We start from the raw sequence: 288,358 nt of genomic DNA, 5'->3' as shown, positions 1-288,358 counted from the left end.
GTGTTGTACGCGACCATTTAGGCTGTAGGGTATGAGGGTGAACTCCCTGTCGATGGCTTTCCACTTTGGGAAGCTTCAGGTTTTAGCCCTATACTCATATTTGAAGTAACTGTCAAGGGTGATCCGTCGGCTGTCCTTATTGATACGGAGTTTCATTTATCATATCAATAGCTTCGAGGCAAAGGTGAGCCGTGTTTTTGATTCATGACTCCCTTGCTTTACAAAGGATTTATATTTTTATCAGTCGACTTCAAAGAGCGGCTTATCGATTTGATTGCATGTTCTTTTATATGTAAGATACACTATATCTTCACCATTTTTATCACAATTTTTTTTATGCAACTTAAAATGGCAAACAAGCTGACGGCCCACCTGATGGAAAGTAGTAACCGTCGCCTATAGCATAAGCAGTAAAATGGACATAACAGTAAGGACTAAGGTCTTATTCCTTTGTTTCTTGTAAATACACTGCAAATTTGATGATGATAATATAGAAAACTACATTATTTGCGATTAACATAGGCTATTTATTTTTGAAAATTCAATGTAGACAAAATTTTCGAAATTTTCGAACTCCTGTAAAGCCGGCTCGGATTACAAGTCTTAGATTAATTCTACTGTGACTGCTTCAGAAATGTCTCAATTCAACTATGTCTTATTGTAAAGGATACTTTTGAGGTATTTTTGCTGTTTCTGCACATATTTTTAAGATTTAAAGTTTAATTAAAAATGTTATCAGCTTAAATAATTTTAATCAATTTTTAGAACTAGCAATGAGTTTTTTTTTAGTAATTGTAAAATAAAAAAAAAAACAAACATTTCTATCATAATAATTCTGAGTCACTATTTATAGGTAAGAGTTTTACGACTCGAGAGCCACCTTGATCTAGTGTTACCAGATGCGATGTTTGATCATTCCCCACAATTTAAATATTTTTCACTAAAATGATACGATTTTCATTAGTCCTACTCAAACACTGAGATAATATTTTACTGAACTAGTTGTCATTTTGCGGAATTCCATATCACTGGTTATTTGATTAGAATCATTTTGTTTAATTCCGCTACCATCAGTATGTGTGCGAATGTCAACACCGAAGATTGACTACCATTACCATTTCTAGAAGTTCCACAAGATTCCATATTAGCAATCAAACTTCGACTGCCATTTCGTCCACGCATGGTTGGGGAAACGTTTTTCATCTCTAAAAGAGGTAACGTGTTGACAGTCGCGTACTAATGGTGGCGAAATTAAACCAAATAATTTTAATCAAATAACCACTAAGATTTTAAAATATATATCATTACAACTTATCAGATAATCAATTACAACTAATGACAAGAAAAAAAATTACTCATAATTTTCTATGACAATTTAATTTGTAAAAAAATTCTCTAACAGTTCTACTTAACTAATATTTTTATAAGAGACAAACTTTACCCACAAATGTAAAAGAACAACCAAACTGGCAACACTGTCTTGACCTCATAACCGGAGTGCACAGTATTTGCAGTATTTTCCTTAACTTTACCCTTGTGTATACTGTATAGTCGTTTGTCTTGAAATATATCCATCCATCAAAGTCGATTTATTGTCCCTTCTGCAGTTTACTGTACTATTGACTATTCCCCTTGGTTTTGTAAAAGGTCGTCCTTCTATTCTTTTTTAAATTTAAACTTTGTAATTTATTTTAATATTATAAAAGTTTGTTTTAAATTAATATTTTAACGGCATTGCGGATATTTCTATCAGCTATTAACTGTCCACTGTTGAACATAGGCCTCTTCCTTGGGGGATTTTACCAGTAGTTGCCACGTATGGCAGGCGAATTGGCAACCGCAGTTAGGCTTTAGTTATATTGTAAGAGGGACGCTACTGTCCATCAATTAACCAGTAAAATCCTTTAAAACCAAGTAGGTTATGTTCTGCGTAAAAATTACCACTACAATGATAAAAAAATGAGATCAATGCACGTGTAGGTTTTATCTAATCGTATTTAAAAAAAAATCAAATACTGCTCATAATTGGTAAAAGATATCGATTAATATATATAAAAAAATTTTTTTCGACGAGTCGAGAACTGTTTAGAGGAGCTAATTAGTCAAAGATATCGCTTGACACTCACTCAAATGAGAATCTTTTTATGACAGTCTTAAGGTACTCATTTGTATTAAATATAATTTAGGCCAAAATTAAATGAAATTTAGGCCAAAATTAAATGAAATAATAATAAGTTTATTATAGGTCTCCATCACAGTAATGAACACAATTGGTACTTCACTTACCGAGTCATTTTCATGTCTCGTTATGAGCCTTTGTTCATTTGCGTTCTTTCACATTTATTTTGTTCTACGCTTCGTTCTTTATTCTTCTTTGTAAATTAAATTCATTGTGACAAAATTGTTGAAGCTGATGAGCTTAAAACGTTAGTACATAAGGATCATATCAATTTCGTCAGATTTCAAACAAAAAACCGTATCATAATCAATTCGTATAGGAGGTACGACGCTGCAGACAGACACACAGACGTGTCAAACTTATAATATTCCTCTTTTTGTGTCGGGGGTTAAAAAGACGTTAATCATTATAATATCAACCGTTAACTGTCCACTGCTGAATATAGACCCCCCCCCCCATAAAGGAGATTTTGCCAGTAGTTGTCACGCTTGGCAGGCGGGTTGGCAACCGCAGTTACGCTTTGGTGATGTTTTAAAAGGGACGCTACTGCCCATCCTTCGACCGTTATCTTCCCTTAATCGCCTCTTACGATATCCACGGGAAAGGAAGGGGCTTATTCTATGCCGTGACCACATGGCAAAAAAAGTTATCGAATAAGGTAAATTATGACAGACAAATTGCTAGTTTTAAAATTTTTGTATTTTATATAAGATTAGCTACGTCCTGCGGCTTTGCTCGCGTGAATCAGGCCATAAAGTATCAACTATGTAGCAAGTTAGGATATAATTTAACCATGTATATATATATATATATATATATATATATATATATATATATATATATATATATATATACAGAGGAATAACACCTGAGTCCTCAGGAATGGCAGCGCATGGGGGGTATCATGGGCGAAACGTCCATGGTACTGCTCATGTCTATAGGCGACGGTCACCACTTTCCATCAGGTGGGCCGTCAGCTTGTTTGCCATTCTAAGTTGTATAAAAAAAAAAAAAAAAAAAGATCGTATTAACCGTTCACATAGGCTTCCCCCTGTTGGGTTGTGTCGCCAGTAGTTGCCACGCTTGGCAGGTGGGTTGGCAACCGCAGTTATGCTTTGGTAATGTTTCAAGATTGCCGTGTGGTCCCAGCATAGAATAGGCCAACCCTTCCTTTCCCGTATATGTCGTAAGAACCGACTAAGGTAGGGCGAGGGATGGGCAACAGCGTTCCTCTTAAACATCTCTTAAGCCTGACTGCGGTTGCTAATCCGTCTGCCAAGCGCACAGTGGGAACTTTGACTCCTTTTCATCTCATAAATCTATAACTTCCGTATTAATAAAGATATGTACATGATTTTTTTTCCTGATAATCTTAAATATATATGCTTTTAAATTATGTATGCTTTGTGAGTAAAAATTTATTTCTAATAGTTATAAATAATATAGGAATACAAGAAATATAAAATTTGTAGACTTACATTTATGTCCTAAGAAATTTATACAGGAATAAGTCAAAGTATCTGCGTAAAAAACAAATACTCTTATAAAGATAACTTAGAAGTCACTCAAGAGCTCCTTTACTTCATCAAAAAGTTCTAAATATTTTTTATTGGAAGGTTTTCTTAAACTTGTTATGTATGGGTCAGAGGTATATAAAAGTGCGTGCAGAACATCTTCGTTAGTGGCTACCCTCGAACATTGTCTCGCATGATGAAGCTTGAACTGTTTATAGTCTTTGTTCCATGACTCTTGAGCATTTTCTGAAAGTTGCCCAAGAGGCAAGACAGAAAAGTAACGTATCACACTTTCACAATGAATCAAACCTTGTGATTTTGGCGGATAGCAAGATTCTGTAACTTCACGAATCAACTTGTATAATGGAAACAATAAGCAATTCTTTACTATCAAACAACTCATCATATTTTCATACTGTGCCTTGTTCAGATCCAATTCTATAAAAATGCTAAAATCTTCATCTTTTGAATATGCTGTTATATGTGCCGGTTCATTAAGAAGATTACTGCGTATTTCACTCTATTTTTCTGACGGCCATGCTCGTAAAATATCAACGATGAATGCTTCATCTACTTCACCACGTGACCTTAAACCCTATACATATGAGTTCAGTATGAAATCAAGTCCACAGGTATCAAGCAGTCCCTTGTTTTTCCGTTTCTTTGTACTCTCTGAACTGTCTTCGTATCTTTTAGAAGGTCTTCCTCTTTTCTCTGTCGAAGTAGAAGGTTCAGGTTCGCATGTAGTTTTTTCTAGATTTACAGTGAAAATGACATTAACCAATTGCTATTTTGATTTAAAAACTGTTCTTTCTTTCGACCACATTTCGTATAGCGTTGACGAAACTGAGTTATGAAGGACTTCTAAATACTTGCGATAATTTTTGCTATATTTGCATCTGAAGATTCGGTAATATTATTTCGTACATAGTTTGAGATAGAATCAATATAATTTGTATCACTTTCAACAATAACACACTTAAGTCGCGTCCGGTACACGAGACTTCACTCATTGCGGAGAGTTAAATAATTAACAATTGTTCAGAAATGACAAATGCTTATAGAGAACTGTAATATTTTATATATAAATGCAATATTTTATACTTAATAATGATCATAGACGTGTGCAAAATTACTTGATTTAAAAAAATCATCATTATGCGGTTATGCGGTAAACAATAGGTCTGTATGGAAATGGGAACTAAATACTGTGTGAAATACTTGATAAAAGTAACGCAAAAGATAAAATATAAAGTAATAATTGAGACAAAAGTATTTTTTTGAGTGTCCAGACAGAGAATCTCAAATAAAGAAAAAAATCTTAATATACGTAATTAGAAAAAAACATTCTCACCATGATATTATACTAGATTTAAATATATTACGCAGTAAAACTGCAAAAAAAAATCTTTTGCCCTCAAATTACATTATATTTCCTAATAAATTAAACCAAAATCAGAACTTCGGCAAGCTTCGGCAACTGTCAAATCTCCAACTGAAAGTTTGAGAAAAGAAAATAATACATATAACGATATATGGATCTTTGGTTAAGTAATATTGTACTAAACTAAATATATTTTTATTTTATAGTAAAGTACACATTCTAAGCATTCTAAAATGGTATCACACTATATGACTTCTATTGTTTTGATACTATAAAATTATACCAAACGAAATTTAAGTTACATAATTATTTTTGTATTTTTTTCATTCCTTGACTTTAGATGCTCTGTTCTATGAAGTATGAATAGTGACAGATTTAAATTATACTTATAATGATAGAGTAACTCTTTAGCTACAATTTGAGGTATTATACATGCATATCCACGGAGTTTTAAAAAAAGTATTTATGAGATGGCTTTCTTAGGCGAGTTCCCACTGTGAAGCGTGGCAAACTGGTACTGGTACGTGGTACTGGGAGAACCCCCCATGGGGAGGTTTAAGTTCAGCAGTGGACGATTAAAGGCTGATATGGTGTTGATGATGAATGTGTTAAGAGGGACGCTGCTGTCCATTCTTTGCCCATTAATTTACTAATAATAGGATAGAATGTTACTATCGTAAATATCCAAATATAAACACGATCCAATCTTGTGGACAGATGACATCATCGGACGTCTGCGTATTCCCTGTGGAAATCAAGTGCAGCTGACACTAACAAATCCCAGAGACAACGCTGTCAGAGCTGCGGATCATTACTTACGGCATGCTCATGTGGTCTCATTTAGATTGAATGGAGTTATCCACAGAATTGGCATATTGGTTATTTATTGAATTCCAGTGAATGCGTTAGACTCGCTTCCAGTCACGTCGGATTCTAATACACGTATGGACATTTCGAATGTTCATTCGTACAGCAGCCGACAAATGCCTCCGATAATCCTATTGTAGTCATTGTTGACGTGTTTATCAGAATTCTTAGAAATATTTGTTATCAAAAAAATCTGAATTTTTATTTAATTTTCCGTGAATTAAGACTAGCTGATGTTGTGTCCATTATTTACAGATTTCTCTCTTCCATTTAATCTGTTTTTTAGCATGTTTGTTGATCGGTTTTTTTGTTTATTTGTTGTCACTAAGCGTCGAAACGGTTAAATTAATTTAGAAAAGATACTACAGTAAAGGCGTGACGTGTTCCCTTCGTCAATGTCGTCTTCGTTAAGAGTAACAGTCCACTACTAAATGGAGAGATGACCCCATTATTTCAGAGCCGAAGAAATTCGTCTAGGACGGTTCCCGTTAGCTCTCTGTAGTCGAAATTAAAGATAATCTTATTCAGTTACGGAGTTCTGATTTTTTTTTTGCGACAATGTTACATTATCGCGCCGCTAATTGTAATCCGATTGTCATTTATTTATTTTTTGCAATCCCTAGTGTTTATTCTCGTGTTAGTTTCATTGTAATTTTGCTATGATGCCGTTTTTCTTTGCAGAGCAAAAACTGTTAATTGCGAAGCAAAATCTATTATAAATATGCAATATTTAGAAAGAATAATAAAGAAAATAATATTTATTTTGTCGTTTCTTGGAAACTCCTGTCTTTATTTACCAAGATATACTAGTAGTTAAATGTGCTTGTTTTTGTTACAAAACAGCATTCCTGTATATTTTTTTTTATTTTAATAATAAGTATCTTGTTAGATTTTAAAATGTATATATGTGTTTGGAAGTTTGTCCAAGTATTCAGACATTTATTGGGTAGAAAATTAGAACAGTTCATCTTATTTTACCTATTGACTATAAGTTAGAATCAGAAAGTTTCAAGTTAAAGGATCTCTTGAATATTGGAAACTACTTAGTTATAAAGAAAATAAGTAACAGCTAAGTTTTTAATGTAATTTAAGAATTCTGTATTTTATAGGGGGGAAAGGGATTGTTAGTAATGGAGTTTGACAGCCCCATTGCTAGCAATATGCCTTATTAGGTCGACCTCCACGTGGTTCCCCCTGGAAACCATCGTGAACAATTCTTGTTGAATTCATCACGATGGGCTAACTGACCTACTTCCTCCTCACCTATCATCCTTCACTGGTACCCCGCCAGTGTATACCGATAGCGCGGGTGGGGTTACCATTTCATTATCATCCATTAAAAAAATTCTGTATTTTATATATTTGTTTAGATATACTTATTTATTACTATAAACTTGAATAATTTTTTAAAGTTTCACTAAAGAATCGTATTTCTATTAAGTAATATAAGAATATTCTTAGATGGTATAATGTCAGAAACGTAATATTATTTTGGTATATTTTTATTAATATCTGTTGTAAAACTAGGTGTATTATAATTTTCCAGTATTTCTTTATATATTTTATGTATGCCTTTGCTAATTCTGAAATTATTGCCACAAACTTCATTTTTTTTTATAGCACGAAGGTGGCAAACAAGTATACAGCCCGTTTGATGGCAAGCGATTACAGTAGCCTATGGACGGTTACAATGTATGAGGTGACACGTGCGCATTGCCATTTCTGAGTTTTTTAACCGACTTCAAAACGAAGGAAGTTTTCAATTCGATTGTTTTGTTTTTATCTTATATTTGTTACCTTATAACTTCGTCAATTCTAAACCGATTTGGAAAATTCTTTTTTTTTTAAGAGAATATACTTACGGATACATACGAGTACAATTTTATTAAAATTAGTTCTATTAAAGTCGGTTCTTTGGGGCACAATCTTTACGAAGAACTCCATACTGTAGTTTTTAGGGAAAACATTTTTTACGATTAAAGCAATTTTATTTTACTATATCTATTTGTTGGTGTTCTGTTTGTCATATTGATGGGAATCTTATGTCACGGTTCTACTAAAATTAGCTACGTGGGTAGCGTTGGATATCATAAAACCCGGAGGATCTGAAATGTCCTTAAGGTGAATGTTTCGTTTGGCCCGGACCAGATAAAATCTTATTTGTTGTTTCGTATCTCAGTAGCGGTATAAGTTCCTGAAATAGCTCTGTTTTATTTGGTGATTGGATATCTATGTTCATCGTTAGCATGTTCAATGATGTCGGATAATTTTAAAAGCGTTGATAACATGAACCGTTTCAAATAATTAATATATAATATAATATTTAAAATTAATTTTGTAAAATAAAATTCCACGACCACTGTAGGAATAATGGTAGGTAATGGGTTATTGGAATAACGATTAATACTAGAGTCCTAGCAGCGATCTATTAATTTGCCTGAAGATTCCTCGTTTAGAGTTGAAACATCTGTCACAAAACCTGCGTGGACTGAATAGCGGTTGGGGTAGCTAATTTTGTATTTATTGTATTTTATGTACGTAAAAAATATTTCACTCTTGCGCCACCTACTCACATCTATATGTACTCCTTAAATTATATAGATAGAGTGTCTCCATAGAAATGCTTCGACAAAAGCGGGTCAACTTTTTCTTACAATTTTGCGTTAATGATTCCTTTATAACTTCTGTATTATTTGCGTCTTATAATTTTTGCATCTTTTTAATGCGTAAACACTCATTTTATTTAATAAATAATACATTTTATTTGTATGTATATAGAACACTGATAAAAAAAGTGTCAGCTAATTGTTAAATTCATCAAAAAGTTGACCCATTTTTGAGGCTCGATGCTTTCTGTCTATATAATTAAAGATGTTCTCCTTTAACCAAAGGTTGTCTGTAAGAGATTGCCCTAGCGATAACACCGTCTTTTGTTCCTCTATGGGTATATTTTAATCTGTACTTTATGCTACGGTATTTCACTTGAATTGTTTATATGACATTATTTATTTTTATGTTTCTGGTGCAATAATTTTTTTATTACCAAGAGCTAATATTGATGGGTTTGATTTAGTATTCGGGTAGTAATGATGGTGGTCAATCTTCGAGTATTGGCAATAGCACGCATACGAATGTTATAGAATAAACAAAAATGGAAAATATTTTTACTAAAAATAAGGGAAAATATCTCCTATGTGGATTTAATAAGGACTGGAACTTAACCGCAGATACAGAAAGAAGAGTAAGCACTAGGAATATATTGAATTAAATTACGGGAAAACTACAATATTTCGAAGCCATAATTTAAGTCAAAAGATGCAAATAATCACATAAAGATTAATTATTGTATGGTAATAACTAAGTACTAAGTAATAAACAAAACAACTTAAATTGTGGCAAAATCAGTTATTTTGATTTTCGATTTTGGAAAGTTTTGAACTAATTTGTTAAAAAAAATTATGGCACTAATTTGTAAGGATATCTTTTCAGATAAAAAAATTCAATATATACATATACATATATATATATATATATATACATCACGCGAACGTAGTCGCGGGTAATAAGACTTTTAAAGGTAAAGAATGGAGTTTAATGTCATTGAACTGAACACATGTCAGTATCTGACAAGAACCGTCTGAACTAGCACTTACAGGATAACAGTGATTATCTGTAAAGCTAGCACAACCTAAATCTATACAAGTAAAGTATGTAAATAGGTCATGTAGTTATTAGATACCTTATGTATTCACTTTTCGTATGATTATTGCAGGATCGTTCCACGAATCCCATGTCAGGGGTTCGATTACATTTGATGAGGGTAACTGTAATAGTAATAGTAGAAGTTAGAGACTGGAGCGGGTATTACTGATTTTATTTTTGAGTGCGTGTACTTGCTAGCGTGCGTGCGTGTGTGCGTGCGTGCTTGCTTGCGTGCGTGCGTGGGTGCATGCGTGCGTGCGTTCTGGTGTATGTTTTGCATACGTTTGATTACGGAATAATTGAGCTGTTGTATTTTGTGAGCTTCACGTGTTTTGCTTAATTAAGTTTTTTTTGTGATCAAGTGTTTATGACGGCTGTTACATCATCGTTGAAGTCTCATATTAATTTGAATTAGGACCAAAAAGTAGAAGTAGGTAGTAATCTTAGATTATATGATGGAGTGTCTCTATATTAATGCTTCGAGAAAAGCGGGTCAACTTTTTCATACAATTTGAAATGATAAATAATAATAAATAGTTAAGCGAACGAAATATTTGCAGACTACTATAAGCTACTATTATATTGTGTTTTATGGCACAGGTTTCTAAATACACTGGTTCACAATAGACAAATATCTGAAAGCTGCTATTAATTTATAATAAATTAGATTAAAATGCATGTTCGTATAACACTTTAGCTTTTAGTAATGGAAACGTATAAGAGGTGTACTCGTATACAACAGTATGATAGTAACAACTATCATTGGGTTTTCTTTAATATATGCTGTTCATATTTATAAATAACGGTTGATAGTTTTTTGTGCAGCTTTTTTTTTTATAACACAAGGGGCGAAAGAACATGCGGCTCATCTGAATGTAAGTAAATACCGCCACGTATGATCACCCGCAACACCAGAGGCATTGCAGGTATGCTGCCGGCCTTTTAAAAAAGAATATGCTCTTATCTTGAAGGTTATGATGTCATATCGATTTGGAAACACTACTGCTGGAAGTTGACTATAAAGAGTGGTTGTGCGTGGAAGAAAGTGCCTTGAAAAACGCACGATGGAGAACGGCCATTCATCCAGATGGTTGGGGTGGAACTTTAGCTTGTAGCGGGTTGTACGGTGTTAAAAATCAGCAGCACTTCTTCAGAGTACTCTTCATGATAAATTTGCCATTTTAAGTTGCATAAGCTTTACTGATTTATTCATTAATATAATGTTTGCTCAAATCAAATCTACAATGAGTGGTACAGTACACCTCTTGAAAGCGCAGAATGGGAGAATGGGGGTTTCCCTTACACACAAGAAGGTGGGGTCTGTAAAATAAGGCCTACCCCGTCGGGGTTACGGTAGAATCCGAAATTGAACTTGTGACCCCGGAATTACGGTGAAGAGGTAGCACACTGTGGGGTTTTAGCTAGGAGTCCAGTAATCATCTTCCGCGATAAGTGAATCTTTATGACGAATTTTTCCACGTAAAAGAAGGCTAAGATAGGAATGTAAATAAATAGTTATAAGTGTGTGATTCCGCTCTATTCTGTAAACTTAAAATCAACTGAAATTATCCACGTACGTACTTTACGTACTTCATACTGTCCGTAGCAATTTTCTTTACCTCAGTACAGAATATTGATCACCTATTGTAATATAAAATTACGAAGGGCGTTTATTAAGTAGGTACTTAAGTTTGGACAACTTATAATTTTAAATAAATTCAGGTCATTCGAAAGTTATTTAAAATTCCATTAAACCATGACCATAAGGCGCTTAAACCTTTGGAAGTAATCACTTTAAATTGTGTAAGAGAAAGGTGGGCACTGTATGTTTATAATAGTTATAACAGTTTCATTATTATGCGACACGAGTGCCGCTTATAATTAAGGGTCCCGTATGGTCCCAAAAATAGTCGAGCATTCTCGGCTAAAATACACGTGAGTCAATCCGGTTAGTCTAACAGTTAAAATATAATATATACTTACGAAATTTTTTTAATAATTTCTCTTAATTGACACTTCTTATTAATTTTTCGTTTTTTTATTACTCAGATAATTGTAAATATTATTAAAAAAATTTTTCTACACTGAAGCACAAATATTTTAATACAATTTGAATGGCAAACAAGCTGACGGCTCACCTGTGGGAAAGTAGTAACCGTCGCTTATAGACAAGAAGAGTATAATGGACATAACAGTGTATACTGTGTCCCCCACCATGATACCATTCATGCGTTGCCATTCCTAAGTACTAAGGTTTTATACCTCTGTACCCCGTAATTTCATTGCCGTATTCCAAGCTTTAAACACAGCCATGCAAACATAACTGCTTTACTTTTTTATTTCTCTATTTTCCATTAATGTATTATTAATATATCTACTAAGTCAGTCAATTATTAAAAAGCACTTAAGAGATTGCGTAAAAATACTTACATTTAATAATTCCAGCTTGGACTTCTTATGAGTAAACAACTTTAAACCTAATGTAAAGTGACTCCGAATCAAATTTCCCTAGCCTATGAATTCAATTTCATCTGACACCTTTACGAATGCCGGTCCATTGAAATTTTCAGCTCGTTTAAAAATACATGACTGAGAATTTATTTCAGGCTGAAACACAATGTAGCTATTCTAAATGTATTCATTGGGAGTCGTCGCTTCTCAGACGACAGTTTTGTATAATTAGCCTTAAAATAAATATACTTATGACTATAGTCTCTATTGGCGTAGTCAGAGGTGTTTGTCGACTGTTGTCTTTGTGTTAAACTTTACATATTCACGTTTTGGCAAGCATATTAAAATCTAATGTTGCAAGGACCGAACCTGCTACTATTACTGGTATTATAATTGTTTTACTTATTATTAGCTTTCTAAATGTGAAAGTGAGCGGAGGAATAACATCTGAGTCCTCAGGAATGGCAACGCATGGGGGGTATCATGGGCGAAACAGTATATTCTGTTATGTCCATGGTACTGCTCATGTTTATAGGCGACGGTTACCACTTTCCATCCATCCGGTTCCATCAGGTGGGCCGTCAGCTTGTTTGCCATTTATAAAAAAAAAAGAGCTTGTTTCTTGTTGTCTAATCATCATGAAATTTGATATACACGTAGTGTTTGGAATGGAAAAGGAAACAGGTTAATTTTTATACATATTAATTATATAGCTAATTCTTATGTTAATATTTATTTTGATTCATTCTAGAAAATCGCCGATTACAGCGAGTCTGTAATACTAGTAAATATGGTACATATGGTACAAATCTATCTTAAACGATTAGTATTGTTTCAATCGGGAATAAAATTTAATAACGGTCTCATAAAACGTAAGGTTGCATTCAAACGCAAACGTTACAACAGAAAAATGAATAAAACAGATAAGTTTAAGCTGCGAAGCGAGTTGGGATTTATGTAGAGGCGTCACAAAGCCGAGATCGGCTATAAACTCGGCAGAATAGCCATCTGCGGACTTGTTGAGATTGTATTGTACTAAGATATAACTTTCCTGGAATGGTCTTATATCCTTTTATATATATTTATAGGTTTCTATATAGATTATAAGCATAATATAGAGTTATATACAGCTACATATTCAGTTTACCCGATAGAACACGCACCTGAGGGGTGGAGGGAAGGGATTGCTCCCTTCTCTTCCCCCTTCAATAAGTAATAACGGCTCCATTAGAAGTAACATACCATGTCAGGTCGACCTTCGTACGGTATACTCTGGAAACTACAGTGGTTAATTCCTAATGAATTTGTAACTATGTGCCAATTAATCTAAATTTCAATATTAACGTCTAAACTTTATAAAATATAGCCTGATTTCGTCAACGTCTACCATCACTCACTGGCATCGCACTTGCGTATACCAATAGCATAGATGGGGCTACCATATCATCATCATCCATTAAGAAAACCAGTTCCTTAAATGGAAGCTAATTACTTAGATTATAGTACAAACTTCTTAGTACTTACATACCCATGTAGTAACCTGTTGATAATATTTAGTCTCTCGCAAAATGTGCTAATAACTATAAAATTACTACAGAATCATAAATTAAAACATTGTTAAATGCTTGATTATACACCTGCCTTATAATCTGTGTATATATTGTATGTGTTCTGTGTGCATGGAATCTGTAGTCAATGTTGTGTACGCCTGCTAAAGGTATGCATATCAGCATACTACACAAAAAAAAAAGTTATTTAATTTATGTATAATATGTATACTGTTGGTGTGCCTAATTCGAAATAAATAAAAAAAAATTCATTATTTTTGCTACTCTAATAGGAGACGGACGTGTGATCCTTATATATTTATAACCTATATACCTATTTGTATGTATTATTTATTAATATAGAAACGATTCCAGCAATAAATTTCACTGTCTCTGTTGTGACTTCTTAATGGAATTTCATTAAATTCACAGTACAATGTTATTTAAAATATTTGTATTTATAAGCACATTTGAAGATTAAGTATTGATAGAGACTGCTTATATAAATATTAACAAAACGATTTATTAAAGACAGTGGAACAAAGTATTTTGAATAATGTTATATAATCGAATGCTATGACATGACAACTTTTTAAAGAGCACACTAGAAGGAAAAGTAGAGGGTGAAAGAGGAAGAAGAAGATCGAAAAATAACTACTTGGGACTGATTAAAGAAACACTACGAGTCGTGTCATATAGGGAGGTCAAAGATATGGCTTGGATTAGAGTTCCCTGGAAGAGAATACTGAATAAGTTGTACCGATAAAAGAAAATTTCATCATACGTATGTGTACAACAGTCCAAATGAGAGGCTTAATGTGAAAAAACAGTCCAATTTATAAGAAAAAACTTAAAAAAAAAGTGGATATCCAGCAATATTTTGTATCTTTGTCTTATTCTCTATATTTTTTCTTACATTACACAGACAGACTATATTCTTGTATTTAATTTAGTGGTTTTAAATAAATTACATGCTTTAAATAGAGAATTCTTCTTTAAATAACTTTGAATTACTGAAGGTATTTGCATTAATGAAGCTTTGGGACGTTACATAATATTATGGTTATCTCTCTTTGTAAATTGTTTTGCCCCTACGAGGTGTCATGTGTCTTACGTACTTACCTAGTATACTATAACAAGTAATCTATAGCATGTAACATGCAAATAAATATAAGCAAACAAATTTTTTTTTATAATACTTAGTAACTTATAAACATTCCGCTTACTTGATGGTGACTGCCATCTAGTGAAAAAATGTGGAGGTATTTTTTGCTTTTTAAAAAGAAATATGCGCTTTTTTTAAGATTTCAATATTGTAGTGATACGCAAGCGAGTTGTTTAAACATTATTATTTATTCATTGAAAGAATAAATAGAACAAATTGTTACCGGCCAGTATTTACAAAATTATTAGTGGCCAGTACGTGAACATAATATACTACAAATATTATATCTTTAAACTACAACTGTTGACTACTTACTTGACTTACTTCTATAGAGTGCTTGTGAGTGAAAGTCAAACAGTACTATAATTTTTTAGTATTATTCCAAATATGAAAATAAGTTCACTTGTTTGTTACCATCATGAAACTCAATACCATGAGTTTAATCTGGGTGTCCAAATTAACAATATTCTTAAAAAATTCAATTAAATGACTTGCTCTCTTTTATATTTTATTTCTGTGAATAGTCCTGTTGTTGAATGTAATTACTGTTTAGTAGCAGGAAATAGGCTGCAGCGTCAATTGAATAGTTAAAGACACAATAATGATGAGTCCTATTTAAGACCGAGTCCAAGTTGTTTCTTTGTCTGTTTAAACTTAATTGTGGAGTCTTATTCTTGTGAGGATCGTATTCTTTTGTCATTTTCTAGTTTCACGAATTTCTAGGCTGCCTTCATCGTACACGAGGGCCTCTGATGTTGCTTACCGGCTTTCTGTGATTTAGTAGTTCAGTATTAAATCGAAATAACTGGTTTTGCCATAATTGAAATCAGATTTTTTTTTTAATATAATCTTAAATAAACTATAAATATCTAAATAGAAGAGATAGTTAATCTAAATATATAATCAGAGATAAGTAATTAAAAAATAAAAAAAATAAAATATATTTAAAGATAAAAAATTTCTTTGAGATCACTGCCAGCTGGTAGGGTGCCTAGGATACTTGCTGCATTTCCACGCTGAATAGCAATGGAAATGCGTTGACCAAAGTATAGGCCAGCCTTTTGGTCACCAGAGGTTTCAATCTTAAATTATGTGTTACGTTTGGTATATAAACAAAAACGTTATTTTCGATCGATATTTAATTAATATGGAACTACGAGTAATTTAGCACTAAACCTAATCAACTAAAAAAAAACGATTCAAATTTATAACAGATTTTGAATACCTCTTCTATAATGTCGGTACACGTCTACTATTGTAATTATTTTCAAAGAATAAATAAATCAAAAATAATATATTTCCGAAAAAAAAAAACATTAATTTAGCAATAAACTTCAGATTTTTTTCCATCTACTTTCAAACAGGTGCGTAAACGCTTGTCAGCGTTATGGCATTTGTTGGGGCGTCACGTCTAGATAAATTGCATTGTGCGGTGAAGAAAGTCAACAAGATTCCTTTAATTTTTTTCAATTTTATTTATTTATAAACAATAATTTGTATATGAATGTCAAAGTAGATATAATAAAATTTATACCGTATATAAAAAAAAAAATTAAAAAAGCACAGAAACGAAAATTACAGTCAATTTAGAGGCATCTTTTAACACAAATAACATATATATTTAAATTTACGATAATAAGAATTAATGCTGCGTTGTCTAATAGAATAATTTCTGCCTTTTGTACATTATATTGGTCGATTAAGTTCAAATAAATAAAGAAAAGCACAGATTGATATGAACTGAGGATTTGCGTCATTCGTTCGGATTGATGTTTCATTTAACGTGGCCGAATTGCAGTATTTTATACATTTATTTTATGAAATAAATAAAAACTATGCCATTTTTTAGAATCGTTTTAATATATATTTTTTGTAAAATGATTTATTTATTAAATCTTTAATACTGCCATCGTGTCTATTGACGTCATAATCGCGTAGCATATTCAGTAAAATAACCAAACTAATTTTGAATCTCTTTTTTTTGGAAGTCGTTAAATATATTTTTAGGAGGCGAAGAATTTTTCAAACACCATTAAGTAATTGATGTTAGAATATCGTTAAATTTTGTCGAACCTCATTATATGTGATCCCGCGAAATTCAATATATCCCGTAACGAATCGGATCGAATATTTGACGTGTTATTGGAAGTTTGTAACGATTTGTCGTTTAATTTCTTTCTCTTACTTTCAATACGTGAGTAAAATCGACATTAATAATTATGATTGGAAGGGCTATTAAACATTTTTAATTTTTTCTATAATATTCATTTAATACCTGGCTCTCTAGATAAGTGACAAGCGAATTTATCGAATCGATATCGCTAGTGAGTCCAAGAGTTGGATTCGTTCATTCGACTTCATTGTCATTCGGCGTCATTATCTCATTCTAAATCACGGATTCGCTCGTGATGTCGATTCTATCGACGAATTCGCTTGTTTCTTGTCTAGAGGGTATGATCTGTTCTCTTTACTCGTTTATGATATTTTAGTAAATTATACAAATAAATTACCGTGTAATCCAGGCATAGAATAGGTTATCTCTTCCGTTCTTGTGGGAGTCGTAAGAGGCGGAGAAGGCTAAGGGAATTTAATAGTCGAGAGATGAGTAGCAGCCGCCCTTTTAGATATACAAATATATATGAATGAGGATAAGTGCTGTGGTATGCAAGTTGCTTTGTATAAATAAGATCCCGAGTTCGATTCCCGGTCGATCCCATGTAGGAAATGATTTTTTGTGAATTTACTCTGGTCTGGGTATTTTGACTTGTGCTCCTAGATATACCCCATAATACACAGCTTGAGGACCAGTCGATTAGTATAACACACATAAAATAAAGAACCTGGAGTCGCTTTGTTTAACAAATCTCTTAGTGTGTTTAAAATAAAAAGAATCACTATAATATCAGTCATCAAAGTTTATTTCTGAATACTGCCACAATAAATTGACCCGCCTTTGAAACCGTACATGTTATTTAAAAACGGAGGTTAAAATTGTGAACCTTTTGTTCGTTTCCTAAAAACTGGGTCGAGCAATAAACATTGGATAGAAGACGGGCCTGTACATGAATAATGCTAAAATGATTTTAATTAAAATTATTATAACATGATACTTTGTCATTCACTAATATTGACTATTTTTAAGCATTATTAATATTTAACCACCGCTTTCATCGTGTGGTCCCCGCATAGAATAGGCCACCCCTTCCTTTTCCGTGGGTGTCGTAAGAGGCGATTAAGGCAAAGCGAGCGATGGGTAGCGGAGTTCCTCTTAAAACATCTCCAAAGCCAAACGGAGACATGACACCGCTACATCAGTGTAATCGTGACCACGGCCGAGAACCTGGTCGAAACGTCATCAGTCTTTAACTATCTACTGCTGGACATAAACCTCCCCCTATGGAAGTATTGCTAGTAGTTGGCACGCTTAGCAGGCGGGCTTGTAAGCGCAGTTAGTCTTTTGGTGATGTTTTGGATTTGATCTTTGGGACGTTGCTGCTCATCCTTCGACCATTATGTTCGTGCCATACGCCATTACAATACATATCTAGATTCAATTGTTTGCGTAGTTACCTCCAAAGTGGTAATTGTTTAAACAAATGGATGGCTGCTTGATTAGTTCATGTTCATGGAGATTTACGATCGCAGTAATTACAGAGTCTGTGTTATTGTATTGAGAATGTTAGCCGCTTTATTTTGTAGTACTCTGTTTAGCACACTTTATATATCCACGTTACGTGGATATCAGAAATAAGAAAACCATTGATATATATATATATATATATATATATATATATATATATATATATATATATATATATATATATATATATATATATATATATATATATATAATAATAAAGCACTTGTAGATGGTGTGTCAAGACTACATATATATTATAATTAGATAATTGGACCATTAATTTACGGAATCTTCATAAATCAATTTACGTATAACTATTTCCAAATTATAAATATTGAACTATAAATGTTTTTTTAAATTACGAAGCGAAACTTAAACCGGAATATTTTGTTAGAACAATTTATAATAGATACGCGAAAAAAGCAGCGACATTTATAAGTGATAAAATCATTATTCATTCGTTAAAAAACAATTAATGAAAAACAAGTTAAATTAGCCGGAACATAATGTCGGCGGGATGCTATCATAATGATTTATTATTTCTATTCTATTTATAAATTCTGTCATAAAATAATTAGAATTTTCAACATTAAAAAAATAATTTATCGTAATGGAGATTTCGGTAGGGGGCGCCCTAGACAGACGTATGCTGACCAAATAGACGACGTGTTGAAGAAGGGCCAAATTAAAAGTACCCGTAACCGGCGAGCGTGTATGAAAAGATTGATGAATGTGGAAGAAGCGGAAGAGGTTTGTTTGAATCGAAGCATTTGGCGTTCCATTGTTTCTGCCTACCTTAACGGGAGAAAGGCGTGACAGATATGTATGTATGTAAAAATTAATATTTAATTTTTCATTACGATAATAATAACAAACTTAATTGCGCCAACCTTGTCTGTCACGGGCCTCTGGCTTCTAACCGAAATAAGATTAATAATATGTAATCCTACGGCCCAAATCCGTATAAAGTAATAAAAGCTTAAAAATGTTTATTTAACGGGAGAGCCTGTGCGCGGTAATGTGGGCGGAAAGCATTTTTTTTTTGTAGCCTCGCTTCAAAGACCCTTTTTCCCATTTGACTTATATTAAAATTTTGTCATTGTTGTAGTGTTTATTGTTGTAAACAGTCTATTTAAATAAATGGCATGCATGGTAATCGTGTTCTAAAAAAAGAATATGTATTTTATCGTATTTTTCATCATACATTCTTTTTTTTATTATAACAAGTCTCAGGAATCCCTGAGTCAAGGGGTCCGATTCCCTTGTTAGTGACACAGGAGATTGCACATATAGTTGTATATTGCTGAAAGTACATAATAATAATTACATTATTTTAGTTTTATTTTAAATAATAATAAAAAAAAATAGACCAGATAGGTAGTTAATAAGCAAAAGACTTTTTTAAACAACAAAATTTTGTTGTGTTAATGCAACGAGTTCTTTGTATAACTGAAGTATGCGTATATCGTTCGTTAACTGTCAATGGCTAAAAATAGACCTCCCCTTTGGGGGGTTTATTTAATAGTTGGGGCACGCTTGGGGTCACAACCCACCTGGGGTTGGTAATCACAGGCGGGTTGGCCCAATTAGGCTTTAGTGATATTTTAAGAGGGACGCTGGTGCCCATCCGTCGACCCTTAAATTTCTTCAGTCGCCTTTTACGATACCCACGGGAAAGTAGTGGGTAGCCCATTCTATGCTGCCACCACACGGCATACTTGTATGCTATACGTATACCAACGTGTGTATGTGTGCGTGTGTGCGTGTGCGTGTAAGTGCGCGTCCTCGTGTGTGTGCATGTGCGTGAGCGTGCATGTGATCGCACACACGCGCGTGGATATGTGAGTGCGTGCGTGAAAGAGTTAATATTTGAAAATTTTTAATATATTTCATATGTGTACCTATATATAAATGTTCACACATTAACTGTTACTATATAATCTTACTTAAACTGTAGACTATTAACAAAACATTATTTAAATGGCCAAAATTACTAGACACAATTCCTATATTATCCATTAAACTACAACCATTAAATTCCTATCTGGATTGCGGACGAAGTTTAATCCTAGATACGAGTATAACTCGACGAGTTGAAAAGCCGTGACCGTGTCCGAGTAATTCATAAAAGCGACATTTATATTGCATATTCATGAAGACAACGTTATTATGTTTGCCATAACCCCATTACTGGGCTATAGGAGATTAAAGCGAACTCGAATCTAGGTTAAATTGATAAGAGTTTAGGCCCCTTTTTAACTGTAATACATATTTCTGAAATATTTTCTATGAATTGATGAATATGAAAATCCAATTAGTATCCTTCATGATTCCAATTTCATAAGTGATCATTGTTAAATACGTTGAACTTTACATTTTATGGTTTGTTCTATCAATGAAATTACCAGACAGAGACTTTGTACAAAAGTCGTCTGCGGGTACCTTTTTCCCATTCGTATTTCTGTCGTGAACCAGTTGTAATTATATGGCTGTGTTTCGGTTTGAAGGGTGGGATATGGTAATGAAATTACAGGGTACAGGGGCTTAGTTCTCGAAATGGTGACGCGTGAAGAGTATCATGGGCGATATAGTATATTTTGTTATGTCCACGGTACTGTTCATATTTACAGGCCATGGTTACCATTTTTCATCAGGTGGCCTCTCACCTTGTTTGCCATTCTATGTTACATAAAAAATTGATCATTTTTGTCAAAGAAACAGAGATCGGTAATAGTCGAATATGCCGAGTTATTATACGGTACTTAAAATTTTATATAGTACTAACGATTAATCTCGGCTTTGCACGTTTTTTAGAGGGAGACATTGTTCAAAATTCGTTTGTTTGGGTACCTCTGTCCCATTCGTGTTTCAACCGTAAAGCAGTTGTGTTTGGATGGCTGTGTTTCGGTTTGAAGGGTGAGATATGGCGTGAATTTACATAGTACAGAGGAATAACACCTGAGTCCTCAGGAATGGCAACGCATGGGGGGTATCATGGGCGAAACTGTGTACTCTGTTATGTCCATGGTACTGCTCATGTCTATAGGCGATGGTTACCACTCCATCAGATGGGCCGTCAGCTTGTTTGCCATTCTAAGTTGTATAAAAAAAAAACATCATTATTATATCATCGGTTAACTGGCCACTGTTAAACATAGGCACCCCCTTGGTGAGTTTGCCAGTTCTTGTCACGCTTAGCAGGTGGATTGGGAACCACAGTTTGGCTTTCGGTGATGTTTAAAGAGGGACGTTGCAGCCTATCTCCTTATATATATTTTCCTTAGTCGCCTCTTATGACACCAACGGGAAAGGAAGGGATATCACATTCTGTTACAGGACCACACGATATTAAGTATATATATTGATATTACTAGAAAATACTTAATAATGTATCTCCATTTAGTAGATGCAGTACCGGTTGGGGGGCGGAGGGGGGAAGAAGTAGGCGCATTATGGAGGGTATTATATTACAAATTACCTGCTTACATATTAATCTTTCATTTCAAAAGGCTAATGTTGCTTCAATTTTTGGTTCTCAAACAATTACCAATACGAATATTCGGTAAAATCGAATCGCTATCAAATTCCCGATTTCCGATTTCAATGTAGGCACTGAGTGTTGAATGAAAAGCTCTTGCGGTTTGTAAACGATTTTGATTGGATGGCTAAAGGAGAATTCATATTCTCAATTTGTTTTTAAATTAATCGCTTTATTTTGTTTTTTTTTTTTCGGAGCTTGTCGGTAATGTTATTTTAGATACCTAACTAATAGTATACCCACAAGTAACCTGCATTACTTGAAAGTTAATGAGTTGTATCTAGTACCAGAATTAGTGAAACTGCCGATCCTGAATAAGGTTTTGACGTCGCAGCTGGCTCTAAAGATGACAAAAAGGTCATCCGGGATCCGAGCTGTTCACTCGAAGGTTGAAATTTATGCGATCGTTTATTAATCCTATAGGAACTCTAATATATATCGATACCTCCTTTTGGACGTCAGCGTCTCCTTAGGATTACAAGGCTCAGGGGTGCTGCTCGAATAGTAGCTCTGAGATTTATGTATCGTGGAATGCGGAAAACGAAATTAATGAGGGCATTATTAAATTACATTAGTTTAAGTTGTTTTCATTGGCGACATTGTATGTCTATGTCATTATATGGCAATGTTGCTAATAAAAAAATATAAAGTTTGTCTCTCATAAAAAAAAAAAACAATGACTTCAAATATAGCAAAACCAGTTATTTGGATTTAGAAACTAAAATACTGAACTAATTTTGATGAAATTTCTATGGGACCAATGTCTAAGTACATTCTTTTGGATAAAAAAATATTTTTCTAAATCGATTTATAACTAATAAAGTTATGAGGTAACACATAAAAAAAAATACAACGGAATTGAGAGCCTCCTTCTATTTGACGTCGGTTAAAAACTTTTTTTTATACAACTTAGAATGGCAAACAAGCTGATGGCCCACCTGATGGAAAGTGGTAACCGTCGCCTATAGACATGAGCAGTACCATGGACATAACAGAGTATACTGTTTCGCCCGTGATACCACTCATGCGTTGCCATTCCTGAGGACTCAGGTGTTATTCCTCTGTACTTAGTAAATTCACGCCATATCCCACCCTTCAAATCGAAACACAGCCATGCAAACACAACTGCTTAACGGTAGAAACACGAATGGGACAGAGTTACCCAAGCAATCGACTTTTGTACAAAGTCTCCCTCTGGTAAAACTAAACAATATGGACGAATTGACATTTCAATATGTTCATAATCTCTCGTGTAGACAATCCTTTACACTGAACGAAGCCTGTATCGATCAAAAATTAAACTTTGATCTGTGGGCTGTTGATGTTTCGTATTATGGTTGTCCCATTGTTAACCAATTTCAGAAAAGGGTTTTAAGTTTATGTTAACCTTTTGGTTGTTATATGGTGCAAAATAAGTGTAGGAGTATTATGTGTCATCACTGCTTACAATATATTCGTATTTAGTATCCCTATATTGAGAGCTTTTTTTAGATATATAGAGCGTTAGGCGTGTTCCTCTCTAGAAATCTGTCCGATTCTAAAATAAGGGCATACGGGTATGCGACCCCGGCCTTCCAAGCCGCTCAGTGTCCCAGTCTTTTCCGCAACTGCAGTGTCCTCCCCTTTCCTTTCCCGTATTCCTCTCAGTTACTAATTTCCTTTAAGCATTTCCAACGTTCCCTCCCTTTTTTCCTCAATCCTTTTCTCTAAACTGTAGGTGGCGGAAACCACCAACAAATGCTTTCCCAATGAAGGTTGACGTCTAGTAGGCGGCCGATCGTAAAACTATAAGCCAAATCCTTTAGTAATATGGATAAAACCATATTACGTCGACCCCAAATAATAATTGGGATAAGGGTAGGAAGATGATAATAATAATTGGGATAAGGGTAGGAAGATGATGATGTTGAGAGTTTGTTTTATATTTCACACCAGACCGACGCGGTCTATATGAACATTTAAACATTCAGAGTACTCGCTTTCTATTAATTACGTCCATACTCATACTTTTGAATTAGAATGGTCACGCATAGAGCGGTTTCAGAGGAGCTTTCTTCCTCAAACACTCAGGTTGTGAAATGATCTTTCTGCCGAGATTGTTCCTAGAGACTATAGGATGGGGTTTTTCAAAAAAGAGTGTATTAAGTTTTCTTAAAGGTATCCCTGGTGTTACAGGCAATTATAAGCTACGGTAATCCTGTTTACTATCAGACGAGCCGTATACTTGTTTGCTATTATAGTTATATAAAAAAAAAGTCAATAGTGCTGTTCGTGTATATAGGGCAACGGTTACTGCTTTCCATTAAGTGAGTTTATTTGTTTGTGGTTATAAACATTAAAAAGAAATTGACACGCAACTGTTCATTTTAAAATTGAGAAAAGCCTCTCTTTAAAATTCCCGAAAAATATAACATTCGTGGAAACCTCTCGGCCGATTTCTGCTTCTATCCCCTACTTCATTTGTGATAAATCGAATGATATTATTTTGTCAGAGTTAATTTAAATTTATTTTACGAAACACCAATTCCATTTAACGTATAAAGTATCCGGGAACCGTATCGAGTTTTTGGGAATAATTAAATTTGTTTATTTGTTTTAAACAGTCAAATTGATCGAAATATCCGGGGAAAGTTTGTGAACGCTTTAGTCGTTTAATATTAATTACGTACGAATGATTGGATTTCTAGGTGGATTCAGGTCTACATAACCTCAAGGGTAAATTGGTAAAAATGAAGAGTTTGTTCAAATTATACCTTATTGCCCTTGTAGTAAAGCACAGATTACCAATCTTATTGGAGTCCATTAATTCTTAGTACGCCCACATAAGAATTGACCGAGATGGGGACACGTGTGGTACCTCTTTAATGTAACTGTTGAAATTTTGCGATTCTTATTGTCTGAATGAACTTTAAAGTTGTTATTCACTGTTAATATTATAAATGTGTTCATACAAATACAGTTTATAAAGATGTATGGACATTTGCATGTATGTTAATTCATCATCACCATATCAGCCGTTAACTATCCGCTGCTGAACATAGGCTGAACATTTTTTCCAGAGGGAGACTTTGTACAAAAGTCGATTGCTTGGGTACCTTTGTCCCATTCGTGTTTCTACCGTGAAGCAGTTGTGTTTGCATAGCTGTGTTTCGGTTTTGAAGGGTGGGATATGGCGTGAATTTACAGGGTACAGAGGAATAATATCTGAGTCCTCAGGAATGGCAACGCATGTGGGGTTTCATGGGCGAAACAGTATAGTCTGTTATGTCCATGGTACTGTTCATGTCTATAGGCGACGGTTATCACTTTCCATCAGGTGGGCCGTTTGCTTGTTTGCCATTCTAAGTTGTATAAAAAAAAAATTCTTAAATGGTATATTGGGATACCATTTAAGGAATAACAACTTAGAATGGCAAACAAGCAAACGGCCCACCTGATGGAAAGTGGTAACCGTCGCCTATAGATATGAACAGTACCATGGACATAACAGACAACAGCTCGCCATCGACAGGGAATTCATCCTTACACGCTTGAACCTAAATGGACACGTACAGTTCGGTTTTCCCTAGAGACTACAGGATGGGATTCTTCAAAAAAGATATATTAAGGTCTTGAAAACGCGCACGTGACACTCGTAGTGTTGCAGGCGTCCATCGGCTACAGTGATCGTTTACCATCAGACGAGCTGTATGCTTATTTGCCACCTTAGTGGTATATTAAAAAAAAACAGAGTAAGCTGTGTCGTCCATGACACCCCTCATACCTTGCCATTCCTGAGAGCTAAGATCTAATAATACTGTAATCTTTTGGTGGAAACAATAACGAGTATCTATCTATCTAAAATGTTATCACTCTGTATGTATGTATGTATCTACAATTTCATTACCATATCCCTTTAAACTTTTAACTTGAAACACAGCCATGTAAAACCAATTGCTTCACGGCAGAAACACGATTGGGACAGAGATATCCAAGTAGATGACTTTTAAATCGGTATACTCGTATCCAGTACTTTTATAGCTATTATGATAGATGGATATTAGTGGATATCGTGTTTCAACTGTAAAGCAGTTGTGTTTGCATGGCTCTGTTTCGGTTTGAAGGGTGGGATATGGCGTGAATTTACTGGGTACGGAGGAATAACACCTGAGTCCTCAGGAATGGCAACGTATGGGGGGTACCATGAGCGAAACAGTATACTCTGTTATGTCCATGGTACTGCTCATGTCTATAGGTGACGGTTACCACTTTCCACCAGGTGGTCCATCAGCTTGTTTGCCATTCTAAGTTGTATAAAAAAAAAGTGCAACTTGTCGATGTAAACGATCCCAATGGTAATCTAATTCGTAACTGTTGCCTTTCAAGAGTGCGATACAAAACTGTCAATAGATTGGATTAAAATCGATACTGAGATTAGAATCAAGAGTAGATCTCCAAATTCCATTCAGATTCTATTATATAACAGATTAATTGAACAGATAAAATGATATATAATCATTATCATCATTATATAACATTAATTAAGAGTTAATGAGATTTTTGCTATTTTACGTAAATGTAAGGCAAAATTTAATGAAAAATTAATGACAATAAGTAATCATATTGTAAAGACTGTATTCTTCACTGCATACCTCACGACAAAAGATTTTATAATGAAATGATTAAAATTAGTATTTTTTATTAATTTGCATTTTAAAAATAATAATAATAGTTTGTATAATTAATAATGTAAAAATTGTAATTAATTAATTAATTAAAAGGAAATTTTAATCATAATAACTGTAAACTATGGGTATATACCTGAAAATAAAGGATTTATTATTATTATATTATATCAGCCGTTCTCCGTCCACTGCTGAACGTAAGCTTTCCTCATAAACTGCTATAAGGAACTGAAGGAAGAACTATCCCTTATGAAAATTTACCGTTGAGGGAATTTTGTAAGTAGTTGTCAAGTTTGGCAACCGTCGTTTGGTTTTCGGTGATGTTTTAAGAAGGACGTTGATGTCCATTTCTCGATCGTTAAATTTCCTTAGTCGCCTCTTACGACACCCACGGGAAAGGAATTGGTGGCCTATTCTATACTGAGACTTCACGGCAAAATAATATAATATTATTATATAATTTTCAGTATACAGTTTTCTTCTTTCCAATTTAAATATAAAATTTTCCGTTATTAATAAATCTTTCAAAATCTCAGAATGCTCTCTCTCATAATTTTTGATTAAAGAGAAATATTAATCAAAAATATTGCTAATGTCTCATTAAGTCGCTTAAAGTTGCGTCACGGTTCCTAAAAAGGACTTGACGTCAGGCGCACAACAGGGCGATTAAAATGTAACTTTATACCAAAATAGTACTTAGAGTTGCTATGCTGTCACGCGGTATTGAAAAGTTTACGGATTTATTAATAAGCGGTAGCGGAACTATTTAATAACTTTGTGCTGTAATTTCTTAATGGAACTTCATTGTATAGATTATATGGTATTATATAAAATGGTTATAATTAATAACAATATATTAGGATATGTCGGTATATATAAAAAAATAAAGAATGTATTTCATAATTTCAAAATTGCACGTTCGCCGTGTAGGTTCCGGCATAGAATAGACCACCCCTTCCTTTCTCGTGGGTGTCGTAAGAGGCGACTAAGGAAACTTATGGTAGAGGGATGGGCAGCAACGTCCCTCTTAAAACATCTGTAAAAACCTAACTGTGGTTGCCAACCTGCCTATCAAGCGTGGCAACTACTAGCAAAACCTTATGAGGAAGGCTTATGCTCAGCGATGGACAGTTAATGGCTGAAAATAATAATAATAATAATGTACCTATAATTTATTATATATTGAAACAAGGTGTTTTCAATTAATTGTGCCACAAAATTAGCGTTAAATGAATTTAATGTAATACCCAAGCGCCCAAGAACAGGTGCAACAGGATAAGTGTGTATATTAATTTTATTTTTAATTTGAAGAATTAACCTAGGGGCGCCATCTATGATTAGGCCTATAAGACTTTTTAATATCGCTGTATTGTTGTTACTGTAGTTCAAACCTATGTTTGAAGGAGTGGCGAGCATGTTTGTTTCACTAATTGAGGCTCGCAGGCGCCGAGTATACATCTAATGGCATTAGGGCACACTGTGTATGTACCTGCCTAATTTACCTATGGGAATAGGAGCTAGAATTATTCTAAACTTTTAGTAAATATTACTAAAGTTTCTAGAAGAATCATCATCATGCACTCCAAAAAAATTTACGAATTTAAAACATATAGTAAATTTAATAAAAAAAAAGTTTTGTTGAAATTATCATAAAAAACACTCACTAAATTAAATTTGTAACAAATAGAAAGTACTACTATTAAACATCAGCAAACTGTCTTATGGTTGATTCAGTTATTCGTTTGTTCACATTTTCATTAGTTCTATTGAAAGACTTACTTTGCAATTACACATTTTTTATTATTAGTAAATAAAAAAAAATAAAAAAAAATTCCAGTGCACAGTTATATAATACAAGTAAGTATACATATGGCGAACTTAACATCTAATGGCGTTTTCTATCACTTAACTATGAGCCAGAAAATTAAGTAGGCAGTATATTTACAATTGCATTTACTTACTAAAGTATGTGCATATTTAAGGTCAACGTTATTTTTTATTGTTTCTCCCAAATAGGATGAACAGAGGCCATTTGTGAACAAGTAACAAATCTTTTTTAGTTACAGATAAATAAAGAAACGCAATTTTAACAAAGGCACAGTGGTGGAAAAGTGACGTTCAGATTTTAGTAAAGTAAATTAATTTGTAGAAGAAATACATTTTAATATTTTTTACGTGCTCCGTTTAATGGACCTTTTGCTTTAAAGATTGTAGAAAATTTGATTTGTAGATTTTTGCCAAAGTGCCTTCACCTCTTTCCCTTCGCGTTCTTTACTATCGCTCTTCAAATTATGTTTTATTATAATATAATAAAAAAAATCTGTGAGTAAATTTTTACTTACATAGCAATGAGGCCAAAGAATTTGGACAAACTGTTTTTTTTTAAATCATTAAAGTGTTATGCCTTCGTATTCTGTAACTGTGATTGCTAATCCGCCTGCCAAGCGTGGCAGCTACTGGCAAAACTCTTTTATGGGAAAGGTCTATGTTCAGCAGTGGACAGTTAACGGCCGATAATAGTAGTAATTTTGTAATTTCATTGCTATATTTATTCATCTGTTAAATTAGAGCTATGGATATATAATCTATACTTATAATAAATCTGTAGAGAGGTCAATTCTGTACATGAAATATATTTCCAAAATAACTATCAGAGGGTGATTAGTGATTGATACTGATGCCAAAAATGCAATCAGTAACATTTTTGTCTGTCTGTCTGTCTGTCTGTATGTTCGTTATAGAAACAAAAACTACTAGATGGAACGATTTTAACGAAACTTGGTACAATTATTCTTCATACTTCTGGGCAGGTTATAGTATACTTTTCATCACGCTACGATCAATACGAGCAGAGCAGTGAAGGGAAATATTAAAAATGTCCACTCGTGCGACACCGGGATGGGTCGCTAGTACGAAATAAGTTAGAAGCCATGCTTGCATAGTTGTTAAAATACAGCTATGCAAGCATGGCTTCGTGGCGGTTAAAACACGTGAAGGAGAAAATCATAAATAAATAAACGAAATTCTTTGTAACAAAGTATTTTCTTGTAACATTGATTAGCATGCGACTTCAGAGCATAATTTACAATTTATTCTCAAAAGACTTTAGAATCGAGGAAGATTCTCGGTATTCTAAACACTCTTGAGAATAAATTGTGAAATTTTAATCTAGAAAGGTACGGCAAAAGGAATTTCTCGCGCAAAAAATGAAGTAGACGACTGCAGGAGAATACTTCGCTTAAAAATACCGCAAGCAAATAGCATTTTGTTATGAATAAAGTAGGTGAGGTAGATTTAGGAATGTCTTTCTCTAAAATTCACTAATCGTGTTATTAGTGACCGCGTGGTCCCAACATAGAATGGGTCATCCCTTTCTTTTTTGTAGGTGTCGTAAGAGGCGATTAAAGAAACTTAATGGCAGAGGGAGGTAGATGGGCAGCAGAGTCTCTCTTAAAACATCTCTAAAAGCCTAACTGTGGCTGCCAATCTGCTTGCCAAGTGTGGCAACTACTGGCAAAACTCCTCTAATGGGGAAGGCGTATGTTTAGCAGTGGGCAGTTAACGGCTGAAAGCATCAAGACTTTACCTTAAATGTGTACGATGGTCATGATGACAAAATTCCGCTTTTTGGAACCAAGGGCAAATAGAGCAAGACTTCTGCGGCATCTCCTTAGCTTAGTAGTTTCCGCGCTTAGCGTGAAAACTACTGGTAAACGCCTCTTATGGAGAGGCCTATTCTCGGTAGTGGACAGTTATTGGCTGATGCGATGGAGGTAGCTAATATGAAGCAATCAGGGTGACATGTATTTAAGTTTGTAGTTTATACAAAAAGTTTTTTGTATATATCCATATACAAATTGAATAACTAGAGCTTCAAAATGGCAAATGAAATGAAGCGTGATTTGTTGGAAGCAGTAACTCATTTTATTAGAAGAGACAACCATTCATTTCGTAGCGTTCATTCAACGTCTGTCGTTCATTCGTCATTAGTATAAAATTTATTAGAAAATTATTCAAGCTTAACTAAAATACTAAATCGTAGTATAAACCGATGAGTAATATCCGATATCTATATATTGAGTTCTAGACATTTATGACCATGTATTTGGATATGATTCATACCAGTCGGATATCTATACTCATTACGAATGGGTTCTTATTTTCGAAATTATATATTGGATAATCAATATCTAATGTATCTGTTATTAGTGTAATATATTTTATATAGCAATATATATATATATATATATATATATATATATATATATATATATATATATATATTGCTATATAAACTCGAGTGCAATGAATCTGGGTCACTTAAAAAAAAACCTATAAATCTCGGAAAATAAAAATGCTAGCTTAAGGGGTTATATACAGTTAATTTTTTCAAAAAATCGATTTTTTTTTTATTTTATTTTCTGATTCTACATATATTCAAGAATACACACAAGAAATTTCAAATCGATCCGGCAAATATTTTCGAAGTTACACGCATATTTGTAACGACGTCTCGGAGCGCTTGGGAGTACGAGTATAAGGCCGGAGCGGCATCGACTACCTGAGCGCTGTCCCTTTCATGCATCTGTCTATTGTAAGCATTCCCCTTCTAAAGTGTTTAGATGTGTAAATCAACAGTGTGATTATTTTATTTTATACCTGAAAAGTGAGTTTATATTTTTTCGACCCTAAAGTGGAACATATTTAAGAGTGGTAGTCAGTATACGGAGCCAAGCCAAGCTGTAAACTTGTGAGATCGTTTATTTTTTTGTGTGTAATTTCCAGTGAAAATGAAGTCTTCCCGAATAATGAGAAAATCTCATAATGTACGTAAGTCGAGAGTAAAAAAACGTAAAAATGTTTTCAACCCAAAAACAGCTGAAACAGATGAAAGGAGTTTCAGTGCCTCGGCGAAAAAATTTAAAGAGCAAGAGGAAATCTCCGTCACACGTGATCCGTCTGTTGAGTATCGCATACTAAACTTCATTACTGTTTTTACAGCAATTGCTGAATATGTAAAGTGTAAAGTCTGTGACGGAGATGTCAAGTTTCAAACAACTTCTGAACGAGGACTTGGTTTTCAAATAGTTGTGCTGTGTGATAAGTGTGCCGACCGTAGCGTAAATTCTAGTCCGTTCGTCACGCATTCTTATGAAATAAATCGATATTTTTATTTGTCATGAGAGTTCTCGGATTAGGATTGAAAGGTGCAGCAAAATTTTGTGGATTAATGGACATGCGAGCTTTTATATCACAGCCAACTTATGATTTGATAATAAATAACATTCACTCCAGTGTAAAAATAGCCACTGAAAAACTTTTTGCACAGGCTTGTACCGAAGAGAAAAATTTGACTTCCGATAATCAAGGTAACGAACATTCAACAGAATTAACTGTATCTGGTGATGGCACATGGAAAAAGCGAGGGTATACTTCCTTGTACGGTGTGACCTCTTTGATTGGATATTATTCAGGTAAAATAATAGATATAGTTGTTAAAAGTGCCTACTGTAAACTGTGTGAAACTTGGAAGAAGAAACTTGATACAGAAGAGTATAATGAATGGTACGAAGAACATAAAAATACTTGCACTGCAAATCATGCTGGTTCCTCAGGGAAAATGGAAGTTGATTCAGTCGTTGAAATGTTCAAACGTTCATTGGAAAAACTCGGAGTCATCTATAAAAATTATATCGGAGACGGTGATTCCAAAACGTACTCGGGAATTTTAAAAGTTAAACCTTATGGTGATGAGGAAGTTGTAAAGAAAGAATGTATTGGACATGTACAGAAACGAATGGGTACGAGACTTCGAGATTGTGTAAAAAAAAATGTTGAGACTGTTGAGAATGCGAAAGGAAAAAAAAATACAAAAGAAAACTCTCGGTGGAAAAGGAAAACTCACTGGAAAGATGATCGATAAGTTAACAGTTTACTATGGCTTAGCAATACGTAGAAATTGTGATTCCATTGAGAAAATGTATAATGCTATCTGGGCCACATATTATCACTATTGTTCATCTGACCAAAAACCTCAGCACGACAACTGTCCGAGTGGACCAGACTCATGGTGCAGCTGGCAGAGGGCTGCTGCTGCCAATGAAGTATCTACTTTCGAACATGATTATGAGCCACTACCTGATGATGTTGCTGAAGCTATACGTCCGATTTTTATAGACCTCAGCAATAAAAGTTTATTGGAAAGATGTGTCGGTGGTTTTAACCAAAACAACAACGAGAGTTATAATCAACTGATTTGGAAAATCTCTCCCAAAAATGTTCCGGCAGGCTCGAAAACTGTAGAAACCGCTGCATACATAGCTGCTGGCGTCTTTAATGAAGGAATGGCTTCATTATTATATTATATGAATGCAATAGGAATTACACTTGGACCCAACGCACATTTATATGCCGAAAAAGAAGATGAGCAGCGCGTGAACATCTCCGACCGCAGAGCGCGCGATAGCACCCGAGATGGAAGAATGGCTCGCAGACAACATCAGCTCGAGTTATTGGAAGCTAATGAATCAGCAGAAGGTCTCTTATATGGGCCTGGAATAGATGACACCATATAAAAAAAAAATATATAAAGTATAAAACTTTATATATATATATATATATATATATATATATATATATATATATATATATATATATCGATTAATAATTGAATTTAACATTACTTTAACTAAATCTTTTTATTTTTTTAATTTCAGATGATCCAGTTCAGAGATAGAGTGGTCACCGCAAGACGTCTTTTTTAGAGGACCTCCTGGAGATCGGCTGTAGCTCTTCTCCAGAGAAATATTTTTACTAATAATAAGCACTAAAATGTTGTTGAATAATACCATAATAAGTATGTAAACTTTTGGAATCAATAAATTTTAACGGCTTCTCAAAAAAAATTCCTAAAAATTCGCTTTTTTTCGACCCATTAACTGTATATAACCCCTTAATGCAATAAACTACGAAATTACGGCGTTTAATTTTGCTTTTGTTTCTAATCTGTCATTTAAGTGGGTATATAAACCATATTGATAGTATTCAATATTTATTATTCAACCTGTAATCATGTCGCTTACAACTGAAGTATGCACCAGAATCCTCATAATGCTGGAATACAGTGGTGGGTCACCATTCATTGCTCTCGAGTGTATTATCCATCCTTAGTATACACATATTTCCAACATTTATATATGCGTTTTAAGATTACATCTATTGTATTCCGATTTGTATATAGCTATACGAATCGATTCAATTCGATAGAATTTAAATTAATCCGGTCCGGTCTCGGGGACGTTTTCCATCTCTAGGTAGGTACACATCAGGTGATCTGTGTCCATCCATCGGAATTCATGCGACTAATGCGATCTGTCCAATCTCACTTAACCCTGACCGTTTTCTGCCAACAAACAATTAAATTGAAAAATTCAGAGGTAGTGTAGTCAAGCGTGTTTCCTATTAAGCGTATCTGTTAGTGTCAGCTAACTTGCTGTTGTGTGTTTGTAGAGATATTTAGATGTCCATCAGCTGTGTTTCGGTATGAAGGGTGGGATATGGCGTGAATTTACAGGGTACAGATGAATAACAACTGAGTTCTCAGGAATGGCAACGCATGGGGGATATCATAGGCAAAACAGTATACTCTGTTATGTCCATGGTACTGCTCATGTCTATAGGCGACGGTTACCACTTTCCATCAGGTGAGCCGTCAGCTTGTTTGCTATTCTAAGTTGTATAAAAAAAACATGTTCTTAAAGGATCATAATGGTTATGGTAACCGATCCTGTATTATTGGTATACGCTGGAGGGGCACCAGTGAGTGATAGAAGGTGAGGATAAAACCAGGTTACGAGTAATTAGCCCATTGTGATAGATTCAACCAGAATTAATTTCCCAATTTCCATTTCCCAGATTTCTAGGGGGAACCGCGTGGAGGTCGACCTGATAGTGTATATTGCTAGCAATGGGAATTAACGTCCTCATTACTAACAATACCTCTTCCCCTGTTATGAACAGTTGTGATGAATTTAATCAAAATTCATCTGACACATGATGTTTATATAGTAATACAGACAGGTAACGTCGTTTACTGTTTGTGTTACATATTGTAAAAATTTGTAAAATTTAAAACAGCAATATAAATATTAATAATATTTGTATATAATTTGTAATATAATTTGTAATAAGCGCCCACCATCGGTTTTAATTAATATAAAAATAATCAATTTGTCTAAAGATTAGGTATTGTTAATTATAATTAACCAATAAAGTATGGCCCACAATTATGTGTAATCTTTAATAACTGTTACAGTGGGTTCGGGAAAACAGGGCTCATTATAAACTGGTTTATCGATAAAATTATTTACATAGCATGATTGGTCGTTCAGATTCTGTTTATTACAAACGAGGCCTTTAACTTTCAATTTCGCGACGTAAAATGGATTAACTGAAGGGTTAATGGAAATTAACTTATCGACAATTATACGGTCCATTACTGAGCATTTGGTTTTTACTCACGAATTAAGAATCGTCGGTCGAGTTCTAATTATGTAACTAACTGCTACTACTTAAGACTCATATTCATTAAATTATAATTACCATTTACCAGAGGGAGATTTTGTACAGAAGTCGTTTGCTAAGGTACCTCTGTACCATTCGTGTTTCGACCATGAAGCAGTTCTGTTGGCATGGCTGTGTTTCGGTTGAAAGGGTGGGATATGGCAGTGAATTTACAGGGTACAGAGGAATAACACCTGAGTCCTCAGGAATGGTAACGCATTTTTTTTATACAACTTAGAATGGCAAACAAGCTGACGGCCCACCTGATGGAATGTGGTAACCGTCGCCTTCAGACATGAGCAGTACCATGGACATAACAGAGTATACTGTTTCGCCCATGATACCTCTCATGCGTTGCCATTGCTATTCTTGTTTATAGGCGACGGTTACGGACGACTCTCCATCAAGTGGGTCGTAAGCTTGTTTGCCATTCTAAGTTGCATAAAAAATTAAATAGCTATTTCCCGTGGTTTTGCCCATATGAAGTAGTATGTAAAGTATTTTACATATTAGAATATAACCCACCCTTGCACCAAATTTCATTCAAATCCGTTCACGGCGAATTTAATCGTCGCAAAATTAATGCAGGACCGGCACGAGAATAAATTCTATCGGTTGCAAAAAGAATTAACAAAATTGGCTCGGAATTGGCGACGTAATCGCATAATAAAGATACGAAAAATACACATGAATAAATTCACAATCTCACGCGTTCGAAAGCCATTAAAAATAACTGGCACGATGTATTTTTAAAAAGAAATTATGAGGATAGAAATTGTGAAGGTTACTGGACTCAAGAGAGCACATTAGTCATAATGCTTGCAGGAGATCAGATATTACCTCTAGATTATATATGTAGTAAGTTTTAAAAATAGATTTAATATACTGTTGGATCTGATTTCTGTACAGTATACAGGCTTAGAAAGAACAACCAGATATACACTAAAATGTATAAAAGAATGCATATACAAAAAAATTGTAAATACGTAAAAATAAGTAAAAGACGTAACATAATTATTCTTTTCGTTGTGTGCGCCATAGCAACAAAAAGTGGTCACGATATAGTTTATTTATTTACCTTCAAAAGAGTAAAACACTCATATTTTTTTTTGTGGTCAAAAGCGAATAAGGTAACAATAAAATAAAATTATCAATTATTTATACAATATACAATAATGAGACAGTTCATCTAACAGGAAATTGAACGGGAAGGCAATTTGTTGGAATATGAAATTTTAGCTTTTCAATCAAGAATTGTTTGAAATTAATTTATTATTCAACAGATTTATTAATATGATTGTTAATATGTTGAGGTGGTTCGTTTTTTTTTTCAAACAAACTGACGGTCCACTTGATAGAAAGTGCAAACCGTCACCTATAGACATAACAGAGTAATAACTAAACTTCTACTACAATGCATGAAGCTAAAATAATATTGTAGGCGGCACTTCCTGAGGACTAAGATGTTATGCCTCTATCTATACTAACATTATGAAGGTAAATATATTCAAATTTAATATAAATAATAATTGGCAACTTATTGTTAAAACAAAAGGTAAGACAATGGGAAAGTATTTGTAGATGAATTTCATAAGTATTTTTTTTTTTTTTAATTAACATATGTAAATCGAGCACTGTTTCTGGGTCCTCTGCTAATACGGAATTATAGAAAATATTTTCTTAAATAAAACAAACAAAACAGTATACTTTGTTGTGTCTATGGGCGACGGTTGTCACTTTCCATCAGGTGGGCCGTCAGCTTGTTTGCCATTCTAAGTTGTATAAAAAAAAAATAAAAATGTAATAATAAAACATAGAAGGGAAAGGAATTGTTAGTAATGAGATCTGTCCCTTTGCTGGCAATATAGCCTATGAGGTCAACCTCAATGCGGTTCCCATAGAAACCATCGTGGTTATTTATTGTTGATATTTGTCAAGATGGGCCTTATGTTTTATCTCATAAAGATAGATAATAAATTAAGAGGAAGTTTCTGAGAAAGGGTGAATGAGAAACCAATATTAATTAAAACAATAGAGAATAGAAGAGGCAAAATGCTGGGCCATCTTATACGACATGACGATTTTTTAAAAAGCATAGTAGAAAGAAAAATAGAGGGCAAAGGAGGAAGAGGAAGACCGAGGAATAACTACATGGGACAGATTAAAGAAACACTAGGTGTCATGTCGTATAGGGAGGTTAAGGATATGGACCTGGGATAGAACTGGCTGGAAGAAGATGAATGAATTAGTACCACCGACAAGAGTAAGCTCTGAAATGAAAAGAAGATAGATAATGTAATTTTACCCGCAGTTCTTGATGGAGCTACGAAAGAACAACAGTGAACTTTAATTTTAGAAAAATTATAGCTTTGTATGCCTGTGAGACGTGGACGTTAATCTAAAATGAACGAGACAAACTTGAAGCGTTTGAAATATGAGGCGAGGGAAAGCTGGAAAGATAAAATTAGAAATTAAGTCGTTTTATACCTACTAATTAGACAACTATATCTTGCTCTGTAAATAAAGTTACAGTTTTAGTACATTACTGCAGCGGCCAGCAACTAAGGCATTGATGGACGAACGTGCAAATGTGGGCCAAGGCGCAGCCGAGGCACACATACGTGAGTCCATCAATGCCTAGTTGTGGCCAAGGCTTGTATAGTACTTCTCTCAAACAATGTACGGAAATCAAAAACACAATTTAACTTTTTAAGTTCAATGACGAATAACGAACAATAATAATTTTTCACGCGCCATAATGTTCCTTTATTTTTTTTTCAATAAACAGCTTTCTATTTGCAAGCCAGTTCGAAATTTAAATAAAACCTTTTATTAGGTACCTCCTTGGCAGCCATATTTCGAAGGAAAAGGTCATTCTATTCTTAAATTACAGGACAGATATGAGTTTACATAGTTTACTGGCCGCAAACCACGACAGATATGGATTTTCATAGAACTTTTGCCGGCCGCTGCCTACATGTATCTGGTGAGTACGGTAATTTTGATTTATCTCGAAGAAAATTGTCAAAATAATGCTCACATTTCCAAGCATGTTTGAGAAAATTACATTTTTAAAGCTGTTGTAGGTATCCGTAAGCTAAGGCAACTGTTTACTACTAGAACAGTGATATAATAAGGTCGTATGCTTGTTTACTACCATAGCATTGTAAGAAAACAATTTTAAACATAGATTCGCACACACGAGTATATCTATGAAAATGTTTTATAAACATTATTGTTTATTGTTAAACATAGGCCTTCTCTATTAGAGGGTTTTGCCAATAGTTACCATGCTTGGCAGGCGGGTTGACGGGCGGTTTAAGAGAGACTCTGCCTATCTCTCAGCCATTAAATTCCATTAATCGATTCTTACGACACCCACGGGGAAGGAAAGGGTGGCCCATTCAATGCCGAGATCACTCGGTAATATGACAGTATAATAATAAATTAATATCTAACAGGTTTCAACATTTCAGGCATTTTCAAAGTATTATTTAAAAATATCAATAGTAAGGATTCCTTTGTAATGACATTCGCTAGCGAAACAGTAAAGTGAATTTCATTCATCCCATCGACTTCCTTTTCATCCCATCGACAGTCAATACTATTCGATATCACAAACTGGCTTCCAGAACCAGTGTATTTATTTATACAACCCGAGAGCTTGGAAAACAGCAGCTATTTTTAAGATTCGATATTACTGAAGGAAGTGGGTGTATTTACTAAAATATCGGAGTGCTTATTTGGAAATTTTGTGAGAAAGTAAATTTGTTAGTCGTGTGGTCTCTGTATAGAACGGACTAGCCCTTTTTTTCTCGTGGGTGTCGTAAGAGGTGGATAAGGGAACTAAATGATCGAAAGATGGGCAACAGTGTCCCTTTTAAAACTTATCAAAAAGTCTAACTGCAATTGCCAACCTGCCTGTCAAGCGTGGCAACTACTGGCAAAATCAGATCAAAAACACGAATTTGAAAATTCTGATTCCTTCAATAAACTGAACAGTCACATCATTCTGCTTTGGAATACAAAAAATTCCTAGAAATGTTCTGTAGATTTTACAAACGTCACTTTTCTTAACTACGTACAGGAGTCAGCATGTTTGTAAATTTATTTTAACTAGATACAATTTAAAATTACTTCTATGGCATTAGCAATACAATATAGTTTTCAATAATAGAAATTCTGTATAAGTTGTATTTAAAAGACATTCTGAGTGTTGGCTTGGCTTAATCGGCGCTGTGCTCTATCGAAATATTTCGGATTGTTTCACAAAAAGTTAAATTTTATTATAAACTAGCTATTTTCACGCAGGTTTGCTTACATGCATCTACGTATAAAGTAATATGTGTTGAGTTAGGATATTACCTACTTGTGTACCAAATTTCATTCAAATCCATTCAGCCTTTTAAGCGTAATTGAGTAACACACATACAAATATCCAAACATTTATACAAATTTAAACATTTCAAAATATTAGTAGGATAAAATTACGGGTTTTTTAATGGATGATAATGGAATGGCAACCCCACCCGCGCTATCGGTATACACCGGCGGGGCACCAGTGAAGGATGATAGGTGAGGATGAAGTTAGTTAGCTCATCGTGACGAATTCAACAAGAATTGTTTACGATAATTTCCAGGGGGAACCACGTGGAGGTCGACCTAATAAGGCGTATTGCTAGCAATGGGGCTGTCAAACTCCGTTGCTAACAATTCCTTTCCCCCCAAAATTACGGGTTAGCAAGCATGGTTAATATCGGTACGGGACCGATATCTCTATATTGTTTCTTTCAATACTGGCGGCGAAAAATTGTTATTATATTTCAAAATTGCACATACAGGTCGGATATCTATATTAATTTCAATTGGGGATTTCATTTCGATATTGTTTATCGAATGACAAATATTTAACATATTCGTTATTGGGCCAATAAATAGATACTGTAACCAAAACATAGATATTCTATTATATTATCTACCCTTACTGGTTAGTTTGTTTCAATAGGACTTAATGAAAATGTAAACAATCGAATGACTGACTCGATTATAAGATATTTTGCCCAAGCCCAATGTTAGGGGGAAAGGGTTTGTTAGTAATGGGTTCTAACAGTCCTACTGCTACCAATATATCTTATCAGGTCAAACTCCACGCGGTTTCTCCTGGAAATCATCGTGGATAACAACCAATTACTTTTTAAATTTGTTTTTTGTATAACTATATGGAATGAAGAAGAACACAGGAACAAGTACGAAGTCGCGGGTGGGGGAAAGGGATTGTTAGTCATTGGTTCTAACAGGCCTATTGCTAGCAATATGGGTATCATAGGATTATCAGGTCGACCTCCACGCGGTTCTCCCTGGAAACCATCGTGGTTAGTTCTTGTCGAATGCTTCTCGATTGGCCGATTGACTTGTCTTCATCGTTATCTATTATCTATAACTGGCGCCCCGCCAGTGTATACCGATAGCGTAGGCGAGGTTACAATTTCATTTTCACGCATTAAAAAAAATGCACAATAGTAGTATAAATAAAAATTTGATTAATTTTTTTAATGTTTCGATTTGTCACTAATTTCATTTAGTGTATCTGTGATCATTTAAGCTTAGTTATATAATTAAATAAATAGATAAGATAATAAAATTTTTGAAATACACATGTATTTCAAAACTTTAAAGTATTAAGAAAATATTTTAATTACACACTCAAGTATTTAACCCAACCCAACCTATAATATTTAATTAAAGTGAAGTCAAACATTTTAGTCTATAGGGCTTCCTTAAAGTACTTAAGAAACTTGAATTCGCCGGCTCGTTCACTATTCACTACTTGAAGGAGAAAACTTACTAAGAAACTCTATTATATATTTATTATTAACGAATTGTCAAAAGGAGTTTTCAATTGTCCTTTTTGTGTATCTAGGTTAGTTACCTTTTAAACTTAGATTATATAGGTAGAGCATCATGTTTTAAAAAACTATTGTATTTTTAAATTGATAGCATTTTAGTAAATGCTGGTTTTTACGTTTATTACATCTAGATAGGAAAAACCTTAAAATAATGATAGGGACAATAACGGGCCATTGTTCATTAAACAAACATACACAATAGGAGCGACAGACAGCCCTCTATGTCGAGGCTGTTTCGACGCCGAAGAAACGATTACTTACGTAATCCTGGAATGTGAAGCTGTGGCTCATCAACGTTTAGAAATCCTCGGAACGGTGTTGTTGCTTCGTGAGGCCTGTGAATATCCCAGGAAGCTTCTGTGCTACTGGGCGGAGCTGGGTTGGCTGTACTAGCCACAACTTATACGCACAACGGCTCAAATGAGAGGCTAAGCGCGGAAAAGAGAGTCCAATTTACAATTACATTACATTAGTAGTTGCTGGGATATAAAGCTATGATAGAAGGACGAGTTCAGTTACACTATAAGGGTTTCTTTGTATCTTTTTGATACGAAACCCTAAAAACAGGTCTACTTTTAGACAGCTAAATTGACATTTCGCTGACTCAAGCTCAATATTGACACTTATTTTTGTTGTAGTTGTTGTTGTTTTAAAATTCGTCCAAAATGGACAGGTAAAGAGCATGACCCATACAGCCTAGTCATAAGTTGAATGAATGAATGAGTATACTTTATTTGCATTATACAATATAGGAAATATGCAAGACAATTTACAAACACAACGATACAATTGTATAAGTCCAGTAAGGCGGTCTTATTACTAAGAGCAATCTTTTTAAGACAACCTTAAGGTAATGGACTAATTGTTATACAAGTAGGTATGTTAGTACTGTAAAATTAAGAAAGTACCTTGATCAAGTATTAAGTTAAATCATTAAGTCATTAATCATAAGTTAGTATCAGTATTAAGTACTAAATTATTATCTGTCCTTCATAATTGGGGAAAAAATTATTTCATACGCATTTTATGTTAATCTTCATAGCAGTTGTAACTATCAAGTGTCAGAATTCTTCATTAATACAATTCTTCTTATTTAAATCATAATAAAACGCCTTATTTTTAGTGTTGCAAGTAATTGGATTACAAATTTCCTAGATCAGGTAAATGTTTTTATAATTGAATTTGAAAGTATTTTTTTCTGACATAATATAATTATACATATGAACGTATCTATAATATAAAAATAAATCGCTGAATATGTTGCTAAGCGCGAATTTCGAAAACAGCTGAACTGATTTCGCTAATTCTTTTTTTATAATATTCTTTGAAATAGGAGGATGGTTCTTATGGATCAGGTATTCTGGGGACCACCGCTATACCGAGTTGTAGAGTTTATCCCTAATTCTGTTACACGCAACAAAAGTTTTCTTTAAGATACTTGTAATAAAGGTAAATTTATTAAGCGATTTAAACAGGAAGAGATACTCAATTTGCTGAATAGTAGCGGTTAGTTAGAATATACCTACGGATGAGATAGCTTTGTAACTTTTAAAAGGAGGTATTTCTCAATTCATCTGTCTTTTTTTGTGACTATGAATGAAACAATAAAAACTCTTTATTGTTCAAAGAATGATACGGATTATAAGAATTAACAATACTTAATTACACAAAGGCAAGATAAAAAGGCAATAATGGGCAGCCGCTCTCTCAACGATCTCTTACAGGCAACTTTAGAATGGAGAGGAATAATTAAAATTGGTCTGGTTAAGGCTTAACAGAAAATAAAAACTAAACTAAAAAAGGAAGAAAAAAGGGCTATGTTACGGAATTACGCTGCTAATTCTGAATCGATTTTAACAATCTTCTATTTTAACTTTTTTTACAATCGGTAGACTATCGGTAGGCGCATGCGTGGTTACCCAGGAGTTATCTCGATATTTCGACTAGGATACATTGGCTGCGGTCACGAATAGACTGATGTGTGTCATGCATCCGCTTCCGAGGCAGAAGTATTTTCTTTATTGCACTTGTGAAAAAAGATACAGCGATTAGTTTAATATCTTGTTAATAAGGGTGGACGTTGAAAGAGATCTATTCTAGCTAACTCGGAGCATTGAGAGAAAAAAATATTAATGAGTAATCTAATGCAGGAAATGTACACATACATACATATATATCTGTCACGCCTGTCTCCCATTAGGGTAGGCAGAAACAATGGAAATGTACAAGAATAAAAAATAAAAGAATTAGTGTAAATATAATGTAAAATTTTCTTCTGCCCACTCATAAAATTCATCACATTAAATTATCATAGTTTATGTAAATGACCACGTTAATTCCCATCTCTTATAAACCATAAACCATGTGACGAGAAAGTCTGAAAGTTGATATAGTTTATTTCTATATTAATCTTGTACTTATTTTGTCACAAATGTATTTGTTTAGTAGTGGAACAAAATTTTGAATTGTCGTATATATAAATACAATGGGAAACATGAAAGGTATAGCCTCCATGCGTTGCATTGTGCCGCTGATTATAATGGGCGATACGGTATACTCTGTTATGTCCATAGTATTGTACATATCTATATGTGAAGGTTACTATTTTCCATCGGATGGGCCGTTAGCTTGTTTGCTATTCCAAATTGCATAAAGAAATACAAATTTCTATCAGGTATTCAAAGGGTGACTGGAAGAAATTTCTTTTAATAATAGGATAAGTCTGTCATTGTATTTATTCTTTTCTTAAGAATTCTGCTTCCTATTTTAAGACTTTGCCATTCAATAAAGTGATACAAACAAATAAACAAAATAAAAAAAAAACATTTTATAATAAGAGATGTACTTAAAATAGATTTACCAGAGGGAGACTTTGTACAAATGTCGATTGCTTGGGTATCTCTGTTCCATTCGTGTTTCTACTGTGAAGCAGTTGTGTTTGCATGGCTGTGTTTCGGTTTGAAGGATGGCATATGGCGTGAATTTACAGGGTACATAGGAATAACATCTGAGTCCTCAGGAATGGCAACGCATAGGGGGTATCATGGGCGAAACAGTATACTCTGTTATGTCCATGGTACTGCTCATGTCTATAGGCGACGGTTACCACTTTCCATCAGGTGGGCCGTCAGCTTGTTTGTCATTCTAAGTTAAAAAACATTTTGTTACTTAAAATATATTTATTTATTCATTATCTTTTGCTTCTCACTAAATCCTAATTCCTTTAAAGTGGTCGTGGGCCGAAACAAAAATCAATTTGCATTTGTGACGCGTTTCTAGATTTTGTTAAATAGGGATAAACCCTCTTACCCATGTGGTAGCAAATAAATTTTCCTACCTCGGGGTTGCTTTCAAAATAGGATTTGCAAGATTCCCCGCCTTGTTTTCCCCTTTGTCAATTCCAACAATTTGTATGCGTGATGTCGGAATACCGAGTCGTGTTTGCATAACCTTTTAGGGTTCAGTAGGAAAATAATCCCATTTCGTAATGTATTTCTATCTTAAAAAAATATAAATCTATTAAAAAAAACGTATTATGTTCTGAGAATTATAACACATTAACGGCTTCAATATTTAAAAAAAAATCATAAATCATATTAAGTAAGTCTTAGTCCTCAGGAATGGCAACGCATGGAGAGTATCATGGCCGGCACAATATATGTCTATAGGCGATGGTTACCATTTTATATCAGGTGGATTGTCACCTTGTTTGCCATTGTAAGTTGTATAAAAAATATTTGATATATATATAGGCATACTACATATAAAAACGGAATAACCTAGTAGTTAATATAAGATTATCATATTAAAATATGGGTCAACTGTGAGTGCTATATGTTTTATCAGAGTTTGACGACCGCTGATAAAGTACATTACAGTGTTTCTCTCTGATGGCGTCATGGAAAAGTGGCGTGCATTTTTTTAATCTTTTTTCTCGAATGTCTCGTTACGTGTAGTCTACCCAATTTTTTTATTCCTGTTACAATGTCATTAACAGCATTTGAATGTCCAACGTTTAATTAAAGCGACAATTTTAAACGAGCTTATTTTTTATATGCACGATGACGGTATAGAAGAGTATAGCTATCAGCTACGTACCAAGTCTTGACCATCGCCATATTATTGTTTCTTTCTCGGTGTTTTCTAAGTTGAATTTTAAATTGTGTGAACAAGAATTGCATTATCTTATTTCTCTGGTCTCTTTATCGGCAGGGAATATATGCTTATACCTTAGAACTAGAATGGTTACGCACAGTGCAGTTTTAGAGGACATTCTTTCCGTGAATACTCAGGTTGTGGAATTATCTTCTTGCCGAGGCTTTCCCTAGAGATTACAGCATGGGGTTCTCCAAAAAGAGCGAATTAAGGTTTCTTAAGGATCGACAAAGCGCGCGTAAAATCCATAGGCTACGGTAACCCCATTTACCATCAGACAGGCTGTATGCTTATTTACACCATAATAGTATAAAAAATCTTTCTATCGGACCACGAAAGATCAGGCCGGGAGTGACTTTATTGTAATATGGCGAATATTACGTTTATTTGTACAAAGCGTTTAGCTAATTTGTTTGTAATTTAAAAAGTCTAAAGGAAGGATTTTTTCTTGGCATTGGTATTTCTGAATTTTATAATCTGAATAAATAATATATATAATTTTTATTATACTTTTAAGGACAGAGTGAATAAACGTTATTTGAGTTTGGAGGTAATATCTTAGACTCTATCATCACTTCAAATCAGTTGAGACCTTTTATACAATTTTAATATTAAAAAAATCTGATTGTCTTGTAGGAGAATAGTACGGTTTTTAATTGCGTTAGTATAAATCTGTTGCAAGGAAAATTGTTAATTTTCTTCTGAACTAAATTAAAATTGGTAAAGTTACAATTATGAATGTACTATTTTAAGCCGAGCCGAGAATGGTTTTAATTAAAATGAGAGTTATTAATAATTATGTTACATAATATCCGTGTTAGTTAATTAAAAAATTTCGCTTTTTTTGTTAACTTGTTGACGCCTATTTTAAATACGTAATCGCGACTTAACTCGACGTGGCCTTTACAGGTAAATAATACCTACATACCTGCTTCTTTATTGCTGACGTTTCGACATGACTTGAACCACGTCATGACCACGACGTAGTACAATCCCCGTCTCGATTGTATATTTAAAATAACATTGCCATACTTTGGTAAGCTATAATTAGGAACGCTCTTAAGCATATAATAGCATTGATGAATTATGTAATGTAAAGGAATAACGAAATAATAATTTCAAGTTTCTTTGTTTGCACTGCGAATGACAGAGTCGTGCGTCTCTGTTCCAGGAAATTTTCGTTCTTGTTAGAAGTTTTATAGCTCGAGTGGTGTACTGTCTGTGGCAATCGTGTCATTTTGAATTATTTGTTTTGTTTTGAATCGACATCGAAAAAGTTACAATTTAATATAATGTAAATAAGTCTAATTTTGTACGTGCAAAGTAGATTTAAGGATGATTTTTTTATTATAAAAATGATGTGGGACCTATGCAGTACAAGCTTTTGGGACACCAGTGTGAGATGATAGGTGCAGACGAAAAAAGGTCAGTTAGGTCATCATGACAAATTCAACAAGAATAAATCATGATGGTTTTCAGGAGAAACTGCGAGAAGCTTATCTTTTTTTTTTATACCACTGAGGTGGCAAACAAGCATATGTACCGTAGTCTATGAACACCTGCAATACCAAAGGTATTACGTGTGCGTTGCCGACCCTGAAGAAACCTCTTTACCCCCCTTTTGAAGAACCCCATGCTGTAGTCTCTTGGGAAAACCTCGGCAGGGAGCTCATTCCACAACCTGAGTGTTCGTGGAAGGAAATCTCGGGGCCTGGAGTCGCTATAACTAACAAATCTTTCCCTCTCTGAATATCATTGTTTTTGTATGTTGATGTAAATAAGTGTAGTTTATGCGTGCAGATTAACAATGATCGACGATAGGTAAGGATTAAAAGAGATCAAGTGTTTTTTTAGATAGATGAAAATGGAATGGTAACCCCACCTGCGTTAACGGTGTACGCTGGGGGTGCACCAAAAAGTGATCATTGAGAATGAAAATAGACCAGTTAGCTCATCATGATGAATTCATCAGGAATTAACCATGATAGTTTTCAGGGGGAACCGCGTGGAGGTCGACCTGGTTGAGTATATTGCTTGCAATGGGATTCTTAGTCTCCATTACCAACAATTCCTTTTGTCAGAGATCTAGTATTTGTAAAGATAAACCATGATAGTTTTAGGGGGACCGCGTGGAGGTCGACTGTAATAGTATTAGTAACAATGGAACTGTTAATTTTTTCTACTACTGAGATTGCGAACAAGCTTTCGGATCACCTGATTTTTATTATAATGCCCACGGCCACTTTCTACCAATGAACAGCTCGCCAACGACAGGGAGTTCATCCCCATTTTAGACTTAGATGGTCACGTACAGTGCGGTTTTAGATTAGTTTCCTTCTATGAACATTCATGTTATGACCCTCACACAGGTCCCTGTCGAGGTTTTTCTAAGAGACTACGCATAGGGTTCTTTAAAAAAAGGTTAAACAGGTTTCTTCAGGAACGGCAACGTGTGCGTAATGCTCCTGGCATTGCAAGCGTTGGTGTATAAATAACCTGATATATATATAGAAAAAAATACCTCTTGGAAAAACGGTGGTCTTTATTATTAATTTTTCTTTCCCTCTCACTGGCTAAAAGGAAGTCAGTAAATATCTTAAAGTATAAAACTAAAATAAACAATATTTCAACAACATCGCTGGAGGCACGGCTTTGTTACATACAGCTGAAGTTGAAAATATGTTTTCCAAAATCCTCTTTTCCGTTGTATAATTTAGACTTATGTCTGTAATCTCATGACATTAAATGCTTTGCTTAGTCGTCCTCCGTGGCGCAGCGGTCAACACGCCTGCTTGCTACGTGGAGGCCCCGGGTTCGATCCCCGGCCAGGTCATAATGGAAAACGATCTTTTCCTGATTGTCCTGGGTCTTGAATGTTTATCTATATATGTATCTATTATAAATATAGTATCGTTGAGTTAGTATCCCATAACACAAGTCTCGGACTTACTTTGGGGCTAGCTCAATCTGTGTGATTTGTCCGTATATATATTATATATATTTGCATAACGGAAAGTAAAAAATAGGCATGTAATCTTTTTTTTTAATTTTTTTTATGCAGCATAGATAACTGTAGTATTTTTGTTCGTGTTTCTACCGTGAAGCAGTCGTGTTTGCATGGTTGTGTTTCGATTTGAAGGCATATGGCAGTAAATTTACAGGGTACAGAGGAATAACATCTGAGTCCTCAGGAATGGCAACGCATAGGGGGTATCATGGGCGAAACAGTATACTCTGTTATGTTCATGGTAATGCTCATGTCTATAGGCGACCGTTACCACTTTCCATCAGGTGGGCAGTTAACTTGTGTTTCAAAGTTATCGTTAGTATAGTTATAGTCATAAAAAAAAACTATTACAATTACTAATGCTTTCAAGTGGATGGTTAGGTATCCATATTTCTTTCTACCATCTCGATTTAATATTACACAATACATCTTAATGTTCGTAGCTCACATTGTCTGATGATACACCTACGTAGTATCCTATGATAATATGAGCTATAATACCATATTATACAAAATCTATGATGTGTTTTTCCATGAAAAACACTCAATTATATTTTTACCATGAACAGAAATAGTACATTTTTTGGTCTTCCTGTGACAACAGGGGACTTTTTTATTTATATGAGTTTATGTGTATAATTATATTTCATTATAGTGCTGTCTAAGACTTAAAGTAAAACTAAAAAAAATTATTTCTGTGCTATTTGTGAATTTGCTTGTTCATGTGTTACCTTTTGGAAGTTAACGACTTTACAAATTTGGTATGCATGCACGATTTGGGATGGAGATATTCCATTCACACGGACGAATTCACGTGTGAAGATTAGTAATATGATTTAAATTTAGCTGTATCGTGCGGTTTCGCATGTATATAAAAAGTACAAAATTTTACTGAAATCCATTCAGTAATTTTTGCATAAAATAGGTATCTGACAGGTATATCTTTATCTTTACAAGTTTTCTCATTTATAAACATCATTTTCCTAGTCTTATCCCAATTATTATTTGTGGTCGGCTTAATATGTTTTTCTCTTTCATTCTTCTCTATTCGCGTTTATAATAATAGTAGAATTTGTTTATTTACATAATTTACTAACATATTAAAATTAAAAATTCTTAAATAGACTTTGGCAGAATTTGTTAGAGGGATTGTAAGATGGTAACACTGAACTAGTGTATGGTGAGTAAAGCAGTTACTGTTTTAAGTAAAGCAGCGCTTACGTTATTCATATAGGGAACGTAAACGCTGCTTTAATTAGAACATTAGATTTTGTGACTTATGGGTGTTGTTTTAAAAGATACATGATGTTATTTAAGAATAATATATGTATATAATAAGAAGGATAAAATGTTATTTATATTTCTACTATATGAAAAGGGAGCTCATGTATTCTAAAATAGCCTGAAGCAATTTGATTATAACATTATAACGACCTCATAATATGCGATAGATGGGTGGCTTTAGGCGATCTTAGATCGTAGATTTAAGACCAATAATGTTCGAAAGAGTTTCTTTATGTTAATAATTATTAAGTACTCTTAATATTGTTTGTATGTATGTAATTACCATCTTACACTAAAATATAAATAATTTTATTTTTTAAACTGCCATCAAGTATCTTTGCATCTGGGACATCCTAAAAGTTGACTGGTAGAGAATGCCTATAGTGTTAAGTCCGAGTTTTGTACTACATTTTATTGGTCAATATAATTAAATAAATAAATGTTTATTACAAGAATGATCAAAAATGGACAAGAGAATAATAAAATAATTTTACATGCCAGATCCTGGTGAAGAGTAAAATCAAGGTAATTGAATACGTACACAATTGTATACATTTTCCACCCATTATTTTGATGGTATTGTTTTAACTATTGGTATTGTATTGCACTTATTAAGATGAATTATGGGGGGAGGGGTTCATATCAATTTTCCCCAAATATCTCCCAAGTAAACATATCATGTAGTTACATTTTTATTATGAAGAACCTAGTACTAAAATATTACTTTTATAAAATATTGCCCTCCCTTTTGTTTTTCAAGTCATTTGACAATCTCGAGAGAAGATTGCTTTACATAAAATTTTGTAGACGCGTGTGTAGTTTATTTTACGTCTTATATTGCTAATAGCCACATTTATATAATGTTTCATACATTCAACACAGCAGCGTGAAAAAATGAAGGTATAAATCTTATTTCTATTCTACTTACTTTTCTGCCGCCAAACAACTGGGGTTGCATGACTGGGTTTCGGTTTAAAGGGTAAAGTTACAAAATACGGAGGTAATGACTTCTTTAATGTATAAAATATTAAATAAAAAAACTTTCGCTTGTACAATGTGCTCAGAGGAATTGTTTAATATGATGCTCTCGGTCATTTTCTATCATCTTACTACTCGCCACCAACAGGCAGTTCACGTCCATACCTTAGAGCCTGGATGGTCGCGTACAGCGTGGTTTCAGAGATGCTTACGTCCATTAAGTCTCAGGTTGTAAAATGAGTTCCCTGCCGAGATTTTCTCAAGAAACTACAGTATGGCATCTTCAAAAAAATGTTAAAGAAGTTTCTTCAGGTCCAGTAACGTGCGCGTATTGCTTCTGGTACTACAAACGTTCATAGACTACGGTAACCGTTTACTGCCAGGTGGGCCGTATGCTCGTTTGCCACCTCAGCAGTATAAAAAAGTTTCCATTGTAATTTCTGTTACAATTCTAATCTTAGTACTATTTGCCCTTCTTCATGGGTTAATATTTCTGAGAAATATGTTGTTTGTAGTGAATCTTCTACATGTTACAGTACTGTGGACTTCACAGTATATTTTATATCATTCGAGGCGTTGTTCATGTTTATACGACCATGGCATATCAGCCGTTAATTGTCCACTGCTGGACATAGGCCTCCCTCTATTCGGGGGTATTGCCAGTAGTTGCTACGCTTGGTAAACAAACGACCAGCACAAATAAAATAAATGTAAAAGTATGTTCGTTGTTTTGGTATCTCTTAGCTCTTTAATGACTCGACCAATTGTCATAAAATTAGGTATACATGTATTATTTGGAATGGAGTACGATTTACGTATAAGAAGTTGCAGGTAAAGACTAGTTAAGCAATATTACTCGTATCCGGAAATGGTTACAAGGTTTCCTTAGATATATATTAATATTAAAGGTTATAAGGTAAGAGGTAAGTCGAAAGCAGAGAACAGTCCTTGGTAACAATGTTCCGACCTCCGCAGTGGCTTAGAATCACTAAACTCGTCCATCCCATTAAATTGGTATACGATTTTCCTATTGCGGTTTACTTACAAAGTTATTTTCACCTTTCCAGAAATCAGTGGTAAAAGGTTTATATCCCATTAGGATTGTAAAATATTTATTAGATCGAATAGAAGGATTCTTAAACAAGTTTTGCGTGTTTAATAATACCTACCATATATAAATATATATAATATATAAAAATATTTTTATTTCTTTACGTGTTAAAACGTTAACGATGTTTCAGATTTTGGAAAGAAATCTTTTTAAGATAATTGTAACTGATAACTACTGTCCGCGAAAAATGAAAACAGCTATCTAGGAGAGAAATTCTGCTTGTAATTTGGGAACGTCATCTCCATATGACGCATTTGAAGATTATATGGAATATTTTATACATATAATGGCTAATATGGAAGGTTGCAGAACTTCTGGTAGTAATAGTGGTAGACAATCTTCGAGTGTTGGCAGTCACACATATACTAATAGTATCGGAATTAAACAAAATAATTCTAATCAAATAACTAACAATTCAATAGATGACTTCGACGTCATTTAACGCTCGATCTACGCCCAGTTTATAATTAAAATTAATGTAGTACCACGAACATATAAAGTGTCTATAAACCAGTTACTTAGTGGCAGAAATACCAGCGAGTTACTAGTTTAGTATTTAGATGAAATTGTTCAGAGTCTCTGTTTATTCATACCATCATTTATTCATTATCCTTTTTTCCCAAGAAACATCATATTATTTTATTACTTATAATGTCGAAACTCTCTTTTTATTCTCTTCCGAGATATTCAAGTGGTTCAAGATAATCGACGTAGCACTCCTTAAGATTTTTGAACAAAAGCTCTAATGATGTCTTTGGTGATTAATGATAGAGAGTGAATCTTCGCGTATATACATCATAGAATCCACTGTAATGCGTTATCATTTCTAATGTATTACACCTCCGTATGCTGTAATTTTATTTCTGTGTATATGTTTAGTAGGGGAGATTATAAATGTATTAAATGACGTTTACGTATTCTTTATATTTTTACTAATTTTTTATGCAACTTAGAATGGCAAACAAGCTGACTGCCCACCTGATGAAAATGATAAATGTCAGTACTATAGACATAACAGTGTATGCTGTTCCGTCCATGATACACCTCATGCGTTGCCATTCCTGAGGATTAATGTTATTCCTCTGTACTCTGTAAATTCACTGTCATATCCCACCCTTCAAACTGAAACACAGCCATGCAAACAACTGCTTCGCGGTAGAAACACGAATGGGACAAAGGAACCTAAGACAACAAATTTTTACACAAAGTCTCCCTCTTGTAAAATTCTGGTATTAATCTGGAAGCTGTGTCTTTTTACCGTAGTGTACTAAGTTGATAAGAGCGTTGTGTGGGAGGCTTCCTGATTCAATAACTTGATAAACATAAATTCAAAGTACATTTCAATCCTTTGTTATCAACTGCGACCCGGCTCATTCATTATTCGTGAATATTAGCCGCTAACATATTTAGGAAAGGCGAAGGTTGCGAGGATCCCTTGGCGATGTCACTTTTAAGCAATAATTTACCGTAATTGTGGAATAACAGAATTTATTTAGCGAAATAACATTTATACGAACTTTTTTTGTCAAAATTATTGATATTGTTTATTTAAATAGCTTAAGTTATACAACACTGCTTTTTATAAGTAACTTTTGTTCGTTTATTCTTCGGACTATATCGGTCAGTTTGATTTTTCAACGAATATACTAATTTCAGATTCTAATACTCAGCGAAACTCTGATGACAATTCGCTAAGCAACTTGGAGCTTTTGTATATGGATAATAGTGTAGGGCTATGATTCGGTTTCACAAATAACCAATGTCATCATAAGAACTACGTTTTCAAATCTTGAGGTATTTTTTTCAACTAACTTTTCAGTAAAGAAAAACATCAATAACAAAACAAATTAATCAGAGTAATGGGGTAATTAGTAGGTATTATGGGCAAGTTGAGTGTTTCGTTTGTAAACGCCTTTAACTATACCATTAGTGTTTACAATTATGAGGGTATTTTATTTTCTTATTTAATTTCAGAAGTTTTTTTTATACCACTGAGGTGGCAAATAAGCATACGGCCCACCTAATGGTAAGTTATCGTAACCTATGAACACCTGCAATACCAGAGGTATTACCCGTGCGTTGTCGATCCTGAAGAAACCTCTTTACCTCTTTTGAAGAACCATATACTGTAGGCTCTTGGGAAAACCACGGCAGGGAGCTCATTCCATGACCTGAGTGTTCGTGGGAGGAAACATCTCTGAAACCGCGCAGTATGCGACCAATTAGGCTGTAGGATATGAGGATGTACGCCCTGTTGATGGCGAGCCGTACGATGGTAGAAAGTGGCCGTGGGCATCATATTGAACAATTCCTCTGAGCATAATCCGTTGTACAAGTAGGAAAGTCAAAGAATGAGACTACTCCTAGATGGCGAATCAAGATAAGACCTACAACAAATATTTAAGTTGGACCTTTAGGAATACAACTCCGACAACCACATTTAATTATATTCAATATTTTTTACCTGATGCAGGGACAAATTTACAGATGGACGGAAAGATAAAAAATCTAAAAAATATTGTTTTCGCTTCTTATTTATTGTGGATTATACGTAAAAATTATTCATTCACTCTTTCGCCACCTATCCCCTTCTATATGTTCTCCTTTAACCAAAGGTTGTCTGTAAGAGATTGCCCTAGCGATAAGACCGCCTTTGGTACATTTATATGTATATTTTAACCTGTACTTCATGATATTGTATTTAAATTGAATTGTTTATATGCCACTGTTTATTTTTATGTTTTTGGAACAATGAAGAGTTAAATAAATAAATATTTAGACCCCTCGTATACATTTTTTATAAATATATTCCATGCACAGACTTTATCTAATTACCTACAATTTTTATTTTCATTAGTAAAATCATAAACGCAATAGGTATTTCAATTGACATAAAATCTTAACCATTTAGTACCTATGCCTACACAAGAAATTGATTCCTCATCATAAAACTTTACAGCCCCTTCAGAATTTGGCGTATTTATTATCGCTCTGCATTTGATCACTTTATGGTTCTAGCGGGAATTTATGAGGCATGGATATAGGTATAAAAATAAATCTAGATTCACATTTCCATACTATATTTGTACTAAGTGATCTGAATAAAATTGAAAGAATTTTTTTTGATGGGTGATAATGGTTGATAATGGTATGGTAACCCCGTCTGCGGTATCAGTATACAATGGCGGGGCACCAGTGATAGATAACTAATGAGGATGAAAGCAGGTCAGTTAGTCCATCCTGACAAATTCTATTAAAATTAGCCACGATGGTTTCCAGGGGGAACCATGCGTGGAGGATGACCTGACAGGGTATATTGCTAGTAATGGGGCTATTTGACCCCATTACTAACAATCCCTTTCCCCATTGTAAGTGTAGTTAGGAAAGAGTACTTACATATATGGAATATCTTCTCAGATTGTGTATCTAGGCGTTTTGTATATCAATGGGCATTACACTTTATTCATATCGATAAAATTAGATACTTCGAAGAATGACACACATTTAGAGGATACTTGTAAATTGAAATGATCGGCGTATACCTACTTATACTGTATGTATTTTAAAGGTATGAATTTGTAATTTATATGTAGTAAATATATTATTCAAATATTTATGCCAACTTGATAGACATTTGTTTGTTATTGTCATATATATAGATAACAATAATGTTCTTATATCAATAAATATATCCTCTTATATTATGTAATTATTAATTCCAAATTTGAAAAGAAACGTTGGAAATAATTACGTATAAAGTAAGTCTCGTGATGAACTTTACTATTACTATTATCAATAAATGTCAATTAATGTCTATCAGTCACATAAAGGGCTTACTGCCTGGTAATAAATACCGGAAAAAGCTATATACCGGTATTTTATTTAGTTACGTTGAATATCGATACTTTAAATAGTATTGATACATTCCGGTATCATCAGGTATCCGTTTAAAATACTTGTAAAATTAAAATACTTGTATCAAGGAATACCAGACAAACTAGGGCACAACTATAAGAATAACTATCAAGGTAGAACTGACAATATTGTATTTAGTAATTCTCGTGGATTGGTGGCATGTGGATAGCTCGTTTCTCTTTAAAAGCTAAATCCCTCAGAGCTTGCAAGTAACAGACATCACAATGAGAACGTGTGTCTCGCTTAGTTGCAGTGTGTCCAGGGTTGCCAGGTGCTATTTTTTATTTTTACCCAAATGAATTTTACTATAAGGTCGCCCAGTGTTTTCTCATTGTGATTATTTCTTGTAATTATTTATATTTATAATAAGTTTACTATTGTAATCTTTTGGAGGAAACAATAAAGAGTATCTGTCTATCTATATTTTTCCAAATTTATATGATTCCCTTCACTGTTACTTTTGTAAAACTGTATTGGTTTTATTGGATATTTGTTGGTTTTACCACGTTTTACCATTTAACTTTAATTCAAACGAAAAAATAAACGACGTTCCCTGTCTTTTTTATCTCCCATTCCTACTTTGATTCATATTATAGATTTATATACTACTAGACGGTTTACAAATACCGAGTATCATTAAAATTTACCCAAATTTCTCTACAACCCTTTATTTAATTTTCCACAATTAAATTCTCCAAAATTTAAGAATTTTCTTTTACCCACAATTGCAAAAAATATCCACACGTCGTGTGTGTCGCATCATACCGTAATTTTTTTGTTAAACACGAATGTATATATATCATATAGTTATTGACATCGATGCCTCTTTCAACTTTGGGTTTGCTCTAATAAAACTCTTACAGAGTTGAGCACGCTTTTGTATATTTGTTTTCTGTCACTATGTACTTGCTTGTTAGTTAAACTAATAATTGTTAGTGACATTTGGTTAAGTGGGCTTTGGATATGTGAGAAACCTCTCCTATTGATAATTATCCTGATATTTCCCGGTCCCGATACTTTTGCATTGAATTACCTCTGTTACCGGTATTTTTTAATCCTGTTTGATTGTAATGTGGTTTCATAGATTTTTTCCATGTTTACTATAACTGAAACTTTATAGTTCAATAATCTGTATAGGTATTTATGAGAATTTTATGCTAATAGGCGACAAAGTACCAAGTTCAGAAGAGCTTACTGATGACGACATCGTTTCTGTATTGTTCATCTTCTTTGGAGGTACAGAAAGAAGAATACAGTTGTTAAGAGACTTCATGAAGACTATTAAAGTGTTTCGCAGAAAAAGCATTATAGACGTTCAATGTATAATACATTGATAAATATTTTGAGATATTAAGTATGTTTGATCAAATTTATATTTTAGATAAACGATTTAAAGTAACTAGCGTTTAATAAAGATTTATAATAAATACATATAAAAACATAAAATATGAGTTATTACTTAGTATTTCTACTTTTATAAAAATGATATATTTCGACCTCTCTCAGCGGGAACCTCTAGAAATAGTTTAATTGTTATTCCAAACTAGCCTAAATTTCAGGTTCCTTGACATCCCAGCTTGTACAATAAAGTTTTTTTTTTTATATATTTATATAATATAGAGTTCCCGAAGAGAGTTGACGTCAGGCAGGCGGCCGGTCGTATAACAATAAGCCAAATCGTTTTGTAATATGGATAAAAACATATTACGCCGATCACCAATAATAATTGGAATAAGGGTAAGAAGATAATCTTATTTAAATAATAAATATATATAAATAATATATATTTTTTGGTAATCTTCCCAACCAAAGAGGGGGAACTTTATGTTAGTAATGGCATCTAGATTCCCTATTGCTAGCAATACACTCTGTCAGGTCGACCTCCTCGCGGTCCCCTCTGGAAACCATCTTGTTTAATTCCAGGTGAATATATCACGATAAGCTAACTGACCTGCGTTTTCATTGTCATCTTTCACTTGTCACTGGAGTCGTCAGCGTATATCGTTAGCGCAGCCGTGATTACTATTCCATTATTGTCCATAAAAAAATTTAAAAAAAGGGTGTAAAGGGGAAAACGGTACATTTGAGTAGCATTGCCGCATTAACAAAGGAAAGTAATAAGTGTCGGGTTTACCCAGTTTTATTTATTTTCACGGCTCAACAAAGCACAATAAGACCAGAGCTAATTTAGAGTTAGTTTTCAGTGGTTTATAGCTATTACTTATAGCTTTTAAGTAAATAAACGTTTTGCGTGCTGAAAGCCTTTAGGATCTTTTCATTATTTTTTTGTATAGCTTCCGCCTGTTCTTGAAGAGTCAAGGGCATAATTATTAATTATGGTGCGTTTGTTATTGACAGCATTGTTGCTTATCGTTAAGGAACAATGCTGTTGAGCAAGATTGCCAACCGCTGTGTAGTATATATATATATATATATATATATATATATATATATATATATATATATATATATATATATATATATATATATATATATATATATATATATATATATATATATATATATATATATATCTTCAATAGAATGCCATAAAGAACGGTCTTGAGCCACCTGCAGTCATTGACTCCCTACAATGTTTACACTGCGTTTGTTCGTACGAAGTCACCACTTTATAATTTTTATTCTCCATCGGTTATCGGGTTTTATCGAGCTACGTGACCAGCCCATTGCCAGTTCAGTTTACATGTGTTTATATTCAAATATATTAATTGATATGCACACATTTTACCGAGTATTGCAAACTCTTTCGTTTTTATATGGATTTAATTTTTTTTATACTTATCTGTTTCATAATTTTTATATTGCTTTTTTTGCTGTCTCAGTTTGCTGTCTCATCTTGTTTCTTAATTACAGTTATTTTCTCTTGCAACCTTCTCTCTCTACTTTTTTTATTATAGTAACTAGATACATACATAAGGTTCAGTATATCGCCGACACCGAGCATATTAGCATCCAACGTGGCTGGGAGCAAGCTTGTTGCTATCACTTAGGCTACTTTAGCTTCTTTATTAAAAAGTATTACACAACTTCTCCAGTTGTAATTGGATAATAAATGTCTATAGAATAACTAGATAATATTAATAATAACTTAGTACACTGACTTGAATCAATTTATAAAAGTTTGCTAATTTACTATGCAAACGAACTCGCGCATCATAAGGGTAGACTTTTTTTTATACCACTGAGGTGGCAAACAAGCATACGGCCCACCTAATGGTAAGCGGTTACCGTAACCGTAACGCCTGGAATACCAGGGGTATTACGTGCGTATTTCCGATACTGAAGAAATCCCTTTACCCTCCTTTTGAAGAAGAAGAAGAAATTTTAGTCACAGGGCGAGCTAGCTAGGTTTACAATATAGTAACGAAATTACGAATGTAGTTATTTATTTATTAATTAAACATTAATACATTTCTTGTAATTGTTTATATCTAAAATAAGTTTACTATTGTAATCTTTTGGAGGAAACAATAAAGAGTATCTATCTATCTACATTCAGATAATGTAAATGGTGGATTTAACACCATATGATGTTATCTACTAGTCAACCGTAGACAAGAATAACAGAAAATATAATTACGTGATTAGCAAAATAGAAAACAAAAACATTTTAATATAAAATAGTTATATATAAAATAATGCTCTCTCTATATGGTGTATAGAATAGGCCATCCATTCCTTTCTCGTGGGTATAATAATAAATATCAGACGGAAAACCACTCGTTTACAGGTGATACCAGCATCAGACAAATCAAAACGTCTTATAAACATATTACGATTTTAGGGATTTTAAATAAAAATAAAGTAGTTTATGCTTGAATGGTAATAATCTTATTAAAGATAAAAAAAAAATCATCAAGAATTATGACTACAACAGATAAGGAAAATCATATTTAATTAGCGGGTCAAAAATAATGAAAAAAATTTTTGGTACCAATACTTCGCCTTTGATCAGCCTATGTTATGGATATCCGACAATTGTTATTGCGAGATTGAAATTAGAAAATTATTTATTAAATCAAATTAATTTGATAAATTGCAGATGTTTCGAACAATTCGAATTTCGTTCGAGTTTAACGCGAAATAAATTTATCGCTTTCACATTTCTTTTTTAATATAATTTCTTTTAATTCATTTCCCGTTTGTTTATAGATTAATTTTTATAGATAGATAGATAGATAATTTATTTGCATTACTTACAGCACACAAATTACAACATATATAGATATACATAAAAAGCGAGATAACATAATTGATTATAGGTATAACTTGTTTTGGCAAACAAGCTGATGATTAAAAATGATAACCATCGCCTATAGACATGAAGAGCACTATGAACACAATATAATATAGTGTAATATCTATGCCACTTCAAAGACCTAAGGTGTTTTGTTTCTGTGTCCCGTAATTTATAAAAAAAAACACCCGGCATGTAGGACACCTTTTTAATCCTTATTAATATTATAAATGTGAAAATGAGTTTGTTATCTATTAACGCCTTAAGTGTTTAACCAATCGCTATGCAATTTGGTATACACGTACTGTATGGAATGGAGAAGGAAATTAGCTTTAACGGCTAGTGAACTTATAAAAGATAGTCAATAATAATCCAATAATCTCTATTGTTATCAATCAACCCGTCCATTATCTTTTTCCAAAGGATTTCATTTCGTCATTTTTCAATGCCAGCGCAATAAGGAAACAAATGTAAATAAATCTTTCAATACGCCTCCAAGGGTGAAATCGGTCGGGTATTTATAACAACAAAATGTGCTAGAGTTATTTATTTTACTTAGTAACATTATTTACTTTCAGAGATGTTTCCTCCCAAAAATACTCACGTTATGGAATAAGCGAAGTTCCTGTCGAAGTTTTTCCAAGAGACTACAGCATTGGGTTCTTCAAAAAAGGGATAAAGAGGTTACTTCAGGGTTCACAAAGCGCGCGTGACGCTCCTGATATAACAGGCATTTATAGACTACGGTAACTGCTTACTATCAGGTGGGTCGTATGTTTGTTTGCCTCTTGTAGCTGCTAGTAACACTGGCCTTGAAGAAACCACTTTACCCCGTTTTTTATGTATACGATTTGATGATAGCTATAAGATTGAAGGGATTGTTGGTAATGGCATTTAATGGAAATTATTGTTAGGTTTTTATTATAACATTTTACTTTTGAACATCTCGATTCAATGGAATTTGAACTCACATGTTTGTGATATTATTGTTTACTTTTGCGTTGTAAAAGAAATAGATACAGAGGTACGTGAGCACATGGAGATCCTAACTATTAAGGAATGCATACACTGAGCCTGTGGAATTTATAGGCAGAGACTAAAATGTCATTAAAATCAGCTGGCCATAAAGTTATTGTATACAAATAAGTTTCAATATAGACTAAAAAGATCTCTCCCAGCAAGCATTTAAAAATTTAATTAAATTGAGATGACATTTTGGATATGCATCTCCTACGTTCACAATTTGTAATACATCGGATCTGATTATAGCTAAAAAGGGCTAACTGCAGATAGAAAAGAGAAAAAAAAATTGCGTTGCGTGGTCTTCGGATTTTAAGAGACGGATTTAATTCCCGTCTCTTATAATCATAGTGATCATTTAGGTAAATTATGACACAATTTGTGTGATGTATGACAGTGAGTGGGTGGGAAATACTCGTACTTATACTTCGAGTACGGAAGCATGATAGCGGTACCTCAGTCTACTCGTGACTCCTACCTTTATCTAAATCATCAATTAAGTTTATTTTACCTAAATTATCACATTAATTGCTGTTTTTTATAATCTATGTCTCTGATATACGGCTCTCTAATTATTTAAGGGATTATTAGTTATTATATGTAATTAATAATTTTATTCGAATTATTTTGTTTAATTCCGCTAACACATAAATACTAATGGTAGTGGAATTAAACAAAATAATTCTAATCAAATAATCAGTGATATGAACTTCAGCAAAATAGTTTAGTAACCACCTAGTTTAGTAAAATAGTTTTATTTTAATATTATAAATCTGAAAGTTTGAAGAAGAATAGATGTATATATGGATGTTTGTTACTCGTTTACGTAAAAACTACTAAACGAATTTGAATGAAATATGGTACATGGGTAGCACATAGTTGTTGTGGTAACAGCTGTTAACTGTCCACTGCTGAATATAGCCTCTCCCATAAAAAAGGTTTTACCATTAGTTGCCACGCTTGGTAGGCGCATTTTGACTTTTGGTAATGTTTTAAGAGGGACGCTGCTGCCCATCCCAAAATCATTAAGTTCCATTAGTCGCCTCTTGTGACACCTACGGAAAGGGAAAAGGTGGCCCATTCTATGCCTGGACTTACATGGCGTAATTCAGCACATAGTTATGCGCACTTATTTACGCGGGTAAAGCCGCAGAATACAGCAAGTAACAAATAATAACACCGATAAAATACATATTAAATTTATTTAATTACGTTAGGTTTTCTTGTTCACTAAAGAATTGAATATGGCAATCATGCCCAATAATGGCCGCCATAATCTATTAATCCAGTAGTCCAAATTAGAGCTATTATGCCGTAATTGGGTTAAGTATCCTAGTGTTATCTTCGTAGAAAACACAAGAAGGTGAATAAAAGTAAATGAAAATGTTTTATATCTTTTTATTTCCTCATTAGTACATGGTATTTTATGTAACGCTGCATTTTATTGAAAATTTAATAGTAATAATATTTACATTAATTGGAACAAAACCAGTCAAAAAGTGCTTTATATTATTCTCAATTTCATGTATAATATAGTATGTATCATATATGTGTAAGTACATTTGTTATTCATATATATTTATTCGTTCATATATGTAATTTTAGTATGTATGTATATCAATAATTAGTAGTACCGCATTCGAGTATTCTGACACTTCCCTATGGTTGACTGGGAGAGAATGCTTTTAGCATTAAGTCCGCCATGTACACATATTTGTACTAATGAATAAAAAAAAATAATAAAAAAAAAAAAACAAAATAAGTCGTAAAAGATAGCTGACAGGGATTTGTGGAAGAAGAAGACATACTGCGCCAATCCTAAATAAATGGGACAGGTCAAGGCAGTGATGATAATATGAGCAGAGTAGCGAGATAAAGTAAGACAAAAAATATTAAAATTTAAATTTTTCACTGCATTTCTTATTTTTGTAACTGTTGAAATAAAGTGTAAATAAATAAATAAATAAATGTTATGTGAGTGTGAAAATATGTTACGGAGCACAGGTTTCAGCAGTTTGCCCAAGTTGTCTCCAAATTAGATCATAATCGTAAACTGTATCTCGCAACGTGTCTGGAATGCTTTTCGGACCGCAATCAAATTGTGTGAAATATTAGCTATGTCGTCGATTGGGGCAAAAAGGTCGTTTCAAATAAGCAGATTTACCAGAGGGAGTCTTTGTACAAAAGTCGATTGCTTGGGTACTTCTGTCCCGTTTGTGTTTCTACTGTGAAGTAGTTGTGTTTGCATGGCTGTATTTCGGTTTAAAGGGTGAGATATGGCGTGAATTTACAGGGTACAGAGGAATAACACCTGAGTCCTCAGGAATGGCAACGCATGGGTGGTATCATGGGTGAAACAGTATACTTTGTTATGTTTATGGTTTTGCTTATGTCTATAGACGACGGTTACCACTTTCCATCAGGTGGGCCGTCAGCTAGTTTGCCATTCTAAGTTGTATAAAAAAAGCCACTATCGTCACTCGTTTCACGCATACCACACCAGTTTCAGAGACACTTGGTAACAACTAACTGTTTCTGAAGGGAAAGAAATATTTTTCTCTTTATTTCCTGTCCAAACAAAAATGGTGTTGCTGAGTTAGGTCTGATTTCAGCCACATTATTCGTCATTGGTACCACCAGCTTAAATGAATAGCCTAAGCAGGGTTGCCGTTTTATTTTCATTTAATAAATATAGTCGAGGTTTTCCTTAGAGACTACAGTATGGAGTTTTTTCAAAAGGATATCTTAAGGTTTTTACAGGGTCGGTAATTCGCACCTGACATCCCTAGTGTTGCAGGCGTCTATAAGCAGTAACCGCTTACCATTAGACGGGCTGTATGCTTGTTTATCACCTTCGTGGTATAAAAAAAGAAATGATTATGAAATCGATGATTGCAAGCGACTCTGGATCATAAAATAACAATTCAAGTGAAATACAGTAACCTAAAATACAGATTAAAATATACATAAAAAGGTATAAGAGGCGGTCTTATCGCTAGGGAAATCTCTTACAGACAACCTTTGGTTAAAGGAGAACAGAAAGAATTAATTAAATGTAGCAATAATTTCCATGCCTAATTAAAACCTTTCGACTGTGCACTGCTGAATATAGACCTTCCGCATATTACGCCACAAAGTACGAGCCTCACGAACACTCTTGAGATCGTTACTCCATATCGCGAGGGGTCGTCTCACGTAGAGTGAGCTTGCCTAGATGAGATCGCTACTCGAGTACCTTTTTTATTTATTTATAACATTATTAAGGATAAATAATAAAGTTAATAATGAACAAGTAGTAAGAGATATGCATAGATGAGAAGTGAACCCAGAAATGATAGTTGACAGGGATTTATGGACGAAGAAGACATACTGCGCCAATCCTAAATAAATAGGACAAGTCAAGGCAACGATGATAATATGAACAGAGTAGAAAGATAAAGTAAGACAAAAAATATTAAAATTTAATTATTCACTGCTAGTAAATAAATCCATCTCTGAAACGGACGAAAAATGTTTTACGTTCAAAATCTTTGAAACGGACAAAATTTGATTAGACCTCCGTATGACATTTCGAATGTCTGTGAAGTTATGGAAAGACCTTTCAACTCGAGATTGTCGATCGTAAAATATTGTCCAGAACAAACTATTTCTATTAAGGTCTTGAAGTACAAACATCCATTATCGTAATATTTTTCAATATAAACTCACTTTGTTCTGGATGAATTACTCATCAATATTCAGATAGCTTGCTTGGATTCGAGACAATCTATGAATATAAAATAAGTTATTATAGTGTATTTTACTGTTGGTTATAATGACCCTAATATAGATAAAACGATGCAATACATTAAGATTAATAGATCTTATTTTTAGGGTTTCGCTGGTGTAAAGGAACTAGGTTATGTTGCGACTTTTTTGTTTTAAATAATTCCAGATAGATTATTTATATTATAAATGTGAAAATGAGTTTGTTTGTTAACTCGTATGGACTTAACGAGTCAACCAATTTTCATAATTTTTTTTTATGGATGATAATGGAAATGGTAACCTCGCCAGCGCTAACGGTATACGCTGGCGAGACACCAGTGAGGGATGATAGGTGAGAATGAAAAAGTAGGCCAGTTAGTTCATCGTGATGAATACACCTGGAATATAGCACGATGGTTTCCAGGCCACGTGGAGGTCGATCTGATAGGATATATTGCAATTAATGGGACTGCATGACTTACAATCCATTCTGTCCCAAATTTACACGAAATTAGATGTACACGTAGTATTTGGGATGGAGAAGAACGAAGACTACTGTTTATTTCGATCATTTAACAAATCACGTTTACGCGAACGAAGTCATCGTTAAAATCTAGATTAAAAATATTTTAAGATAAATAAGCTTAATTTTTGATTAAATATATATAAAATCGATAGTTTTATGTGAGCTAACAAATGCGTACTAGGTAAACTTAAAGCTGGTAGCACATGTATAAAATATTTTGTATATAGACATCTACAGGGGAATTGAAAAGTCAGGCCAATTGGCATTACGGTTTTTGATACCCGAACTATGGAATGGGTCGCTACTTTAGTTTAATAGAAATGAGGATATTCCCAGAGAATGTCCTTTTCCTGATCCTATCACGTAAAGAAACGTCGAGAAAAATTGTAAAGAGATTTACGTTCCGGCGGTAAGTTTGTATGAAAATCTGAGTTTATGAAACTGCTTCTTCTGCTAGTTTTCACTTGAAAAAAGAAAACCATAATATTCTTAATTTAAAATTTAAAAATAAATTTAGCATAGGAATGAATAAATTACGCTCAGTTCTGTTTCGTGTATATTGTCAATATTAAGTATTATTTTAAGTCCCATTTTTTTTTAATTAGGGCGAAAATCTTCAGAAAGAGATTCATCCGCCGGCGGGACGAAGAATGGGTACTGTGGGATTTTTACCCACTAAAAACACCCCGGTATTCCTCTCGGCGCCTACCCGCCGGTGACTGAGGCTCGCGACTAGCAGTCTTCCTAGTCACCAGTAGTGCCGCCCCCTCACAGAGGCCCTCTCCGAGTGGCGCGCCAACTCACGGATCTTCTCCCTCAGGTGGGCTTCGGGCGATTTTAAGTCCCATAAACAAACCTTATTCAGATTTTGTAATATTTTATGGATTTAGGCTGCGGTAACTACAATATATGCTTTAAATACTCCTTTTGGTCACATCAGACTGGTCCATGATTTAATATTAGAAGGTAGGCTATTTTATTTAGGTACGTAATATTTATTTAAAAATACACAATCGGGACTTAACGTGATGAAAAAAGCTTTTACAGGTAAAAAGTAACCTACATACTTGCTTCTTTATTGCTAAAGTTTCGACATGGATTGCACTATGTCATCGTCACGACAGGTAGTGATCAGGACAAATGACTTTTCATCGCATCAAGTCCTGATTGTGTATTTAAAATATCTGTAAACAACATGAAAGTTTAAAATAAAGTACATATTACTTTTTTTTTAATATGATATAAACACATACAAGATAAACAAACGAGGTAAGATTTAATCTTGAATGAACAAAAAAAATCTTTTCTATTTTTAATGCAATTTGTAAAAAAATTGGATGAAAGTAGGGCAATGGCAACAATTATCCTTGAGGAGGTCACTTTGACCCTATATTCTACAGCGTTGTGTTTGGAATTCACAAGTGACTTCCAAAAGGAGAAAGTTCTAATATGGCTTGAATTTTATCTGATTAAGTTACTCGATTGCGTCCCCTGAAATAATTTTTGCAAATGCAATCAATAGAGCTCGCTAATGTATTATTCCCATTTTAATTCTGTGAAATTTGAAGTTTGCTGTCTAATTTTGTGGAGCAAAAAAGTGATTGATAGAAAGCATAATTTAAAACAGGGTGTAAGGTGTAAGATAGGTTGGCAAAAGCTGAAAGAATAAATTTAGATCATTACTCTGAATTGAAAATTAGTGGTAATTCTTTCTGGAAAATTTTAACTTTTTTTACATATAATATTATATATGCTATATTATGTAAGATATAAATAGAGATAATAATATTATATTGTGAAATACTATGAAATACAATAAACCAGCAATGTCATAGTCATATCATTGCATAGCATCAAAACTAAGAATTGTTAAATATATAACTGTGGTGCATTTCCTGTGAAAATAATCTGCCATCTGATCCATAACATTTATCTGAATCAGCTGTTTTTGTATTGGCTAACCTGCCTTTTCTATACGTAAAATTTACAACATGATGTCTTACAACAGGTGTCTACAAAAAAAAAAAAAATCATTGTAAGGTATTTATAAAACATCTCATAGGTGTGATCACAATTGAAGTTATTTTGTATATAGTGTATAGAGACTGAGTCCAAAGTCCATGTGTTTTTTAAATATGTTTGTTTACACATAAAATGTCGGTCGTCTGCTCAAGCCTTTACTGTTAGGCTAATAAGCTGTCAGACACCTTGGATCTATCAGATTAATAGTTGACACTAATAGTAATTGGGTATGCTATTATCAAGTTTGTTTATCGATAAATATCTTGGAAATTGGAATTAAACTGAGCTATTTATAGTATAAAGGCCTGTGCATACAATGTATAATTTGTTTATTTTCGCTTTGTGTTTCTTGATCTGTTAAATCCAACGAGAGATAATTCTAGGCGTATATATTCTGGTTTTAATAAAATATTTAATATTGTTATATATTTTTTTAAATTTGTACTAAAAATATACAAAGGAAACCTGATGAGGCTATTTTGTCCGTCCGTCCGTCCGTTTATCCATATGTCTACCTTTCTCTAACAGTGCTATATCGCAGCAACTATTTGTAATTTAGAATAGGTTTACATCATTTATCTTCGAAGTTTAAGAAGTAAAAATTTGAAATAATTATAGTTCATTCAAAGGTATATTACTGGAAATATGTGAACATTACAAGTAAACTATAATAAAGTTATAATTAGCATCGTTTTTGCAAAATGATAAAAAAAAAAACTTCTAAAAACAAATGTATTTATGCTATCCAGTGTTTCACTATAATTATGGTACAAAATATAACTATCAGGGATCTATTTTTACGACAAATGCAATAAAGATAAAGATAATTTCTTTATATAATATAAATTATATCTTTTTTTGACAGATTTTTTTATACCACAAAGGTGGTAAATAAGTACACAGCTCGACTTACTTGCTGTAAGCGTACATACCACAGAATATGGATACCGCAATACCAGGGACATTATCTGTGCTTTGCTGACCCTGGAGAAATCTTAATACATATGCATCCTGCTGAATTCCAAGTGTATTTATCACGATGGGCTAACTGACCTGCCTTTTCACCCTCACCTATAATCCCTCACTGGTGCCCCATCAGCGTATACCGTTAGCGCAGACGGGGTTACCATTCCATTATCACCCATTAAAAAAATAGCTTAACTTTAATTGTCAACCCACCTGCGAAGCATACCCTACCAGCAAAACCCCTCTTACAAATAAATGAGGATGTAGCAGATCAGTTGGCTTATCGTGTCAAATTCAACAAGAACTAACGACGACAGTTTTCAGGAGAAATCGCATTGAGGTCAAACTTATAGAGTATACTGCTAGCAATGAGGCTATTAGATTCCCCATTACTAGCAGTACCTATTCCTCTAACGCACACGAGTTGTGTAACTAGTCGGCTTATGAAAAAGGAAATAACGTCTAGGGAGAAAAAATCCGGCGTCTGCTCAGGCCTTTACCATTAGGCCATTAAGTCTTCAGACACCTTCGATCCATCGAATCTGTAGTTGACACTAACGGTAATTGGGGGTGCCATTATCAAGTTGGCTTGTCGACTAAACATCGAACGTATGTGTTGCAAACTTAGCCAATTAGTGAAGGTAAAGTTGCCGACATTGTAGAAGATCCCAAGTTGCAGTGACAGGCGACAAAGATTTATAGTTATTGCGGGTATTTGTATCTAAATACTTAGTTACTTTTAACCTTTGTATATTACTAGTGGGTCGCCCCGGTTTCGAACGAGTAGATAGAAAGTTATTTTACCAGAAATCTTTACCAGAGGGAGACCTTGTACAAAAGTCGATTGCTTGGTTACCTCTGTTCCATTCGTGTTTCAACCGTGAAGCAGTTGTGTTTGCATGGCTGTGTTTCGGTTTGAAGGGTGGGATATGGCGTGAATTTACCGGGTACAGAGGAATAACACCTGAGTCCTCAGGAATGGCGACGCATGGGGGGTATTATGGGCAAAACAGTATACCTTGTTATGTCTATGGTACTGCTCATGTCTACATGCGACGGTTACCACTTTCCATCAGGTGGGCCATCAGCTTGTTTGCCATTCTAAGTTGTATAAAAAAAAAACCAGAAATCAAATCTTTTCTTGTGGTATAATAGTACGAGGTCTGTCCGGAAAGTTCGTATAAAAGTGTTCTGGAATGCGAGAAAGAGGAGTGGGGAGGCCAGGTAAGCGCAGGACCCCTTCCTTATGTCCCTAACAATGCTTCAGTTTTGGTCTGACCGCCGTGCGGTGCGAACTACGCCATCTGTGAAGTTACCTCTTAACGAAACCCCGTCGGCATGGAGCCCGCTTCCGTTGAAGAGCAGCGCGTCGTAATCAAGTTTCTCTCGAAACTCGGCAAGAATGGCAAATTTTTGCCGATCTCAGAACAGTTTATGGGGATGATGCTGTGAAGGAACCAACCGTCCACAAGTGGCTAAAAAGATTCAGAGAGGGCCGAGAAAGCGTTCAAGATGACCCACGTTCAGGACGTCCTTCCACTTCACATTCCGACGAAAACATGGAAAGAATTCGAACTTGTGTTAATGGGGACCGTCGTTTAACGGTCAGACAGGTGGCTGAAGAGCTTAATTTGGGCAAAACCGTGGTCCACGAAATTCTAAGAAACGAACTTCAAATGAAAAAAATTTGCGCCAAGATCGTTCCGTGAGTTTTTGAGTAAAAATTCCATTACGGTGACCGAACACCCCCCCTATTCGCCGGATTTGGCCCCGTGTGACTTCTTCTTGTTCCCAAAAACCAAATTGGTACTTCGGGGGCGGCATTTGGGGGACATAAATGAGATAAAAAAAGCTACGACGGGGCAGCTGAGAAACCTACAACCAGAGGACTTTCAAGGAGCCTTCTCACAGTGGAAACGGCGTTGGCACAAGTGCATTATGTCACAGGGGGAGTACTTTGAAGGGGATAAAATTGATTTACCTGAATAATTGTAAAATAAAATTTTTAAAAAACTTTTATACGTACTTTCCGGACAGACCTCGTATAGACTAGCGACACATCCCAGCTTCGCACGGGTTGATAAGTAGAAGATTATTATTATTTTGATTTAACTAAAATACAGTCCATGTTATTTGCTGATAATGCAACTTTCTACACAGGAAAGAATTTTTGAAATTGCCTATATTTTTTGTGTTTGTTCATTACAAACATAAAATTTTTAATCAAAGAAGTAACCTGTCCTTCTTTATCTAAAAAAAAAAAAAAAATACGTGTATAGAAAACGACATGTGTTCGGTTTAACAATTAGAAGTAACAACCTAACAAAGAAATTAATTTTCATATTTATAATATTAGTATGGGCAAACCATGTCGGGTCTTAAAATGATGTTTAATATTTCAAAACACGTAACTCTGTATTTGGAAACATAACTGGCAACACAAATGTGTGCTTGAATCCCATCTGATATCAGTAATTTACATAATTGGATATAATTAGCTGAATAATAATAAATACATGAAACTAGCAATTAATATGTAATGAAGTATCATAGTAGGCAATTATAATAATTATGTATAATAGTGATGGGTAATATATAGCAATATCTATATATAATATAATATATTTTTGTTACAATATCTATATACTGATTCAATAACGAATATGTTAAAAATTTGTTATCCAAAAAATAATATTGGATAATAGACTTAAGAGACACGGGTTGATAATAAAAATGCTTAAATATTGTAGTTCTCTTTTATTACGTCTTTATCGGTAGGGAAACAAAAACTAATAATGTCAGAATTCTAAAAATATAAGAACAATAGAAATATAAAAATATGAAAGACGGAATATGATGGCCAGTTATATAAAAGACGTAAATTGTGATGACCAGTAATACGCCACAAGACTTTTACAAATTGAAAATAGATATCCGACTTGGGCGATATCGAAATTGGTTATGACCTTTTTTTCGGCATCAGTGCCTATAGGAACCCAATATATAGATATCGGATCGGTATCCATATTACCCATGTCTAATGTATAGTAAGTAATTATAATTATATCGTGTGACTTTATGGTTCAATTCAGTTTATATATTTATTACAATCCACATAGTAATAAATAAAAGCACATAAGGTACTGTACCAAAAGAAAGGTTACTTGCTGAGACATAGCAATTAGAATGGAGAAGGGCGTGATAATTAACCGACTTAAAAAAAGAAAAAGGTTTTGTTCCATTGTATAATTCTTATTTTATAATTTCTGTTTAAATATAATGACGTACGAGTTTGTATTGCCCGCTCTTTAGTATCAGAACTGGAAAAACAAAACTTATACAAGTTAGATTTTAAGAAATACAACTATGAAAACCGCATTGAATTTGGCGTAGTAGTTTTTATATGATCGCGGAACAAACATGCAGACAGAAAGGCAGACAAAGTTTCTAATAATTATTGTTTTGGCTTAAACTGCTCTTTTTAAGATCCTTCATATAATTCTTTTTTAAATATCTCCCATGAACAATCATCATCCAGTTACAATTTTTCTATAATATGTATAATAGTAAGACATAAGAAATTGAAAAATATTTAAAATCTTATCTAAAGTTCTTTTTAAAATTGTTTAATTTATTTTTTAATATAAATTAATTCAATTATGTAATTTTACCTGCCTAAATTAATTTCATTCAATCTCAATTTATGAACACTAAATTTATGCTTATTTAAAAACATTGATAATAATTTTATACCTTGAGCCTTACTTACTTACTCTTCAATGTCTATTTGTTACTAGCAGTGTCTTGCGGCTTCACCTGCATTAATCAGTACAAAAAGTATATTATGTAATAGGTTTTTTTAATTGGTGATAATGGAGTGGTAACCCCGCCTGCGCTAACGGTATACGCTGGTGGGGCGCCAGTGGGGGATGATAGGTGACGATGAAAGCAGGTCAGTTAACCCATCGTGACGAATTTCACTAAAATTAACCACGATGTTTTCTAGGGGAAAGCACGTGGAGGTTGACCTGATGAGGGTGTATTGCTAGCAATGGGTCAGTTAGACCCCATTATTAACGATCACTTTCTCCCCTTATGTGATAGGTTAGGATATAACTAGAGAATACAATCCCAGGATCTCGACTGACAAAGGCAACGGGTCGTTTTATATGCCGCTATAATAATTATATATAAATTGATTGTCTAAATTAAAACAAATATTTAAATATAATTTTTGAATGACAACAGACGCAAAAAATTAAATTATATCATCCTTAATCAATTGTAATACAAGATTTTAATCTTATTCTTATTTCAAAATTCTACCAAAAACATCTATATTACTTAGATAGAAGCAGTTTTTGGTAGAAGGTTGATATAACTTACTCATGCACCAAATTTTATTCAAATCTGTCTAATAGTTTTAGCGTGAAAGAGTAACAATTATCCATGTATTTTTATAAACTTTCGCATTCATAATATTCATAGGATTTAATTAAATAAAAACAGTATCCACTTCCAATAAATGTACAGGTACATACAAATTTCATACAAACGATTTTGTGAACATTGCAATTGATTAGATATTTTTGTATTACAAGAAACATGTTTAAGTATTCCAACCTTTATTTCTATTAGAACAACACCATTCCAGCTGATCCATTATTATTCTTAGTACTTCGGATAAAATAACATTTGAGTTCGCACGTTCTTTACAGATCCATTTGTAACAAAGATAAATATGAAGATAAATTAACTGTTCCATTACGGATAAGTACATTTTGGTTCACATAAAAAAAAAACAGCAACTTCAAACTTGACAAAACGCATTGAAGAATTGCGAGACGTTTTTTACATACATTGGATTGACATTTAATAGTCGTAGTTAGAAATTAAAATAATAATTAAATAAAATTAAGTATTTTTTTTATACAACTTAAAATAGCAAACAAGCTGACGGCCCACCTGATGGAAAGTGATAGCCGTCGCCTATAGACACGAGCAGTACCATGGACATAACAGAGTATACTGTTTTGCCCATGATACCCTCCATGCATTGCCATTCCTGAGGACTCAGGTGTTGTTCCTCTGTACCCAGTAAATTCACGCCATATTTCACCCTTCAAACCGAAACACAGCCATGCAAACACAACTGCTTCACGGTTGAAACACGAATGGGACAGAGGTACCCAAGCAATCAACTTTTGTACAAAGTCTCCCTCAGGTAAATTATTATATAAATTAAATATTATATAAATTAAGTATATAGTGAGAGAAAGAAAAAAAATAGTTTACTGGTAACCTAGTGTAGGAAAGCTACAAAGAAAAACACCCATATTATAGATATACTTATGAATAAGGGGAGACAGGGATTGTTAGTAGTGGGAGTCTAAAATCCTATTGCTAACAATATACCCTATCAGATCGACCTCCACATGATTACATCTGGATACCTTGGCGAATTTGTCACAATGGACTTATTGATCTTCTTTCATGCTCACCTTTCATTTCTCACTGGGGCCCTGTTAGCGTATTCCGATAGCGCAGGCGGTGTTACCATTTTATTTTCATGTATTAAAAAAGTTATCATTACAAATGTTTGTGTTGCGCGGGGATCGAACCCGCAAAAAGAGATTTTTTGCTTCTTAAAGAAACACGACAGGTTAAATTTTCTCAAAATTAATATAAGACAAACTATGTAGCATAACTATAAAATATACAGATTATTTATAACTTTACTTCCACTTTTTTATTTTTTTATTTAGAGAAAAACCGTTTTCTCTCCTCTTTTAAGAGAAGAATGTAGACTGAACAGATGTAGGCACTTAATTATTATGGCAATACTTTACACTTTATGTTAGTACTTTCCTTGCTGGAAGAATTTTTTATCTGGTCTCTTAACATTTTCAAATTCATTTATATTAAATTTTCAGAATATTCAGTATTAAGTAAAAGACCATAATGCCGGATTCCCACTATGGTATTGGTCTTGGTTCGCGCTCGGTACGCTCTTATTATGGACCGGAGCAGTCCGAGAGCGGTCCGAGAGCGGACCGAGAGCGGTCCGAGATCGGACCGAGAGCGGTCCGAGATCGGACCGAGAGCGGACCGAGAGCGGACCGAGAGCGAACCGAGATCGGTTTTGTAGTGGAGATCTGGCCTTAATATCCTTATTATTCAATTCTTCATTTACCTAACACGTACTTACTAATATAAGATAAAAATCATAAACCATAATCTTTGGTATACTTTATTTATATTTAATTACAGCAAATTGCACATATTTCTCCATTGACATTTAATTAATTACAAGGCGTCGCTTCGTAGATAATACACGATATTTTTTTATACAGTTATAAAAATAGTTATGACATATCTAAACTATACAAATTTAAATTTCTTGCATACTACTTAAGGTTTAGATTTAAAAAGTACTTTCGACAACGGGCTCAAAGTTCTCAAAGAACTACATAATTGACGAAAATACTTTTTTCATTAATATTTATTTACATTTATAAATTTACATAACATTTTATTATATGAATTACGTTTAACGTACTAAATCTAATATTACTAATTATGTACAGTACTTATTTATATTTCAATATCATCATTATTTCAAAAATTCGATGTTATTGGCACTCAAAAATTGATATGATGATGATTGATTGAAAAGTATCACTGTCTTGATATAATATTAAATTTTATACATCGAATAGATATATTTATTTCTTTAGATTCAAGAATTTTCGAGAACTAATTGGACTTTATAAAAAATAGTTACACAAATTCGGATTAATTTGATTGAAACTTCATAAATTAAATTGTAATATTTTCAAAAAGAAGGTAATTAGAATTAAATAATTCTATATCTACACTTACAAGGATTAAAAATATACAAATAAAAGTTTAAGTAAAACAGTAATTTTAACGGTATAAGTAGCGTTCAGTCTTAGTGAAATAATTCGTTGCCAATGAACATATCACATAACGCTATCTAGTTCCAATTAAGCTAAACAAAAACTGGCCGTGTCCCGGCATAGAATCGGTGATCTCTTCTTTTCCCGTGGTTGTTGTAAGAGGCGACTAAGGGAACTTAATGGTCGAGGGATGGCAGTAGCGTAGTAAGTCCCTCTTAAAACATGACCAAAGCCTAACTGTAGTTGCCAATACGCTTGCCAATCGTGGTAGCTACTGGCAAAACCTCTCATTATGGAGGAGGCCTATGTTCAACAGTGGACAGTTGACGGCTGATATAATAATAATAATAAAAATGAAGCGAAGCTTATGTTACGACTATAAGGTACTTGTATCTAATTTATAAATATATCTATTTAAATACATACGGTCTTATTGCAAAAAATATTTATAAGACTGTTTATCTAAATAGTGGTTAACAAAACTTCGTATAATTGATTAAATTTTGTTTAGTTTAGTGTCTTTCACACCATTATCATCAAGTCAGTCTTTAGCTGTCCATCGCTGAACTTAGTTAGTGTAATTATGTTTATATATAAATAAATCTGCAAAAAATCTATAGATTATTATTATATTGAAATTTGTTTATTTCTATTTTTAACGTGAGAAGCAGCACACTTCTTTTATTTTGATTTTGTAGTAAATTGTCTAAGCAAGTATTGAATACCTTTCTATTGCAAGTTTAACTTTTTTTGTGGTAAGACAAAGTACAAAGTAAATAAATATATAATTTCTCATTTCTTCGAGATTGATTTTGATGTTAAAAGGAAAACACTTATTGGCAAATAACGACTTTTTATAACACAAATTAATTAATAAATTTTCTCTTTTTGTTATCAACCATGGCTGCCATTCAGTATATTATATTGCGGAAATTAAATTGCCACACGCTGGCAGTGGAAATTCTATGGAAGCCATTGCGAATATAAGCAACAAAGGACAGTTTATTTTTTTGTTATTTTCAGTTGAATATGATTTTTAGCTGGTTGATAAAGGTTCTTAATTATTTTACTAAGACTGACAAAAAAAAAAAAAACAAAAAATTAAAAATAGAATCAATTTCTATGTTTTGATTTGTCTTATGATAAAATATTGTTCGATTCGTATGTATAAATACGTGTTCTTTATTATGTTAATTGACTTTGGACAGAAGTATAAAGAATCTAAAATTTTGTAATTAACTGTGTTTACGAAATTCTTTACGAATAGGTACAATGTATCTCTAAATGTATAATTACAACTTTAAATTTAAAAATATTTTCTCGTTGCTACGGGAACGATATCTGAAATAAAAAAAATTCATAATATTAATATAATCATCTGGTTGAACCTTTTAGATTATATAGATAGAGTGTCTCCATACAAATGCTTTGTGATAAGCGGGTCATTTTTTTTTCATACAATTTTGCGTGGTAAATAGTTATGAGTGATTCCTTTATAACTTCAATATTTATTTTGTCTTATATATATTCTGCACCTTTTTAATGCATGAAAACCCATTTTATTTATTAAATAATTAAATATTGTGTGCGTAAATATATAGAACATTAATTAAAACAACAAGTCAGCTAATTTGACATTTAGCTGATAAAAAGTTGACCCTTTTTTGAGGCTCGATGAGGAGCTACGTGTGATTTCAGAGGAATTTTTTCCCGCAAACGCTCAGGCTGTGAAAAGAGCTCCCTGCTGAGGTTTTCTCTATAGACTACAGTATATAATTCTTAAAAAAGGATATATTAAGGCCTCTTCAAGTTCAGCAACGCGCACGTGACATCTCTAGTGTTGCAAATTTTTTTTTTTTTTTTTTTTTTTACAACACAGGGGGCAAACGAGCATGCGGCTCACCTGATGGTAAGTGACTACCGCCGCCCATGATCACCCACAACACCAGCGGCATTGCAGGTGTGCTGCCGGCCTTTTAAAAAGGAATATACTCTTTTCTTGAAGGTTATGTTGTCGTATCGGTTCGGAAATACTGCTGCTGGAAGTTGATTCCAAAGAATGGTTGTGCGTGGAAGAAAGTGCCTTGAAAAACGCACGGTGGAAGACCGCCACTCGTCCAGATGATTGGGATGAAACTTTAGTTTGTGGCGGGTTGTACGGTGGTGAAAATCAGCAGCAGGTATCAATCCGAACAATTCCTCAGAACACTCCCCATGATAAATTCGGTAGAAGATGCACAGAGACGCAACATCTCTGCGCAGTTTCAATGGGTCAAGTCGGACAGTAAGGCGTTGACTATCGATAATTCGAGCCGCCCGACTTTGAATGCGGTCTAACGGAAGGAGTTGGTACTGTGGCGCTCCTGCCCACAGGTGAGAACAGTATTCCATATGCGGCCTGACTTGGGCTTTATATAATTTCAGGCGGTGTTCTGGCATGAAATATCGTTTCACCCTATTGAGCACTCCTAACTTTTTGGAAGCTATCTTAGCCTTCTCCTCCAGATGACCGCAAAACTGGACGTCGCAAGATATATCAACGCCCAGAATTCCTAGACTTGACTTTTTATCAAGGGAAGTGCCCTGAAAGTGAGGAGATACGACAAACGGCGTCTTTTTTGCGGTAAATGTCCATAGGCTACAGTAACCGTTTACCATCAGACGGACTGTATGCTAGTTTGCCACCTTCGTGATATATAAAAAACATGCTTTTATATAATGTCAACAGATTGTTTTAATTACGAATATTTGTATTACAAAAAAACGAAATGCCTATTTATTTGCTTAATTTCATTTATGCATATATATTGATATTTAAAACGTTAACATATTTTTTTTATTAAAATTATATTAAGTTCTTATTAATAATAATATCAATACTAATAAATTTATTTTCGATTTACTAGAAAATATTGTTTATCGACTGTTGTTTAATTTATTTCAATTTATTTTGGCGGTAACCACCAACAAATGCATTCACAAAGAGGGTCGACTTCAGGCAGTCGGCCGGTAGTAAAACTATAAGCCAAATCTGTAATATAGATAAAAAACATATTACGCCGACCCCAAATAATAATTGGGATAAGGGTAGGAAGATGATGATCATTGTTGTTTAATTTATTATTATATAATATAAGAACAAATACCTACCTAGATTAAATAACGCTTTCGTATAATGCAGACTTTTTTTGTATTACTATTACAAAAAGTCAGAATACCTATTTTTTTTTATAAATTAAAAAAGTGAGAAAAAATCGAAAATCACGATACAAAGATAGCAAATAATAAAATAAGAACATCATTATCGTTGAGTGCTGCATGTTCAACAGTACTTCAACTATTTTTAACGACCACATCTTAAGAATAAACATATTTGTTATATGATTTATTATACACTATTATTGAACGAAAATAAACAATACCATAATTTACAATAAAGTAGTGCGAAGTCACTATAAATAATATTATTTATAGAGGATTGTAAATTATATTAAATAAGATAATGAATCAAGTCTTCGTATACGAACAATTATGAATGGCTATATTATTTATTATATATGTAGTTTAATGTATTTCTATTATATTTTTATTATTAATAGTTTAAAAAGTGAATTTTGCTAGTGAACTTACAGTGTACAGAAGCTTAGCTCTAGAAGCTATCATTAGCGATATAATATATCGTATATATAAAAATCTCGTGTCACGATATTTGTTGTCGAACTCCTCCGATACGGCTCGACCGATTTTTATGATTTTTTTATGTACATTAAGTATATATGAGATTATTTCGTAAGATATATTTCATAACGCGAGGTGATTAGGGTGTCTCTATCCAGACAAAAATATTTATACGACAGAACAACGTTTGCCGGATTAGTTAGTATTTATATATTATTTATACAATTTAGAATAGCAAATAAGCTGATGGCCCACAGAGCTAACTGTCGCCTATAGACATTTATAGTACCATGGATATAACAGAGTATACGGTGAGATAACTCAGTGAATTTATAGGTTACAGAGGCATAACACCTTAGTCCTCAGAAATGGTAATGCATGGGAGGTATCATGAGCGAGACAGTATACTTAGTTATGTCCATGTTTTTATGTGTATAGGCGACAGTTATCACTTTCCATTAGATCGGCTATCAGCTTGTTTGCCATTCTAAGTTGCATAAAAAATATTGACAAGGCGTGAGTTGGTGGAAAAATCTGCAGAGTCAAGGACTTCCTGATAATTTCAAGGAAAGTATAAAATTATTATATTCATTTTTCTCTCTGAGTAATAACTTATATAAATATATACCTAATATCTATTTTATCTAGTTGTAGCAACAGGATTATACTATAGTTTCTATATTATCTTACTGGAATATATTTACGTAATATAAAATTTTATAAAATCTTTCCTAACTCAAATATCTCATTGAGTGCAAAACATTAAACAACTTTCAAAATGTTCTCATTCGAAATTATTACTTCATAGATTTTTAGTCACTTTTACATCAGAGATTCCAATTACTTACAAGTCCTGTTAATTCATTAGAAAATGTATTGAAGACGTAAAAGTTAAAAATGCTTTTATCATTACGAGAAAATTTTGAAATAAAGTTATAATTGTTATCAGTTGAGTAGTGACTTTGTATTGAAGTACTGTCACGAGTGAGATAGAATAGAAAGAAAAGAAAAAATAAAAAATTTGCTTCACAGTTAATTAGTTGTGAATTGAGATTCAATTAGATTTTGTATTCATAATATCTTTGAAAATAAATATTATTCGTATCATCTATTTCTGATAGGTTGTATTTACTTGTATTTTTGGATTAATCAAATATCATAAAACGATAGAGACGACGCATAGGGATAAAAAAATAGATAGGAAAAAATATTGAAATAAGATTTGACCATTAGTCGTGTTTAAAATTATTTTTTTAGGAGGTTTAGACCCTTCTAAAAGTCGCTTATGTACTCTCAGACATGTCAATACAAAGCTTTGTTCGTGTATCACCACGAATTTTGACGTGGGCATCATGTAATTCAAAGGTGGGCTGGGCTTTTCTTAAATAGGTTTGATTGTTGAACTATTTCAAATGTTTTAATTATAAAGTATATTATTTTGCTGTAAAGGATCATAAATTATGGGCTTAAAAGGCACTTTGACAATTTAATGGATGGCTTCTTTGCAGTAATTGAATACTGAGTTGGAATAGATTAAAGAAATTATGTTTTGTTCTATCACAGGATTCAATTTTTAAATTTCACAACGATTTTAAATACTGACCTGTTGGATTACAATGCAGATACAATCGGCTCCTTATCGGAAGTAATTAGTGATTTATCTACAAACATATACATATTCATACGATCTTCTTCAGGACTTGTATTGTCTATTGGCTTTTCGTCAGGACTTATATTCTCCACTCCTTCATCTTCGCGTCCCTTTAATTTTTCGTCAAATTCGATTCTATATCTAACTGAAGGCAATTTGTTAATTGTTGACGTCAACAAAGATTCTTGGACAGTTTCGTTACCGTTACAGGTTTTCTCTGAACGAAATGCACCAGTTTTTTCTGACTGGCTAAATTTCCTTTTAGATTTCTTTGTGACTAAAGCTCCTAAACATGGAAGTATCTGTTTGAACTCTTTGCGGAAATTCTCATTGAGCCATGCATATAAAAATGGATTATAGCAAGTGGAAGACATTGCTATGAAGTGCGCAAGGAAAAATAACACCATATAATACGTCCAGTCTTCTGCTAAAGAGTAAAAGTCACTACTGATATTTATTAGATTCAGTGGCAACCACGACAAGCCAAATATAGCTACCATTGCAATTAGCATTCTATTCGTTCTCCTTTTCCTTTCTCTTTCTGCATCTTCCTTCTTACTATTTTTACTTCCTGGTCTAGATTTCAATCGATCGTTTAATTTAATACTAACACAAGTGTAGCAAAATGCCATTACAATAAAAGGAACAACAAATTGCATTATAGTTGTAACCGCTCCAAAAGCTTTACGTATATGATCAGAAGGCCATTTTTCAGCGCAGTAAGCATCTTCAAGTGCCATGTAATATCCATAAGGAAAAGTAACGGACAAGGCGAAAACCCAAATAAAAATTATTAGGCCAATACAAGTCTTGATTTTCATTCGTGGTTTGAATGGATAGATGATGACGAAAAATCTATCTATAGCTATTGAAGTCAGTGTGAGAGTTGAAATGTAAACGCTACAACCTTGTGCATAAGGCATGATATGGCACAACAAGCCACCAAAGACCCATCTTCCAAGAAATGTGTAAAGAGGAGTAAATGGTACGGCAAATACACACAAGAATATATCCGATAATGCAAGGTTCGTGATAAAGAGATTAGTTACAGTTTGCATTGCTCGATTCCTGATTACTGCGTAACATACTAGAGCGTTTCCAAATATTCCAACGACGAATATAATAGTGTATGCAACACAAAAAGCTGCTTGGATAGCTTTATTTTCTATTGGGTCTGTGAATGTTGAATTTGCATCGTGTTCATTTTGTATTGTCAAGGTACCATTGAATATTGGTTCATCTGTTAACCATTGTTCGGTCGGCATAATTTTGTATTGTTTTTAACTGGGCATCATAAACCAATTAGGTTTGCTACTATCATGTTTGTACGGTTTTATTTGTTTCGTTCTTGTATTGTCCTCTGTATTATTTTGTCTCATAATGTTTATGTAGGAATTATTAACATTGCGTGAAACAAAAGATAATTGACTTAAAAATGTTGGTACACGTCTGCATTACTTGGTTTGTTTATCACTGCTATCATTATTGTTCTTCTTTTATCATCTGAAACAAATTAAAAATAAAGGTTGTATTTATAGTATTATAATAATAAAATGTAGTAACTGTCGCCTGTAGACTTGAACGTATTGTTCAGTATACAATATATGGACATTACAGACTAACACATGCATTATTATTTCTAATTTAATATTTTTCCACATTCTATTATTTAACTAGCATATCACGCGCTTCAAATCAATATACAATCTTGCAATCATAGCTATAATTGCAAGCAGCCGAGTGGCTGAAGAAATACAAGTGAACAGAGGTGTATAAGTAAAAAATCTCCTTCTATGATATCCATACACTTCTGTTCATAAAATAGGATTGAAGCTAATATATATAATATTAATATTATAATTATATAAGTTTGTAACGATGAATGGAAGGCTTAATGTTACTCTTTAACGCAAAAACCTTTAAAAAGATTTGAATTTGAAAATACGTAACTTAGGATATACGAGTACATAGGATCATTAGGATGTTCATAGTATACTTTATGAACCGAGTCACGTGGGTGACACCACGGGATATTGCTGGTAAAAAATTAAAATTTGCACTAGTTATATTTTGACATTAAATTCCTCAAGGCTTAGCATAAAATTGGAAATTTTATCAGCACTTCGGTTGGTACAATGGATAGATATTAACGCTACGGCGATCTTTTTGTAGTGAAAATTAATTTCTAGTTTGTATCAGCTGGCGGGATTTTGAATGGAAAATTTATTAATCTACACTTTATCCCATCTACATAGATATGATTAAAAAATAACGTCATAATCATTATATATTGGTTATGGTATTATGTAGAGTATTATGGTTTGGTGATTATGATAAATATATAAAAAAAATTACTCCATTATTTTATCATATGCACGTGGATGGGATAAAGAATAGATTATGAATTATCTCATTCAAAGTTCCGCCATATGACTCAAACTATTACTAGGTATATAATGTTTAGTTAGACGAAATAAATAAAAAGATGTGTATATAAGATTTCTTATTCGTACAGACAATATTAACTTTTTACATGTTTCCACCGACTTTAAATAGAAGAAGATTTTTCAATTCAAAACGTTTGTTACTTTATAACTCCGTTATTGATAAATCGATTTGGCAGATTATTTTTTATGTGTAAAATTATACTTTCAAATGAGTCCAATAGAAAATTTTGTCCAAATTGTTGCAGTAGTTTAGTATTTAATTAAATCAATATAATTTATTTTGCCACAATTTTAAAGTCGGTTTTTATTTGTGGAACACAATTTTAAATTATTTTAATTTAAAATTGACAATCAAATATTTTTTATTTAACGTTTTGGGTAGGAGTGGACAATATAAAGCAATATCAATATAATTGCCTAACCCTTTCAGACCTGAACGATACGGGCGTGAGTTGTAACTTTAAAAAATTCTAAAACCGCGCGCAATTCATTTTTACGCACGAAGCTGAAATAACATGATAGTGAGATTCTAAATCAGCCAATAAGAAATCATTTTAGCGGTTAGGTGGTGCAGTAGTCTCGTGCGTGCCGGCAAGATGGTTTGGTTCCAAAACAAGAAAATATATTTAATCTGAAAGAAAAAAAATCTTGGGTCTGAAAGGGCTAAATAATCAATATATAATATCTAAATAAAAAAACATTATCGAAATTAATATGGATATCTGATCAGTATAGGCGATTATGAAATAGGTGATGACCTTTTCTCCGCGGTCAATCTCCAGGGAACGCAATATATTCATATCAGAGCGGTAATGAGTCATTAAAAAACTATCATTACTAATTATAGTTTTTTTAATGAGTGGTAGTAGAATGGTAAGCCTACTTGCGCTATTGGCATACGCTAGCGGGGCGCTAGTGAAAGACGATAGGTTAGCTAATCGCGGCGTATTCCCTGAGAATTAACCAAGATAGTTTCCAGGGAGAACCGCGTGGACTTAATAGGACATATTGTTGCTTGCTAGTGCTGTTAGAACTTATTGTTGAAAATCCCTTTCCCCCCGGTATCTATATTTTTTTAATGGGTGAAAATGGAATGGTAACTCAGCCTGCATCATCGGTATATGCTGGCGGGGCACCAGTGAGGGATGATAAGTGAGGATGAAAGGTCAGTAAGCCTAATGTGATGAATAAATACACCTGAGATTTAGCGTAATAGTTTCTAGGGGTAACCACGTAGAGGTCGACCCGACAGGGTATATTTCTAGTCATGGGACTACTGGTGGTCCGCATTACTAACAATCCATTCGCCTCCGTTATCTATAATAACTATGCCTAGTTTAGAATTTTTTTATAGCTGTGGCATTCTCGACATATTTTTTTTATTTATCTCAAATCATAGAGGTCAATGTAGTCTCGAGCGAAAAATTGCAATGGCGTCAAATGCTATCAATATAAGTACTGCACTTAGGTTTAGTATCAATAGTACATAAAACGTTCCGATGATAAGATAAATACACAGACAGAATTTTTAATTGCTTATCATATACTTGTTGTACCTATCTCGCAGCTTTGTTCTCGTGAAATAATATAAATGTATCCTATGTATTAGTCTAGGATAAATAATGTATTAGTGTACATTATTTATTAAAATTTTATTCCAATCAGATCTCTATTACATTACAGGCGCGACAGATATGTGTGTACGTATGTATGTATTTCCATTAATAAATATTCGAACCTTAAAACATTCAAGTATCAACTTCCCAAATTATCATATTACTAGGATTAGTCTATTAATATGTTTTTATATAGCAAGGCAATTATCATATGATCCCATAAATATGGAACTATTAGTAATGGGGACTAGTGAACCCATTAGACTATGGCTAACATCTACGCTATGCCTTCTAGAAAGTGTAAAAATGTTTGGTGAGTTTGTCACGATGGGGCAATTGACTTGACTTATATTAATACTTTAATAAAAAAAAATTCTGTGTCAGTCTACACGTATTATCTACTAGTGAATTAGTTTCTCCGTGATTTTCAACTGCGCAGAAATGTAACAAACTAGGTACTATCGCGGGCAATAAACCTGTAGTTATCAAAATCATTAACGTATCAGATAAAGAAACGGTCAGTAAAAATAAAGCAAAAATCCAATGGTTTAGAGTGATCTAGTAAAAATATGTATTTTTTTACTTAGAATTAGCAAACACGTTAACGATGGAAATTTGTCGTTTTTAGACATTTATGTCTAACTGTTTACAGTATTAAGGGCATTACAGAATACTTTGTTATGTCTAAAGACGAAGATACGTCATCATCATCATCATCATTATTTAAGCTGTTAATTTTCCATTGCTGAACGTAAGCCTCCACATATTGAGAGGTTATGATACCGTTTACAAGTTGCTATTTTTGAGCACTAAGGGGTTTTGCTTCCATACTCAGTAATTTTACTATTATATCTAATCACCACCTTAATTGCTCTCAATTAAGTCGTGGCCTGGTGATGATGATATACTTTAAAAATAATTCGTAAGATAAATGTGTTCGCCTAAAAGTGGTTATAATTATTGTTATATTTCCAATGTATAATCTAATAATTGACCTCTGCCAGTTTCTGATGATCTCTGCCTCTGATCTCGAACGTATGGAGAGTACAGTTGTAAGTATTTTCTTTCTATTCCGCTTCTTATCGAATCTAGGAATAATTTATACAATAATTAATTTGTAACATGTGAAATATTATATGCTGTGCGAAATCATACGTCATTTTAGCTACATCGCGTTATATACTGTTACAAATCATTCAAAATGAACTTACAAATTATCACTATGTTCTAATTTATTCGTTAGTGATCGGTTGCGCTATTTTGGCAATGAAGTGAAATTGTAACTGATATTTCACTTTCAATAGCAAACACTAACTAGTCAACAAGCATTATGTCACAGTATGTGAAATTATCTTGTTTATGATGTGACTAGTATATCATATGCGCTTGTGATATTATGGTTAATAAAAAAAATATTTCATTAAATGATAATGAATTTAAATTAATGAGCTTAATCGAAACACAGTCATGCAGTTGACTGGCTGACGAATGGGAGCGACAACTTTTACATAAAATCTTTCTTGCGGTATTCCTCTTTTAATGTGCCCTTCCATATGATAGCCACATTGAGATATATTTCATTTCGTAACATTTCTCGCAACACGAACTCGGCTATTTTTCATGTACTCACTGTCACTTGCAGCTGTAAGATAAATTGGATTGTATTTCATTAGTTAAAACCGGTCCAGTTGTCTACATGAGGTATTTCTAAACAAACTAGACATGGGGACTGACACTGGAGGAACAATAAAACAATATGTACGTCATGTAAATTGTACATTTTAACTAATAAATACAAACTACAATGATTTGCATGTTATTGGATATGGCGAAACATACCTGTACTGAACATTGCAAACAAAATTTAACATCTAATTAGTATATGTAACTGTGTTTTTGGTAAATAACAAATTATTATCATTAATAAAAACAAGTATTTAAAAGAATATGAAGCCTTATTACTTCTCTCCTTGACTATGTTTATGTATGCTTTTACCACAGGGAGACTTTGTACAAAAGTCGATTGCTTGGGTACCTTTGTTACATTTGTGTTTCTACCGTGATGCAGTTGTGTTTGCATGGCTGTGTTTCAGTTTGAAGGGTAATACGACATTTAATTTACAGGGTATAGAGGAATAACAGATGAGTCTTCGGGAACGACAACTCATGAGCGAAACAGTATACTCTGTTATGTCCATGGTATTGCTCATGTCTATAGACGACGGTTACCATTTTCCATCAGGAGGGCTGTCAGCTTGTTTGCCATTCTAAGTTGCATAAAAAATGCTATCTGGGTGTCACAGAGGATCAATTCAATAAGTTGGAATGGCTACAGAATTTGTGCCTACGTTTTATTTATGGGTTTAGAAAATGAACCACGTCTCCTCTTACAGAAGCAAATTAAATGGCTCTCAATCTGCCAACGTCGTGATTTTCATGTATTAACTCTCTTGTTTTCTGTACTATATATTACTCCTTTTTAATTTTTTCGTTTTTAATTCAAGATAAGATGGGGATTTTCGTGAGCGGTTCAATTTCGTTGTTCCTATTGACATGTTCAGTAGATCGATAAGTTTATCATTATAAAAATCCCTCCTTATACCACCTCATGTTATAATGGATTATTCACGGTTCATGCGGCTAGGCTATAGAACTCTCTTCCACTACACATTCGCAACAGTCAATCGCTGAATATTTTCAAGAGCAAATTAAAATAACATTTTCCGTCCTTTTTTTAAAATAAATCACAACAATGTAATTTTTGTGTTAAATGTATAAAAATACAAATCCTTACAAATATAATTTGTTTGTTTGTTTGTTACAGCGCCTTTACGGTTTTACCAATCGATATGAAATTTTATATACACTACATGGGATGAAGAGGGATATAGGTTTTTATCTCGATTAATGAAGATATGTCGATCTGCGAACAAAGTCGCGGGTAAAACTAGTATGTATATAAAAAAAAGGCTGACTAGTCAACCTGCCAGTGACATAGACCTTACTTCTTTTAGACCAGTAATGTATTGAATACTCTTCTAATTGTTTTTTATAAACCATAAATTTTGTAAAGCGAAAGTTTAATAGTTAATATTTTTCTGGTGTCGCTAATGTAGAGCTGGAACTGTTTGTTGGGTTGTTTCTTAACAAGTGCGTTGTAAAATCCTTTGATTTTCTTTGTCATAAAAAAACAGTGCAACTTCATACATACACACTCATAATAACCGAATGAAAAACATTTACGGTAGTCAAGAAAAATACGAACTCAGTCCATCTCTTTACAACTGTAAAGAATACAATACACAAGCATATCACGAGATTGGACGCCATTTTTACATCTGTAATATTATAAATCTGTTACTAAAAGTATTCCATTATAATCATAATGTATTCATTATAATAGAAAGATAAAAATATCCCTAGATCTCAACGAAATAAGGTTCAAAATGAATTACGTTATAAACAGATTATCTATTTGTATACGGTAGCTGGTTGAGTTATTAGATTCTCGCTAAAAAGGTGAATAAAGTTTATACATTTATTTATATATACGATGAAGATTCAATCATAGACTATACAAAATGTAGCTTTATATAGAGGACTATCTTTTTGCTCGCTACTTCGTACACGTGGATTTCAAAAAATAATCAATAAAATTTCCGTTCTTTCCCTTGTTTGGAGTTGAGATTTTGGGTCCGTGGGACCCCGAGGCCATGAGTCTTTTCAAAGAGATATCACGCCAGCTGGTAGAAACCTTTGGAGACCGAAAGGCTTCCAGAGGTTTCTACCAGGCCTTTTCTGGCCTATACTTTGGTCAACGCATTTACATAGTTATTCAGCGTGGAAATGCAGCAAGTCTCCTAAGTACCCTACCAGATGGCAGTGATATCAAAGATTTTTTTATCTTTAAGTAATTTTTTAAGGTCTTGTTTTTGATATTTATAGTACATAAATGTGATGTATATATATATAATAGATAGATTCTATTTTTTACATATATGTATGAAAACTACTACTTCTAGATGGTGTATCAAGATAAAACAAATACCAGTTTTTAAGTTAGACCTTCAAAAGTAGAACGGCGAACCCCGCATCCAATTTGGTGTAAAAGTTTTTGCGGGAAGCTGAATAAACATACAGACAAAGAGACAAAATTTCTTAAAAACATTATTTTGGTTTATGTTGGTTTTATTAAGACACCTCATATGAATTTTTTTCTTGAATATTTCTTATCAACTTCTAGTTACGATTTTATGATATAACTTATTGTTGTATTATATTAATTTTGTTATAGCCATATAGCCGTGTGGTCCTGGCATAGAATAGGCCACTCCCTTCTTTCCCGTGGGTGTCGTAAGAGGCGACTAAGGGAGGGCGAGCGATGGGCAGCAGCGCCCTCTTAAAACATCTTCAAAGCTTAACTGCTGCAGCTGCCAATCCGCCTGTCAAGCGTGGCAACTACTGGCAAAATCCCTCAAGGGGAAGGCTTGTGTACAGCAGTGGACAGTTAAAGGTTGATAAGAGGATGATAGATATATTATATTACGTTGTCACATCAAATTAAATTACACTGACTTACACTTTTGGACAAACATCTAAAATTATCAGTGTTCCTTTATTATATTATGCATGTATTATACATATAAACTTTCCTCTTGAATCACTCTACATATTAAAAAAAAAACAGCATCAAAATCCGTTGCATAGTTTTAAAGATCTAAGCATACATAGGGACAGACAAAGCGGGACGACTTTGTTTTATACTATGTAGTGATGGTATAGGTATATTATGTTAGATATATATATTATTAATTGGATGGAGAGGCTTAAGGTGATTTCCTATAAAAATAAATATTGCGCGAACAGTTCACAACCGATTGCTAATTGTCACAAAAAAGTAATTAAGTACCGTGAGTACTTCCTATTAGTTAAATAGGTTAAACGCATTTTTCTTCGACAGACAGCGCAATTTACGATCTAGTAGCAAAAACATGGCCAATTTATATTAGTAATTTTACAGTACTAACATTTGTACAGGACTAACATTTATTCATTAAAATTTTAGTTAATAGAAAACATGTAGAAAGATGTTACTAGAAAAAGTTATGTCGCATTCTAGTTTTTAATATGCCTTGTAATAAGAATTCCTAAAAAAAGGAAAGAATAACCAATACAGAAAAATAGAAGAAAGGAAAAATAAAAAAAATAAAACACCTCTTTGAGAGTTATTTAATGATTACTATTCGTATCGGAATGTGTGTTATCGCGGAGAAAAATGGCCTTTATTTGTTCTCAGCGTTCTAAAACTCTTGAAAAAAGGATTACGTCGATAAATTTTACTTATTCATTATACCTTGTAGATGGCGTATTAAGATAAAACATACACCAGATTTTAAGAATAGAATAGAATACTTTATTTGCTTTGAATGGGTGATACAAAGTTCTTTTTTAATAAGTAGACAGGTCCATATTCAGCTAATATTAAGCATGTAAATTATAGTTTTTTTTTTAAAGTTACTTATTAATTTCAAAATAAATAAATAAATTTATAATGCCATGTTATATTAATAATTAAATATATTGGAATTAATTAGATTATACAGACTACAATAGCAATGACAAAACACAACCTAAGATCTCACATCAATAAAATCATTCAGTTATTAAGTTAGATACCAGAGGGAGACTTTGTACAAAAGTCGATTGCATGGGTACCTCTGTCCCATTCGTGTTTTAATCGTGAACCAGTTGTGTTTGCATGGCTGTGTTTCGGTTTGAAGGGTGAAATATGGCGTGAATTTACTGGGTACAGAGGAATAACACCTGAGTCCTCAGGAATGGCAACGCATGGGGGGTATCGTGGGCAAAACAGTATACTCTGTTATGTCCATGGTACTGCTCATGTGTATAGGCAACGGTTACCACTTTCCATTAGGTGGGCCGTCAGCTTGTTTACCATTCTATGTTGAATAAAAAAAAAAAAATTATTTTAAGGCGGCCTATATTCAGCCACAGATAACAGCTGAAATGATTAAGATGACTGAAAAATTAACTAGCATCACGTTTTACTTTTATTTCCTTAATGGTACTGTGTCGGGACAAGGGACACATAGATAACAAGCTTTTGCAGAAACAAAAAGAAAGCGGAATGATGTTATTGTTAATTTTTAATCTGCTTTTACCTTTATTGTTTATTTTTGGGGCTCCGACGGCAAATTTCATATAGAACCGTTATGGGAACTTAACGTAAGTATCTTACTTTTGTTTCTTATTAAGTCACCATAGCTTATTTCTCACTTGTGCAGATATTATTAGTACGAGAAACTATTGTAGTTTCAGATTGCCAGATGGTTTTTCTAAGTATACATACTTATCAAACTAAATTCTTTACTACTCGCTTTTATTTAAGCACTACTATTTTAATAAAAATCGGTTACGTATTTATTTAAAACTCTTTATTATGCGCAACATATCTTTTCTTCAGTTTTTTCTCTATTTAATTTATCCAGAAAAAAAAACCCGTCAGCAATAAGTTCTTATGTTTTTCCTATTATTCTTTAAATGGTGTAAATAAATAAAATAAATTCTTCTTTTTTTTCTTTTATTTCGTTTCATTGGTATGTGCTTATTCTACTTAATTTTTTTTCATGAAATAAAATAAAAAAAAATCACATAGAGGTATACATGTGGATTTATCCTAAATATATTGCAGTTAAGTCTGTATTTGAAAGAAGTTTGTACAAGACTAGAGCACAGATAATATAATACTATAGCATATATATAAATTTATATATGATATTATAGATTTGAATTAATTAATTTGTTTACTAAACTTATTATATTTAGATTCATAGGATTAAAATATTTAATAAATATAAAATAGTAAAGAAATCTCTAATTTTGAAATGTAATCTAAATATTAAAAAATAATAAAATTGTTTTCTACAAAAAGGGTTTTCTATTATGGCAAACTCAATTATTTTGATTTAAAAATTTTTAAGGGATTAATAATTTACTAATCTGCTATATATCCGTTTAGATAAAGAAGGATTTTACAAATCGGTGTATAACTTTATCGGAGTTATGATTTAACAAACATAAAAAATTCAACCGAATTGCGAACTCCCATCTATTTGAAGTTGGTTGACAAATAAGATATATGAGATGCGGATCCACAAATAGAGAAACGATAAATTCTTTAATTCCATTACTAAGGTTAGAATATGATGGGACTGACAAATTCTCATAGGACAAAAGACCTTATATAAAAAAAAATTATATAAATATAAAAGAGGTTTACGATTATACTACCAATTTGTGGTAGAGACAATGTTTTTAAACGTAACATTATTTTTTAAATTTATTATAACCGTTCTAACTCAATTTGCAATAATTTGTACGGAGCGTTCTATCGTTAAGCTTGGAATACGTAATACACGTCGACTGGCACCGAATGAATAGACCCTGCGGCGTGACTGATATCATGTTTAATAAAAGCTACAGTATCCTATTTCAAAGCCATCCGACCTTCGGTTACATTTTAATTAAACTTATTCATATGACACAGAAAACACGGATTTTAAATTCTTATGTATTTGTTCTTTTTTTTTTTATAGGAACTCTGTATTTGGGAATTTCAGATGTACTCGTAATTGGTTGTAAAATTTTTTCAATCGCACGATAGTTATCAATGTTTTGCTTATGTTGTAACTGTATCATTTATTATTATTTTATTTTTTTTAATTAATATTTTTTTGTCTCCGCCAATTTACAATTTCTATCAGTTATTCAAAGGTTGACTGTAAGAAATCTCTTTTATGGGATAAGTCCGCCATTGTACTCATTATTTTATTAAGAACTCTATATTCTATAGTTTAAGACTTTACTGTACAATAAAGTGTTACAAACAAACAAAAGGTTTGATAAAAGCACGGGATTTGAAAAAAATTTTTTTCATGTATGTTTTGTCAGGTTTTATCAATAATTGTTTAATGTTTAAATTAGTATCTTTTGTTTTGTTTCGTTTTAATTTATTTTCTATTGTGCTTTTTCCGGAATATAGAATTTACGAACCACTGTTTCACAAAAAAGATGTATTTAAATAAATAAATGTTCATTTATTTATTAAGTTATATTTAGTAAGTAATATAATTATTAATTTTATTAAGTAAGTATAATTAGTAGGAGTGAAAACTGATTCAAATCGGGACAAAATGAATGCTGCAATAAATTTTGTCAGTTGTAAAACGAATTAAAATGTAATCAATCAATAACGACATAGAATTGATGAAGGCATAATATTTTGTGTATCGAAAATTGTATTTTATATGCGCGGGTGTCATATTCAAGGTTTATGAATATACCATATACATATATAAAAGATAAATTTTCCATTATAATTTGGAAGTTAATTTTTCTTTAAAGGTACGCACCGGCAAGGGTGTAACTTAATCCTTCTGGCCATTTTAAATAATTGCTCCATAAAGGCTCAGCCCTCGGACCGAGTTTAATTTAACCTCGCGGAATTATCCTCTTTGACACGAACTTAAAAGGTCATATTAATTTCTGTAATCACTTTACAGCGAGCACCCAATTAGTGTTCCATTTTACGTCGTATAAACGCTGAATAAATTTATTCAGTTGTCATTTTGTTTTTTCATTTTATTTATAATAAACTGTTTGTACCTACACTCAATTGATGCTCGATTATACGATATATAAAAGCTAAATAAAATTATTCATACTTAATTTTGTTTATTTATAATATCTTTTTTCTACATTTTAATAAATTAGTTAAATGTATCCGATTTGTGTACCATTTTATGAATACACAATATTTCATCATCATCATCATATCAGCCTTTAATTGTCCTCTGCTGAATATAAGCCTCCTCCTTTAGGGGTTTGTTAGTAGTTGCCACGCTTGGCAGGCGAATTGGTAAACGTAGTTAGGCTTTAGAGATGTTTTAAAAAGGACGCTGCTGCTCATCTCTCGCCCTCTCTTAGTTGTCTCTTACGACACCCACGGGAAAGGAAAATTTACAGGGTACAGGAAGAGTCCTGAATGGCAACGCATGGCCTTTTGTTATGTCCATGGTACTGCTCATGTCTGGACAAACAAGCACGGCTTTTTTATATCTACAACGGTATTATTTATTCCTATTATTTTGTCATAGGTTACTTCGTTTATTTGTTTTATTTATATTGCTCAAAAGGTAGCATTAATACTGAATTGCTACGCAGCCAACACGAGCAATCAAAAATTTTTGTATGCTGTAATAAGATTCTTTAAAAAAGTATAACCGAACTGTTAACTTTTAAATTACACAAATCTCGTATATAAAAATTTTACTTTATCAATTGTAAAAAGAATCATGGTACAATTTGTTCCATTAAAGTCAATTACGTATTGATATTATTAGAAATACACTGTAGGTACTGTATAATTATTATAATGGACGCCTGACTGGATTTCCAAAGGTATATTTTTCTTCGTGCAACTTATCAAGTATTTATTATTGTGGAACAGTACAAGTGCTATTCTATTAATCGTATCGGCCGTTAATTGTCCACTGCTGAACATAGGCCTTCCCATAAGAAGGAGTTTTGCCAGTAGTTGTCTCGTTTGGCGAGAGGATTGACAACCGCTGTTAGGCTTTGGTGATGTTTTAAAAGGGATGCTGCTGCCCATTCCTCGACTATTAAGTTCCCTTAGTCGCTTCTTACGATATTCACGCGGAAGTAAGTGGTGGTCCATTCTATGCTGGGACCACACGGCAAATTTTTAGTAATATATTTCAATAATTTTCTAATAATATGTTCAAAGTCCCACCAAGTGTCAACAATCACACAAAGTCAAATTAGTAATTTATCAAAGTTCTAGGAAAATATTTTATATTCCATTTACAGGTATATTTATTTATTTATTTATAAATTGCTCACCACACTTATAGTATCCCAAAACGTGTAGTGAGCCATAGGTTTATTTTATGAACTTAAAAATTTTAAGCAACATTTAAAAAATATATTTATTAAAAATTATGAATTTTATTTATTTCACCATAAATTCTAAATGCCTGAACAGATTTGGATGGGTATGGATGAACCTTTACATTATTCTGAATTTATTTTATGCAACTTACAATGGCAAATAAGCTGACGGCCCACCTGATGGAAAATGGCAACCGTCGCCTATAGACATGAGTAGTACCATGTACATAACAGAGTGCATGAGAATTAAATGTTATATAGGATTTTGCACGCAGGAGTATAATAATAAAAGAAGTATAACGCTATAATTGTTTTTATATAATTAATTTTTTGGAAGGCGATCATGTATTTCATTTTTGGTAGAATATGGTCTTAAGGTTTAAAAATATAATTTTAAATCAACTTGAATTTCACATCAAAAAGTTTCAAGCGTCAATCGTGACGTCACGAGTTTGTAAACATTAGTCAATGACATTTCTACTTTATTTTTATTTTGATAAAAGAAAAATATTATATAAAAGCCGTGGTGTCATTAGTTTTGATTTGTGTTTCACCTGTCGTAGCAGATAACTGTATATTTATATTTTATTTTATTAAAGATTAAGATAATCCCGAAGATTGACGGGAGAGAGCATTAAGATTGCTTTGTACGCGTTATATATTTACTAAAGAAGAAATAAAATCACGCCTTTATGAGAATTTCGACAATTTTACTGTTAGGATATTTTCAAACAATTTATGTAGATTTAGTCGACCTGGTTGGGTATATTGCTAGCAATGGGATTCTCAGTCTCCATTACTAACAATCCCTTTCACCCTCACTGATAATTAAATTGTTATCTATTAAAATTATTATATCCTGGAAATAGGGTCTCTGTAATACATAAATAAATAAAGGTTATGAAATTTGGTATATTAGTAGGTATTTGGTAGTTGCCACACTTGACAGGTGGGTTGGCAACCGCAGTTGTTTTAAGAGGAGCGGTGCTGCCCATCCCTCGATCATTTAGTTCCCTTAGTCGCTTTTTATGACACCCACAGTAAAGGAAGTGGTTGCCTATTCTATACCGAGATCATACGGCAAAATCTCATTACATAAATATTGTCAATATGACTGTATGAAGCGGCAAAATATATTATAAAAAAAAAAAAGAAATTATAAATTATATACTTCAGTTTTTATGAAACGATTAGTGTAATAGCATTTTAACAGGCGAGATCAAATTACACGGCGTCGGATTTTGCGACTTGCCGATAGAGAAATCTCATTAGTGGACCTTAATCTTATTTACGTAATAGGTATTTACTCAATACAAAATATATTTTGCCTGGAACGAAATGTTAAACTTTGTTCGTGTCGGACATTGTTGGCACTTGGTGGAATTTGTAATTCGTCTTTATATATATATATATAAATATAAATAAAATACTGTTATTATTTTTGCAGATTGTTATTTAATTACCAGCTGACAGGACAAATGTTGTTTTGACTTCTACCGCTATCTAATAATATACATTTATAAAATTTCATTGAATTCGGTGTAGCGGTTTCGGAGATAGGGATTTTTATATACATATATTACAATAGGTAATATATAAGATATTCATACATTACCTACTCCCCATATTAAGACATTTGATAATACATTCGTTCAAATGTTTTTTACATATAATGATTTAATGTTAAATATCTTTACTAATATTAAAAAAGCAAAAATTTGATTGTTTGTTTGTTTATAATGGATAAATTAAAAAAAAAAAAAACTCTGCCGATTTTCAAAATTCTTTCATCTATACAAAGTTACATTACCAGCGAGTAACATAGGCATAGATATAGTAATATTTCCAAAAATTCAATCTATCCGTGCGGAGTCATACCGGATTATCGTTTAATATAGATAAAATAAATATTACTTGTATTTATTTATTGTTTTGGAATGTAGTTGTTGCTGTGTCATCAAATTTTAATCAGAATAACGTAAATAAAGTTTTTTTTTTTCTTACAAATATTGTCAAGTATTTTACATATATGTATGTTCTGAGGTTAACAACCTACATATTTATGGCAATTTATTTAACTAACTACGTAGTTATTTACCGAGTCGACTCATTCATCCATAGTCAATATGTACGAGTAGGTATTAGTATATATTAGTTTATCAGAACATTTGAGATACACACTGTAATTTATTTTTTATTAAAAAAAATACTATTAGCTTTATGTCTTATTAGTTAGTTAGCTTTTTGCTTGCGACTTGGTACATATAGATATCAGAACTAAGAAAATTAACGCTAATCAAGGAAAAAAATAAAGAAAAAAATTAAAAGATAGCATGATAAAACATACATCAGATTTTAAGTTATACCTTAAGGAATATATTAAATATTAGTATTTGCATGATATTGGAACAAACATACAGATGGATAGATAGATTTGATGACGAATGATAAGTCACAGGAGTTTGTCGACTATTGCCGTTATGGTGGGTAAACCTAGCTCAACATGCCTACATTAATATTAGAAGCCAATGCGGAAGAGGCCGTTTTACTTGTAAGTTACTGCCGTTAGAAAATTAGTATGCGTAAATCTTATACATGGCGTAGGAGTTGGTATATAATTTTAATTAATAATGACTACATTTAATTACTTGTCAAAACTTTTTTTTTATACAACTTAGAATGGCAAACAAGCTGACGGCCCACCTGATGGGAAGTGGTAACCGTCGCCTACAAACAGAAGCAGTACCATAGACATAACAAAGTATACTGTTTCTTCATTCCTGAGGACTCAGATGTTATCTTTCTGTACCCTGTAAATTCACTAAAAACAATGGGATATAGAGACTATATTGCTAGCAAAATGCTCTATCAAATCGACCTCCACGTGGTTCCCCCTGAAAACCTTTGTTAATTCTTGTCGAATTCGTCACTATTGGCCGACTTTCACACATATCCCTCACTGGTGCTCGTATAACGATACCAGCGTATAACGATAATGTGGATGGGCTTACCATTCCATTATCATCCATTAAAATAAAAGCACACGTGGCATCCCTGGTGTTGCAAACATCCGTAGGTTGAGCTGTTTACTATCACATGAGTTTTATACTTGTTTGCCACTTTTATTGTAAAAAAAAAACAAATTCCTGTCTATGTTTGTATAGACAGGAATTTGTATTTTTTCTTCGTCAGTTTCCTTTATAAAAAATCTTTTTTATTTATAATAATATAATATTACAACATAATCGTTTTTCAAAACCGTTGACAAAATTTTGTAAATACTTTATTATCATATTTCGAATAAACACAACAGTAAATGTCTATGTGAATGAAATCTTTTTAATACCAAACCTGTATTAAAATGTACGTGAAATATTTCGAGACACAGCCAAATATAAGACATAAAAGAGTCTAGCTTTGACAAAAAGATTTCTAACATCTGCGTAAGGGGCACATTTTGTAGGTATTTTTATAAGATCCATTCATTTTGGACGTAACCTTGAATCTAGCTGTGTAAACTTAACAAAGCTACAAAGGGAAGGAATGGGAAGGATATAAGGTAGATTAAATTTGATATCATGCCGATTGTAACACGGACAGCTGTTACCAAAGAATTTGAAAGATTCATCCCTAGTTCATAAATTATTCATAAGCTTCGCCCTTATTGATAATCGTTATGGATATCTAGTCGGCTAAAGCGAAAATTAATATAAAAACATAGTATCTAAAATGGAATATAAGTGCTAAGCAGTTGTTATGAAGTCATAAGTCACTTGCTTACATACAGTGAAATTACAGGGTTCGGAGGCATATTATTTAACTACCACTTTTTAACGGTAACGGTTATCATTACCATTTTATATTAGGTTGGTCTTTTTCTTTTTATACAACTTCGAATGGCAAACAAGCTGACGGCCCACCTGATGGAAAGTGGTAACCGTCACCTATAGACATGAGCAGTGCCATGGACATAACAGAGTATACTGTTTCGCCCACGATACCCCCCATGCGTTGCCATTCCTGATGACTCAGATGTTATTTCTCTGTACCCAGTAAATTCACGCCATATCCCACCCTTCAAACCGAAACACAGCCATGCAAACACAACTGTTTCAAGGTTGAAACAATGATTACAATGGGGTCAATTCTGAGGCGCCAATTCTCTAAATCTAAAATTAAAATTTGAATTCACAGCGAATTCTATATTTTATGGACTAATATGAATTAATTTTATAATATGATTAAGTTTAATTATTAAAATTCGAGTTTAGCGATGGTTCATAAAACAGTAAATTTGCAAAATTTTTATATTAAAATATTAACCTCAGAACGAGATGTATGAAAAGATCAATGAATGTATGAAAAGATCGATGAATGTGGAAGTTGGCGTTTCATTGTTTCTGCTTATTCTAATGGGAGACAGGAGTGATAGATATGTATGTATGTATTTACGAGTAGTACCTCAGAATCGGCTCCGATATCTCAAAATCCATCATGATTTGGTAAACATGCGAGTAATTCCTCTAATGGTGTTGTAAAAGTCTGCGAAGGTCAGGTCCGACCATATTGTCAACCAACTTCAAAAAGGTTCTTAATTCGGTTGTATTTTTCTTATGTTTGTTACTTCATACCTCCGTTAGTTGTAAACCCATTTGTATTGTTTTTATTTGAAAGGATATACTTACAAATTGGTTCTATAGAAATTTTATCAAAATCGATTTAGTAATTTAGTTTTTAAAGCAAAATAACTAGTTTTGCCACGACTAATGTCGGGTTTTTTAATTCAATTTAATTAAATTCTATCATTTATTGCTATTTCATGTTTTTTTATAATTTTTTTAATGAATGATAATGGAATCGTAACCCCGCCTGAGCTAACGGTATACGCTGGCGGGGCATCAGTGAGGGGTGACAGATGAGGATGAAAAGGCAGGTCAGTTAGCCCATCGCGATGAATACACTTGGAATTCAGCACGATGCTTTCCAGGGGGACCATGGGGAGGTAGACCTGTTAGGGTATATTGTCAGCAATGGGACTGATAATCCGCATTACTAATAATCCCTTCCCCCTGCTATTTCATGTTGTAACAATATAGGTCTTAAGCTACACTCTTCGCAAAAATTAAGGGAACATAAAAATTTTTGAAATTTTTGGGTGATTTTCAACAGGCTGTATTTCAATGGAAATTTAAAAAAAGGGTTTTGAAGCTTGAAAACTCTAGTTTTCAGATTTTTTGGTGAAAAATTTTTTTGAGCTCCGGTTTCCATGCAATTCTTAAACAAAGCTGAAAATATTTTTTTTCTAAATTTTCTAGGTTTCGTTTTTCACTCTATGGGCATGGAAAAATTTTTTCGAGCTACTCCATTGTATAGGTCTCTTAGCGTGTTTATTCAGCTTCAAAAATCGCTTTGGATGGCTCAATTACGACCATTTGTCTCCGAGATATCGAACTTTGAATGCAAAAGCATCCTTTTCCATTCAACTGCTAATATCTCTGGAACTACTGGTCGCACAGCAAGCGGGTGCCAAATTTCTTTATCTGCATAAAATTTCCAATTAGAGATCAAGAGTTAGTGAAGAAAAAAATTTTTTCCACCTCTAACATTGAATTGAAAAAAGTGGAAAAAAGTGACTTTTTCTCCTTTTTTGGTTACTTGGCTGTATCTTCGCTAATATGGGCGGGAAAGCTAAGGTTTGAGGAAAATTTTACAGTCTATTGTTCTTTAAAGAACCCTCTAAATCCCTAGAGCGATCGGTTCAACGGTTTTTCCCGGACCAATTGATTGAAATTTTGGAAAAAATAAGGGAACAAGGTTTTTGTCCCTTAAACTCACCCTAATCCATTCAAAAATCAATAATTTCATTTGTTTTTCACTTTTTACTCAATTTTTTGTTTTTTAAAAATTCCTTATCAAAAAAAAAATCGAAAAAAATCAAGAAAATTTTTAAGAAAATTTTTTTTTTGAATAGTCGAAAAAGTTTACAAAAAATTTTTTTTTCGTTTTTAAGGAAATCAAAGTTTTTGACAAAAACTTTGATTGATGATCGATTTACCGCCGGCATTAGCGTTACCCAAAGCATACCACGTGGAGGTTGCACGACGAATCCGACCGTTTGCGAGGATGCTTTTGCATTCAAAGTTCGATATCTCGGAGACAAATGGTCGTAATTGAGCCATCCAAAGCGATTTTTGAAGCTGAATAAACACGCTAAGAGACCTATACAATGGAGTAGCTCGAAAAAATTTTTCCATGCCCATAGAGTAAAAAACGAAACCTAGAAAATTTAGAATTTTCAGCTTTGTTTAAGAATTGCATGGAAACCGGAGCTCAAAAATTTTTTTTACCAAAAAATCTGAAAACTAGAGTTTTCAAGCTTCAAAAACCTTTTTTTAAATTTCCTGTACGATTATTTTTCACTGAAATACAGCCTGTTGAAAATCACCCAAAAATTTCAAAAATTTTTATGTTCCCTTAATTTTTGCGAGGAGTGTATTAAAGATAAAGAATCAACACGGACCCTGGAAGGGCACAGCAAACTCATTAATATATATTTCATAAAGTACATTACAAAATTTTTATATTATACATGTATAGTCGATTAATATAAAATAAATAAAACATTTAGAAGAACACAATCGTAATTATTGTTTGCGCTATACTGTCAATTATTTAAATTACAGTTACGTTTAAAAAAAAAAGTTTAATTATATTTCACTTTTTTTGGTATAAAATATTTAACAATGTGTTGTACTGTATAAGTTTATGTAAGATTTTTAAATTATTATTAACCATTTTTTTAAGGCTTTATTTTACATACACTGTAAACATGAACTAATGCGAAATCTCACTATGCATGTCTTAGCACTTTAGTATTTAGGTATGTATAATGGATTTTTTTGTCTTTTATGTGTGTAACTTTTATCTATTATATTCAAATTTGACAAATTATTCTCGTGTCTCCTATTCCTATGAGAATTTAGAGAAATTCCATTATAATAGTATATTTTTAGGCTATAAATGGATTAGTTTGTAGATTAATAGTAGTCGTTAATCTACTAGAGTGTCTTTATATACAAATCTATTTAAATATTCAAAAGAAAAAGGTTATTGACCTATTTAATAAAATGCACTATATTTATTATCTGTTATAATACGTAATGGTAATTTACCTTTATTTTTACAGCTCAGTCTAAAACGTTCCAGCGATGGATTTGGAGACGTTCCAGCGATCACTGAAAAGAAAAATTGAACGTAATTTGTGTATGGGTTCATAAATATGTAAGCACATGAAGTTTATGAAAATGGAATGATAATCTCCCTTATGTTATTTTTACTCGTATACGTCGGCGGGATACCAGCGAGGAATTCGTAAGGAATTAGTCACGATGGTTTAAGAACATTTTTTAGAAGTCATTTAAAAAAGACCAGAGGGAGACTTTGTACAAAAGTCGATTGCTTGGGTACCTCTGTCCCATTCGTGTTTCAACCGTGAAGCAGTTGTGCTTGCATGGCCGTGTTTCGGTTTGAAGGGTGGGATATGGCGTGGATTTACTGGGTACAGAGGAATACCACCTGAGTCCTCAGGAATGGCAATGCATGGGGGGTATCATGGGCGAAACAGTACACTTTGTTATGTCCGTAGTACTGCTCATGTCTATAGGTGACGGTTACCACTTTGCATCAGGTGGGCCGTCAGCTTGTTTGCCATTCTAAGTTGTATTAAAAAAAAAATGTTAGTTAATGTGACTATTTTTTAGGACTGGATTGACTATTTTTTAGGATTGTAAAATATTTATTGTACATAATTTATATTGGATACATTAAAAGATTTAATATACAACTGCGGACTTGACCCACTGGTTATTTGAAAAGAATTGTTTTGTTTAATTCCATTACTATTTGTATGTTTGTGAATGTCGAACATAAACAAACAACAAACTAGAAGATTGACCACTACTCAAAAAATGGTGGCGGGATGAAACGAAATAGTTTTATTTAAATAACCAATGATATGGATTTCCGCAAGATAACATTTAGTTTAGTAACATATTGTTTAGGAGACTTAGAGTGGTGAACAAGTATTTTTTTTTTATTGAATGACAATGGATTGGTAACCTAGTTTGCGCTATTGGCAAATTCTGGCCGAGCACGAGTGAGAGATGAAAGTTAATAATGAAAGCAGGTCTATTGGCTGGGGACGAATTCCATGACAATTAACAACGATGGTTTCTAAAGGGAATTGCGTGGAGGTTGACTGCTAGCAGTGGAATTGTTAGACCCAAAAATAATCCTTAAAATAATCCTTTCTCCTTAATTTAAAGTGGTAATCGCCATCTGTACATATGAAGAAGACTATGGACATCACAAAATATACTATGATGCACAGTAATAAGGAGTGTTATGGATTAAGTATTGCCATTCCTAAGAACAATGGTGTTGATTCTCCGTGCCTTATAATTTTCCTCCCATTCTTCAAACCGAAACACAGCCATATAAGTGCTTTGTACAAAATCTCTCTCTGGTGAAATTATCGATTCCACTTGTCACCGTAAATAACTCAACTGTGTGAACCAGACTATATATTATTTGCTTGGGCAAATATGTTAGTGACCTCAATACTGACGCGACAACCGTCTGAAAATATCCTAGGAAATAAAAAGTCCAGACTTAGCTATCGCTTTTGTTATGAACGAAGTCGATGTACAAAATCACATAAAGACAACTGTTACATTTCTAAAATCAAACTATATGATTATATTTTTATGACTTCCACGCTTGTAATATTTCATAGGACACAAGTGAAATTTCATATGCTACGCCAGTCACTAAGAAGTGAAGTGAAATCGCAGTAGATGACCGATAGGCCCTACAGAATAAGCGAATAGAGACTATATCATATACTACTTTAAAGTCTATATTCGTTCGCTCATATTACAAAAATCATAATTCATATTTCACTTTCAATAGCAAATCGTAACGAAGGCCATTATGAGTGAAAATATGTTTTGTGTTTTATCACTGGCGTTATCACAGTTTATTCATTTACAGTAACAACAATAAGTTAATAACAATGTTAGCAAAGGCGAACTTATCTCTAAAAGAGATCTCTTCCAGTCAACCTAACGCAGTGACATAGGAAGTAGTGAGTGGGCAGTAGTAGTGCAAGACAGAAATTTAAATAAATATTTACATAAATTATAAATAATTATATATATACACATATACATATCCATATATATATATATATATATATATATATATATATATATATATATATATATATATATATATATATATATATATATATATATATATATATATATATATATATATATATATATATATATATATATACACATTAAATGATAATGGTTTGAATGTAACAGTAGTTTCTGTGCCTACTATGCTTGAATTTATCTGTTAATTGTCAAAAACAACAGAATTGGCGTATATATTATTGCGATGTCAACATTCGAATGATTCATAAAAATGTTTATTCATGAAGGTTTGTAATTAATTTTATTTAAATAATACATATTTTTATTCTTATTGTACAACGTAAAAAAATACAGGGGAATTAAGAACTACTTCTTCTTTAAGAGCTAGTATATAAATCTATCAGTATTGGATATATTTCAAGATAAACGTGTCAGGCTTGCGCTCATCTCACAGCCGCTCAAGATTAAGGGTTCCGAATCTAGTCCAGCTTTCTCAACCAAATTACACATAAGTTAAACTGGTAGTTATTACATTAAAATACAATGTGTTATGTACATATGTGACTTTTAAATGTTTAACAATATTTGTTAGTAATACTGTATGTATGAGATGGAAAGATACAGTCAGATCTGGCGTCTTATTATTTTCTTATCCATTACTTAATGAAAACGTATTTTCTGTTAAATTCGTTCCACGCTTTTTACGTAATTATTTTTTATTAAAATCGTATAAAGAAATTAAATAAGTGGATATATTAAAATCGCTTTTCCTTTAAAGAGAAATACGAATAATTTTTGCTTACATAATTATTTATTTTTTATTGTTGTATTCTTCATTCCTTGTCCTTATTAGAAGAGTGACATTTCATACACACATTCATTCGTTCATAATACTAAAAATATTGCCACAGAATAGAATAATATTGATGTCTTAAATTCATCAAGCTGTTAAAACTATATGTTACGCTAAAGATTCAAATACACATAAGTGTCCCGAAAAACTTAACATTACTAAAAAGTAATCGGGACAGATATATACATATACAAACTTTGGAAACCCATTTTATTAAAGTTTGTTACATGTTATACAAATTAAGATAGATAAGGGTGAGACGTGAGGACGTACACAATGACAGTACCATTCTTCCGAGAATAAATTAAATTAATAAAATAACTTCAATAAAATCTTTATATTTTTAGTTTATCACTATCAGTGACTGGGACTTTGTTGTCATCGTTATTTCTATTTTCCACTGCAGAACGTAGGTCTTTGCAATAAACTGCAATGAGGATTGGTCTCGAACCACCTTTATCCATTAATCGAAAGTATAATGGGCGACACAGTATACTCTGTTATGTTCATGATACTGTTCATATCTGTAGTCAACGATTATCACTTTTTATCAGGTGGGCCGTCTGATTGTCAATGAAGTTGCACAAAAAAAAGAACTAAATGATTTAATTAGCAGACCAGTTGCGTCACTGTTTCATCTGGGCCCGGTGCAAATTCATCGGATAGGTCTTAACATAAATAAAAAACCAAATTCCAATAGTTAGAGCAGTGAAGTTGTATAAGTTTTCTTCTGTCTTGTTAGTTTATTTGTATAATTCGTGTATGTTCTTGAGTTAATACTTTAATTCTTAAAGTAATCAAAAATGTCTTTATTAATTTATGTAATAAATATATATTAGATTCTTCCTATGCTTAAGATCTCTCGGACCACTGGTCCTCATAGGGCGGGAGCTCAAGGCATTATGATCGCTCTACCACTCTGTTATTAGATCTTTGAGTGCGACTTGACTAGTATGTGTATGTATATTATAAACTAACACCACTAGACCATCCAGTTAGAATGGATACAGTAACAATCAATAATAATAACTTTATTAGCGCGCTAACGGCTCAGCTTTAGGACCTAAATCAGTCAGGGCTTGCAAGCAACAAACTAATGATAGATTTCGCTCAACAATCTCGCTCACAGTTGTGTCATATTGTAAGATTATTTGTTAGATGCGAATGAATATGAGACAACCCTACCAACCAATACACATTTTAGCGGCATTTACCGTATTCACAAAGTAAAGCATATGAGTGTCAGTTCTACCTGGTTTATTTATACTTGTGCTAGAATCTATTATTATACCAACACACGATTGACAATATATGGCCATCATTCTTGAATCGTTCCCAACAATTTACTATTGTCGTCTAATAACTGCAAGGCCGCACTATCAAAGGGAGAGCGTTGTATCGGATTTTATAAAAGCGAGTTACGAGATATTTGCGACTATCCGAATTGATGATGTACGAGATTGAACCTTTTGTGATAAGCACAATAGGGTTGAACCAATAAAACTGGAAAATGAATTGTGACGATAAATTATCTCGTGTATATATTACAGTGTAAATAAATGGAACGGCATACTGTAGGTCGCACTAATTTTACTACTATTCGTACTAACATTGTAAACGAGAAAGTGAGTGTGCTTGTTAATACTTAGAATTTTAAGGGCACAACTAATGATTATTGAATTTAGTAAACATCTAATTCTTGGAATGGAGAAGGTCATATGCCATTTTTTATTCGATCAATTTATATATTTTGATTATTCGGAAGAAACTGCATGCAAAGCAACTATATGTATTAATAAAATTACGAATATTGTTAAAAGGACCCATATTCAGATGGTCAAAAAGGAATTATTTTTCTACACTGGCTAGTCATTTGATAAAAAAACGTGTTGTCTCTTTAGTTTTCCTCTACCGGCAACCGTTTAGCCGGACAATGCTTGATTACGAATTTACGGTCCGATTAGAGATTTATGATTTGAAGATCCCAAGTCTGAATTCCAGGGTAAACCTATGAATTTTTAAATTCACCTTTACGTTATTTAAATTTTATTAATTTGTATTGGGTAGTATGTAAAGCCGCTAAACGGTAAATTACGTAGAAAAATTTGTATACGAAGAAGACAGCTTTGAAACTTGACACTGGAGGGAGAACCCTCATATGACAAGTAGTCACAGTTTATTCTCATCTAGCTCCACATTTTAGTTTTTTCTCCGTTCTAGATCTTTCTTCTTCATTTTTGTTGTCGAATACAATTTTTATTTAGAAAGAATAAGTTTTTAATACTTGCACCAATTAATAAATTTAATCTTTTTTATGGTTTCCGAACAATCACATTACCAGTTAGAATTTCCAAACTAGCGTTAGAATATTTCATATGTAGCAAGTGTTACGCAAAATCACTCCAGTTACTTTGCTTCATACAGATAGCTACTAATAACTCAAATGAAATCGCGGGTAGTCGCTGAGTTCGGATTTATTCGTCAATCATTGCTCTGTCCTGGCCGACTGGGCCATATAAGGAGACTGAATAGAGGTTTTAACGTATTGTGTTACTATGTGCTCTTATCATAAAGGTCATAATTTATATTTTAAATAGAAAATAGTAGCAAGTGCGACATTATGTCATTGAGAGCAAAAAATACTCTTATCAATTCACGTTACAGTCTCAGTTGATATCGTTGTGATAATAAAAATAATTTCACTATCTGAAAATTGAATAAATGTAGCAATATTTTTATATTATACCTATTTCAAATCAAATTGAGCGCATTAAAATTCTATTTTCATATATAACTTGCTAGCAGATTTGTAAACACATTTAGAGACTCGCATGTGAATGTTTGTTTGGCGATGTTTGGAAATGCGTAAAATATTCAACGGATTTAGATCAAATTTGTGACACGAATAGACCATTATTCCGCATTATAATATATGTTTTATGCATTCGTGTTGGGTAAATATTGTTACTGGTGATATGTATGGTGTCTCTAAAAGGTCAAGGTTAGGACCGCCTTATATAAATCTTCCGCGAAGCCAAGTTTGTATGTAGTACCAATGTTTCTTTATACGGCTTGATTGATTTTTCTGCATGCATACACGAATATTACCATTGATATCATAGAAAACTCACTGACGCTTATGGTATCCAAACTTCTATGTTTAAATTATATTGGAGCTTCCTTTTTTATCTTTGGTACTTATATTTATTAGTTGCTTTGAATTTGTTATTAAATTTCTTGCATGTTTCCATGGGACTTCACGAATAATAATTCTATATTTAAAATACTGTTATTGGTTTATTGTTGTAAAACTGTAACGTATATTGTATTAATATTTTGTAAATGACTGTGTGTTACCATAAATAAAAAAAAAAAATAACACATATATCCGTATCCAGTAATTTCATTGTCATATCTATTATGCAAATACAGCTATTTCACGACGGAAACACAAATGGGGCTGAGGTATTCAAAGAGTTGAGTTTTATACAAAGTCATCCTCTGGTATGAAATATAAATTGATTTAATAATAAACATTATTAATAATGTTTATTATTAAATCAACCGTGTGTGCCTCGGCATAGAATGGGCCAACTCTTCTTTTACCATGGTTGACGTAAGCGACGGCTTATGTCCAGCAGTGGTCAGTTAACGGCTGAAATAATAAGTTATTAACAATTGTTACCAAATATCAATCTTAACACAAAAGTAATTTAAAGACGTAACAGAGTATATGTATATGGTTTAAATTTTATTTCTAATATTTGTATACATACATACATATCTTACAGTAAAAATATGTACATTTACGATTGAAGCGTGCTGATGTTATATAAAGTTATAGACAGAGTGTCTCCATACAAATGCTTCGAAAAAAGCGGGTCAACATTTTTATACAATTTTGCGTGTTAATAGTTATAAGTGATTCCTTTATAACTTCTTTATTTATTTTGTCTTATAATTTCTTCATCTTTTTAATCCATAGAGATACATTTTATTTATTAAATAATACGTCAAGATACATTATATGCGTAAGTTTATTGAACACTAATAAAAAAAACGAGTCAGTTAATTTGACAATTAGCTGACAAAAAGTTGATCCGTTTTTATAGACTCGATGCTCTATTTATATAATTTTAGCCCTGAGATTATTATGGAGCTTGAACTATCAATTGTTGGATGCAAGTCTTGCATTTGCTCGGTGAGATAATGTCCTTTGCCTCGTTTTTATGTTTTCGAACGCAATCTAAAGCGTATATAATCTTTGTTTTGATAAGAGTTGATTCTTTTATCATTTAAGATACGCGAAATCGACTGATTCATAGTGACGGTTCTTAAATTTATTGTGTTTTGTTTCCATTTATCAAAATGTGTGAAGATTGTACAATTTTAATGCAGTTAAGAAGAGAGATTTATGTTACAATGATAATGTATTTTTAACTTATATTTTTTTTCTGTTATCTGTATTTTAGGATACAAGTGACAATATGTTGTTGTATTGTAAGATATGGAATAAAACTTTTGGCCCAAATATATGATGATGATCGAATGAATAAACGGATGAAAGAAAACTCCTTACTCCTTTCAAAGAATGAAACAGATTATAAAGATTAATAGTTTGTATAGAAATAAAATTAATAATTAATTGATTTTGTAGCATAAATTTAAGACGATTATATCTTATATATATATTTGATCAACATTACTTTTATTACTTGGATAAAACGACTTGGATGGACTTTTAAACTTTCACATTGTCTGTTTAACCCGGAATAAACTTCGAGATATTAAGTAAATTGCTTTATTTTATCTAAATTATCATGTTAATGTCAGTATCTTCTAAATAATTACTTTTCTCTTTAGAATTTGCAAAAAACATAATTAGATAAAACATACGTTTTGGTCCATTTAATTCACCAGAATATAAAAAAACGATAGAAGTGTTTTAAAATGCAGTTGTTACTTTTTCTACTCTAATGTTTACCTTCATTTTATATATTCTTTATTGCACTTGTAAATTACATTGTTAATGCATTTATAAATATTGTGAGCAAGGGTGGACTTATCTCTGACAGAGATCTCTTCCAGTCAACCCAATGCAGTTAGAAAACATGTTGTTAGCGGGCAGCTGAAGTGCTGCAACTATTAATATTTAGTATACAACAACAAATATACAGTTAAATAAAATATTAAGATACATAATAAAATATTACATATATATATATATATATATATATATATATATATATATATATATATATATACTATAAATAAATATAATATCTACCTACTTATACAATGGATGTTAAAATAAATAATTATACTTACCTACAACAGAAATTTAGTTAAATGATTATTTTATTGATTGATTTAAATTGATAGGTAGCTATTATTGTTCAGTTTTTCGTGTCTTCTTTTAAAATTAAAACTTGGTAAGACAATTTAATTCCTAAGCTGACTATACTATGGAATGGTGTTGCTGTGCGGTGGCTTTATGAGTGTGTGTGAACACGCACACACGACTATACAATATGATGCGTTTACACACCTATACACATAGATACACTAGCATACAATTCTTTACTCATCAAAACATTTTGTTCATGCACTCAGTTACACACTTTACATTTTCTTTTCTTTATTTATAACACCTCACTTTGAAGATTGTCGGTGCAAACTAATTGTAATACCTACTGGAAATATATTTGTGGATGGTTGTTATTGGCCTATGATATTTAAGTTCATGATATTTAAGTTCATATAATAATTATTAATTTTCAGGCTGTAGTTATCCTAGATATAGAAAAATAAATTAGTACCTATAAATCTGCTTGTTGTTTGTCAAGCTAGTTTTTACTCCATATTCTGATATCGACAATATTTTAAATAATGTGTATTTTAATATTAATTCACATACAAACATTTATAAAATAAACAATTAATTATAAATGAAACTTATAATGTTTTAACAAAAAAAATAAGTTAAATTAATAATTAGTCAAAATAATATTTATGATCCGTACCAATCCGTATCCGACCCAAAGGTCGTCGGTCGTCATAACACTTGCAACATTTCCACATTGGATTACCAGAGATATCCTATGAATATTTAAATATATTTTAAATATTTTAAACTGTATAATATTACATAAAAGTTATTAGTTAACAACGATATTGAAGTAACATTATTTAGAAATTTTCTGTATGTAAAGAAACTATAGAAAATAGCTTAGTGAAGTACCACTGAGCGAGTTACAATGAGCCTCGCTATCCGAGAACATAAATCAAGAAACTTACCAGCCTAATAGTCGACAAGATTTGCCTTGTAATTGCTACAAATCAAGGTATACAAAGAAAGACGCGTATTGTTAGTATACGCGTAAAATTGTCTAGTCTATTATGTAGTGATTTGAACTAAATTGAATAGGGCTTGCTTTATTCATAGTATACACAATGAAGTAGATATCATTTGCATTTTTTTCATTTAGAATTGGATCAAGACAAAATTTACTTACAATTTATTATTTTGTATTTAGTATGGAAGGGTTAGAAATTGTTTCGTTTTTCGATATTTCTTTAAGTGAAATGTTCATCATCGTCCGTGAACGCTCAGGCTCTGGAACGAGCTCTCTACCGAGAATTTTACATCCAATAGAATAAAGTTTTCAAAAAGGCTGTATTAATGTTTATTCAGGGTTAGCAACGTGCATGTGATACCCCTAGTGCTGCCTGCATCCAGTGACTGTTTACCATCAGACGGGTTACATCCCGTCAACACCGTACAACCACATAAATGGCGAAAAAGCATACATACTTTATCGCTATTTATGTAGTATAAAAAAATATGCCACTGGTTAGAAAGTATGACAATGATTAGATTTTTATTTTGTCTATTTTATATAAGTACGAATAACTATCAAAGTATCTTATTATGTTATCCCTCATCAGTGGGAAACTGTACAAAAGTCGTTTGCTTGAGCGTTTCTGTCCCATTCGTGTTTCTACCGTAAAGCAGTTGTGATTGTATGTCTATGTTTCGGATTGAAGGGTGGGATACGGCAGTAAAATTACAGGGTACAGAGAAATAATACCTGAGTCCTCAGGAATGGCAACGCATGGGGGATATCATAGGCGAAACAGTGTACTCTGTTATGTCCATGGTACTAATCATGTCTATAGGTGACGGTTACCACTTTCTATCAGGTGACCCGTCAGATTGTTTGCCATTCTAAGTTGTTTAAAAAAAGAAATGTTAATCTAGGATGTTATTCCAAGCAATCCAGCTTCAAAAGGTGTTACGATAGTAATTTTCAAGCCATTATTTCCGGATATTACTACGCTACGTTAATAAAAGTAACATATTTGAAAATTTTTAATGAGTAATAGAAAAAGAATCTTTATAAACATGCACCCTCGTATATTAGTTAAGGATTACTACACCAGTTTTATCAATTTCTTTTTCTAAATATATATTTCATGGAAAAACTCATCTCATCACACGAGTATATTGTTATGGGAGATCAAATTCTCCTTAAATTGAATTTAAATATTAAACGATGTTTTCATATCATCTTTATCGTGATTCGATTTTCATAATTATATAGAAAAATAAAATTAAAATAAATAAATTGTTTTTTGCTACATTTGACTCAACTGCCATAAACAAGAAGAAGGTTCTCAAATAGGTTGAATTGTTTTATCGTCAGTTACAAACCGATTTAGAAAATTATTTTTTTATGTAAAAGCATATACTTACAGATTGGTCCCCTAGAAATTTTATCGAAATCGGAACAGTAGTTTAGTTTTTACATCAAAATAACTGGATTTGCCACAACTGAAGTCCATGTTTATGTTGTGGTGTATATGCAACTTAGAATGGCAAAAAAGCTGATGGACCACCTGATGGAAAGTGGTAACCGTCGCCTATAGACATGAGCAGTATCATGGACTTAACAGAGTATATGGTTTCGCCCATGATATCTCCCCATGCGTTGCCATTCCTGAGGACTCGGGTGTTATTCCTCATTTGTGGAACAAAATCTTTAATTATTTTATCACGTTTTAAGCAACATTTGTTTGTAAACATGAGATTTCGTATCCTAAATATATTCAATACAATCTTTCTACGAAATATTGCATCCTAAAATGCAAACGAGCATGCGGCTTACCTGATGGTAAGTGACTACCGCTGCCCATGGTCATCCACAACACCTACAGCATTGCAGGTGTGCTGCCGGCCTTTTAAAAAGGAATGTGCTCTTTTATTGTTCGCCACTCGTCCAGATGGTTGGGATGAAATTTTAGTTTATGGCGGGTTGTACGATGGTGAAAATCAGCAGCAGGTGTCAATCCGAACAATTCTTCAGAGCACTCCCCATGATAAATTCGGTAGAAGGTAGGAGTTCATGATTGAAGTCGCTTTTTTCGGAGTTAAATGTACAATACTTGTTCTGTAAGCTCATTTGTCATTGTCATGCTATGACAGTTAAGTGTGAGTGCGCACAAACATTCTATGCAAACAACGCCGAACTAAATAAATCGTCACCTGTCTTATATTAAGGTATCTATGGCGAATACGTGCGGTGAATCTCATTACTGACTCGTCCAGCATTTACCTAACCATTTTGCCATTTATAATATCGTTATTTCATTTCTGAATTTGCTATTAGAAAACTTGTTATGATATTCGTAATTTTTAGTACACGCTTATAATTATTTGCCGTATGGAGGAATTATAAGCGTATTCGTCGAGGAATGGACAGCAGCGTCTCTATTAAAACATCATTAAATCCTAACTGAATTCGCCAACCTGCTTTCCATGCATGGTATCTATTCAACAAATCATCAAACAAAAATCATGTGTAATGTTTCTCATATCTATATGCCACAGGTAAAGGACCTTTGCTATTTAATCTATATATTATATTTTTGATCAATGAAACAGAATTAGCGACATGTACTTTAATAGAAACAAGCCCACCTAACAACAATAGATTTTTTTCATTGTGGTTTGTTCGAAATTAAAATACCCAAATACCTAAATGGATTTGAACTTCGAAAGTCAAGTTTGTTTGGTGAAGTTTAGAAGAAATTTCACCAAGTTTTCGTGATTTGTTCGACAACTAAGGCGTAAACGAAAAGTGGTCGACTATTTTGATTAATAAGTAGGTAAGTATTTTCCTCGTTAGAAATTATTAGTAAAATATGTATATTACATTCTACTTAATTTTGTTTTCAATAATAACAGTCCATGGTGGTCGTGCACCAATATTTAAATGCGTCTTTAAACAATTGCATACGACGACGACAGAATAAATAGCTTAACTCCTTTATTCATAAAAAAAAGTCAAATCTCTTACAAATCTAATTTAGACATTGAACTGTTTTGTCTTTTTCTTTTACATTAAAGTATAAGTACAAGTAAAATACAAGAAAGTGAGCAAACAGTGTAACAATTAAAGTAGATTTGTAGAAGGTTTCAGTTTTTACGAAACACACGTAAACATTCAAAATAGACCCTCTATTGGTTTTTCCAAGAGATGTTTAAAATCATATTATCTTTCTACTGTCACTCGACTATTTATCTATTATTATATTATTGATTACAAGTTTGTCGTTATTGTGTTTTTATTTATTTAATATGTATATATTGATTAGTTACATCAGGCAGATCAAGGAAGTAGTTGGTGTCGTGTCGTATCAAGAGGTGAAGAGACTCGCTGAAAATCGTAGTGAGTGGCACGTACTCCACCAACAGCTGCACAGTGAAAATTAATCGTGCCGTGTCCCACTTTAAACATAAATGTGTCTATGGTTCTAGTACAATCCTTGTGTTATAATTTAATATTATACCTTTGTATCCAGTAATTTCACTGCCATGACCCACCCTTCAAACCGCCATAAAAGCACAGCTGTTTGTCGACAGAAGTAAGTATCTACGCAGACAACTTTGTGCAAAATCTCTCTGTGAAAATAGTTCTAAAGTTACCCTTTTCATGTCGAAGTAAACACATGTTACTGATTGTTCGATTTTCACGATTCAATGAACATATCTAATCTCGGATTTCCAATATGAGAAAAATGTTAAACTGCATCTCCTATAATGGGATTCAGTTATTACGTTCAATATTATATTAAACTCTTTCGTAGCCGCTACCGAGAGTGTAGTAGTAAGAATTATCCATATAGTTTCTGGAGCGTGTCATTAAATTATTCGGTCTACGATGCGAATTTGCAAATAAATGTAATAATATTTGGATATACGACAAGAATATTTTAATGAATCTGTGTAGCAGAAAATTGATACTGAGAGTAGGTACTGTTAAAATGTTGTATATACATATATGAAAATCTTATATAAATGAACACATATAGAAATCGTGTTAAAGCAGTTTTAGGAAAATTATCTTCTAATTGACGGTAATAAGAAGTGAAACATTGAATTGATTACAAAAATTATTTAGAGTTTTATAAGATTAGTGATATAAGATGCATTAAGATTGAGAATGGGTACGTATTTAACATGTACCTAATTGATCAAATTTGGGGATTTTATTGAGTGTATTGCTGGCAATGGGTCAGTAATGGAGTCTCCATTACCAACTGACGGACAACTGACGAAGTTGTGATAAAAACATTCAATCAAATTGGAAGCCTCCTTTTATTGAAGTTGGTTAAAAATACAAACGCACTTAGTGTGTTTACAGTAGGTACGCAATATTAATAAAATTTGAGTTAATAGAAACATAAATTTCTGGCCTATGGCTAATATAAATTTACCGGATAATTAATTGCTGGAACTTCTACCAGTACGGTGCTGTAATAAGTAAAGATTGTATCCAAACAAAAAAATCGTGTTCAATTATGACAAAATCAGTTATTTTAATCTAAAAACTAAATTATTGAACCAATTTTGATAATTTTTATATTATGAGACTGTGACTATTTTTATGAACTAAAGTTCTATCCCAACCATCTCGATGAGTGGCGGTCCTCCATCGTGAGTTTTTAAGGCACTTTCTTCCACGCATAACCACTCTTTGGAATCAACTTCCAGTAGTAGTATTTCCAACCCAATACAACATCATAAGCTTCAAGAAAAGAGCATATTCCCTTTTAAAAGGCCGGCAGCACTGCAATGCCGTTGGTGTTGTGAGTGACCATAGGCAGCGGTAGTCACTTACCATCAGGTGAGCCGCATGCTCGTTGGCCCTTGTATTGTAAAAGAGACTGATTTGTATGCTCTTTCAGATAAAAAAATATTTTTCCAAATCAGTTTAGAACTAACGGAGTTATGAGGTAACAAACATAAAAAATACAACCGATTTGAGAACTTTTTTTAACCGACTTCTTTTGAAGTCGGAAAAAAAATAGCTACTCCAAAGAACTTTTCTAACAAGAATTATTTTATTATCAACGTAAAAAGTAATAGTGTGTTAGAATGACGTCAATGGAAAATGCAATGCATATTATTATTGTATATTTACCTTGGAAATTTAACAAGCTCCTCTATAGGTTATAAACCATGAACTCACTAACTAAAACACGCACAATGTTTGTAAATATTCGTAACTATAGAGAAGATATACATTTTATGATTTTGTTATTATAATAAAGAATAAAAAGCTAATATTAGTTATCGTATAGAAGTATTGATCGTTTAAAATGTTTTATGATATGTTTTTCATTGATGTTATTTTGAATCAAAATTGTGAGTCTTTTTTAATGTGTGAAAATAGAATGGTAACCCCATTTACGCTATCACTATACACTGGTGGGCAACTAGAGATAGATAGAGGTAGATAGAGATAGAGGATGAAGGGAGGTGAAGAATTCAACAAGAATTAACCACGATTGTTTCCAGGAGGAATCGTGTGGAGATCGATCTGATAAGATATATTGCTAGCAATAGGTTGTTAGAATCCATCACTAACAAACCCTTTCCTCCCGGCAGTTCATATTACCCGTCTCCAGGTCAATTGACCCGTCGTGACGAATTCATTAAGAATTAACCTTGATAGTTTCTAGGGAGTCAGCATGGCGGTCGACTTGAGACAGTATATTGCTAGTAACAGAGTTACTAGTCCCTAATATTAACAAATGCCTCCAGTAAGAAACATTAGTTAACGTTTACCAATTGACATTTGAATTTAATGCCACCAACATTCAAATAAGATGCCTACGGGTTAATTTGGTTAATATTGGCACAGGTAATATAATACTATAATATTAGGTATTCAGTAGGGAGATAGTCGACAATTTAAATTGACATATAACATTTCTAGTTTCCCCGGATTTGGACTCATGAATATTGGTCTCGTGAGATAGAAAAGTATCATTATTAGGTTTAATATTATATTTATACATTATTATTTTTTATGCTACTTAGAATGGCAAACAAGCTGACGGCCCACCTGATGGAAAGTGGTAACCGTCGCCTATAGACATGAGCAGTACCATGGACATAACAGAGTATACCGTTTCGCCCATTATACCCCCAATGCGATGACATTACTAAGGACTGAGGTGTTATTCTTTTGTACCCTATAAATTCACTGCCATATCCCACCTTTCACATCGAAACACAGCCATGCAAACACAACTGCTTCACGATAGTAATACGAATAGGACAGAGGTGCGCAAACAAACGGCTTTTGTACAGTCTCCCTTCGGTATTATGTGTGGTATGTAATAGGTTTTTACAGCCGTTTGGTAACCGCAGTTAGACTTTGGGAAATTTTTAGAGGGACACTGCTAATCATCCCTTGACTATTGATTTTCCTTAGTCGCCTGTTATGACACTCATGAAAAAGGTGGCTCATTCTATACCGGGATTACACGTTTGCGAATTGCGATTAACTACCGAGTCATTAACTGAATTAATGGAAAATAATAAAAAAAACTTTCCTATAATTATATATAGAATAGGTATTATGTAGTAATTGTAGTTTTAAAAAAATATGAGAATTTTAAATCAAAAACACTTTTTTCAGTCTTGAAATAGTATTAAAATAAACTGAGTTTTAGACTCTTCTAAAAATACAAAACCCTTGAGATATTCAGAACGAGCAAGTACGTTAAAAAGGTAAAGTCATGTTTTTTTTCTAGTATAATTATGTATGTAGAAAGTTCTCACCGTGAAAAAATAGGACAAAATTAATAACGGATTTTTACGAACGGAGAAAAGTGATAAAAATATAGCGGCAAACATAAAATGAAAATAATCACATATAGGCACAGATAATATAATACAAGATGACAGAAACAGACCTATAAAAAGAAAACAGAAACGTAGTATCAACTTTACATCCACAGGTGTATAAATGTGTGTTCTTAATACTCTTAGATAGAGATAGATTTTATTTGACAGATCGATAAAGTCGCATCATATGTGTTCCTTAAGATTTAAGAAAAGAACACTCTGAGAATACAGGGATGTCTAATTTTTTTTCTAAATAGACGACATAGAAATAGCTCTATTTGTACTATTAGTTTACGCTGAGGAGATGCTACACTACTCTATACATACTATTGAACTGGAGGATGAAGTCAGATTAGTTGGCCCAACGTAATGAATTCACCAGGCATTCACTGGATTAACGACTATTGTTAACTCTTGGTAAATGGAGGGAAAGGGATTGTTAGTAATGGAGACTGAGAATCCTATTGCTAGCAATATACCCAATCAGGTCGACCTCGCGGTTCTCCCTGGAAACTATCATGGTTAATTCCTGATGAATTCGTCATGATGGGCTAACTGGCCTGTTTTCATTCTCATCGACCACCCTTCACTGGTGCTCCGCCAGCGTATCCCGTTAGCGCAGGCAGCGTTACTATAACATTTTCACCCATCGAGAAAAAAAACTCTTGGTAAATTTATCTTCTTCTTTAAGTTTTACTCCTCTAAGACGTTGGACCATATAAGGGCGATCTAAATTATTGATGCTGACGTTCTGAAAAGCGAGGTGGTTTTACAGCCAAACCACTCTTGCAAGTTCTTCGGCCAGGAGTGACTTCCTATACTTATTTTACCAGCAATTTTGCCCTGGATGATTAATTCATCAAGATAAGCTTATTGACCTGATTTTGTTATCATTTACTCAATAATAGCCTACTAGTAGATTTCAATGTCGCAGGTCATTCCATTCTAATTTCATAAAATTTCATAAAAAAACCCTGCGTCTTATTGCTAGCCAGGTAGCGTGGTATAGGATTTTAATTTTAATCTTTTTTGTCCTCGTAATTCGCCTTTTACACATTGCTTTTTACACATATTTTTAGTTCGTTACCAAATGGTTCACTTTATGAATAAAATCATATATTTGCAACAACGTTACAAGCTGTTTGGATTGTAGAGGAAATACCACCTAATACACTAGCAGTAGATATTACATTCTGTTGGCAACTTTGAGACGTTAATTAATCATTATAGTAGTGCTTTGTAGCATCAAAGCGTGGATAAGGATATTATATTTGCAGTATTTTGTGGTGGATTTGACGCTGCATTTCAAGAAGACTTTGATAGTCAAAGCACTGATATCCTTTGAGAGTAGAAATACCTGCATAGTGTTATCTGACAGAGAGATATTTCTGGATGGACAGATCCGGGATTTACTGCATTTACCGTTACTCGTCTAAGTAATTAAATTTGTCGGACAAAAGGGGAAACTGCAATCGTTTCAATAATTTAAGTTCTTTCTTGTTTTGTTTATTTGTTAATTTTAGAGTAAAGCATGAAAGTAGCATATAATTTAGATTAAATACATAACTTACAAGTGCAAAACAGAGTATTTTATCACAGTTTTTTTTTATAATAATATTACTTCTTTAATGACTGAAAATAGCATGGTAACCTCGTTATCGGTATACACTAGTGGGGTACCAGTGAGAGGTGATAGGTGAGGATAAAAAGGCAGGTTAGTTAGCCTATCATGACGAATTCAACAATAAATTAGTCACGATAATTTCCAGTAGACACCGCGTGGAGGTCGATCTTACTAACAAACTCTTCACCCCTAATGATAGATGATTTTCTGTAAATAAACCATATAAGAACATAAGAAATAATAATTTATTTTAAAACGTGGGATTTTGGTTTGCAATACGCAGTGTTTTTGGTCCGCAAAGAAAAACGACTGTTGAAGCACAGTCACAGAATTAAATATTGGGCCAACGTAGAAATAAAAAATAAACAAATTGAGAACTTTGTCCCACCCTCGTCCTGGATGTTGCTTAAAAATAAACAGTTGGAAATACAGATGGCACAAAAATATTTTGTTAGTGTGTGTATGTATGTATGTATTTCTTTATTTCGACATTTAGCAAAAATCTGAATTTTCCTTCAGCTGCGAGATTCCACATTTTCCAACCATCTATATATACGGTGGTAGATTGCAAATGAAAGCAGCTGACGTTCAGTATAACAAAGTTGCGGTTTTCGTATAGTTTCAATTTTATTACTCGATACAAGATTTTACTCGATAATTGAAGAAAGAAGTTTATTATTTATTATATGGTGTTTTTTTAATGGATGATAATGTACCGGTTATCCCGCCTGTGCTAACAGTATATGCTAGCAGGGTACCAGTAAGGGACGATAGGTGAGAATGAAGAGGTAGGTCAGTTAGCCCATCATCATCATGATGAATACACATTGAATTCAGCACGATGGTTTCTAGGAGAAACCATGTGGAAGTCGACCTGGCAGGTTATATTGCTAGCAATCTGGTAAGCAAGACTGGTAGTCCACATTACTAAAAATTCCTTCCCCCCTCTGACATGAAGTTAGAAGTAATAAATTATTTTATAATATACTTATTTTATCACTGTTTTTATAATGCAGTATATTTGTTATGCAATAAACCTTATAAAGTCATCATTGAAAACATAGGATTTGATGGTAAAACTATTTTTACTATTAAATTCTTATTCTACTTTTAAAACTAGAAGCTACGTTATAAGGGTACGTACGTTAAAAGATTTTATTGGTAGATTCTTGTGCATCTCGTTTTCTAACATTTTGGTTTACTGTCAGAGCAATGTTAATACATTGCCAATACATAATCACTTAGAAATATTTTAAACTAGCTTTTTTGCGCAATTTCGTAGGCTCTATGCTTTAAAAGCATACTAGCGACCCGCCCCGGCTTCGCACGGGTGCAATGCTGATACTAAATAGCTTTGCCGGCCCATTAGAAACCTCTAAAATTATCAGTGTTACTCTATTATATTATATATGTATTAAACATATAAACCTTCCATTTGAAACACTTTATCTATTAAAAAAATACAGTCAAATTCGTTGCGTAGTTTTAAAGATCTATCTATTTGCATGGCTGTGTTTCGGGTTGTTGGTGGGATATGTGTGAATTTACAGAGTACAGGAAATAACACCTGAGTTTTCGAGAATGGCAAAGCATAGGAGCATATCATGAGCGAAACAGTATACTCTGTTATGTCCACGATACTGCTCGTGTCTATAGGCGACGGTTTCAACAGGTGGGCCGTCAGATTGTTTGCCATTCTAAGTTGCATAAAAAAAGTGAGAAGCGCATTCAATTTGGTGTGGTGATTGTATAGAAATGACATATAAACAAAGAGCGAGAAGTATTATTAAGATCCCTCATGTTAAATTTTCTTAAATAACTTTTGTGTGCAGGTGCAAACATAATGCAACATTCCTAACTCCCATACTTCGATAAGTTGCAACATGAACGCTCTTAAATCCGCCTGTTAGATAAACATGATGTAAATTGTCATGCTCTTGGCGGGACTCAGGTTTAATATCGGAGGACTCGGCCACTATTGCACTTGAAACCAATTGAAATTCAAATTTCCACTTTAAACGGCTTTCGCTCTTGGGCGGGAATGAAACTGTAATAATATTCTGGGTATATTATTTAACCGCTAGATAAAATACATTGAAAGTTCAAAATTTGAAATAAAATTCTTATTATCCTTACTAATATTGTAAATGTGAAAGTGAGTTTGTTTGTTTATTACCTCTAAGCATCTCAACCTTATGGAATTCGGTATACTCGTAATATATAGTGTGCAAAAGTATATAAGAATTTTTACCTCTATCAGTGAATGTATACCGTTCACACGGACGAAGTTGCGGGTAAAATCATAGGTGTAATATTGTATATTATAATATATATAGGCATTTAAACAATTTAAGAGGAATCAACCGCGATATTTTTAAAAGCGTATATTTAGAAGTCTATCTGAGGGGATCTAATTATTGCTGCCAATATATCGCCAAACAACTGAATTTAAATGGAATCCAACTAGCTATCTATGCTCCTCTCTTCTTCGAATCATATAGGCACTTTAAATTTTGAAATCATTTTAGCCGATACAGATTTTTATAAAAAAACTTAAAGCATGACCAAAATACTATGGGATGACAACACGTGATTGAAATCTATCATTTAAAAATAGAACATTCAAAATCTGTTCCCAATCGTCCCATTGTATGGGTAATAAAAAATACGGTCAAATTGAGCATCTCCTCTTATTTTGATTTCGGTTTATAAATGCAGTTGGCGTTTGTATTAATCCAATGTCCATTTCCTGGAAACGATTCAATGACCATTTTATTTCTAGACGGCGCTTTTAAAACGATTGGAATAGATACTCGTTAGTATCATAGACATGAAATAAAATAGATGTCGCGATTGTAGTTTGCATTCTATGGAAGAGTTTTATTGGCTCCTGAGTAAAATTTGATTCGGAGTTCCTACTTTTCGTCGTTTTTACGATATATACTTTTTAGTATAAAGAATTAATAATTTAGAAAAGCGGCGGTGCAGAAGGGGATTTGCTGAATAATTATCATTAGGGGGCATCCATTAATTACGTGAGCTCAGAATAGGGGGAGGGGTCTAATGAATTCTCACCAAATCTCATTTAAACCGAGGGGGGGGGGGGTAATCAAAAATCTCACGTCAACTTCAAAAAATATAAAATATTAAAGATATTACCAGAATATTAAAGATAAACGTAGACGTTTCCAGTGATTGTCTTCCTGCACTATTAGAAATCCCAGATGATATGTGTCCAATTATTTCGATTGAAAAAATACACAAGTCTTCATGGATTGAGTAAAAATTTAAAAGAAAGTGTTGTTTTTATGTTTTTACTTTGAATTTTATTTAATTTAAATAAATTAATTATAGTATACCTGAACGATTTATTATTTTCCCGAATAATAAATATAAATTAAGGTTAAAATATTTTTTGCGTCAATCTCACGTAAGGGGAGGGGGGGTCAAGGCAAATCTCACTAAATCTCACCTATTAGGAGTCTAAACTGATCGAAAAAGAGCTCACGTAATTAATGGATGCCCCCTTACTAATCCAAGTACTATTATAAATGCAAAAGTGTATTTGAATTAATCTTTGAACACAGAATACTTTATATACAATTTTACGCGTACAAAGCCGCGGTATATAGCTAATTAATGAATTTATTTGTTACTGCTTGGTGTCTTAATGGCTTAACTAATAATCCTGAATTGTATATAGGTAATATTTGACAAAGAAGGACATAAGTTACTTTTTGTTAGAAAAAATGGAATGGTAACCTCACCTGCGCAGTGAGTTTCGCTAGTGGGGCAACAGTGAGAGATCATAGGCAACGATAATAAATAGAGTTAGACCATAGTGATGAATTCTACAAGAACAAATCGCAATGGTTTCCAGTGAGAACTGCGGCTTTTAGACCGCATTACTAATAGTCCTTTTTTCCATCATATGTATGTTATTAAGTATATAAGTATATTTTTATTATTTATTTCTTTCACCCATATTTTTTCTTTTTTTTTTTATAACTGGTAATGGCTGGAAAGAAGCCATATAGTATATTCGAAAAAAGAAAAAGAATTATTTGAATTTTAATATACCATTCTTATATATCTCGATGTAATGTTTAATAGCCATAGATTTAATATGTAAATAAATATAAAAACACTAGTGGAACAATAGAAGTGGTATCGTTTTGGAGTTCGTTGTCTAATAACATTTCATAACCGTTACACCTATTTTTGCCATGAAGTAGCCATAAGTGCGCTTTTATCTTAATTGTCGATAGAATAGACTTTGCTTAATTCAAATTGCTTATTTTGAGGATGAACTTTGAAAACACTTAGTCATTATTGTAAAATTATTTCTAGGATAAGTTCCTTTTAATTAATTGTTTTAAAGAAATTTGAAGTCTATAATTGTTTTCACTGAGTATTAATTAACTTTCTCAACCTCGCGTCTTTACTGGTTAAAATAATGCCATAGGAACTTCCCAGTTCGAAATTAAGTTTTCCATTATTGTCATTCGTCGATCCAATTTGAGATTATTACGACCGTCAGCGACTTTCTCTATAAAACTTCTATTTGGATTAGGATTTTCTATACTTTTAAAATTGTGAAAAACAATTATTGTTTAACAATAACTACGAGTATTATGGGCCCTTCGTATGGGTTATATTAATACAGACTTTACTCATATAACTTCGGGATTACTCGAGTAGTTTCGGATTGGATCGGATAACTGAGTTCGAATCTAGGTATTTAGTATGCGAGTAAAACCAATATAAATAATTATAAGCATAAATGTTTATAACTGTGCGATTGTTGCACTGAGGTAGTTAAAGGTCACTAGTTCAAATGGATATGTGGACTGTATATATGGATTGAATGAATGTATCTAGATGATTCTCGTCCAAATTAGTGAGTAATAGAAGCTCCACCAACCTTAAGGCTCACGTTCACCACGGATGTACGAAGCACTGCTGATAAACACGCACGGCGATCCACTAGCAGTTTGGAATAGCAGCCTCTCAATGTTGGACAGGAGAACACTCTTATTTGTACCGAACACGGTAAGCACGGCTTCCGGAAGGCTATCAGTATGTATTGTGAAAAGTTCACACTTCACTTGAATCAGTAGGCGCTCACGGGCGCTCTGAGAGGCGTTCACCGAACAAGTGTCATCGCAATATCCACTGATGACAGTTAACCACAAAATTGATGGAACAAAATGTGTGATTACCCACCAATATTGGATAAGCATCGAACAATAACATATAATATATATATATATATATATATATATATATATATATATATATATATATATATATATATATATATATACAAATATAATCATATTATCTTTACTAATTATAATATTATGAAAAGTAATGTATATATATTATGTATTAGTATATTATGAAATATAATGTGAAAGTGAGTTGTTTAGTTTATCACCTTTTAACGTTTTAACGGCTTTATCAATTGTTATGAAATTTGGTAGACATGTACTATGTGGAATGGAGAAGGATATAGGATATTTATATTATCTTGCTCAGTAAACATTTCTCGGTTACGCGAATGAAGTCGCGGGTTAAAGCTAGTATAATATAATATTATAGATCTTAAATTATACCTTAATGTTGATTAAATTAATAAACAAATTTAACGGTTTCTAAAATATATTTTATGTAAAATACAAATTATTGATTTTATTATTAAAAATATACGTAAAACGTATATAAAAGTAAAAAAAAAAAAATGATTTTAATTAAGGCAGACTTTAACACGTTTGTTTATTATATTCATATATTGTCCATTATATCCAGATATGCATATAGACTCTCATTTGTTGGTATTTATGTGATGTGTGAACGCACGGAGTATTGTAAATTACGAGTGACAGTACCCATTTGTCTGATATGTGATTGTAAAAGTGATAACTGTAATATATGATTAAACAATTTTTTGATGAACTTAGAATGGCAAACAAGCTGACGACCTACCTAATGGAAAATGGTAATCGTCGCCTATAGACATGAGCAGTACCATGGACATAACAGAGTATACTGTTTCGCCCATGATACCCCCATGTGTTGCTATTTCAGAGGACTAAGGTGTTATTCCTCTGTTCCCTGTAGATTCACTGCCATATCTCACCCTTCAAACAGAAACACAGCCATGCAAATACAACTGCTTCACGGTAGCAACACGAATGGGACAGAAGTGTCCAAGCAAACGACTTTTATACAAAGTCTCTCCTGGTTGCTACTGATATATGACGTTTTTAAAGAGGATTTTTTTATTATAGCACTACATGTGACAACACCATCCTGAGCGAACACAGAGACAATATGGTCTATAAATACGATTAACAGAAAAGAGAATTATTTACTCATAATGATTGACTGCACTATGACGGAACACGTTTTTCTATCGACTTCAAAAAGAAGAATGCCACACAAAAACCGACTTCAATTGTGACAAAATCCGTTATTTTGAACTAAAAACTAAACTAATAAAATAATTTTGATAAAATTTCCGTTATTATAATTAGCACCTATTCAAATCAAATTAAATTTATTATTTTTATTTATTACAAAATAAAGTCATTTATTGTCTAACATTGTTTCTGCCAGTATTTATCTAGTGGCCTTCATGTATGAGAATTAGAGATAGTCTTATCGCTTCAAGTGAAGAGGTAATCGTCACGACATGGATCAATTGGCGATATAATATGTTGCCAAAATCATATCTGTATGTACAAATAGACGTTTTTTTATACTAGTATGGTAGTAAACAAATATACACTCCGTTTGATGGTAAACGGGGTTACCGTAGCCTATAGACGCTTGTAACAACAGTGATGTCACGTGTTGATTATCGACCTTTAAGAAACCTTAATACACCCTTTTTGAAGAACCTCATGCTTTAGTCTCTAGGGAAAGCCTCGGCAGGAAGATTATTCCACAACCTGAGTGTTCGCGGAAGGAAGCTCCTTTGAAACCGCACTGTGTGTGACCATTTTGGTGCTAAGGTGTGAGGATGGATTCTCTGCCGATGGCGAAAATGCGATAATGAAAGGTGGCTGTAGGCGTCACATTGATAAACGTTGTTCATATATAATAATAAACACAAAAGTTTAAAGTATTAGTTATTATTATTAATATCAGAATTTCTAATTTCTTATTTTGGGTAATAACAATGATTAAAAAGTGGACCGCATAATTAAGTTCGTTTTTGGAGGTTTTTTAATAATTTCTCGAAAGCGATGCCAGTTAATAACATCGTTTTATTTTTCCTGTTATATTCACAAATATGCCCTTGTGGTACCGGCATAGAATAGGTTTTTACACTTTCTTTTCCTGTGGATGTCATAAGAGGTGATTAAAGGAACTTAATGATAGATAATTGGACAGCAGCGTCCTTCTTAAAACATATATATATATTCTTTATTGCACAAAAACATACAGTAACAACAATAAGTTAATAACAATGTTAGCAAAGGCGAACTTATCTCTAAAAGAGATTTCTTCCAGTCAACCTAACGCAGTGGCATAGGAAGTAGTGAGTGGGCAGTAGTAGTGCAAGACAGAAATTTAAATAAATATTTACATAAATTATAAATAATTATATATATACACACATACATTCACATATATACATACATACACATACACATATATATACATATACACATACATATACACACATACATACACACGTTAAATACAACATATAAATATCAGATACAAGAGAACACAATGATGACAGTCTTCTAATCATTTTTATATTTAAATTAAATTGGAAAGATAAAATGATTTTAATCTTTTTTTTTTGAAGGAACTGCTAGACGGGCTATTCTGAATGTTCACGGGAAGTTTATTCCACAGCTGTACAGCACGATATGCAAATGAGTTACCCATAAAATGGGTTTTACAGTTGGGAAGCTTCAGTACCCTGGACTGGTTCAGACAAAGACGTCTAGGTCTGGAAGGAGGAGATCACCAAAGCATAACTGTAGTTACCAACCCGCTTGCCAAGCGTGATATCTATTAACTAAACCCCCCTTATGGGGGAGACCTATTTTCAGCAGTGGACAGTTAACGGCTGATATACTCGTAATAATAAATATAGTGCGTAATCTTGTCATTTTTCTTTAATAATCATCATCTTCCTGCCCTTATCCCAATCATTTGGGGTCGGCGGCATGATTTTATCCATATTACAAAAAGATTTGGTTTTTAGTTTTACGACCGGCCACCTGCTTGACCTCAACCCTTTTTGGGAATTTTTCTGCAATAGTTATATTTTATATTTTATACACTAAAAATATATTCTCATATTATGTTATTATTATAAATAATTAGTTTACTAATTGTAACCTGTACAATATATTGTTTTACATTGTTACTTAATTATAATTAACCATAAATACTTACACAGAGAAAACAATATTCAACGAACATAAACTTACAGGCGAAGTCGTAAAATGTTACGTAAAATTAAGTAAAACATTAACTTACATTGTATTCTAATTATACTCGTATTTAGCAAAAACTTGGAATTATAATTATTTGTAACAGCTCGCGATACAGCCGTGAACTGTAGTGTCACTCTACGAAGTCAAATTCAAATTTCACTAACGGATCATCGAGTGATTTATACTTGGTATTCTGCAAATTAGTAAGATCGATAATAACATCACTTCATTAACGGCGTAGTGAAATGGAATATGTGTGTTACTATCATTAGGAACTCTGCGTATCGTGTATCGTATCTCTCTATTTAGAAAGTATGCGTATGAGTCTACTAAGAACGGTATATCCAGAGTTAGAAGGCCATAGATATCTTTAACCGCAAGATATCATAAAGGTAATACAGTAAATTTTAAATTTTCGCGTTGTTTACACATATTTTTAGATTCACAATCGGGACTTAACGCGACGAAAAAGCTTTTAAAGGTAAATAGTACCTGCTTCATAATTTGCGTTAAGCCCCGATTGGGTATTTAAAAATATAGGTAACATATATGATCTATAAAATGAGAGTACAAGGCAGGGGAAAACACAAAAGATTCCAAAGGGTCGACGTGCAACTGCTGACTGCTGTCTCCAAAGCAGCTGCTGTCTGCTAAGCAGCTGACTCCATATGTGAATAAAAGATGAGATAAGATCTCGCCTTTTATTTAGATTAGGAACTCACTTTAATTTTTAAAACTTATTTTATTTCGCTACGTTGTTACTTTAACGAAACGCTTTTGACATTGATCCTACTTGTTTACAGAATAACATATTCAGATCCTTCAGTTCTAGATGAAGTGACATTTTTGAAAAAGTGCAAGTGGAGTACAATGCGAAATGAAATGTGAAATTTCACAGAATATAATAGTTTTACATATGATTATACATATTCACTCTTGAGGCCTCACGACTCTGGAATGCGCTACCCATGGACATAAGACAAATTTCTAACAAATTTATTTTTAAGAGATAAGTCTACGAATATCTTTGGAAAAAACTGTGAAAGCAGTTCATTATCTTCATCATCATCACTTTTGATCTCTATCGTCGTTTATTTGTGTTATCGTATATAATCTATAAGTATGTAGGTATATTTATATATGCATATTTATATTTGTATGTATGTATTTTTATTACATATTTGTATATTTATGTTATATTTATTTAATATATTCATGTATGTATATTTATATAACCTCTATTGTATGTGTTGTAATTTTTTTCACCGCATATTCAAATTTCTGTTTAGCCAAAGGTTGACTGGGAGAGAATGCTATATAGTATTAAGTCCGCTTCTTGTACCAGACATTTTTTTTTGTAATGTGGTCAATAAAGAATAAATATATAAATTATTGAGACCGAAAGCATTCGGGCAATCCCGAAGTTAATACGTGAGTAAAGTTGCTATAAATAAATATAATACAGTATGACTCACGATAGTTGTTATTCAACAAAGTTTAGAATACTGATTTATATTACGGTCCATCGTGGCGCAGTGGTAGGCATGTCGTTTTGTGTAAATGAGTTTCTGGGCTCAATTCCCAGTTGGGCTAGTTTAGAAAATGAACTTTTCAGAATTAGCTCGTATTTTGGTGTTTTGGGTTGTATCGTTACCTGCTTTTTCATGACACATGGTGTCATTATGTGGCAATTATTACGGTAAATTTCACCAAATGCCAATATTTTCCATATTATCATAATACCATATTAACATAATACTCCACCGTGCGTTTTTCAAGGCACTTTCTTCTACGCACAACCACTCTTTGAAATCAACTTCCAACAGCAGTATTTTTGAACCGATACGACAACATAACCTTCAAGAAAAGAGCATATTCCTTTTTAAAAGGCCGGCAGCACACCTGCGCCATGGGCGGCGGTAGTCACTTACCATCAGGTGAGCCGCATGCACGTTTGCCCCCTGTGTTGTAAAAAAAAAATTAAAATTATTCAATTATATAATGATATTGTTTTAATGCAATTTAGAATGGCAAACAAACTGACAGCGTACCTAATGGAAAGTGGTAACCGTCGCCTATATATAGATATGAACAGTACCATGATACTTCAAATATATTTAGAAAATATTTTGCCATCCATTTTCAATTCCATTGAGAATCGAGACTGTTTTTATTAACTCTTTTTGTTAATTTCGAGTGCTTCAAATAAATCACAATCTTGGTAAGAAAATTGCGCATTTACGCAAAGAATTTTCTTTTCTTTGCCAGTGTCTCTAGAGAAATTTCTATTTGAAATTATTTATTAACATTTCAGTCATTTATTATTTGTAGTTTATAGTACATATAATATTTATATTCTTTACTGCATTAAAACATATAGTAACAACAATAAATTAATAACAATGTTAGCAAAGGCGAACTTATCTCTGAAAGAGATTTCTTCCAGTCAACCTAACACAGTGGCATAGGAAGTAGTGAATGGGCAGTAGTAGTGCAAAACAGAAATTAAAATAAATATTTACATACATATAATGTCCATCATTTGTATCTATAGTACGATTTACGCTTAGTTTGGAACTTGATGACGCTGTGTCACGTGTATTGAGAAGTACGTCTCTACCTCTTAATATACAGAAATACGATAGTGGAAAGAAAATAAACAAAAGGAAGTTTAACTCTCCAAGAGTTCCCTTTTAGTAAATCCAAAGTGGAAAAGAGCATCATTATCAGAGGACAGAGCGATGTACAAAACTGTGTCATTGAATAGATAGATAAAATTAATATTTAGCGTATGTAATCTGCCGTATGGTCTCGGCATAGAATGGGCGATCCCATGCTTTCCCGTGGGTGATGTAAGAGGCAACTAATGGAACTTAATGGTCGAAGGGTAGACAGCAGGGTCTCTTTTAAAACATCACTAAAGCATAACTGTAATTGCCAGACTGCCTGCCAAGCGTGATAACTACTAGAAAAATATACATATACCTACTACATATATGTATGTATATGTAGCAAGTTTGTGTTTGTTTATGTATGCAGAGATATTTATTTATTGTGTTATGGCAATACTCTTGTACCAGAGGGAGACTTTGTACAAAAGTTGTTTGCTTGGGTACCTCTGTTCCATTCGTGTTTCAACTGTAAAGCAGTTGTGTTTGCATGGCTGTGTTTCGGTTTGAAGGGTGGGATATGGCGTGAATTTACAGGGTAAACCTATAAGCCTTCCCCTTGGGGAGTGTTGTCAGTAGTTGCCACGCTTGGCAGGCGGGTTGGCAACTACAATTAGTCTTTAGAGATGTTTTCGGAGGGACGCTGCTGCCATTTCTCGCCCTCCCTTAGTCGACTCTTACGACACCCATGGAAACGGAAGGGGTGGCCTATTCTACGCCTGGACCATGCGGCAACAATATATTTATTATGGTTTAACATATAACCATTTTATTTTTATTTTCGCATGAATAATCCATCAGTATGTTTGAATAATAAATTTTATGCAAATATGTTTAACAATTTATTGATTATGTGATAAAAATATCGAAAGATGTTTATATAGATAGATAGATACTCTTTATTGTTTCCTCCAAAAGATTACAATAGTAAACTTATTATAAATATAAATAATTACAAGAAATAATCAATATAATGTATATTGATAATGTAAAAATGTAAACTATGGGTATATACCTGAAAATAAAGAGATTTATTACTATTATTATTCATAAAATTCCCTTCAAACATATATTGTATATATGTTTGAAGGGAATTTTATGAATTTACTATGTTTGTCGTTTCCGACCATTGTTCCGACTTCACCCGGAAGTTTTCAGAGTGCGGTGCGTCGCTGCGACGTAAAGGATTTAGGATATGACATATATGGACTGTTATATTACATTGTATATGGAATTTAGTACACAAATCTGTGTATTATTTTAAAAAATCGATTTGAAATGAATTAAAAATAATAATCATCATCATTTCAGCCATTATTCGTCCACTGCTGGATATAAACAAGCCCATAGACTGATATAAAGAACGGTCCTAAGCCACCTGCATCCACTGACTTCCTGCAATGCATTTCAGTTTCACTTTATCTAATGGGGGGTCATCCTACACTGCGTTTGCCCGTACGGGGTCGCTACTCAAGAACTAAAGAAATAAAAATAATGAAAGGTAATTATTAAATGTACAATCAAACTCTTTCAACAATTACAAAATCGCGCGGAATGTGCCGTGGAATGCTATTACTGCGTAAATATTGGTAGAGATTTATTTTTAAAACTATTAATAAATAAATCTCTACCACACACACATTACATATTAATTTATTTATATCTGTAACGTTGTGGGAACTAGAAATGTTATTGAAATATGGATTCCACAATTCAATAATTAGTATGTCTTTAAAAAATTTCATAACGGACGGCACATGAACTACTTCATTCAAAACAATTTCTTTCGTTCGTATATAACCTATTAATTCCAAATCCTAATTCCAAATTAACTTTTCAACCAATTAATCGAGTTAGATTCTTAGTTAGGTTTTAAGAAACGAACTTTTTTCAATGGGCCCGGATCTATGTATTGTGGGTCGTGCGCCCAGATATTCATTATCATAGTACATACGAGTATCATAGTAGCAGTATAGGTTTTCATACTACCTTAGCTTCAGAAGCAGACTGATTGTGTGGCACTTAAAAAAATATATAAAATTAATGTTCTACAACTGGGTATAGATATCTCTCAATAACAGGAAGATTTTATTATTCCTATCCTGGCTACACTGCTTGGTATAGGGTCCTATTTCAGATTTCTTTCTTTTAATCTCTAATATATTCACTTTTGTCCTTATAATCGGCTCAATCAACATCCTGCGAAGGAAAAAGTGCATCAACAAGTGTTCTCGCTTCACCCAGAATAATTATACTGAATTGTAATATTTTTATACCGAATTTCCTATAACTGTCTATTTAAAATGTATACAAACTCAAAACAATAAGGCAATATTGCCAGTCATGTTTTTTTTTTGCACAATTGTTTTCTCGCTCAGTTGCCATCAGAACTTTTCAACATTTTTTCGGAAAACAATGCGTAAAAAACAACCCAATCCAATAACGTGGGTCGCATTGAGGAAACGACTTCCAAATATCACAATACGAATATCAAATAAGCTAAAAAAAGATTTTGACCCGCAAAAAACAGCTACATCTTTTATAACAAAATTAATATTGACTACATTGTTTGTAGTATAACTATATATGTAGGCAGCGTTACCAGATTGGGAATGTTTTTTGTAACTTTGGGTAAAAAAAAAATTTGTTAACAAAAGAAGCATACGGTCTGTCTGATGATAAATGACCACTGTAGTTTAAGGATGCCTTTAACATTAGGAGTGTCGTGTACGCGTTGTCAACCCTGAAGAAACCATATTATCTCTTTTGAAGAACTCTATAATTATAGACTCTCAGGAAGACTTCAGCAGGGAGCTCATTCCACAACTTTCCCAGGAAGAAATTTCTCTAAACCGCACTGTACTATTCTAGTGTATGAGGATGAATTCCCTGTTCCGTGGTGGGATGATGAAAGATTATTGTAGGCATCATTTCGAACATTTTCTCAGAACACATTCCATTCTATTTATTATACAATAATTATTAGATGTTAAGTTATATTTGGCAAACATATTACGTAATGTAGACAAAAAGTTACTTAAATTTGTACTTTTGGAAATTGCTCATATAATATGAACAACTTGTATTTAATTTTCATAAACTATCTACGGATGGTGACAAATTGGTATATCTTAGTAATATTGTATGAAAATGTTTTTTTTTTTTTATACAACTTAGAATGACAAACAAGCTGACGGCCCACCTGATGGAAAGTGGTAACCGTCGCCTATAGACATGAGCAGTACCATGGACATAACAATGTGTACTGTTTCGTCCATGATACCCCCTATGCGTTGCCATTCCTGAGAACTCAGATGTTATTCCTCTATACCCTGTAAATTCACGCCAATTGTAAGATCTTTGCATGTTTGTTATTAAATTGCGCTAAAGGGGAAACAAATTTGAATGAAGTTTGATACACCAACATACTAGTTCCCGCGGGTAAAGCCGAAGGAAACCGGAGAGAGATTTTACATAAAATTCATTGGCTTGAGTACCTCTGTCCTTTTTGTATTTCCGTCGTGAAGCAGTGTGTGTTTCGCTTAGTAGGAATATGGCAGTTGAAATTACAGGGTACAGAGACACAACACCTTAGTCCTAAGGAATAAGGGTTATCATGGGCGACACAGTATACTCTGTTATGTCCATGGTACTGTTCATGTCTATAGGCGATAGATAGCACTTTTCATAAGAGGGGCCGCCAGCTTGTTTAATAAAAAAATATATAAACTCAGTGGTTAATAACTTAATTACTGTCTATTAATTTGATGTATAATACTTGTATTTTATTTATAGACATAAAGATACATATAAAGTGGCATTTGCTAAAGAAAATCAACGTCATGTTCGAAAGAACATGACATACTCGTATAGCTGAGTGACACCATTTTAGTGCTTATTCTTTTCATATTTTTTTTGTTAATCGTTAAATGTTTTTTTTTTATTATTATGTGTTTTTAATGTGAAATTAAGCACTAAAATAAATATTTCTTTCTTTCTTTCTAAAGATGGCTTTTTTTAATATTAACGCTTGCAAATCTAAGGGCATCATTTACCCGTCACTGCCTTTGTGACATTAAAGTCTCGAGCATCTAGAAATTTCTAATACCCCATTAATCTTTCTATTTGAAGCTGTGTTTGTATTACTATTTTCAACAGTGAATACTCTAGTCCAGAATAGTTTACTATTTACTGTTTGAAATAGAAGTCACTCAAAAACCACTTCGTTTCATTTCGCGATCGATATGCAAATCGTTTGTCGAATATAAATCACATATTGACGTGTGCCATGATACTATTTGCGGACCCATTATGCTGCTATTAGTGATGGGCCGAATCGTTAAAAATGTATTTTTTTTTAATTTCGAATAATTCGAATGACGAACAAACTAATGGTGTATTTGCCAATTTTGTATACTTGTGTTACTTTGAGAGAAAAATACAGTTTCAGTAGTAGTAATATTTAAGATTTCACGCTACCTACCACTAGTGCCTATTCTTTCCGTGATTTCGTACTGTAATTGTAATTAACATTTCATTATTATTATTATATCAGCCATTAATTGTCAACTGTAAAATATAGGCCTCTCCCTATTGGGGGGTTTTGTCAGTAATTGCCACGCTTAGCATGTGGGCTGGCAACCGCAATTTAGTCTTAGTGGCGTTTTAAGGGAAACGCTGCTGCCCATCCCTCGTAAGTATATTGCATTTATACAATTACAGACATTTAAAATATTTTAACCAGTAATTATATTCTATAATCATATTTCAAATTGACGGTCACAATAATTATTAATTTTTGATAGATAATCGACGATATGGGTACGTCTTAGATTATATAGATAGAGTCTCGAGCCTCAAAAACGGGTCAACTTTTTATCAGCTAATTGTCAAATTAGCTGACTCGTTTTTTTTTATGAATGTTCTATATATTTACGCATACAATGTATCTTGACGTATTATTTCATAAATAAAATGAATATTTACGTATTAAAAAGATGCAGAAATTGTAAGACAAAATAAATATAGAAGTTATAAACACTCATATCTATTTATTACGCAAAATTGTATGAAAAAGTTGATTTGCTTTTTTCGAAGCAGTTATATGGAGACAATCTATCTATATCATCTAAGGGGTATCGATACGAATACGAATATGCGGCACATCACTAGTTGCTGTATAGAAGGGCGACAGCGCGGCGGGCTTGTATTTGTAACCCATTGAATGTTTACATTGATTTGATGATTTGATTGGAACGCCGATAGAGGGTGTAATTGGTTGTAACTGGGTTCGTCTAGAGATTCTGCGGGCGGTTTATAGAAATTGTATTCGTACTTACTTTTATTAGGAACAAGAAATCGTAGTTTCTGATTAGAGAAATATAAGTATTTTTTTTTTTTTTGTAATTACTGTGTATTAAAGTAGTTTCGCTGCCATGTTCATATTTTGTCGAATATAGTTGTTATTTTAATTAGGTATTTTATAGGTGAAAAAGTTTACTATTAGTATAAATACATATTATTTTACCAATGTATGAAAATTGTAATTGAACGAGGTTAATATTTAAGAAAAAAATATTTAAGGAGCCTCATTGAGAACTTAAATAATTATTTTAAGAAATTTTGTCTGTCTATCTGTCTGTCTGTCTGTATGTTTGTTCCGGCATTATGCAAAACCTATTGCATCAAATTGGATGTGGTTTAGATAGTAGTGTTGAAGAATATTTAACTTAAAAACTGGTATATGTTTTATCTTGATACGCTATAAAAACTTACATTTGGAGTATAACATATAGGTTTGAAACAAGGACAATGACGCTAAAGGAAAAAAAATTGCTTGAGATATTTGGAATGGGGATATGGATGAAAATGAAAAGGATAAGTTGGATAGAAAAAGTAACGAATGAGGAACTCTTAAAAAGGATGAATGAGAAAAACCAATAATAAAAACAAAAGAGTATAGAGAGAGCTGAGTCCTTTTAAAAATCGTTATTTGAAATAACGATTTTTTAAAAAGCATAGTAGAAGGAAACATACATGGTAAACGAGGAAAGGAATAACTACATGGGACAGATAAAGGAAACACTATGTGTCATGTCGTATAGGGAGGTGAAAGATATGGCATGGGATAGAGCTAGCTGGAAGAAAATGCATGAATTAGTTGCACCGACAAGAGGAAACTCTTAAATGAAAAGAAAGAAGCCATTAGTATAATTAATTGATTTTTCGATTATTGAAAACCTCGCATACGAAGTATCGGACAAAAAACTAGTTTATTCAAAATTATAAGACCAGTTTAATATATATATTTTTTTACATTCATCCACTTTGTAACAGTTATTGGATTTTTAATCGAATACTGCACCCTTTACAAAGGCACATCAGAATTTAATATTGTTATAAGGTAGTGTGCAGCGTGGATCAGAATAATTTAAAGTTTTGGTATACAAAAAACAACAGTTAAGGTTGTTAGGAAATTAATATGGGACCAAAACTAAGTAAACCCGTAACATGGGTTTGAAATTAACTTTCGTATTGTAATTAATTCTTTGTTTTTGTAATTTAATTGTATATATATATAAAAAAATATCGATTTTTATTAAATTTATTTGGGTAAACTAACAATGACAGAAGAAAGAATAATACAAAATATTAATAAAGAAAAATATTGGGTAATGTTAACACCGTTTACCACAATTTCGTTTCAAATATTATATAAATAGTCTAAATATAAAAAAAAAAAAACTGAAAAATTACGCGATTCTTTCAGAGATTAGTCTTTTAAAAGTATTAGGTTGTTTCTTAATAATATCAAAATCATTAAAAAAAGCGTTATATGAATTCCTAAGTCTAAGATTTGAACCTTTTTATAAATATACTTAAAAAAAATCAGATTCCATACAGTAATAATACTCGTTAACATGAAGTCTAAATGTATTTCAAATTACTTAACTAAATATGTGTTAAGTAACTCAAACTGTCCGTGAGTGATGAATTTACTAATAATTAACATCTACTACATGTTTATAAGATCAGTAAATTTAGAAATATAATATAGGGATGTTATACTATTTATACTAATATAAGAGTGGATCGTTTTCAGCAAGTACGACCTTTGTCCTATTTTGGTAGACCTTTCAACTGTGCTTTCAACATCGAGTTCTCAGAAAAGCCGATGTCCCCGAAATACAGAGTTTAAATTTTATAAAATACTTTCTAGGGACATTAACTTTTCTGAAGATTTAAACCCAAAAATGTTCACCGAAATTAAACAAAAATCTTACTTGTTGAAAATCACTGGAGTATACAATAAAAAAGAAGAGTTTGCTTGTTTGTTTAAATATGCTAATTTGTGAAACTAGCAATCATATTAAAAAAAATTATGTGTATTTGATAAATCATTTTTTAAGAAGATTTAGGTAGATTATTCAACATCACTATAGGATCATGAGCGAAGTTGTGAAATACAGCTATTACATGGTATATATATTATATACGGTATTATATATGGTATTTCTGCTAACTGCTAAATCTAGATTTTTTTAATGTATGATAATGGAATTACATCGGTATACACTGTACTGTATTTCTGAAGCTGACTACCGTGACGAATCTAATAATAAATCAATCATGATGGTTTCCAGGGGGAGCCACGAGGAGGTCGACCTGATAGGGTATATTGCTAGCAATGGGGGCTACTAATCCTCATTACTAACAATTCCTTCTCCCCCCCTGCTGAATCTAGATAGAAAAAAAAAACAAAACAATGATAGAAACAAAAACTGTCCCTTAAATAAAAATACGGGATATGATGGCATATCATCATCATCATCATCATCATCATCATCATAATATCAACTGTTAGTTGATAGTTGTTCACTGCTGAACATAGGCCTATCCCTAATGAAGGGTTTTACCAGTAGTGGCCACACTTGGCAGGTGGGTTGAAAATCGCAGATAGGCTTTTGGTGATGGTTTAAGAGGGACACTGCTGTCCATCTCTCGACCATTAAGTTCTCTTAGTCGTCTACAACGACACCTACGGGAAAAGAAAGAATGGTCCTTTTTATGCCACGGGACCTCACGGCATAATATCTTAGTGCTTGAAAATGATAACAAATGAGCATTATGAGCATAAAAATCACCGTGTTTTATGATGTCTATGGTGCTGTCAGTGTCTGTAGGCAATGTTAATAGTCGTGATTGTCGACATTTGGTAGAATTTGAAAGACTTTTGAAAAACCAGCTGGCTTCACTTGATTCTGTTGAACGCCGAGCCAAAAATTACATAGGGGACAATTTGATTTAATTTGATTTAAATTTCAAAATCTAGAACATCGCCACAAAAGGCCAAGGAGTGGAATTCTCTCCCTGCTTATATTTTTCCATCCAAAAATTCTATCGAATTTAAGACAAATGTGAATAGGTTATTCGTGGGCTCACGAGCCCCATCTTAGACCATATCAACGTTTTCCATTAGGTGAGATTGTAATGAATAGGGGTATCTTTCAATAGTAAAAATAAAAACAGTTGTACTCTTCCAAGAGTATCTGTAGGCGGTATTTACTTTCCATCAACTTGCCGTACCATGTTAATATATATAAAAAAAGTAATAAGCCTGCACAGAAGTAGAAGAATTGACCGCCTGCGTAATTCTATAATACGTAGTCGTATTCTCCCAATGTACACAGATCCTTGGAAATATGACAATGCTCCAATATATGAATCTATAGCCATGGTAGCCTGGCAGATGTAGTATAGTATTTTTAAGTTTTCTGCTTTTTGTTTGGCATATTACATTTTGTTTTATTAGCACTTTAACTACCCTATTACAGATTTATCTGACAAATGTTTTCGTGACCGTATCGTCCTGTTGTCTTTAATTGATACAAAAACTGTTTGTATATTTGTTTCTTTTATTTATTTACATTAATGAAGTAACAAAATAGAGATAAGATATAGGAGTAAGTAATATACAGCAATATTTTATACACTGGTCTAATAACGAAATGTTAAAAGTCTGTTAACCACAAAAAAAAAAAATTGGATAACAGACTTTTATTCGAAAATAGATATTCGATCGATATGGGCGATATTGATATGCGTGATGACCTTTTTTCCACCATTAATGCCCAGAGAAACCCAATATATAGATATCGGATCAGTTTCCATATTAACCATGTCTAACAAGATATAGAACAAAGAACTTTAAAACTACTTATAGTCAGAAATAGTCATAAAGTGGTACACAATATCTAGCCAATTTTTCTATAATAGCATACCGTATAACCATACTATTTTAAATCATATGGGTTCATAAATCAATCGAAAATAGAATGCACTATTTTCGACGGTTGGTTGCACTATGCCAGCTCACTAAGTGCTTTTTCACGCTACGTTTGAAGGATTTGAGGCTATAGGATGAAGAGAACACGTCACGGGGAAGGTACATTCCACAATGTTACGGTATGATTCAGGTATTTTAATGCTAGTGGCATGATAACTGTTACGACGCTAAACGGTTCAGAGCAGTGGTATCATTTAGTGTTGTTACTCTATCACTAACTGAATTCTTAGAAATAATAATGTACGTGGGTACTTAAGTTTGTCATACATATAAAAAATAAATTACTTATATAAATAGATTATAATTAATGTTTAGACATCAAAGTTTCTGCACTGTCATAGCACAATTTTTCTAGAGAATAATTCAACAAGAGGTCGACGATGTCGTCACCTACGCTGTTATTTTTAGTATCATACGAATATTACAATTTAAAATGTAATTAATTATGCATAGGTATTGTGAACTTTTAGCTCTTAATAGCAAATACTTTTTACCATATTTTAAACACACAATTCGGGATTTAACGCGATGTAAAAGTTTTTACAGGTAAAAAAGTATCTACATACTTATTTCTTTGTTGCCGTCGTTTCGTATATTTAAAATACGTGTAAACAACGTGAAAGTTTAAAATTAACACTATATATCAGTTTAATAAATAAATGAATATAATAAAACCACTATACATTAAAATGTTTTACATAGTTTTTAATATATTATATATTTATTTTATTTAATATTTTATTGTATACATTAAAAATATATAAAAATATGACAAAGGTAAACAGATGTACAAAGGCGAGCTTAACTCTAAAAGAGTTTTCTTCCAGCAAACCCAAAGTATCTTATTTAATATATATTACTAATATAAAATAATTGTAATTAGACGATGTCTGTATATAGAATATTAAAAAAAATGATATATTGTGTCTTAATAAGACAAATAAATCCAGATACAATAACTTTTGGAATTTTGTCTGTGTGCGTATTTGTTTCAGCGTTATGTAAAAATTAAATTTGAATTAAATGTGGTTTACATAGTTATATTCTAGAAAGTCTAACATAAAAACTGATCTTGACACTTTATCTAGAAGTATTCACTTCCTTCTAAAACCTACACGATCGATGTTGCGGACAAATTCTTGTAATCTATTTTTAATTGCAGTAATGCAATAATATTAAGCAAGTTATTTTTAAATTACTGAGAATATGACCTTTAGTATTGATATCGCGTATAGTTTGGTAACTATTGTAATTCCCTATTTCCAGAGAATTCTATTTTCAATAGTTCCCAAACTTTGGTCTGTTTCAGTAAAGTTCATGAAAAGGTAACAAAATGTGGTCGAAAGTGTCACAGTAACACTCTCTAATTGAAATTAGTAACGAATCAAAATATTAAATTGATTTTTTATTTATATATCAGCAGAGCGTTTTATAATCAGTTTATTTATATTTTTATTAAATTCTATTGAAATATAAACCTATATACTATGCACAGAAAAAAAAAATAGAATTTTAAAAATAGAGAGTAAAATTATCATTCAATATATTAATTTGTAGGTTTACTATTATTATTGTAGATGGAATAATCCACCGGTATTTGGTGGATGATAAGGTCGGGTCAGTTTGTCGTAGCGTATTTGCAGAGGATATATATTGCTAGCGTTGGGGAGCAGGATTAGGATTGTAGGTAATAAATGTATGTACTTATGTTCTATTTTTAGATATTTGGAATGGCGTAGGAATTAAAAATTATTGTTTGCTTACGCATATTTTACGAATGATATTCTCAATGGCAACTTCAATCGTCATTAAATTAATATGGTACTTATATGAGATAGATGTATGGTTCCGGCGTAGAATAGGCCATCCCTTCCTTTCTCATGGGTGTCGTAAGAGGCGACTAAGAGAGTTTAATGGTCGAGTGATAAACAACAGCCCAAAAACATCACCAAAGTCTAATTGCGGTTGCCAAACCTCTTACCAAATGTGGCAAATTCGAGCAAAGGCCCTCAAGGGGAAGGTCTATGGTCAGTAATGGTCAGTTAACGGCTGATATGGTGATAATGAGATAAAACCACATCGATTGCGAAATTATTTGAATTGAAATAAATATATTGGCGCATTTAAGATTATTATTATTATCCAGGGGGGGGGGGGGGGGGGCATGGCCTTGTTCCTTAAAAAGATATATATGTTCTTTTGAACATCTCTTCTTTTCTCAGCTGAAAGCTCTACTCCTGATCCGGAGGTGAGTTTCGGACAGTTCTGGGGTAGGCACCGGAGAGTTCTGGAGTGAGCATCGAAGAGTCCTGGGGTGGGCCCGGCCTACCTAACCTCTCCTTATAAATACGATATACCTCCTACAAAATAGGTTCAGAATTGGAGACTTATTATTATTGATATACGGTCTTTTTTTAAAAAAAAAAACTTCACAGTGCTAACCTTCTGTGTATGCTTTTTTTAAAGTTTGATTGATTGATTCGAGATTTAGTGGCAAAAAATAAAACAACTGGATGTATTGAGGGATCTCCTTCTTAAAGTAGTTAAGAAATAATGGTTATAGTTGTTTTCTCTTGAGAATTGACATTTGGACATAGTGTGGGTGTGTGTGTGTGTGTGTGTATTTATATTATTAGTGAAATAAATATCAGGCGGCCGAAGTTGTTTGTATTCTCTAGTGAGTATATTAAGAGATGTCTTTCCTTTCACGAAAAAGACATGTGACCTTTCAATACGTCTTTATTTTTATGAAATCAATCTGGATTTTCTACGTTATTTAATTAGGTTAACTGTGTTTCGGTATGAAAGGTGGGATATGGCAGTGATTATAAGGTACACAGGAATAACACCCGAGTCCTCAAGAATGCCAACGCATGGGGGGTACCATGGGCGAAACAGTATACTTTGTTATGTCCATGGTACTGCTCATGTCTATAGGCGACGGATACCACTTTCCATCAGGTGGACCGTCAACTTGTTGGCCACTCTAAGTTGCATAAAAATAAAAGTTTTTAAATAAGACTCTGATATAATAAATAATAATAATCATAATTAAGTACTAAAAAATTTGATAGTATATTTCATCATCATCATCATCGTCATCATCATATCAGCTTTTAACTGTTCACTGCTACATTACAGACACCTCTCCCTTGGAGGGTTTTTCTAGTAGTTGCTATGCTTGGCAGGCGGATTGGCAACCGCAGCTAAGCTTTGGAGATGTATTAAGGGGAATGCTGCTGCCCATCTCTCGTTCTATATATACTGTATATTACAGTATATTTGGTAGTTAATAATTAAAAATATATAACTAATATAAGAATATATTAAAGAAAACTATATATACTCCCAACTGTAACTGCAAATTATTATAATTGCAAATTATTATTGCAAATTATTGTATATTAGTGCTATAGAGAAATTATAAATACGTATAAAATCCAATAAAAAATCTACTTAATGCTGACGATAAAATAAATATAAAATATTTGGCATTTTATTATTCGGTATGTTAAGGTTTGTTTGAATCTTATGCTATTTTGATAACTTTAAAATAGTTTAGTAAAATAATTATAAACTTTACTATAATATTTCTATGCCCACAGATAAAAACACATTTTACTTAAAAGAATAACACATTACCTATTCTAAATCTGTGACTTAGTACAATAAAATAAATATTTTATATTTTATTAAAAAGAGTCCACTTACCAAAAAGATTTGACTCGATTAAAATAATCCACGAAACTTTTCAGCCAGTTATAAATATTTAAAAAAAGAGTTCCCACACAAATAAAAAGTTTTCACGCTAATTTAAAATCGAAATTAATTAATTATGATTATAAATGAAGAAGAGCACGTTCGTAATTTGAAATATTAAAACTTTTTCTCGCGCAGTCGTGTTTACGCGCGTATTTATCGTACAGCTGGGCGGGTTCGTGTACACGCACCAATGTTCAGAATCAGACTGACTTTTCTCTAAGTCCAGTATGCTATAGGTTTAGTAAAATAATATCATATAATGACACTCGCATCATTTTACCTTACAAAAGATGGATATTTTTATGATACTTTTCGCTTCGTACGTAATAATGGTATTCTAAATGTCAAACTCAATATATTGTTAACGGGTCTTGGTTCAAATGTCACGTAATGTAATATATACATGACATTGGTGTAACTGTAAAGCAAAATATATATATATTTAAAAAGGTTTGCGACGTGTATTCTAGAAATAGTAGAATTCCTGATAGATTAGTGCTTTCACAAACATGTTGATGAAGTATATAAAAAAAAAAAAAAAAAACTATCAAACTATTTGCAATTTTATTAAAATTTATAATAAAATTCCAAATACGTGGAAAATGTATAATATAAAAATATTCAAAAGAAAGTTTTATGAATTGTTAAGCTAAGAAGATGTTTATAAAGATTTCCTAAAATAGTAACTGACTGCAGAATACATGTAACTTTTCCATTTTGTGCGCGTTAATATAAAAGTAAACTATATGATAATGTAGTTTACGTTATGGTTATTATGCAGCCCAAAAAACGTTTTTAAGAAATTTATATAATCATTTGATTAATTATTTTGCACCATAAAGTAGCTGGTTCCTTTATGTTATCTATTCATATCGATATTTTGGACAAAGGCGTATAATTAATAGTTGTATGATACTATGAATGTTCATTTATTAAATTTGATTAATACTTCTATTTGGCTGCGTAGATTTATCCAATATCGTTAATATAAATTTAGTGATGAGTATATTATTAAACTCAATTCAGCTGCATTCATTGCAAGATTTTTTATATGCAAAATAAAAGAAAAAAAAATGGGTTGAAACATCAACAAAATGATCACTTATAGATATAAAAGATATAAAAGAACCATAATACTGTCGATGAATAATTATATCAATAAAATAATATATATATATATATATATATATATATATATATATATATATATATATATATATATATATATATATATAGAACATTGTCGAAGTATTTTATAATATGTAAAATAATTATATCAATATAAATATATATATATAAATATATATATATATATATATATATATATATATATATATATATATATAGAACATTGTCCTTTTTGAAGTAGTTTAAAGAGATGTGAAATATGTACAAAGTATCAAACAAAGCGCCAGATTACTTATAATATGAAGATAAAACTAGATATAGTAATCCTTTGGAAATCTAAAGAACTGGGTCAGTAAATGATCTCATTGTGATGACTTCACAAGTGTCTATGTACCACATCGCAACTTACCAATTTTGATATAATGTAATAATAATGTCACACAAACAAACAAACTTTCGTCCTCGAGCTATTATTATTTCTGTATTAATCCATTAACCAGGCAACGAATATCTAGGGTACTACCTCTAAATTGGTCCGACTAAGAATTGAAGCCGGGGTCTTGTTTACGTAAAGCAAGGTACCCATTACTATGTCACATTGATAATCATTTACAGGATTTATTTTTAAATCGTAAAAAGGTTTTTACAATGTTAGCAGCATATATGCAATGTTGCCAGTATTGTAAGTTCTCAGATGCTACGTCGACCACCTACGATCAGGCGGGCCATATGCTTGTATGTTGTTCTGATGAATTAAAAAAAAAACAATAAATTGATATGGATATTCAATTATCAGATAGTAAGATACATTTATTAGTCGATTTGATAGAAATTTTACTTTTTTGATATAGAGGATTAAAATAAAAACAGAAGTCTGAGAACTAAAGGTCTCCATTCTGATTACTTTAATACATATAAATATAAAACGGTTTCGAAGAAAGTTGTGTTCTTTCTTAAGCATAATAATATATAATTAAAATAATGTAATAAAAATGCAAAATGTCTAATTTTCCATCTTGAGAAAATAACTGCTAATAATAAATATTTATATATCAGCAAAATTTTTAAACTAGTTAAAAAATTACCAACTTCAAAAATAGAGTAGGTTTTATCAGAATAAAGTGAGTTAATCGTGATAATTGATCGAGATTTTACTAGTATGGAGTTCTTTAAAAGATCCATTAAGATTTCTTTTGTCGTATGATCCTAGGATAGTAAAGGCCACTCCTTCTTCTCCCGTAAGTGTCTTAAGAACCTACTAAAAGAACTTAATGGTCTAACTTATGGAATGAGTAACAGCGTCCTTCTTAAAATGTCACCAAGGCTTAACTGCTGTAGCCAATTTGCCTGACCAGCGTGGCACTACGGGCAAAATTCCCACAATAGAGGGAGGCCTATGTTTACAAATGGATAATTAAGTGCTGATATGGTATGGTATGGTAAGGTTTCTTTAGGGTTAGCAACGTGCACGTGATACCCCAAGAATTACAGATTTTTAGAATAGAAGAAGAATAGAAACATTTATTGCCAGTAAACTTACAATATAAAATATAAATAACATATACAAAAAGTGTCCCACACCCGGCAAAAGGAACCGGCTCAGCGGATGCTGTGAGTGTCCCAGCGCAATGTGAACAGCTGCACAGCGCTGGTTTTCAGCCAGTCCCTCTCTTAACAAAACAACCAAAGTGCAGGGTACCACTGTACATTACTTTTTACAAGAATTATATTATAAATTTTACATGAATTACAGATGTCCTAAAGTACAGTGACTGTTTTCCACTAGACGGACTATATATTTGTTTGATACCTCCGTAATGTAGAGGTTTTTTTTATATTTGCACTGTTCTTACAGTGCAGTCATATGAACCTGTGTTAATTAAATATTAATATTTTAAAAGTCTCTCAGCTAATGTTAGTATAATAATAATCTTTTAAATTAACTTTTCAAATAAAATTAATTTTAACTACCGTGGACGAACCTATGACGACAGTTTATTCGGCGTAAAATATTTTCTAATTAAGTTGAGAATATGTAATTTTAATTTCAATCAAATATTCTCTGTGTCATAATTAATGTGTTTCAAAGAAATATCTGAACATAGTAGTATTGTCTTATTCCCCTTTATTACTTTATATTTTTAATAAATAAATAAAATAAAAAAATAAATTTATATATAACTAAATGAATAACATTAAATTCAAATTCTTTACATATTTTTTTGTCAAAGACATCGTTTTATAATATGCCTAGTGCCTTCATTATTAATAGCAGTTATTTGATTTTAAGAATTCCTATTTATTATTCTTAGATTTTTTGATATATTTTCAGTTCTTGATAGAGCACCTTTATTAGAGCCGCATATTAAAGAGCTTAACTTTTTTTTAAATTGACACTCGTTTCGGTTAGTATATGAAATTATATTAAATTTGTGAATGTTTTTTCTGTGTGATCTTATATTATTTTTTAATAGAAACTATTATTTTTATATTATATTATCAATACGTTGAGAAATAAACATTTATTTATACTACAAGACTTTAATTTGGTGTATAAAAGTAAAGCGTCAACCAACAATTATCTGACTGTTCTTTTAGGGATGTTTTTGACATTCGACGCTACATCCAGATATGTCTGAATTATAATTAAAAAAAAAAACATATGTTTGTACTTTTTATCAATTTAGTATATTATAGTTTCATATAATTAATTATGCTATTATAATAAAATATTATTTGTCCATTTTTGAGTACAAAATTATCTTCGCACGAAAATCATCAATCATTTAAGATCAAATATGTCTTTACACTCGTAAATATGTAATATACAAACAAACGTTAAAACAAAACCTAATTTATGTTATAAATTAGGAAGAATTTTCAAAATTTTACTAAACACAAACATATCTCGGTCAATAACCGGTTTTATTAGTAATACGGTGTTTTGATTTTTTCGCAATCACCTTTTTTCCGTGATCGTGTATTGGATGTATAAGTCATTGTTCCATTTCGATACGGCAATAAATAGTCACCTCGCCGGCCAATATCGAAGTGCCGATTGAAATTCATGAGAAGAAAGAAAGAAATGAAATAAGGCAGACAAAAACTTGGCAGAGGCATGCTGTTCATTATCTTTGAAGGTAAAATAGAAATATAATTCAAGCAGTGCTATTTTTTCTAAAGCAGTTGCAAAATTAAAAGCTGCGAGATTTTTGCCTCATGCACGTTTTTAAATTAATAAAAATTGTGTTATCTTTTAAAAAAGGAATTGGTTTTTAGTTTACCTGTTTTTGAAGACAAGTTGTTTATAAAATACAAACTTTTGCCCGCGACTTTGTCCGCGTGACCGGTATATATTCACTAACAGGGATAAAAAGTAGTTTATAACCTTTTCCATCGCATTTACTACTATATTTTTTTACTATATTTATTTATTTTTTATAAGGGGATATTTATTTTTTACAAGTTGACTTGTTAGACGTCATTCTGTTGAAAGCTATTGGACTGTGAGAGTCAGTCAAAACTGATTATATGGGAAAAACAAAAACAGGGTTATTACGTTTTTTCCGAGTAATTTTTCACTTCATACGAATTAATTACTAATAAAAAATAAAGTCTGAAATACATTACATACTTTTATTAAAATAAAATGCATTTTGTAAGTAAACGGATTGTGAGAAACGGTAAATTTAGTATGAAACCAAAAGGGTCTCTTATATCAATAAAGCTGACCAAGCACCCTGGACTCTGATACAAAAAAGTTAGCCTTTTTTGTGAATTTCCATTGGTTCCGAATAACTTTGATGGGTATTGTGAAAAAGTGCCCTGTACTGACGCAGCTTTATCTTGTTTAATACTACCTCATTTTTCTGAATTTACATTTTAATGATTTGTCGAACAATGCAGCGTAAGACTTACCTATTTTAATGCATAGTTTACTACAGATAATGTCTTTTTTTATATCACGAAGGTGGTAAATAAGCACATAGTTCGTCTAATAGTAAACGATCGCTGCAGTCTATGAACGCCTGCAACACTAGGGGTAGCATGTGCGCGTTGCTGACTCTGAAGAAATCTTAATACACCCTTTCTGTAGAAACCCATAATGTAGTCTTTAGGAAAAACCTCGATAGGGAGCTCATTCCACAGCCTTCTTTGAAACCGCACAATACGCAAACGTTCAGGTTCTAGCGTTAGATAATGAATTCCATGTCGATGGCGAGTGGTGCGATGATGACATGTGACTGTGGGTGTTAGGAGCATGAGTTATAAATATACGACCTACACATGTCAATGTGTTGGTCGTATATTCATAACAATGTCGTTGCTAAGCATCTTGTTTATGGTATTTTATTCTGTTTAATATACGTATTTAATATTTAATATCGCTTTCTGTTCTCCACTTTAATAGTGGGCATCATTTCGAACAATTCCTCTGAACATAATCCGTTACATTAATAATTATATTTGATGTAAATCTGATTCTATATTCTAAAATTAGTATCATTCATAAACTTATATCTGATATCGCAAATCCTTTTTTTATTAATTTCCTTGCATGTTATATTTTTTTATATAATTTTTTTTCATCATATTTTATATAATGTATATTGGAATTTCATTACCTTATTTAGTATTTTAGTATAATATTGAAAGACTACTTCAGGATGACTCAGCATAAATAAAACACAGCAAATTGCAGAAACTATTGTGTGTGTGTGTGTGATTTAAAATGAAAGTAATTATCGTAATAATAAATAGTTACCTTTATCATTATGATATCAGCCGTTAACTGTCCACTGCTGAACAAAAGCCCACTCTACTGGGGGTTTTTGCCAGTAGTTGCCTCGCTTGGCCTCATTGCTGTTGCCAACCCACTTGGTGTTGTAGCCGTAGTAAGGCTTTGATTATGTTTTAAGAGGGACGCTGCTGCCCATCCCTCGATCAATAAGTTTCCGTAGTCGCCTCTTATGATACCTACGGGAAAGGCAAGAGTGGCCCATTCTATGCCGAGACTACATGGCAATTAATTATCTTAGGGTTATAAAATATTTCTATCTGCTCTCCTTTAATCAAAGGTTGTCTGTAAGAGATTGCCTTAGAGATAAGACCGCCTTTTGTACCTTTATGTGTATATTTCAATCTGTATTTATGTTACTGTATTTCACTGAAATTATTCACTTGTCATTGTAGATTTTTGTTTATGGTGCAATAAAGAGTCAAATTAATAAATAAATAAATATTTCCCTATCAAAGGAAACTTATTATAAAATAAATAAATCAAAATTAAAATTACGTTTGCGACTGTACTGAGAAGTACTTCAGACATTAAGAGATTTATAAGATAAGGGACCCTTTCATTTTTGCAAAGTTGAATTGTAACCTTTAGGTATTTAAGATAAGATTAACAAAGATGAAGAACAGTGGGTGCGAGATCGAAACCGTTAATGGTGATAATTAAGCTATTCTTTGATAAGATTCTTTTTAAGTATTCCGTTTTATTTTATCTACGTGAAAATTACTTTTGACAAAACTAAGAGATACATGGGCGTACCCGTGGAGGGCAGCTGACCTCCATGAGTTAAACAATTGTAGTTGAACAAAAAACACAAAGTGACATTTTAGGAGAAACGCTACTGCCCAATCTCTGGACCATTTAGTTCCTTTAGTCTCCTCTTACGTCATCCACGGAACAGGAAGGACTAGCCGATTCTATGATATGACACAGGGACCACACGGCACATATACATACTGGGCATAATTAAAACATTGACCACCATGTCAGTCACGGATGGCTGACACTGGAATAATCCAATAGGGCTACGCGACGCGTAATTTTTTTTCGTTAGCGCTTTGTCAGTCACATGTGACTGACACATAAAAATCCTCGTAATTTCTCACTAAGTAAATTAAGTTTTTTTTTTTATACAACTTAGAATGGCAAACAAGCTGACGGCCCACCTGATGGAAAGTTGTTACCGTCGCCTATAGACATGAGCAGTACCATGGACATAACAGAGTATACTGTTTCGCCCATGGTACTCCCCATGCGTTGCCATTCCTGAGGACTCAGATGTTATTCCTCTGTACCCAGTAAATTCACGCCATATCCCACCCTTCAAACCGAAACACAGCCATGCAAACACAACTGCTTCACGGTAGAAACACGAATGGGACAGAAGTATTCATGCAATCGACTTTTGTACAAAGTCTCCCTCTGGTAGTAATCATATCTCTACATAATTTATTAAATATAACTTAAAAATAGAGAATTTTTATGAGAAAACTTGTTGGCGGAGAATGTGTTAATAGTTCAACAAAAATAAACGTACACACGTTATAGAAATGTATGTAGGTCTGTTTATTACTCAAATAGGTTAGGTACAGTTCTTCAAAAACAAGTTAATCGTGTCAGATTATGTTGTTAATCACGACAAATTGCTAGATTATCGCGATTTACGGCGCATTTAAAACGTCGTCGCGGCGTTCGTCGCAAATAAAAATCTATAATCCCATGGTAATTTCATGTTTCTGTAGTCAGAAACATGCTATTAATATTGTTATGATATATGATAAAAATAACGTATTTTTACCGGATTGAAAGTCTACAAATAGAAATCAATTTCCTGTTATTGCGTCCCTAGTGTGTCATGAAGCTTTTTTACATGACAATGAAGTATACTATTTGCCAGATGGCGAGCAGTTGTAAGGTATGCGTTGTCTAATAATAAATACCTAATAAATGTTACATAATGTTAATGTGCATAGCGCCATCTACTCTAACTATATATATATATATATATATATATATATATATATATATATATATATATATATATATATATATATATATATATATATATATATATATATATATATAAATTTTAAATACATATTATACACAGCCCAGGATGATGGGGACGAAAGGTTTTTAGTGGCGATTCGGTACAGGAAAATTCAGTTTAGGGCGTCCCCCCATTAGATGGAGTGATGACTTCATTGAGGATTGCAGTGAGTCACTGATTTCAGGTGGCTCAGAATTTTTCCTTATGGCAATCTATGGCGGAGGTCTGTTCAGCAGTGGACAGATAACTGCTGATATGATGGTGATGATCATGATACCTGCATATTACATAAATTTATGTACTATTTCAAATTATCCAAAAACATACAAACACATATACTAATGAATGAAAATGTTTGTTTTGTACGGGGCCCGAACAAACCAATCACATTTCAAATTCCAAGAAAAACATTTCACACAAACATCGTAAAACTATAATCATACTAAATTGCCATAAGTACATTTATTTGTTATCTGTCAAAGGTCAATGCTTTTAAAATTTATACTTTGGAATTGTAAAATGGATGATTGAATTTTAAATATTTAACTACTTTATTATTTTGTGCGATAATAGTCAACAAATATTATTAACTGAAATATCTGTTTTATTCCTGTTTTCTCAAACTACAAAATTGAATGTAGGGTCTCATTAACCTGAAGCATTAAGAGTACACCTCACTACCTCAGCACGTCAGTGATCAATCCCGTTAATGTTGGTACCATTTTCACTTATTCATACACCTACGCGTTTGTAAATCACATTAGGGACTACTAACTACGTAACTTCGACATCGTGGTAGGGTTACCTGATCCGATTTTTTATTTTTATCCGAATTTCAAATATTTTTCTTTAAATAGATTAACGATATTTTACACAATTACAAACTGTGATGGTTTTCACTATATTTTGGTACGTAACTACTACGCGAACGCTGTAAAAAAATCTTTAGTATTGATATATTTTTTTGAATTTATATATTATTATAATAGTTTACAAATACTAAATTTATATAAAATTTATTTTATAAAATTTAAAATTTATATATTTTATAAAATATTTTAAAATATAATATAAAATATATTTTTTTTTAATAAATTTTACATACATAAATATTTTTACCAAAAACTACGAAAAAAGTACACAATCTGGCAACACAGGATCACACACAATCATTCTGAATTCCTTGCGCGTTTATTTAGCGTCAGTTTTACGGCACAAAATGATTGGTGGCGAGTCCACTGCTATTATTCAAAGGCGATAAAATATTTTATAACTTGTGTGTTTTGCGAGATGACTAAGCATTAATATATCTGTAACAGTCCAACCAGGTATGACATTTTGTTTTTAAAGCGGGTATAAATTGTGCTGATAAATAAATAAATAATAAAAAACAGAATATCAAAATTTATATAGAAAAATGTTTGTGATAAGAAAGTAAAAGCGAGGTACTATGACGCAGTTATTAAAATATCAGCTGTGTACATATTGATAGATATGTATGATGTATATGTATGTATCTATATATTGATGTAAACATATTTATAATTTCAATATTAACATTTTATTTTTCTTATTTTTTTTATATGGCAACAATGTGCTGTGTCGCATCTTCTCTATCTTGATAGCGTCATGTATCACTAAGGTACAAGACGTAATCAAAAGAGACTTTCGCCATTTAGACGTGTTAATAAAACTCAAAATCATTTAAAACGAAAGTTTTTATTCTGAAATCATTGTTCTTATCAAAAATCATAGCAAGTAAAATATTCTCTGCTCACAACTTAGGATACGAGTACATATATATTTCTATAACTAATAACGTACTTTTAAAATATTTAAAGTCTAGTATTATCTAATTCCTTAAAAATGTTTACTTCATTTCATATTGTATAATCCTGTTAAAGCAAATGCTGTGAGTACCTTTAAAAGGCATGTGAATTAATATGGTATTGTATTTCATATTTGTTATATATGTTATAATGTAATATGCTGTTGGTGTTCCTATAAATAAATAAATAAAGACATACAGTTTTCTAATCAATCACTATAATACGAACTGTTGAAGAGATTCCAACGAACTCGATCCAAATTAATAGTAGTGTCTCCTTACAAATGGAGATAAACGAGTCAGCCGTGTACTCTTGATAAGAATTACTGAAAGAGTTTCTTAATCAGACCGATTCATTGATAAAGGTAAGGGCATTCAACCAAATCTAGACGGAATTGACATTTGTGGGTATTATCTGACAGTTTTATTATCGAACTAGCTTATACCCGCAATTTCGTACGTTACTTAGGAAGTTGGTTACCAGAGGGCCTACCATGAAACGTATTCCGAAAATTCAAGGACGGACGAAACACAAATTTGATATTAAACCTACATAATATATACTATTTACAAAATATTAAAAATGTTAAAATATCTTTCCTTTAGACTTTTATGGTAGAATTTATGACGAATAAAATGTTAAGCTTCATTTTCTGGGCTGATTTCGATATGAATGAAAACACGAAATTGAGTCCGAAAATTCAGATTTTCATTTTATAGTAGTCTCCCAGTTTTAGACGCCGTATCAAGATAAAACATTCATCAAATTTTAAGTTAGCCCTCGAGGAACACAGCTAAGAAAACGGTATTCAATTTGGTCCATTAAGTTTTTAAATTAACAAATATAGAGACATACAAAGTTTCCAAAAAATATTGTTTTGGCATCTATTAGTTTTATTATCGAGAGTACTGTGATTGATTGCAGCTTGTAACTTTTTATTTTCTTTCTTGTTATCAATACAAAGTTTATGATAGTCATTTTATCCATTCATACTTTTTGTCGTAAACTTAACTTTTATTTGAAAAAATAAAAGCAACAGCTGTGTTTCTTGTCCGTTATTCTCCGTTGAATTTGTATTTCGAACTGGGCGGTAGATTTAAAAAAAAATACTTATTATTAAATTTTCTTGAATAAAAATTATTCCTTATTATTAAGACTACTCATATTATTTTTTTCTGAAATATCTCCCATGTACAGACATCCTCTAGTTATATTTTTTTTATATCAGTAAGATAAGAAGTAAGATATATGTATGTTCAGAGATCAGACAAGATAATTTCGGATTTTTTTGTTCCAATAAACAAACCGATTTATTTTTTCTTTGATTTTGATATTCTTACATCTTGAAACAACTGATACAGGTGTAATATTCGTGGCATAACGAATTGGAATGAACATAAGCATATGCAATTATATGAAAAAATAAGAAAAAAAAATTTTGACAAAACATATTTTTTTAGGTACATATTTATGTTCAATATGATGCCCACGGCCACATTCTACCATCGTACGGCTCGCCATCGACAGGAATATCACTCTCATATCCTACAGCCTAAATGGTCGCGTACAACGCGGTTTCAGAGATGTTTTCTTCCACGAACACTCAGGTTATAGAATGAGCTCCCTGTCGATGTTTTCCCAAGAGATGGCATTGGGTTCTTCAAAAAGGGGGTTAAGAGATTTTTTTAAGGTCGGCAATACTCGCGTAATATCTCTTTGCGCTTACCTTCAGATGGACCGTATGCTTCTTTGCCACCTCAGTGGTATATAATAAAAATATTTAAGATCTTAAAACACAGCTATAACAACACCTATGACAATTGCAGTATTAAATATTTTATCAGCAAATATTTGCAGAGATATCTAGTACAAGTAAAGGATATACTAAAAGAAATAATACTATTGAAAATTACTGCAAACATACTAAATTCAGAAAAATCAAGTTATAATAAAATAAGATAGGTAATGTTATCGTATTATTGTAAAGTAAATTTTGTTGTTTATTTATCATCTCTTGGGCTTACATTTGCCCACAATATTTGTAATTGCCATATTGTGTTTATTATTTACAAATTATTTATAAGTAGAACTGTTATAAATAACGTGAAAGTGAACTTGTTAGTTACCACCAGAGGGAGACTTTGTACAAAAGTCGATTGCTTGGGTACCTCTGTCCCATTCGTGTTTCAACCGTGAAGCAGTTATGTTTGCATGGCTGTGTTTCGGTTTGAAGGGTGGGATATGGCGTGAATTTACAGGGTACAGAGGAATAACACCTGAGTCCTCAGGAATGGCAACGCATGGGGGGTATCATGGGCGAAACAGTATACTCTGTTATGTCCATGGTACTGCTCATGTCTATAGGCGACGGTTCCACTTTCCATCAGATGGGCCGTCAGCTTGTTTGCCATTTTAAGTTGTATAAAAAAAAAAACCTAATAGTGCTTTACCAGCTGAACCAATAACAATGAAATTTGGTATATACGTATTATATACATGGAGATGGATATATGTAGATTATTTTGGTCCGGTCAGTAAATATATCCAGATCACGCGGTTGAAGTCACGGGTAAAAGCTAGTAAGAATATATCTAAATGACATAGAACAAATTCCATAGGTCCATTTCTCCGTCTGTTTCTTTTAAACTACGTAAAGGATTTTAATGCGGTTTTGATTACATGATATTTTTCATTTTTGTATATGATTTTTGTATACGTAGAACGTACAAAGCCGACGCAAGTTGTTAGTGCTATAAATAGCATTATATTACTGATGACTATAAAATTAGATGCATAAAAACATCATCTCACTAATGCTCTTAATTAATCAGAAATAAATATTTACATTTTATAACCTCGCCCGAACCATATTCATAAACAAAATAAATATAAAACAAACAAATCATTACCCAATCAATATTACATATAAAAATATAAAAAAAATATGTATTTTTTTTTATATTTCACCCATTAAGGGTGAAAATGGAATGGTAACCCCGCCTGCGCTAACGGTATACACCGGCGGGGCACCAGTGAAGGATGATAAGTGAGGATGAAGCAGGTCAGTGACGTGACTATCGTGACGAATTCAACAAGAATTGTTCACGACGGTTTCCAGGGGGAACCACGTGGAGGTCGACCTTATAGGGCATATTGCTAGCAATGAGGCTGTTAAACTCCATTGTTAACAATCTCTTTCCCCCTAAAACATATGTATTTTATTAAACTATGTGTTATTTTGCCAGTAGTTACCACACCTAGTAAAATTCCTCTTATGGGGAGGCCTATGTCCAGCAGTGGACAGTTAGTGGCTGATATAATAATGTGTTTGTTTGAGTTATCGTAGTACTGTCACCAGTCTGTCACAAAAATTGTTTTAAATTGTAACCTATGTAGCTGTAAGTTTTATTATGTTAGTATTTTGTGAGAGAAATAAATATATTTTTTTATGCAACTTAGAATGACATACAAGCTGACGGCCCACCTGATGGAAAGTGGTAACCGTCGCTTATAGATATGAGCCGTACCATGGACATAACAGAGTATATAGTATACTCTGTTATTCGCCCATGATACCCCTCATGCGTTGCCCATCCTGAGGACTTAGGTGTTATTCGTCTGTGGGGTACAGAATAAAGGTGTAATGTACAGGTAAATTCACATATGTAAAATATATATTAACTTTACTAATTATTTTATTGAATTCCGCTACTATTAATGTGTGATTGCTAACATTCAAGATTGACTATTATCATTATTTATTTATTTATCTTTCTGCTCACAACAATATACATGCTTTAGTTTTAATAAAATATTACAAATAAAAAAATTTGGGCTGCAAATTCAAATTAGTAGAAAGTATAATGAGACATAAGTATTAATATTATATTGCTTATAAAGTATTATTATCTACTAGAGTGTACACCCTAAATTGAGTAATTAAATATTTAACAGAAGAAATAAATGTTCTTATATAGAATTACAATAAAGTAAAGAGATTAGTAATTTTTTTTAATAGCAGAGACAGTATATTTCATGCTTGCAACACATTACAAGAAAGTAAAAGAGATCGTGGCACAGTGCTGCCACACATAGGAGAAAAACATAAAAATATTGTTTTTAATAAAATGTTGGAGTAGCCAACAGTGTGTTTATTTTGTGAGACAGATGAAAATAACGATTGAGATATATTGAGCGCAAATGAGTGAAGTTGATGGCAGGGCTGCCCGATGGACGTATATCGACCAAATAGGTGACGTGCTGAAAAGGGGCCAAGATAAAAATACTCGTAACCAACGAGCGTGTATGAATAGATTGATGAATGTGGAGGAAGCGAAAGAGGTCTGTTGAATCGGAGCATTTAGCGCTTCATTGTTCCTGCCTTCTCCAATAGAGAGAATCTATATGTACGTATTTTTATATATTTGTTACTTACGTAATATATCTATCAAATGTAGTTCGGTTTTACCACAGAAAATAAATTATTTCTTTAAATTACCAACCAGAGGGAGACTTTGCACGAAAGTCGTTTGCTTGGGTACCTCTGTCCCATTCGTGTTTCTACCGTGAAGCAATTATGTTTGTACGGCTGTGTTTCAGTTTGGAGGGTGGGATATGACAGTGAATTTACAGGGTACAGAGGAATACCACCTGAGTTCTCAGGAATGGCAACGCATGGGGGGTATCATGGGCGAAACTGTATACTCTGTTAAGTCCATGGTACTGCTCATGTCTATAGGTAACGGTTACCACTTTCCATCAGATGGGCCGTTACTTTGTTTGCCATTCTAAGTTGCATAAAAAAAATCGTACCTAATAAATTATTGTTTAGAAGTATTTTTTAGATAAATAACTCTACGTTATAAATTGAAATATTTTTAATTTAATAATGTATATAAAATACCTCGTCGGTTAATTAGGTAGGCTATTGTTTACCATTTCAAGTTATGCAGAAAAAAATAGTACTAGTACTTATTTGATTTTTTTTGTACTCAACGAATTTCTTGCAGAAATCCAAAGCGACTACAAAAATCGTCCCGAAAACAGATTTCCAAATGTGAAAAAAGTGGTTTTGATATGAATCGTCTTTTCAATATCGTGAGAGTACTTACGAGTACGTCGTGGAGTAAGAATTTATGGTCTCTTTATTGACAGTTCAGAATTAATAGCAGATTAAAACTTTTCTGCCAGTCTTGCATAGAACCTTTACACAATGGTTTCAAATACAAAATAGTTTGATACTTCTACATCTTAACAATAACCCCATTAAAGTCCCACTGCTGGGAATTAGTGTGTTGTTGTTGTGTCTATTTGTAAGATCTTATGAATGGAAAGACAATAGTGTTTTTTTTTCATTTATTTATTACTATCAAACGTATTTTTTACCAAACGAAGACTACAAAAGTAGTCTGCTTGGGTATTTTTGTACCATTCGTGTTTCTGTTGTAAAACAATTTTATTTGTCTATATTTCGGTTCGTGGGTTATGAAATATCTCAGAAATGAAATTACAGGGTGCAACACCTTAGTTCTCAGGAATGGCAACGCATGGAAGGTATCATGGGCGACATACTATACCTACTCTGTTTTACCTACGTTTATGATACTATTCATGTTTATAGGCAACGGTTACCTGCTTTCTATTAGGTAGACCGACAGTTTATTTGCCATCTACTTTGCATAAAATAAAAGCACATTACCACTACATAAAGTTCAGATCAAAATATAAACATAAAGGTACAAAAGGCGGTCTTATCGCTGGAGCAATCTTTTACAGACAACCATTGGTTTTTTTTTGAAGGGTGAAAATTGGTATGGTAGCCCCGCCTGCACTAATGGGATATGCTGGCGGAGGCACCAATGAAGGGTGATTGATGAGAATGAAAACAGGCCAGTTTAACCCATCATGATGAATTCGTTAGGAATTAACCATGATAGTTTCCAGGGGGAACCGCGAGGAGGTCGACCTAGTTGGGTATATTGCTAGCAATGGGATTCTCGGTCTTCATTACTAACAATCCCTTTCCCCCCATTAGACAACCATTGGTTAAAGAAGAACAGATGGAAATGTATTTATTTATTTAGGCATATCATCAATACGAGTACATATATTAATAAGATACATTAAAAAACAATATCTAATAAAGATGCACGACATTTAAATAATATATGGTCCCAAATATTAGATTTATAAATATAAAAAAAATCTGGTTATTGTACATTACGTAAGATGTTAATACTAAATTTGCATGTCTTTAGATAAGGCGAAATGTGTAGATCTATATTTAAAACCATTATTATTACCACATTTGGAGCAAATAAATAAATTATTATTAATTATTATTATAGAATGTTGTTAAAATAGTACTAAACGAAATATAATTGAAATAAGTGCATGAATATTTAAGACATTTAATTTTACATTAGTAATGATATTAATAATGAAGTACCGCGTTCGTGTTTCACTATTCATCCCAAAGGTTGACTGGTAGAGAATGATACTAGTATTAAGTTCGCCTTTTGTATCTTATTTTATTATAGCCAATAAAGTTATTTAAATAAATAAATATTTTCGAATTGAAAATTCCCAGTACCACCAGATTTTAATAGATACTTCATATTATCTAAAAACTAATAATACAAAGGTAAAAGGGCTGAAATTTTAAATATTTCTTTGTCAGTATAGATTATGGTTAAATTAAAAAATTAATTACTTTAAAATTCTTTGATCTATCTATTTACATTTATTATTACAACGTTAGCGAGCAACATGGGTTATATATTATTAAAAAAGAAAAAAAAAAATAGATATTCTACGAAAAATACAATAAGATTTGATTATATGAAAGTGTTAAAAGCAAGAAAAATGTCGGGGTGTAAGCGAACAGCCCTACGCTTGGTGTTGTTGTTATCTTCAATTCGTCCAAATAAAAAAATAATTTCACACGTTGACTACCACGGAAATTTACTACTGAATACTGAATACGGAATACTGGTCTAAAATGACAATTTGATTTAATCACATTCATCATCATCATATCGACCTTTAACTGTCCACTACTGAACATAGGCCTCCCCCTTGGGGGGTTTTGCTAGTATTCGCCATGCTTGGCAGGCGTATTGGTAAATGCAGTTAGGCTTTGTAAATGCTTTAAGAGGGACATTGCTGCCTATCCCTCGTCCTCCTTTAGTTGCCTCTTACGACACCCATGTGAAAGGAAGGGGTGGCCTATTCTATGCCGAGACCACACGGCAATTCTAATGCATAGTCATCATCAAAAAGCATAATCGTCAAAACAAACAAACATTTATTTATTTTTTATAAATTATATTTTTGGTTTGTTTTTTTAATAAATTTTCTGTCCATGCAAACTAGCATGGATTTTTTGTTCTTTTCCCAGAGGACATCTATTTTTTTTTTAATGGGTGAAAATGGATTGGTAACCCCGCCCACGCTATTGGTATACATCGACGAGGCACCAGTGGAAGATGATAGGCGAGAATGAATGCAGGTTAGTTGGCCCACCATGATGAATTCGACATAAATTAAACATGATGGTTTCCAGGGGGAACCGCGTGGAGGTCAACCTGAGAGGGTATATTGCCAGTAATGGGGCTATTAGACCCCATTACTAACAATCCCTTTCCCCCCAGAGGACATCTATTGAAGCACTGATATATTCCAACTTTAAACGTAGCTGCACAAAAATGGCAAGTAAACAGGATGAGATAACTCGTAGTTGGCGTCCTAGAAAAGAACGCAATCTACGAGTTATCTCGTAGTTGGCAGTCAACGTGTTCAAATGCTAATTTATTTTTCAATCTACTCGTATGACGCTGGGTTGGCTCGTCAGTTATCATGTAGTATATGGGATCGATTCCGAGGCGCAATTCTTTACCACTTAAATTTAAACTTCAATGAGCCAAATTTTTATATATATAAATCAGAAATATTATAAATATGGTTCTAGAGATAAATTTAGAGAATGGTTTCTTAGGATTGAACCCAGTATTGTTATTACTATAATCCATGTGACAGTTTATGAAGGAGACCTATGTTCAGCAGCGGATTATGAATAATTTAAGATTTTGTTCCATAGAACAAAAAGAACTTCCATTGTGGTAAAACCAGTTATTTTGTTTGCAAAACTAAACTACTGAATTGATTTTGATAAATAATATAAATATATCTTTTCAGATAAAATCTTTTTTCAATTCTTTGTAACCCTCAATCTCCGCAGTGAAGAAAGATTAATTATTTAGCGTAATGGTTGACTGGTAGAGAATGTCATCAGGCATTAGGTTCGCCTTGTATACATATTTTAATGTGTATACAAGTAGGGAGACTTTGTATAAAAGTCGATTGCTTGGATACCTCTGTCCCATTCGTGTTTCAACCGTGAAGCAGTTGTGTTTGCATGGCTGTGTTTTGGTTTGAAGGGTGGGATATGGCGTGAATTTACTGGGTACAGAAGAATAACACCTGAGTCCTCAGGAATGGCAACGCATGGAGGTAACATGGGCGAACCAGTATACTCTGTTATGTCCATGGTACTGCTCATGTCTATAGGCGACGGTTACCACTTTCCATCAGGTAGGCCGTCAGCTTGTTTGCCATTCTAAGTTGTATAAAAAAAAAAGAAATAATTTAACGAATTGGTTAGTAATTAATGGAGATATGAGACGACATATATAAAAAATACGACTGAATTAAGAACCTCCTTATTTTTAAAGTCGGTTGATGACTAAAATGATAATGAATATTTTAGTCTAAATACACCTTTAGAGGTATCAGCATCATGTTTTCACGACCAAGCAATTTTATTGTGTGATACTTAAATGAGACTACATATTTTATTATTACCTTTAAAGATCTTTTATAACCATATTCATCATAAACTAGACAAGTATCGTCTGTAAACGTTATTGAGAAAAGTTCTTACTTAGAGGGCAAAGCTGTAGCAATATGAAAATTTTAATATTTGAAACTCATAACATCTTTTCAGTATATTCCTATTTATTTCATTTTTCAATCGACTTAAAAAAGTAGGTTTTCAATTCGTTTGTATTTTATTTTTATGTTTTTTTATCTCATAACTCCGTCAATGGAAAATCGAGTTTAGAATATTTTTTTTTTTATCTGAAAGGAATTAGAAATTGAATTGAAAGTGCATTATTAAATTGAGGAAATATAAAGCAATACCTCATCATCACATCGGCCTTTAAGTATCCACTGCTGAACATAAGTCTCTCCCTTGGGTGGTTTTGCCACTTGCCATGGTAGACAGGTGGATTGGCAACCGCAGTTAGGCTTTAGAGATCTTTTAAGAGGGACGCTGCCGCCCATTCCTCGCTCTCCGTTTATGTAGTGTTGTTTATAAGGTTTTCTCATTTTATATAAAAAAAATTGATGGTAAATAAGTATTTGTTCTAATACAACAAAACGAAAATCTTTATAAGATTAAATGCGCTAATTTCGGAAAATACCAGGCGAATTTAAAATTTCCTTTTGGCACTTGATAGATCTTTTCTTTAAGAAAGTTATAGGTTATTAAACATAACAATACAACAATGGACAAAGCTAGTGATTTAACAATTTATAATGTATTTCAATGACCAAAGGTTTGAGACGTCAAGCCAGCCTGTAAGAAATCACTGTCAGATTCATTTTAATCTACCAGTTTATCTTTATTATAAATACTTTATGGGTAGGTAGGAAAAATACAATCTTTAATAACATGGGCGTAAAATAATAAAGAGTTCGCTTCAAAATTCATATGGCGATATCCTGACATCTACGTAATAATTTCCTTCCTGAATTAACCACTTGTTGAGCACAACCACTGAGGGTTTATATTTGTGAACGTTGACTGAAGACGTGTTACTGTAACGATTTGATAGATGGCGCTATTTCTTATTTACAGAATTTCGTGTGTGTGACATAAATTTTATAGTTGAATATATAATTTTAATTTCAAAATGTAACCTTTCGGTTTTAAAAACGGGGTATTAAGGTTTCTTCTGGATCAGCACACGCTGTGCCAGTCACTGCAGCCTATAGACGCCTGCAACATTAGGAATGTTATCATCCCTCTCTACAATAATCGTTCCGCATCAGACGGGCTGTATGCTTGTTTACTACATTTGTAGTATAAAAATAGACAAGAACTTAATAGAAAATAACTTGTTATTTTAAATATGTAGCAGTATGTCGATTTTCTTGTCTATTTTAATTAACGACTGAACTATCCCATTAGTGTTTCTACCGCGAAGCAGTTGTTTGTTGCATGGCTGTGTTTCGGTTTGAAGGGTGGGATATGGAAGTGAATTTATAGGGTACAGAGGAATAACACTAGTGGGGAATGGCAACGCATGGGGGGTATCATGGGCGAAACAGTATGTTCTTTTATGTCCATGGTATTGCTCATGTCTGTAGGTGACGGTTACCACTTTCCAACACGTGGGTCGTCAGCTAGTTTGCCATTCAAAGTTGCATTAAAAAAAACTATTATAGTTCAGTCGTTAATGATTGGCTGTGAATTATAATTTCATCATCATGTCTTATACTGAACATGGGGGGAAAGGGATTGTTAGTAATAGAGACTGAGGATCCCATTGCTAGCAATATACCCAACCAGGTCGATCTCCTTGTGGTTCCCCCTGGAAACTATCATGATTAATTCCAGATGAATTCATCTGGGCTACCTGGCCCGTTTTCATTCTCATCGATCACCTTTTACTGGTGCCCCGGCAGCGTATCCCGTTAGCGCAGGCGGGGTTACCATTCCATTTTCATTCAATAAAAAAATACTGAACATAGGTCTCCCCAATAGACTGCCATAAGAAACGATCCCGAGTCACTTGCATCCACTGACTCCCTACAATGTAATCGAACACGTATTTAGCAATATATAAGTGCTTAATATCTTGGATTCTATCAAATTAATTTTCATTAATCAGCCTAATCTGATGAAACATCGTTTGCTCAGCTGGAATTTTCATAAGTATATAATTGTAACGTAATATAAATGTAGGCGTACTGCCTACAAATTCGCTAATAAACTCGACTTGTATTACTCGTATTTTCACCGTATACTCGATTCCATTTGCGTAATTAAATGGATATTCCGCAGAGGATGACGAGTATTTTTAATTACCTTTCATTTTATTTTATTTCATAATATGATTATAATTTTATTGATTTCACGAAAGCGACTGCAGAGGCCTGAGGGAATAAGCTGGGCATTTATTTAGTACGGCAAAAATAAGGAGCGGTGAAATTAAGAAGAGGCTGACCGCAGCCAATCCTTTTTTTATGCGACTTAGAATAGGAAATAAGTTGACGGCCCAACTAAAGAAAACGTCGCCTATAGACACGAACAGTATCATGGACATTACAGAACTGTTTCGCCCATGATAACCCCCCATACGTTGCCATCCCTGAGGACTAAGGTGTTAATAAGGTCGTCGTGTGTGCCCCGGCATAGAATGGGGCATCGCTTTCTTTCCTTTGGGCAAAACCCCCCAAAGGAAGGCTTATGTTCAGCAGTGGACCGTTAAAGGCTGATATGATGATGATGATGATTATAATGATAATAACTTGTCCTGTTAACACAGTCAAAACTATTACATCTATAAATTTAATATTTTGCGTAGGCGTTTCATATAGACGACTATATTAAGTTGCCTTATTCGCCTGTTCCTAATAGTCGAGGGAAGGCTAGCAGCGTCCCTTTCAAAACATTACTAAACTTAGCAGGCGAGTTAGCAACTGCAGTTAGGCAGTTGCTAACCCACCTGCTAAGTGTAGCAACTACTGGCATAACATTTCAATAGGAAACCTATGTTCAGCAGTGGACAATTAACGGCTGATATGATGATGATGATAAAGTTCCATAATAAAAAAATGCTTGACGGCAAAAACACGAGTGCAATAGTATGACCTACTTTAATGCAGGTACCTTTAGTTTAAAGTATCCCTCTGGCTATAAGTGAGGTAAACAACAATTTACGTTGACAAATTTAATGATGGCCGCTTATACAGACTGTTTGTTTGGGCACGAGGGCTTTGTGATGTTAATACAATATTTGTCTTAATTAACTTTAGGGGACTCTTCTGTGATTGTAAATTTTCCCACTGTACACCTTGATTTGTCATTCTTTTTGTACAAATTGGAATGGTAAACAAGCTTCACGAGTTACTGAAAGTGGTAAGTAGTAGATATATACAGAATCAAGGAATGCGGCATGCATGGCTCCCCTAACGCGTTGTCATTCTTGAATATTATTATCATTGTCTGTTCTTATTTCCTATTCCAATAATGAAATACTGCTTTCGTGGTTTACTGTTCATCCAAAAGGTTGACTTATAGAAAATGCTACTAGCATTAAGTTCAGTACAAAAGGTACCATATTTTCATTTAGATAATAAAATAATTTAAATAAATTAATAAATATGAAGTAATATTATGTCTCCGTACCTTGTAATTTTATTGCTATTCAATTTTTTTCAGTGCAAAATTAGTTACTCTTTGACGAGCGAAGGTATTTATGTAGACGTCTTTTATATTATTTCTATCTATTAGAACTAAAGATGAAAGATATGTATAATATTAATTTTATTGCAATTTGGATATTGAGGACCAAAAAATATATAAAGTAAGTTGTTAGATTTTGTTAATTGATTGATTGAGAATTTTATCTATGTATTATATATATATATATATATATATATATATATATATATACATATACAAGATTGACAGATTGAAAAGAGCAGATTCATTCTCTGTGTGATGACGGATGGCGGAAAGTGACTTTGTCTTATACTATGTACAAATATAATTATACATATATTTTCTCTGAATTAATATTCACAACAAAATATTTCAAACTCTGTTTCTCTTTTTCCCTACTGGGCAATTTGCTCAAACCACATTGCCTTTAAAGATTCTATCTTCTTTCATGACTTGCATATTTATTTAACGCTATTTGCGTGCCAACCAATGATTGATATAAAAATTCCGTAATTATTTATATTGATAACATTATTGCCCATATCATATTCTGATTTCCTATCTTTTAGGTAAATGACAAATGGTAGGTAATGAACACATACAAATGATATTTCTTCTGTGAAAGTTGGTTAATGAATCATCACACAAGAGCACACGATCGTATTGACTACAGAGATTTGACTAGTATGGGTGATATCGAAATAGGTGATTATCTTTTTTCGCCATTAATGTTCAGACGAACCCAATATATAGACATCGGAGCGTTACAGATATTACTCATGATATACTACTATATATACATGATATAATATATTGTTTTATATCTCGTTCTATTTCTCGTTCATATATGAACTCTCGGTTCAAGTCTCGGTCAAAAGCTACTTTTAATATAATTAAAAAATAATAATCGAAATAGAAATAGACTAAAGTTTTTTGGACTAGAGGCTTAATAGATTAAAAATTACAATGCGCTGAACAATTTTTGCTCATTCTTAGCTAATATTATGTCTGCATATTAATTGTATTACTTAGGTAGTTATTAAATTTAATAAAATAATAAATTTAATAAAAAGGAAAGTATGTTTAATATTTAAGTAACCGACGGAAAATAGAATAAACCATGTATGAACACGATACAATTGGCATTGTTGAAACTTTGATAGAAGTTGGCGAAAGGTTCAGAGGTTGTTGGAACTAAACCATAACTTGTATGCGACCAGGTAATTTTAGAAGTGATGTGTTAACTCTAAAATTTATAACATTTTGTACATTGTTATCTATATATTCTTATTCGTTTATTGACCTTTATAATCTTATTAATATTACAAACTAGTTTTTGTCCATGACTTCGTTTGTGTGACAGGGATATATTGGGTGATCCAGATTAAAACTAATCTTTTATACCACTGAGGCGGTAATCAAGCATACGGCCTACCTGATGGTAAGCGATTACCGTAGTCTATGAATGCCTGAAATATCAGGCAACATGCAATAAACCTCTTGACTCCTTTTTTGAAGAACCCCATGCAGTGCTCAAAAAATCTCTACAGGAAAATCATTTATATAATAACATATGCCAAATTTTATAACAACAGAACTAACAAATAAACAAACAAACGCACTTTCACATTTATAATATTAGTAAACTACACATTACTAATTTAAGTGTGAAAATTTGTAAAAAAATTTTGGATGTTTTTTACTCAATCACGCCTAAATTACTGACCATATTTATTTATTTACTCTTTTTGCATCAAGTAAAAAAAATACAGTAAATATTATTGAGAAGTGATACACAAGGCGGCTTTATCGCATGGGTGTACGAAATTTCATTTAAATTAGAACTTTTATATGTACATAGACAATATATACACTAATATATAAAACAGAAGAGTTTATTTATTTTAATACTACAATTTTTGGAACTGTAAAATTCTTTATACATTTTATAGTATATTTCATGAGGAAGGTTACAAGTTATTCAACATCACCATACGACCACAAGATAAGCCACGGGAAGTAACTAGTGTTGTATATAAAGTAGTTTTTATCCTAATTTACAAGGGAAAATTTGCGGTATATGTACAACTATGTTACAAGTCTCTGAAATCGGATATTCAATCGAGTCTGACCCTATTTATGTTTGTATATGTATTGATCGCTGAGAAGAGGGTACTATCATGGGGATAGGTGTCAATTCCTTTTTAAGTGACTTCGAAAACATGTAGGTTTTCAATTCATCACATTTTTTGTGGCAATGTTACGTGATAACGTTGCCAACTCTGAAATGATTTTCATATTTTTCAATATTATTTTTTTATTATTTAATATTCCTTGAATAGAGGACATTGAGAAAAAAGAATTTTTGTTGTTTGGAAAAGGTTGTTCAGCAATAAGGCCGCCTTTTCTATCACTTCTCATTAAAATTTATATGAGATTTATACAATAAGATTTATATGTAAGATATTAGCGAATTAAAATTTGTTTTAATTTAATTTTTTTATATCGTGTACATGTTTAAAAATTGTCATAATAAAAAAAAAGCAAGGGGAAATTCCTTTATAGTTAGATAACACAAAATGTTTATTACTAAAGTTTAGGAAAAAATATAATGTTTTAACATTGTAATGGTATATAATATTGACCACAAATACCTATTTGAATTTAGTGTATGAGTCAATTTCATGCATTTTTTCGTTACTGTTCTTAATATTTGCAATCTTCTACTAGCGATTATTATTACGGTGTTTATTTATTTATACTTTTGCACACATTAAAATATGTCTACAAGGCGGACTTAATGCCTGCTGTCATTCTTTATCAGTCAACCGTTATGCTAAACAGCGTTTTTTTTTTTACAACACAGGGGGCAAACGAGCATGCGGTTCACCTGATGGTAAGTGACTACCGCCGCCCATGGTCACCCACAACACTAACGGTATTGCACTTATGCTGCCGGCCTTTTATGATGATGTTTTGAGATAAAACACATATCAGATTTTAAGTTACACCTTTAGGAACACAAATGAGACTGCATTTAATTTGGTACAGTAGTTTTTGCTTGATATTGAAACGAACATATGGGTAGACAAATAAAATTTCTAAACAATATAATTTTGGCTTTTTTAGCGATATTGAGAACTATTATATCATTTTTACTTAAATATCTCCCAGATTTTACCTAAATTAAATAAACCTAAATTAAGTAATTAAGTAAATTCGTCCGCGTGATCGGGATATGTTCATTAACCAGGATAAAAAGTAGTCTATGTTTGTATCCATCCCGTATAGTAGGTGGTTACCAAATCTAATAGTAATTGGTTAAGTCGTTAAACTACCAAGAGATAATAAAAAAATTAACACTCGCCATCGACAGGGAGTTCATCTTCATGTCGTACAGCCTCAATGGTCGCGAACTGCGCCGTTTCAGAGATGTTTCCTCCCACGAACACTCAGGTTGTGGAATGAGCTCCCTGCCGAGGTTTTCCTAAGAGACTACAGCATGGAGTTCTTCAAAAGGGGGGTAGTTTCTTCAGGGTCGGAAACGCACACGTAATAGCTCTGGTATTGCAGGTGTTCATAGGCTACGGTAACCATTTACCATCAGGTGGGCCGTATGCTTGTTTGCCACCTCAGTGGTATAAAAAAAAACTAAACTCATTGTCAAATTTATAATATTAATAAGGATTTCATGATAGTGAAAAAGTACCGTGTAATTTTAGAGAAGAATACCTTACGACATTTACAGGAAAAGCCACTCCTTTTTTTACCGTGTGTGTCGTAAGAGGCGACTAAGGGAGCTGAATGTTCGAGGAATAGGCAGCAATGCCCATCTTAAAACATCACCAAAGCCCAAATGCAGTTGCCAATCCGGCTGCTAAACGTGGCAACTACTGACAAGACCTGGGGAAAGCTATATGTTCAACGGTGGACAGTTAACTACTGATGTATGATGAAGTGAATATAAAACAATCTCCGGTCTTACAAAAACAGCTAAAAAGGTCGCTTTTGTAATTTATTAGAGAGATTCCATTATTCACAATTGTTGTTATTCGATCAATACAAAGATAACAAGTGCTAACTTCAATAACAATTCACAAGCACAATTAAATACCATTGTAGTAACAGTACTAGTCATTTACATGAGCCTATGAATTTTTCAAAGGATATATATATATATATACATACATACATAAACATATTTATTAGGATGTTTTAGGTAAGTGTTCTACCAGGGATACAGATTTTTAAAAAAAGGTGTAAGTCATATCATATATCATAACATTATGATCGGCTTTATGATACATATATGAGAGGCTACTTTTTTCCGGTCAGCCACCACTTCTCGGTCACAGGGTAAAGGCATGTAATATTATAGATATGAAAGTGTGTTTGTTTTTTACCTCTTACCGCCTTTACAGCTTAACCCATCATTATAGTAAACACATACTATGTCCCAAGGGGAAGTACTTAGGCTGCTATTTTTTTTATAGATGATAATGGAATGGTAGCTTCTCCTGTGCTATCGGTATACCGTGGCGGGGCACCAATGAGGGGTGATTGGTGAAAATGAAAAGGCAGGTCAGTTAGGCCATCATGATGAATACACCTAAAAGTAAGCACTATTACCAGGAGGATACCAAGTGGAGGTTGACCTGACAGAGTATATTGCTAGCAATGGAACTGGTAGTCCGCTTTACTAACACCCTCCCTCCCCCTCGGCTACTATTTATCCTGATTAGTAAACTTATCCTGGTCACGCAGACGAAGTTGAAGATAAAAGCTAATTCGCAGCAGAGGGGGGGGGGGGGGGCGGTTAGTATGAGATCTATCAAGCTCATTACTGACAATATGCCTTAACAGGTCGACCTCCCCTAGCAGGTGGTTCCCCCTGGAAAACATCTTGGTTAATTTTAGACGAATTCACCACGATGGACAAACTGACCTGCTTCATCCTCATCTGTCATCCCTCACTGGTGCCAATGCCAGTATATACCGATAGCACAGTCGGATTTACCAGTCCATTTTCATCCATTGACAAAAAAATATTAGCAAGGATTAAGTAATTCATATTGAAGCCAACAAATCATATTAATAAAGATTAGTCTTAGTCTATGGCTCGGTTGACGTAGATTCGCTTTTATTGCGTACAATGTCAACCCGTGCATAACACGTCACGCGGGCCGGTGTTAAACGGACCCAAATGGCGGACAAAAGTACAATTTTCAAAGCCACATGTGCGTCAGCCGTGCGCTTGACGTCCGGAAATGTATTTATTCATTGTGATAAAATTAATATGTGTGTTTGTTGTAAAAGATGGCTTGTGTTTATGCATTCGTTGATAATGGTTTTATTTAGTAGCATCCAGCTTATTATATGCTAGTCGTAGCTAGTAGCGTATTCTTTTTTTTTTTTCTCTGGTTTAAAATCATAAATAGTTTGAGTTTCGAACACACAAAATATATATACATATATAATCGAATTTTTTTGAATTTATAAACTTAAAATGAGCAAACAAGCTGACGGTCCATTACCTGATGGAAAGTGAAATCACACCTTTTAACCTATAGTACATGATAATTACCATGGACATAACAGATGTATATATTTTCGCCCATGATACATTTACATATTTATTTATTTATTCACAATTTGTTATTCCTTGTACCCATTATTTTTACGCCATATCCTTTCCTTCAAACTGGAACACAGCCATGCAAACAAATTTTTTCTCTCTGAAACACGAATGGAACAGAGGTAAGAGATCGAATTTTGACAAAGTCTCCCTCTGGTAATAAAATTTACTAATAAAATTTATAATAGAGACCCTAACAGATGTTTGAATTTATAAATTAAAAGAGTAACTACTGAGATACCTATCAACCGAGAAGAGGTTGATAGGTATTCCATAAAGCTCTCGGGTGTCTGCCGTGAAGCAGCTGCGTTTGCTAGCTATGTTTCGGTTTGTGTAGAGGGACCTGGTAGTAAAATTAATGAGTACAGATGGACAGCATTATATTCCGAGGGAAAGGGACTGCAAATAATAGGGTCTAACAGCTCCATTGCTAGCGATATACCCTATCAGGTCGACCTCCACGCGGTTCCCCCTGGATATCATCGTGATCAAGTCTTGTTGAATTCGTCACGATGGGCCAATTGACCAGCTTTCATCATCATCTATCATCTCTCACTGGTATACTGCCAGTGTATACGGATAGCGCAGGCAGGGGTACAACATTTTCACCTATAAAAAATCTTTAGTCCTCAGGAATGGCATAAGGGGTCCTATAGGTATCACAGTGTATTCTGTAATGTTTATGATGTTGTTCATGACTATAGGCGACAGTTGTCACTTTACATCATGGGCCGTCAGTTTGTTTGCCACTTTTAGTATTATAAATAAAAAGATTTTTCATTGTACGATCATAGTAAGTAACAATTGAAAAGTAGTTACAAATAAATGTCTATTTTTTGTATTCTATTCTTTAAGAAATTACCTGTTAAATTCCAGTTTCGTAGAAGAGTTAATTATTTTCACAATTTGGATCTAAATAAACGAAGACTGAGTAACAGAGGGTTTATGTTGAATGAGAATAGAGAATAAATAAAAATGATCTTAAAATAGAAATTTTTTAATCATTAATAATATTTTTGATGTTTTAATATAAGTAGGTAACTTGAAAAAGATGGGGTTTTCTCGAAAAAATTAATTTATTAAGATTTTTTTTGTAATTTGAACGAGGTAATATCTCCCGGGTCAGCTAGGAAATTATTAATCATGTCTATTCGTTAAATAGGAAAGTCATCATTGCTTTGCTTTTATCCTATTTATTTACAATAGATTTTATTGTTATGCTTAATTACGTGTGTTATGTAATATGTATTTTTATATAATAAAAATCTGTTTCATACCTTTCCTTTCAAAGTGCTTTTTTTAGCATCTTTTACGTAAATCTGATAAAGCAATGAGTCTCCGCTTCCAATTTTCGATCAAAACGTGAATTTTGTTTACCTAAACTCTGAGTGAGTTTAGGTAAACAAAATTCACGTTTTATTTAGGCGTTCTAAAATTAAATCTTTTGAATCTATAAAATATTACATCTTACATCAGTGTATTTTGTTATGAGTATATTTTTTGTCAGTCCTTTCTTGCCATGTGTTCTCTGGCATAGAATGGAAAGGGTGGCCCTTTCCAGCCGTTCTCGTGAGCGTCGTAAGAGGCGACTAAAGTAGGGCGAGCGATGGGTAGCATCGTCCCTCTTAAAACATCTTTAAAAGTTTAACTGCGGTTGCCAACCCGCCTGCCAATTGTAGCAATTACTAGCAAACGAACTGCTGAAATAATAATAATAAAAATTTTTTCAAATGTACCTACGAGTTTTTTTTTAATGGATGTAAATGGTATGGTAACCCCACCTGCGCTATCGGTATACACTGGTGGGGTACTAGTGAGAGGTGATAGGTGAGGATGAAGAGACAGGTCAGTTAGCCCATCGCGATGAATTCAACGATAAATTAATCACGATAGTTTCCAGGGGGAACCGCGCGGAGGCAGACCTGATATTGATAGCAATGGGGACTAACTTCCCCATTACTAACAATCCCTTCCCCCCTGTACCTACGAGTTAGTGTCTTGTGCTTGCTTGTATCTAATTATGGATAGGAAAGTGTCAATTAATAATATCCTATTTAGTAAATTTCTGTTTACACAAAGTGGCAAACATGTTGCCTTGGGTAAACGAGGTCTCGTTTTGGATTTTCGAGTAAATTAGGAAATTGCCTTTTGTAAATTGCCTCGGGTCGGAGTAATTTGAGTTGTACTTACAGATGTTTGTTCTCTGGTTTTTAATACAGAATTATAGTAGCTCGACGACTGCGAAATAATTGTGATAGTGTAATCACGTTATTTTTCAGCATTTAAAATAAATAAATAAAAAAATGACTAATCGAAAATTTCTGGCAATTTTTTTTCTGTTTATGTAAAGCGATAACATCGTATTCATTCTGAACCGATATGACTTTTTGCACTCAACTGGCTTCTTTTCCGATACAAAATCAACATTTCGTATTAATTTTGTGGTTATTTTAATTTTTAAAAGTACTTTAGACTGTAGTAGCTACTACTGAGTGCTTAGTATATACGTACCTACTATTATTAGATATTAATAGATCAAAGTAATGAAGTTATTGTAAATTCTCAAGACCTGTTTTTATATCAAACAACAATAAGGTTGTTTATTTCGATCTGCGTCATAACTTATCAAATTCTGAAGTATATTATCTATTGTTTTTAAAATTTGGTAGAAAAAAGAAAACTCTGCGAGTAAAGGGAAAAATCTTAATATTATACTTTTTACTTAATATTATAAAGCTGTAAGTTTAATGCCCAGGCCGCGACTAAATGTTTGTAGCAAGTATGCTTAAAAATTAATCTGTCATCGGAGATTGTTAACACAGCGATAAGAATTCACGTCATCGTAGTGTCTCACTGACAGATCAAGTTGCTTGTTGATTAGTAAGGCAATTTCTCCTTTTATTTATTACCTATATATTATATTTAATCATAATTATCTACCAGAGGGAGACTGTACAAAAATCCTTTGCTTGGATACCTCTGTCTGAAGCAGTTATGTTTGCATGGCAGTGTTTCGGTTTGAACGGTGGGACATAACAGTGAATTTACAGGGTACAGAGGAATAACACCTGAGTCCTAAGGAATGGCAACGTATGGGGGGTATAATAGGCGAAATAGTTTACTCTATTATGTCCATTATTAGGTATACTACTTATGTCTATAAGCAACGGTTACTACTTTTCATCAGGCGAGCCATCAGCTTGTTTGCCATTCTAAGTTGCATAAAAAATATGTACTTTATACTCAATTGTTTTCAATTTTAAATGTTTTAATATTATGTTTTAATACTCAGGAATAGCAACGCATAAAGGGTATCATGGATGACATAGTATACTCTGTTATGCCAGTGATATTGTTCATGTCTATAGTCGACTGTTACCATTTTCCATTAGGTGGCTTGTCGGCTTGTTTGTCATTCTAAGTTACATACATTTTGTAGCGATGTTGTTTTGTTTTTTTTTTCGGATTAAGTCTAAACAATTGTTAGAAACGACGAACATAGTAAGTTCATAAAGTTCTCGTTATACATAGACATATAAAATAATGTCATTTTACATAATAAGTATATAATGTATTATAGTATATTATGTAAAATTACAGTGCTAATATCATTGTTAAATAATTATTGAATGTTACAAAGGAATTCAGACATTATTGGCATTTTTATGACTCTTGATTTTAAGCCATAAAAATGGCGGTGTACAAGATCATAAAATTTTCAATATACAAAATAAAGTTATTAGATGATACATAATAGATTATAATTTAGATGTTTTGAATATAAAAATGTTAATTTTACCCTTAAAAACCTTTACGATCAATAATTTTCAAATAAGAAAATATTTTTTCAATTTTTTTTACTATTAGTATTTCTTATCTGAACGGACAGATAAAGTCGCGTTATAAGTCTTACACTATTTGCTACGGAACTCCTAAAATCGTCTATTTCAAAAGACTATATATTTTGTATAACTATACAAAAATATGTATACATCTATTGTATATACTCATAGTTATATTAATCCTAGATAATAAACCATTAAAAAATGACGTAAGCCGTCGTCTGGAAAGCCAAGTCTTTGTGAACTACGAAGGTGTTTTAAGATGTACACTTGAAGTTGCTATCTTTACAAGGTTATTAACAGTTCTTTTATTATTTATTATTCTTTTTTTATGAATGAAAATGGAATGGTAACTCCGCTTGCGCTATCGGTATATGCTGCGGACGAGAGTGAGAGGTGATAGATGAGGATGAAAGCAGGTCAGTTGATCCATTCAACGAAAATCAACTACGATGGTTTCCTATGGGAATCATAGAGCGGTCGACCTGATAAGGTATATTGCTAGAAATGGGGGTTTAGGTCCTATTACTAATAATCCCTTTCCCCCGTTTATAGTAGTATAAGTATTAAAACCTGATTTGAATGGATAACGTTATTAGATGTAAATTATTATCATTATGCATGTAAATGTTTGGCCTTGGATTTTATTTAGGTTATTAGATTATAATTGACTTCAACGAAATTTTGATTCGTAGTTCCTGCATACCAAATTAAGTTATCAAAGTCAACATGAACTTTGAATGGGATTTCGTTCAAACGACTTTTCAACTTTAACGACATTTGAACCGTTAGTTTTCATAAGAATCGAGATACAAGGTCAGATGATTGTTTTTTTTAATTAAATGCAACGAAGAAATGTTTAAAAGTAAGACAATATATTTAATACTATGATTGTATGATATATATGATATGATAATATTACGATTTAATATTTATGATATTTATTATTTTTTTAAATGGTGCTGGTGGTGGTATTATAATGTTTTATTGTGCAATAAAATGTAAATAAAAAAATAACAAAAGTATGAATGAAATAAAAAAAAAGTCCTCATACATATATTTTATTGAAATAGGTGTTTTTTATTTATTTATTCTTCTTTGCACAATAATACTTTGTACAAATGACGAGCGTCATTCTCTACCAGCTGACCATTGTAAAAACATGTAAAAATGTAAAAAACAAAGCGTATGAAGGGCAGATGTGGTGAAAAAGATGTGTTATAATTATAGTAACATACTGAAATAATTAATAATTATAAGCATTATAAGATACATATAGTAACTATTGAGTAACTTGTAACTAGAACTAGACTTGTTGTGTTATCTTGCGGAAGTCCACATCACTGGTTATTTAATCAGAATTATTTTGTTTAATTCCACCACCATTAGTATATGTGTGACTGCCTACACTCGAAGATTGACTACCACTATTACTACCAGAAGTTCCACAACCTTCTATATTAGCAATTAATCTCCGACGTCTTGTTCACGCACGTCTTGCGACGTGTTTTACCCCTAAACGATACATCTTCAAGTAAATTATTAGATTGCTGTTATTAATATCAGTTGTTAGTATTTTTCATTCTTTTCGCATTTTGAGTGCTAAATATTTCTAAATTAAATTAAAAAAATAATTCTAATTAAATGACTAGTTCTCATGTAAAATTAGGAAGTGACTTTTCCATTTTTGTCTTGGACAGAAAAAAAAAGTATTACAAAATGTCTGGGAACTGAAACAAGAATAATTCTATTTGGTTTATAGTATAAATTATAGTAATAGCCTACCAGGTATATACCAGTGCGGTCGTAATGCGTTCGTGTGGTGACGAAGTAAAATACAATGTGCCACGATTCCTTGTCCCCAGGATGTTATAAAAGACCACTAAAGGAATAAAGGAAAAAAGAAAAGAAATAAACTACTACAAGAAAAGGATAATTTGAAACTAACCCCCATACTAAGCCTTCTGGTCAATACAGAGATTACAGTTTTACGAGTACTAATATAATAAAATTGTAGCTAAACGATATACATGGGAGATATTTAAGAAAAATTGATACGAGTGGATACAATACATTTTAAAAATTTTGTTTGCTTATCTATCTGTACGTTTATTCAGGTATCAATAAAAAGCTATAGTACCAAATTGGTTTTCATGGTTGCATTTTTGAAGGTCTAACTAGGGTATGTTTTGATCTGGTACATCATCTACAAGTGGTCTATTTCAGTTTCTACTTTTGAAATCCTCGAATCCTTACAGATAGTCGTAAAAGCAATAACCCCGGCATTGTGTAGAAGACGGGAGTTCAAGTACATGGTACTGCTCATGTCTATAAGCGACGGTTAACACTTTTCATCAGGTGGGCTGTCATGTGAGCTTGTTTGCCATTTTAAGTTGTATGGAAAAAACCTGCTTTGAAATTTTTTAATTACTTGTTAATTTATTAATATATCATCATCATCATCATCATCATATCAGCTTTTAACTGTTTGCCAGAAGTTGTCTCGCTTGGCAGGCGGGTTGGCACCCGCAGTTAGGCTATAGAGATGTTTTAAGAGGGACGCTGCTGCCCATCTCTCGCCCTCCCTTAGTCGATTTTTAGGACACCCACGGAAAGGAAGGGTTGGCCTTTTCTATGTCGGGACCACACGGCAATAATAATAATTAATATATGTATGTCATTATTAATATATTATTATTAAATAACTGGAACATGATTTTCATACTTTAATAATATTTCTACATTTAAGTCGATTTTAACTTTAAATTTTTATAACGGATTTTCCTTATGAAATGTAGTTTAATAGAGACTTAAGAATAGAATAATAAAGAGGTAGAATAAGTACACCTTATAATTTATTATTACAGCTCCCTAGTGCTATCCTGAGGTCATAAGGTCAGAGTTTTTACTCGATATGTATTTTACAAACTTCTTTATATTGAATACTAGCAACCCGCTTGGCGCGGGTAGATAGAGTTTTTGAAAAAAAATATAGGTAATGCTTATGTTATTCGCTGATAAAGTAGCTTTCTATAGATGAAATAATTTTTACAATTAGTTGAGTAGTTTTTGAATTTATCCATTATAAACAAACAAATCAAATGTTATAGATAGATAGATACTCTTTATTGTTTCCTCCAAACGATTACAATACGAGTTAACTTATTATAAATATAAATAATTACAAGAAATAATCTTACCTCTTTATAATATTATTACAGATATTGAAACAAGCCTCTCTTATAAAGGCTTTCAAAACGAAGAGGTATTTTTACAATATCTCTTAAAAAGTTGACCAGCTTGTCACTTCTATGCCCCATTTATATTTACTACTAGTGTTTCGGCCCGGCTATAGGAAAGTTACTTTCACCTAATGGTTAGCTGGTAGAGAATGCCATATGTCATTAAGTACGTCATTTGTACAAAGCGTTGTGTAATATAGAATAAATAAATAAATAAATAATGTATTGACTATAGAACTCTCTTCCACTGCATATTCGTGAAAGTCAAGAGCAGATTAAAAGAGCATCTTCTGTTCTTATAAACTTATAATGTCTATGTATGTATATGTACGTATTTTGTATGTGAGGATATATTTTATGTTTATGTATATATGTATATGAATTATTATATATGGACATGTATGTATTTTGATTTTAATTATATCAGTTACTTTGTATATATGTCAACATATTTATTATTTCTTAATAGAAATAACTATACTGTTTCCTCCTAATATTGTACGCACATTGCCCGTTGGCAATTAATACTCCTTTCCACTCAGGGTTTACTGGAAAAGAACTCTTACAGAGTTAAGCTCGCCTGTTGTAATTTTTTGTGTACAATAAAGTATAAATAAATAAGGTACTTTGCCGTGTGGTTCCGACATAGAATAGAGCAAGGAAGGGTTCTTTCCTGTAAGTGTAAAAGGCGACTAAAGGAGCTTATTGGTCTGGGCACGCAGCGAGGGCAGCAGCGTTTCTATTAAAATATCACCAAAGTCTAATTTCGGTTTCCAAGCCGTCTGCCAAGCGTGGCAATTACTGACAAAACCCCCCGATTGGGGGAGGCCTTTGTAGTAGACAATTAAAAGCTGGTATATGATAAATGTATCTTTCTAGAGGTAATTGAATTTTTAAAATCAGTTGAGTTTTAAATTTATTCATTACAAACAAACAGCCAAATCTTTCTCTTCTTTATAATATTAGTATAGACAATAAAGTACTGGGATATTTAATGTTAAATTCTAAATTGTTGAAATTCTAATACAACTATTCACACCATTTAAACATTACAAACCTATTCTCAACTTTAAAATGAAATCGTTAGAGAGTTTCACAGAATCCTAATGGTTTCCATTTTCAATTTTCCGGGCCATTCTCATCTGTGTCACTGGGAGAAGTAAACTTTTTAATACAAATACAGTTAGTTTAAATATAAATAAATATGATTTATCACCAGATGAGGTGATAAGTGACAAGTGTACCTTGTAAATATTATTGAACGAGAATAAAATTTTATTTATTTATTTATTTCGGATCCAACATCCACAACAATTCATGTCGTGTTAATAATAAAAGTAATAAATAAGTAAATAGCTCTGTTTGAGTACAGTTTTCAAGGCCAAGGTTACGTTGGTGAAGATCATGGTACGAAAAATTTTCTTAATGCTCTCTTTTTATTATAAAACGTGTGATGCCCTCTCTCTCTCTTATTTTTTTATTCGATATGATTAAGAATGTTATTTAATCATCTTCATCGTGATATCAGCCTTTAATTGTCCACTGATAAACATAAGCCTCCCCCTTGGAGGGTTTTGACAGTAGTTGGCACGCTCAGCAGGCGGAATGGCAACCGCAGTCAGGTTTTAGAGATGTTTTAAGAGGGCCGTTGCTGCCTGTCCCTCGCCCTTCACCCAATCCACCCACACGACAATTCTAGTGCATAGTTATCATCAAAAAGCATAATTGACAAAACAAACAAACATTTATTTATTTTTTAAAATTATATTTTTGGTTTGTTTTTTAATAAATTTAATGCAAGCCAGCATTGATTTTATTGTTCTTTTCCCAGAAGCCATCTATCGATCTATCCATCCTATGCCGGGACCACACGTCAAATATTTTATATTTAATAAAATTATAAAAATATTATATCGCTCATTTAATGGCTCAACCATAGCAATAAGGGCCACTTTACGCTTTTGGATGAACGTTATGAGGCGTCAGAAATAGGACCGCCCGCTGCCCTCTTATGGTCCACGTGATTGCATATTAACTTTATCCGCTAATTTAGGAGCCTAATATCATTTTACTGTTATTTTCCATATAAAATATTGCCTTGAGTGTAATAATGAGATTACTTGGTAATTGGACATTATGTTTGCTATACCGGGCTTCAGGGAAATTACTACAGTCTTCTGAAAAAGCACAGATAGAAACAAGGTCGTCTAATATAAATACTAATAACTTTGTGTCAGAGAATGTAAAATTTTTAAAATATAAATACTAAAGGGAGACTTTGTATAAAAGTCGTTTGAATGAATGCTTTTTTTTATATATTACAAAGAAGGTGGCAAATAAGTAACAGCTTGTATGATGGTTACTGTACCCTATGAAGAAACCTTAATATTTCTTTTATAGAGAATCCCATATTGCAGTCTCTAGGGAAAATCTCGGCAGGGAGCTCCTTCCACAGCCTGAGCGTTCAAAGGAGAGAATTCCTTTGGAACCGCACTGTATGGTCTCGCCATTTAGATTCAAGCGTGTGAGGATTAATTCCTTATCGATGGCGAGTGATAACATGATGATAAGTGGCTACGGGCATTATTTTTTTTATGGATGATAATGGAATGGTTTCCTCGCCTGCGCTATCGGTATACGCTGGCGGGGCACCAGTGACAGATGAGGATGAAAGCAGGTCAGTTAGCCCATCGTGACGAATTTTACAAGAAATAACCACGATGGTTTCCAGAGGAAACCACGTGGAGGTCGACCTGATAGGGTATATTGTTAGTAATGGGGCTGTTAGATCCCATTATTAACAATCCCTTCCCCCCTATGGGCATCATTTCAAATAATTCTTGAGAACATTGTGTTCTCGGGAATTGTTTGTTATACAAGCGATAGAACACACAAAGGAAGATTTATTGTACTTGAGGTTTCGTCATCAGTCTGATGTGTTTAAATTTTAAGCTTCTTCGTCCCTTAAAAGGTATTTCTTAAAACGTTATTTTCAGATTGAAATACTCGTAAAAGTAAAAAATCAAAATTTATATCAAAATTTGGTCCTTAAACTACAATCTGTGTATTTGAAATTAATTTATTTCAACGGTAAGTTATTTAAATTAACTTACAAATCAAATAAATTATGATATAGAATAAAAAAAAAAGAAAAAAAATGCTATCAAAAGAAGTCAAAGGGAGGAAGGAATTTTTAGCAATGCGTACTACCAGTCCTATTGCTAGCAATATACCCTGTCAGATCGACCTTCACGTGGCCCTCCCTGAAAATCATCGTGCTGAATTTCAGATGAATTTATCACAATGAGCTAACTGACTTGTCTTTTCATTTCATCTATCATCCCTCACTGATGCCCCGCCAGCGTATACCGTTAGCGCAGACGGGTTTCATTCCATTATCGTTTATTAAAAAAAAGTACTAAGTATGGAGACATGATACTTTAGTATAATATGTATCAACTTGTTTGAAAAGATTACACAATACAACAAACTAGTTTCTCGCCAGTTTTCCTCAGTTGAAACTACTTTATGAACGATGGAACAAAGGAAAAGAATGATATTGCAAACTGTTGAGACCCTTTTTTATTATATGTGGTTTTATTTTGTTCTTTTCAATTTGTTTCTATACTTTTTTGCAATAAAGATTCCAAAAGCAACTGTGTTTTTTGATGTCGCGATATAATACACTTTTATGTACAGATATGTCATTATGTACAGTAATCCTGTTAAAGTGGTCGGCCACTAAATAAAATTAGACAAATAATACTAGATGGCGTTGGTATCGAGGAATGTTTTTTTTTTTCATTGAATTGTAATTGAAGATAATTTGAAGTAATAGTTAATTTTTAACTTTCGCGTTGTTTACACATATTTTAAATACACAATCTGGATTTAATCAGTGGATTGCACTACGACGTGGTACAATCCATGTCGAAAAGTCGGCAATAAAGAAGCAGGTACGTAGGTACTAATTATCTGTAAAAGCTTTGTTATCGCGTCCTTTTTTAAGTCCTGATTGTGTATTTAACATTTCGGAAATTAAAAAATATGAAATATTTTTTAAATTTGCGAGTAGTTTTTATGTATGATTGTGAAGTGATAGATAAAACGCGTTTTTTTCCTAAATGAATTATATCTATAACGTACATAATCCCAATGTTTCTTGCTAGTGTGTGTTATTTAATAAAATTATAAAAGGCAAGAAAACAAAGATAAAAATTATAATAAATTATTACTCTATCAATAAACAATAAATGATATCACTCTTCAATTTAGAAATTTTGACTGAAATAATTAACAAAAACCGTCAAAAACAACAATTGATTTCAACGCCATCTAGTATTTCTTGACGTTTTTTATTCAGTAACAAACCTTATGTAAAAATAATACATTTGTCACACTAGCGCCATCGAATGATACGGATGAACTATTATTGCGTTTACCAATACTCATACGACGGCCTACGAAGGTAGTGCCAACATTATGAACGTAATGTATTCGTAAACTTTGTAACGAGCACCATATCGGATAGTTTACGAGTGTGTACACATGTTTGAATGGTTTACAGGCCTTCGCTTACTTGCAAATGTTTCATTACAAACAGCGCCACCACAGCCGTATAAATATTATTAGTTATCTATCGAGCATTAAAATTCAAGGTTTGTTATCGGCATAGAAATAGAAATATCTATCTTGGCGAACACAGTTCTGCCATATATATATATATATATATATATATATATATATATATATATATATATATATATATATATGTGGATAGTATCACTCTAATTACCTAAGGGTATGATCTATTCTCATACTTACCAAAATATACATAAAAAAATCATAAAAATTGGTCAAGCTGCGTTAGAACATTAAAACAAGTACATTCAAATGTCCCGCGCCCTCCCTTTCAATAATATAATCATAATTAAGGTGCTTCATTGAGGCATTCATCCAAGTTTGTGGCTAAAAATGAACCTAGGACGATCGACAACCCGTACACTTGTGGGTAGCTCCAGCCAAACTACAACAAGAATATTCCGTAAGTCCTTACCTTTCTACATCTTGTCTGTACTTGTTCACTTGTGCCGGTATTTTACAGCAGTAATAAAGCCCTATTTTAAGTTTCTACAGTCCACTTAAATAAATTTTTATACAAAGCTGTGTCGGAGGAATTCTACCACAAACAATCAAACCAATGAAACATATCTCTCGAAATACTTATTTAGTTTACAAATTGTTTTAGTTAAATCAATGCACCGCCATTTATTTACTCTGTTTAGCGTAACGGTTGACTGATAAAAAATGACATCAGGCATTAAGTCCGCCTTGCAGATATATTTTAATGTATGCACAAGTATAAATAATTAAACACCGTAATAATAATCGCTAGTAGAAGATTGCAAATATTAAGAACAGTAACGAAAAAATGTATGAAATTGACTCATACACTAAATTAAAATAGGTATTTGTGGCCAATGTCATACACCATAACAATTTTAAAACATTATATTTTTTCCTAAACTTTAGTAATAAACATTTTGTATTATATAACTATAAAAGAAATTTCGTTCGTTTTTTTTTATTATGACATATTTCAAACATGTACACGATATAAAAAAATTAAATTAAAACAAATTTTAATTCGGTAATATCTTAAAATGATTTTGAATGTTATACCAGACTGTTAGCTAAATATGAATATTTTTTACCGTGTTTAAGCAAATAAGGGTTATTATTATTAAAATATTGTACCCTCAATTTATGCATACATAAAAAGGCAGGTCTATATTTAATGCGTAGGATTAGAAATAAATTAGTATAATTTAATACAATACATATTAATAATATGAGAGGATTTTATCTAACTATTATTTTATCAAAACCTTTCTGTAACTATATCTTAGCGCACGTTGCGGTTAACGTATGTGGTTTTAACTATAAAGGGAAAACATACACATACGCAGTGGAAAACCGCTTTTGAATTTTTAAGCAATTTCTAGAAGGAGGCGATTCTCAGTTCATCTATATATACTTTAAGTCAATATTACACAATTACATCGCCAATTTTGCTAATTGGTTACACAATCGAGAGCTAAGCGAAATCTTCTTGTAGACACATGACTCTGCATACTAAATTCAAATATTTTCAATCTAATATATTCATAAAATATATTTTTGTATATCGGTATGTTTTATCATGATTAAAATGGGGGCTTTTTTGTAAACAGTGGATCTAATTCGGCTATTTTTTTGTAGTATTTGTAATAGTAAAGTAGTGATTTTACATGAATGTATGTACTGGAATGACGATCAACATAGAAAAATGGCGAGACATTATTAAACGAATTACCTTTGATCCGACTCCACTATGTAATGAACACAGCCACTTAGATGAACTCTGAAGACTGTACTTTATTAAAAGTAGAAGTAAAGTGAAGGAAATAGCCTACGGAGAGAGCGGAAATTGTGTCTTATGTAGTAGTACTACTAGGCGACAAGAACTATGAAGGAGGTGTTAGTTAACATTAAAAATCATGTCTGCGATTATACTAAATGTATAATAAGTAGGACTGTTTTATTTTGATAAAGATGAATGGCAACTTTAATTAATAAGACATTAAAAAAGTTAAATGTGTGAAAGACTGATTGATAATTTTTAAACGATTTTGGCGCGGACGGAGCCGCGGGAAACAGCTGATCTTTCAATTAAATGTAAGTTATTTGATATACGTGAATAATAACCAATATTGACCAATTAGCAGTCAGTTACCGCATTTCATTAATTACGCACTGGATCGTATTGCTGAATAATGTTTCAAACATAAATAGATATTGGCACTAATTTAGCTATCGTTTCATATGTAAACACGAACAAGATGGAGATAGACGCAAATAAGCGCTTTAATTTATATATGTAAGTCAATCCATAATTTTGTATTACAATAATTGATTATTATAGTTAATTAGCTGATATCTGCAATTTCGTACGAGTCAATTTTGGAAGCAGGAGAATTAGGAAAATGTAATCACCGTGTATCAGCATAAAGTAAATATATATTTATTTCTCTCACTACATAACAATATAATAAAACTTACAGCTACATAGGTTACAATTTAAAACAATCTTTGTGAGTGGCTGATGCATAGAATAGGCCATCACTTTCTTTCCCGTGGGTGTCGTAATAGGTGACTGAGGGAATATATTAGGTAAGAGTTGAGAAATAGGTAGCAGTGTTCCTCTTAAAGCACCACCAAAGTCTAACTGCGGTTGTCAGCCCTACCAAACTTGGCAACTACTGGCAAAACTCTCCAATATAGGGAGGTTCATGTTCAGCTGTGGTCAGATAATGGCTGCGATGACGATGATGAATCCTTACTAATAACTACATGGGATAAAGAAGGGTGTAGGTTACTTTTTATCCCAGTTAGTAAACATATCTCGATCGCACAGACGAAGTCGCGGGTAAAAGCTATTTGTAAATAAGTCCAAAAATTTTAGAATGTCTTTGTTATGATTTCTCTGTTTAATGTTTACGTTCATAATAATTAAAAAATACAGCACCTGACATCTGTCGAAATCAAAGGCAACGATTTGTATTGTATTACAAGAAATCAAAACAAATTTTCCTTGTAAGGTAATTAGATAATTTAAATTTGCTTTTCATGGCTGCATTTGTATAAACTTTGTCTTTGTGTTTGACTTCTTTTGTTTGGTCTCGATCGTTAAACAATATGTTGCTTTTGCGACGCTTCGATGCAGGAAGTAGGTATTTAATTGGTGATTAGGTATATACCGTTTGCTATGAAACAAAAATGGAATGAAATATTGTATATTGCACGTTTGTTTCCTATACAACTTCTTTAATTTCATTTAATTTTATTGCATCTCAGAATGGCATTCAAACTGATGGATCACATGGTGGAAAGAGGTAACCGTCGTCTAGATTGACATAATGAACGGTTCTGAGCCACTTGCATTCATTGACTGTCTGTAATACGTTTGAAGTCGTTACTCCATCTAGTGGGGGAGGGGGGATTGTTAGTAATGCAAACTACCAATTCCATTGCTAACAACACACCTTGTCAGGTCGATCTCTACGTGACCCCCCTAGTAACCATCGTGTTGAATTCCAGGTGTATTCGTCACGATAAACATTGACTTCCCTTTTCACCTATCATCTCCTACTAGTACCCCGCTAGTTTATACCGTTAGCGCAGGCGGGGTTACCATTTCATCACCATCTATTACTGTCATCATCTAGTTGGTCATCCGTCCTACACTGCATTTGCCTGTATGAAGTCGCTATTCAAGAACTATTCTTTCCCCGGTGTTAGTAAGGATTACTAAGAAAAAATTTAAAATTATGAAAATTTCTTATTACGAAAATTTCCTTAATAGGTGTCGGAAGAACATTTTGTCCTCGTATAAATAAATTCCTTTACGATTGCTTATCTTATCTTCCTAGATTATTAATTCAAATGAAAGATAATAGATAATCTTTGGCGCACATTTTAGTCTAGTTCGCGAGTCCTATTTTTTTTAATGGGTGATAATAACTTGATAACTCTGCTTGCGCTATCGGTAAAAGCTAACGCGGAACTAGTGAGAGATGATATGTTTTTTTAATGGTTGATGATGGAATGGTATGGAGGTATAATGGTATAATGGAGGATGAAAAGACAGGTCAGTTAGCTCATCATGATGAATACACTTGGGATTCAGCACGATGATTTCCAGGCGGGACCACGTGGAGGTCGACCTGGTTGGGGTATATTGCTAGCAATGGGGCCCTTAGTCTTCATTATTAACAATACTAAAGAGGCGATATGTTAGGATGAAACAGCAGGTCAGTTGACATATAGTGACGGTTTCATAAAGAATTAACCAAGTTAGTTTCCAAGGGAAACCGCCTGGAGGTCGACCTGATAGAGTATATTGCTAGAAATGTGGAGCTGTTAGATCCTCATTACTAGTTAATTCCTTTCCACCTACTGGACCCCATTAATAATACTCTATTAGGTGGATCTCCATGGGAATTCCGTTGTAGTAAATTTTTGTTGAATTTGTCATAGTGGATCATCAGATCGGTTTTATCCTCATGAGTTACTTTTATCCCACCAGCGTCAATCGAGAGCACAGGCAGGTTTAACATTTTCTTTTCGCTCCATAACAAAAGAATTGTCACAATTTATTGTTGACAGTATGGTCCCGACATAGAATAAACCACCCTTTGCTTTCTCGTGGGTGTTGTAAAAGGTAACAAGGAAAATTTTGTGATCGAGGGATGGGTAGCAGCGTTATTCTTAAAGTATCACCAAAGCCTAGCCGCGGTTGCCAACCCGCCGGCCTAGTGTGCACAATTATTGGCAAAACCCGCCAATAGAGGGAGGTCTAGGTTCATCAATGGACAGTTAACGGCTGATATGATGATGACGATAATTATACGTAGACAAAGCCGCCAGGCTATTGCTACACAATAAAATCCACTTCAGTAATACGGGAGTAAATTTTATTGATTGTAAAGGAATGATCAAATTTCAAATTGATTCAGATTTGATGAAGTTATAAAATAACTTATTTTTGTGTCTAAATTACCATATTTCTCCTCGATCCTGTTGATCCCATATTAATTTTGCCCCAACTAAACTCGTAATTTTTTTGTGATCTAAAATTGTCACTTTATTTATTATTTAGAATTTTAGTACAAAAGCGTAATTTAATCACCTGTATGTGACCATGTAATTAAATTTCAACCCTTGCTCTGTTGATATTACAAATTCCTAGCTTGGACTTTTGAACCTGTGTCACAGTATATGCTTATACTTTGTAAGTCTAAAATAAATAAATTTTGTTATTTGACTTATTTTAAACATTTACGTGAAGAATATATTTATTTTCTAGTTTTAGAATGAAATTAATTATGAATTAAAAAAGGAATAAAATGTATAAACTTATACTTATTAAACTTTATACTTTTGATTGACTATTATATCAACATATCTAAAACTAACTAAAACTAATAAATAAGTCTCATAGCATAGTTTTATTTTATAACATAAGCATCCGCTAAGAATTTTTTAAAATTTGTGTGCAAAGCCGCGGGCAACAGCTTGTATATAATATGATTAATTTGTGTACGAAATTTCATTTAAATCTCTCAATCTTTTTAGGTGTGATTGAGTAATATATATTCAATAATTTAAGGAACCAAATAAGTTTAGTTCTAAATTTTGTTTCCAGAAACTCTTCACTCATCGTTCAGATACTGCGCGGCCTATCAGGTTTTGATAGATTAGAGGAATTGTAGAAAAATCAATAGTCATTATTTTCTTACTAATGTCAAATACGACATTCATGATTATATAATGAGTCAAATAAATACCTAAATTATTTAAGATTTCACAAAAAAAAAAATCATTTTGACATAACATTGGACTTAGCACTTACTTTTTGACCTGCAGGCCTACTCTTGAATCTAATATCGATATCAATCCAACCTAATGTATAATATTATATATAATATGTATAATAATACATGAAATAACAAATAGGAATTAATTTAAAATTGAGATCAGTTTGCAAGTTGCATTAATATGCATCTATCAGAACAGTATGGAATTATTATGTGGCTAGTATTACAATTCAATAATGTTTTACACTTTTGACCAGTGTTTCAATTCTAATATCGATCTATTAGAATTTATTTCAAGGGTAACCCCACTGGTCTCATTATAGACAGTATGGGACAAAAATGGAAGTAAATAGTTCAATTAAAAAGGTATATTAAATATCATGATTGCGATTTAACGCGACGCCATTATAGATAAATAGTATCTACACACCTGATTTTTATAGCCGACGTTTCGACATAGACTGCATCATGTTGTAGTTTAAAATTAACTAAAAAAATAATCATTTAAATTGGTACAGAATTAATGAAGATATCGCATAAAATGCACAGAGAAAAATCATTCCAATCGAGATCTTTTTCCGGTTCACAATTGAAAAAATCAATCGATTTGGGTACCTTCGCTTTGTAAGAAACATATTAAAAGTAATAAAAAAATATATTTATTACATTTTGTATTAACTCTATATTGTTATTTTTATAGCAGAGCCAATTTTCAAAAGAACAGCCATAAGCCATGGCGTGACTACGGAGCGATCAGTCTGTATACAGCTAGCGTTCCATACGCACGGTGGTTTCGTTACAGTTGCTCCACTACGATAAAGTACAAACTTGGCTGAACAACTAGTTGTTCCTTTGCCAATCTTTACAACCTATTGTTTACAAATAAAATCTGTCGAAGTTTTAGAACTGGCCAGTAACAGTTTTATTTGAAAACAGAACACGAACTATTTAAGAGGAATATTGTTACGAAAACTTTTAAGTGTTTTATTCTAAATCTAAAATAGTTTAAAAAGTTATAGATTTAATTATTAGACTAATTTATTGTTATTAAAAATAAAACTCATTGAACGTGCTGCAGTGTCGTTTAAAAGAAAAGTTCTGCAATAAAAAGGTTAGTATTTTTTTTTATTTTTAATTAATTAATCTTTAAAGGTACGTTTTAATTATCTAAATATAAAGAGGTTTAAATGAACATTAAAATTACACAAAATGGAGTAAATAAAAGAACGTGTATCATTAAGCTCCTGAGATTTAGAAGATGTCTTTTTCGTGTTTATTTGGCTCATTAAATTTTAATAGCCAGTAATATTGTAGAGCGCATGTAATTTACATTTAATGGTACCTATTCCTTTTTTCTAAGCACAATTATTATTGCCATATCTAAAGGTGACTTTATATAAAAATCATTTGCATAGGTACATACCTTCATCTCACTCGTGTTTCTTCCGTAAAGCTGTATTTTGGTTTAGAGGAATATGGCACTGAAATTACAGGATCTCCGTATTGTCTAATTCCACTGCCATATAATAGCAATAAAAGAGGAGTACTATGGACGTCATAGTATATTCTGTGATGTCCATAATATTTTTTTGTAATGAATGGTAATAGAATAGTAACCCCGCCTGCGCTAACAGTATATGCTGGCAGGACCGCAGTGAGAGATGATAGGTGAAAATAAAATAGCAGGTCAGTTAGCCTATCGTAATGTATACGCTTGGAATTCAATACGATAGTTTTCAGAGGGAACTACGTGGAGGTCGACCTGACAAGGAATATTGCTAGCAATAGGACTGGTTGTCCGCATTACTGACAACGCCCCCCTTATCCTTCCCTGTCCATGATAATGTTCATTTCTATTAAAGCGACGGTTGCCGCTTTCCATCAGCTGGGCCGCCAGAAGCCATTATAAATTATATAAAAAAATATACCAGAATATTGTAATCGACTTTCTGGCAAGACTTTGGATTTGGCTCCCCAATGTTCAATAAAACTCGTGTTTGCATTAATGTCAAAGTTTTTGTATTTAATGATATAATAGTTCTTGCGATATAAGCATTTAGTTTAGTATGGTACTGTCAAATAATATAAACTGATCATGTAAAATGAATAAAAAAACTAGGAGAGTATTTTTTTGATATTTTAGATTTATTTTTAGACGATTCCAAAAAGACAATTGATTACGTATTTGTTTGTTTTTTTTTTTAGTAAATGTAATTTATTTATTATTTTATGTGAAATATATTAGTTATTTTTTGTAGAATCTTTAATTCACTTAACCAATTTCGAAAATCCTTTTTTTTTCAATACGGTTTTGTCCCGCGTTGATCTAATATCTGTTATCTTTTTCAACATTAGATACTGTTTCTTTTTTACACAACAAATTTCTGCATTTTCTTATTATTATTTTTTAAAATTTGCTTTTTTATTCGACATTTCGCAATCTTATTAAAAGATACACATATTACCTTTTCAGAAAAGAAAAGTCACATTTTCCCTTGACATAAAAAAAGAAGGTTCTCGATTCGGTTGTATTTTTTTATGCCTCATATTTTATTACCACATAACACCGTCAGGTATAAACTGATTTGGAAAATTATTTTTTATCTGAAAAGATATAGACCGGGGCCACAGAAATTTCATCAAGTTTAGTTTAGTAGTTTAGTTTTTGAATTAAAATAACTAGCATTTGTCATAATTGGAGTCGGTTTTTTTTTGTGAAATACATTGTATTATTATTATTAGTTTCTTGTGTTCATTTAGGTTTAATAGGTTTCCTTTTTGAGCATAAGTTATTTTAACAAGTACTATTTTATATTTTACTTTATTTAAGCCATTTTATAATGGGATAGACAATTTTTTCTAATGAATGATAATGGAATGGTAACCCTGCCTGCACTAACGGTATACGCTGGCGGGGCTCCAGTGAGGGATGATAGGTGAGAATGAAAAACAGGCCAGTTAGCCTACCGTGATTAATACATCTGGAATTCAGCACGATGTTTTCCAGGGGGATCCGCGTGGAGGTCGAATACATATACTGATAGAGTATATTGCTAGCAATGGGACTGGTACTCCTCATTTCTAAGTTTAATTCACATTTCATTTTTAAGTTTAATTCACACAATTAAACTTAAAAATGTAAAGTAATAATAAAATTATTTAAAAGAGCAACACGCAAGTTTCTTGCTCGTTCTTCTTGTGATGAGACAGCTTTCCGAACGAGCGGTAGATTAAAAAAAAATGTAATGACTTTTCAAAAGTGCTTCAATGTAAGTTTATTTGAATAAATGATTTCTATTCTATTCTATTCTATTCTATTCATTACTAAAAATCCCTTCCCCCCTAAAATAGACAATTACAGTTCTAGCCTTTAATCTATCCATACATTTCTTGCTTCGTCTACTTACGTAATGCGCAATTCCGTTGCGGAATACGCATACTAATCCTTACTATATAATATTATAAACGTGGAAGTGAGTTTGTTTGTTTTACCTCTTAGCATCTTTAACGACTTTACTAATTACTATGAAATTTGGTATACATGTACGTTATGGGATGGAGAAAGGGATAGACTATTTTTAAACCAGGTCATGATTATATCAGCCTTTAACTGTCCACTGCTGAACATAAGTCTCCCCCTTGGGGGATTTTACTAGTAGTTGTCATGCTTGTCAGGTGGATCAGCGACCGCAGTTAGGAGATATTTTAAGAGGGACGCTTCTGCCCGTCAATTCGCCTTCCCTAAGTCGTCTTTTACGACACCTACGGAAAAGGAAGGGATGGCTTATTCTTTACGGGCACACAAAACAGAATCTATAATTTCTTCTATTTATATAAATTTATAATATTTCTTTATATATGCGTGTATATAGTATGTTATTATTATATCAGCCGTTGACTGTCCACTGCTGAACATAGGCCTCCCCCTTTTGGGAAGTTAATAATTAGGTACTATATTTTTTTTATGTCACTTAGAATACATTATTAATATATATATTAATTATTTGTTTGAAGAGTCACTATTTTAATTTACTACAGAACGGACGTTATTCTATTCTGAATGAAGTACAAAATTTTGCAATTCGATATCTAAAATATTACAATGAAATAAAACATAGCACTTGGCAAGCATGATGGCTGTCAAAAAGTCCTTTATCATAAAATGATATGATTAAATACTTGCCATTTTGATACGAATGGATAATTTAAGACTATGTACTACTAAACAAAACTTATTTCAATTTTAATACTTAAATTAAAATTTCCATTGAAATAAAATCATAATGCAATAAAAACCATGTCGCATGTACATAAAGAAAATCAGTCGAATTGGTAAACTATTGCTTTTGATTTTGGAAGTTTTTTGAAAATAGAAAAACACAACACAGATCAGGCTGATTTTATTAAAATTAATAAACTTATTTGCAAAATTTAAATAATTAAAGATTGTATCCCACAAAAAAAGCCGATTTCAATTGTTACAGAACTAGTTGCTTTGATCTAAAAACTAAACTACTAAATTCGTTTTGATAAAATTTCTATGAGATAAATCTGTAAGTATATCAGAGTATTCAAATAAAAAAATATTTTTCCAAATAGATTTAGAAATGACGGAGTTATGAAATAACAAATATTAAAAAAAAAAAAAAATGCAACCGAATTGAAGAATTTTTTTTTGGCGGTTGTAAATATATCGTGTTGGGAATCATATCATTTTGGATGTCAGTTAAAAATAGAAATACAGATTTCGGGCAAATAAGCAAATTTATCAATTAAAAATTTAAAAACACAGTCATATTACGTTTTTCCTCGTTTTGGAAGTCAATTGAAAAAGTACCAAACGGATTTGGGTAATCATATGGAAAAATCATTGGAAACATTTTTCTGCTAAAAATACGTTTTAGACGTCGATAGAAAATAAAAGAGCAGACAAATTAGGGCGATCAAAAGGAAAAAATCAATGAGTCAATTTATAAGTTAAGAATTTAAAAAAATACAGTCTTTATGCGAATATTTTAAATTTTCGAAATCTGTTAGTAATAGAAAAGAAGATAGATTTGTGCGATCCAATGAAAAATCAAACAAATAAAAAGGCATATTGCAATTCTCGATATGGAAATAAGCTAAAAATGGAAAAGTGTTATACAGAGTGGTGTAATGAAATACAAAAGCGTTATACTACATTAGAGATTGGGCGTAATCAATTAGAAGAAAATTTTTGACAGTTAAAGGATTGAACAAGTTAATTAGGGTACAAAAAAGTTTTCTTTTTCTATTAATAAACACAGTCTTCTCAAATTCATCTCTGTTGAAAATAATTGAAACTTGAAACTGAATAAATTTGAAGCCACAACATCCGTAAAAGTTTTAGCAGTTACTTAATTAATGACAAAACTTTTGAAGTGTAACTAATTGGATAATATTTTGTGAAACTCCAATCAGTGGTCAAACGAAGCAAGATGATGATAATAGAGGAACTGGCAATTACTAAATTCTTAACATTGTAAGTCATTAGCTACTATATGTCGAGGCTTTGCCTGCGTCTATTAGAGTAAAAGATACCCGGTTTCTTAATCTAGATGTTGATTTTGATTTGAAAGAAATTTGTTATCCATCTGTATACCATATTTCATATAAACCTGTTCCATAAACAAAAATCTGTCTATGCACTTGTACATGCACGAGGGAAATTGTATGAACAATTTGTGTTTGTGTATGTAGACATCGTTAAAAAAATTAACATAACTTTTTAAAATAATCTAGAAACCTTTATACTTTTTACATTTATAATAATTTGTAAGATCTATGAGGGTGTCGATATGCAATGATATTTGGTATAGTACATCAAATAATAAACTCCAAAACCGTTCGTCTCTGATGAACACAAAACAATGTATGCCAATTTAAATTTCTAACTCTCCGACAATGTAAAATACTTAACAAAGCAAATTGTAATAACAGCTTCAAGATTACCCCCATGTTGGAATCAAATGCTCAATGTTTTATAAATATGTCGAGTATTCACCACAATGACAATTGTCGTTGTATTTTTTTTATCACGGAACAAAATCGACTGTACTTACGAGTATGTTATTGTTCATTTTACCATACCGTGTAATGCTTCTCTATAAAAGTCGTAAATAGGATTATAATTATCATAAAGCCCATCTTCATGATAAAAGGAGGCACATATGTAGCTATATAGATACCATCAATCTACAATGTTTGCTTATTTTTTGTTTAAATTGATGTCGAATGATATTGAAACTAATAGATGTGACAGTCATAAACTGTAAAATAAAGTTTTAGATGGTTTATGGACACTATTATTTATGTATTATACATTAGTAAACCCGGCAAACAACGTTTTGTCCTCTATCGTCATTTATCATCTATTGGGTCCAATTATTCTTATCGAGATAAAAATTATTGTCTCTTAAATTGGAGCATTCATGCAAAAAATTTTGTTTAAATCAATTGAGCGGTTTGAGAGATAAGTGTGCACGAATTTATTTATTTAAGTAACTTTATTGACCAAAAGAAAATACAATAATAAATAAACAATATATAAAAAAATAATGTATATATTTATATAAAGGATACAACTAGATATATATATATATAATGCTAATTAAATATAAATAAATAAAGTATAAAAAATGACGACAAGCTACTGTTGTTATAAGTGAATGGTTATTACTATACTTTTTAGTTAACATTAGTTGACAAATGAGACTTTTCATCGTCTTTTTCACAACTTCATTCATGTTACCGAAATATAAAGTAGCCTATATCCTTTTAATCCTTAAATATATGTACGTACGTCAAATAGAGTTGGACCAAATTTTTTATTTTGATCAGTTTTTACATTAAACATTTGGATATTCAGTCGAAACTCCAAATTTATCCCGTGTTCAAAATTGCGTTCGAGAAGTCGATGTCTTAATTTAACTGACACTTTGAATAGTGTTTTGTCCCGTTTTCACACTTGCTGCACTTAAATACTTATAAAAGAGAGTACTTAACTTTTTAAAAAACATTCAAAATGAAAAACAACAAATTTTGTTTTATACTTATTGTATTATTTCTTTGAAAATATTTTATTATAATTAATTATGTTCATAAAATAACTAGCATGTTGTTTACAAGTAAATATATATAACCAAAGTTTAATTAGAATTATTTGTACTTAACTTTTTTAAAAACATTCAAAATGAAAAACCTTTGCATGGTTTAGAAGAAGTTAAAAAATAGAAGTAAAGAAAAAAGACATAAGCGATTTTGTTTTATACTTACTATTCCAAGTTGTATTATTTCTTTGAAAATATTTTATTATAATTAATTATGTTCATAAAATAACTAGCATGTTGTTTACAAGTAAATATATATAACCAAAGAAAATTGATGTAGCAGAAGAGAAATTATGTTTTTAAGTAAAGCTCGAATATTAAGCTGACGGTTGAGGCACGGAAAAGGGGAAAGCCAACATCATACGCCACCCTAAAGTGATGTTAGTAAGCACACGAAAATTACGATTAAGCATATAATTTAATGGAGCTCATATTTCGCTTTCTTCATACAATATTTATTATCTATTACCAGAGGGAGAATTCGTACAAAAGTCGTTAGAATAAGTACTTCTGCCCCATCCTTGTTTTTCTGGTGTAGCAGCTGTGCTTTTATGACTGTGTTTTCGTTTGAAGGGTAGATATGGTAGTGAAATTACAGAGTGCAGATATAACACCATAGTCCGCAGAAATAGCAACCCATGTGGGGCTACCATGAACCATGTATTGGTCATGTTTATAAATGATAGAATAATATACATTTTATTTGGATACTTTTTTGTCAATCAATCATTATGGTTTCTAAATGGAACCGCGTGGAAGTCGACCTGATAGGATATAGTGCTAGCAATGGAATTGCTAATTTTCATTACTAACAACCCCTTCCTTCCACTAAATTTAACGTTTGTTATCGGAATAGAAATGAAAATATTTTCTTAATACAATCTGGCCCATAAATAAAGCAGTTATATTTATAACAGTAACTGGCTAACCTGATAAACGTTGTTCTGCAATATAAATATATTTTTTTTGGATAGGGACACTCTAATCATCTAGCAGTATAAAATATACTTTACGATCTATTTTCCATACTTACCAGATACACATTATTAATTAAAAAAAATTCGGTGTTTCAGAAAAGTTTAACCACAAATACCGTAATAATAGGACATAAAGGTTTAATCTTAGTTTGCCATCTAGAAATAGACCATTTCATTAGTTTTCCTATTTCTGAAATCCACAGGTATGAAATAGTGGGCAAGAAGCTAGTAATATATATGAAAGCACTAGATATTTAACCAAAGAATGCGGTATTTCGAAAAGTACTTTATTTCAAGTTATAAAAAATGCGAACAATCTATTACAATCTGGTATTCTAGGCATTTATTGGGGGCAGCGTTAATCCACGTCTCTTAAGAATGCCGTTAGACTTTCCAATTATTTAAAAGTAGAAAATTGTTTTTGTAAACTGTATAAGTACTTTTTTTTAATTTATTTAAATAAAGAAACCGCACGGAGGTTAATATTACTAGTAATCACTAGTAATAGTTATCTCCATATGATTCCGACATAGTATAAACCACCGTTTCCTTTCCTTTGGGTGTCGTAAGAGGCGACTAATGGAACTTAGTAGTCGAGGGATGGGCAGCAGTGCCCCTCTTAAAACATCATCAAAGCCTGGCTGCTGTTAAAACCCCTCAAGGAGGACGCCTGTGTTCAGCAGTAGAGTTATTGGCTGATATAATGAGGATGATTTTTTTATGAAACTTAGAATGGCAAACAAGTTGACTTCCTACCTAGTGGAAAGTAATAACCGTCGCCTATAGACATGAGCAGTACCATGGACATAATAGAGTATACTATTTCGCCCATGATACCTTCCATGCGTTGCTATTCTGAGGACTCAGGTATTATTCCTCTGTACCTTGTAAATTCACTGCTATATCCCACCCTTCAGACCGAAACACATCCATGCAAATACAACTGCTTGATGATGACGATTAGTCACTTCAAACTGCGATAGTACCTAGTGAATGTATCCTTTTATTTTATTATAAACATATTTATTCAAACTTATGAAAAAATAAAACTGATTGCCTATTACATTAATTTAAATGTAGCTATAAATTAAATAAAAAGTAAATTCTATAAATTGTAGGAACTGAATACTTTTATAAATTCAATATATTACATTAGATATGTACCTAAAAACATATATAAAAGAAAAACACTTACGGTTTCCTTCAGTCGTTGTGAATCTGATAAATTTATTGCTCACTTAATATTACGAAAGTTTTTATCTTTGAATTAGTCATAAAATATTATGCCATCTTCTCTCATTTTCCTTAGTAATAAAAAAAAACAGACAGAAAAATACATCCATTCATCTTAAGTAATAATTTAATGTACAATGACACACTTATCTCCTGAGGGGATCTTTACCAATCAAACAGAAAATGCCTGGAGAGTAACATTCGAGAGATAAAAATAACAAACGTCATAGTAAATCAAAAATAAAAAAAAGAAAACAGGTCTCCAATCATGAAAGAATTAATATTGACTAGTTAGTAATATCTCTAGTCTTAATTTTAAAAGTAATAAAACATCCTGATGTTTAAAACATCGTGACATTCCATAGATACCTACATCTACCAATCTGAATAAATCAGTTTTTTTTTATCTTTTAATGGATGATAATGGAATTGTAGCCCCGCCTGCGCTATCGGTTGCCAGTGTGGGATGATATTATTATAAACGGATTTATTAGTAAGAGATCTACACGGTACGAGAGAGTAACAGCCCTATTGCAAGCAATACAATCAAGTAGGTCGATCTCTACGTATTTCTTCAGAGAAATTGTCTTCTTTAATTTTTGTTGAATTGTGACTACAATGGGCCAATAGTCTCTTATCCTCACCTTACCTCTCATTGGTGTACTGACAGCGTATAACGGCAGTGCAGGGGTTACCGTTTCATTTTCACTCATAAAAAAAAACTTTTTCTTTGATTATAAGTACATAAACTATCACGATATCTCCAATTTTCTATGCTGTTACAATTTTCTCTGATTTTTATAAAAAAAAAAAAATTCTATGTATTGAATTACATTGTTTATCAACTTATATTACATCTCGAATGTGCATAATATTTCTATAGATAAAAAGATAAGTGGGAAACCATACTTATTTTTGTTGCATGATAACCTCATTTCTTATTACATTTAGAAATATTTTTTTTATATCTGCAAGTGTTAAGTGCACTCGTCTCTGCCAATGAACCTTTATTATATTAATTTATTTCAGTATCAAATTCATATATTTAAATACAGACGCTTTTTACTGGATAATAAAATTTTGTGCAACTAATTCGTATTTACCGTTTTAAGTTTACAAGCAGACTACTTTAGTAATTTAGTCGAATGGTGAATTATTTAGTAGCTAGGGGTCTTTGAAAAATAAAATGAAAAAGAATGAAAAGGCAGGTCAGTTAGCCTATCACGACGAATTCACTTGAAATTGAACACGATAGTTTCCAGGGAGAACCGCGAGGATAACGGGGATACTAATCCCCATTATTACCAATCTCGTTGCCCTCCCAATGTACTGGATTACTATCGTATTTTCATTCCATTTAAATAATTGTGTTTGTATAACTCTGCATGGCAAACAAACTGACAGGGGGGGAAAGGGATTGTTAGTAATGGAGACTGAGAATACCATTGCTAGCAATATACCCAACCAGGTCGACCTCCTCGCGGTTCTCCCTGGAAACTATCATGGTTAATTCATGATGAATTCATCATGATGGGTTAACTGGCCTGTTTTCATTCTCATCTATCACCTTTCACTGGTGCTCCGCCAGCGTATCCCGTTAGCGCAGGCGGGGTTACCATACCATTTTCACCCACCAAAAAAAAAAAAAACAAACTGACAATGCACCTGATGAAAATATAAACAAGAACATCACTACGGCAATTGCAGAATATACTGTGTAGCATATTATACGCTTCATGAGTGGCCATTCCTCAGGACTATATTATGTCTCTGTACCCTGTAACTTTATTGCCATATTCCACTGTTCAAACTAAAACAGCCGTGCAAGCATAGCTACTTTATAGTACAAAATTTTACGCTCGAGTGAGACAGAGGTAAAATACTTTTTGTTTAAAGGACGTCATAAAGTACAAAATTTAAAATTTTTTAACTGTCTGTCGATCAGCCATATACGTATATTATTAAACATGTTCCTATCATTTTCTTATCTTTTAAGTCTGCATTCTTTCAAGCGGTGAAAATTACAGTCATAAATATCTAGTAACGTTTGAGACGAGCCGCGCTATAGCACGGTTAGTGATAGCAATAGTGTACTAATCCAATGATCCCGAGATATGTTATCAGCCGGTTTGGTTCCATACAATATTTGTCTGTAAGATCAATGTAAACGACTTCCATAGCTCGTTGACGTGTAAAGTATATAGAAAATAGAAATTAAATCTTAAGCCCGGTAATTAACAAGAAGCTGTTTGTCAGGAGACGCGTAAATACCATTTTAAATGATTTATTTAATCACTCGAAATGGTATTTATTATATGTTTATAAATTTATAAATATTATATTATTTGATTTTTATGTTTTCATTTGAAAATATATTAAGTTTCGCTCACTTTATAATTTTTCAATCAATAACAATATATGATTTTATATTTTAATAATCTGTCTATTATAGAATTATACAATACAATTCTACAATAATATATTAATTATATATTTTCTTTAATGTTTTATGCTGTTATTATAACGTGCTTAATTATACAATATTATTTATTTATTTATTTATTTAACTCATTATTGCACCATAAATAAAAATATACAATGACAAGTGAATATTCAAGTAAAATACAGTAACATAAATACAGATTGAAATATATACATAAAGGTACAATATTATCACACTTACTTGTACAAAAATGAGTCCGTTATTCTAAGATTGTCTCGAAAAGATTGCTTTCAGCAATAAGACTGCCTAAGAAGACCTAAGGGAACTTAATGCTCGAGGGATAGGCAGTAGCGTCCCTGTTAATACATTACCAATGCCTGTGATTGCCAACTTGCCTGCCAAACGTGGCAACTACTGACAGACCTCCGTTTATAGGGAAGGCCTGTATTCAACAGTGAACAGTTAATAGCTGATATAGTAATTATCATGATATTAATATTAATATGTGCATGATTTTTCCGCTTGGAAAGTTTACAATTAATAATTTTAATGGAATATGATTTCATATTTCAATATAATAATATTTCTTTATTAATTCTTTTCTTCCAATCTAATCCTATTTTTCATTTCTCTTAATTTTTAGTTTAAAAAAAACATATAAAATGGTTACCTAAGTATTGTAGCAAATTTTAACTTTGGGACAAAATATATTAAGTATCAATCTAATAAAATAAATAAAATCTGTGTCTGTGTTTGTATACTTTGGACAAATTATAACGACAGATCCAGTAGACAGGGCCTTGTTATTTATGGGAAAGGAGTAAAATTTTGAGAGGCTTACGGTCCCAAGACCTATATCATTCAGAGATTTATTGAAATAGACAACAGAGTAACTATTCACTTTTACTCATGTATCAGTCTTTTGTCTGATACAATTTTTTTTTGTAGAAAATTTCGGAAGTACACATTACGAGTATATTTTAGTAGACTAGTTTCAGGACCATCCGGGACCCTTAGTCTCGGAGTTTTCACGACTTAAATACATGTAAATTGAACCGGCAGAACTTTAAAATTCAAAGAAGTATTCTATGCCTCACTGATTTATTTATTCGATTATGGTTTATTTTATTTCTTTCAAATATGTTATTAATCTTGCTGTTGTAAATTCATAATATGAACTATGAGTGTAGTGCGGTTTCAAAAGATTTTTTTTCTCGCGAACGCTCAGGCTGTAAAATAAGTTCTCTGGCGAGGTTTTCCTTACAGACTAGAGCCTTCAAAAAGGATATATTAAGGTTTTTCCAGGGCTGGCAAGGCTGCACGTGACGCCTCTAGTCTTACAGGCGTCCATAGGCTACAGTGATCGTTTACTGTCAGACGGGCTGTATGCTTGTTTATCACCTTTGTGGTATAAGATAAGGAGTATGTAGATACAATAGATTTCTTGTAAATATATATTAGTGACTTTAGTTAACCAAAACAAAATAATTATAATAATAATAATATATGTTTGTAACGCCATACCATGGCGACCTTTATTTGCGGTCATGTTTTATAGGTTTATGTATCATATGTTGTCGTATAGGAAAACTAATAAAGAACAAAACTTTAGTTGATGGCAACCCTTAGTTGTGGCCATTTATCATATGTAACCATAAATTACCGTGTATAGAAAATAATAAACTTTTGTTTCGCGTCTTATCAAAATTTTATCATATTTAACAAAATTTTACAAAATTGTTACCCATTTTCACTTGGACCTTAGGTTGCGAATAAGAGTAAGCAAGGTAGGTGCATTATATTATATTTTCGCTCATCTTTTATTTAAACCAAATTTCATGAAAAAATTTTATGTATGCAGAAATTACCGCCGGGAACTAGGTTTCCATGCGATTCCACAATTCATCTCATACATACATGTCGATTTTGAGACTATTAAATCCTTCATCAGATAGATTATATTATCTGTGCGTATATTATATCTAATACTTAAAACTGAGTTCAAAATAAATTGTAATATAATAAAAACAAGTTGATGGCCCACCTAATGCAATGAATGAATGGTAGTAACCGTCGCCTATAGACACGAGCAATACCATAAACATAACAGAGTATACTGATTCACCCATAATATTGCTATTCCTGAGGGCTCAGATGTTATTCCTCTGTACCTTGTAAATTTACTGCCATATTTCACTCTTTAAACCGGAATACAACTATGCAAACACAACTGCTTCACAGTAGAAACACGAGTGGGACTTTTGTACAAAATCTCCTTCTAGTGAATATATCGATTTTGCTTTGTTTCTTTACATATCATAAAACTGCACTGAATGTCCTCAATCAACACGGTCAATACTTAATAATTTTCTTCAAGGGATGTAGGTCAGAATACGAAAACAGCTGCTAAACTTTTCATAACGAATCGATCGCAAAAATAGTACATGCACTAGAATGTTTAATTGCTATCGATTATGATGAAAATGACATACATTTCCAATTTAACAATTTTTTTTTTCTAAAGAGAAGAAAAAGAAAAATGTTTGGATACATCAGTATGCCGACTTCTTAGATTATATAGATAGAGCCTCGAGCCTCAAAAACAAGTCAACTTTTTAGCCAATTGTCAAATTAGCTGACTCGTTTTTTTTATGAATATTCTATATATTTACACACACAACATATCTTGTCGTATCTATATTTAATTATTTAATAAATAAAATGAGTATTTACGCATTAAAAACATGCAGAAATTATAAGACTAAATAAATATAGAAGTTATAAAGGAATCATCATTATTTATCACGCAAAATTGTATTAAAAAGTCGACCCGCTTTTCTCGAAGCACTTGTATGGAGACACTTTATCTATATAATCTAATGCCGAGTTGTAGTAGAGAAACATTGAATGAACCACTCGCGGATATGGGTTAATTGACATTTGTGTTTTTTTTATTTAATGTTTTGTATTTGTTAATAAATTTTATGTCGTATATTGCTTACAATTTTTTATAAATTGTATCTAATTTTGTTATAATTAAATGTAGTTATATAAGAAACTTTAGCTCACTTGATATCATGCAGTTTGTTGCATGTTTAAATATTTTACTGAACCATGTGTTATTTTGCGGAAGTCCATAAATTCCAATCAATTGACTAGAATGTTTAAAATAAACTAATATTACTATCAATATAACATTCATATCAAGTAAATGCATTTGATTGAAAAACTGATTGATTGGCAAATGCTTGATTTTGAACAAAATATTTAGATAGTCATTTTATCCATTCTATATTAATGTTATAAACTTTATAATTATTTGAAGAAAAAAGCGACAGTGTTTTGCTCGTTCTTCTTAAGTGAAATTGAGTTCCAAACTAGGCGGTAGATTCATAAAAAAAGGCAATTAAAAATTTTTTATCATTAAGTTTACTTCAACAAAAAATATTTATTATTATTATCAATATTACGTATAAGTAAAGCTAGTGTTATTTGACATATGAACTAGTTTTACTTGAACAGCATACATTTTTTTTATTAAAAAAAAATATTATTTTTGGCAAGAGCAATAGTCGTTTTTTTCTGAAAACTAAGACCATAATATTTCAACGTACTGCCGCTGTATTAAACAAAAGAAAGTACGAGTATGTTTCAAAAATAAAAACATGTTTACTTGGAATTCAATTACTTTTGTTATGTGTAACGAGTAGTCGGGGAATGCAAAAATAATATTGTGTCACGTTTATATCTTACTTCCAACGGATATATTACAAAAAATGGGCTAAAAGTGTTACGTACACGTAGGTGTATTATTTTCTCCATTATATTTTAATGTTTTCTCTTGTTCATTCATAAACGAGTGAGGGAGGTATCTAAAATAAGTTTCTTTTGTTTTATCTCGTTCTACTCTATAGCTGTATAAATTATGGTTTTTTATTGCAGTAAAGTTTGAGCGTAAACAAATTTTTTTTTAAACATGACTGTTATTTTCCTATTGTGATATTGCATATTACAGCGTGGCACAAAATTTTGCGACTTGCAATTTTTTAATATCTCTTATAAGAATTTGGTATAGTATTTCTTTCTGTATATATATTGTAATATTTTTTTGTTGCATATATGAAAGGAATTAATTATTTTTGACCGGATTAAAAAAAGAAGTAGGTTCTCATTTCGCTTGTATTTTTTTATGTTTGTTAGTTCTTGACTCTGTTAGAAGTAAACCAATTTGATTTTTTTTTTTATTTATCCTAAATGATATATTTACAGTTTGATTCAATAGAAATGTTATCAAAATCGGGTCAGTAGTTTAGTTTATAGATCAAAATAACTAATTTTGCTGCAATTGAAGTCAGTTTATTTGTGAAACAATCTTCATTTTTTACTGGCGTTTAGCTTCGTGTTTGAAAAAATTTTTTAAATAAAAATATAGTCCACATTATTCGTAGATAATGTTGCATTCAAAATCAGGTAAATATTTTTGAGTAGGTACATCAGTTGCAAAAAACAAATCAAATCTTTCCTTTTAATATTATTACTTTAGATACATGTATAATATTTTAATATAATAAAAGAAAGTAATTTCATTTAATTTGTTGTCTTTTCTATGGTAAACAAGTAAAAATACAATACACTTGAAGTATGTACAATAAAGATTTGAGAATACAATACAATCATCACTATATTGTATACAATAATTTATTGAAATGCAGAACTGTATCGTATTCTAGTTACCGCATCTTAATTCACAACAGTAATGGGTACTTTCGTTCGAAATTCAAATCAATGTACACGATTCGCTGTGATGTAAAAGTTCATATAGTTGGAAGCGAGCCAAGCACCATTATACTTTATTCCAGTTTTCCATTGTTTTTGCATGCAGAGGTGATTGTGAACGATCATTGGTTTTACATAGTACAAATAAACTAGAAAACGAGTGCAAGATGTGTTTAGTAATAGAGTAATGCCACAGAATAAATAATATTTGATAGTAACCTGATTACACGTAACGAATATAGTAAACAGACGTAATAGGTATTTTTGTATTCAAAATATATGGATTTTTTAAAAGGTTGTCTTAAATAAATAAGTTTCAGTCTAATGTCGACTCAAGCTACGTAGACGTATGAGAGGGTGGGAGGAGAGGGGAGTAGTGTACGCATGCAGCCTACTATTGTGAAATTTCCTTTTAGTATTTACATGACCGTAAATTATAGATATTATTCGATATTTGTTGATATAATTAAGTAAATTGATTTCCTTTTTCTTGTTTTTGTCCTTCCATATCTGTCTCGTTATTGTATATTAAATAATTGTATATATTTATATACATATATATACCTAATTGTATGTTATACATTTTACATATTAATTACTTAGGTGTATGTATGTAAGGTATGCATATTATTATTTGCATATGTTTTATTAAAATGAGCGTTTTTTTTTATTAGATACACTTCTTGCGCCAAATAACTACTGACTTTTATATCTTTAATGACAATCGGCTAAGCCATTAGAACGTCATTAAAAAACAACTCAACTTGCATATTTATGATATTAATAAAGGTTTTACGGAGTACCAGACAAAAAACGAGTTATTTTACATATTTCCCAACTAAACAAGTTGGGAAATATGTAAAATAATCCCTTATTTCAAGAATGCTATTTTGAGAAGAGATTATTTTTTGCTTTGTATATAGTTTCATAAAGACGGAACGGACTGGGTCATCTGTTTTATTGCGTGAAATCTTGTTGCTATGTTTGAGTTTTTGTACTGGAATATTACCAAGCTTTTTCCTGGCACCTTGAATGAATGAATGAGTATACTTTATTTGCATTTTTAATAATATAGGGAATAAGCAAGATAATTGTAATTGGCTTGAACAAATTAATGAGTTTATATAATTTAACGTATGGCGTAAATAGGCCACCATCTTCACCAGTTTCCCGTGAGTGTCGTAAGTGGCAACTAAGGGAACTTAATGGTCCCAACGTCCCTCTTAAAATATCACTAAAGCCTAGCTGCGGTTGCCAAGCGTGGCAACTACTGATAAAACCTCCCTTATGGGAGAAGCTATTTCCAGCAGTGGACAGTTAATGGCTGATACAATACTACATTTATATAAATGCAAATAAATTAATAATTGCGGTGCTAATTTTATTTCCAAATATTTCAGTTGAATTTGGAATCTCGTCTTTTGCAAGAAAAAAAAATTGTACACAATTGATGTTAGCAGTAGAGTATAGTATTATTTGTGTTTTAGATAAATTGTTTGTGGTAGTGGGTACACCAATAGTCATTTATTTGCATTTCTTGTCTACTGCCTACGCTTACAGTAAGATAAGGGCAAGGTTACAATTATGAGTGAGATTGAGTTTCAACGAATATAAATTATTATAGGCATAAGAATAAATATACTGAGTAAAAGTGACACCCATATACTTTCCTTCGATTTTCTTATTTTTTTCTTTAATACAACTTAGAATGGCAAACAAGCTTACGGCCCACCTGATGGAAAGTAGTAACCGTCGCCTATAGACATGAGCAGTGCCAAGGACATAACAGAGTATACTGTTTCGCCCATGATACCGCCCATGCGTTGCCATTCTTGAAGACTCAGGTGTTATTCAAACCGAAACACAGCCATGCAAACACAACTGTTTCGCGGTAGAAACACGAATGGGACAGAGGTACCCAAGCAATCGACTTTTGTATAAAGTCTCCCTCAGGTCGCTCTTACCAATTTTCCCCCCTGGGGATTAAGAGTGGTTTTTTTCCACCAGTAGCTCTTTAATAGAACGTGGACCGTCAGCGCACCAAGACAGTTATTGTTATTGAATTTACGGAAATGTCAGTTTTACCTGGATATATAATATTTATTTTTATACTATAGGACCGTTTACTGTCCCACCTACGTGAATAAAAAAATACCTTCATTTCATTTCGTTTCCATATATATGCAAAGTGAAAAGGGATCAGCCATTAATGTTTAAAATACTATTCTGAGAAGTGACTCTTTATTTATAATATGTTATATTATAAATATATTAAATTGTATTGCGGCCATAAATAAATTTGTTAAGTTAACATATTATACATACCGTCAGTTTCTTTGCCATGCTAAGTTATATAAGAAAATGGAATTTATTACCAAGTTAAATGATACTTAAACGTTACATATAAAATATTATTTCATACTACATATTCCTGCATGCATAATATACGAATTTCAAGTTATAAATGTTTTTAACGGCCTTCACAAGAGGTTTTTATTACTGTATTTTCGTGGAAAGATATCTTTCGCTATGAATCGATTTTGAATATTCTTATTATTTGTTAATATTTATATATGAATTTTGTAAACTTTATATAGCTACAGCAGGAATGATAAAATATATTTTTTTTTATTTAAGGCATCCATTAAATAAAAAAAATATATTTTATCATTCTTAAGTTATTATGCACATTTTATAAGAAATTCTATATTTCGTGGTAGTGATAAGTGTGTAACTATATATCACTACTTCTTTTAATTAAGGGGCAATATATCAAAGTACAAAATAAAAAATATAAAATTAAACTAAAGAAATATAAAGATACGTCACGCTGCATGGTGAATGAAGGAATGGTGAAAATTTGATTTATCTTATGGGGAAAGAATCGTATTCAGTACTGGGTCGTTAATTGATTGTTAGAGAAAAAATAAGAAAAATGGTATAGTTAGCACCAAAGGACGAACTCAATATTTAACAAGCAAATTTTGCTCCACACAAAATAAGACATTGACTGTAGTTATGGCAAAACACCTACTAAAAAATTAAACTATTGTAAACTGATGAACTGAAATCTATATGAGAGATCAATTTGAAAGTATATTTTTTCAAATAAAAAAGAAAGAATTTTCCAAATCTGTTTAGAAATGACGAAGGTTTAACAAACTTAAAAAGAATACGATAGAATTGAGAACCTCATCCTTTTTTGAAGTCGGTTAAAACTAATAAAACCCTTACCTACTTTGCCGCTCAAAAAGATTATGAAAATTTTCGGGAATCTTCCACTTATATAGTCGTGTACGTCATAAATACATGTTTTACTCATGCATGCAAAAACATCGAAAATTGCATTACTTATCGTCACCTGTTTATCTAATCGGGACAGATTGCAAGGTTCGTAGCTGCAATATATGGAGGAAATCATACACAACACACTTGTAGTTTATTCGTTTTGAGTGTGTTAGTTAAATCATCCTAAATATTTGAAAAATTAAAGCTAGAATATTTTAACTTCTCCATAGTTTGACTTTTTTTGTTAGATGATTATAGAATGGTAACTCAGTCTGTGCTAACGTTATGCGCTGGCGGGATTATAGTTGAGAATGAAAAGGCAGGTCAGTTAGCCCATCGTGATGAATACACCTGGAATTCAGCACGGTGCTTTCTAGGAGAGATCACAAATAGGTCGACCTGACAAAGTACATATAAGTACATACAATGGGACTGGTATTACTAACAATTCCTTCCTCCCAATAGTTCGCGTTGATGAGTTTCGAACCTCCAATTTTCAGCTGTTCTGACCGAGTGCATATCTAGTTTGGTCATGGAAAGAACGTTTTAAAAAGGATGAAAATGGAATGGTAACCTCGCCTGCGCTATCAGTATACGATATCGGTTTAGTCCCCTAGACAAATGAATATAATAGATTCGTTTGTACTTTGTCTATATATATGTATATACTATCAATAAATATCGAGATAGCAACATGCTCTGTCTTTTTCTCATTAAAGCATGACCGAAATGATTTAAAACAATAAATTAATTTGTACCTTGTTTAGGGAGTCTAAATTGGCGACGTAATCACATAATATGGCGGGGGGAAAGAGATTGTTAGTAATGAGGTTTAATAGCTTCATTGCTAGCAATACACCCCATCAGGTCGACCTCCACGCGGTTCCTCCTGGAAACCATAGTGATTAATTATTGTTCAATTGGTCATTATGGGCCAACTGACCTGCCTTCATACTCACCTGTCACTCTTCACTGGTGCCCTGCCAGTGTATACCGATAGCGCAGGCGGGGGCTACCATTCCATCTTCACTCATTAAAAATCACATAATATGGCTACAAAAAATCAGATGAATTAACAATTTCTTCCTTTTGTAAGTCTCTTAAAAATACATTACTTGGGAAACAAAATAATTTTAATAATAAGGAATAGATACTGCTATTTGTCGAATATAAATATAAGAATTATGACTTCCTTCCTGAAACTAAGATCAACTGAATAAATGTATTCTCATAATACTACACAATAGGTTTATAACCTCAATAAGTCTAGACATAAAATATCTAGATATAAATTATATAACTCTACATTCCCGTTACCCTTCCGTCGCTAGATTGAACTCTGACCCGTCTGCTGTAAAATTTATTGGGCGTGAGGGAAGCAGGTCTATTGGATAAACGATTAACAGAATATCGACGTGACGGTTATTGAATATGGCCTGTTAATATACGGTTTTCGGGATAAAAACTTAGGAGGATAAATTTAAATCAATAAAATACTTAGTAATATTACAAATATAAAACTAGTGAGTTTGTTTATTACAGCATCGTCTCATAAAACAACAGCTCATCCAATATTTTTTTTTGTATTCGCTATGCACACATTTTTTTGGGATAGAGAAGGGCGTAGACTACTTTTTTATCCTGCTCACACGTATGAAGTCGTAGGTAAAAACCAATAAAATTTTTGTTCTTCACTCTTTAACGACGCCTGTCCATCTTTCAAATCATCATCATTAATGTCATAACAAATAGAACACAATCAATAAATACTGCACCGCCTGTACTATTGGTATACGCTGGTGCCCCAGTGATAGGTGATAGGCGAGGATGAAACCAGATCGGTATTTTTAAATGAGTGATAATGGAATGGCAACCCTGCCGGCGATAACGATATAAGCTGGCGGGGATGACAGTAAGGGATGACAGGTGTGAATAAAAAGGCAGGCCAGTCAGCCCATACTGATGAATACACCTGGGATTTAGCACGATGCTTTCCAGGAAAGACCACGTGGAGGTCGACCTGACAGAATATATTGCTAGCAATAGGACTGGTAGTCCGCATTACAAATAATCCTTCCTCCCAACCAGATCAGTTAGCCCATTGCGACAGATTTAATACGAATTAATAACGATGATTTTCCATAAGGAATGTGATCGACCTAATAGGGTAGATTGCTAGCAATGGGGATTAACGTCCCTATTACTATAAATCCCTCTCCTTCCTATTGATAACATCTACCCGAATAAAAAAAAGGAATTATTTTCACAGCGACAAAATCTCTCGTCTGTACCGACCATGAAAAATATGAGAATCGGGGTCATTAAATATGTGCCCTTGGCCTGTAGATTCGCATAGAAACATCTTGACTAAAATGCCTAGCAGTTTTGGACTGTCTGGGGATTAATGTATTGCTGGGCATTATATGATTATATGTATGTTACGTCACATTATATTGATTGCTATAAAGCATACTTTAAATATATCGGGACTTAACGCAATTAAATATTGCAGGTAAATAGTACATTCGTACCTGCTTTTTTATTGCTGACGTTTCGACGTGAATTACACTACGTAGTTTTAAAATATGTGTCAACAACGTAAAAGTTTAAAATTAACTAATTATAAATCATTTAGAGTAAACTGAATTACATGCGTTTTGTATGTATATAATAATAATAATTACTATTATATCAGTTATTAATTGTTCCTTGCTGGATATAGGACTCCCCATAAAAGCGTTTTATCTGTAATTGACATGCATGACAACCACACATAGGCAACCACAGTTAGGGTTTGGTGATGTTTTAGAAGTCGCCTCTTATGACACCCATGAGAAAGGATGGGTTGGTCTATCAATGCCGTGACCACATGACAGATGTTATGAATTTTTTCGTAAATTCGATCCCATGTCATACAATTTTATATTATGGGGGGTTTTATAGGAAACAGATCTAGGTATGAAAGGGATAACGAAAGGATATAAGGACTCATCGTCTTGTCGTGGACTATTATATGATGTCCAGTGCGGGCGCCTTGATTCCTTCCGTTACTTTATCACCAATGTAAACACAAAATATTGTCTAGAAACACAGCATTTCAAATTATAAAAGCGGTAATCATATTTACAACACAATAATGTTATTAGTATTTTTATACGTAGTTGCTCGTCGATTGCGGAGGTCACATTGACGGTTAAGATTGAAGACAGCTCTGAAGATTCTTTGAAGATTCCGGCGTCCTCATTGGTTGTTGTAACTCGGAGGTAAAGACGATAACGGTGATTGGATAGGATTAGCATATAAATACAAATTAATAAGAATTAATTTATATTAATATTATTTAAGAATAAACAAAGCTAAGGGAACGCGCAAACATATTATTTTCTAATGACTTCTTTACTTTAGTGATTTCGTATTAAATCTTTATAAAATAAAATGTTTCATTAAATGTGTTATTAGTAACTAAATTTAATAATTTTCCTTTTCTAAATATTCATGTAAGAAAAAAAAATGTCCAGAAAGACTCTAATTTTCTATTTTCTATATAAACTGCTCAGAGACTACCTGCCACAGTTCAAAAGCTTGTAAAAATTGTAAAAATCTTTATTGAATATAACTCAGATTAAATACTAGTAAATGATTTAATATACAGCTTTAGACTGAACGGCGACTATCGGTTCAACTCGTGTTAAATAAAAAATTGTAACAGTTATTGGGCAAAAATTGTATATTTTAGTTTACTATTTTATTTATTTGTTTGTTTATTACATTCATTGTACATATATTAAGATTAAAAAAATGGCAATGTACGTATTTTATTTTAATTCCTTGATTCATACTACAGTTTTTTTTTTTTGTGTTTGCTACTAGGTAGATATTTTTGCTATATTTTGAGAATTTTCGATGTGGTTTTGCGTGCACGTCCTGTGGCAATCATTCAAAAGTTCCAGTACGTTTACGTTTATACATTTCACGTTGTCGAAAGTTTGGAAAAATACCACTAACTAGCCAATTCCCATGGCTTTGGCTTTCACGTAGTTCGAGAGAGCTGTCCGTTATCTTTTGTTTTCGTAGGGGTTTTTAACAACTTTTTCATCCTTTGTTAGTTATTACTTACCTATATCGCACAAGGAATCTATTTGTTTGACAAAGTTGATATTTCAGAAACGTATTGAGTTAGTGTGTAATCTACACCTATATTATAAACTGGAAACAGTTTGTTTGTTTATAATGAATAGACTCTAAAACTACTCAATCGATTTTGAAAATTCTTTCATTATTAGCGAGTTACATAGGCTATATATTATTTTCAAAAATTCTATCTACCGGTGTGAAGATAGGTACAAGTAAAACGCCGTACTCCCTCTGAAGAAGACTTCCGGATAAAGTCGAAATAATTGTCGGAAAAAACAAAGAATTTATTAAATTCACAAAAATCCTGTTATACACACACATACATACTCGCCTCTTTCTCATACATACATACATGTTAGTCTTTTTACTTATTCAAATAACACATATGATACGGTATATTAATTAAAGGAATATGAATGCATAGTAAAGGCATACAATGCCGTTGATAGTAATAATAAATCATTCGATAGTAGACCATAAATAACTGAAGTAATAGCCTTGACAAATTGGAAAATTGCTGTCCAAGCATCGTAGGTAATTGGTAAGTTGCCAGTTTGGTGTTCTGTATTTTCTTTATGGATATTTTATCAGTTCATCAAGTTATACATGGTAAAATTATACGGGTTTGCTTGTAAAATTGGTTTATTATACAAGACTCTTCTTTTGGACGTCACTTAAAAGTATAGGGTTATAGGCTGGGAATATATATATAGTCTGGGTGGACGAGGTCTTAGTGTGAACAATTGTTTGCACTAATATAATAAACTAAGAAATTTCTTCAATATATATATACGAGCAGATTTATATATATATATGTTTCTAACAGCTCACCTAGTGGAAAATGTTTGCCATTTTTAATTGCATAAAAAATTTTATTACTTTTATTACGTAAATTATATTAAATTTCCTCTTAGCATTGATTACTATTAAAATATTATTATACGACTAAATATTAATTTTTATATAAACCAAACCCCTCTTATGGGGGAGACCTATGTTCAGCAGTGGACAGTTAACAGCTGATATGATGAAGTCGATGCAAATCAAAATCAAATTAAATTTCTCAATTGTTTCGTTTGTCGAAATTGATTGAATTGATTCATTATATAATTGTTAACGAATCAATTATAGATTCAGTTATGAAATTGCTACTATTGTACTGGGCATTAGGTATTAATTATGTCTATGCTACAATTATTAACAAGTATAAGGAGTATTTATGAATAGTTTATAGAATACTTATTTTAGCCTTTAACTGAGTAGTATACAGTAGAATTTCAATTATCCGAATCATATAAAATAAGTGGTATTCCGTATAATCGAAAATCCGGATAATCGATTTCAATATCAAATCAAACAAATTAACTTAATTTCAATATTTTTTTATTACATAAGGGTTTTTACGTACATCATTTAGATAATACGATATAAAAAATTACGAGTAATAAAGATAATGGATTACATAATACCTATTTACCCAATTAATACATAATACTATTTCTAAATCGGCAATTAGAGCCGTGAAGAATAAGTCCGGATAATCGATGTTCGGATAATCAAGATTCTACTGTATATTGTTTAAGGTGTATCACGTGGCTTTGTTCTCGTGCGCTACATTTATAAATATCTAATAGTTATTTGTCTAGAATGTGCTGTCTATGATAGATATATATCTATGCAATAAATTTCATTAAAATTCCTATTTTCAATCGACTTAAAAAAAGAAGTAGGTTCTCAATTCGTTGTATTTTTTTTTATGTTTATCACTTCGTAACTCTGTCATCTATAAATCGATTTAGAAAAGTCTTTTCTTTTTGTTTGAAAGTATACACATTCAGATCGATTCCATAGAAACATTGTCAAAAGTGTTTAGCTAGTTTACTTTTTAAATAAAAATATCTGTCTGTCGCTACTGAAGTCGGTTTCTTTGTAAAACTCAATCTTAAAATCTTATAAAATCAATATTATACAATATTAGAATATGAGAGAAATAGTTCTTATTCAAAAATACTTATTTAGAATCTCTTTTAAACTATCATTTCAATATAATGAAAAAAACTCGTAATAAAATAAATTCTTGTATCTAAACATACTTACATTACATTCAAAATATTAGTACGATTAATCTGTTATATAATATCATAAAAACTCCTACACCATAGACTGTTAATATAATGAAGAAAAAAAAAACAATACAAATATAATACAGTTTTTATCCGTAGGATATTATTATAATAAAATTATAAGAAAATTTAGTTTAGGATTTTATAAGAGTACGATATTTTTATAAAAATATCGAAAAATAATATTACGTGTAGCAACCCCGAACTTAATCTCCTATAATCCCTCCTACTAGAGAACAATAAATTTTTTTCATAGTTACTGTGTTTTTTTTTACGTATTAGCCAGTTACGTCAGATTTAAACTTTTAAAAGTGAATTTCAGTATTTAAAGTCGGATTTTCACTAACAAAATAAATTGTGAGAAGTTTAATGATTGTCTTTGTCTTAGTCTTGAAACTTGGAAATTCAACTATTATTTATAAACGAAAAAGTTTGTAAAAATGTATGTTACTCTTTCATGGAAAACTACTGAACGGTTTTTAATAACTAACTTAACATATGAATAGAATACTTCATATAGTTATTCACGCAGGCGAAGCAGTGGGATATTTTATTTTTATACCAGTGAGGTGGCAATCAAGCATACTACCTGATAGTAAGCGGTTACCGCAGTCTATGAACGCCTGCAATATCAGGGGCATAATGCACGCATTGCCGACCTTGAAGAAACATCTTTACCCTTTATCCTAATATTATAAATGTCATTTGATTGTTTGTTTGTTACCGCATATTGCTTTAACAGCTTAACCAATCACTACGAAACTTAATATACACGTACTAGGTATATGGGATTGGGAACGATATAGGCTATTTTTTATATTACCAGAGGGAGACTTCGTACAAAAGTCGTTTGCTTGGGTACCTCTGTCCCATTCGTGTTTAAACCGAAAAGCAGTTGTGTTTGCATGGCTGTGTTTCGGTTTGAAGGGTGAAATATGGCGTGAATTTACAGGGTACAGAGGAATTACACCTGACTCTTCAGGAATGGCAACGCATGGGGGGTATCATAAGCGAAACAGTATATTCTGTTATGTCCATGGTACTGTTCATGTCTATAGGCGACGGTTACCACTTTCCATCAAGTGGGCCGTTAGCTTGTTTGCCATTCTAAGTTGTATAAAAAAAATATTGGTTAAAAAAGACATCCCAGATACATGAATGAAGTCGTGGGTAAAACCTTGTAGTATATATGTCAAATAACTTTGTTTTTAAAGATGAGAAGTCTATAGTAAACATAATACAATAAAGTTTCCATATTTGAGATTCAAACATAAATTTAGTTCGTAACATTAAAAAGTTTCTCTTTTCCTTCTTTTTTAGAGTTCCTTTATCTGGGTTCAAATAACATATTGACCATATACTGTCTGCTGAAGCCTTCCCTTATTGTAGGGTTTGCTAGTAGTTGCTATTTTTGGTTGGCAACCTCTGTTAGATCTTGCTGATGTTTGTTAACCCCGTCTGCGCTATCGGTATACGCTGGCGGGGCATCAGTGAGGGATGACTGATGAGGATGAAAGCAGGTCAGTCAACCCATCCTAACGAATTCAACTAGAATTAGTCACGACGGTTTCCAGAAGGAACCACGTGGAGGTCGACCAGACGGTATACTGCTAGTAGTGGGGCTATTCAACCCTATTACTATTAATGCCTTTTTCCCCTAGTTATTTATATATTAAGTTCCCTTAGTCGCCTCTTACGACATCCACTAAAAGAAGCGGTGGTCCATTCTATGACAAGAGCACACGGCGAGTCTAGGTTTAATTATCGGTCAGTCGACCTGTCTGGGTTCAAATAACTAACAGAAATTTTTATAAACTACCTCGAAATAAACAAAATATAATAAATTAATTTAAATGCCATTAAATACATAATATAATTCATATAAAATTAATTTAAATAACACAATAATTTATTAAACGACTGCACATTATTTACATTAGTTTTGTTTTTTAAACAAAACTAATATAAATAATGTGCAATCGTTTGATGACAATGTATACTTCTTTGCTTTACAATAGCAATAGACAAAAATAAATATGTGTTAAAATAGAGTCCATAGAATTCGGAGCAATTTTATTGTAGACTAGATATTGCCTGCTACTTCATTACAGAATATCAGAAGTAATTTACAATAATTTAATATAAGAAAATCATTAGTAATCTATTTAAGACTAGCTAGCATATCAATATGCCACATATACATAGGTATCAAATTTTTAGTTAGACCTTCAAGAATACAACTGTGAAATCTAAATGTAGATTTTGGTGTAGTTGTTTGCAAGCGTGATGCTAGAACAAACATATTAGATACACAGACGAGACTCTAAAAATTATTATTTTGACTTCTATTAATTTTATTAAGACCCGTTAATTATTTTTTTCTTAAACATTTCCCATGTACAGATATCATCTAGTTTATAATTTATAATTATTAAAATAGATTAGTATTAATATTATGGCTACGGAACCCCATACCAAGCATGGTCTGATACTTTCTTGACCGGTTTTTAAATACAGGTTTTCTTTTTTATATTATGATTTATAGGTACTTAAAATAACTTTAACGACTTTATTCTTTGTAACTTTTGAATTGTGTTATAATTGTTTTTGGTATTTAAAATTTTTTCCCTTTTTAACGAGCGACTTTAAAAATGTTCCGATTTTTTTTATGCATACGTTACGCGATATCTTTGCGAAATTTGAACCAATTTTGATCATTATTTTTATATTGGGTTATGTCCTATGTTGATACAATTTATTGGAATTATTATTTATGGCCATTATTCTTTTTTCCCAAACAAAATCTTAAATTATATGAAAATGAATTCTGTGTACATACCTAATTCTATTAAATTGAGCCGTCAGAAAGTAAAATTTTATTAAAAATTCGAAAACTTCGATTTTTGAATTATATTATAATTATTAAATTATGATATATTTTTTAAATTTTATAAATGTATTTTATAATGTTTCGCAATGTGTAAGTAAAATTTATATCATTAATAGTGTTTATTCGGTTTTCTTAAAAAAATTAAATTCCTATGAAATACTACATGAATACTACAAACTACTACAAAATTATAAAGAGTAAAATTAGAGTAGAATTAATGTATTTTATTTTACACGGTGTCACACTCTACAACGTTAAACAATGTCGTTGGTGATTTTTACAACAGTATAAAGTTACTCATTTATAAAGTCTGATCCGAATCTAGCGTTCTTTGACGTTGTCTTAGTACAAAATATAAGATATATGAAAAGCTTCGGAGATTTAAAAAGTTATGCAAGCAAGTTTACGTAATATGTCTGGCTACAGATGGGATTATTATATAAGATGCTAGCTTTTACCCGAGACTTTGTCCGCGTGACCGGGATATGTTTAGTAACCGGAATAAATAGTAGTAGTAACCTATGTTCTTTTACTATACTTACTAAATTTCATAGCTATTGGTTCAACCGTTAGGAGCTAAGAGGTAAAAATAAACTTTTACATTTATAATATTAGTAAGGATTAATGACCTCCCTTGGTAATATAATTTTCAAGCATTTTTAAATTTAGCCATTACAATAATTAAGAATGCGTTCCACAAATAAAAAAAAAACAGACTTCAATTGTAGCAATCCAATTATTTTGATTTAAAAACTGACTTACTAAACCATATTTGATAAAATTTTTACAGGACCAATCTATAAGTATATTCTTTGATATAAAAAAAAAAAGAATTTTCCAAATCGATTTACAACTGAAGAACTTATAAGGTAACAAACGTAAAAAATACGAGCGAATTAAGAACTTGAAAGAAGTCAAATCTTTCCTCTTTCTAATTATAGTTTAGAAAATTAGTTTAGTCTGTTTTAATCGAGTTTGACGTTAACTGTAAGCATAAACTACAACTACAAATTAGAATCCTATAATAAATTCACTTTTAAATAAAATAAATATATTCCAGATAATGTTTTTATTAGCTTGTGAAGACTCGACGGCGAGGGATACTTCAATAGCATTCAGTCGATTAATTTAAATCAGATGGCAGATTAGATCCGACCTTTAGTAATTGGAGAACAAGAGAGATAGACGGATAGAGTGAAAGAAACAGATATAGTTTTATAAATATTATCTTGTTAACGTAATGAAACTGTAACAAGACTATGTACATCCTATATTGAAGAAAAGTTATTATAGTTAAAATAACCTATGAGTATATAAATAATATCTGTTACTAACTAGCTAGTTAGCTATATAGCTACTAGGAGTAATAAATTATTATATATCCTATTGTTTTCGTCCCGTATGTCTATTTATTTATTTATATTATATTGCATACAAAAATCATATAGATATAGTCTATAATAAATGAAGATGTACAACAGGCAAGCTTAACTCTGTAAGAGTTCTCTTCCAACAGCTTTTCTTGAGTGGAAAGGAGCATTAATTACCAGCGAGCAGTGTGCGTACGAAGTGCAAACAGTAGAGTACTGGTACTTACTATTATAATATATATGTTATGCTTTATATATAAACCATATAGACACTTTTTCCTTTCGGGTTCTCAATGTTGACTGAAAGAGTACCTACTCTATAAGTGAATCTACAAAAGCATATTAAAAAAAGATCTCTCTGTCTATCCTATTTAAGAGCTGCGCTCTTGTCGGTGGAGCTCTTGCCACTCACTACGATTTTCAGCGAGTCTCTTCATCTCTTGATACGAAACGACACCGACTCCTTCCAAAAAGATCAATTGCCGAATAAATGTATCTAAGTGCATCACTTCAGAACGCCTGCTCCTATTTGGCTAATTCTTTTTTATTGTGTTTATAATTGTTAGGACAAGATTTGTATGAAAAGGTACGAGTATGTTTGAGAAAGTTCTAGTACACCCGTGCGAAACAAGAGCTGGCAGCTAGTATTGTACACTCATATAGTTAGGTGTCTGAAGATTTAACTTAAAATGGTTTTACCTTGATGACGCTATAGAGAAGTGGCCCATTTTATTAATTTCCTGTTTCTGAAACCCTTGAGAACAAAGTAACGGACAAGAAGTTAGTTACAAACAATATATTAATGGGAAAGATCATTTAAAGTAGATCGCCGTATGTGTCCCAGGATAGAATGGGCCATCCCTTCCTTTCCCGCGGGTGGCGTAACTAACGTAACCAACTCGCCTGCTAAGCGTGGCAACTATTGCTAAAACTTTCCTTATGGGGAAGATTTATGTTCAGCAGTGGACAATTAACGGCTGAAATAATAAAAAAAATCCGTAATGTTAGTACATTCATTATGGTTTCTTATGGTTGACTGGGAGAGACTGCTTTTAGCATTAAGCCCGCCATGTACACATATATGTAGTGTACATGGCGGGCATTAGCTATTCTAAGTATCATAATTAATTTACATATATATGTACAAGTAAATACTAAATTACATATATTCAAACTAATAATGATAGACATGCTTGCTTACACATTTATATTCAGTCCAGACATTTTAATTGAAAATGTAGGTTAGGTATATAAAAGGATCGGCCCGTCTCTTTTAAAATGCAGGCCGAGTTTCAAAATAAACTGATATATCGGATTTGTGTGGTACTAGAAATGAGTCGTGTGCCCTTACGTATACATACCTAATGGCACTAAATGGCTGTATATTAGCGCGTCGCGTAAAAAAAAAAATTAGGGCTGTCACTCCATTTTGTGGTTGAATAAAATATTAAGAAACAGTGTTTAGGCCTTATTTAGTTTGTCTAGACGTAGGTTTAACTGTGTTTTAATTTTACTCAGTGCTAATTTTGCGAGTCTTAGGTTTTCTGTTACTTATTTGCCCTATATTAGGTTGTATTAGGTTGTTTTATTTTTACAAAAGGTCTTCATCAATTATAAACTGATTTTAATAATACTTTTTTAAATTAATGTTGTTTATTTCCGTATTAGTGTCATAGATAGATAGATACTCTTTTTTATTTCCTCCAAATGATTACAATAGTAAACTTATTATAAATATAAATAATTACAAGAAATAATCACAATGAGAAATTATATTATTTTTCTAACGATTAACGCCGCCGCAAATCGCTTGATTTGTGGAACAAAGTATAATTCTCGGTGAATTAGTTGTGATGAGTCAACTGACCTGAATTCTATTTCATATATCATTCATCATTAGTAGCGCAGGCGGGATAACCATTACATTTTCAAGCATTAGAAAGTGAGAGATTACTAAAGATTACGCCCTTTTTAATACAAAATATGACAAATTATTTATTTATTTGCTCATTATGTTACACCATCATACCATAGGTATTTTCTGTTATTCCTGTCAACGATCTGCCTTTTACACTAAGTGTATTCGAGTTCAATAAATAAATATTATTATTATTATAATTCGACTATATAAGGCTAAGTTTGGCAACTTTTACTTATATCGTACTATTAAAATGTGGAACGACCTCTCATCCTATACTTTTCCTTCAACTTATAAACTCTTCAAAGAACGCGTGAAAAAGAAACTAGTAAGACGACATAGAGGGGTCAAATGGTGAGTTCCAATCGCTCCAACTAATTCACCGCTTGATCCCGTTCGTAGATTGTGCATTAAATCTTCCTTCTGTAGGCATTTGTAGCACCATCATATGTCCAGCTATTATAAAAAAAATCTACTAGATTGGCCATAAATATAATACTAAGAAAGTTACATTAAAAAAATTAAGTATCTTTTCAATTTGGAATTAGATATTCTTAGAAGAATTAATTATTATTTTTACTTTTATTTGATAAAAAATTAAAACGTTTTTCCATTTTCTTAGTATTTCTCAATATTTTTAGCCTGTCTTGATATCTATGTACCAACTCAGTATACACTGTTATGTCTATGGTACTGCTCATGTCTATAGGCTACGGTTATCACTTTCCATCAGGTGGGCCATCAGTTTATTTGCCATTCTAAGCTGCATAAAAAGAACGAAGTAGAAATAAATATTATATAAGTAAGTATAAATACAATTTTTCATCTATAACTTCATAACAAGTCCTTATTTGTTCAAAACTCAATCTTAATTAAAATTTTCGCATTCGATTTATTACAAAAAGTGCTGGTGCCATTTCTACGAAAAATTCCGGGAAATACAAGATGACTTTGTTCGTTGTGTTTTTCTAAGATATTTTCGTAATTTGTTGAAATAATTGGCAAATGAATGAAATTTTACTGAAGTCGTTTATCTTAAAGTAGTTCTTAATTCACTTTTGCTTACTTTTATTTTTCTTGTTAATAGAAAAATAAGGGGTCGTCCCACGGGCGTTAATCTCAGTACAAATATAAATGGATTGTCCGTCGGTCTCCTTAACACAGTGTTACGCTATTTGCTACGAGTAAATAATTGGAATTAATGAAAAAAAAATTAAATTTTCTAATTTCTGCTGCATCAACTCGAATCTGATTACATAAGATTGTCCAAAGATATATACTTTATGGTTTCTCAGTATCGTATTTACTCTAAAACTCTTCCACTAGAATTTTATGTTAATTATAGAAAAAGTATTACTTACCTACCCCTTATGAAACGGCATGATAAAATTTTTTCTACGAAATAGCGACTACTGATTACAAAAAGTTAATGTTTTTTTATATTTTAATATTTTTGTTATGATGTCTTTAAGATTGTCTATATAAGTATATTTTATATTATATATTTATATATATTTTTACCATTATTATGTTTTAATTTATTCCTACTACGGAAAACCGTACTGTCGGAAATCAACCCCGCGTCGCTCGCTTCATTCCGGTTTCCGCCCCTGTTCACCAATTCGTGATCATGTTTGCCGTGTACTACATAAATGTTTGACTTACCTAACCTTACAAACACGAGTTTGAATTTCTCGAAATGAATTTGTTGTGAAATGAATGGAAAAAATTTTGTCGTTGCTGGAAATTATTGGCATTTATTGGAATTTACAATTCATTATTATAAATGATATCTATACACTTTTATTTTTTTATTAGTGACCTTCAAGAAAAGAGTATATTCCTTTTTAAAAGGCCGGCTGCACACCTGCAATGCCGCTGGTATTGTGGGTGATCATGGGCGGCGGTAGTCACTTACCATCAGGCGAGCCGCATGCTCGTTTGCCCCCTGAGTTGTAAAAAAAAAATATTCAGTTTCATCTATCGGGTCCAAAATCATCAGTTTACTTACAAAATTTTATTGGTTGGCCGACTATGACGACTACTATACGAGATTCGCAAATAAAAATATGGAGCAACGTGATTTTAAATGTAAAGATAAAAATATCTATATATAGATAGTTTTATTAAAGTATCTACATATACAGATATATAAGATATATAACTTTAGAAATTCTATTATTTGCATAACTTTTTATAAATATTTATCCAATATAAAAAAGTGTGTAAGTAATTAAATAAGTTTTTGAGTTAAACATTTAGGAAAATATTGAAAAGTCATTTCGTAACTTATTCAATTATTTTTATACCACGCTTTATAGACTTGTACTAGATCATATTCATCTAGATAGAACGTTTTTCTACGAAAATTTCACTAGAGATAGCCTAACTTTTCAACCAACTTCTAAAAAGGAGGGACATCTCAATTAGATTGTTTTTTTTAAAGTTTGTTATCTCATAGCTCCGTCAGTTATAAACTGATTTGAAAAATTGTTCTTTAATTCAAAATGGTTCTGTCACAATTAAAGTTACATTATTAACACAACGTTATATTATTTATTATTTTTATATTTATACTATTTTTAAGGGATAAGTGTAAAAAGATCGCTAATATATTACAGTTATTACTTGAAATATCAAAAAAATGTCGCGATAAATTTTCAAATAACTTCTAAAGAGGACCAGATTCTCAATTCATCTGAATATTATTTACGGCTATATTACGCTATTACGCTGTCAGTTCTGAATTGATTTAATTTATTTATTTAAGACAAACAAACAGCTAGAACAATACATAATTATATACTTAAATAGTAATTTGGCAGCCACTAAAATTTGCACAAATAAAATACAAGTAAAGGAAACACAAAATTAAACAATACTAAGTTAATTCACAGATCTCTTAGAAATTGATAAAGTTAACTCCCGTGTTGCTCCCATTTACAGCAATAGACTTGATTTGTTTAATAATTTAAATAACTCTTGAACTATATTTGCTGTTCTGTATTAATACAAACTTGTAATTGTAAAATTAACTTTTATTGAAAAATGTAACAGCTGAGTTTCTTGCCTGTTCTTCTCAGCTGAAATTGCATACTGAATGGACGGTTGAATCGTAAAATACAATATTAAAAAATGCTTGTAATTAAGTTTATTTGAATAAAAGTATTCTTGTTCTTTTTTATTTTATAACGATGCAAGTTGCCGTTTTTATTTACAGTGCAATAATTTGCTAGTTGTGAAACATAAATTTACAATATTAACTATGAAACAAGTTGTTGTAGAGTATTTTATTGTATTTCTTTAATAACTAATGTCACAGTTTTCGTCACACAATGGCAAGTCAATACTTACATTATAATTGTTAAGTTAATAAAATAAATAATAACAATAATAATAACATTTGAAATATAAAATACAAATAACATTATAAATTAATTACAGTACATGTTATAATGATAATTACAGTCAATATTGATAACTACAAGTTTTAAAATTGGAATTGTCACATTTATTACAGTTAATATTTCATCCTATAAAAGATGATGGTGCGTTAATGATTAAAATAGCTTATTTTTGTGAAACAATATATACTTATTTAAAAAAAAAAATCATAACAGACGATGGTCAGCCAACTGCTGGCTGAATTATTGACATGATTCTCCTAATTGTAATTGGGAAGAAATGACATTTAAATATTAAAGACCAAGTAAGTATTACACTGCAGAAGAGACCCAACGTTGAATTCGGATTACGAAATTTTTAATGTTAAAGTTGAATTTACAGTCCGTTCAGAACTTTCTGAAAAATTTCGGATATAGATACATATTTAACGACCGAAAACAAAGTTTTAAGTTAATGATAATCATTTTAATATGTAGTTATTAAAATTTTCCATAGATCTATAGCAACATTTTACCAATAATCTGGCCGCCTATGTAACAAATACATTTTGCTATGCAAATAGACAAATTTAATCATGAATACACACATAATAATTGACATGATTCTACACATTGTTGTACACTGAAACTATTTGAATTTGAAACCCGGAATAATTTGCTTTGAGTCAATTTTTGGCGTCACAAAAAAAACTTTCCCGCAGCTAGATCCGATAGAATCTGGACCAAATATATGGACGTTCTTAGAAAATTTAATATTTTGTCTTAGAAAATACAACTCATAATCTTTTTCTTTAATTACCTTAAATTTAATATAAGATTAACAAAAAAATAAGCAATATTAATTGCAAAAATAATTGAGAAAATCAATTCAGAAACAATGTTATTACATAATGTAGGTAGCCATAAAATAACTTAAGATTGTCTTCCACAAAAAAATTGACTTCCATTGTAGCAAAACTAGTTATTTTGTTTAAAAACTAAACTACAGAATTAATTATTATAGCATTTTCATGGGACCAATTACAATGTATATCCTTTTGGATCAAAAAGAATTTTCCAAATTGGCTTGTAACCGATAGAGTTATGAAGTAATATACATAAAAAAAATACAACCGAAATGAGAAACTTTTTCTTATGTCTATATACATATATAACGGGAAATTAACTTACTGTGTTTTGCCGTTTCCAAATTAATAAGACATAAAATACAACAAAAATAAAAACAAGAATCGAATTTAGAATCTAATTTAGGAAATTGCTTAAAAACTAAAGTACTTGTAGTAGAGATTCCAATAACATAGTTCTAAATAGAATATTGTTAAATATATAACGTATTATTTAGCAAGTTGTATACCTGAAATAACGGAGCGAAAGAAAATATGTGTAGTAGGTAACAAAGGTATAAGATATTTGAAATTCCAGATATCGGGAATGCACCACAAAATATTCGATCAGATTATTCGCTGGAATATGGCACTTTGCCAACTTCTGGTGAATTTGTAACACTACAATACCTCTTTTGTAGACAACGGATAATGTATCGTTGAATAATAATACATGCGATTATTTTGTACCTATTTTCTACATGTAACCAATATTTAATTACATAGTAGTCAATAATTATTATGTTGTATTATTGTGATTATTATGTTGTTGTTTTTTTTTTTGTTATTAATTTATTTATTGATTGCATTACAAAATAATGTTTGGTACAAAAAGCAGACTTAATACTACATTACATATATACTATTCTTTCCCAGCCAACGACAAGAAGTACAGAAATGTATTTAGGTAAAGGAGTACAAATAAAATATATCACCGCAGAAAGTCATAAAAGAGTTTTTTTTCTATCATTTACCGTATTTTTTTTTTTTAAATAAAATATGTTATAGGAATAGAAAATAAAAAAATGTGAAGAACGGAGTGGACACATAGGCGTCTAATTCTTTCATTTCCGTTATAATGTAGTACTATCAAATTATTTTTAAAAGATTATAGCACAATTTTAACGAAAAGAGTAAATAAGTTGGTTAGTGTTTGCTATTTTTTTAAATGAGTCAAAATGAACCTAGCGAACGCTATCGATATACGCTGGCGGGGCACCAGTGAAAGATAGTAGGTAAGTATGAAAGCAGGTCAGTTAGGCCATAGTGACGAATTCAACAAGAAATAATATTTTCCAGGAAAATGGTTTCCAGGAGGAGTCACGTGGAGGTTGACCTGTTTTGGTATATTGCTAGCAATGAGGCTGTATGACCCTATTACTAACAATTTCTTTCCATTGCTTTCCATTTGCGCGGAAATATATAAATATTATAATTAGATTTATATGCGTCTCTATACAATATATGTATATATATATATATATATATATATATATATGTATTTTGTTCTTCTATTGTTTTGCGATGATTAAGTAAGATATCTGAGTAAAAAACTTGAAATATTACAAGTTATTTGTTCAGAGTGATCATAATGAGCATACGCAATAAAGACGCAGGTCTTTCAGGACCGTTCCTATGGCAGTTTATGGGAGAGGCCTATGTTCAACAGTGGACAGATAATAGCTGAGGTCACGATGATGATGATGAATCCTAATAAGTAAGTCTAGGTCACAAGGTTTATTTTAATTATATATATTTTATTGTGCAACTTAGAATGGCAAACAAGCTGACGACCTATCTGATGGAAAGTGGTAACCGTCGCCTATAGACATGAGCAATAGTACAAATTTTCCAAAGATCTATCTGTATTTATAATATAAGATACTGTTATTGATACCAAGTATTTTCTAGCTGTTTCTGTTGACCATAAACAAAATTTGTGAAACCGGAGGCTACTTTTAAAGCAATTTATGTAACGATAAATGCTAGGTATCCCAATCAAAATTTTATAGCGTATTATTAACCCTTGGATTAATGACATCTAGAGTAAATTTGTATCTTACGCCATCGATGAGTTTGTGCATGCATATACATACCAGAATATTCACCTACATACTATAAGAGAGAAAAGGGATTATAAGTAATTGGGAGATTAGTTCTCAGCACGGACAATATACCTTGACAGGTTGACCTTCATGTGATCCTACGTGGAAACGTCGTGGTCAATACATACTAAACTCTCTATGATGTGCCCAATTATCATTGATGATGAGAGATAAATATGTATTGTATGGTTTAGTCAAACAATAAAAATATATAGACGATTCTCATATCTATATTTTTGTAATAATCTTGATGTATAATATTTACAGAAATAGCCACTAATACAGCACCGGTAAATTAACGGCTGTGTCGGAATTATGCAGATTTAACCGGATTTAACTAGATCCAACCAGAACAGTACAAGGGGTTGGCTTTGTTCGTGTAATGTGAACTTAATTCAAAATGCATTCAGCTCTTTGATGCACTCAAGGTTTTAACTCATTCACATGGGAATTTCTAAAATTCTATTCCTCATAGATGTGTGCACTAATCAACAAACACAAGTACATGTAAGAAATTATAAAGCAAGCATCTTTTGAAATTGTGACTTGGTAGTGAGTTGAGGAATATATATATATATATATATATATATATATATATATATATATACATATAATATATATATATATATATATATATATATATATATATATTATAATTATTTGCCCCCCCCCTCCCCACACAGGTATACAGTGATTCGAAATTGGATGGACAAGATCAGATGTGTTGATTAACTTACGGATCTAGCATGTTGTTATGGTAACCCATAGGACCAGTGATATGATTAAAGTCCAGAAAGGGAAAGAAACTAGACCTTAAGTTTCAAGTATTTATTCACAGAAACATATTTATAACATTTTCACAAATACAAATAAGTTGTAGATAAATTATGAATGAATAAATGAGTATACTTTATTTGCATTATACAACATATGAAAAAAGCAAGACAACTAATAAATGTAACTATGTATTTATATAAAGTACAGTAGGGCGGTTTTATTGCTGGAAGTAATCTCTTAGAGATATATGTAGATACATACGTATATAAATAAATGCAAGTAACGAACATTACCCTCTTTTCTTCGACAATCGAGTAACTAATAAACGACGTAGTTATCTATCACATCACCGAATAATTACTAATTCTTAGAATCATGACGCCTACTTGAAATTTCTCTGTGCAGATTCGCTATGTAATGTTAGCGCCATTAAGGAAGGTCTTTGGAGATCCCGAGAGAACGGGAGAAAACGGGTTCAACGAGTAAATTTTAGTACAATTTTATGACTAAATTCACTTATAGTGATAACTTAATAGTTGCTTAGTAAAAGGGTTTCCTTGTTGACGTTCAGTTAATACTTAAGCTCTTCTTTAACACTAAATTACCTTTATTAATTATAAAATATTTCCTGTTTAGAATTGCCTTTTTAATAAATATGTAACAAAGATTTAATATAATTATATAAGAATTATTCATCTGTACATTTATGATAATACATAGTGACAACCATGGAAATATCTTACTTTATCTGAGACGAAATATAGAATTTCTGAGTTAGTTTGCAATTACCATAATTTCTCATGTAAATAACTAAGAATGACACTTCTTTCATTTGTTGTTCAAAAACGATTTTTTTATGACCTTAGAATGGCAAACAAGCTGACGGCCCACCTGATGGAAAGTGGTAATAATCGCCTATAGACATGAGTAATACCATGGACATAACAGAGTATACTGTTTCCCCCATGATACCCCTCATGCGTTGCCATTCCTGAGTCAGGTGTTATTCGTCTGTAATCTGTAAATTCACGCCATATCCTACCCTTCAAACCGCCATGCAAACACAACTGCTTCACGGTGGAAACACGAATGGAACAGAGGTGCCCAAGTAAGCGACTTTTGTACAAAATCTCCTTTTGGTAATTTTTTTATGAACTACCAAATTAACATTAAACCTTCAACATTTCTAAATATTCCTGATCTTTTCTAGGATTCGATAGATTTCGTTTCTATCATATAGAACTAGTAATTTATTGATTGATGAGTTAGGAATATAAAGTGTACATGTTACATTAGAAATATATTTCATAAAAATATTATTTATTTTTATTGCCACTTTGTGAGTTAAGCAAACATTTCGGTAATCCCAAAGAGCTCTTTGCAGCGTATAATATTTTCTGAAATTTTAAAAACATTTTTATTGATATTGGATGAAAAAAAAAAGTAACACATATATAAAGTCTGCATTAAATATATACTATTATTACTAGACACTTTCTCCTTTCGCGTTCTCAAGGTATATTGGATAAAGTCCTTTGAAGGGATAAATCCATCTTTATATTTTCGTTTTAACCTGATACCTATATAAACTAAAATATAATTATTTAAATTCTTTTGTAAAGTGAATATACAAAAGAATTTAAATAATTAACTGTATTTAAATAAAGTTAGGTATTATTATTTTTATGAGTTACATAATGTAAGTGTCGTCAATTATCAAGAACTTTTTATACTACTGGTAGTAACAATACTGACGAATCCCCATAACGGTAGCGAGTCACCATCATTTTTAAACAAACTTTTAAAAAAATAGTGCCACAAAAATCATATAGTATATGTTATTCAGTGATTGTCAACTTATGTATAATACTTTATTATAAAATATATCAAATCTAATTATTCAATTTTGTAAGAAATTTGACTACTTATATTAAGTACTAGATGTAAGTTTTTGACCCTGAAGTCGATATCTCCCATTCCGCGTCTACAAAATAATAAAAATAGATAGGTACTACTCGTACGTAATGTTTAACCCCTTAATTTATAAAAATGCCAAACGTCTCATAATTCATGTCAGCTAGTAAAGTGGTTTGTCTATTTTTTTTTGTGCTGAATATCAATTTGAAAGAAAGTGACAAAATACTCAAACAGTTACTATAGATTTGTAAGAGGTAGATTTTTTTTAATAATGGGTTATAAGCCTTTGCCCATAAAAAATGATATTTATTTTCCCATTGTGTGATGTTATTACATCAACAATAATTTCTACGAATTCGATTGTGCGGAACCCAATATCTTCCATTCTGCGCCCACATTGTTATAGTACACGTAAATTATTCGTTCTGCTTCATGATGAACTCGCTATCTCCCATTCTACAGCAATTTATTACATAGTTGAAGTAAATTCTTCATCTTCATTCGTGCAAAACTCTACATCTCGGATACAAATATGTCCATATATATATGTATTACGCCCAGTTACGTGTTTTCGGTTGTTTTGCATTATAAAAAGATGTATCTGTGTGTATTGTTACTTTATTTGATGATAAATATCAAAAATATTATACATATTTTAAATACGAGCATTTTTTGTTGTTAGATATACTTATTGCGCCAAATAGCTACCATCTTTTTCTTACCCCTATCCCAAAGGTTGTTTGGAAGAGATTGCTTTAGCGATAAGACCGCCTTTTGTACTTCATATATATAACCTTGCTTTGTGTTATATTTAAATGGTGCAATAAAGAGTAAATAAATCTTTGTGTTAAAGCTTTACCAGTCAATAACTTTACTAGTCTTAACTATGCCAATCTTGCAACGCAGTTCTTCTACTATAAATAGTTGTGAGATTTCATAACTATTTACAGTAAAACCAAATTGATTATTTTAATTGATGTCTATGAAAGCACTATGTGACGACTTTGTTATAAATTGGTATCTAATCAATTACCTATCAATATTTATACTAACGATGTCAATATTAGACATCTTTACCAGAGGGAGACCTTGTACAAAAGTTGTTTGCTTGGGTACCTCTGTCCCATTCGTGTTTCTATCGTGAAGCAGTTGTGTTTGCATGGCTGCGTTTCGGTTTATTGGGTGGGATATGGCAGTGAATTTATAGACTACAGAGGAATAACACCTGAGTCCTCAGGAATGGCAAATCATGGGAGGTATCTGTTAAGTCCATGGTACTAATGATGTCTATAGGCGTCGGTTACCACTTTCCATCAGGTGGGCCGTTAGCTTGTTTACCATTTTAAGCTGCATAAAAAAAAACTGAACTTTTTAAATTGATAATAATTCCATACTCAGGTCACAATAGTGTAGGTCTCTTAAGGAAAAGTAATTTAAATTCTCCACATAACTATTTGTGTTGACCCTAACTTGAGCGTTATTGTGCCTTAATTAAGGTCAGAAACATGTATGTAGCCGCTCATATTCCAGAGTTTTAGTATGCAAAAGCAGAATTTTCGTTAAATCTGTCCTCAGAGCGAGTGGCCTCAACTAAGAGTAGGCTAAAGCACGTACGTTTATTTAGTATTTAGTGGTTTTAGCTTTGCATGGGTCCAATGGAGCATCACATCAATAAAATTTAACTTCATTTAAACGAACCAAAAATGATATTCTCAAAATTATAATGAAGATTGCATTACTTTTACATAAAGCCTGAATCCTATTGTATTTTATAATTTAACGCTGAGGCTTCGCACGGGTGCAATACAGTACCGCCGTACCTCTATGTCCCTGCATTTTAAATCTGTAATATCTTTGGAAATATTTACTTAAATTACATGCCGTAAAAGGATATATTGATCTATATTAAATGGATAATGTATTTAAGGTACTTAATTGAAAAATTAATGCTGTATTGGTTAAAATAACTTCGTAAATAAGCCATTTTTCCACTAAAATGTAAAGGATAAAAAATGGTAGTTGTGGGTTATTCTTAAGAGACAGACATATACCATCGCGATCTTATTTGTTCACCTTTTTAAGGTGTACAAATAAGATCTCGTGGGGTTCAGCCAGCGTTTGCAATATAAGCGCAAACAAATGTGTTTATTTACGTTAGTTTCTTTGTTTGTTAGTTTCTCTACAATATAATGAATGTATTATACATATAAATCTTCCTATTGAATCACTCTATCTATTAAAAAAAAAACCGCTTCAAAATCCGTTGCATAGTTTCAAAGGTTTAAGTATACATAGGGACGGACAGACAGCGACAGCGATTATGATAAACAAACATACCATACAATATCATCCATTAGCTCTCTACTGCTGAACATAGGCCTCTCCTTATATGAGGGTTTTGGCACTCATTACCACGCTTGGCAGGCGGATGACAATAGCAGTTAGGCTTTGGGAATGTTTAAAGAGGGACGCTGCTGCCCATCCCTCGACCATTAAGTTTCCTTAGCCGCCTCTTAAGACACCTATGGGAAAAAATGAGGTGGCCCATTCTATTTCAGGACCACATGGCGTATACATAATTATCATCATCATATCAGCCTTTAACTGTCTAGTGCTGAACTTAAGCCTCCCCCTGGGGGGATTTTGCTAGTAGTTACCACAGTTAGCAGACGGGATTGGCAACTGCAAATATGCTTTAGAGATATTTTAAGAGGGACGCTGCTACCCATCCCTCGCCTTCCCTTAGTCGCTTCTTACTACACCCTTAGAAAGAAAGAGGTTGCCTATTCTAAGCCAGGTCCATAATATATAATACACAATAAACTAACAACGATATAATTAATAACTTTTTTTTTTTAACATTTACATTCCATACTCTTATTAGTATATGATTTTAATTAATTTTCTCAAAACTCTATAGATATCTTCAATTGCTAGAAATAGTTGTACTAATTCTAGAAATTGAAGATTTAGTTTGCAGTCTAATTGAGTTAGTCATCAGATTGGTAGTGGTGTCGAGTAGCGCTGAATCGGACACTTTAATGGATCCGTCATCGATTAGAAATTGGAATTATTCTTACCAATACTTTTTTTTATATCTTAACATAATGTTGGTATTGTTTTATATTTTTATTTTTAGATTAGTTGATTATATTTTAAGTTTTGCTCGATACTTTGTACATGTGGATTTCAGAAGTAGGAAACGAAATAAATAGACTACTTTTCAATAATGTATTAAGATAAAACATACCAGTTTTTACATCTTCGAGAACACAACTGTAAAAACTGCATTTTTTTGATGCAGTATTTTTTTGTGTGATTCTGGAACAATCACATAGACAGACAGACAATTTAAAAAAATTATAGTTCTAGCGTTTCTTCCTTATATTCTTTTTTCTTAACCATCTCTTACGTAAAGACATAGTTTTTTATATATTGGACTTATGAAGTACAAAAGGCGGTCTTATAGCTAAAGCAATTTCTTTCAGACAACCTTTGTATCTGTGTACTTTTTCAATCCAAATACGAGCAGTACGTGTATACCAAATTTTATTTTATTATTAGGGAGGCAAACGAGCAGATGGTCTACCGAAAGGAAAGCGGCTACCGTCATCCATGAACATCTGCAACACGAGAGGAGTTGCTTGTGCGTTGCCAACCTTATAAATTTTTGTAGGCACGTTTTTTGAAATGCCCCATATTATATTGTAAGGGGTAAAACTGAAATTTATATGAAAAAAAAATTTTTTAATCATTTTCCCAAAATTTTCTCTTTCTCTGTTCTGTTGGTTCTCAACAACCAATTTTGAATATCAACGAATATTTAAAAAAAAAAAACATACAAATTAATACAACTGTTCTCGAGTTTTACGCCAAGCAATATATTTAGCGATTAATTTTTATTCACATGCAAAAAAGTGTATTTAATATTTTTCTTTGCGCGATAATAAAGTAATCGTCATGTTTTCACAATTAGAAATAATTCGCGAACTACTCGAGCATTGTTTGCGGGGTTTTTGCTGTTATGCTGAATTAATATGTATATATAACTGAATAACATCATAACTGATTTAAAAAAATCTTTATTTAAAGAGGATATACTTACGGTACCATAGCTGTAAGTTTATCCTTTTAAATAAAGAAAGAATTTTCCAAATCGGTTTATAACTGATAGGGTTATGAGGTAACAAATACAAAAATGATACAACCAAAATGAGAACCTCCTTCTTTTTGAAGTCGGCAAAAGAGACCGGTTTCTGTACCTTAAAGACACTTGTAACACTAGAAGAGTCACGTGCATGTTACCGAACCCAACGAAACCTTTGTAAATCATATTGTAGTCTGTAAGGAAAATCACTGCAGAAAATCTTTTTATAAACATATTTTTTTCGTAGCATTTAGAAAGTTTTAATGTATGTTGTAATGTATTTTTAGTTGGCTAATATTTTTTGGAGCGTATGCTTATTCGGAAGTTTGCAAAGTAAGTTCAACACATTCGTGTTTCATGTTTTACCAACGAAAATAAATTATTTTCCAATGTTGCTGTATAAAGTAAGTCAATTGCAATATAAGAAAAGTTGATTATAAATATTTAGAGCAGGTGGGTTACCATTCTATTATCATTTATAAAAAAAATATATAAATATGTACATTTCACTATCCGAATATTTGTCGTGCAACTTTGCATCTATTTTCCATGTTCCTTAGCATTTTTGCTCTAATTATTTCCTGAATAAAATAAAAATAAAATAAAAGCGATTAAAAAGTTTAATACGTTTTTTAACAAATAGAATGTCGTTAAATTTGTCTTATTATGGAAAAATTATAGAATACGTGGAGGAGGTATAAAATAAATGGTGGCCATAAGATTTCCAAAACTTGGGTAATTTAACAGTCAAGTGTTTCGGAACAATATAATGTTCTATTGTTCTGTAAATTATTTGTTTATAAACCGTAAAAAGTAAGTTTTTATTTACACACGTGAATAAGGTATGATACCTTATGTAGTAATAATCCAGCATATGATCTTTTATATTAGAGTTTCATTCAAATCCATTCAGTTGTTAAAGCAATTGTCATAATTGCTTTTACAACTTTGATTGAATAACAGACATACACACATCCAAATATTTTAAAACATTAGTAGGATATGTATGTATACATAGAATAAGCCACCCATGCTTTACCTGTGGGTGTCGTAAAACTAAGGGTACTTAATAGTTGGGAGATGGACAGCAGTGTTCTTTAAATATCAACAAAGCCTAACTGCAGTTGCCAACCCGCTCGCCAAACGTGGCAACTATTGGCAAAACTTCCCAGTAGGATGAGGCATATGTACAGCAGTGGATACTTAATGACTGATATAATAATGATGATTATATATTTTGATACTCAGTAAAGTGTTCCTTAAGGTTAAATATTATAATAGCTTTACTGTATTTACAAGTGCGAAGTACACAAAAAGATTTTTTAATACATACCAGTATATAGTAAAGATATGCTAATAGTATTAGGTAGTAGGTCACCAATTAAGGTAAGTATGAAATTACATCAGTTAGCCCATTGTAGTGAATTTATTAGGTATATACCGTGATTTACAAAGAAACCGCATAAAGGCCGAACAGACGGTATTTCTGGCAATGCGGACTAGCAGGGGGAAGATTGTTAGTAATTGGGTCTAACTACCCACTTGCTGAGAGGAAGGGATTATTAGGAATGGAGTTTGACAGCCCCATTACTAGCAATATGCCCTATTAGGTCTACCACCACGTGGTTCCCCCTGGAAACCATCGTGAACAATTCTTATTGAATTCGTCACGTTGGGCTAACTGACCTGATTCATGCTCATCTATCATCCCATTACTTAGTAATACCATTATTAATTAGTAATACCATTTCCCTAAATATTGAGAGACCGGTTACACTTCGCTATCGGGATACTAAGAGTAATTTTGAATTTACGATTTATTTATTTGGTTTTAAGTTTAAAATTTTCTGTTTTTATGTGTATAAATATTATATTTTTTTTTTGCAACGCACGCGTAATATCTCTGGTATTGCAGGTGTTCATAGGCTATGGTAACCACTTACCATCAGGTGGGCCGTATGCTTGTTTGCCACCTCAGTAGTATAAAGGAAAAAATATAATATGCACCCTTACCTATCATCCCTCACTGGTACCCACCTGTATGTACCGATAGCGTAAGCGAGATCACTATTTAATTTTTATCTATTAAAAAGATAGGGGACAGGCGACCCCGCTGTTGCTAATACCTTAGGTAACACTATATTCTCTTATTTATATTATAGACTCTTGAATGTTGACATCTCTTTCAAATACTAACATATAGTTATTATTATCTATACTAATAATATTTACAAAGCAGAAGGATTTGTTTATTTGAACGCTTCATTTCTGTGACCAGTAATTCTTTTTACATTGAACGATTTATTTTTTCAAGAAGACTATTCAACAACACAGACAAAGTCGCTGGACATAGCAAGTCATACATAATATCTAGTACTGGGGGTCTATCATGAAATGAAATTCCGAATTTTCGGGCTCAATTTCGTGTTTTTGTTCGTACCAAAATCGACCCTATAAATGGAGCTTAAGATTTCATTTGTCATAAATCCAACCATAAAAGTCCAAATGAACGATACTTTAGCATTTTTAATATTTTTAAACGGTACGTAACATGTAATTTTAACATCAAATTTGTGTTTAGTTCGGATCCGAAATTTCGGAAACCATTTCATGGTAGGCCCTCAGTTCATGTGCTAATTATTATCATCTCTAATAATGAGAATAATTATAATATTCGCATAATACAGTAGAGTAGAGGTTTAAGTTCCATTATGATTATAATAGAGTTCATTACGTATAATACAGTTGATTCAAACTTAGTAATTGCTGAATACATTAACATACCTACATTTATAATTGAAATCTGTATAAATAATAATAATATTTAAGCGGTATATAATCTATAAACGCAATCACTCTGTATATGAATTAATTCATATTAAATCTCCACAAACTTAATAGGTTCGCATATATTAAATATACAAATTCTCCTATAATCCCGTCTCATCGTTTGCCTCCCAAAATAGCGGAGATTGTTCCAATGAAATCGAGGAAGCTAAGAAATATTTCGATTGACATCCCATTCGAGATCGGTCCTAAACAAACGTCAAGCTATATGGACGGACATACATCGTCGGCTGGGACTAATTGGTTTTGCCCAAGGAAATGCTCCTCGACACAGATTACGTCAAATACTGGAATGGAAATTAGATTTATATGCTTTTTCTAGGGCACCGCATAAAATTAATATTTAGAGACAGAGAGATTGAAATGAATGATGACCTATTTTCCGCCATTAATCTTTAGAGGAAATCAATATATAGGTTTTGTATGGATGATTATGTAATGGTAACCCCACTTGCGCTAACAGTATACGCTGACGGGTATACTGTTAGCGCAGGTCTGAAAAAGCAGGTCAGTTAGTTCATCGTAAGAAATACACCTGGAATTCAGCATGATGGTTTCCAGGAGAGACTGTGGGGAGGTCGACTTACCAGGGTATATTGCTAGTAATGAGACTGGTAGTTCGCATTACTAACAATCCCTTCCCCCCTTCCTCCCAATAAAATGAGGTTAGTTGGCCCATCGTGACGAATTCATCAAGAATAAGCCATGATGGTTTTCAGGGATAACCGTGTAAAGGTCGACCTGACGGGGTATTTATCTGACTACTTAATCACGCACAACGAAACAAATTTGAGTATAATTTAGTACTCATTCTGCTCTTTCATTTTAAATAGATGTGCGTGTAAAAAATGGGGTTGTTTAAAATTATGATTTTTAAGGAAAAAAGAAAAACCTAAGGCTCCCCCCAAGAGGGAGGCTTATATTTAGTAGCGGGCGGTTAAGGGCTGATATGATGATATAGATACAATCTTATTAGTAAGATTTTTAAACTGAGATCACATAATGAAATTTTTTTAAAATAGTTTAGCCTTCTTACTACAGAAATAATTATTTATTTAATTCTTTATTGTACACACTAGTTTTAAGAATAAGACAGAGGTAATCAAAAGTACAAAGGCGAGCTTAACTCTGATAGAGTTTTCTTCCAGCAAACCCAAAGTGGAAAGAAGCATTGATGTCACCGGATACAGCAGTGTACAATAATGTGACAATTTTTAAACAGACAAAATTAAATTAATTACAAATATATTTATTTATACGTCTACTTGGCCATATAGTTCCGGCATAGAATAGGTCACCCCTTCCTTTCTCATGGGTGTTGTAAGAGACGACTAAGCAAGGGCGAGGGATGGGCATCGGCGTCCCTCTTAAAACATCTCTAAAGTCTAACTGCAGTTGACAATCCGCCTGCCAAGTGTGGCAACTACTGGCAAAACCCTCCAAGACGGAGGCTTGTGTTCAGCAGGGGACATTTAAAGGCTGATATGATGATACGCCTATTCAGCTCTTCTTTATTGAAAGTATCAAATTATGTTCTGCAATCCATCATAGTGCCTGTTTAACATTATCCGATGCGGTTGCCGATCGGATGTCTGTTTAGTTATACCCAAGTTTGCCCAGCTATGCATAATGGATGTTGAATTTGAAACTTCAATGGTTTGTACACATGTACTATTGTACACAAATACGAGTACATTGCGGCTTTATACCTAAATACACATACACAATAAACATCGAGATGCTTCATACGTACATAACGTTGAAAATATTTGAATATGGAATGTAGAATCGCAGTCGATGTAGTTGTAATAATACACAACACTGTATGTGTATATATCTAGACAGTACACATATATGTTTTTTTTATGGGTGAAAATGGTATGGTAACCCCGCTTGCGCTAACGGGATACGCTGGCGGAGCACCAGTGAAGGGTGATAGATGAGAATGAAAACAGGCCAGTTAGCCCATCATGATTAATTCATCAGGAATTAACCATGATAGTTTCCAGAGAGAACTGCGAGGAGGTCGACCTGGTTGGTTATATTGCTAGCAATGGGATTCTCAGTCTCCATTACTAACAATCCCTTTCCCCCAGTATACATATATAGTAGTAGGTACATATAGGTACATATAGTAAGCAGAATGTTTGGCATCACAAATAAACCTCTTTAGTTTTTACTATCATCATCATATAAGTTGATAACTGTCCACTGATAAACATAGGTTTCCCCCATAAGGGGTGTTTTGCCAGAAGTTGCCACGCGGATTGGCAACCGCAGTTGGTCATTTCATTTCATTTCATTTCATTTCATTTGAAAATTAATAAATTAAATAAAAAATGTGTAAATTTACTTTGTAACTACTAGTTATTTGCTCCGGAAAGTTAAACATTTTGAAATGAAATTATGGCTGTTGAATAGCAAAATAATGCTGTCAAGTACAAATTTCAGCCAGATTGGAAAAAGTGATCAGAATAAAAATTTGAATTTTTAAGAACTGTGTAAGTTTAGATTGATGATTTGGCCGGCATAAATCTAACGATGTCTAAACCCAAACAATGAGATTTATTTTATAAATTATTTTTCTTAAAAAAGATAACATAAAGTAAGGATCCTCGGGTCCCAAAAACATGATTTAGATCTCACTGAGAATGACACGAGGTTGACAATAACGCACATGCCATAAAGACATGTGACACATGTCACCGCAGTCGTCGCTAGAGGGCGCCGCCGTCATTCTTTTGCCAGAGTCGTTTCAAAACCAACAACCGTCTTCAAGCGGAAGTATCCCCGGGGAAAGAATGAAGCAGCCAGCGACAATAATAGCGAATCCTTTTTATGTTTCGCTTCAATATATTTATTTTTGGTAATTCAAATATGGTTGTTATATATATCAACCATGGTGCATAGGAGGGAAAGGGATTGTTAGTAATAGCGTCTAAGAGCCCTGGAAACTATCGTGGTTAATTCTCGTAGAATTCTTCAAGATGGGCTAAATGACCTGCCTTCATTCTCACCTATCATCCCTCACTGGTGTCCCGCCAGCGTATACCAATTGTCCAAGCGGGGTTACCATTTCATTATCACCCATTAAAAAACATGATGTATAGACTAAATATCGTGTTTAGTTAATCAAGAGCGATTAAAGCGTCTGCCTACACACTCTTTTGTTATTCATTCATGTTATTTTATCGTTATCGTATTGTTGATGATAATGATGAAGAAGAATTCAAAAAAATATTTATTCATAATATATATTTTAAGGATCCATTCACATAAATACCCCTTCCTTAATTTTGCAGGCGTCCAAAAACAATAATAACCGTTGCCCATCAAACGGGCTGTATATTTGTTTCCACCCTTATTTAGAGATAAAATATGACTTTTTCTTTATAATAGATAAATCATCATCATCATATTAGATTTAAACTGTCCACTGCTGAACATAAGCCTCTCCCTAGGGGGGTTTTACTAGTAGTTGCCATTCTCGGCAGGCGATTGGCAACCGCTGGTTGGGACGCTGCTGCCCATCTCTCGTCCTCCCTTAGCCGCTCTTACGATACCAACGGTAAATGAAAGGATGGCCTATTCTATTCCGGGACTATACGGAAAAATATAATAGATAAATATATATTTTTTTAATATATTTCAAAAATGTATATATCCATAGGTTATTTTCAAGCACCATGGGCTGTATTTTTATTTCAAAAAACCGTTCAAAGTTGGAGCGGATTAGAGTTATATAAAAAAAGAAATATTAATTTAAAGTGCATCAACAATATATTTACAATAAATTAACAGAATAGATACAATGCTATAATTAAGCTTAAGACTAGATGAACATATCAATTAGAGGCGAGGCGTATACAGCTCTTGTAAGCAAGTGTTTATTTATAATAAGGTAACGATCAGTAAGTCAGTTAATGAAGATTTAGTTATTAATCCATGCTATTAATAAGCTTATTATTGCATTGAGGATTTATCAAAGATGTCAATATTATGGTTAACCTTTATGGCTTTATTATAACATGATAACATTATGTAGAGGGGAGAATAGGTTACTAAGTATATATAGTTTGTATGTAATCAGTAAAACGATTATAAAAAAAAAATAGCACCGCACGAGTATTTTTTTTAACGGATGATAATGAATGGTGGATCCGCCTGCGCTATCGGTACACACTGGCAGGGCACCAGTGAGGGATGATAGGTGATGATAAAGTAGTTCAATTAGCCCATCGTGATGAAATCAACAAGAATTAATCACGATGGTTTTCAGGGGGAACCGCGTGGAGGTCGACCTGACAGGATATGTTACTAGCAATGGGATTGCTAATTCCCATTACTAACAATCCCTTCTCCCCCCAACTATATGTTACTATGGATATCAGAATGTTTACGTATATTACTGATTATATAGTGTTGTATTTATTTAGGTATTTCTAATGTGTAAGAGCTACCATTTACCATCAGGTGGGCTGTTTACTTGTTTTGCGTTACAAGTTGCATAGAAAATATCAATAAAAACTTTTTTGAACTCATTTCGAGGTTATCTGTGTACTGAACTGACTAATTCTAATTTTAGTATAGGTATACATTAAATCAATCCGCGTCAAGCAAAACAAATGCTTTTAGCTTTTCATCATTGTTTTTTATATATATCAGCAATTCTTTATTTTTTATTTCGAAACGAAAGATATTTGTTAGACAATCACGCCTAAACATCTAAACAGGTTTGAATGAAATTTGAAGTACAGATATTTTTAAGTCATGCGGAGATAGCCGAGGGTTTAACTATATCCGTATATGATGTTCCGCCAGTCAGAATTGATATTTATAGTAGTAGCCTGCCAAAGATATTGGAAGTGGCTCATAAATATCTGGAGTCGAGTCATGGAGTCATTATATCTTTTATTATAATTTTGTATGTTAGCACACTAGGTTTATAACATTGATTAGGCTTTTGCTGTCATAAAGTTATAATTATTTTTAATGAATAAATAAATAAATAAATGATTATATTTTTAATTGTGGTCCTACACTGCATTTGTCCGTATAGGCTCGCCATTCAAGAACCTTTTTCCCCATCGGTCAGTGTTTCTATGTCTGAGTGTAGGATGATCCCCCACTAGATGGAGTGACGACCTCAAATGCATTGCAGCGAGTCAGTAGATGCAGGTGGCTCAGGACCGTTCCTTATCCGAAGTATAAGTATATATATATATATATATATATATATATTTGAAAAATACAATATTAATACATACATATAAACCTACATATATAATAATAGTAAACTCTTTATTGTGTACAAAAACGATGTATACAAGGCGTATTTATGTCTACTGTAGCACGAGTTTTCAAATATATATATAAAAAAAAATCACAATATAATAGATTGTCGACTAGCAATTGTGACAAGATGAATTTATCGGTATTATTTAGTCATTTTGAATCACAACCTTTAGTCCTTTAATTCATCCAGGCCAAGAGAACATATAGCAAAGGGTAGAGAGGAAAAAAAAAGCTTAACACTACAAAATGTGCATATCCAAAAGGCGGCCTTATTGCTAAAAGCAATCTCTTACAGATTACCTGGATATATTATATAAATAATGGCTGAATTGATGATGAATTGTGGTGATTGACAATTAATCAATTGTAAAACTTAAAAGAAATAATATTAAAATATGCAAATCTTATTAATGTTCTTACAATTTTCGTTCGATTGATAAATTTTTATGCGGACAAAGTTGAAACGATGATTTATAGATAATATTTAAAAAAATATTGGTATCGGAATCTCATTTTTTAGCGTAATTTTAATACTAACACAATAAATGAAAATCCTTAGGATTTATTACAAAATATATCATTAAAGTGAGCATCTATTTACAAAGGCAGTACAGTTGTTTACTGTTCATCAGAGTTAAACAAGTAATACTATATCGCACAGTTAATTGTTCATAAACCTATTTTTGAAATGGCAACCCATTATTTCTAGAATTAGATGCTTTAGAAAATAAACTCCTATTTTCTAAAGTATTGTATACTTTGAAGCTGTCCTTGTTCTAGTTATTAGGCAATGATTAATAATTTACATAGGTTCAAGTGACATGACCCAAAGGGAAGGTTTTCTTAAACAACTCAGACTGACATATAAGCTGCGGGGTATACCTGATGGAAAGTAGAAACCGTCGGCTATAGATATGAGCAGTATTATGGGCATAACAGAGTATACTATTGCGCCTATGATACCCTTCATGTCATTTTTAAGAACTAAGGTGTCAAGCTTCTGTACCCTGTAATTTCATTACCATATCCCGCCCTACAAACTAGAATACAGAATTCAAATAACTGCTTTACGTCAGAAAAACGAATGAGACGGGATCGAAAGTTGACATCAAGTTTTGAGACTCCTATATTAACAAGACACCTTCAGCAACCTAAAATGGGAGACTCAATTTTTTTATAACTTTTTATAATTTTACGGATTAAATATTTTCTTATTTATCAAGGATACTAAAATAATTTCACACGGCTATATGTTATTTCATTTTAGAAGTTGACCTTTGTTAAGAAATACCTGTTTCGTTATCAATTTTTCTTTTAAAACAATATTTATTTGAAACTAACTTTTGCCCACAAACTCATACGTATGAATTTTGTGATTTTGACCAATTAATCGCGTAACAAGATAAATTATAAACCAGATTTTAAGTAAGACCTTTAGGAACACAGCTGTAATAATTGTGTAATGTCCAGGAAATACGGGAGCACTCAATTAAACAACCTCAGTTGATACTCCAGGTTTTTTTCCGAACTTTTATTACAAAAGTACCTTCACTACATCTCCTCCACAATTAAATTAACAACTGAGGGGAAAGTAAGCACATAGGACTACTTATTAACTATGAAAACTTATATATAATAACTTAGGTCATTATTCACATTTACAGCACAGTGAATGAGAAAATGTCTTAGTTAATTTTATTGATAGTTACAGCTCTATATTTTTCCTCCACAATTAATATCGAGACATTACTACAATATAGATATATAAAAGAAAACCACAAAAATAAAAAAAAAATCTTAATTATTAATCCGGGAAATGCAGACGGGAACCATAACTTAATAAGAAATAATAACTACTAATACTATAAGATATATACTATGCTATAAACCTAATTATATACTAAAAAAATAATCTTTTGGGTGGATGAACTGGGCGTCCCGATCGTGTGCGGCGGACTCCAGGAACAGAGGCGGCGCGCGGTGGTGACCGCTCGGGCGCCTCGTTGGGAGGCGTGCCGTACGAGTGTAATCGGCATCGTTGGGCGCCCGCGGCTAGAGCCGGCCGGTGTAGACGACCTCGCCTTCCAAATGGAGCCGTAGTTGGCGAGTCTGACTGAAACGGCTCCGTAGTTAGATCGTGGGTCAAAGAACAGGTTGTCCCGTTGTCGTACTTATCATATGACCAAGCGGAACTATTCACGTTACCATTATAAGTCTTCGCATCCAGTAACTGGTTAATGTGACGCCTCCAAACGATATCAGTGTCCTTTACAGCAACATCGTAAACAACCTTACCGACAGACTGACGACCGATCCTAGGTCTTTTTGGATTAAAATAGTCTCTAATCCAAACCTTATCATATCGCGAAAAGTATCGTCCTTTGCCACCGAAACAACGTCGTTGGCGTTCCTGGTTCAGCCGTACACGGTTATTAATCAACATTGGGTTAGGACCTGTGGCCGACGGTCGGACAGATATGAGGTCGAGTTTACATCGTAGATTCCTACCGAACATGAGTACTGATGGCGATACACCAGTCGTGCAGTGTGGCGTATTTCGGTAATAAAATAAATAATCATCTAATCGGCTACCTATATTTTTTATGGAACAATCTTTAAGCGCGTTTTTAATAAATCGATATATTAATAAACGGGAGACAATATGTGAGTGAATTGTTGACGTCATCAGAAGACGTAAAAGTTGTTGCGTTGTCTGTCACAATTGTTTTAGGCAAACCGAATTCGAAAATACTAAATTTAAAATTAAACTTTGAGACGTCATATTTGGCATATCCAAGCATTCAATCCATTTACTATGAGCATCGACTAAAACAAGAAATATTTTACTACTTAAGGGCCCAAGATAGTCCAAATGAATTCTATCAAAAACAGATACAGGCCAATTCCATGATTCCATGTGAGCTAATATTTGAAAAAATGCAACGGTCACAGTTGGACACTGTTTGTTCAATATCACGGTCGATACCCGGAATCTCGAGCCAACGACTTCATTTTCATTATGCCTAAATTTTATCACAGCCGACCTGTATACACGACCACGCGATGTCCACGCATTAAACATCCATTGTCAACATGAAGCTCGTGCTGACACCGGCTGTACGGATTTATTACTTTCCGTGGCCACCCTTTATTTATATATTGTATGACATCAGAAAGTGTAATGTCGGCAGCAGTAGATATCTATGAGGCGGGCAATGTCGCACCGGCCGCCGCTAAATATAACTAGGCATTTCGGTGTCATTAATTACTTCTTGCGGTTCCATTTCCACAGGAAACCGACTTAAATAATCAGCAACATTATTTCCACTGCTAACGAATTCAATTTTGTAATTATAAGCAGCGAGAAATAATGCATATCGTTGAAGCAGATTCAGTCATTTGAATTGTTCAACAAGGGTAAAAATGAATGGTTGCTGACCTATTTTTTTGAAAAATGGCAATCCATTGCATTCGCTTTTGTTTAATGCTCGTGACGCATAGCAGATGGGACGTTCGGCACCGTCGTTAGCGCGCTGCTAGAAAAGCCCACTAAACTCCACGATTTGTCGGGGGTCATAGTGAGCTATCGTGATGAACTCAATTCCCTTTTAACAGCATTAAACGCTTTTTGGTGCTCGTCCTTCGATTCCTTTCGCAACAAAGTATGTAGTGGTTCTATTTGCGGTATGATGTGATAAAAATTTACAATTCCTAAAAACGATTTTAATTGTTTCGTATTCATAGGTTGACATCAATAATTGACATTTTTGACCCAAAGGAAAGGATATTCCACTTTTTCCTGAAGAAAATAGCATTTAGATTTTTGCTATAAGTCCAGCATCTCTTAAACAACTCAGACTGACATATAAGCTCGTCGAGGAAACATACGACTCCATCTATGCCGTTCAACAATTGAACCATTGATGGAAAGTAGAAACCGTCGGCTATAGATAACCCCTGAGTATTTATACAGTATTATGGTCGTCTATAAAAATTGATTATAGTATACTATTGCGCCTATGATAACTCATTCAATTTTGCGAATGTCATTTTGTAGAATAATCGCCAAGATACGGTGTTGTTCTTTTTTAAAACGGCAACAATCGGTGACTGTAAGAAACCGGTTTTAAAATACCTGTAATTTCATCCGCACTGTCCATATCCCGCCCTACAAACTAGAATACAGAATTCATTTAATAACTGCTTTACGTCAGAAAAACGAATGAGACGGGATCGAAAGTTGACATCAAGTTTTGAGACTCCTATATTAACAAGACACCTTCAGCAACCTAAAATGGGAGACTAAATTTTTTTATAACTTTTTATAATTTTACGGATTAAATATTTTCTTATTTATTAAGGATACTAAAATAATTTCACACGGCTATATGTTATTTCATTTTAGAAGTTGACCTTTGTTAAGAAATACCTGTTTCGTTATCAATTTTTCTTTTAAAACAATATTTATTTGAAACTAGCTCTTGCCCACAAACTCATACATGTGAATTTTTTTACTTTGACTAATAAATCGCGCATCTAGATAAACTATAAACCAGATTTTAAGTAAGACCTTTAGGAACACAGCTGTAATAACTGTACCCAGTTATTAGTTTTTACGTGATGCCGTAGCAACCATTCAAAAATTATTATTCATATACAAAAATTCTAAAAGTATCGTTTTGGCTTCCGTTGCTGTAATTATGAATAAAACCTTACGTATCAAATTTTCTTTAATATCTTCTATAACAGATATCGTCTAGTAAAAATTTTATCGTATTTGTAAAATAATATCCTACTACTGTATACGGACTCCTCGCTGTAAGAGAAGAATATTGCCTATTATTACAATGTTGTTAAGGCAATTTGACGTGAGGTTCTGTTACCAGCTTTCCTTCGCTTCATGTTAAAAAATCTTTAACACATACGTAGCTGCGGACATTTCATCAAAAATCTCTCCGCAGAGGCGCAAAATTCCTTACACAACGAGTGAGTCTTGTTGATATTATTTGAAGAGCTTGACTGCGACGTTGAAAAGGGTCCTAGATAGCGCTATGCTTACTGGTTATGTGATGTACCATAATGGTTGGTTATTAAGTAGGCCCACATTTCCAGCCTAACTCGATTTCCTTACAAAACTCATCTCTATTAAAAGGGGTTAAAGCCCCAATTCCAGCGCAAAGCCATCATGAATAGAACTCAATGAAAATGTCACAAGATAAGTATATTCGTGATGATAAGTACTTTAGCCTCCTTTAGAGTCCTTTGGGTTGTTATTTATATCAAATGAAATGAGAGGTTATTATTAATTTACTCACATTGTGCCATTTCGTACGCTTCCTCTTGGGACAAATATTACTTTTTATAATCCAATGGTAATAACCTAGTTTGCAAAATAATGGTACCAAATGGATATGATGTAATTTTCCAGAAAAATCTGACTGTTTCTCCGAAATAATTTTTTTTTTATGTAACTTAGAATGACAAACAAACTGATGGACCACCTACCTGATGGAAAGTGGTAACCGTCGTCTATAGACATGAGCAGTAAGTACCATGGACATAACAGAGTATACTGTTTCGCCCATAATACTCCCCATGCATTTCTGAGGACTCAGGTTTTATTCCTCTGTACCCTGTAAATTCATTGTCATATCCCACCCTTCAAACTGAAACACAACCATGCAAACATAACTGTTTCACGATAGAAACACAAATGCGACAGAGGTGCCCAAGTAAACGACTTTTGTACAAAGTTTCCATCTGCTAAATATCAGTATGTAATACTTTATTGCACAGTAATGTCTTAAATTATAGTATACGGAGTTGTTAAGAAAATAATGAGAGGAATTTCGAACTTATCCCATAAAAGGGATTTCTTCTAGTAAATCTTTGAATATCTGATAGAAATTGTAAATTAATGAAGACAAATATAATAGCTAAATAAATATAAGAAAATAATAGGTGTTATATTTATAATAAAAAAATAAAATATTTTATTCACGAATAAAATATTTTATTCGTGAATAATTTATCTTTGAATTTGTTACGATGGGCTAACTGACCTATCTTTTCATCCTCACCTATCATCTCTCACCGGTACCCCGCCAATATATACCGATAGCGCAGACGGGGTTACCATGTCATTTATACCCATTAAAAAAAAATAGTAAGTGGTAGCCTATGTATGACTGCAATATCAGGGACATTACGTGCGTTATCAATCCTGTAGAAACAGTTTTATGATGTTTTATTAATATAATTTTTTCAATAACAAAAACATAAATTAGAGATATTTTCAGCGTCGGTTTAAAGTATAATGAGCGTTTCATAATATCTACGTATTCGTTGGGAATGTTCAGTGAAATACAATATAATAGATTACTTCGGGGAATTAGCGAATAATACGTAAATTCGTATGTCATAGGTACGGAGTCTAATTATGTATATGTAGTTATTGCCTATTAATAATTCAAACACGCACACAAAGATCACCGGTGGCGCTGTAAAAAAGGGCATAAAAATAGCAAACAGTTTTCACAAGAATAAAAATGTATTGAGGTAAATGTTTTTTTATAGTATCGACTACATCAAAGTGAGAATATATTACCAAGTAAAAATATACAGCTATATAAACTATATACTTGGTAATATATCCTTGGTAATACCTACATAGCCTTATCTCATTACAGGGGTAATAGTTTATTATTTCAATTCTTCGAAATTCAGTCTCCTTAAAGACTACCTACAATAGACTTTAATAATCATCATATCATCATAATATCAATGATTAAGGACGTATTTGTGGGTTCTCGTATTCCTTGTTTAACTTATTTTTTGCCCGCGACTTCGTGTACGTGACTGGATTAATCGGGTCGATTCACCGAGATACATTGTAGTCTGTCTTTATCCATTCCATTTATGTTAGCGCGTGTATACCAAATTTCATATTCATGAACAAACAAACTCACTGCCACATTTATTATATCAAATTCAATTCATCTATATTTAAATAGACTTATTTACAAATACTTTAAAATCATCATTTTTTTATGAATGCTGGCTTCAGAAAGTTATCTGTTGAGAATCTCTGTTAACATCATGCATATTTATTTAAATGTACCTACTATATCTAAATCAGTATTGATTAAATAATTAATTTTGAAACTAGTCGAGCTTTTTCAATCTAATTACACGTAATTGAAACCGGTAGTTATTATATTAAAATAAGTTTATAAAGTATAAGTCCACTCTTTCAATGTTCAAATTTCATGTTTGAACTATTTGAAAATGATTATCACTTGCCTCTTGCTGTTTAACACACATGTCTCACCTCTGTACGTGTAAACAGAACTTCAGTGGCCAGATTAAAATTATTTTCTATTTGCGACTCAAGCTTCTATTTCTCCGTATTTTCCTATGACCTGCCACAACAATCTTAAATATTGTTATCTTGTACCGTATTTCCTCGAAATAAGAACCGTCGTTGTTTATTAAGGACCCTAATATACGCAAGTTCATTAAGTTTCCCACGTTCCTATAATAATATTCTACCTTCGCTCTATCCACAACCGTGACTTTGATTTTAGCTTTACTCCCCAAAAAAAGTACCAGACTTTGTACAAAAATCATTTGCTTGGGCACCTCTGTTCCATTCGTGTTTCTACCGTGAAGTTGTGTTTCCATGGCTGTGTTTCGGTTTGAAGGGTGGGATATGGCGGTGAATTTACGGGGTACAGAGGAATAACACCTGAGTCCTCAGGAATGGCAACGCATGGGGTGTATCATGGGCGAAACAATATACTCTGTTATGTCCATGGTACTGCTCTTGTCTATAGGTGACGGTTACCATTTTCCATCAGCCGTTAGCTTGTTTGACATTCTCAGTTGCATAAAAAAGAGATCTTTTGGTAACAAGAGATAGAAATAAAAATGTACATACTACTGTATGTACATAAAACTGTGTTCCATAATAAAAAAAAAACAACTTTAATTATGACAAAGTCAATTATTTTGATTTAAAACTAAACTACTAAACCGATTTTGATAAAATTTTAGTTTGTTATAACAATCTGTAAGTATATACTTTTAAATACAAAAAAAATATTCAATTCGGATACAACTGAGGGAGTTATGAGACAACAAATATAAATAATAAATAAAACAACCAAATTTAGAACCTACTTCTTTTTGAAGTCCTTTGAAAACGACTTTAAAAACTAACAGTAAATAGTTTTAATATATTTTACTGAAGTAGATGTTTCCTCGCGGTAGTGCATATTACTGGTTATTTGATTAGAATGATTTTGTTTAATTCTATTACCATTAGTTTATATGTGACTGCCAACACTCGAAGATTGATCACTTACATTACTATCACAATTTCTACAATTCATATTAGCGCTCAATCTCTGACTGCTATTACGTCCACTCATGTTTTGCTATTTATTATATTTTATTTATTTATTCTTTATTGCACAATAAAACTTTGTACAAGTGGCGAGCTTAATGCCATATGGCAATATTATTACCGTTTTTCAGTTTATCGTTTATTTCTCTTAATATCAGTAAGCCTAAACAAATAAAAAGCAGTTATATATTCTTATCATACATCCAACTACCGGTAAATGTACACAATGGAATTACCGGAGAAAAATTCGTCATTCAATATCTACAGTTTACTTTAATAAAATAATACTTGATAGTTATAATAATATAACAAAAGCAAACAATTTATTGAACAAAACCATTGTGATACGTGAAAAATTCAATGGCTCCGCAAATAATAGACCAATTCTGTGTAAACACGGATTCGGCTGTGCAAACGGGCCGCGTAATGGGCATAATGGTAAGAGGCGCTCAAAATATTTATACGCGTCATGTAAAACAAAGATGTTCTTTATATATTTATCATTACAGTGATTTCAGAACGTTCCTATCGAACTGTTGTAACCACATAATTGTATTATTTTTCAACCGATTTTAGATAGAAAGAGTTTCTCATTTCGCTTGTATTTTTTTTTTAATATTTGTTACTTCATAACTTATTTAGTTGTAAACTGAAATAGTAATGAATTAACCGAAATAGTTGTAAACTGAACTAGTAATGAGATGATGAGAAGTATAATATACTTTGAAAGAGAAGAAATCAATTCATCTATCTTATGTTACCATGGGTTAACCATCGACAAAGAGATCGGTTTAATCTTTTTTTAGGTTTGTTACCTCATCACTTCGTCAGTTGAAAACCGATTTGGAAAATCCCTTTTTATCTGAAAGGATACATTTACGGAATGGCTTCATAAAAATTTTGTCAAAATCGGTTCAGTCAAAACACTATTGAAATTGTTTTATTGTAACATTTATTTGTGAATAATTTTTAATATTTGTGAATGATTAATATAAATACTCTAATTGTGAACTAAAATGATGATGCATATTTTATCATCATTTTTATCAAAATATACACATAAATCTACTACTACTAAATATTTTGCTACTTCTTTGCAAGTAGGTATTAAAGATAAAGTTTAAAGATAATAAAAATATACAACAAGCAATAGTGCACAGTCGAATTGGGCACGAGTGCGTCGTGCTCTAAGATCGAATCTCCCAAAAATAAATCGAAACCCCCTGAATTTTCAATTCATTTTTGGATTATTTCAAAATGATTATCATTCATTTCGTATTTCGGAGGCACGTAAAGTGGTTATCCAGTAAGCTACATCAGAGGCCTTCGTATACAACAAAAGCGAACTAGAAACTCTCAACGCCAGAGGGCGACAATCCCACACAAAGGGATAAAATAACATTTAATATTCACAACTTGAACAAACTTGTCACCTTCAAAAGTAAAGTGCTGAAATATACGATATCAAATCTATATTTCAGCACGTTATAAGATCTAAACATACTTATAAGTATCTTTTACGCATTTTGTATATTTATTTTTTGTTTGTAGATATTTTTAGAATTATGTATTATTATTGTATAAATTTTAAAATACCTAGGTTTTATACTGATTCTATTTGTAAATTGATTTGTTTATTTATTTACGTGTATTGTGCTGCTTTTACTCAAAATTCTAAAAATTCTATCTACGGTAACATGTAATGTGTATATATATAATTAGTAGTCCATTTTGTTTTGACAATACACTACCTTATATTGCCTACTCGAAGGCTTAATTACTTACTTAAATTTTCTGTCTAAATATAAAGTAAATTCTTTTACCTGCAAATCGATGCATATATTACTATAACACTAACTATTGTAATAGCTTTGGATGTGTTAATATGCACTATATGGTTCGCCTTAATAAATAAAGGAATAAAATGGTATATAATATTTATTTCTTTCTTTTACAATAAAGAAAAACCTACAACTCGTTTGAGGAATGCATTCGGTATAGTAGGAAATCGAGGGCCAATTAATGATAATAAATACATGCTTAAATATATATATATATATATATATATATATATATATATATAATACATTTATTTTTGCAATCTCTTTGGGCGGTTATGTTATGTAGGTCACTAAGACATATGACAGCAGAATAACTATTTTTACAAAACAAGTTAATACGACCAAGACAGATTAGGCCACGAATATAAATGTTGATAAGAACTTTGACTTTTTTGTAATTGTTTGTGTTTAAACCACAAAGATTATAAATTCAAAAGATTATTTACTTACTATTGTAATCTTTTGAAGGAAACAATAAAGAGTATCTATCTAATAATATTTAATCCTTTAGAGGTTAGAATCCTAACCACTTCCGACTTTTCATTTATGATAAGGAATATAAAGTATTGTTGGGGTATGAAATAATTATTAAACTAGCTGGAATTCACGGCTTTGCTTAGTGCGTCAGTGCAAAAAGCACGATTCGCGGAAACACCTCAATAAATAACATTCTTACACAACATTTAATTAATTTAAAGTATATTTACTCTTCGTTCCCAAGTTCTACTTTATACTCGTACCTGAGTAGCTGAAATACATTTTAATTTTAAATAACTTACTAACTAAACATAAAATTCTTACATTTATATGAATTTGTTGCTTTCGAGTTACATATTGTATAACATTAATAATTATGAGATTTTCTTTCACAAGAAATAGTTACTTATCTTAGTTTACTATCTTAAGCAAAATTAGTTTGGGATCGACGTAGGAGTGAATATTATGCGTGCGTGCGTGCGTGCGTGTGAATGTGTATGCGTGAGTATGTGCGTATATGTGTATATATTACCACAGTGACATAAAATTTTATGTATTATGCCACTGTGGTTTTATGAAATTTTTTTTTTCAACTATTTATGTGCGAACAATTATGAATGTATTTTATATTACAGCTTCATTGTTATTATTATATTTAAGTCAATAAAATATGCTTTGACATCTTTCGATGCTTATGTGCAATTTCAATTCCCGTCACGATACGTTGAAATTAATGAGATTTTAACGTTGTGTTTAACCTTTAATCAATATCCTTAGATGTTGTAGCTTGAAAGGGTCTCGTTAATCAATTTGAATAATATTATATTGAATATATTGTGACGATGGACTTAGAATACAATATATTAATACATAACGTGGGTACAGTAAGACCTTTTCATTTCTAGAATGTCGTAAGAGACGACCGTTTTAATGAGGAAACTGAAATGGTAACACTGCTTAGGCTATCGTGGATGATTTCTATAAGGAAAGATTTTCTAAAATCGGGCAGGGATTCTTTGAGTTTATTAGATACAAACAAAAAAAATAGATCTTTTGCTCTAATATTTTATACCTTTATTTATTATTGGATATTTGGCAATTTACTACATAATTGCCAATTATTTATAAATATGGCATAAAATTATGATTAAAAGTTAAAAATCATTTTCCAGTAATCATGCCCTCTAGATTCGAATTTTATCAATCACTTAATAGGTTTTATATTTTTAATTTTATTAGATTAAATTTGAATTATAATGATTGAAATATTGCGGGCTGTACGCTGACGGAATATGAGCGAGGGATGATAGGTGAGGATGAGGTGCCGTTAATTGGTACACTGATAATTCTAGAGGGAGCGTGTAGAGGCCAACCTGTCAATCGTTGTCTAATTGCGTGTCTCCGCTCCACTAGTTTTCATTCGTGAAGCAGCTGTGCTTTTACAGTTGTATTTGCATGTTTGTGTGTATAAAACCATAGTTTTCAGACAACACTAGAGGGATACCATGGTAAACATTGCATATTCTGTGATAGATTTCCCTTTGATGGGCCATCAAAAGAAAAATCGAGACGCATTAATTCTCATTCATCCTCTTTACGTATTCTGCTCAATACGTTAATATAAAAGTTTATTTTAGCAGAAAATCGCTGCATGGACGTCACAACTCACTTCAGTACAATGTTTGTCACGTGACGGGAAAAGATAACTTAAAAGTCTGTACTTGACAGCGTCTCTCAAACAAACCAAGTGGTATACTTCGGATTTGCTGCAAGTATTAATAAGTAAGACAAGTTTCAAACAAGTAATGCCAGCATTTATAGAAAATATATACAAAAATAATTAAGTATTATATACATTTATTACATTGAAACGACGATATAAAAAATTTGTAAGCACAAAAAATCATCTCTCTCTCAACACCGTTGTGACCTACAACGGTCCTCTGTAGAAATTATATAATGGTCATATTTATATAGCATCAATATAATACTCTGTTCTTAAATCGTCCATATACATATATCGTCATAGTCGTAGAATACTGACGGATCTTTATATGTAATCTTTGCAGATCCGTCAGTATTCTACGACTATGACGATATATTGACACTATATGTATGTATATATATTTACATATATATATATATATATATATATATATATATATATATATATATATATATATATATAAAAACTTTAAAGTAACTAAGACAAATGCGGTAATTAACCTGATTATTACATTACATTACTATTTTTAACAAGCCCTTTTCTGTTCAGCGTTGGTTATTTAACTATATATCACATTATATAACTAGATTCCTTTATTAATGTTAATTAAAAGCAGTTAATTCAGTAGCATAAAGCTTCTATTTCATTCATTCGAGTTATTTAATATAAATTTGTACATTTTAATTTAATATAGTGTTTCCGTGTGGTGTAAAAAAGAGTTTATATGTTATCTCTTGGGTTTTTCAAGGCAAATAATTTACCATACGCTTGCTAATTGTTATAGAGAAGGACATCTCGACTAATGATTGTTACGCGGAGGAAATCGCGGGTAAAAACTTGTTAGGATTAATAACCAAATAAAAAATAGTGTTCCACAAAAAAACCAACTTCAATATTGGCAAAACGAGTTAATTTTATATAAAAACTAAGCCACTAAACTGATTTTGATAAAATTTCTATGGGACCAGTCCGTAAATATATTTTTCAGATAAAAAAGAATTTTCCAATCAGTTTACAGCTGACGGGTTTATGAGCCTAAAAATGGATTCAAGCGGTCTCTTTGTTGATGGCTTTATCATGGTAACATACGACAGTTGAATTTTTTTTTTATCGACTTAGAATGGCAAACAAACTGACGGCCCACCTGATGGAAAGTGGTAACTGTCGCCTATAGACATGAGCAGTATCATGGACATAACAGAATATACTGTTTCGCCCATGATACCCCCCATGCGTTTCCATTCCTGAGGACTCAGGTGTTATTCCTCTGTATCCAGTAAATTCACGCCATATCCCACCCTTCAAACCGAACAGCCATGCAAATACAACTACTTCACGGTTGAAACACGAATGGAACAGAGGTACCCAAGCCATCGACTTTTGTACAAAGTCTCCCCCTGGTTTTTGTAATTGAGAAACTCATCCCTTTTAAAATAGAATAAACATATCATTACTATGTTTACGTAAACAACACGTGTTGTGGTAATAGATGATACAAATATTTCGATGTCACACATGCCGCGTTTGAAATTGTGACATATATATAAATGACGTCGGTTTAACGATTCAAAATGCGTAGGTTCCATATTACCAAAAGACACACACTGGGAGGCATATTGTGTTTTCTTGTTATTTACTTTTACCCGGCGCTATTTGACGTTTGATAAATTGACATGATATAAATTGAGCGCAGTAGACTCGATGTATTTATTTTACAAATATTATACATTAGGTATACAAAGTCTATATAATTTTTAAGGCTTATATTCTTGTTTTATATGTATATTTATACATAACTTGATAGAGGGAACTAATTAACATACTATGTTTGTCGTAATCAACGCCAATGTGCATGTGCACACACACGTGTGCAAGTCGGGACGTTGCGATATAAAAACCGTATCCAAGTAAAGAAAACGTACTCAATCTGATGAAAACATACATAAACATAGTAATTTTATTAAATTTGTGTTGTCGAGTTTTATACAGATATAAAAAATCGTATTTGCCAACAGACTTTCGAGTGACGTCAACAAGCTATATAACCTCTGTTCGATTCGCTATTACTCAGATTCCCGCTGCTTGAGTGGCAACTTTCTTAAACATTACCGAGTAAGGTTCCATGGCTCTGAGAATATTGATGGATAAGACGCCGGTCATTGGTCGGAGATTGTTGAAAACAATTTTATTGGTAACAATTCACTAAACTGCGATTGTTCTCAGAGACAAACAAATTTTCAATAATAAAATACTCGTATTTTACGTAGATTTTCTGAAATTAATAACGGTTTCAAAATAGATTTTTTATGGTATAAAAAATATATATAAAATAATCTGAGTTATGTACAATAAAGATTTTTACAATTACAATTACAATTACAATATCCTATTGGATAAGTTAATTTTTAAATATAGCTTGGAATTACAAATTAGATAGTTGTGGTACGGGTTCTTCGGATACCCAGTTCAAGCACCAGTTCTCTACAACTTTGATGTATCTATAGTATTGTTTCATTGTACTCAAAAAAGTTGTGAGATAAAATAAATAAACATTATTATTAAAAAAAAAAATAACAATCTATGTGATAGAAGGTTGTAACAGTTACCTATAACCCATTCCTATCACAAATCTTAACCCCCACCCCGATGAAAGCGAGCGTATACCGTTAGCGCACCACGTCACCTAATAGGGCAGCCTAAACAATATACACATCAAAAAACAGTCACCTATAAACATGAACAACATTGGGGACTTCACTGAATGTCTGCGGCACTACATACATTGTCATTTCTAAGAATTGGGATTATACTTCAGTAATTTACAGTTATAATACCAAATATCACCTATTAGCAAAAAAAAAAAAAACTTTTTAAACGAGTAATAAGTATGCAAGTACAGTTTTTTGATATATGAGTTTGATAATTATATGCAAACAACTTTGGTATAAAGTCTCATAGTAGACTTATTGATTATATAGAATGTTACTTGGAGTTTTTTGTTAAAAGAACTGGTCAAAATGTGTATTTGTAAATTGGACGTGGCTTATACATAATCCTATAGTAAGTAAATGACTAATAATAATAATAATTGGTAGAGAATGCAATTTAAATAAATGTATGTATAAAGAATCAATTTACTAGCGAATTTCTACGCATTGAATCCTTTTTTTGGCCTGAAATATATCATCGAGATATCAGGATATGTATCCATTTACGCGAAAGAAGAAGATGGATGTATTATTGTTTAGAAAGTGATTTATTCTGTTCTATTATATATGTCTCGGGACATATTGTTGCGTTGTTGTGATTAATTCTCGGAATATTATTTCGCACAATTTATACTGCTGAATTTAATTAATATTTTGACTTTGTTCAAGACAAAATTACACGGTTATTAACACTTCAATCGAACGTTGAATACTTCATCAACTATTCAATGAAACGTTCTTTCTTGCATATTTAAAAGTAAAGAGCTTTAAATGAGTTTTATTAAATTTTATTTAAATTATGGGCCCATTTATACTATTTGTATATGTATAGCACAGCACCTCAATGTCAAGGATCTCTTAACTGCCTTTGTTGTACAAGTAATTCTCTAGTAATTCTGTAGTTTATCAGAAAACTTTTGTACCCAAAACGTGTTAAATCTACTATAACGTAAAATTACACCATGTCCTTTGTTGTCATACCCTTGTTAATTTTTTAGGAATCCTTGGTACTTTAAATTTACCATGTTTTAATAACCTTGTCATGTTCCACTGATTTTTAAATATACTATACATGGATTTCTGACCATAATGAAATGGATTCTAATTTATTATGATCACGTTGAAGGCGACTTGGGATTTCATTCGATTCCTTTGTTATATTTCTGTTACAATATGCTTTTTTTCCTTAGTTGCTCCTTACAGTAGCTTATAGATGAGAAAGTATTCTGGCTTTTTGCATTTTTATTTGCACCACACCATGGTGACAAGCACGAAGTAAATTATAAATGACAAGTGCTCAGTTGTACTTATTTTTTTATATTTTGTAAAAAATGATAGTGTTTTCAATTGTTTATAATAAGCATCAATGGATATAGGTATTTCTAACCGCGTTTAATCTTTCCATTCATTTTACGAATCAAGGACAGATTTATCAGGATTATCTAAAATCGTATATAGCCACTATATTGGGTGTACTCAATAGCCGATAGTACCGAGTTATCACCAAAACATTCGAGATAAGTGTAATGATCAAACTATTGTTGACTTTTATGGTTTTACAAGCTTTTATATAGCTTTGAATATTTGCGTATTAGCTTAAATCACGCAAATATTATTTCTTTGGTCCACTTAAAGATTTTACATGATAATTATTAAGTAACTTTTAATTAACTATTAAAACAAAAACTGTTAAAAACGTAACCTACATCTACTGATTTGGAAGTGTTGAATTAGATATTCTTCTTCTTCTTAAGGTACTCTCTTACCGGAGGGCAACCATCATGGCGATCTTTACCTTGTCCATCGCCATTCTGAAAAGGGAACTGGTGCTCATTCCGAACCACTGCCTTAAATTTTTTAACCAGGAGATTCAACATCTTCCCGATCTTCAACAACCTTGACTTAGATATACATGATTCTAATTTGGTTGTATGTACTTTATTAAGCGATTCCAACAAGAGCGCGTCATTTTCGTCAATTCTATTATGAATTTTGTATATTTTTTCCATTCGATAAGATTTATACTTGAATTGGTGTCACATATGTTTTATCACGATTAAATTAGCTTTTATGTGGAACAAAATCTTGAACACTGCATAACATAGAAATTAGATTTACAAAGACTAGAAATCTATAAAGACTAAAATGTAACTTTATATAGATAAAAAAAAATTAAATCGGTTGAAAATTTTTTTGTTTATCAATTTCAAACAAACAAACAAGCAATCAAATTATTCCTTTTCAATTTTTTTAATAATTTTTAATAATTTTCTGATATATTTCTTTTACAAAGACGTATAAGTCAATAAACTAAAGACTAAAAAGTTATAAAAAGACATATTCAAAATATAAAAATATAAAATCTAAAAAGGTAATTTTATATAAAAGGAGATCTGTCGTCAATAATTTGTAAAAATATCATTTCAAGTAAAATAAACCTTAAAATACGTAGTGTCGAAGTAAGAAAACAAAATTACATTAAATACTTGATATATTTTGTAAGTATCAGGACTTTTAATTTTGAACAAATCTATAAATATATATTTCAAGCATTAAAATTAAATAAATATATTATATATAAATTCATAAGTTGATTCATCAATCACTAGATTTGCTTTCATCGAACATTAACGTGGTTGTCTCAGTAAAAGGCAATGTTAACGAGACAAGACTAAAGAAAAATTACGAGTTTTTATAAGGAATTATGACAAGGCTCTTTAGAATAATCTGCTCTTTGATTGCGAGGAAAAGCGTTACTTTGAATAAATTATGTTGAGAAATGTAGATTAGAATCCCATTTGGGCAATTAAATTTTGGTTTTTTATTATAATTCGAGATAATAAATTCCATAAGGCCCACAGTGTGGATTTTTTTTTAACTTTTTGTACTCATAGCTATCTTTGTAAAGATGTACTCTAATAGCGTGTACTCAAAGGAAGTTTTTTTATGAAACTTAGAATAGCAAACAAGCTGACGGCCCACCTGATAGAAAGTGATAACCGTCGCCTATAGACATGAGCAGTAGCATGGACATAACAGAGTATACTGTTTCCCCATTTGTGTATTTACTATCAGTACATATACGAGTAATATAAGCTTTAGTTGGTAACTAGATGACGCTGTATAATATGTTTTTTTTTATTCTACTGAGGTGGAAACAAACATACGGCTCACCTGATAGTAAGCAGTTACCATAGTCTATGAACGTCTGCAATACCAAGGGCATTATGCATGCCGACCCAAAAGAAACCCCTTAATTCCTTTTTTGAAAAACCCCGTGCTATACTCTCTTGGAAATACCTCGTCAGGGAGCTTATTCCATAAACTGAGCGTTCGTGGGAATAAACATGTCTGAAACTGGTCAATGCTTACCTCAAAAGGCAAAAGACTAATAATAAAAAAATAAATAAATATATATGGTGTGGTCATGGAGAGCCACAATTGGGTATACAAGAAATCTACCGGGTCAGACGCATGGGGCTCTGGGTACATTCCAGAACTTGGTTGCTACCTCCCTTATTGCAACAGTATCAAATAAACTGGCTCACTCACCTTATGTACCGATATGCTTTCACGTAGGCCGGCCGGCTGAACAGCAGCAGTTCCAAGATGGAGAATGCGTAGCAACGTGAACTGTCTCGCACCACAAGACACTAGAATCCACACACTTCACCAGTAAATAATACAAGTATCCATACAGTTTTTGTCACAACACAAAACAGAAACGTTCAGGGTGCAACTTGAATGTAGGTACCGACGCTTTTTGGGTTTTTATAAGTTTTTTAATTAAAACATGGCAGCGATAGAAGCTGCGAACGGAGACACTCGCGCGCGTCGACATCACCGAACGCGCGAACATAAACCCTTCGTTCCTATTGGTTGTCGCCTCGCCATCGTCGGGCATGCGCAGAAAAGCCGCGCAAACATTCCGCGCGAGATTTAAGTGAGCCTGATGCAACACCCACTGCAATACGGAATCGCAACCAAGTTACGGCCCAAACAATATATAAACAAAAATCAATTGCCGAATAGATGTAAACGCATCGCTTCAGAAGGGCTGTACCTATTTGGCAAAATTTATTTATTTATTCATAGGAACACCGACAGTTTATTGCATTACAACGTATATAACAAACATTAAATATAATACAATATCAATGCACATGTAAAGATATTCACAGTATTTACTTTAACATAATGATACAGTATGAAAACAAAAAAAAAAACAGAAAGAGATTTATAAAATATTGACGGAATTGACAGATATTATGTAAAAGTTGATCTCATTTTCTACATAAGTACGTCCATGCGAAGCCATGGCGAGTAACTACTAATAAAATAAATCTTCTTTAGATAATTTACAATGTACTTATTACTATTGCAAAACTTGAATAAAATGTACTCGAAACAAATTCCTTTCACAAAACCACAATAACGGTAAATCTTTACAAAATAGTTTCGCTGACACCACGGCACTAGAGTTATGATATATCATCACTTTCCCTACACGAGAGGGGAAAAGTTTTATAATAGCAAACTATGTAACACAATAATTTTTGTGTGAAAAACTTTGAACCATATTTTTACTTTATTGTCCTATTATCTATGAGAGTTAGGGAAAAAAGTGGTATTTCGGTTATCACTATTTCAGCCATTAACTGTCCCCTACTGGACATAAAGCCATAAGAGGAATTCTGCCAGTAGTTGCTACGTTTTACAAGCGGATTGACAACTGCAATTAGGCGGGGGGAAAGGGATTGTTGGTAATGGGGTCTAACTGACCTATTGCTAGCAATACACCTTGTCAGATCGACCTCCACGCGGTTCCCCCTGGAAACCATCGTGGTTAATTCTAGTAGAATTCGTCACGATGGGCTAACTGACCTGCTTCCATTGTCACCTATCACCTCTCACTGGTGCCCCGCCAGCGTATACCGATAGCGCAGGCGGGGATACTATTCATCATTTTACCAATTTAAAAAAAAACCGCAATTAGATTTTTAGAGATGTTTTGAAAGGGATGCTGCTGCGCATCCTTCTACCATTATGTTCTCTTAGTCGCCTCTCTCGACACGCACAGAAATGTAAGGGGGTGGCCTATTCTATGCTGGGACCACACTTGTCGTGTGGGTTATGTTCATAAATATGTATGCTTCTAGTGAGTATTAATTCTATATAACATATAACAAAAAATTCGCCCCGTATTCGTACGGATGCAATTATAGGATGTATTGTACCTTCCGTTAAAAAATATTTAAAAAACAATAAAATTCGTATCAAATTTTGTTGTGTAGTTTTGAATAAGTTAATACCATCAGTTTAATTAATACTACGAATAGACCAATCGATTTTTTTTCTTAGTGAACACTATCGATTAATTGTTAATCGATGAGCAACACTAAGCATAAGACTTAAAGTATAAATAATACAATAATTCCTTACTTATCTATATAAACTAATTTTTAGTTATACTAATCTATACTAATATATATAAAGTAGAAGAGTTTATATGTTTGTACACGCTAATCTCTAAAACTACTTGATATATTTAAAAAGAAAAATCCATTTATACTATTTATTTCTTGAGGATACACAAAAAACAAAACAACACTATGCGACCACGGGCGAATCCAGGAGATACAATTAGCGCCTATAATAGAAGTTCCAATCATTAATTTACAATATTTTATTTATGACTACAATATGCCCCTGTGAATAATTTTCTTGTTACGAAGTAACTTAAAGTCGGACGTTTTCATTTATTAATCATCTATTTTATGCTTTCAGAGAGTTTCCAGAACTTCTTAAGTAATCAATAATGAAGTGCACTAAAGGTTGTACGGAATAAAGGCGAACATAGTATCACATGATTGATCTTTGCCAATAACTGCATTGCATTATACCATCTGTTTAAATTACTCTTCTCCATCAAAAGGTTGCCTAGAAGAGATCGCTCTTAGCGATAAGGCCGCCCATTGTTTTCTTAGTGTAATATTTTCTTGTAATTGTTTGTATTTATAATAACTTTGCTATTATAATCATATGGAGGAAACAATAAAGAGTATCTATCTATCTATGTATCTACTTTATCCTTATAATACACAATAATAAAATATATTTTAAATACCTATTTTAAAAATATTATAATCATCTATTTTTTTATATTATATACTGCATAATACAGTAACAATAATAATAAATATACTAATATGATAATATAGTATAAAAATAATTGGCTATGTAATCTCGGCATAGAATAGGACGCCCCTTCCTTCTTTTCTAACCGTTTTTGCTGTAAGCCGTAGATGGATTTTACGGCTTCACTGAATGCGTGTGTAGGGGAGTGTGCAGACGACTCCAAGCCCGCGAGTGGGAAGTGACGATAAGCGTCAGCTCTTTCTCATGAACTGCAGCGTGCGCCCAAGGGTGCCAGAGTATCTCGGACTTCGACTTAGGCCACCGCACTTTTTAAGCCATATACCAAATATAATATCATTAAAGATATTTTAACCACATTTATAATATTTTTAGTGATATTATAAATGTGAAGTTTATTTGTTTATTACTTCTTGGCTCCTTAATGGCTCGACCAATCGTCATGAAATACTGCATGAGAGGAGGGAAAGGGATTGTAAGTAATGGGGACTGAGAATCTCATTGCTAGCAATATACCCAACCAGGTCGACCTCCTCGCGGTTCCCCCTGGAAACTATCATGGTTAATTCCTGAATTCATCATGATGGGCTGACAGGCCTGTTTTCATTCTGATCTATCACCCTTCATCTGTGCTCCACCAGCGTATCCCGTTAGCGCAGACGGTGTTACCATACCATTTTCAGCCATAAAAAAATACTGCATAAAATGGAGAAGGACACAGGTTACTTTTCTATCAATCAACATATCTAGATCTTGTGGACGAATTCATGATTAATATAATACAATCTTCTGACTATACCTGAACATTCACGTAATAATTTTTATACTATTTTTTATCTAAGTAATACCATCTTTATTTGTAAATATTTTATCTTGTATCTCTTACATCTAGTTCTAGAGAACAAACGGCAAGCAATAATATTATCACTAAGGGGCAATATATTTAAGTGGTAGAAATTATAATCAATAAATTATTCTAGACATTAAAAAGATAAGGCATAATAGATTCGGGAATGACCGAACGGTCGTTATAAGAAATTTATTAGCAATCGTCATTTAACAGCATTTAGAGGTTACGAAATTGCAGAAGTAGAGTTAGCAGCAAATATCGATGAGCAAATTCGGATTTTTTAAATATCATACCACTGTTAATATATATATTCTTTATTGCACTTGAACAATATATGCGACGATTAGTTGAACAACTTGTTAGCAAGGGAGGACTTATCTCTGAAAGAGATCTCTTCCAGCCAACCCAGTGTAGTTAGAGAGAAAATAATTTAATTTGGGTAATCCAGTGCAGGAAAGGTACCGGTGAAAATAATGTATATACAACAAACACTATTGTGAATAAATATATAAATAAATACGTAAATAAGTAAATAGATAAATATATATATATATATATGTATAAGTGCATAGAATTATCATGTACAATTGATTAAAAGATGTGATTTCAGTCTTCTCTTGAAAGAAGTAATGAAAAGACTATCCCGTATGTTTATTATTTAAATTAACATTAGTACCGATGAACACTGTAAAAAATCATTGAGCTAAATACTTGAAACGATTTATGTAAACAATGGTGTTTAGGAGTTTGGATAAGTTGAAAGATTACTGTTGTTGTACAATATATACAATTTATTAATAATTATAATTTATTAAACATTAAATATAATATATATCATAAACATACCAATACATAATGATTGGTTTTTAATGGACATAGAATTAATGTAATAATTAAAAATCCTTTTTTCTTTCTAATGATGGTTTTTAAGCCATTGATTTTGCTGAATGTCTTTAATAGTTTACATTTATCATGTAGTGTTACAACATTAAACATGCTTTTCTCGGGGTAAAGGGATTGTTAGCAATGGAGTTTGACAGCCCCATTGCTAGCAATATGCGCTATTAGATCGACCTCCACGTGGTTTCCCCTGGAAACCATCGTGAACAATTCTTGTTGAATTCATCACGATGGGCTAACTGACCTGCTTCATCCTCATCTATCATCCTTCACTGGTGCCCCGCCGGTGAATACCGATAGCGTGGATGTGGATACCATTCCATTATCACCCATAAAAAAAAAACATGCTTCTCTCCATCCTGTGTACATTTAGAAGTTTAATTGTACAACTTTTACCCGCTTCTTCGTCCGCATGATCACAATATATTTACTGATCGGAATAAAAGGTAGAGAGTAAAATAGCCTATATCTTTCTCCATTCCATATAGTACGTCTATATCAAATTTTATAGTGATTAGTTAAACTGTTAAGGTAACAAAAAAAAAACAAATTTATTTTCATATTTATATCAGTAAAGGTTTGATTAAAACCTCAAACTTATATACAACCTCTATCTAATCAGCCGTAAGTCCCAGGCGGATGTGCAAGTTAAAGAATTGTCTATTTTCATATACAAGTAGAGTATTACTAAATTAAAAAACTATAATAGCTATGATTTAAAAAAAAAAAACTTAAATAGGTACAGTACAGTATAGATATAGTAGGTACGTCCTAATCAAGAACCTTAATATGATTACAAAAATAGAATAAGTCGGGATACGTAATTCGTTGCCAACTTAATTTGTATATCTACAATTGTATGTACGTAAACGTTGAATTTCTCTTTCAACTAAATTCTAGGAACACAATATTAGTATCTCAATTTCGTAAATCAAGTTTACCCAAACCGTTTACTGGTTGTAATAAGAACAATAAATACTACAAAATGAAATTTTCCGATTGGTCCAAATTAAATGTAATCTCTTAATTGAATTTGCCATAAGATTGTGAGGTACTTTGTAATTTGCGAGGACATTAACTCCGTTTTAACGACTTCAAATGTTTTTGTTCGTGAGTACAATTTTAGTATCCACTGCGATAGACGGTGTAAATTACAAAAGGATCGCGGTTTAGCCGTGATTGTCTTCGAAATTGAATGTATTTATATTATATACCCCACTGCTCAATAGTTTTGCCAATAGTTGCCATGCTTGGCAGGCGGGTTGGCAACCGCAGTTAGGCTTTCAAAATGTTTTAAGAGGGACACTGCTGCCCGTCCGTCGCCCAGTCTTTGTCGATTCTTACGACACTCAAGGTAAAGGAGGGGATGGCCTATTCTATGTCGAGCCACACGGCTATATATATTTATAATATGTAAAAAAACTAGGTATTCATCTTTATTAAAACCAAAGAATCGGAAACGGGGAATGATTCTAAGACATCTGATGTCATTTTTAAAAGTTAAAGTCTTTTGAACTTTTTTCTCTATACTGTTTATGATTAAAAAAATAACTTTTCTACATATTATTGCTTGGTATGTTGCAGTTAAAGGCGGTCTTAACATATTTATACCATTTTATGCAAATAACTATAAATATAAAACATTAAAGAAAAAACAAACTAACATTGTTCTTAATTATTTTGAATTTAAACACTGTTAATAATTGTAACGTCAACTTTTTGCTGTATCTAAATAAACTGAAAATTTAAACCGCACGTAAATGTCGTTCAACATTAGAGACACCTTTTGAAAGTGGTTTTATTCTCGCCGTAAATTCTTTGCGAGCACAAACAAATGACATTAACAACAAATCTGTGAAAAGGTTTCGCCAACATTCAAGTTCCATTTAACTCTATTCGCTTCATTTATAATGCTTTCTTTTGCTATAGGTAGAACAAATTTACTTTTTGTAGCTCCGACATGTGTCTTCTGCAATATAATCTGTAGGCCATTCCTCTTAATGTGTTCTTGGCTTTAATAGCAATCGTATGGGTTGTCATGGAGACAGCGCGTGTGTATGAACCGTAAATTCAGATGAACTTAATCTTATTTTGTTACAGGAAAAAAATCGTTATAATACAGACGACAAGGTGCAAAGTATTTAATCCACTTTCTATTTACGATATCTACGTAGCACTCTTGGAATTTTATGCGTAGGCTGATTAACTGAATTATACTTTGTTATCTTACCGCCTCTAGAGGTAGCCAGTAAAACGGCATGAAAATATATTATCTTGTAAAAGAACAACAAAAAAGTTAAAAGTATTTTATCATCTAATTTGACAATTTCTTGTTCTCAGATGGACTGGCAATCAACCACAAGCATCGAGAAGATATTGTGGCGAAGTTAACATGACATCAACACACAACGCCAGCGGGCATAATGACGTGCCGTCCGCAATGGCTGACAAATTTGAACCGTCTACGATGGGGTACAACGGATCACATATGGGCAGGGGAGTCATCCAGATCCTTACGAAAACACTCGCTGGAGAAAGCATGGATGTTATTGATGAACCCAAGAATAAAACAACAGATATCATAGACGTCGATATTGTACAAGTAGCTTTTTGCATTCTTTATACGTTGATTTTCGTTTTGGGAGTTTTCGGAAATGTTTTAGTTTGCTACGTCGTTTTTAGAAACCGAGCAATGCAGACAGTGACAAATCTTTTCATAACAAACTTGGCATTATCAGATATATTACTATGTCTCTTTGCAGTACCACTTACACCTATGTACACTTTTATAGGACGATGGGTGTTTGGAAGGCTTCTTTGCCATCTCATGCCGTACGCTCAAGGGACCAGTGTCTACATATCTACTTTGACTCTCACTTCTATAGCGATAGACCGGTTCTTTGTAATTATTTATCCTTTCCACCCAAGAATGAAGCTAAATACTTGCATCTTTATTATAGTTTTCATTTGGGTATTTTCTTTGGTAGTGACATGTCCATACGGTCTCTTCATGGGCCTGCTAATTACAAGAAACAAAACTTATTGCGAGGAAAGCTGGCCTTCAGATAGGTCGAGGAGGATTTTCGGAGTTTTTACCACTGTACTGCAATTTTTAATACCATTTTTAGTTATAGCTGTATGTTACACTTGTGTTAGTATAAGACTGAATGACCGCGCTAGGTCAAAACCAGGTGCTAAAAATACCAGAAGAGAGGAAGCTGATAGAGACAGAAAGAAAAGAACAAATAGAATGCTCATATCTATGGTAGCCATATTTGGGATTTCGTGGTTACCCCTTAATTTGATAAACATATTCAACGATTTCTATGCACAAATGACTGAGTGGAATTACTACTATGTGTCATTTTTCCTCGCCCATTCAATGGCAATGGCATCAACATGCTACAACCCATTTCTTTATGCATGGCTGAATGAAAACTTTAGGAAAGAATTTAAACAAGTTCTACCCTTTTTCGAATCAACAGGAGGCGTCAGAAATAGTTACCATTCCGGGAGAATGCCAACGCATAAAGCTGACAAAATATGCAATGGTAACGAGACAATTCAGGAAACGCTATTAGCTTCCTCATTTAATAGGCCACCTTCCATAAAACAGAGAATGTTAGAGGGAAACGGCAGAAAAGACAATGGTGTGGAAGTCGAGAGTATATTACTTGAGGAGAAAACAATCTCAGCCACGTTTCACACTAAAAGTGAGAATATTAATCTGCAATTAATAGACGAAGAGTCACAGCTTAGTGAGCCGAAGGACCCTAAATCGCCTGTTATATAATTAAGTAAGTAACTTACGTATTATTTTAAATATTGATTAGATTCAAATACGTTTTGAACCTATTTTTAAATTCTTAATTTGAATAGTAAAAAAAAAACTCATTTGTAAAAAAAGATCGTTTATTTACAATAATGAATTAAATGTCGTACAGATATAGAGCAAGTAAAAGCAAATCCTTATATATAATATTGTGACGGTTCGCCTATAGTACAATAGGTTTAATACCATAAGTACATAGAAAAGCAACAGGGGTTCCTATGGGTGACCGCTGCGAAAGCTGAGCTATTTAATATAAACAAACTTTAAAGTCAAGGTTCACAATAGCGTATAGAGAAGACGTTACCATATATGAAATATTGACACAGAAGGGAAACTCCTTTGATGTGTTTTCAAAGAGTAGTGGATGTCACAAGAAAATTAAATAAATTAAACAAAAATATATTATATCTTATATATAACCAAATTATAGTTTACCTTTTATCATCAGGTGTAAAAAGGATGCATACAACACAGTTTAATAAGGTTTATGAGAGTCTTTAAAGTTTTATAAATTCGATAATCAATTTAATAGAAAATACCAAAATACGTTAACATATAATTAAATTGAATTTGAAGAAAAGTTCAGTTCGAATAATGGGCTAAATCTGATTATTGAAATATCTACCCTTCGGTGAGATAATCTATGACGTTACTAGGTGAGAAAAAAAAAAAAAAAAAAAAAGGAGGAGAGCCGGCAGATCGGCGGGCGCGCGGGAGTCGCTTTTGGAGGAATTGCGCAGTAAAAAAGAAAAAAGGACGGAAAATGGCGCGGGAGTCGTGTTTTAGGGATTGCGCAATAAAATAAAAAAAATAACTGGGATATAGATCTAGGAGGGACTGGATCGATGAAGGGGTTTGAGATCTTAGTGTATCACTATCGATTAAGTGTGTGAAATTAATCAATAGAAGACTGGAGAATGCGGTGAGCTTGTTCCATTTATTACTACGTAGTTAGATTTTTGACTGTGATCACAGGCAAAGTCTATACTTAATATTTTTCCCAACAACTATTAAAATACGTATTTAGTCGAGTCCATATACCTTTAGGTAATGCGTATATCGTTAAATGCAATCACATTTGAACAAAATTTACATCAATATAATTTACGTACTTACGTTATTCTACTCATATACAAAATCCAATTATATGGTCGTTTGATAGAACTTCATCAATTTGATTCAATGTTCTAATTGTCCAGTTTTGGAAAATACTTATTGAATCAACTATTGAACTATTACAATACTAACTAGTTTCATATCTAGTTATTATAAAGTATTTATTTATTGAGGATAATAGACTAAAGTGACTATGGTCTGGTCTCATTGCTGGGGAAACAGCCATTGATGAGAGAGAGGGGTTATTGAGTGGCGACCCTGTAAATGCAAGTGCGGTGTGGGCTACCTCCATTGTTTGGAGTGACTGTTTTATGTGTATTGTGGGGCCGTTCCTTGTGTCAGTCGGTGGAAATTGCCTGTGTTCAGTCGTGGGTTGGTGATGGTTGAGACGATGATGATGATGAAATATTTGTATTTATTACACTATTACAGTGTTGGTTTGGAATATCTGTTCATACTTAACGCTTCATGGTGAAGTGTTTTTATACCATTACTCGGTCGACCAGATTAATGATTCTTAGTCTATATTTGATTATCCATGACTACATGTGGGGATTTGTTTTACACCAGATGTACAAAGAGACAGCTTAACTGTTGTAAGTGATATTATGTGAATGTAATACTTTTAATACATTATTAATTGTGTTACTAGATAAATTCATGTGACTGTGGGGTGTTTATGGTAAACAAGCCTGTATTGTTTAAATAGATATTTTGTCTTGATTTATTATAAACTTTAATATTGATTTTGTTGTAGTAAGCAAGCTGATAATAACAATTCTGTATGTATTACTGGTTTCTAATAATATTTAATTATGCTGATATTATGGGTGTGGATTTATTTCCTAATGGTAATAAATGTACTAAAGGATTCTCTGACTATAGTTATTATTATCTAGGTATGAGATACAGTATAAAATTAGTACTAAATGACAAGTATGAGTTATGTATTTTACTCATATTTAGAAAGGAAGTTGTCCTGGCAATAAGGTTTGTATGTGTGTTGTTTGTTCATGTTATATTGACTAGACAAGTTCAGACAGGGTTAATATTAGTGAATATTTACTGGATTTATATTTAATATACATGTTTTGACTATTTTATGGGAATAGTATGGAGATATACAAGTAGTAAAATATAATATTAGTATTTTATAAATTTAATTATTGAGTTATATGTTTATGTCGGACTGTATCCAAGGAGATATTATCCTATTAATATCAAGTTAGGACAATTACTTTAAATATTAATAAAGCAAACACTAACACTGATTATTCACTTCTTTAATAAATTTACATTAGAGGTTAGAAATCAAATAGATAGCATATTGGGAAAATCTTCACCACACATGTATTTGAGGAATGTTCTTGATAATTGGTACTGTGTGTATATGTTATTGCAAGTACAATTGCAATAAGAATGTTAAACTTCTAATCTTCTGTTCATTCTTGAAATTGAGAGTTGGCTTGGCTACTGATGTGAATATAAAACTGCAGTATTGCTGAATACTATTAATTATTACTGGTGTAAACCATGATTATTTATATCACTGATATTTTAGTTATATATTACGGTTGATATATGATGATTTTATATTTAATTATATTAAACAAATACAAATAAACAAATTTGCTAGTATTTGTTACGTTGACAGTTGTGATAGATAATCAAAATTCAATTCAATACATCAATACGTCATTTAATACGTCATTAATGTGACAGATGTCAAACAAAAGGAGATTATACACGTTATGATTCTATATCTAAGTCTATAGAAAATTTATATAATTTTCTGTTATTTTATAATAACTGTGGGGAAATATTGGAATTATTTATATGAGAAATTTCACTTAAATGATATGATAATTATTTAAAGACCTAATTTCTTAGGGATTTAATCACGATGATTTAAACACTAAAACACTTGTTTATCTGAGAAATCCTCTTATTAAATAGGTTTACTAAGACACTAAAAGGAAGTAGATATAGTATAACTATAGTACAGCTACAATAATTGTATGGGACTTACTGTCCTTTCTATACAAATATATATTTAATATATATCTTTCACATTATAATTATGCAATATATTGCCTCTACTACTACAACATACACAAATAGGACTTATTGTCCTTCCTATATACCTATATATAATAATTGACCTGGCACTTTAATGTGTAATTTATCAGTACTTATGACAACAACCAATTAGGACTTATAGTCCTCTCTATAAAGTTACATAAATATTTAATCTGATTATTTCACACTGTGATTAATCAAACCTCTATAAATATTACAAAAGATCTCTATTACTCTCAACACAATAATAGCTTGTTGGACTTAGTGTCCTCAAACTTATAGAAAACCCAACTGGTTATTTCACGAGACGTTGTTAACTTGTGATTAATCAGTGTCTTTTAAAGGACTTATAGTTCCTTTAGATATATCTCTCTGAATAAATAATTGGTTAATTCACAATGTGGTTAATCAACAATAATATTATATATAATTGACTGGACTTATAGTTCATTCAATAGCACTCATTACTTTTAGTAGCTCTTGACCCATGGGTTGGACTACTCGTTCTTAGGCTCTGGCCTAATCAACAGATTTAACTTGAACCTTGAGTATTCTTGTTATTAAGTAAATAATATTAAATTGACAATGCTATGTTATGATATAGCAATTATCAACATTATATGGCTTGGCCAATTCCAGGATGTGGAAGGTATCCACTATCACACAAATCTTCATCTCTATCGGACTGTCTTCACAGGTGATCTCTAATGTCACATTATAGGGCCGAAGGGTTATGTCCCAACAAAGTAAGTTCTGGTGTCTGGGTGATCTCGCTTCTTGGTCTGATCTCTTGTGGAGCCGAAGGGAAACCCCCATTGAGTAAGCTCGTAACAGGGTGACGCTGGGAAACAGTTTCGTACTGTTAGTGGGTGATCTCTATGTCGCCATATAGGACTGAAAGGGTCATCGCCCATGAGTAAGCTCTCGTGTCGGAGTGATCCTGGGATTTCAGTTCCGATCCTTTTGCCTCTGGCAAACACCAATTTATACTGGAAGCATCGTGGGGCTGGTGGAGCCACTGTAATGTTGAAGTAAATGTACTTATGTTTGGTTTGGAACTGAGAATACTCATGCCCTTATTACCATCAGAGTGCATTAATAAATAGTAATACCCTTCCCTACCTTTTTAGGAGGAAGAGTTATAGATAGTTGGAAAGTCTTCCACTGGTCCGGGCGTGTGAGGGGCCCGACCGCTCCCCCATTTTTTTTATTATTACAGTTATTCTGTAATTTACTATTAAATTAATATATTATATTCTAACTTCCTAGTTACATGAATTATGAGTATAATTCATTAATTATTCTTAATCCTTAAATATTTATCAATCATCTTCATTATTTAACTCCTATCATATACCAATTAAAGAACCTTTTGGTTATTACACACACAACGGGTCCTACATTACTAGACGATCACACATTTATTTATCTGGCCAGATGATCAAGTGTTCTACTAAAGATCTGTTCAATATTATGTGTTTATTGTAAGGTTTTTTTTTTTTTTAGATTTATAAGATGTTTAGGGTGTATAAGGTAATATAGGTATGGGCTATATTGAGGGTGTTAGGCCTTTCTTTAGGGTAGATTTTCATTATATTTTCATAGATTTCATTAGGTAAAGCCTTCGTAGGCTTTTCTTAGGCTTTGTAGGTTTTCCATGTGTAGGTTTAGTTTAGAGGGTAGTTAATATATAAAGGGGTACACATAGGGAAAGGGGGGGACCATCACAATTGGTGCCGTGACCAGGATATAATTGGTTCATGGCTATTTACATATCAGATCAATAAGAACACTTGGTCACAATTGGAGCTTGTGACTTCAGGGATTGGTTATTAAAATATGAAGGAGTATAAAGTTAAACAGTAATATCTGCTAATAGTATAACTCAAAACCAACTTTGATGATTATGACTAAATAATTATACCGTCATAGATCTAGGATTTGGAACTAATTTCATGATTTCTATGTCTATAGGTAAATAGCCTATTTTACTGTTATCTCATGTTCTTAGGATTTAATTTATCAAATTCATTCAGTGGTTACCTATTGGAGTCAATTATACAACAAATTTACATGATTTGGTTTATATTTTATTTTACTCTATATCAATTGAGTAAATAATATTAAGTATTACACTAATAGGTACATAACAATAGTAGTGAGGATAGCTTACTAGGTTATATTCAGTTCACATTGATCTAATTTTATGCTATAGGACACATTTATTATTCTTTTGCTTCATTAATTCTCAATACTTACTGAACTATTAATTTAACATTATATAAATTTTATAAACAATAATTATGCTATAATGACTTATACATAAAATTTATTAAATTCTTTTTATTGTGAAAGAAATGATTTAAGATGAATTAATGACATTATTTATTTCTGAGGAAATATCCAATTGACTTTTATTTCATAAACTTTTATGATGCAGTGACATTGATTATATATATAAAAAAAAAAAAATATTAAATAATTATGATTTGATTTTGATCATCCTAAGATGTTTAAATAGCTTATATAATGTTTTATAGGGGGTTTCAAATTGAAAGTTTGACGTTTCATAAAATATCATTAAGGTTAGTTAGGGCCTTTAGTTACTTTATTTGATTACCTAAATTTGAAAATTTAATTAGGTGTTTTCATGTTGTTAAATTTAATTCCAACAATTTATTAGGATGCTATTATAATATTTTATTTATGGTTCTATACATAATTTCTTTATTCCACTTTACAATTATATTTCAGATTTTATTTGATTATTCGCTTATTTTGACTTAGACACTTATTATAAAAAAAAAAAAAAAAAACTTTATACTTATATCAGAGGGAGATTTTGTAGGTTATTTATACATATACACTCTTTACATGCCTAAGCATTTTACATACTTAGATGTTGCGCACACTTAGTTTATTTTGCTCTTTGTAATTGCACATAACACAAGACATTTGTATCTTTTTAAATGATAATTTATTGTACAAAATAAATTAATTGATGTATCTAATATAGTTGGTTGTATTTATGTTGGATTTGCTGTTGTGATCTTTTGGAGGAGGCGATGGGGGGTGTCTATCTACCTATCTAATGGGGTTACATAATATTTTATTATAAAACTTATTGATCATGTTATTTCTGAGAGTATTAAGAAATAGTCATTGGTAATTTAAGTATATTAAAAGAATTTCTTATAATAAGAGTTTTAAACTATGGGGGCCGTTTGTATTATTTTATGTAACATATTTATAGGAGTCTTAAAATTGGGGGGCCGTGCAAAATTTGTCAGACAGATAAGAGTTTTAAACTATGGGGGCCGTTTGTATTATTTTATGCAACATAATTATAGGAGTCTTAAAATTGGGGGGCCGTGCAAAATTTGTCAGACAGGGGGGCCGGTGGTGATAAATTATTATTTATATAAGCTTTACTTCTATGATTAAAATTAATAAATAAAAATTAAATTTATTTGAATTTTGTTAGGGACTATTATTTTTTTTATTCAATGAACACTAGGTTATTTCTTAGATGAAAAATGTATTTGTGGTTACTTAGACGCTTCATAAAGTTTTATTCGTATTGTTTAAATTTATTTTAACAAATTTATTTGAACATCTTCATTTTAATATTTAATTAACTTGGGATTTTATCTAATCATTTATTTACGCTTAGACAATTATTTTAGGATTCCTTTTTGCATTTATTACATTTTAATGCTTAAATTATTTCATTTCGCTTTAGGTTTTTTACTTAGACTCTTTCGCTTGTTGATATGTTATACTCATACATTTAAGCTTTTAATTATGAACTTCCATTTAGATGTTTTAACTCGTATCTTTTAAACAGATACTTTATCTAAATTTACTGATACAAATAACGTATCTATTAGGTTCTTTACTTGAAGCTCTTCACATATTTAGGTTTTATACATTTAGACTCCTCACATACTTAGGCTTTTCATACATTTAGGTTTTATAGACTCCTTTACACACATTTAGGATTGTATTCATTTATGCTGTTTATGACATTGTAATTACATGCATTGAATTTATTACATATAAATAAACGAGTATAAAAATTTTAATTATAAAATTTAATGGATTCACTCTATCATTACAGCGTATGCAAATTAATTATAAATAATTATTTACAAATCTATTCATAAATAATTATTATGCTTAATTATTAATATATTGAGTAAAAATTTTAAGGCTATTCATACACATAACATTCAACAACACATAACTTCGGGTTTAAAGATCTTTTTAATACTTTTATTGTTTTGAGTCTTAAGAATGTCAGAGTGTTAGGCTAGTATCGATAAATCAATGAAAAATTTAAATGATGATCTTAAGCTCTGTAAAGTTAAATTATATACACATATGTGAAGTACATTTTTAGGGTTGGAAAAAAAAATTGTAACAATAAACTTATCTTGTTGTAATTATCAATCCGGTAAACTCCTTGATAATTAGGGGGCCGGATGTGACGGTTCGCCTATAGTACAATAGGTTTAATACCATAAGTACATAGAAAAGCAACAGGGGTTCCTATGGGTGACCGCTGCGAAAGCTGAGCTATTTAATATAAACAAACTTTAAAGTCAAGGTTCACAATAGCGTATAGAGAAGACGTTACCATATATGAAATATTGACACAGAAGGGAAACTCCTTTGATGTGTTTTCAAAGAGTAGTGGATGTCACAAGAAAATTAAATAAATTAAACAAAAATATATTATATCTTATATATAACCAAATTATAGTTTACCTTTTATCATCAGGTGTAAAAAGGATGCATACAACACAGTTTAATAAGGTTTATGAGAGTCTTTAAAGTTTTATAAATTCGATAATCAATTTAATAGAAAATACCAAAATACGTTAACATATAATTAAATTGAATTTGAAGAAAAGTTCAGTTCGAATAATGGGCTAAATCTGATTATTGAAATATCTACCCTTCGGTGAGATAATCTATGACGTTACTAGGTGAGAAAAAAAAAAAAAAAAAAAAAAAAAGAGGAGAGCCGGCAGATCGGCGGGCGCGCGGGAGTCGCTTTTGGAGGAATTGCGCAGTAAAAAAGAAAAAAGGACGGAAAATGGCGCGGGAGTCGTGTTTTAGGGATTGCGCAATAAAATAAAAAAATAACTGGGATATAGATCTAGGAGGGACTGGATCGATGAAGGGGTTTGAGATCTTAGTGTATCACTATCGATTAAGTGTGTGAAATTAATCAATAGAAGACTGGAGAATGCGGTGAGCTTGTTCCATTTATTACTACGTAGTTAGATTTTTGACTGTGATCACAGGCAAAGTCTATACTTAATATTTTTCCCAACAACTATTAAAATACGTATTTAGTCGAGTCCATATACCTTTAGGTAATGCGTATATCGTTAAATGCAATCACATTTGAACAAAATTTACATCAATATAATTTACGTACTTACGTTATTCTACTCATATACAAAATCCAATTATATGGTCGTTTGATAGAACTTCATCAATTTGATTCAATGTTCTAATTGTCCAGTTTTGGAAAATACTTATTGAATCAACTATTGAACTATTACAATACTAACTAGTTTCATATCTAGTTATTATAAAGTATTTATTTATTGAGGATAATAGACTAAAGTGACTATGGTCTGGTCTCATTGCTGGGGAAACAGCCATTGATGAGAGAGAGGGGTTATTGAGTGGCGACCCTGTAAATGCAAGTGCGGTGTGGGCTACCTCCATTGTTTGGAGTGACTGTTTTATGTGTATTGTGGGGCCGTTCCTTGTGTCAGTCGGTGGAAATTGCCTGTGTTCAGTCGTGGGTTGGTGATGGTTGAGACGATGATGATGATGAAATATTTGTATTTATTACACTATTACAGTGTTGGTTTGGAATATCTGTTCATACTTAACGCTTCATGGTGAAGTGTTTTTATACCATTACTCGGTCGACCAGATTAATGATTCTTAGTCTATATTTGATTATCCATGACTACATGTGGGGATTTGTTTTACACCAGATGTACAAAGAGACAGCTTAACTGTTGTAAGTGATATTATGTGAATGTAATACTTTTAATACATTATTAATTGTGTTACTAGATAAATTCATGTGACTGTGGGGTGTTTATGGTAAACAAGCCTGTATTGTTTAAATAGATATTTTGTCTTGATTTATTATAAACTTTAATATTGATTTTGTTGTAGTAAGCAAGCTGATAATAACAATTCTGTATGTATTACTGGTTTCTAATAATATTTAATTATGCTGATATTATGGGTGTGGATTTATTTCCTAATGGTAATAAATGTACTAAAGGATTCTCTGACTATAGTTATTATTATCTAGGTATGAGATACAGTATAAAATTAGTACTAAATGACAAGTATGAGTTATGTATTTTACTCATATTTAGAAAGGAAGTTGTCCTGGCAATAAGGTTTGTATGTGTGTTGTTTGTTCATGTTATATTGACTAGACAAGTTCAGACAGGGTTAATATTAGTGAATATTTACTGGATTTATATTTAATATACATGTTTTGACTATTTTATGGGAATAGTATGGAGATATACAAGTAGTAAAATATAATATTAGTATTTTATAAATTTAATTATTGAGTTATATGTTTATGTCGGACTGTATCCAAGGAGATATTATCCTATTAATATCAAGTTAGGACAATTACTTTAAATATTAATAAAGCAAACACTAACACTGATTATTCACTTCTTTAATAAATTTACATTAGAGGTTAGAAATCAAATAGATAGCATATTGGGAAAATCTTCACCACACATGTATTTGAGGAATGTTCTTGATAATTGGTACTGTGTGTATATGTTATTGCAAGTACAATTGCAATAAGAATGTTAAACTTCTAATCTTCTGTTCATTCTTGAAATTGAGAGTTGGCTTGGCTACTGATGTGAATATAAAACTGCAGTATTGCTGAATACTATTAATTATTACTGGTGTAAACCATGATTATTTATATCACTGATATTTTAGTTATATATTACGGTTGATATATGATGATTTTATATTTAATTATATTAAACAAATACAAATAAACAAATTTGCTAGTATTTGTTACGTTGACAGTTGTGATAGATAATCAAAATTCAATTCAATACATCAATACGTCATTTAATACGTCATTAATGTGACAGATGTCAAACAAAAGGAGATTATACACGTTATGATTCTATATCTAAGTCTATAGAAAATTTATATAATTTTCTGTTATTTTATAATAACTGTGGGGAAATATTGGAATTATTTATATGAGAAATTTCACTTAAATGATATGATAATTATTTAAAGACCTAATTTCTTAGGGATTTAATCACGATGATTTAAACACTAAAACACTTGTTTATCTGAGAAATCCTCTTATTAAATAGGTTTACTAAGACACTAAAAGGAAGTAGATATAGTATAACTATAGTACAGCTACAATAATTGTATGGGACTTACTGTCCTTTCTATACAAATATATATTTAATATATATCTTTCACATTATAATTATGCAATATATTGCCTCTACTACTACAACATACACAAATAGGACTTATTGTCCTTCCTATATACCTATATATAATAATTGACCTGGCACTTTAATGTGTAATTTATCAGTACTTATGACAACAACCAATTAGGACTTATAGTCCTCTCTATAAAGTTACATAAATATTTAATCTGATTATTTCACACTGTGATTAATCAAACCTCTATAAATATTACAAAAGATCTCTATTACTCTCAACACAATAATAGCTTGTTGGACTTAGTGTCCTCAAACTTATAGAAAACCCAACTGGTTATTTCACGAGACGTTGTTAACTTGTGATTAATCAGTGTCTTTTAAAGGACTTATAGTTCCTTTAGATATATCTCTCTGAATAAATAATTGGTTAATTCACAATGTGGTTAATCAACAATAATATTATATATAATTGACTGGACTTATAGTTCATTCAATAGCACTCATTACTTTTAGTAGCTCTTGACCCATGGGTTGGACTACTCGTTCTTAGGCTCTGGCCTAATCAACAGATTTAACTTGAACCTTGAGTATTCTTGTTATTAAGTAAATAATATTAAATTGACAATGCTATGTTATGATATAGCAATTATCAACATTATATGGCTTGGCCAATTCCAGGATGTGGAAGGTATCCACTATCACACAAATCTTCATCTCTATCGGACTGTCTTCACAGGTGATCTCTAATGTCACATTATAGGGCCGAAGGGTTATGTCCCAACAAAGTAAGTTCTGGTGTCTGGGTGATCTCGCTTCTTGGTCTGATCTCTTGTGGAGCCGAAGGGAAACCCCCATTGAGTAAGCTCGTAACAGGGTGACGCTGGGAAACAGTTTCGTACTGTTAGTGGGTGATCTCTATGTCGCCATATAGGACTGAAAGGGTCATCGCCCATGAGTAAGCTCTCGTGTCGGAGTGATCCTGGGATTTCAGTTCCGATCCTTTTGCCTCTGGCAAACACCAATTTATACTGGAAGCATCGTGGGGCTGGTGGAGCCACTGTAATGTTGAAGTAAATGTACTTATGTTTGGTTTGGAACTGAGAATACTCATGCCCTTATTACCATCAGAGTGCATTAATAAATAGTAATACCCTTCCCTACCTTTTTAGGAGGAAGAGTTATAGATAGTTGGAAAGTCTTCCACTGGTCCGGGCGTGTGAGGGGCCCGACCGCTCCCCCATTTTTTTTATTATTACAGTTATTCTGTAATTTACTATTAAATTAATATATTATATTCTAACTTCCTAGTTACATGAATTATGAGTATAATTCATTAATTATTCTTAATCCTTAAATATTTATCAATCATCTTCATTATTTAACTCCTATCATATACCAATTAAAGAACCTTTTGGTTATTACACACACAACGGGTCCTACATTACTAGACGATCACACATTTATTTATCTGGCCAGATGATCAAGTGTTCTACTAAAGATCTGTTCAATATTATGTGTTTATTGTAAGGTTTTTTTTTTTTAGATTTATAAGATGTTTAGGGTGTATAAGGTAATATAGGTATGGGCTATATTGAGGGTGTTAGGCCTTTCTTTAGGGTAGATTTTCATTATATTTTCATAGATTTCATTAGGTAAAGCCTTCGTAGGCTTTTCTTAGGCTTTGTAGGTTTTCCATGTGTAGGTTTAGTTTAGAGGGTAGTTAATATATAAAGGGGTACACATAGGGAAAGGGGGGGACCATCACAATATGTAATTATAAATGTGGAAATGAGATTGTTTGTTTGTAACCTCATACTGCTTTAACATCCTAATAAATCGCTATAAAATTGGGTATTCACGTACTACAAGTCTATGTCCTTTTCCATCCTACAAGGATGGATAATGACGTAGACTTCTTTCTCTCCCAATTAGTGAACATATCTTGGTTACGTGAAAAAAGTTTTATATAAAAGTTAGTTCGAAATATGACTACATACCAAGCAATTTGACTAATAGTAATACACATAATACATAATAGTAATATACATATATAAAAGAATCAAAAACACAAATTTCCATTTTTTTTTTATTTATTACACACCATATCTGTGCCAAACACTCATAGATATAGAATAACACATGTAGATAGGTACATTAACAAATTGTTATTCTCCTGGCAACCCTAAAGTCGTATGCGTTGACACAAACTTTCCTTTACTTTATGTTTATCTCCCTTTGCCCACTTAAACGTATGTAATCGACGAAGTTTCATCATTAAGCACCTTGTTGAAACTGACTCGTTACCAAAGTCAATCAAAGATTTTTCTACTTTTCGCTATCGAACTTAGAATATAAAATCGTACTACCAAATGGAATTTGTAACTTTTAATTTTCTCTAGTTTTATTTTTGTTTGGTGCGCAATATTCTTTAGTAACGACACTTTCTTACATTTTTACACACAATATTATAAGAAATATAATAAAAATAAAATACACAGAATAAAATTCTAATCACCTGCATTCTTTAAAAAGAAGTTTTCTATCAGATTTTTTCCATAGAAACATGGACATCTAGCTATTGAGTTACTACGGGAGACTCGCCATTATTTCCCTATTTTATAAAGTAAAAAAATATCCAAATGACATTGATTTTATTCGGTATAAAAAGTACTTCTGGTATTATTTTTTCGTCTTTGTAGGTATCGATTGGCAAGTGTTTAATTTTATTTAAATTATAACCTAATTACATTTTTATTTTTTGTTACAGGCAACACCGATTACACAACGAGTTTGAAACGACAAAATAATTTTTAATAATCATCTTGGTAATGAATAAAAATTATGAATGTGACATATTTTATACTTCAATAATACCTACATTGATATGAATGTGTGTTATGTAATTTTATTTGCTTGCTGTGATCATTTTTGGTACTTAATAATAAAATATTGTATTTTAATTGTAAAATTAAAACTTAGTATATAATATATTATCATGTTGAATAAGTATGTAAATATTTATGTCTATTATTTAGATTTAATTTTCAATGTTAGTTCATAAATTATAATACATAGAAGCTATACAAATAATTATATTTAGTATATGAAAAAATAAACAAATATACTTTAAATTGTGCAAGTATCCAAAGGCCTACGTTAAGATTTCATTTTGTTGTAGATAATTTTTTTAGAAAATAAAATGTTAGTGACTAAGTTTATAAAGCTTTGTAGATTTTGATTGGTGTTTTTCACAATAAACTTATGAGCCCTATTTCAAACTTATAATCTGAATAAGTTTTCGCCAGTTTATGAATTAAAATTGTATATAATTATTATATTAGAATATAAATTATTATATATTTATATTAATTATTTTTTTTAATGGCGAAAATCATATTCCCTATTGAACGTAGCTAACGAAGCGGATTAATTTGTTGTTTCAAATTATTTCTTTTTTTTTATTGAGAAAAACTTGATAGTTATACAAAGGCCTCATAATTAGATTTAAATAATCAAGGATATGAATTCTATCATTATTTGTAATATATCCACAAAAAAAATTATTAATTTGTATAATATTTTCTCCATGAAAAAAAAAATCTAAATTTTTTGTGTTAAAAAACGATACATTTTTCTCAAAGAATGAATAAGAAATTCTATTTGTTAACATATAAATTATTATTTTTGAACATTAGCTTAATTACATTATAATTATCTATATTAATATTATAAAGAGAAAAGATCTGATTGTTTGTTTGTAATAGATAAACTCAAAAACTACTCAACCGATTTTAATAATTCTTTTACCTACAGAAAAACGCATTATCAACAAATAACATAACCTATATATTATTTTCGAATATTCTATCTACCCGAGCAAAGCCGAGTAGGGTCGTTAGTGTTTTATATTTCACTTAAATTACTGGGAAAATAATTTTCTGTAGAAGTTAGTTTCTAATTTTTGCCAGACGCTACGTTTTATAGGTAAGTATTAAAGTTTGAAATTTTGAGTTTATTAAAAAACACAAATCAAATTTTAAAATATAATATATAAATATATTTTATGTAAATATTTAATTTTAAAAGAGTTTAGGAAAAGAAAGTAAATTATTACAAATTGTAAATAATTCGTCAATGTAATTATATAACAAATCGCTTTCACTTAAAAATTTTAATAGTTTATATTAGCATACATACTAGCATTACGTTAGTAGGATAAATGTTTGCTGTTGGAATTATAATATTGTGGAAAATAAATGAGGCTGGTTTTTTATTGTTTTATTTTAATTTTTCACACAGATACCATCTTTTGTTAATGGCAAACAAATTGGCCGCCTATCTGATGAAAAGCGGTAACTTTTGCATACAGACGAATAAAAGCTTAATATTATCTTGTACTATACTGTAATTACTTCAAGAACTGCTATCCCGAAGAACAAAGGTATGAATTTGGTTCACTTTGAAACCAAAACATAACTATAATAGGGTAACAAAGTAAATTTTTTTAAAACCACGAAGGTGGCGAAAGAAAAGTCTGATGGTAAAAGGTTACTGTAATCTACGGACGCCTGCAATACTAGAGGTGAAGAAACCTTAATATACGCTTTTTGAAAAACCCCATCCAATAGTCTTTAAAGGAAACTTCGGCAGGAAGCTCATTTCACAACCTGAATGTTCACAGGAGAAAATTCCTCTGAAACCGCACTGTACGTGACCATTTACATAGGTTAAAGCAATACACCACTGAATATGACACAGCGTGAGAGAAAGAATATTATAATTCTTAACAAAACTAAACACCTACAATGTTACCTGAATAGCGAGTTAATAGTGGGCTATTTGCATACTAACTCCCTGAAATACATTTGAGGTTGTCACTCCATATTATGCAGGCAGTCAGTGGATGCAAGTGGCTCAGGAGCGTTTTATGACACACTTACGGAAATGCCTATGTTCAGCAATGGACAAATAATGATAGAGGATGCCATTTAATTGATTGATTATGTACAAGATGAGTTTTAAAACGTTTTATTGCTATAAAATTAAGCTCTTACTAGCTTTTAGTGTTTCTACCGTGAAGTAGTTGTACTTGCATGGCTGTATTTCGGTTTGAAGGATGAGATATGGCGTGAATTTACAGGGTACAGAGGTATAACATCTGAGTCCTCAGGAATAGCAACGCATAAGGGGTATCATGGGCGAATAAGTATACTCTGTTATGTCCATGGTACTGCTCATGTCTATAGGCGACGGTTACCACTTTCCATCAGGTGGGCCGTCAGCTTGTTTGCCATTCTAAGTTGTATAAAAAAAACTTACCTATGTCCAACAGTGAATTGAAATAGAAGTAAAGAGAATTTATATAAGAGTGGTTCTACAAAGATACACTAATGGGATGAACATTATTAATGATTATAAAAAAAATATTTTAATACTAATGATATGAACAATTAAATATAGGTATCATTAAAGCGACTTATCGAAATTTATTTCAAATTATATTTAATAACTTCAGAGGCAATATCTATCAGATAAAGCTTTATGACTCGCCGCTTACATTTGTCGAGCTCGTTTCCTCTGAATTGCTTAATAATGTAACTCGCATATTATGCACATCTGGGAGCGAGCAGAGGTGATAAAATTTTATAGATCAGTCGTCCAATTTTAACTTTTAACTCAATTTGTGTGAGTAAAGTAGGTGAATAGATTTTGGTTACATTGAATTACGAGTATTTTGTATTGCCTTGTATGAAATTATTTGAAGTGTCAATTGTTTTATGATATTTGGAATGACTTACAAGCTCTCGAGTCTTCTCATGTAAAGGGTAACGCCGATACTTATAGATATAAAGTACCATATATATTACAAAATATACTATAATTATTCATGGTACCTCATGCCACGGTTACCACTTTCCATCAGGTGGGCCATCTACTTTTTTGCCATTCTAAGTTGTATAAAAAAAAATGCCTTGCCATTCCTGAGGACGATAGTATTATGCCTCTATATATTTTGTATTTATTGAAAGAAACAAAAAATTTTTTTAAGCTTTTATGTACCTTAAAAGTGCAAACAAGCAGAAGGCCCACCTGATGGAAAGTGGTAACCGTCGCCTATAGAGATGAGCAGTCGCATGGACATAACAGAGTATACTGTTTCGCCCATGCGTTGCCATCCTGAGGACTCAGGTGTTATTCCTCTGTACCCTGTAAATTTACGCCATATGCCACCCATCAAACCGAAACACAGCCATGCAAATACAACTATTTCACGGTAGAAACACGAATGTGTACTTCTATACAAAGTCTCTTTCTGGTGTTACCATATTAGCCTTTAACTATCTACTGCTGAACATAAGTCTCCCCCTTGGGCGATTTTGCCTGTAGTTATCACGCTTGGCAGGGGGATTGGCAACCACAGTCAGGGCTTTAGAGATGTTAAAAAAAGGACGCTGCTACCCATTCCTTGCCCTGCCTTAGTCGGTTTTAAGGCAGAGCAAGGGCATTTTTGCACCGGGACCATACGGCCAAGACTACTTTTTTAATATCAATTTAAAATTAGGTTCACTTCAATAAGAAGTATTTTTGTTCTTTTGTAGTAATTTTTGTCTTTATAAAGTTTGACGGATTGAATAACTGAATAGAGAACGAGACGATATTCAGTAAATTTAATATTCAATCTTATTCGATCAGAAACCACTCACAAATTATATTTATTCCTATCTCGTTATAGAGAATTTTACTCGAGAGTGGTAACACCAATACAAATTGCCTTTTTATCCCTAAAAAATCCTCGCATATATTTCTTCTATATCTTGACACAGTATGAATCGTACTAACATTATATATATGAAACTTTGAACACGTTTGAATATTTATTACTCAAACATATTGAAACGGCTTAACGGATTTTAATGAAAACTGACACACAAAAGGATCAATCAAATTGACAGAATTATAAATAAATCCATATTAATATTTTATTTATTTATTAGTACATGTACTTATGTATGCAAGGCTGACTTAATGGTAAAAGCATTTTCTCCCAATAAACCTTAGGGAAGTATCAAAATACTCGAATTATTACTAGTAAGTAAGTAATAATTCATACATACGTACATACTAAAAGTTACATATATAAACAAATAACAAATATACTTACAAATATATAATATATATACTGTATTATACATGTATATAGGAATATTAATTAATACGTACTATTCGGATAAAATATTAAATTGATCATAATCGTTTTTTTTAATACGGTTTAGTCGACAGTCGCTTCTTGGTAACAGCGAGAACGTTCCAGAACGTGTCACAGGAACGTAGGTTACGATCGTGAGATTGAAAATTGAGTATTGAAATTTGCTAAGTAATTAGAAGACTGCGAATTAATATATTAAAAATATAAATAATATTATCATAAATATTATTAATATTATAAATTAGAAAATAACTGTCTGCTTATCTGTTACCTTTTCACGCCTAAACTATTTAACCGAATTGGAAGAGTTTTCATTTAAAGATAGATTGGGCCTTGGAGATAAACATAGTCTACGTTTTGTCGCAAAAATAAAACTGGAAGGTGGCGAAATAGATGTAAGTTTGTATAGGGAAACAATCATTTCTAAAATAAAGGTTTATTAAACTCATCATAATTAAATTTTTCGCAGGAAATAATTCATATTTAAATTTATGTCAGATAATGTCAGATATGTCAGATGTAATGTCAGACAACAAAATATATTTTGTTAGTAACAGACTTAAAATTACATTAGCAAAAAGAGTTACAGTGTGTCTGCGTTTTTAAGGTACTAAGCAGACGTAGAAGTCACGGACATCAGTTAATGTAAAATAAATGTAACAGTGAAGTTGTTTTATATAATTTATGTGAAAAGTTAATTGTCATTTGGTCTGTATTTCTTAGAATTCATAAGCCGTCGGTGTCCCTGAAACTTTTAACGCCAGAGAGCGCCACTCTTATTTTTATTAGTATAAGTTCTATTGTTATACCTTTATTTATTTCCCTTCGACAACTATTCTAATTATTCCACAAGTTTCCCTTTAGGAAGGAAATCATAAGAAGTCGTTTGTTCATAAAATATTGA

General features: G+C 32.3%; 2 protein-coding genes across 7 annotated transcripts; one reads left to right on the top strand and one right to left on the bottom strand.

Annotated features, from left to right (window-relative positions):
- Positions 1–74,344: 74,344 nt before the first annotated feature.
- Positions 74,345–261,614, bottom strand: LOC113521184 (prolactin-releasing peptide receptor-like). Of its 5 annotated transcripts, XM_052894113.1 has the most exons (5): positions 143,501–143,769; positions 129,706–129,735; positions 101,583–101,645; positions 80,310–81,860; positions 74,345–76,369 (listed from the first exon to the last, which is right to left on the bottom strand). In XM_052894113.1, the coding sequence occupies exon 4, from the start codon at positions 81,620–81,622 to the stop codon at positions 80,318–80,320; it is 1,305 nt and encodes a 434-aa protein (XP_052750073.1). In that variant the 5' UTR covers positions 81,623–81,860; positions 101,583–101,645; positions 129,706–129,735; positions 143,501–143,769; the 3' UTR covers positions 74,345–76,369; positions 80,310–80,317. The 5 variants fall into 5 exon arrangements, with proteins under 5 accessions (XP_052750073.1, XP_052750074.1, XP_052750072.1 ...); XM_052894114.1 differs by lacking the exons at positions 129,706–129,735; positions 143,501–143,769 and adding an exon at positions 261,374–261,614; XM_052894112.1 differs by lacking the exon at positions 129,706–129,735.
- LOC113521215 (prolactin-releasing peptide receptor-like) lies at positions 151,154–284,516 on the top strand. 2 transcript variants are annotated; one of them, XM_052894111.1, is made up of 3 exons: positions 151,154–151,389; positions 268,068–269,524; positions 283,015–284,516. In XM_052894111.1, exon 2 carries the CDS (start codon positions 268,120–268,122, stop codon positions 269,518–269,520), a length of 1,401 nt encoding a protein of 466 aa, XP_052750071.1. In that variant the 5' UTR covers positions 151,154–151,389; positions 268,068–268,119; the 3' UTR covers positions 269,521–269,524; positions 283,015–284,516. The 2 variants fall into 2 exon arrangements, with proteins under 2 accessions (XP_052750071.1, XP_026762482.1); XM_026906681.3 differs by lacking the exon at positions 151,154–151,389 and adding an exon at positions 189,751–190,115.
- Positions 284,517–288,358: the final 3,842 nt, after the last annotated feature.

The sequence above is a fragment of the Galleria mellonella genome, unplaced genomic scaffold (assembly GCF_026898425.1).
Source record: "Galleria mellonella isolate WM207_F2 unplaced genomic scaffold, CSIRO_AGI_GalMel_v1 utg19, whole genome shotgun sequence".
In the NCBI taxonomy this organism is placed as follows: domain Eukaryota; kingdom Metazoa; phylum Arthropoda; class Insecta; order Lepidoptera; family Pyralidae; genus Galleria; species Galleria mellonella.
This window is presented reverse-complemented; position numbering and strand designations above follow the sequence as displayed.

Coding starts and splice junctions, on each gene's coding strand:
- LOC113521184 (XM_052894114.1), bottom strand. CDS start 81,622: ATGCCGACCGAACAATGGTTAACAGATGAACCAATATTCAATGGTACC.
- LOC113521215 (XM_052894111.1), top strand. CDS start 268,120: ATGACATCAACACACAACGCCAGCGGGCATAATGACGTGCCGTCCGCA.